At 39.4% G+C, this 218,508-nt stretch overlaps 11 protein-coding genes across 21 annotated transcripts in view; 9 read left to right on the top strand and 2 right to left on the bottom strand.

The window, feature by feature from the left end:
- The first annotated feature begins 18,011 nt into the window (after positions 1-18,011).
- On the top strand, positions 18,012-19,601 carry c11h11orf96 (chromosome 11 C11orf96 homolog). Its single transcript, XM_042496543.1, has one exon. The coding sequence runs from the start codon at positions 18,391-18,393 to the stop codon at positions 18,769-18,771; it is 381 nt and encodes a 126-aa protein (XP_042352477.1). The 5' UTR covers positions 18,012-18,390; the 3' UTR covers positions 18,772-19,601.
- An 8,347-nt stretch (positions 19,602-27,948) lies between these two features.
- Positions 27,949-42,547, top strand: ticrr (TopBP1-interacting, checkpoint, and replication regulator). Its single transcript, XM_042496858.1, has 21 exons — positions 27,949-28,623; positions 29,474-29,711; positions 30,078-30,310; positions 31,142-31,376; positions 31,602-31,728; positions 31,908-32,032; positions 32,271-32,474; positions 32,615-32,760; positions 33,096-33,196; positions 33,353-33,446; positions 33,644-33,726; positions 34,138-34,368; positions 34,549-34,636; positions 34,923-34,995; positions 35,481-35,612; positions 35,752-35,842; positions 35,983-36,041; positions 36,306-36,583; positions 37,658-39,836; positions 40,462-40,590; positions 41,080-42,547. The coding sequence occupies exons 1-21, from the start codon at positions 27,949-27,951 to the stop codon at positions 41,196-41,198; spliced, it is 5,640 nt and encodes a 1,879-aa protein (XP_042352792.1). The 3' UTR covers positions 41,199-42,547.
- A 3,613-nt stretch (positions 42,548-46,160) lies between these two features.
- Positions 46,161-65,260, top strand: ckmt1 (creatine kinase, mitochondrial 1). Its single transcript, XM_042496245.1, has 9 exons — positions 46,161-46,404; positions 51,440-51,638; positions 53,319-53,414; positions 53,518-53,739; positions 54,674-54,759; positions 59,286-59,409; positions 60,199-60,333; positions 61,280-61,405; positions 64,405-65,260. The coding sequence occupies exons 1-9, from the start codon at positions 46,259-46,261 to the stop codon at positions 64,516-64,518; spliced, it is 1,248 nt and encodes a 415-aa protein (XP_042352179.1). The 5' UTR covers positions 46,161-46,258; the 3' UTR covers positions 64,519-65,260.
- A 5,119-nt stretch (positions 65,261-70,379) lies between these two features.
- Positions 70,380-79,558, top strand: pdia3 (protein disulfide isomerase family A, member 3). Its single transcript, XM_042496246.1, has 13 exons — positions 70,380-70,676; positions 72,102-72,180; positions 72,296-72,413; positions 72,580-72,687; positions 72,791-72,920; positions 73,272-73,388; positions 74,934-75,059; positions 75,285-75,464; positions 75,865-75,973; positions 76,632-76,760; positions 77,483-77,562; positions 78,890-78,947; positions 79,034-79,558. Exons 1-13 carry the CDS (start codon positions 70,543-70,545, stop codon positions 79,157-79,159), a joined length of 1,494 nt encoding a protein of 497 aa, XP_042352180.1. The 5' UTR covers positions 70,380-70,542; the 3' UTR covers positions 79,160-79,558.
- A 1,829-nt stretch (positions 79,559-81,387) lies between these two features.
- isg20 (interferon stimulated exonuclease gene) lies at positions 81,388-86,521 on the top strand. The gene is made up of 4 exons (XM_042496353.1): positions 81,388-81,453; positions 82,575-83,241; positions 84,684-84,884; positions 86,104-86,521. The coding sequence occupies exons 2-4, from the start codon at positions 82,606-82,608 to the stop codon at positions 86,302-86,304; spliced, it is 1,038 nt and encodes a 345-aa protein (XP_042352287.1). The 5' UTR covers positions 81,388-81,453; positions 82,575-82,605; the 3' UTR covers positions 86,305-86,521.
- Positions 86,522-91,291: 4,770 nt separating this feature from the next.
- On the top strand, positions 91,292-99,365 carry rlbp1b (retinaldehyde binding protein 1b). Its single transcript, XM_042496354.1, has 8 exons — positions 91,292-91,968; positions 93,131-93,168; positions 95,304-95,432; positions 95,971-96,175; positions 96,339-96,517; positions 97,178-97,336; positions 97,629-97,739; positions 98,023-99,365. The coding sequence occupies exons 2-8, from the start codon at positions 93,157-93,159 to the stop codon at positions 98,149-98,151; spliced, it is 924 nt and encodes a 307-aa protein (XP_042352288.1). The 5' UTR covers positions 91,292-91,968; positions 93,131-93,156; the 3' UTR covers positions 98,152-99,365.
- A 1,938-nt stretch (positions 99,366-101,303) lies between these two features.
- Positions 101,304-113,527, bottom strand: LOC121950339 (monoacylglycerol lipase ABHD2-like). Of its 2 annotated transcripts, XM_042496298.1 has the most exons (11): positions 113,445-113,527; positions 112,975-113,046; positions 111,430-111,658; positions 110,597-110,772; positions 109,357-109,524; positions 108,931-109,114; positions 107,829-107,921; positions 107,327-107,428; positions 107,159-107,228; positions 106,686-106,770; positions 101,304-103,904 (listed from the first exon to the last, which is right to left on the bottom strand). In XM_042496298.1, exons 3-11 carry the CDS (start codon positions 111,639-111,641, stop codon positions 103,678-103,680), a joined length of 1,317 nt encoding a protein of 438 aa, XP_042352232.1. In that variant the 5' UTR covers positions 111,642-111,658; positions 112,975-113,046; positions 113,445-113,527; the 3' UTR covers positions 101,304-103,677. The 2 variants fall into 2 exon arrangements, with proteins under 2 accessions (XP_042352232.1, XP_042352233.1); XM_042496299.1 differs by lacking the exon at positions 112,975-113,046 and having other exon boundaries at positions 113,445-113,520.
- A 7,210-nt stretch (positions 113,528-120,737) lies between these two features.
- On the top strand, positions 120,738-152,213 carry mfge8b (milk fat globule EGF and factor V/VIII domain containing b). 4 transcript variants are annotated; one of them, XM_042495605.1, is made up of 11 exons: positions 120,738-120,912; positions 130,603-130,725; positions 131,040-131,171; positions 132,301-132,333; positions 140,687-140,800; positions 142,169-142,350; positions 142,694-142,849; positions 143,317-143,461; positions 145,410-145,594; positions 145,689-145,844; positions 148,585-152,213. In XM_042495605.1, the coding sequence occupies exons 1-11, from the start codon at positions 120,843-120,845 to the stop codon at positions 148,726-148,728; spliced, it is 1,440 nt and encodes a 479-aa protein (XP_042351539.1). In that variant the 5' UTR covers positions 120,738-120,842; the 3' UTR covers positions 148,729-152,213. The 4 variants fall into 4 exon arrangements, with proteins under 4 accessions (XP_042351539.1, XP_042351538.1, XP_042351541.1 ...); XM_042495604.1 differs by having other exon boundaries at positions 145,392-145,594; XM_042495607.1 differs by lacking the exon at positions 132,301-132,333.
- Positions 152,214-161,491: 9,278 nt separating this feature from the next.
- On the top strand, positions 161,492-165,602 carry hapln3 (hyaluronan and proteoglycan link protein 3). The gene is made up of 5 exons (XM_042496309.1): positions 161,492-161,530; positions 162,338-162,481; positions 163,715-164,113; positions 164,942-165,244; positions 165,325-165,602. Exons 2-5 carry the CDS (start codon positions 162,349-162,351, stop codon positions 165,600-165,602), a joined length of 1,113 nt encoding a protein of 370 aa, XP_042352243.1. The 5' UTR covers positions 161,492-161,530; positions 162,338-162,348.
- A 5,357-nt stretch (positions 165,603-170,959) lies between these two features.
- On the bottom strand, positions 170,960-192,018 carry acanb (aggrecan b). The gene is made up of 19 exons (XM_042496041.1): positions 191,942-192,018; positions 185,290-185,374; positions 183,546-183,929; positions 182,919-183,093; positions 181,726-181,853; positions 181,318-181,611; positions 180,970-181,170; positions 180,132-180,306; positions 179,903-180,030; positions 179,525-179,818; positions 178,667-178,777; positions 178,030-178,137; positions 176,801-177,895; positions 176,582-176,686; positions 176,280-176,438; positions 175,434-175,516; positions 175,208-175,352; positions 174,828-175,010; positions 170,960-173,434 (listed from the first exon to the last, which is right to left on the bottom strand). The coding sequence occupies exons 2-19, from the start codon at positions 185,366-185,368 to the stop codon at positions 173,343-173,345; spliced, it is 3,939 nt and encodes a 1,312-aa protein (XP_042351975.1). The 5' UTR covers positions 185,369-185,374; positions 191,942-192,018; the 3' UTR covers positions 170,960-173,342.
- Positions 192,019-206,633: 14,615 nt separating this feature from the next.
- The window catches only part of ppip5k1b (diphosphoinositol pentakisphosphate kinase 1b), a 57,953-nt gene continuing 46,078 nt past the window's right edge, over positions 206,634-218,508 (top strand). For 3 of the 7 annotated variants that reach the window (XM_042495541.1, XM_042495542.1, XM_042495540.1), the window contains exons 1-3: positions 206,637-206,806; positions 213,968-214,523; positions 216,142-216,337. In XM_042495541.1, coding sequence (XP_042351475.1) covers positions 214,353-214,523; positions 216,142-216,337 — 367 coding nt within the window. In that variant the 5' untranslated portion in view covers positions 206,637-206,806; positions 213,968-214,352. Of the gene's footprint in view, positions 206,807-213,967; positions 214,524-216,141; positions 216,338-218,508 lie in introns of all 7 variants that reach the window. The other 4 variants (XM_042495545.1, XM_042495544.1, XM_042495546.1 and 1 more) reach the window with 3 other exon arrangements.

The following is a 218,508-nucleotide window of genomic DNA, read 5'->3' as shown; positions in this document are numbered from 1 at the left end:
TTAAAAACTCCTAATTTTGATCTTCCCATTAATTAGAAACAAATGGGAACGGCTTTTTGATGTTTTGAATATGACTCCTGAGTTATATAAGTTCCATGCTGACTGAGTTCAAATGTGACGTTAGTGTAACAGACAGGATAACAAGAGCAACAACATTGGCCCTTTGGCAGATTACCAGAGCTACTTCTTTTGGAAAACCAACTTTGGGATCTATTCCAACATAAGGGGGGATACACACTACTTTATTATCCACATGATGGGATGCTGTTTATTTTGTTACGGTAAAGAGATACAAGAGGTGTTCTTGATTGCTGTGGTTCTAAAATAAATAATTACTTCTCTGAATTATCTTCTATTGTGTACTATGTTCCAAAAAAATAGTTCTCAAATAAAAATAACATGCCTTATTTAACACATACAATTGAATTTAAACACTTAGTTTTAATCAGCATTAAAATTTTATATGGGACAGGCAAGTTCAAACCACATACCACGTTGTGATAGGAAGCGTGTCATAAAAATATACTGCAGTCTGTGCACAATGTTTGCAAAATACAGGGAAGAGTGAAAGGAACTCTGAGACCTGAAAAGTTATGCAACCATTGTTGTAACTTTACCCAAAAGATAAGGCTGTTTTATGGAAAACAGTACTTGATCAGTTCATATTGTAGTTTTATTAAAATCATGTGCTACAGGGCAGTCAGGAGGCTCCTTCCAACACATTCACTTTAAATTGAAACAGTAAGGTTAAAGTGCTGAAACATACTTTTAAAATGCTCCCTAAAGCTAAGGGACACTGGAGAGTCAGTGATTTTGCAGCTTTCATATTAGACATTGTATTTGAGTTTTTGTTGATGTAAGATATTGAATAGTACAGTTTTAAAGATATTTGATTTAGAACAAACAGCACGGTACAATAAAAATGTGCTGAATCTGTGTGAGCCATTGAGGGACAAAGATGACAGCAAATATATCGTACTCATTTTTACCAACCTTATTTTACAAATGTGAAAGACCTGTAGTTCCTAGTTCGGCTATGATTATTCTAATTATGAATCTTAACATCTTCCAAAACAACATGTAATCAGTGAGCAGGTGCAAGATTTGGCACAAGGCATTTCCAAATACAAACACATTAGTCTTGATATCTTGAACAGGAGGGCACTGTCCCCAAAACTAAATTAAAATGTTCAGCTCAGACCTGTGTCGTGTACAGTGGTGCGACGTTGTCTTCTGGTACAACATGTCCCAATCTGTGCCTCTGGAGGCCCAGTATCAGGAAAGCCTGTAAATTCGGGGCACAGTATGGCACATTTCTCACCTGCACCGCACCAACAAAAGGCCGAGGACCTGTTACACAACCTGCTGCACTTTCTATGGGTCTTCATTAACTCTCACGCACACAACACACACACACACACACACACACACACACACACACACACACATAGAGAGGGTCCTTTCAAGGAGAAAGGGTGTCTGCTGCTGACCCTCTAACACAGTATGAGTCCCTGAAAACCATTCTTTGTACTCAAAAATACATCCTGCAAGCTACTATACTATTCTATGTGTTACTATACTATTCTATACTATGTGTTACCAAATCTGTTTGCTCAGTAATGACAAGATTACAGCTGGCATGTAAGACCGAAACACAGCAGACAAATGTAAGGCAAGAGTCAGATGGGGCAGCTGAAGAAGTTGTCATGGTTACTCTGAGTGCTGTACTGATGGAAAGGTACTTGGAAAATTAAGGCAGCAGTGAGTTTACACAGTCTTGTCAGTGTCGAGTGGTGTTTAGTTTGATAGGTACACCTCGGAGCAACTTACATAAAATCAATATAATCAAAATAAATATCCATCTTCCCTACCCAACACTCACTTCACATCCTTCATTCTGTCACTCTGCATTGCCTTTGCATCTGCTGTAGACAGGTGGACACTGAAGTCGCTGTCAGTGCTTTTCAATAATTGTAAAAACAAAAAAACAAACTTAGGGTCTTGCAAGACAATGTAGACATGACAATAAGAGTAAGCATGTAACTGTGGTTTTATTAAAACACCGCTGAGCTAGCTAATGTTACTGCTTAGCCAAGGAGGACACCATTAATGTTTACATCTCGTGCTGTCACAACCACGAGCCTCTCATCTATGGGTAGTTGCCTTATGGTTGTCTGTAGTTGTTCAGTAGAAAAAAAAATACTTTAAACTGCTCGCAATAAGGTCTGTAGATTATCTTGAGTAAGGGGGTCATGATTTCTGGAAAGAGACATTGCATTTTTTTTAATTTTATTTTATTTTATTTTGGCGCTTTACCATAAGCCAAAATCCATTCAGTTCCATTATATTGGAGAGAAGGCAGACATCTCTGCAGCCGAGATCTCCAACACTAAGCATCTCAAACCTTAACAATCTCATAAATAGCACTTCACCTTCAGTTAAGAGGAAAAATATGTGTTTTTGATGGCGTGAACTGTCCCTTTAAGTTTTATGAAGAATTACAGCTGCAGATAGCCATACTGCTAAACACTCACATAAATGAAGTCTTACTAAAATGTTCAAGAAAATAACTCCTGACAAATCAGGTCCAAGCTTCCATTTTAGTTTCATTTTAGCCATTTGAGACTCTAAAATTGCCTACTTCGATTTGTGGTATACTAATGAAACTGAAGTGTTTTGTAGGAAGTGATGCCTTTTTTTATCAGCAACAAACACTCACATAAATGAAGTCTTACTAAAATGTTCGAGAAAATAACTCCTGTAATGCATGTGGTCATTTTAATTCCCACTATATATTCAGAAATAGCCATTGTCTTCCTGTATCTGCAGCACTTTCCCACCTCTGTCTTGTCATTGCGGATGTTTTCCACTCTGCCTGGAAAGGAACTTGGCATGTGACATGATAGCTAACTAACAAGCTGCCCGGCATTCCTGTGTTAGCCACTGTTTGCTTGTTCCAAATCCCGACACCTGTTGTGCTGCGCGACTAACGTGGGCTTACGGGAGCTGTTTCAGAGCTGCGGTTGCTGCTAACTCCTTTTTAGCTCTCTCTGGAGCCACTGGAGCCACTGTAAGGATCACACCTGATTAGGCCTCAGTCCAGCGATGTTCCTGTCCATGCTGTTTATTGTGGCCACATGATCTCCAGCCACCAGCCTCTTAAGTCTCACATTAGAGGACAGGGAACTGTAAACTATAGGACCATGTTTGATTACAGAGCTTAAGATAAATTGCGTATTAATCCAGTGGGGAATATATAGTTATGTACATGAAGTATAGATGCAACACTATTACGTCATGTTCTTTTAAGTAACAGACTGACTTGTGTAATTAATCTTAGTTAAAGGTTGTGTATGTAACTTTTTTTGCTTGTGTTCATTGTTGTTTATTGGCAAAAGGTGAAAAGTTTGTAATGTAACTTAAAAATTGTGACTTTACGCCGACTTTCGGGAAAATCCAAAGGATGTGACGCTATGCACATTCCCAAGTGCCTTGCCTCTCTTCAGCTTCGTTACAGCGCTGAAAGTGTACAACAGTAGCAAACGTTGGGAACTGAAGTCCACTGACATCAACAAACTGCCGACACACACACCACAATACAGAGTCCACACAAACTGTGTTTCCATTACATGCATTTAGCAGCAGCAGCCTGACGGAGACAGACCTTCACTTATCTGAAGCAACTCAAAATCAGGTCCAAGCTTCCTTTTTAGTTTCATTTTAGCAGTGAAAAAAAAAGTTAGTTTGATTTGAGACTCTAAAATTGCCTACTTCGATTTGTGGTATACTGATGAAACTGAAGTGTTTTGTAGGATGTGATGCCTTTTTATCAGCAACACTGGTCGATTCACCACTTTGGTCCAGACTGAGATTTTTGAAGAAACATTAGTTGGAGGTTTCCAGAGGATGTATACTAATGACTTGATCCACTGAGTTTTCCTCCAGCACCACAATGAGTTCCAGATTTTATTTTCCTCACTGAAATGTCTTTGCAATTAAGGAATTTCCATTAAATTACTATAATATAATTACTTTGGAGATCCCCTATCATTTCCTATAGCAGCATCAACAGGTCAGAATCTTAATTTTTCCCAGTACTTTAGTTTGCTTTATTTTCAAATTCCTCAGCTTTTTTTGCAAATCAGCAAATGTTAACATGCCAAAGCACTAAATTAAGATTATTAACATGTTAAACATTAACCGCTAAAGTACGGTACACCCTCACTGAGAGTGTTGTTGCCGTTCGCCTCGCATTTGTCAGTCCACAGTTATCATTGATGTCCAAAGTGTAACCAGTTGTGCATTTTGATTTGTTGTCTGGGATGCCCGTATTGTGGCACGCTATCACACTGAGCTTGAAGCTTTTTTTCTTTCTTTGTTGTAGCCAGTCTCAGTATATAGAGATAACAAAATACTGCAGGGAAGAGCAGATTTGAGACCTCATTGTCACATTTAATGAATATGCTATGCTTTTTTACTTTTGTTAAAAGGATGGGTTATGCCACATATCACAGTTCGACAGTTGCATTTTTCCCCTGAAGTACATAGCTGTTCTGTGCGGGCCCGTCTTGACCATGCTGTCATGTTTGTATTCCAGGAAAGCTGCAGGTGTTTGAACAGTAATAAATTCTGGTCATGTAATGTCCTTCGTGGTGGGGCTGAGCCCTAAAGTTAAACACACTGTCAACAAGTTGAATGGCAGAGAGTCCTTTTAAAACAGCCCACGAGCTTCTGAGTATGCAGGCAGGATGTGAGCAGGTCAGAAACATCCCAGCTTTGGGGACTGTGTCACTATTGAGGCTTTTTGAAAAAACATAGCCTGACCTGCATCTTCCATGACGTGTAATGAATGAGTCAGTGCATTTACATAGACGTGAATAACCCGTTTATGATTGGGTTTTTTAGTAATTTATGTATTTGAGCATTTAAACAGCATATTCTGTTTATGAAAAACCTGAACATGCTAGCTCAATTAATCTGAGGTGTATACACAGAATGTGAACACCATATTCCGAAAAACAGGTTATTTATGTACATGTCACTGCAGTCAGTGAGATGTTTTGTGTCTGTATGTGCAAGGGCTGCGTGATATAGACTGAAAATTATATTGCGACATTTTTAGGCTGTATCTCAGTACACCATGTATATCTCGTTATTTTTTAATCTCCTCAAAAGCACTTCTTTAATGCTAGAACTAGGGGAAAAAATTGAACATTACTATTTATTTATTTATTTGTTTATTTTTACAGAAGTCTCTCTATGATGTTACAATATTGTAGGAGTGAAAAATTCCATTTTTGATCAATAATCATTAATAATGTAGATATAATGACTAAGTAGGTAAAGGCAAGTTTTAAAACAAGTAGAACTGTGATAAGTTGAGAAAAGTACTTCACTTAACTGTAACGCAGCCTTTAAAATCAGGACAAAAAGCACAATTTATTCCATATCACGATAAAACAATATTCAATATCTAAGACGATACAATACAATATCTTTGTGTGTGTGTGTGTGTGTGTGTGTGTGTGTGTGTGTGAGAGAGGCTGTGTGTTTGTGTGGCTGTGTGTGTGGCTGTGTGTAGCTGTGTGTGGCTGTGTCTGTGTGCGCGTGTTTGTTTAATATAGTCGTAAGAGCTGTCTGAAGTCATGCTGTGATTTGTTGGGAAGCTGCTCTGGGAACAAGTTGACCGATTCACTTCACCCTCCCAGCTCCATTTCCCTCCTCTCTCCTCCCCCTGGGCTTCATTCCTTAAGTTCACTCTTTTTTAATGTGCCCTCTGCCCCTCCTCCTCTTCCTCTCCTCCTCTCCCTCTCCTTCTCACCCTTCTCCACCCATTAGCCTCTTCATCGTCACCTCTCCATCCCTGTCGTCTTTCACCTTAGCTACTCTCTTTTATCCGGCTTGGTCAAGTTGTCTTGTCGGTCGGGTCATATTGCGGCTGCCTCTCTTTAGTCAACCCCTGATAGAGATCAATAGGTTTGTGTCTCTCTCCTGAAATGTATTAACTTGAGATCGGCTGCTGGATACATCACAGTCTTTCCCTGGTATTTACTTCCACCATTGTCATTTTTGGTCTTTTGTTCAAGTTTGAAGTAAACGTGTTTTATTGGATTGTCAAACAATCTAATATAAAACATCACAGCCTGTTTTGTACATTAGGTGTGCTTTTCTACATAACATTAAGTGCCCTATCTTACATCTGTCATTTTTATGGCCAGCATCCACATCATTTAAGTAACAAATTGCGCCGTGCGCCCATGGGCATGTAGGACTCCCCATTAAGGAAGATGCTGTGCACATTTCCACATGAGGAACAGCCTAACTTCATTGATTATTTCACAAGCTAAAAGTTCTGTTTCCTCTACTACTCTAACTACAGGTGTTAGTTTGCTGCTTAAATGTCCCACGATATTTGCTGCCAGCCCAGTTGCCACAAGAATATGCAAACCAAGAATATGTTACGTTACACATACTTACAAATATTTGTAAGGTGAAGTAATGTATAAACGTTGTCAGATGGAGGGGATGGTGGCTGGAGATATCTGCCAAGCTACAGACCAGTGTTCAGGACCAACAATAAAAAAACAGTTATGATTTAGCAAGTCATTTCTGCGTTCCCAGCAGCTCTTTAGGTTTTGTATCGATTCCGCTGTGCCCCCAAAACACAGTATTTTAAGTCAGAGCATGATCTTTTCCAAACCACAACCAAAGGTTTTTGTGCCTAAACCTCACCGCACATGGGTGGAATTTATCAGTCTTTTAAGGCAATGCACTTTTTGGATAAAAGCAGTAGCATTTTCATGTGCCAGTCTTTCATATTTTCTTTTGAATGCCTTACTCTAATGCTGGATTGAATGGAAAATATGACCTCAGCTGGTCTTCGTGTGTCTCTCCCACTGTTTTTTGATATCCGCCCCCCTGCCCTGTGAAAACAAGTCCTTCCGGTGTGATAGCAGCTGGTGCTGATCTCATGTTAATACACACATCATTAGAGGCATCTTGAGGACATGACAGCTGATTGTAGCGCATCGTCAGTGTGTTAACTCTTCGCAGACTGATTCAGGAGGAATGCATTTTATTTGTGCTATGATTGTAATATACAGGGAGAGTATTTCACTAGACAGTCCTGAAACCAGGAAGTCACAGCTGTGGTCCATTAACAGCAATTTTTTATTAACCAATCATTGGCCACAATTACAATGGAAATAAATCTGCCTTATGGAGACATTTAGACTTGTATTAGTATATTTAAGACGTTTCTTTTACAAACAGTTTAAGGAATCCGTCGTACTGACACAAGGACAGGAAATATTTGCCGTTTCCCACCTGTGAACAAGAGAAACTGTTTTTATGTGACTGCCTGGCAAAGACAGAGAGGCAGCTACCAGGAATCAAAGCCCTAGGCTTTGCGGTGGTTGATGGAAACTTCACTGCCCGTATGCCCTTGACAAAACTGCCTCTGACCTAAATTCAGGATTCAGGTCAGTCTAGACTGTAGTATCTTGTCTATCAATACATGTCTTGTGAAGAAGAAGTTGGATAGTGCAACCCCAAGTTCAAACAAGCTGCACTTCAAATCAATAATAATCAACACGCCATATTTAACAGAGACTTGATACATTGCCAATGTGGCAAAAGCTGCAGGGCTTCAGGTCTTGTGCATTTAGTAAATAAGATATCTGACACATCTTCCTTAAAAAGAATTACGAACAAAAAGTGACAGAATATTTTTAAATTTCTGCGACACTTAAACAGCATTTCTCTGTAGATGGATGTTTTTGTGCAGCGTAAACAGACACAGTGTTCCTGTATGGGAACCCTTCCCAGTGTCCAAGTCTTAGTCTATAAATAACCATGTTGTCCCTATGGTGTCTTACTGACTCAGTCTCCGGAGAGGGAGGGAAGGGGAACCACGCCAACCCCCAGAGGATGACGTGGCTATCGATTTACACCAACACTGCCTCTGTTGCCACCTTGTGTATTTTCAAATGATTTTAAAGCTACCTCTCTTTATAAAATAACACCAGCGAGCGTGAGTGAGTCATTATCATACTGACGACTGCACTGAACATAGCTGCATAAATGGAAACTATTGTTACAATAACTAATGCATTTAATGAAACGTGTGAATAATATATTTTTTAGCTGCATTAGTCACCCGCAGCACTATAGCCCACTCTGTCAGTCCACAAACATTCCCCATCCCTTTGGCAGTTTTTGTGCTAGGAGGCTGATATTTGGCAGGACATTCAAATGTTTGTGTTCATGGCCATTGGCAAAAAGATGAATGCATGGATACATGTGTGTGCTTGGGGCAAAGATTTATAATAATACCCAGATACCACATGCTAAGATGGCGCCTATTAATTCCAATGCAGTTGCACTCCTGGTGCATACGCCAAAGAAAGTTTCTACTTTCCAGCTTTACCTCTGTGGCCCACTGAATATGTGCAGTGGCGTTTCCCCTGCTTGGACCCGCCCCACGAGTTCTGTCTTGGCTCATAGACTTTACATTGTAATGACATCACAAATTATTAAATTGTTTTTCTTGGCTTGAGAAAAGTTTGACAACTATAAAACCTCCATGGATCAAAAATTCATAATAGAAAAAAAATGATAATGTTTGCAGTTTGAGGTATCCACAGTTTTACAGATTGCCCTTTAACAATGGTGGCCTATGGAGTAAATGCTTTTTGGACCACATAGGAATTTTTGTGCTGCATTGGGAAAAAAAAATGAAGATAGACTGAGCAGCTTTCCTGAAGCCTGTTGCAGCTATTGTGAATTTGCACTTGATTAATCAACAAGCTAATGCAAAACAAGCTAGCTGTTCGTAATTAGGCATTGACAGTTATCCCATTCTACTACCTTTGCTATAATGTTGCTTTGGTTAATGCCTGCTGGTGCCAAAATAATTAATTAAAATAAAATAAAGTGCACTTTAAGTAATTCCTCAAGGCAGTCTCACATACAAGAACATATCTGTCACACAGTAGTCATACACACTGATTAAATACAACCTGGTATTGGCTATTATAGTGTTACAGTTTTACGTGGTACAAAAACAAAGACATTAGATTCACCTTTGAATATACCTTGATGCAAAAACAATATTAACAGTAAATTGGTTTAAAAAGCATTCAGTTTAAACAGCATCTCTTTTCAACACTGTTCCCGCAGAAGAAATACTTATATATAATCATAAATATTTGAAACTTCATTGTCAGTGTGCAAAAAATTTCCTAAGTGCGCTCACTTGTAGTTGCTGAGGATGTAGAGAACACATACAGTACCTGAGCTGCTTTGTGTGACTTACCAACTTTTCTTCCCCTCCTCTCCACTGTCCCTTGACATTTGGGTTGCCATGGTAACAGGGGCGTCCCATTGCAGTAGGGAACAGGGTGATTTGCCAGTCCGGGAATGTAGCCTGTGGTGTGTACCTCACCTCCTGACCCGTGCTTCTGGATAATCTTTCTCTTTCTCTCTTTCTCTTTTCATTCTCTTTTTCCACACAAACACTGAGTGGAAGTAATTCTTTCGGACATTTAATGTCAATGTATATATACAGTTTTGTGATTTTGTTTTTTGTATGCAAACTTGCACAACACTGGTCTTGAGTGGTCTCATTTAGCTCAGGCTGCATATAGTAAATACTGTGCATTATTGGATGTTTAAACAGCTTGTAGAAAACACTAAGATTTGGCAGAAAATTCTTTCAGTATGTCCTTTTTTTAACATTTATGCTTCAGTTTTCAACAAAAAAGACAAAGAAAAACCAACAAACACACACAGATGTTTCCCTCCAAAATCCACCTGCACAAAAAGCACCCCAAAAACCTCCAGAAAAACATACAAAAGAAAAGAAATCATGTCACGACAAACTGTGTGTTTGCGCACAGTTTTTACTGTTTAGTGCTACTTATGCAGTGTTGTCCATTTTATTATGCATTTGTTTTTCAGATACTATCACAGATGCCTGATTAAGCTGCAATAATGAACACGCAGCGAGTCACAGTAATGCTCGCAATGTTCTTCAAGTTATGACAGTCACAATCTTTTCTATATTGAGACAATCTATATTGCCAAATCCTTATCATGGTGTGCATCTATAGCTGTGTGTCGTCTATGCCAATTACTGTCAGCCCATAAACTAATCCTTTACATTTAGCCATGTAACTCTACCTGCTACACACCAACTACATACAAACATACAATACACACTCACACTTACACACCACTGAAGTGGAACCCAGTGAAAGTCGAGCCCACTTGTTAATTACAATGACTCCACCTGATTCTTTTTCCAGCATATGCCCTTGTTTCATAACCAGGGCTGCAATATTTATATACATATTATGTCACTGATACTGGTTCATATTCCAGTTAAGATCTCATCAGGAATATACTGTTGCAAGAACCTTTAAAGGCCCTATACTGTAGGTGTATTCTTTAAACATCAGTATATTATATTGGATTTAATAATAACACCTTTGTATAACTTTTACATGCAAATAAGAAATGAATCTATTTTTCTAGCATATTTTGTGAGCGTCTTTTGAAGAACTCGCCTCAGTGACATAGTGGCATAGTTTTCATGGTTTAAATCAGGACATTTTTCATCACACTTCCCATTAGCTAAATTGAAGTTGTTTGGTTTGACAGATTGAACAGTTGGTTTATTAGAGCAGTGAGTGAGAATCATGCAGTAAATGTGAAGTAATAATAAAACAATATGCTTAGATGGTCTAAACACATGTGAATTCTCTGGGCGTTAATTAGTGCAGTATGCCACTTCTAAATTGAATGTAATAATTGTATTATTTGTAATTATAAAGCGGCAACTGACAAATGAAGCAACACTGAAATACCAAAAACTGCAATTCTTGAATGGCAACTTGTGACTGGCTCCAAAAGCCTTCTCCAGAGAAGGTCCATGTCTGGCACGGTTCAACATGTTAAAACTCACAGTGGAAACACAATTCAGCATGGCATGGTTTGACTTGGCATGGCCAAAAGGATCAATTGAAAAGGCCCATATGTTAAAATATCTAACTTCACAGCAGAAATAAAGCCTGGTACAAATAACAGTTTTGGTCTCTATAGCTAATTTTCCCATTCATGATTAACTCTACAGGGGATGTATTTTTAAATAACTAAGTTTTCAGTTCATGACAGTCGAAATAGTCTTGTTCAGCGTTTGATTGTACTAAAAGAGTAAAAGAAGGATTCAAATGTTCAGTTTTTCTGGCACATTTTGTTTAAATGGTTTTAAGGCCATTTTCAATAGCATGGACCCAACAGGTCTTCTGTAAATGATTTAACATTAAGGTTCCTTACATCTAAATATGATTACTTCTCATCTCTTTTGGCTCCAAAAATCCAAGCCAACAATGTTCAAAATGCCAAATTCAAGACTTCAAAACAGGAGTCAAAACAAATGATGAAGTCACGGTGCGTTATTTTTACAGTCTGTGGTTATTATATGAAATATTGCCTCGGTTAACAGTCAAATCCATATATAGTTTATGACAGTCTATTTCAAACCATCTTTAATAGGTGTGTGCGTGCGTGTGTGTGTGTGCATGCGTATGCATGCGTGCGTATGTTTAGGGCGGGACAACAGTAGTGTAGGTGATCAAGGACAGGATTGGAGGGGATTATTTCTCAGCTGCCTCTGCCCGTGCTCCCTGCTGGAAGTATTTTACTTGAAATGCCATCAGCTGTTGAATTCAGGATACAGGATGACATAGAGCAATACAGATAATGCTTATTAAATACTTATGTTCTATAGAAACAAAGAAACCATGATAAACTGAAGACGTGATCCCATTTGCACACATTAGTTGATTCTAAAGATTCTTTTAAACTTTCAACCAACCCTTACGCTCCCACTTCGCTTTTGTGCATAGAGAGGATGACATGTTGTGATCAACTCCGACTTTCAAAAGTGCAAAGTGCCAAAAATGTTATTTGAATTCAACATTTTACATTATAAACAAGCATGCCAGAACACTAGAATTTTATAGATTTTTACCTTTACATTTTGTTAGGCTCCTTTTGCTATTGATGACATTTCTGTCTCTGACTGCTATGGTAGTGTCTGTAAAGACTCTTTGACAGCAATGCAATGTACATCAGGATTTTCACCAGAATTTCCAAATTTTTCTAAAAAAAAAAAAAAAAGGACTCTAACAGAATCGTTTTTTAAATGTTTCTTAAATAATAGAAAATAATATAAATTATAAAATAAGAAATCAGAAAACATCTACACATAATTGCTTTAAAAACTGAACCGTATTCTAACATGGCCTGTGATATTTTTTTAGTTAATTTGTCCTTTTTCATCTCTTCATTTTAAATAAAGCTTTTAACAACATGATTACAGGATGAGTGCAGTGCAAATGTGTTTTTCTGGGCATTGTTTTTGCCAAACGATGTCCTTGTGTACTACACATGCAGCCTTGGCAGACTCTTTTTGGAAAACAAGGCATCCCCAAGGACACACACAGTTTCTGCTTGATAAGCTTCTCAGCAAGCAGCGTGTTGCAATACACGTACGCTAAATCAAACGGGTGATGTTATGAAATGAAAAAAATCTAGCATGGTTATACATGCATGTATGGACACACACATACACACACATATATGGTTAAACAGGAATCACAGATGTCATGTGATGTCACTTGACTAGCAGCTGCTGGCTCGATCGTGGGTGACCTTAGATCTACTCAAAATAGAGCAAGGAGGTATTCACAAGTTCACTTCCATGACTTACAGCCCTGCTGAGTGTGTGTGTGTGTGTGTGTGTGTGTGTGTGTGTGTGTGTGAGAGAGAGAGAGAGAGGTAACAGGATGACCTGGTCTCCGTCTCACCCTCCTGAGGTGTCATCTCAGGAATGCATGATGAAATGGGGGAGCCATTTTAGGCCATAACGTAATGCCTGAAACCTCCACAAACATGGCAAAGGAAAGCCCGTGAGGTCAACCCTTGAAATGCAAAAACGTTGTCACCTCGGTTCGATGGATCGTACCTTGCATGATGTCCATGCCACTGTTGGTAATACTACAAGTTAATATTAGTAACTGTGGATGACTCTTAGGGTTTACCCCCTGAGTTTCTGGTGTTTGTGTACATGTTGCCTTGCCCACTGTGACACTGACTGCGATTACAGATAATGATACAATTTGTGGGCGTGTGCCACTGACTTATCTATCACATTGCTTCCATGTATGAGCATTTGAGATTTTCATCCCCAAATCCCAACTACATATTTTGACTCTTACCTATAGTGCTGTTTATCAGTCTACATTGTTTTTGTGTGAGTTGCTGAATGTAGGAGATATTGGCTGTCTGCCTTCTCTCTGAAAATAGATTTGGAAGACTTAACAGCGATGTCTCTTTCCAGAAATCATGACCAAGTTATTCAAGATAATTCACAGACCTTGTTTTAAGCAGTTTCATGTAGGAACTATTTTCTTTCTGCCCAACTGCACTTGCTAACCGTATCACTGCGCAGAAGGAAGTGTGCATCTGCTGCTAGCTCACTGAGCACCACTGAGCTAGTAAACGTTACAGCTCAGCTGAGGAGGAAGTTGTTAATGTTTACATCTTGTACTGTCACAAGCACAAGCCTCGCGCCCATAATTAGACGCTCGCCTATCTTCAGCTTGGTAATGCGGTTGGTGGCTGTAGTTCAGTTGAAACAAAATAGTTCCTACAAGAAACTGCTCACAACAAGGTCTGGATTATCCCGAGTAACCAGGTGATGTTTTCTGGAAAGAGTCGTTGCTGTTGAGGTTTTTGTTGTGGCGCTTTGAGCAGCATGAATTTAGTGCCAAATGGTTTCATTATGTTGGAGAGAAGGCAGACATCTCTACAGCTGATATCGCCAACACTTTGCAACTCACACCAACACTATCTAGATCGATAAATAGCACTACAGGTAAGAGTAAACACTGTATTTTGATTTTGGGGTGAACTGTCCATTTAAGGTGTTATTATATTGTCCATTTCCTTCATTGAATTAATTTTCCGAGCTTAACTTCTGCTTTCAAGTGTCAGAGGCATATTTGCACTGCAAGTCTGTTTAAGGACATGACCGCTCTCTGTTATCAGTATTAACTTACAAACATGGAAATAAAGCAGTTGCAAAGTAACCATAAATTTTGACCATAAAAAGTCCAGTATGCACTTGTGGAGGCATGTTGATGGATATTGATATTGGTGAGACAATGACAGCCAATTTGACCAATAGATCCATAAGTCTTCAGCCTTATCAGACACTGAAAGGTTTATAATGGCATCAGACAGAACTCTACTACTCTGGGAAGTTCATTTATGCTTAAACAACTGACTTTCTCAAAGACCCTGTTTCTTACAACATCCTCAATTCATAACTTGGTGACAGTAGGTAGACATCGTAATATACGTAATATAAGACATAAACTAATATATCTTTGAATTCTGTTTCATTACTTGAAATAACAATATCTTCATGTTTGTTTTTTTTTTTTTTTTACCAGACTTGTTTGTGGAAGTGGTAAATGAACTGTCACACCCACACAGTGCGTCAACCCTTGATGTCGCACATGACATTATTACTGCATGTGACGGTGATAGGTGTGACCGGAGACAACCATCTCTTTTTGAGAAATTGCAGAGCAATTGAGCAGAAAACAAACTTAATAAAATACCACTTTATTGAGACGCTTGTCCCGTGTCTCGGTTACATGTTGGTAGGATGTATTTTCTTCAAGGTTTTGACCGAGCTCACATGCAGAAACAAGGGTTGTTTATTTTCATAGTAGCAGTGAAGATTTCTTTCTTGAGCGTTTAAAGTCACAAAGTCAGGATGTCATTTTGTATCAAAAATCAATTTAAGATGAGAGTGGGGAAAATGTGACCCCACACTGAATTATGTCCCTCTGATCAGAAAACCTGTGTGACACGTGAGTGGAGGTTAGTCAGCAGCAGCCAGTCAGTCTACACCAAACTCGACATGCCACTCTGATAAATTTAGACATTCTGATTACAGTGAAGATGATGTGACTTTTTGGATGATGATGGGACTGCTGATGAGTCTCTGGTGTCTCTGGTGCATCCTGTGTGACTGTCCACGACCTACTGTGTTAGTCTCATTGGGAACTTATTTGTTTATTCATTTATCTATTTATTTATTATTATTTTTTATATTATATAGTATTTTTATAGTATTTTTTAGTTACATTTTGTATTTGAGAGACAAACTTTAGCAAATACATACACCAAGTGTCCTGACTACAGTCTTTAAAATGTTGTCTTTAAATTAAATAATCTTAAATTCTTGAGTCACTTGTCCCGGTAAGCAATACTGATTGTAAACTCTCCCACAAAAGACAAAAGCCAGGTGTTTTGTCCAGTGGGAAAGGGGCTTAAGAAAGTGTGTGAGTGTGTGTTAACTTGTCAGTCAGACAGATGTCCAGTAGCGACTGAGAAGGCACTTTTTTGGCGCAGGTTTGCTGTTCTTCATGAAATTGTTTCTCTATTATATATGTATCACTAAAAGAATTTGAGATTTAACTATATTTTGGCCGAAATTAGATTGAGTGACATTTGACTGAAGTAATTAAGAGGCTATGATATGACATCAGTATGTCATTTTCAAACTTAATTGGGATGTCTTGACTACTATAAAAACAAATAGGCCAGAATGAAAATAATTCATCTCCTTTACAAACCCCAGCAGCTTTCAGTCGAATTGTACCTCTCCCTCCGTGGCATTACAAACTTGTCACTGATATTTTTTTCTTTTATTCATTAGGACTTAAGTGTGAGAAAACAACACAACCCAGCCCATCAAATAAGTGGAAGTAGACATAATTTATTCATAGACTTCATTTGGTACACTGAGACACTTCCACAGCATTATAGCCTCGTTAGTTTGTGGTTGTCTGTGAATGTGACGGATGCCAAATGTCTCATGGGAATGCCGACGAACACCATAAGTGATGACAGAATACTCTGAATGCTTTAGTTATGCTGGAGGAACATTATCCCCTTTTTATTTTTTTGATAAAGAAATTTCGATTTTCTCCTGTCTGACCCAGGAACCCGCAGTGCCAAAGGCTGATAGTGATAGTCTTTTTTTTTTTTTTTTTTTTAACAATTATTACACTAATTAAGTCTCAATAATTAATTGATGCTAAGCAAGAATGTCCTGCTTTTTGCCTGGACATTTGTTGCATGTTCTCTCTGGGTTTCCTCTGGGTGCTCCAGTTTCTTCCCACAGTCCAAATACACCCATTCCAGGTGTCTACATTTTATTGTACATCCATCTTACTGTACATACATAAGGTAAAGAATGAGGTGGTTGTACCAACACAGAGACTGTGAAAACCTCTTGACTTTGTTTATCTCTACTGCAGTCCTGTTTACATATATGTAATATGAACACTGTAAGCACAGCTGCCTGACGTGTTTCCATCCAGACACACATTAGCGTACCCTTTTAAACTACATTTCATTTGAGCAAACAGAATGTGCATCTTCTAATGCATATGAGAGAAAATTAAGCTATCTACGGTGGCTTGTTAGTAAGTCTTTCTAACTAGACAATAGTAACTTTGGCAAGTAACAGACTTATTTGATCCTCCTGACAAAAGAATTTGCTGGTGAACAACACAATCACAAAAAAGAAATGTTGGCATTGTACGTTTTTGCAAACAAAGGATACGCTACATTTGTACATTTTTTTTTGGTGGTCATAGGTCAAAGTTCAAGTTCACTGTGGCCTCGTCTGTCTCATTCTTTTGAACGCAATATCTCAAAAACACCTTGAGGGAATGTCCTCAAATTCAGCACAAATGTTCAAGTAGATGAACTAATTAGATCCTGGTGATCAAAGGTCAAGCTCACAGTGACCTTACATTTGTCCCATTATTGTGAAAGTGATATCTCAACAACACCTTGATGTAAACATTCACTTGGACTCAACGATGTGCTGATTGGGATTTGGTGTTCAAAGGTCAAGATCACTGTGACCTTGCATCCGTCTCATTTTCGGGAATGAATATCTGCAGATGACCTTGAGGGAGTTTCCTCAAATTTGACTCAAACTTCCTCTTGGACTCATGAATGAACTAAATGGAATCTGGTGGCCCAAGGTCATGGTCACAGTGAGCTCATACAACATGTTTTCGGCCATAACTCAAGAACCCTCAAGATGTGTGAAGCATTCATGTATTTACAGATATGGATGTCAACTCTAAGTGCAACAGGACTGGTGCACAGAGGCACACAACTGCGTGGCGGTATATCTAGTTACTTTTGAAGGCACTTTAATTGATATTGATTGATGTTATTTCATTTGGCTGGTTGTTTGTTTCTCACTCAGGCGCTCAAACTTCAGGGAAAACTGTTCCTATATATGTGCCAATGTATTAGTCGTAAAATAAAGAACATCTCCCAAAATAATGTTATTAATTACAAAAACACCACAACTCGCAGACACCAAAACTACCACAGAGTTGAATCAACACCTCTGTAACAGACTCAGCTTTACAAAGGTAGTTATTTCTTGTCGAGCTGTGTCCCACCCATGTCTGTCCCAAGGACTCTGTCCTGCATTTTGTGAATAGCATTTGAGTTTTTCAACCTTGAATTTGGTCCACTTTTCTCCCTGCTCTAATTCTGAATCCTGAATGTCTCACTCCATTTTACATCTCTATTTCTCCCTCAACTTTCTTTCTCTCCATCTGTCTCTAAATCTCTCTCACCCATATAAATTCGTCAAAGCCCTCTCAATCAAGCATACACACATATATTCTCTCCTCATGTGTTTATTTTGGTGGGGTGACTCTGACTGGCTGACTACTGTGAAGGCCGGAACCGTGACAGAGCGGGAAGGAGGGGAGAGGGAGGGACCTGGCAAACACGGGGAGCAGGGAGTGAGGGAGAGAGAGAGACACTGAGTGGGTAGTGAGATACTATAAAAGAGAGTGCCGGAGCTGTCGCTGGCATTAACCTCAGCAGACAGAGACTCACACACACAAAACGAGACCCAGACAGAGAGGAAAGGGAGAGCAGAGTTGAAACAGAAGCACTCACATCGAGGAGTGAAGGACAGAGGCTGACCAGAGCAGCTCAAGAGCAGTTATTCCTTTAAGACTGTTCATCGTCAGTGTGACTCAACTTGGAGATTTGAGGAGTGTTTGGCTTGACTTTGGACAAACTCTTGCTTTGCGGCTTCTGAGACAAAGACTTCTTCAAACCGGACAAAGCACCAGAGAGAGTAAGGAAAGGGAAGTTTGAGACGTGCACAGACAGTCAGCTGTCATCTTCCAGCTGTGCCCATACTTGGGGTTGCATTATATTTCAACTAATTCCGTACCAATTTGGGCCTCTGTTCTACTAATGGCTGCTGTGCGTCAGATGGTTATGGAGGCCTCTGGCTTCCACGTCCTGCCGGCCCACCTTATGGCCTCAGCCATGGAGGAGTTCCCCCAGCAGCTGCCTGTCCCCAAGTGCCCAGCAAGGGGCAAAAGCCGTTCCCGCCGCCCTCGTGAGGCTCGCTTCAAAACACAGCCCGTTACATTTGCTGAGATTGCAGAAGTAGAAGAGGAGGGGTCTTCACCACTTGAGGAGGAGAGGGCACGCCGTTCCTTCCTGCAGTCCCTGGAGAACCTGCGGCGGAGCACACAGACCCTCCACTGCCCACCGGCTGCCCACCACAGCTGCACCCCAACACCCACACAGGCCAGCCTGGACTCCAGTGACTCCGACTCCACTCAGTGAGGGGTGCTCTTCTCCTGGCACCCATGTTCCTTGCTTCGCCTTGACGCCGCTTTGAATGGAGGCCAACTGAACTGAACCAAACTGGCCTGTCTGCCAGCCTGCCTGTGTGTGTAAGCTGCTGCTGAAAGTCTGCATTTAATATATACTAACATATCAACATACAGTGTATAGCTCGAAGGTGCACATCCGTAAAGATCTTTACCAGTGCCACAAGCTGGTTATACTGCTGTATAGATATGATGAGTGTGAAAGTAGCAGATGACGCTGTGTTGAACACACCACTCTTCAGATGTATTCCTTTTCTACTGTAGATGTTTATGAGGAAAACTTGAATGATGTAAGTTGGTTGATATTTTTCCATTTTAAAGTTATATGGGTATTTTCGTTTCAATCCAGATTTTTCTACTTGACCAGTCATCATAGAAAGGACTGTTAAGTTAGTATTGTGACTTACCACACTGTAAATAATTTGACGTAGCAATGTGCGGAGCGTCAGCAGTGACTTGGCCGTCACTGAAGCAACAGAGTACCGTTGCAAAGCTTTGTCAGGAGTTCAGTCTCTTGTTTTCCAGCTTCACAGTGGATGAAATCTCTGCTCTTGCTTTGATTCCTGAGCAAAAGAAAATGCCTTTCTATATGTCTTTATTTATTCTCTTATTTTGTTCATAACCAAGTGGAGTTGTAGATGTGATATTTTATTGCTCTTTCTGACTTCTAAAGTCACCTTGACTTTCAAAGAAAATCATAACCTTTATACTTTATATTTGTTTTACTTTATACATATATGTTACAATGTTTGTTATATGTACTTTAATAAATATTTTCAAGTATTTTGAGTCATTTTCTGTTGCCATTTCTTTTCAAATTTCCTTTTGACATCAACTGAGCTGAAACTGTAATCCAACTTGATTTACACTCAGTCAAGTGAAACAAATAGAAACTAGTATAAGTTAACAGTAAGAGGACATGGAAAGGGCAATATGTCTCAGCATCAAAACAGTTTGAGAAAACAATACCGACCCTAAAATGTTGAGGAGATGGATGAAGAGGTAAAATCCCACCACAAAGTCTTATGACATAACAGAAAAAGGAGTCATGTAGCCTTTACTGCAGCGATACATTGATGTAGGCAGGTAGGCATTATGTTTTCAGGTTGCCTGTCTATCCGTCTGTCCATCCCACTCTCATGAACACACAACAAATTTGGCACAAACGTCCACTCGGACTCAACAATGTACCAGCTAGATTTTAGTAGTCAAGGGTCACTGTGACCTCGTCTGTCTCATTCTCATGAGCACAATATCTCAAGAATGCCTTGAGGGAGTTTCTTCAAATTTGGCACAAACGTCCACTTTGACTCAGCTAATCAGAATTTGGTAGATAAAGCTCAAGGTCACTGTGACCTTTTAGCCATGCCTCAAGAATGAATGCGCTAATTATGATCAAAATTTACACAAATGTCTAATAGGATGAAATGATGAAGTGATGACATTTTATATCCAAAAAGTCAAAGGTCAGATGCTCTGTGACATCATAATGTTCTGCAAAAACACTTTTCTGGCCATGACTCTACATCATAACATAACATTTGGAAAGATATTGAATTGGTGACACTTAGGTTGAGTCCCCACCTTGAAATGGTGCTTATTGTATATATCTTCTGTGCTGCTGGGGAGAAGATGTGTGTGAAGCATCCACATTTTCACAGATATGGATGTAAACTGTAAGTGCAACCTAATTGGTGCACAGAAGCATACAACTGTGAACCAACAATTCTAGTTCATTTTAATTGTATTTGTTTATATTGGCATTTTTGCGACATGCCTTTTGCAGTTGTTTGTTTTCTTGTTTTAACTTTACCTTAGTTTTTTGTCTCTCTTATGTTTGCTAGGACTGTTTGGCTTCCTGTTGCTATATAGAAAGAAGAACCTTATAAACTCTATTTTTAAGGTGTTATTTAAACAACGTTATCATTGTTGTTGTTATGTTTTAATCATTTTCTAATTTGTGGTAAAAGTAAATTCATTCACACTGGGATTCCCTTTGTGCTCTGAATGTAAAGGTTCCATTGTGCATTAAAAAAAACATCCAAATAGAGCTTGTTTTTAATAAAAAGTGCTAGGGAATGATTCCCCTAACCCACTCTACAAAGATATGGGCTAATTATGTATATATTAATTCTAATGTTTGTTTAGAAACTAGCCCCTGCCCTTCTGTCATTTTGCAAGAGTGACCCACAGCAGAGCATGTTGAGTGTCCCTGCTTTACTGGCTCTCCATCTCCAGTGTTATTGTTAAGATAAACTGACGTCTGACCCATATGTAAACATGCAATACTTGAGCTGTGTCCACTGCATGCTTGCTGGCCTGGTGACGCACTTTCAGTAATGTTAGGTTGTCATCAGTGAACTCAGCCACAACAACCACCAGCCTGCTGAGAGAAGTGCCCTCTGCAGCAATCACTCCTGTTGCTAATAACCCCACTCTCCTAATCCACTTGGTGACAAGAGAAACGTGATGAATGACTTCCATCCGAGTGCGAGTCAGCAGCTTGTTGCAGATGGAGACAATGCTGCATGGGCTTTAGTTGAGAACCTGCTTGGGTTGCATGTGGCTTGGCTAAAAATACACTCTGATTAAGTAAATCTACAAGATGAGGGAGACGTTCTCTCTGGACGTATGATGGCTTAAAGGTGGACAGTGATGCTTGTGCCATAAGGAGATGTAATGACAGAGAGACACGGACTGGAGATGATTGTTTTACTTAATGTCAAGAAATCCAAGGAGAAGACTAAAAGACCAACAATACATTAGTCCGTCACACTTTCCGACTTTCCGATCCTGTCTGTAGCACTAAGCCTAAACTTGTTGTTTTAAAAACATGACACAAATATTTAATGTTATCATTTTTACAGGTTAATTTACAGGTAATTTCTTAAAACAGCTGGGTACTGTTGATTTTAGCAAACATTAATCAAACAAGAGTAAATTGTGCATTTCACTGGGACTATTTTCAATCAGGCATTAATATACATTTGGTGTTGAGTACCCAGTGATTGCAGTGACAGAAACTGGATTCGGGCCAGTTTACCTTGGTATGATTCTGGGGCGTCATTCATCCCAAGATTCAGCCGAGTCGGGCAAGCCCTACTTATTTCCTCCGGCATGCCAAATTTGGGCGGTACTGGGTCAGGTCATTTTAGATAATGGCTCAGTGATAACAGTGTCACCAGCTGGAAATGGGCCAGTTTAGTTGACCTGATTTTGGGGTGTCATTCATCCCAAGTGTCAGCCAATTTGGGGAACTGGACACGGCTCGATTTTCGGGTTGATGCTGGGCCAGGTCGTTTTGGCTACCTGGGTATTATAGGCATATTTCTTTGGTTCAATTTACATGCAAAAAATAATGTTTTTTTTCTTCCCAGCTTTTTACACGGCTGATAGTAATAAATAAATGACAATAAATATTCCACTGATATTTCCAGGGCGACACAGTGGTGTAGTGGTTAGCGCTGTCGCCTCATGGCCACGGGGTTCTAGGTCCGAAACTGTGGTTAGGCCTTTAAAGTATAGGCAGTTATGGCTCATGAATGACTTAGTATTGGTGTTTACATGCAGCTGTGCATACTGCAATTAACATAAAGCGCCCCCACGATGAATCAAAATATAGAAAAACTGCAACAGCTGGAGCCACCTGTGCCACTGTGATTCTTTACATAAAAATAGGATTTTTTCAAAGTTTTCCACTGGTGGCTGACTTGTTCAACTGTGCACATACAGCCTCCTTCTTTCATCCCTTAAACAACCTTCTTGTATAAGTGGGAGATATTTGCGTCCATATCCAAAAACCTGTTGATATTCATGTCTTTCATAATATTTAAAAGCGGGGTGTTTCTCTTTCCAACCAGAAATGTGAGCGTTCCTTTTTGGACATGGATCTCTAACCCATCTTTTCACACTCCTGGCTTGCTTGTTTGTATATAACTGACAGAGCAGAGTGTAAACAGAAAGAGGCCGTGTGTCACAAATTGCGGTAAAAACCCCAATTCAGACGCATTTTGTGAATGCGCTCAGAAGAATGCTCCTAAAAGCTGAATAATATTGGCACATCCCACATGGAAAATGCTGCGTTTGGAGGCTTTATTTGGAATATCCAAACGGAATATGCTGTTTCCATTACCTGATTTATTTTGGTCTTTTGGTGGCCTTTCTCCCGCTGCCCAAATCGTCATGACAGCTGACCCTGCTGCTGCACCTGACATGAAACAAAGCACAACTGCCCCTCTATTAACTACAGCTAATTCCTGTCTCCTAACCAATAGGGAGAAAAGACAAAACCCAACTGGTAGCACATGAGAGGTCTCCATACATCTCTCCTCATCTCTCACACATTAGTCAGTGTTTATCTAGAGCTTGTAGAGCTGTCATACTTCATCACATCCACAGCAGAATTACTGCCTGTTTCTATGTGTGACAACACAACTCTGGAAGCATTTGCGTCACTGAAATTTCTGAATTTCCTCACTAAAGAGCGAGAGCGTTTCTAGAAAGAGAGAGATTTGTCATTGCGTTCTGGGGTGACAGATAGATCCAGTTTATTATGCCTCCATTTTCCGCCTACTTCCTCCAGCAACCTAGTTCTTATGTTGCAGAGGAGATTAAAGAGTGTGCAAAAGCATCACTATAATGAATCAAAAATGATTTTGTCCCCACCTAATCTTATGTATGAGGATATTGCCCTCCTTATTAGCTTCACACTCCGATTCTGACTGCATGACAGATGCTCAGTGTCCTAAAGCTTGAAATGCATGTTATAGAGACTGATTATAAGCCAATTTCTGAGTGAAGAGCATGACTAACTATACACTTCTCGACTTAAAAAAATAATACCTGGTGCCAGGACACGAATGGCTTTTTCACCTTTTTTTCTAAAATCCGAGTTTAAACACAAATTACACTGCACTTCATTAAAGGTTAAACCTTCACCCTTTGCAAGATCGAAGGTAGGGACTAGACCTGAGCCAAACCCTGAAAGCAATCAGTTACATCTTAAAATCAACAGTAGAGTAGTTCAAAGAGGGATCATGTGACCCTGTGATGTGCATGGTGTCTTTCTTAACAACCTGGCAGAAGACAGAATTGCCTAAAAGGGCAACCATCTGTTAAATAGAACCTGTAGCACATGGGACAATTTGTACAGACACCATGTTTGGCCAGCTAACAAAGCGACAAAACCTCAAAGCTTTAGTGCGACTGAGAGTACATGTGGGCTGAATATGTGTAATCTTGTTAAAGTGCCTTTTTTTTCCTTTATTGAAGGTGGGATGCCAAAATGTTTGAAAGGAAACATCACTGCTTTAAGTGCACTACTGTGATGACAGTGCGTTACTTGGAGTCTGACCAGACTGACAGTACGAGACAGAACAGACAGCAAACACACAAATGCACAGCCTCTTCCTGTTCGGGTTTCCTAACATTCTGATTCATCCAAGTCAAAGTGTAAACACATCTTCTTATCTTATTCTAGGGATCAACAGCTGTGAATTACACAATGAACTGTAGGAGGCACTCTGTGGTAGTCTACAAGAACTGACAAATATTTTATATTACATGCTAAAAGTAGCATGTACTTTTTAATGACATGATGTTGAATTGTTAAAATCAACCTAATTGCCTCAAAAATGTCGACATTGTGTGTGTCTGCAAATCACTGATCCATTACATTTGTTGCTCTACAGCAGATAACTGAAACTTAACTTTTCTTTACGTTTCAACAATCCTGTGGTTAACGTGTGGATAAAAAAACAACACTGGGGTACCGTGATTAGGAAAAGATGGATTATGTTCTGTCATAAAATTCATGGTTTTGGTGGCACAATCCTTGCTTGAAACACAGCCATGCCTCACTCAAAAAAACAGCCACCCTTTGTGCCAGTATCCCAGCAGGAAATGTAGCAATGTTGGTGTCAAATACAACCACCTTTCATGGCACTATCCTGGAGTAAATATATGTATATCATATATAATGTGACATTAGAAGCTTTGATATAATGCATATATTTATGATCTTTTCATTGTTCTTTGTTTTTTATGTCTTTGTAAAGCACATTGTACTTTTTTAAAGTGACTGTTATTTTATTTTTGTGGTAGTAATTACCACAGCTGTCTGTTAACTTTACCACCATCATTTTGTTTTATGTTTAGCTTTGTTTGATTTTTAAAACATTAAAGGGGTTCCAAAATATTCAGCAGGTCATTTTGGAGTTCACTGCATACCTCAATGGACACTAACCAGGCATTTGGTCATCATACATCCGCTGCTATAAATGTCAATAGATCCATCAAAATGCAATTAGGGCAAGTGTGCGGATGTGAGCTCTGAGACAGAAACAGTACAAACACACAATAGATCCGACAGGCTGCTCAGCATAATGTTCTGCAGGCTGTGGGTGGAATCACTGAGCAGATGCTCTCGGCTTGGCAGAAATGACTCGTGCTCCAAAGCAAATATGGTAGTGGACATTATTCATGCTGACCTGTATACAAGTGCACATCACGAGAATAGTCATGCCAAGATCTAAACGGAGTCTTCTTTAAGTCATCGCAGCGGGGCAGTCTTCAATCAGTGCCATATTGAAAAAGCTTTTCTGATCCTTCTGACCCTAAAAATAAATCTTTCGGTCCCTATGGACCAGCCTCCTGGTTTCTGTTTATATTACAGATAAGGCAAACTGGCTTGTTTTGGGGACATTTTCTCCTCGTTTTATGTGGCACACAGAGTGTTTTCCAAAATAATTAAATCTGATGCACTCAGTTAAGAATGATGAAAGAATTACATTGAACACAGAATAAAAAAAGACTAAAATATCATATAAAATCTAAAATAACGAGATCAGAGACAAAGTAGTCAGATGTTTCGACTAAACTCACAGAAACCAAGACTTGCAACTTCTCGCGAAACACTGTAAATACCTCTTGTGTGTGAACCCACAAAATGTCCACCAAACTTTTTTTTCCTACTCCCCTTGTTTTCATTTTAGTCCCCTGATAATATTTACTATAATCATCTCTTACTACAGTTTTGTTAAACATGAAGTTTTACCACTATAAAGATTATTCAGTATTGAGTGACCTGAAGGTAACAGTGGTAGGATTGCATGTACAAGTATTACACTTTTGCATGTGTGTGCATATTTATGCACACAATATTTGTGCATTTTATGTGTCTTGGCAGCAGCATTCTCCCAAAAGCATCCATGACCTACATCCTGGTCTCATGACTTAGGGGGTGTCTGGTGGGACACAAAAAGCCGTCTAGAACATTCAGCATGCTTCTTTCATCTCTCCCTATTTCAAAGCTTTTCTAAGCTCTTCATCTCCCCCTGGTGCTGTAGAAAATAGGTGATTACGGATGCAAAACAGAAGGTGACCCACATACCTCCTCTCCCAGTGTTCTATTTCCTTAAATCTTTCTTTTTCTGGTTTGCCCTCTAGCCCTGGGGAGTACAGGAGGAACATGCTACCCTTACACTGTCCACAGATAATCTGAAAAGCAGAGAAGCCGGGAACATACAGCTACTTAAAGATGATATTGCCTGTGTCAAGGATTTGCTCATTGCTGTTTTATTGTGCTTAATTATCCTGTATTTATTCTCAAAATATTGCACTGAATCTAATTTTTACTTGTGTTATCATTGAATTTGTATGACCAGCCACATACTGAGGACACCATGTGATTTTTTTCTGGTCTGCAGACCCACACAGAGCATCCTACTTTGCTTAAAACTTGAGGAAACATAGAAAAAACAGTGAGAAGACCCAGACTTCCAGATCAAAGCCAAACATTGCTCTGAATGAGAGTTTTTCCATTTTAGGCAGTGAGAGACAGAATTGTTGAGGATGCCAAGCTCTCATTCTCACTGCTTTACTTGGCACACCAGAGCAGGTGAATAGTCAACTGAGGACCAGTGTGATAAAAAACGCAACAACCAAAAAAAAAAAAAAAACACGCCGAGCCTGTTGCCCATTTTTTGTTTTGTCTCTTTTCTTTAAAAGAACACAGAGCAGACAGTTGAGACAAAATGGACATTGCACATTTATTGATATTTCATATTTTTTGCACTCTTTTCTACTTTGTACTGGAACTACTGCAAAACAGTTTCCATCAGTAGTCCAGTAAGTAAAAAACAAACAAAAAAGAACATTTTAAGGCTAAATGAGACGCTGGAGTGCCTATAAAGCATCTATAAAGAGTTTGTTAATAAAAAAGAAACAACAACAACAAACAAACAAAACAGCTCCAGAAAAGGTCCACACCAAGCCCCCTATGTCCTTAAACTCTAGAAACGCCCCTGTCACTTTGTATGTTTTTTCAGGTCATGTTATACCTGAGTAGCCAGATATGTCAGTTAGTTAAATATATAGAACTGTTAACTTTCAAAAAATAACAATATTATGTTTCATATACAAGTCGGGGAGAACCAGGCCTACTTATTTCTTTGATCCTGACGTTACCAAGTAGCTTTTAAAAGTTAAATGCGAGCAGTGATTCTTATTTCATGTTTCTTATAATAGAAGTCGGTTAAGTTTGATTGACAGTGCATTTGCCCAATGACAAGTTAACTTACGGCTCTTGACGAATCACCGCCCAGCTTGCGGAATATTTTGAACCAATTAGATTGTTGTTGTTACAGGATGTAACCAATCACGGCGAAGGGGTGGGCTCTCCTTCAAGGAGCGCGAACGGTTGAGGCTACGAGAAAATGGCGAACAGAGAAGAGTTTCGGTTGTGGAATAACATTATATGGAAACTTTAAGCTGTTTTGATACCTAAATGAGACCGTGTGTGTTTGATTGTTTTACCTTAGGTACCAAGTCGAACAACGGCGAGTGCTAAACCTATGTCACACCAGCCGAGGCTAATTTGTAATCAGGTTAACTTGAGTGACGCTAGCTATGATAGCTAGCTAGCAAGACAACTAACTGTTGGCTGGAAATACAAAGTGTCGCAGCTGTAAATGGCGTCCCTGTGCCCACCATGGATGCATTATAGGGAAGGTACCCACACACGGTGAGATAACACTGGACCTGAATACCTATGAGCGAGGCTTACCTGTTTTCATGGCTTATCGGTGAGTATAGGGCTGTTTAGCCACTCTGGCACAGTGCGTTTGACGTTATGGCTTTGCACAACTTGGTTTTTGTCATCGATGTGGATTATGAAGATCACTGTTCAGGAGATCAGCTGGATGTCAGAAATCATCTCGTAAAACGAGGAATATTATTAACCCTGCTGCATTTCGGCTACAAATATGGATTTGACAAAGTGCGTTGGGGTTATAAGTTCTTTCAGTCCAAGACTGGCCGCAATGCAAGTCTCCTATCAAGGGGGTCAGACTTCAAGGAGCTCCGCCACAAAACTTTTGATGACTTTGAAATAGAGTTTGAAGCCAAGTTTGATCTGAAGGATAAACCGTGCCCTTCTAAGCAGAAACAGCAACCCAATCAATCTGCCTTAGTTCAAAATGCACTCAAAGAAACCCTGCTGGACTTCCAGTGGGACAGACCAGACATCACCTCTCCCACCAAACTGTCCCTGAGGCCGCGGAAGTCGAGTCAACCTGGGAAGCCCAGTGTTTCTCATGAGGATGAGATTTCAAGCAACGGGAGGAACGTGGTGTTTATGGTCTCAGAGTGTCCACGGTCTAGGTTACAGCTTGTGGACTATCTGTCTTTGGGAGACAGTGACCTACCTACAGATGTGACGGAGCACATAATACCCAGGGCCCTTCATGACATGCTGGTTCAGAGACAGGTGGTGCTGCACTGGATTGACAGTAGATCACATGTTCAGGTGAGTACAGCACAGAGTAATCACTATTTGGAAATCTATTGATAAACAATCGAGTTATAAATCTTGCGTAACCCAATGATGATAGCATTTGAGAACAAAATAATCAGTATTGTGAGTATAATAGCAGATAAATGTCACTCACTCTTAAAGTAGCTGTCATAGAAGTTCATATAACTTTTCCACTTAATTGTAAAGCAGCTTTTAAGACCATAAATATTTTAGGCTAATGTGTCTATCACACTTTTCACCATTTCGAGATGAGTGGACAAACACCACAGATGTGTCTGTACAGGGCACATTCTGCTTTGGCCTTTTTGGTCGTTAGATATAAATTGATAATCTATGGGAGATTTTTGAAAGTTGGGTTGCGTTGTCTTCCATTGTCATCAAAACACCAAAATGAGGGAATCTCTTTTAGAAGAATAATGCCCCTCCCTACAGCAGAGGCATGAAGAATGTCAAAATGCATTTGTGCTTTTCTGATGGTAGGTGTTTGGCTGGCCAGCCAGTACACGCTTTAATGTGTTACTCACCTAAAACTTTGTTGTTTTTCTCATTTTTTCCCGAAAACCACTGTCACTAAGATCTAAAATGTGAGTTTACTTTTCATATTTCAGAAACAGTAAGCTCTTCAGCATCTTTTGGAATTAAACATTTGCAAACATTTTAAAATAAAGGCATTAAATCACACTAACCTCATGCTCTACACTGTTTAACTAGTCAGTGTGAAATCTAGAATGACTATACACATCCAGTCATTAGTTACAGATAACTACCTGCTAACGTGGCTGTTAAAACAAATTCCCGTTTCCACTGATGAAAGCAACTTTGATCTTATGTCTTCTTGCAGGTCATGAGGTGTGAGGATCACCTCAGCTTTGACAAGATGTCTGAGATCCTAGCTCATCTGGGTGGCAGAGTGATTCCTGTGGTTGCATTGTTGAACCTCTGCTCTGCTCAGAAGCCAGACTCAAGCTTCAAGGGAGAGACCTTCGCATTCAAGTCCAGCATCGCATACATGCTGTCATCTGAAAGGCTCCACCGCCTGGCTTTTCCCGTCATAGGCGGTGTTCTGCGATGGGAGCAAGGTTGGTGACCCGGAAATGAACTCTTATCATCCTCTGTTATGACTTAGACATTTCTGAAAAAGTGCAGGTGTAAAAACTGTTGGTGTGATCTATACAGATGCTCCATTAGCTTGAGACATTATAACTGTACTCCGCATTGTCTTGGAAATGCAGATGAAGAGAAAACTTTGTAATAATATCTTGACAAAAGAAACAAATCAACACCATGAAGACAACAAAATTTGAACATAAATCAGACACAACAGCAGAAATGAAATGACATGCATTAGTGCCAGGCAGGAGACGTAAAGCACATCAAACATGAGGAAAATGTTAAAAATGAACGGCCATTATTCACACGTGTTGTGTCATTCTTCACCCAATCAGGTGATGTGACACAGAGCTGTGGCGTCATGGTTGAACCAGTGTCTCGTGGTCAAAGGTCTCTCCCAGAGTCAGTTCAAGTGTGTCTGAAGGGAGTGCTGCAGAACTGGGATACCTCTTCACTGACGCAGACCTCCACAGAGTCATGGGTGCTACAGTGCTCCAGCAGCAGTGACCAGGGGGCGGCCGCCTTCCAGCATCTCCTAATGGAGCTGTCTGCTCATGCTCTGCACATGGTGAGACATCCAAAAACAACTGTGGTATTTTTCACAAGCTGCTGATGAGCTAATTGTGTTTCAGTTATACAGCACAGCTGACACCGCTAAGGGCTGCTGCCACAGCATACATATCTGCTCTGTAAATACAAAGTCCTTTGTTTTCCTTTGAGAGAAAAAAAGTCAGAAACCATTGGGGGAATTTATATTTTATATTCTTCTGGTGTGATGGCGCTCCCCAGTTTTGCATTCATTTAACAGAACAAGGGAATATTTGAGATGCGTTTCCATTTCCAGACTCTGTTTGTTTTGCTCTGCTACAATCAGGTTTGTTAAAGTTTTTTAGAAGTCATTATCAAAATATTAACCCAGTACATTGCAGATTTTCATGTCATTACCTCAGAGTCAAGAAGCAAAGTTGAGTGAAAGCGACATTGCAGAAAAGGCGCTGAGATACATTTCTAGTTGAATAATATCTCAATAGGAAGAACACAGCACGCTCTATGAAACATAGCAAATAGATAAGACAAATTGAGGGACACATGGCACATCAGAAAAGATTTGATTTAAACACGTTATCCCACAATAAGTCTTAATGAACAGATTTTTTTTAATATTTATAATTAATGGCATCAATTTAGTATCCAGTTACTAATTTTTTTTGAACGCCCTAACAGAGCATAGAGATCTGGGGTTGGGAGTGGATTGTGCACTATATAAGCATGCGAGTAGCTCAGTGGAATTAAGACATACAGCTGCATCATCATTGCTGAATGTCCTTCTTTTCTGTGTGCATTTACTGATTCACCTATCATTCACCCATCTTCCTCACTTTTTTGCTTGTTCTTCCAGCTCTCTGAGGTGAATGACAGCAGCTCAGTGTGCTCGGCTGTCCTCTCCCCCTTGTCACACACTACAGCTTTGCTCACCATCTTCCAGTCTGGCGTCACACAGCAGAACCAGTTCTTGACCACTGAAATCATTGCCCCCGCGACAGCAGAAACCTCAGCTGAACTGCCAGATGTTGTGAGCAGCGTCCTGGGAGTAGTGTATGACATAATGGAGGAGGATGGTGATAGTGTCGATGGTGAGGACAGAATAGTAGTACTCAGCTCAAAACAAAATGCCTGCTTTGCGTTTTGTTTTTTTCCACATCTTTATGTTCCTCGACTATGTGTATGCCTCAGTGAAACTGCAAATATTACCAACAGCAAAACTTTTAAATATATTAGATAGATTAGATAGATAGGTTTATTGTATTGCTAGTCCTTTATTGTTGATTTTTTTTATTATTCTTCACACCAACCAAAAGATCACCAGGTTCCTGAATGGGCTCAACAGGAAATCAGCCATTACCCCCTGACAACAGGCGTGTTGGAGAGTTGGTTCCCTCAATCAGATCAGTCAGGAGTTAGTTCCCATTTAATGGAGTCAATGAGGTAAGATTTATTTATTTTTTTATCTGATATGTATCTGATATCTGATATAGTGCTTAATAAGTAAGAATTATAAAATATTTAAACACAAAAATAGTCATAGGCAACCTAAAACAAACTCATTTTTGGCACAGAGTTCAGGTAACATGTAGTCCTGATGTTTCACTGGCTTTGTTGAACAGGTTGCTGCATGCAGTAGCAGAGCAGAGAGAAGAGGAGGAGTCTGTCCTACAGCAGGAGCTGCTCAGTGGTCTGGCTGAATTGTATCAAGCATCCCAGGGTGCAGAGGCCAAGAGGGGCAAGAAACGTGAGAAACCTCAGTTTTTAGCATATTCCAGGGTTTCTGTGAAGGTCATGACATTTTTAAAAAGTATGAAAGCATATTTAAGATATTGGCAATCACTAATTATCATTTTAAACACAAGTTTAAAATGTGAGAAAACTGAAGAAAATTGTTCATTATTAATTATTATCTTATTGAAATTTTGACCAGAGTGAAAGCAACACAAAAAAATCTCCCGTCATTTCCCGTCTTTGATCTACAGGTGGCGCCCAGCGCACGCCGGTGAAACAGAAGATGAAGACCATGAGCCGCTCCTTACAGATGCTGAATGTCGCGCGGCTGAATGTCAAAGCCCAAAAGAACCTGACAGAGACTGAGCAGCAGGGTGCTGACAGCAGGGGGACAGACAGACAGGGGAAGAGACGGTCAAGTGAAAGGAACAAATCTGGAGGAGGGAGCACCATCAGTGAGTGTCCCTGTTAAAACTTACAGCACTCCTGCTCAAATTATCACCGTGCTACAGCATTTAAGCAAACTTCCCAACACATCAAACTTTGCTTTTGATATAGTAACAAATCAAACAATGTATTTTCTCCCTTTGTCCAGGTTTCACAAGTGAGGCAGAGCTGCTGTCCCATCTGAAGTCAAGGTATGAGAGGACTTTGGAAGAGAGGGACTCACCCCTTCTCACTGGTGTCCAGCAGCTCCTGTTTGCTGTCAAGACCTTCCTCATGACAGAATCAGACCTTGAGGTAAGACATGTGGCAACTTTAAATGTACTGCAGGATTCTGACCTGACCCATTTTCATCATTACTGCAGACTGGTTATTATTTGTTAGTTGAATAGATAATTGTGCTGCACCATGTGGATAATCATTTTTATACAGGTACAAATTTGGTTAGTTTTTTAAATTTGGTAGATTGTTTTTTTTTTTATGTGCCTTCTGTAGGAAAAACATTAACAAGATGTTGATGTAAAGATGCTGAAACTTTTCTTATCGGGATAATGAAAGCATTCAGTGTAGTTTAAAGACAAATTAAACAGCAGGACTTTGATTGCTATGCATAACTAAAACTTTCTTTGCAGGCAAAGATCTCACTGTTTGTTCAGCAACACCTACTCAAGACCGGCAAATCAATCAGGCAGCTCTATAGCACAGCTGCTGATGCTGAGAGCAAAGTCAGAGAGTGAGTGCCTTCTACCTTTGTGTGTTACCTTGTTTTTCTAGTCAATAAAACATGCAAAACTCTGTCCACTGACCACTACTTTAACAAACGTGTGTGCCCGTCCTCCTTGATTATTTCTATTCTGAGGTCAGCCCTAACACAGGTTGTCTCCTCTAGGTGCGAGCTTCAGGTGTTATTGAGGCTGCAGTTGTGCAGGCTTTTCTCGGCGGAGCAGTCTGACTCACTGGATGTTGACCAGATGGCAGAGGAGGTGAGATGCTCACTACTGAGTCACTGCTGCAGTTGAATCTTGTCTGTTATGGGCCTATAGAGTATGTTGTCTAACATTGTCAGTCGTGAAATAAAAAATAAGTGCTTCTCTGTCAGTATTTGACTAGCCTGACTCACAAGGCACAACTGAGTAAACCTAAACCTATTAAATTCTCAATTCTTCTTTTTTTTTCTCAGGTGGCTGAAATGCTCCGAATAATCTCTCTAACAAAAGACCCAGTTTGCCTTGCAAGGTTCCTTGAAGATGAAGTCCTCCCAGGGTAAGTGTTAGAGCTGCAGGAATGCATATCTCCCAGATGAATAGGATGAATAATAAAAGCCTGGTAAGTTTCTTGCTAAAAATTGATAGGAAAGCATTTGAAAACAAAGTAAAATAACAGTAAAAAAACATATATGGAAGTAATATTAATTGAAGGTATTTGTAGGCGTTACCATATATTTAGGTACAAACTTTCATGCATTCTTTATTTTAATAACATACTTCTCCTTCTTAATTGCCATAAATCTTTAGTTTTTAAAAACAAAAGTGATGAAAAGTTTTAAGCTAAACACCAACTTAGTGCACAGCTTCAATATTAAATTATAATTGGAAACAGTAATTTTTTTAAAAAGCCAAGTATTTATCATCTATAGCTGTTGGTTTCTAATATAGTCTTTCTGTGTCATGGCAGGTTCCTGACCGCCATTCCTAGAGTGCTCGCAGATATCTACCACAGTCTGGGCACCCAGCTCCCTGAGGCTTTGGTGGCTGTTCTGCCTGCTGACTTCTTCAGCGACGAGTCAGTTGCCAAGGACAGCATTTCTCCTTCAGCCTCCTCCCCTCCCCTCTCCACACAGAGCCTGGTTTCAGATGGCAAAGATCGCCTGCAGGATCTGCGAAATCGCTCCGCTAGCAAGAGGAGGTGAGGGGAGGCAGTGTGTTAGCTGGACACTTGTGTGGTTACAGAAAATCAGGAAGGGGCGGGAATGAAAAAAAAATCTTGAATACAATTCTATAATTAAACCAAGACATATGTATAAATATATTATAAGTCTAGAATTTTAATTAATTTTTTTGTCTGTTTGTTTTTGTTTAATTTTAGGAGTGGGATGCTTACTCGTCATCGCAGTATGACTGAATCATCACAAAGTCTTCGCCAAATAGAGATCCCTAAAAAGACTACAAGAGCTGTAAGATGACAATGGATAATTAATCCCTGCTGAAACCGTTATCACATTATTAAATTAATTAGGATTATTATTTTTATAATTGTCAGGATTTAACCTTTATTTCAGTCATCAAAAGGAATATTAACTTGTAAATGTGTTATTCAGATTTCTCAAATGCTCACTGTGTTTTCCTGTATGAAGAGCCATCATCCAGATAAGAGACCTGAGATGACCTTTGTACATGCTTCATAGTTATTTAGGATGTCTGATCCAGATTATTTTACCTGCATTTTTGTGTTTTCACTAGTCAAAATCAAAGGTCTGTGTTGCTTTGGAGAAACCTGTTGCAGAACCACAACCCCAGAAACAAGAAACACAAGGTATTTTATGTTTTACATCCAAGTTTGTTATATCCAATCAGAGCCACTTGCCCACTCAACCCAAAATCCTATCCTTTTGAATATGAAACTGAAACTCTGAAGGTTTCGAATTGTGAACAGCTTGAATGAATTTGGTTCAAATGTTATGTTGTCATGTTAAACATCCTCTGAAAATGTAAACCACTTCCACAAAAAATCCACTCCTCTGCTGTCCATTAGTTTGTATGTCATCATGATTTGTAGTTGTGGCTAAAACAACCTGCAACCTCTGATGGACCTTAAAGAGGGCGAGGCACTGTAACTGACCGAGTTTAAGTTGAACTGAGTCTCTCTTTTTTCACAAAGAAGCAAGCTAGATACTTTTTACATCCTCTTTGCAAGCTGACGGGGAGATTATTTTATACCTTGGATTTTGGGAGCAGTATCGCCTTTGACCACAACGAGATGAGAGTCCTTAATTGAGACCATGTACTTATTGTCTACAGAGGTAACGAAGGTGAGAAGAAACCTGTTCAACCAGGAGGTTGTTTCCCCCTCAAAGAGAGCCAAGCTGCCAAGGAGCCAGTCTGTGTCCGCTGTGGAAGGATTGAAACGCAAGCGATCTCTTGACTCTGAAGGTAAACTGAATTGTTATTACAAATTAATTATAGGGAAAACTGTTGTTAAAGTTTAGTGTATTTTTTCACTGATAGTTTGTTCCACCACATTCATCTCAATTTTTAGCACTTAATCTCAAAGAAAATGTTTCCTTTTCAGAGAGGCACAAACTTCTAACAAAGAAAGTTTGTGAAACACCCCTCCACAAGCAAGTGTCCAGTCGCCTCTTATACCGGCAGAAAATGGGAAGGTACGTTTATTTATCAACAGTGCCATTTTTTGCAGCTCTTTAGTTATTACATATATTTTATGACACACAAATCATCTGCAGGTGCGAATTATTGTAAACTAAAAATGTTTACTTTTTTATTTTTGACTATTCTTCTCCAGGAGATCCGTCCCAACTGAGGAGTGCATCGTGGAAGAGTCACCAGTAAAACCTGCAGAAGGTATTTCACTGAGAACAAATTTTTGTTTTGCTTTTCAACTCAAAATATACCGACGTGAATTTAAGAATTATAGCTTTTACTTGTGTACAGCAATTGACTTAATTAACATTTCACCTAAAAGTCAAATATACTTACTGCTAAGTATTTTTGAATGCTTCTCAATCCTCCATGTGACACTGGTACATTGTGGAATTAATTTTAATTATGCTTTGTTTCCTTGAAACAGTATCCATAACTTCATCTTTTTCGCACTTGGATTTTCAGACCTCAGAAGAAGCCCAAGGATAAAGAAGTTTGCTCGAAGACACTCAAACGTCTTCTACTCAAGCTCTCAACCTCGCTCCCGCAACCTTGACAGAGCTCTCTCTGGATCCCAGCTTACTCTCAGCGATAGCAAAATCAGTGGGGTTAACGTAAAAACAGTTCGGTCTCCTATGCGTCTGCTTTTTGGGGCAGCTGATTCCCCCAGTCGTCCTTCCGAGCAGTCTTGTGCAACCAGGGCCACCAGGTCGCGTCTGTCTACAGATTCGAGTGTCTTTGAGGTAAGTTCTCTTTTGGATAATAGGGTTCACTAAAATGAATCATATACATTGGGAGCTGCACCACCTAAACACTTAAACTCACTGACAGAATCTTGATAAGATTGTAATAGTAGTGTGAAATAGTGCAAAAAACAAAAAATTAAAAAAAACGTTTTATTTTCACATCATAGTTTTTTTTGCATGTATCTTAAAAATATATTTTCATGTCAATGTTATATAACACAGCTTGTACAGCTTGTACAAGAAATATTTGAAAACATTGATTTTATACCGCATCTATGCAATTGCTCCTTCGTGTCTTCCTCATAAGCTAAATTATTACTTTACTGAGTCCAGTAAAAAATTACAGTGCCATGAAAAATTACAGTAAGTGTTTATAGTTCACATGAGAGAGTTCTAAATTTGTGTTAAGGTCACACTTGAGTCTGATTTCAAGTGCTTTTAATTGATATTTTTATAGTAACCATATCGAATAACAATGTGATGATGTGAAAGAGGTTCCTCATGATGACCTACAGAGAATTATCACCCAAAACTGCAGCTCCATTCAGCTTTACTGAGCTTTGTTGTGAGTTTTAGCTCATTTTTTAGCTTTCTGGCCCTCAAGTCCACAGTTTTGTTTGACTCTCACTGCCCTCACTGCGCAGTTTTTGGCAGCATTAGGCAGCTGTTTTCAGTGAAAGAGATCCACTGTACACTACTTGCTCAGCACCAATCGGCAGACTGATGCAGTTAGTGACCAGCTGGTGAACATAGTGCAGCGTTAAGCTGCTAAAGAAATAGATATTTACCTTGGGAGTTGGTACATAACAATAACAGAGCTAAAAGAGTGCCATTATTGAACTTGTGAACCTTACTAAGTGGCCAGAAACAATGCTGCAATTAAATGGGTATGTTGCTCTGTAACTATTTGATGTGTATAAATAAGCAGCTGTTTGCTAGCAAGTATAACTAGAACTACTTTAAGGTAAAGATAAGTAAATGTTGATTTCACAGCTTGTTTCTGCTGCCCACAAGTGGCTAAAAACATCACTTATTTCTGACTTTTTTGTTTGTGTTTGATTCTTGTTTCAGAGTCCAAATAAAACACCAACAAAGTCACCTGGCAAACGTGGGAGAGCCATGCATGGGATCTCAACACCCAGGACGCCCAAGACCCCTCGAACCCCCGGGTCCCCCAAAACACCACCTCCATCTAGGAAGCATGTTTTCTCTGCTGCAGAGAGCCCTGTAGCAGGCAGTTCTTGTGAGCTTGTTATGACTCTAAGAGGTAGTCCTTTCAGATCTCCATCCAGACAGACACTTGTGGTAGAGACACCTACGAAGGAAAGCCCTGTGAGGAGCCCGCTGAAGGGTATTCTTAGGACTCCAGTCAAGGCCTTGGCTGAATGCCAATCCTCTCCTGGATTACGTCTTCTCAATAGCCCAATCTCCAGGACTCCCAAGAAGAGCGTCACATGGTCTCCATCCCCTCGAAAATGTAGAGTGGCAGAGAGCAGCGTTACTTTCAAGGTGCCAGAGTCGCCTTGCACTGCAACCCGCAGTTCTCCAAGATTGATGAAAACACTCAACAAGTTCAGTAGCCCTGTCAAAAGCACAAACACTAGGAAAGATATTTTCAAGTCCCCAGAAAAGACTGCAAAAAGTGTATTTATAACAAAGGATAAAAATGAGAGGCCCTCTGAAAAACTCTCCATCATGGTGAAAACACCTGAAAAGGGTGAAACTGTTCCTCCTCCAGAATCCACGCCACCTCTAGACCACCACCTTTCACCTAAACCCAACACTAGGACACAGTCCAAGACCCCTAGTCCCACTCACATGATGATGACTCGCTCTGGACGAACTCCAGGCAAAAGTTCAAATGTTGCATCCCCATGTAAGCCAGCCTTTATACCAGTCAGAGGCACGAGTAATTCAGAAAATACTCCAATAAAGTCTCCAGCAAAGTCCCTGACAAGAAAGAGGTCTGGTCAAGATGCTGGATCCACCAGACATTACTTAAGATCCCAGTCTAGTAACAGTGTTCCTCCCAAACTGATCACAGATTCTGCTGAGAACTGTGACCTTGTGGAAAAGAACACGCAGTCAGATACAAAAGACGAGGTACAAGATGAACCTTCCCAAACGTCTGAAACTGACTCGAGTTCCCATTCAGACTCACAGCAGTTGAACTCTTCACATTTTGCATCCACAGACGATGATAGTATGGACATTGTAGATGCTGCAGTTGTAAAGACACAGTTTAGTGGACGCATCAAGATGAACATTAGTTTTTCACGGAGGCCTTCAAAATCCAGCGAAGACTTTGTGTCGAACACAGTCTGTCCTAAAACACGGGTGTCACCCCAAGGCACACCTTCCCGCAGCTATGGCTTCCGGCAGACCCCTGACCGCCAACAGAGAGAAGCTGCTGCTCGTTTGGGGTACGCAAATGAACCCCCTCGATTTTCAACCCCGAGAGGCCCAGCAAGACCTGGTCGACAAAAGAGCACGGGCACTCCGAACCCTCTCACTTACCAGGTGGAAATGGAAATGCAAACATCAGGACTTCCCAAGCTCAAAATCAAACGCACAGATTCCATGAATGCGGGCGATTTGGCCTCAGATGGAGGTCCTCGATCAGGAGCTCAGAGCCCTTTAGTTGGTGTGAAACCTTCTCAGCTGGAAAGCCCCTTGGCTTTGTTCTCAAAGCACAGAGATCCTGGATGTGTCTCGCCATCTATCTGCACTCACGTCACCCCCGCCAAGAGCACGCCTGGGAAAGGGGGAAGCGTCCAAACTTACATTTGTCAGTCTTACACACCTACACGCCATCCTGCAGGAACATTGTCTCCAGTGGCAACTACAGACATCGTTCCTCTGACTCCTTCACCTCAGAGTGTTGGGAAAGTGACCCCTGACAACCTCAACAGCTGGCCTCGTAGGAAGAGAGCTCAGATTGGAGTGGTCGGAGGCAAGGATCGTGGTCTAAAGGGGGAGCCTTTGCTGGTGGAGTTGCTGGAGGAGGCTGAGCTTGGAGTTAGTAGATTGCAGGACATTGAGGACACGGAGGAACCCTCAAACAGCAAAGCTGCAATATCAGCGCTGACTTCCAAACAGTCCCCCCCTGTTGGAGCAGATGCATCTCCTCTGTCTCCACTGGAGGACTTGTTCTGGATGGAGAAGCTAGGTCAGCAGGCTGACCGTGCTGATCCTCAGAGAGCTGAAGAAGACGTCATATGGGCCGCTGGAAATGGAGATGTCAAGTCAAGTGAGTAGTGGTTCACGCATTACAGCTTAGTGTTGTCAAAAATATTGATTTATTATTTGAAATATTCTGAATCGATACCTAACCATTTCAATACTCATTTTCTGCAGTATCGATACACTGTTACCAGCTGAACTTGCTTGCTCTCTCTTATTGTTGATGTTTACTACAGTCATTCTGCTGCTCTCTGCTTGTCATTGTCATGGTAACATATATCCATTAATAAAAATTTTAAATTGTATTCCCTCATTTTTCAGTGGCATAGAAAACTGATGCTGAATATCAATATTTTTCATTTTTTCAAATTCCAGAATCGTGACAACAGTAGGTCAGATGAGAAACCTTCATTGTGGACTTAAAATAGCTTTCTGACCAAATATTTTGTCTGCGATGATATGAGAGGAAAGCAAGAGAAAACAAGCTGTGACGAGCACATGTTCTGTAGTTTTGCCGAGTAAATGACTGAAATTAGATGTAGTGTCCTAAATGTCTTAAATAATTTAACTTTCAAATGGTCAAATATCAGATGCACTTATTACCATTTGAAAATGGATATGATGTTTTGGCTGTTGTTGATTGATTCCATGAAGTTATGATTTTATCATTGGTGTTTTCTACATTTTCACAGTAGCGACGCCGCCCAGCTCAAAGGTGAGGAAGCCGGTGACAGCAAGTGGGATTTTGGCCCTCACTCACTCTCCATTGTTGTTCAAGGGCAAAACAGGCTCTGCTAGTAAGAGAACACCAAATTTCAAAGGTAAGTTTTTTTTGTTGTTGTTGTTTGTCGTGTGTTTTCTCTTTTATCAGCGCTGCCTAGTTTGACATTTTGACCGCAGTTCATGAGCAGTGATTGACGTGATTGGCACCTGGAGACTCCTCTGCTCCGATTGGTCGTTTTTGTTTACACGGGAGAAGGCAATTAGAGGAACGACAAGGCAATGAATTAGATGGAAGCATATGTATTTTTTTGCAGATTATCTGTAAATTACTAACTACAGAAAATAACAGACAGATTAATTGCTAGTTGCAGCCCTTGTAACACACTGGTGTGAGGTGTGCCTTGTCATACTCTTGGTCATGTAGTGTATTTTCTGCTTATCAGGTGAGTTAGTACGTCAGCGCTCAAGTTTTTTCAGTGGCCTAAAATCTACGAATGAACAAAAATATGCATGATACATAAAATGAATTTGACTTTCTCCTTACTGTAAGTTCCAAACTAACAATCCTCATTTCCTTGACTTTGTAGATGAGGCTGCATCAGGGAGGAGGATAGAAGTCGATGGAGTGGACGTCTCTCCCTTCAGCCAGCCAATCAAACGCTCAAACACAGGCAGGACTTACAGTAGGAAGAGGCTGCTCCACTGATCCACAAAACTGGCAAGCAAAGCGAAAAGATTGTCCACTCTGTGTTGTACTTCGCCTTTCTCAGGCGTGTTTTGTCAGGAGGGCGTTTGATGGCAGATCTGAAAGATGTCTTTCAAGCACCACTTGAAAGGCTTCGCAGAACAACGAATGTCCCTTTGAGTTTCTTCCACCAACACTTTTGACCCTGACATTTATTGTTCTAACCAGTGGCTTTGATTTTAATTGCAACATTTTAAAGGGATATTTTAGATTTTTCAAGTGAGGTTGTATGAGGCACTTATCCATAGTCAGTGTATCATGTACAGTAGTTGGCATAAGTTTTAAGATGTACTGCCAAGTGTTGTACTGCTGTGGACAAGGGCAGCAAACAGAACATATTTTAGCTACCTAAAATATCTATATAAATATATATCAGTTGAAGTGTACACTATATTTAGAATATGTTTATCGTTGTACCTTGCTGTCAGACGGCCCTGTCTGACAGAGAGCTGAAGCCGTTAGATCCATCAGTGCTCTATTGACCTTCTTGAGCAAACTGCACTCCTTTGACAACAACAGTTATTTTACCTCACAAAACACAGGAGTTGCTGGTCTACCACTGCCCCATTTGCTTAGTTTTTTTATTTTATTGTACGACTTTGACTTTTAATTGGGTTAGTTTGTAATTCACCAAAATCACTAACCAATCAAGGAGCGGTATACAAGCAACTCCTGTGTTCTGTGAGGTCGAATTCCTGTTTCTGTTAAAGAAGTGTGGAGGCTTTGAAGAGAGCATAGATGGATGTAATTGTTCCCTGTCGGAAAGCACTGTCTGACAGCAAAGTAACGCGGTCAGAATCTTCTTCATGTAGCGTAAACTTCAACTGATAATGGGTTTTTTTTTTAGCAGCCAATATTTGCTGTTGCCCCTGTCCACAGCAATACATTGTTCAACTTCACTGTCGATGCTTCTCCACACTGGAAGTGTGCCACCTGACATCTACTGCTTGTAATACAGTGACTGTGGATGAGTACCTCATACAACCCCACTTCAAAAAACATCCAAGCTACGCCTGTAAGATTAAAGGGAGGTTCAACACTGAGTTGAAAAGCTATGCAGTTCTGCCAAGATGTTTAAAACTGTTCTATTAGTGATTTTATCTTTCACCATATACCATGTTTTCTGCATCGGTGTCTTTGAAGCTGAAACGCTCAAAAATTGTGTTTTTCAAAATTGTAGTAAGCAATATTACAATCAAGTTTAAACCTAAATTTGTTGATATAAATACTATTCATGTTTATTTATTAGTTTGTTTTTGTCATAAACTTGCTTTTAAGTCAAAGGGAAGGCCTAGTGAGTGATTCATATTGTAAATATATTATGTTGCCAAAGTTTTATGTAAATAAATATCACTTTTCTTAATTAAGTTATTAAAAATGTTTTTATTTAATTCTGTACTCTCCCTGCTTTGTCAGGATTCACTCTTGTTTTTGAACATTTGGCAAAGCAGGGAAAGACTAAAAAAAACGTTCAGTAACCTAAAACATTTCACTTTACTGTACGGACTTTCCTCTGTTTGAGTGCAACTTCCAACTCAATTTTATCAGCGACCAGCAAATAAAAGGAAACCTGATACTTTTGTCCTGCAGTCACCCACCTGTTCAAAGGTCAGTATAAAACTTTTCCTGTGCATTCAGTGGGAGGTGTTGCACATGGGAAATTACATTTTAGTAGCTGCTTATAACCCCCAAATGTAATTATCCTGATAATGATCTGATCTGAAATTGTATTTTGTTTCATCAGAATTGCTACCTGTTATCAGGGAAAATTCGTTAACTATCATATGTTATGTGTTTATTATTACTCACAAGATTAACTTGGCATCAAGCACCAGTGTGCTGATAAGGTGAGGTGACACACCCTTTAGGTATGCTGTGTTAGTATGCCAGTTCAGTTTGGCATTTACAATGCTATTTTACAATGCCACTGAAAACCATTCTACCCTGTGAACAACGCAGTTTTTTACATAAAATATAAGATATGTTGGTAAGAATAAAAATATAAAGTTAATCTTGACTGAATGCTATGAAGCTGCTTTAGTTTCATGGTCCTGATGTTGTGCATGCTGGCTCACTGTAGCTGTACTGGCTTACTCGAGAATACAACAGAGCCATTGTTGATGCTATTAGTAACACGTTTTATTTATATTATGACAAGTAATACAAATGTATACTAGAAAAAGTCCCGTTGAATCACATTGGGCAAATATTATTAACCCTTAAAAAATAAGGTGACGAGACATTTAGAAATGGAACTCAGTTAAATGCATGAAACAGTATTGATCGCACAAGTATTCACACTTCAGGTTAATGTCCTTTTGTCCAGCCTTAAGTCTCTTGCTCTGTAGCAGCATTGCAGATATGAAAACTAAATTTCCCCCTCTTACTGTTTGAGGTCTGTGATGTTGCAAGAGGGGTCATGAATGAACAGCAGCTTTGAAATCCTGCAACAAATGATGGATTGTACTTTGGTCTTTACTCTGACTTTACTTCTTTATAGCATTAATGCTGTACTGTACTTTAGTGTGCTTCCAGGAGCCTTTCAGGACCTTCTCCCACAGAATGAAGCTGCAGGCATCGGGGGCAGGCTTTTCTCACTTTCTTGCTTGGACACTTGAGGCAAAGTCATAGCGATTCCCATTTCTCTAATGTGAACCTTACTGTACTCTAGGGCTACAGCAATTAGTCAATGTATCAATTAGTTTTTTTATACAAAAAAACAAAGTATTTGCTGGGTTCATGCTTCTTAAATTTGAGAATTTGATGCTTTTTCTTTTGCTTCTTCTTTTCTTTGATAAAATGAATCAGCTCCTAGGTGTGTCTGTATTTAACAACTTGTCACACCCTGATTACACAAAGTCGAACTTCTTGTGAGTTATTTTGATACATTTCACATTATAGATGTAATTTGGCCAACACTAAAGTAGTAAGGGGGTAAATACTCGAGCTATCAGTATATGAGTTTTATATTTGTTCTTGAATAAATGTGTAGAAATGTGATTTCTTATTCATGTGTATTAATGTTAAAAAAAAATATCCTAGTTAGATCTGCTATGTGTCAATGTTGTAAAACAATAATGCAAGTCCAAGTGACATGAATTCTTTTATAGGCACTGTAAATTTACCACCACAGGTTTTTCCCAGTAACTCTGTAAGTACCTCTTCCCAATATCATGCATGCAGTTGAAGTTCAGCAGCGTATTGTAAACTAATTTGTCCTGCAGAAATGCAATGTGAACTTTGATCCGAGTACTGTATGCCCACTGTTTCCTCTTTAATCCACAGATTACTGAGTGATCCTCCATAAGGAGCTCAGGCCCCCAATATGAAACAGTATGGCCTCTGTCCGAGAACTACAGACTTAAGTGGATAGGTCTGTAACTGCACAGATCTTATTACTTCCTTTTGATGAAACAATTCAAATAACAAGCTGTTTTGACATAAATAAGCCACATAAAATCTTACCACATATCCCCATGCTGCTGGGAAGGTGCACATAGTTATGTACATGCATAAACAACATACACCAAATGTAATAGAAAAGTCTGGATAGATCCGATAGGCTCACAATTTAGAGGAGGTATTAGGTCTGTTATGACAAGCTTTAAGTTCAAGGTGTTGTCAGGTATTTTTCAGTTAGCCTATTGCTTTGGTAAAGCTTAATTACTCTTTTAATTATATTAAAAAAATATTGGATTATATAAGAACGATGTGAATTAGGACCAGATATTTTCTGGAAATATTGATATTGCTAATGCTAAAGGTTGCATGGAGGTCATAGCTACCTTTAGTGATATGCACTTGTATGATTGGATAATAAAGGCCTCCGTGCGTTTAATTTCCTCTTGAGTAAATTCAAATCAGGCGTGGTTGTAAGGAAGCTGCAGCAGTTTTTATGGTAGCCTAGGAATCACTGGACACACTGGGTTAACTTTGTGATAAGCTTTTATATAGAGAAAAAAACTCATTTATTCTTGTGAAAGAGAAAAGAATGACTGGCTGCATTGTGCGTTTTTGGGCTGTGGAGTAACCCACCGTGATGTAAAACCTCTCAGTGCTGCAGCCCTATTCACTCATGTCCTTCAGTATTCACACCACGCACCTCACCACCACTGTCAAGACTGCCAAAACAAGATGTGTCATTTCCTTTACCATGAAAATTTCACAATAAAGCCATCAGTGGTCATTTTTTTTCAGTGTGACTGATATAAGATGATTAACTTTAACTTTTAAGTTTTAGATAAGATTATATCCATATATGTGTGTGTGTGTGTGTGTGTGTGTGTGTGTGTGTGTGTGTATATAAGTTGGTTCACATTTGCAAGTTTGTCGTTTTAGTTTAGTTTTGAGCTTCATTTTGTCTATGGAACCGGATGAGCTGAATAGTAAAAACTCCAATAGTTAATGAATTCTTTAACTGAGTAATGTGTATTATATTTATATTTTGTAATCTACTGACGTTTTACCTGCTGCTGTTGATCTGCCTGTTGTTCCAGGTTTAGGACGTGGCTGTGTAATAGAGCCTGTCTGTAGACGATGCAGGTATGTTTAATAAGTATAATAATCCTTGTGTATACCAGATGAGCATGTTTGTACTTATTAGGATTAAAGGAAGTACTCCTCCTCCTGCAAATAAAGGCGCCCCCAAAAAAGGTTCCCATCTAATATGTAACTCAAATTTCTCATGGTTACCCACCCAAAAGAAATCAACATAAACTGAAGCCATTTCACTGGAAAGTACATCCCGTATGTCTTCATAGGTAGGCCAACAAAACAAAAAAATAGCCTAATTTTCCATTTTTTCCCCTGTTACATAGCATTAAAAAAATGCCTTGGTCTTTCACACTTTTATTTTGAAGCTGCAGGTACAGTTCCGGTCTCGTGCTGTGTTTCTCCGTCCGTCTTGACGTCGCTCTCATCAGAGGCTCCTCATCACTGACGCTCCCATCAACCTGCCCGTCTCCCTCCCTGTGACCGTGGAAAAGACCTGCTTTTAAACACCTCTACAGAAAAAAACAAAAATGGCAAGCAGCTTCTCAAGAATCTTATCTTCCAAACGGAAAATCGGGATCCTGTCGATGGTTGGGGGCTCCGTAACGGCTGGATTTCTGCTCCACCGGGAACATGTCAACGCGTCAGTGCCCGTCCGCAGGAGCTACCCCGCCAGGTGAAGTCACCCCTCATAAACACATTGTATGTCAGTATGGTCATTAATTGAGAAGTGCTGATACATTATGATTTAATGTAAATTAAGCCTAGGCTACGTTGTTTGCGCTTTTCAGTAATTTAATGAAAACAGGCGGGGTGTGAAACCGAAAGCAGGGATTTTAATCACGTATTATAAAGAAGTCAAATGTAGCAAAGTCTTTATGGGCCAGTGTGCATCATGTGACGCTGTAGTTGCACTTTCTGCCACTATGTAGATTTTGCTTCAGAGGGTGGCGCACTTCCTGGGGGATTGATTTTAATAGATAGGTGAAGTGATGAGTCCTAAAATGCGTAAGTCCTTGCTGAACAAAACATGTAACCCCAAATTTCCACCAGATTCGTGTGCGGTCCGGCTCCGCTCCGTCACGGCAGACGGAGCAAATAGATCACACTGTAGTCTGTGTTCATCTCCACTGATGCCGCTGCGTCTCAGCTCCGGCAGTCCGGAGGCTTGCGGATGAAAAAAGCTATTTTTGCCGGACGCCGGAGCACTCTGCATAAATTCAGCCGAATTTAACATAGAGCAGGTAGGAAATCGGACAGCGATGCAACATTAAAACACCCGGTTAATTCTCATAATAAAACACTCTGTGTTTATGTCTGATCGTATTTCACATAACGACATCAACAAAACGTCAAAATGAGCGGATCCAGGCCTGGAGTCAACAGGTCAGAGGTTTTCGGAGGTCATTACCGGTAACACGGGCGAAGAGAAGCTAATTATGGAGGTGGAAAACCACAAAATTATGTATGACACCAGACATCCTTTAATAAGCACAACCATATAATGGAAATGGTGAGGAGAAATTTATTGGGTGTGAATCGACATCACTATAATTAATCCACGGGGTGAATGGAGTTATTACTTTTTCTGAGTCTCATAAACTTGTGTTCGTCACAGAGCTTATTTTGGCGATAACCGAAAATCCCATTAAAAAAAACCCTTAAGTTTTTTGCGTAGGGAACCAGTGCGTTGCCTCCTTCCTGGTTGGCCTACAAAAATATGTCATTCCTTCGCCACTCTATTGCCAGCCAAATTAGCCACTCTAATACCCTAAATAACCTTGGCATTTAAACAAGTGCAACCTAATGTATGAATGTAAAACCACTCCTTGCTTTATACTGTCATAACATCCATTTACATAATAGGAATATTAATACTGGATGCCATACGAATCAAAGCAGTTAACAGTCGCTTTAAACGCACCATTTTGATACAACCTTATAGCTCTACAGCTCTTGTTTTGGCGTACACACACCTGCTCCTAAAATACAGACTTTATATGCTATGACATAGATGTTATCAGAAATAATTCTGGCTCATATTAGACAAATAAAAAACAGTTGGTTTGCCTCATAGGTTTTGCTATGTATAGGATGACATACTGATGAATGGGAACAGATAGTCTGGGGTGATGTGTACGTGTACAACTACATGCGGCAGTGTAAGGCAGTGCATAGGTGAAGATAGTTATCTGCTGCTCAGATAGATAAAACCCTGCCAGGTGTGTTGCATAATGATCACACACTGGTCACACCTAGAGAGCACATACAGTTCACCATCAGAGTCTTCACGCTAAAAGCAATCAAATACTCACCTGCTAAATGTTACTAATTATAAAGAGCTGTGGAAGAAGTACTCTGACTTTTTATTGGAGCAAAAGTAGCAAGTCCACTATGAAAAACAATTACAGTTGAAAGTATGGCATTCAAAATGTTACTTAAAGGTCCAGGTGTAAGTTTTAGTGGCATCAAGGGATGAGGATTGCAGATTGTAACTAGCTGAAATTTCTCCTGGTTAGATTTTCTTCTGTGTTCGTTGTTAAGGAGGTTTTCACTGAGAGCTGAATTATCTGCAGAGGTCTCTTCCTCTCCAAAACAGACAGACCAGGTCATTAAAACTGATAAAAATGCTGAATAAAGCAGTCTCATGTTAAAAAAAAAAAATGGTGTTTACAAAGCTGTCAGGCACATTGCAGATGGGCTGCTTGCCCAGCGCCTGCTATGTGTTCTCACCTTTTTTCACGGATAACATAAGAACCCAGTGTTCAGGAGGTTTTTACCAGAAGCCAAATTATCTGCAGAGATCTCTCCCTCTTTTAAACAAGTGCACCACGTAATTTAAACCGATAAAACACAACAAATAAAGCACTTTCCAGTTAAAAATAGGTATTTTTACAGTGCTCTTGTTGCAGAGGGGCTTCTTACCACGGTGTCCGTTCTGGGCCGCTGTAAAAACATGCTGGTGCAACGTGTCAAACTCTGTAGATGAGGACCCGTTCCCTGTGTAGATATAATTGGCTCATTCTGGAGTATCTAGAACAAGTGTTTGTATTTTAGGTCTCTATACACTTAAGAAAACATCCTCACTTTATTATACTCCAGTTTTGCCCATATGTCCCCCTAAATCCTACGCACAGTACCTTTGTCAAAAACTGTAAAGGCAGCATAAGCAATGCCATAAGTAAAGGTCATTAGATCTTAATTTAACACATTATTATTAGTGTTGGGAAGTAACTAGTTAGATGTAATTAATTAACCAAATAAATGTAAATGCAGCCAGTTACAGTTGCTGAGAAAAAATATGTACAGTAAGGAAATTACAGTTTAAAAATCAAAATGATTGTGATTACAAAAGTGGTTACATCTGACTATATTCTTTTTGGTGAAAAGTTTATATTTAGACTATATAACATTATTCTGTTGCTTTGCATCTTTTCACTGCAGGTATTAAGTATTTTCCGCAGCCCATTCCTGAACTTTATTGCTAAATTTAAAGCATTTGTTGCAAAACATGATCACAAAGAAATCAAATGTAATAAGTAACATTAATTTGATCAAGTACTTAAGATAGTTACATTACTTATTACACTATAATAGGTTAACTAGCAATCTGTTACCTGGTACATTTCAAAAGTAACCTTCCCAACACTGTATATATTATACTACATTATCACTGGAATTTTTTATTCTGGATTCATTACTGTCTAAGTGGCATTTAAATGATAAAAGATAATTTTAACAACTCTATACGTTGTTAGGTCGTTTTTGTCTATAACAATTTCTATTTTATATACTGATCACAAGTTTGATGTATAAAATGTTGATCTGAAAAGTAAAGTATAGCTGTCAAATGTCGTGGAGGGAAAAGTGGCCTACAGTGGTTCCCTCTGAAATGCAGTGGAGTAAAAGTGCAAAGTATTATGAAACTGATCAAGAAGCTGAAGTACTGCTTAGAGTTTGTACTTGATGAAATGCACCTAATTACCTTCCTTCACTGACTGTTAAGTTGTTGACATTTGTTTAAAGATTAGTCCTCTGGCACCAATGGTTTATTGGACACACTTCAATTGTATTTCAGTGGTGGGAGTAACCAAACTGCCTTTTATGGCTTCTTCTTATAAAGTCTTGATATAATTAACAGGCATAATGCTAATCATAATATGATGTCATACCCCACATCCTGCCAACCTGATACACCAAACTCCTAATCATCAAAACTAATGTAATGTCAAGGAAAAGATAAGGCTCACAAAAAAATGTAGACTTTATAGTTATGCTGGTGTATCAGAAATATGAAAAGTCAAACAATGATATAGAAGCACCAATATCAGATATGTTACAAGCCTATACAGCATTAGCCCATAGGGGAGGTTTATTTTTGATTTGTAACTGCAGCAGCATTGGTTAAAATAATCCTGTATCTGTAAACTCCATAGTTCCTGGGATATACTGTTGACTGCATTGCTCAGCATGGTACTTCAGCGGTATCCAGCAATAAATTCATCCTTCCTGTCTGATAAGCAGCAGACCCCCAAACAGGCAGCTTGTTGGCTTTGTTAAATCCTGCAATGAAAATAGACACTAAAGCGTATTGTACAATATGCAGATAATATTGATGCACATTCAGTGTGACTATACCTATCTGAATATAGACACATATTTTGTGTTTGCCACCACCTGTGTTTTCCTGGCTCTGAAAACGATGTAATGTGATTCCCCCGTGCCTTAGGAGTTGGGATGCTGACCATAGGCTGCAGCCTTTGTTGCCGCTCTCTCTCATTCCCTGTAATCCTTCAATTGGTGCTATATGATAAAAGCATCAAATGCCCTGAAAAAATATTTTTAAAAACAGAAAAGAAAACATCGTTATAACAGACAGCGTGTTAGCACTGATAATGATAGCCATCTTCTCAGCTCATTTTTGTGGAGGAAGTTTTGCGAAGTTTCACAGTAACTAAAATCTTTATTTATACCCATATTGTCATCAGTAGGGCTTTTTTTCAATATTATATCAACATCGTGATATGAGACTAGATTATTATAGAATCCATACTTACTCTGTACTGCCTCTGCAATTTTGTGTAATACCAAACCCAATTTCATTCCATCTTTGGCTTGAAGGAGGTATTTTGTTTGGATAAAGGCCAGTCTTTGACAGCATTTTTTTTCCGTTCTGGCTTGCCTCAAAGTCTAAATAGGATAATTAATTTAAAGATAGAGATGATTTAATGATTACTTTTTTTGTTAATTCAGCAGCTTTATTTTACATAGACAATATTTTTTTACCCATCAGCACTAAATTAATTGCACTTTTAGCATCTCGTGTGAATTGAAACACTATACAGTCACTGTTTTGCCTGTCAATCAGCCACGTTTCAGCCTTGAGCCATATGATTCTTTCGTCCCTAATGTTAATCATTTAGATTTGATTTTTTATTCACAGTGTCCCAGTGTGTCCTACACTATTGTCCTCATCTATAATTAGTTGGCATATTTTACAGCAGGGTGTCTGATAGCCATAAGGTCACAGGATTAAACCCAGTTACCTGTGTACGTGCCATTCGGAAGTGTCCTTGAGTGAGTCACTTACTCCGAGCCTGCTCCAAGGGCACAGCTCCATGGTTAAGCTGTGTCCACACTACTAAAAGGATTTTTTTTCTCTCTCAAAGATCAATGCAGCAATATATTATCATGAATTTATATTTGTGCAGTGCGGAGTACCCTGACCTGCGCAAACACAACAACTGCATGGCCAGCAACCTGACACCTGCCATCTATGCCAAACTGTGTGATAAGGCCACTCCCAACGGGTACACGCTGGACCAGGCCATCCAGACAGGTGTGGATAACCCTGGGCACCCCTTCATCAAGACTGTTGGCATGGTGGCAGGAGACGAGGAGTCATACGAGGTCAGATATTTTACTTTTCGAAACACACACATTCAAGTTCCTCACTGTTCACAAGAAGATCATATCTCGCTGTATGTGGTTTAAGAGTCATGGCAGTGACCACAGCCTCTTCAGGCCACCAGCTGAAGTTAACAGTAACAAGGACAACATAAATAAAGTCCAGTCTAGAGATAGTTACATTGCAAATAGAAGTACTGCAAAGTAATAGTGGTATTCACATTTCGGTACTAACTCAACCTCCCTTTACTGTCAAGCCAATTTCATCATCGGTGAAAACACTTGAATCATCAAAAACAATTGGGAAATTTGTCTTCTTACAATAAAAAAAATGCATCCACCCATCCTCCCTATCCTGTTTCAGAGGAAGGAGTATTACAGGACAGTAGAGGGAGAATTTTAGGTTAGGACACCTCTTTTGGGATGTCTGAGTGTCTATCTATAGTGAGGGTCTAACTATATCTCCATTTACTCTTGTACTTCCTTTAGAGGCCACAGAAATATTGAAGACTTCTTCCAGTAGTCTGCGTGTTTTCTTAATCTGATGTTAACTATGGATCACAAGCAGGGTTGGAAATGAACTTTTCTGTCTATCTGCCACAGTAGCTGTTCAATCCCAAAATCTAACAGCCAGTCAATAGATTATCATGGTTTTGTTGGCTTGTTGTAAGTGAACCAAATCCAGCAGCCACTTGCATATTTTACCAGCATTTGGCTTTTGGCTGCTTTTAATTTCCAGCCCTGATCACGAATCACCAATCAGTGGGAGTGTGTAGGGAGCAGGTGCAAGTCAAGTCTCGGTAAAATATGTGTTGCAAGTCAGAATTAACACTGAAAGACTTCTTTACAGTTTCCTCCCCTGGTGGTTGTGTTTTAGCTGATACGTCATTTTTGTAGTCTAGCGAATGTCATCATACAGTATCTCTAAAATGTAATGCAATGTGTGATTCGTCAGTACTCCCTGCTTTTTACATGCATGGGTGTTTTTTTGTTTTTGGTCATATGGGTGTGGTATTACTGGTGCTGGCAACCACAGAAGTGCAGGGAGTGATCAGTGTGTAGTAAGAGTTGTGATAGTGCAGCTTGGAAATGTACAGATTTATAACTGGACTTTATAGTAATACAGACCAGCCTCCAGACCACTCCATGCTATTGTCATCAAAGTCATTCAAGCAATGGTAATTTTAGGGAAATTTTTGATACACACGTCTCTTAAAGCTATAAACCATCAGAGACACATACTCTTTCCATGACATACATTAATGAGGTGAATCCAATTAAAAGTCCTCATCCATCGCTTAACTGTTCTTTACGATTATCAAGTCAACAAAATGTAGATTAACAGATTAACATATTTTTAAACTTTAGTATGCTGTATATGAGATATACCCTGTTTAAAAGCTATAATAAAGCATAAGATTAGGATGGAAAGGTGCATTGATAGCATTATACCAAAAAAAAAAAAGACCTCTGTAAAGCATCTTTGTCAAACTGAGATAGAAATCACTGTATTTTGAGGTAGTTTTTGATTGGCTAACAGTCTTGTGGTCCAGAAACAGCCTCTGACTTCATGGATGTGGACAATGTCAGATGTCTAATATTAAGTTTAGATTGCAGCGCACAAATTATTAATGCATAAAAACTTTTTTTTTTTTTAATTGTTAAAATTTTGGTCTTTTCCAGGTATTTGCAGACCTGCTGGACCCCATCATCAAAGAGAGGCACAACGGCTACGACCCCCGCACCATGAAGCACCCCACCGACCTCGATGCCAGTAAGGTAATAGTCTCACTGACAATGCAGGGCATCTTTTTTTCAGAGATCTCAAATCAGGATTTCAAAGATAAATGTAGAAATACTTCCCTGCCTGCTTTTGTTTCAGATCCAGTCTGGCAACTTTGATCCGCGTTACGTGCTGTCATCCAGAGTGAGAACAGGCCGCAGTATCAGAGGGCTGAGCCTGCCCCCCGCCTGCACCCGGGCAGAGCGTAGGGAGGTTGAGAGGGTGGTGGTGGATGCCCTCGCCGGCCTGAAGGACGACCTAGCCGGGAGGTACTACAGTCTTACCCACATGACAGATCAGGAGCAGCAACAGCTCATCGATGTGAGTGATGCAGCGACGCTGCTGTTTGCACATGAAGATTTTATACATTACTGAGGTACCACTTTCACTTGCAGTGCTAATGCAACAGTTTTGCAGAGAAATAGTTTGAGGAGGAAAAGAGGGGTGCAGTGGCATATAACAGTTGCAGAATTAATGTTTTTCAGCTAGAATAAAGGAAAGACAGGTAACACTTATGAAGGGGGTCACAAAATTCCTACTCAGTATGCAGTGTAAAAGAAAGACAAAAAACTGGCATATTGCTATGTTTGGTTATGTTCCAAACATGGGTATTTTACCTTGTGTGGCTGAGAGCTTGGTTTTTGTTTTTGTATAAACAGAATCTCATCACAGAAGCAGATTCCCTTAAAGTACAAGTTTAATCTCATTCAGAGCTAAAATTTTAGTAAAATATAAAATACCAGTTAACTATTTATTATTATTGCAAAACTGTCATATAAATTGCAATATCCATCTCACAATGAGTCTTTTTAATAGTGTAGCAGCATTGGTTATACACAATGTGTCAGCAGACCTGCTAGAACACTTTTGGATCTGAAAACACTCACAGCAACAACATGCAAAGTGCTTAGTGTGCTGATGTGATCACCAATGAGGTTCCTTATGTAGAAACATACTGTACTGCACTCATAGTAAGGTCATGGAGCATACTGTGGATGTGGAAATGCTACAGTTTCCAGAAGAAAAAAAAAACAAAAAACAAAATAAGGAGCAGACAATTCTATCACATGCAATCAAAATGGATGTGGGTTGAGCCTGCCATGGCATTTTTCCTGCCCACAATGAGAGAGATTAACCAGATTATTGAATTCTCAAGTCTCACACCCGCGTTTCTGTCTCACTATGGCAGTACTGTCCAAGCTGGCCACTGTTGGTACTTTGAGTATAAAATGTTTGTTCTCTGTATTTACAAAAGGACCACTTCCTGTTTGACAAGCCTGTGTCACCCCTCCTGACCTGTGCAGGCATGGCTCGTGACTGGCCCGATGCCCGTGGTATCTGGTAAGTGATTAAAGCTGATCATATAAACTTCTTTATTCAAGGAAAGACAGGTTTCTATTATTTGCATTATAATGCACTGGATTACCAGTAAACATAGTAGATTTTAGGCATACAACATTAAGTTATTTGTGACCTCTTTGTGATGGGTGATTTAGCCACTTTCAGAAATCTTTTTGAATTCTGTAACTTCAACAAATTAGTAGCTGCTATTGTTATGTTATTTACTTTTTTATATTATTGAAATAACTGAGGCTGTCTTGTTCACTGTATTTTAGAGATGGTGACTTTAAGTGTAAATAGATTTCCTGTGTCTTTTACTGGGTTGTTTATTAAATTGGGACCATCAGAGGAGAAGGAGATACAGCATGTGTGTCATTATATGAATAGTAAGATACACATTAAATCTCCCTTTAATGCTGCTGAGCAAGAGCATTAAGAAATTAAAAAAGTGGAGGTCCCAGGATTGACCCTTGTGGAACTACTCAAAAAGGTTTTGTTTCAACATATGTTAAATTTCAAAAGGAATTACAGGAACTCCTATCCTGTAAGTAAAAACAGGAGGAAACAGAACCCAACAGACCAACCAAATCTAGAAATCTCTGAATTACAAAATACAATTAAGAGGGAATGGGAAAAAGACCTAGGGTGAGAAATAGCAGAGGACATTTGGGACAAGGGCCTAAGATATGTGAATAGATGTTCCCAGAATTCTAGACACTGTTTGATCCAGTTTAAAACTTAACACAGATTACATTATTTACGGGTTAATACATAAATCTTCCAAGAAATGTCACCGATTTGTGAAAAATGTAACCAGGCAGATGCAGATTTACTGCATAGTTATGTACTATGCCCCAAGCTTGAGGAATTCTGGGCTGCAATTTTTTCATTTTATTCAGATGTTTTTAAGGTTAAAATAAGCCCAGATCCACTTTTAGTTATATGGGGTGCATCAGAAAACTGTAAAAATCTGCACAGCACCACCTCCATTTCTATGGCCTCCTTTGCGCCAAGAAACGAATTCTTTTGCTCTGGAAAAAGAAAGACGTACCAACTTTCAAAGCCTGGATAACAAAACTGACTGACACCCTCCACTTGGAAAGGATTCGATATACCCTCAATGACAGATCAGAAGAATTTGAAAGGATTTGGAATCATGTGATCTCATACATAGAAAGGACGGATGGTTCAGATGCACTGTCTGTACATAGCTTCTTTCAGACCTAAGAAGCACTACCCCGGGGTTGGGATCGGGGTTGATAGGGGGTTGGTGGCGGGTTTTTTGGGGGGTTTTCTATTGGATATCAAAATGAAGCCATATATCCTTTATATGGAATCATACATTAACACTGTAAGGTTGCTTCACAATAAAGATATTTGAAATCGAATTACAAAATACAAATGTTTTCGTGTTGTTTGTTTTTTTGTTAGTTTGTTCAGTAAAAGTGAGCGTGCTTATGAGAGGCAGGGAAATGACATGCCTCCTTAAAGAGTGACCATTTGGCTTAGAATGAGATATCAATAAATAAACTAGCAAGGAAAGAAATTCTAATTTCAGTGGGCTGCACAGAGCTGGTGGAAGACTCTATCTTCTGTATTATTTCATTTATTGGAGGAGAAATTACACAGTGAACTCTTACAGTGTATAGCAGTGCTTCGATCTGAATTTGAGGACAGACCTTTTAAAAAAGATGTAACATTATTGTAAACAGACTCACTGATTTCAGTTCTTTGTTGTTATTATAGTGTGTTTGATCAACTTGTGGGTTTGTTTTGCAATATTTATGTTCAGCCCTTCATCAGATTCTCTTTGGCATCCTTTTTCTATATCATTTCTCTAAGGTGCTGTTCATATAACTGTTACTGTATGTTTTGACAGGACATGGTCAGTAATGTGAGACGCGGGGTATTTGCTGCAATTCTTTAACAGTGGGTGACAGTGGTATAGTGGGTTAACAGTGAGTAGTGATAAGTTTTGGGGGATAATTCTGAGATTGGTTAGATCTTTTAGGATTTGTATGAACCTTTTCCTGCACTGCTGAAACCTGACAACAGAACAGTAAACATCCCTCTGTCCCAAATCAAGACAGTCTTTTGTTGAATTGTTTAGTTTTCATATTTAACTCGTCAGCAAATAAAATACTAAAAAAGGGGCTATTATCTCCAGTTTTACATGTGTTTTATGAACTTTCCGATTACTTTGTAGCTGGCACCAGTAATATCATTTCCCTGTTGCTGAGCTGTGGTGGTGGTGTATTAGCAATGCAGACAATGCTCCCTCAGCCCTGAGTTTTAGCTTGTACCCAGGAATAGCCAAATGCAGCGCGTCAGCCAGCCAAAATCAATCACCAGCCTCCCTCCTGTCTTCGTCTGCCAGCTGTATCAGCCTCTCCTCTCCTTAATAATTCACCTTCGCTTCATCCCTCTATCTTCTCCTCTGTCAGGTCCACAGGCAGCTTTCCTTTCCCTCTCTGGCTCATTCCCCGCCTCTCTCCTTTCATTTTTTAACCTCCCATATGTCATGTTCTGCTTAATCTCATTTATGCTTATCACCCCCTACCCTTCCATACTCATTTTTTTGTTTCACTCCTCCTTCGTGCTCTTTTTCCCTAGCTATTCAAGTATCCTGCACTTGTCTAATCCCTTCTCTCTCTTCATCTCCCCAACCTGCTGCCTCCGTAACATATCCATTACCTTATTAAATCTAACAATATTAAGGAGGTCAGTGTGGACAAAAAGTCTTTGTAAAGGCTGGCAGTGGCTATGTGCAGTTTAAAAAATGTCATGTGAAAAAAGTTTGACAGTTTGCTTTGAGACTGGTGGTAGGAGGGATCATTGCGTCATCAAGATCCAGTGGATACTGCCTCTGGGGAGCATGAATGTGCTCATTTTAATTTTCATTTTAATTATAATATGTGTAAGCCGAGATATTAGCCCAACTGTGGCACTTGAGGGAAAGTCAGAAGGTATCAAAATCTTAATAATTAATATACTGACATGAATATTTACAACAAAATTCACTACAATTTAGATGTTTGTTTTTGCAGTATCTTGTTTTTATCTTTATTGAAGTATATTTATGTTTACTTAGGTCTCTGCCCCTTAAAGGTATACTTTGCAGATTTTCAATCAGCTTTGTGTCAAAAAAGTAGTATTAAAAAGCATTTGTGTCCTTCTACTGCGGAGACGGCCTAGTTTTAAGTGAGGTCCCTCTTTATATCGGTTCAATATTACTTAAACTCTAATGGGACTTAGAATAAAGGTTATATGAGTTTTTTGTGTGGGTGACAAGAGAATTCCTGTTTTTTTTTCTTTTTTCAAGAACAAAGATATAGGGGGCATTATGACAGAAGGCCTACTACAGCACTTAATAAATTACAGATAATTTACCTTAATTATCAGAACAGACAGCAAAAATCTTGTAATGTAAGCGTTCTTTCTCAGTCTTAGTAGGAAAGTCAGTCTTTCCATGTCATGATTTTCTGTGATGATTTCAAGCCAGTTATCTACTGTAGGCGGGTCAGCTTGAAGCCAATTATAAGTGATTGCTTTTTTTGTGCTGCAGTTATGAAAATTTTCAATAGATATCGTTCATGTCATGTTATTCCTTCTGGCAGGTTGCCCAAGTAAAGTGTCAGACAAGTGAACTGCTTTACCTACTAAGGGCACAACATTAAACAGTCAGGGATTTTGTTTTAAAGATTTATACTCTGAAGACCATGAAAGTTTGTACCATTTAATCCAAAAATTACTGAAATTTTTCAATCTGAACACTCTTGTAGGACCAATTGATAGACAAATGAACACTGACACCAGCATCCATAGAGCCCCACTGCTAGTGTGGCCAAAGATAGGAGTGTCAATACAACGCTTTCTGCACACTTACACAAATATTGATTTGTTTAAAGTATTTTCAGAAATTAAACCATCAGAGAAAAGCCTTTCTTGTAAGCTTTTCTCTCTATAACTGACAAAGGGATCCTCATGAGTCGTGATGTTTCCATCCAACATATTTTAGTTTGAGCTGAGTTTTATCCGATGTCTTAAATCAGAAACCCAACGCCGTATGCGGACAGTGCAGCCTTGCAGACCAATCGGAGAAACACAACAGTCATTGACCTGTGGCAGCATTATCCTCAATGATCGATGGTTAATGGCCATCTCTCAGCTGACCAATATCGTAATGCTCTTTAAGTAGAGAAAACCCAACAACAATTTCTATTAATTAACTTATCCTCTACACTCTACAATTAGGCTTCCAAAAAATAATTAGACATACTGATTAAATCTAGGGAAAAAAAGGATTCAAATTTTAATTAATGTATTATCTGTGGATAAGAAAGGAATATCAGCTCCGTGTTTAAGTATACTAGTTACTGCATCAGAATAAATCACTCTCCCTGGGTGCTGCATCATCCCTCCACTCCTCAGTGATAGCTATGATGGTGCAAACGCAGAGGACAAATAACCCTAACCCCACGGGGATCAATACTGTATAACTCGATATAACTTTTCTCTGTGTGTAGGCACAACAATGAGAAGACATTCCTGATTTGGATCAATGAGGAGGATCACACCAGGGTCATCTCCATGGAGAAGGGAGGGAACATGAAGAGAGTCTTTGAGAGGTTCTGCAGAGGCCTCAAGGAGGTGAAGCTGCTGTTGTGTGGATTGTTTATGTATTGGATTGAGGAAGAGGATACTTAACGTTGAAAGATTTTTCACTCAGCACCATGTTTTCAGTGCATTGCAGGATCTCACATAAACAAGGACTACACCAAAATACCACCAACCAGTTTGATATGCACAGAAGCACATACACTTGTTTAGTTATTTTACAGCAGTGTGCTGTCAGTTGTGTATGATTTAACCAAGTAACTGGACCATAATGGGCCATTGTGTACTTGGGCACAGCATCTTGAAGTTAGCAGCTGGAACAGACCTTGTCATCAGATGGCTGTAGGGGTTCAAACAGCCAAAAGGGAGGCCACTATTATAGTGTAAAAGCATCTAGTGTATGCTTGCAAGAGCCAAAAAAAACCTGCTCAAACTAGTCTTTGCCTTGCCACAAAAATAAAGACTAAAGACCAAACATGGTAGTGCAAAAATAAATTATTTATCTAAGTGGTCCAAGTTCCCCATTAAAACAAGAGCAAAGGACAAGCAATGCAACATCTGGCACTGCACTGTTGGATGACTAAACACCTCAGCGCTACATTAGTGTCAGTTAAACTATGTACTAACGCTGTGCCAGTGTTTGTGTCAGTCCATTTCCACCAGAGTTCATTCAACAGCCCTAAAAGTCCACAGTTCTCCATTCTTTACTTGTTTGCTGTGTGTGAACACCATGTACACATTCATCAAACATACCAAAGGTCAGAGATAATATGAATGAAACACACACTCATTTTGTTGCAACTGATTCTCTCCCTGTCTAAGGTGGAGCATCTGATCCAGGAGAGAGGCTGGGAGTTTATGTGGAATGAGAGGCTTGGTTACGTCCTCACCTGCCCCTCTAACCTGGGCACAGGTCTCAGGGCTGGGGTACACGTCAAACTGCCCCTGCTGAGCAAGGTAAGACAATAATTGGAAAATATAGAAAATAATCTAATGCTCATAGTGCAGTAGATAACATACATACATTTGAATGTTATCAGCCCATTAAGTGGCTGTTACCAGTTGTTATAGGGAGCTTAGGTTAGTGGTAGTATGGACCACATCCCCATACAGACTTTGTATCTCTTTTTTACTGACCTTCTCCTTTACTCCCGTCAGAATAATTGTGCCCACACTAAGTCACTGCTTTATTTTAACTCAAATCATGATGTTTCACATTATTAACCATGTATTAGGATGTGTTAGATATGGACCTTTTGGCCTACTGGTAGTTATTATGATGGTAGTGATGACAACTGATACTGGAACATTTTATGGGCTGATAACAGTCAAAATAGGTGGTAGATAATGGGGGATCTTTTGTGTTATTGTATTTGTGTCACCCATTAAATAATAGAGCGTCTACATGGCCTTTAAAAAATAAAGTATTAAATTAGAAAAGTTTAAACCTTCAGAAAGCATAAAATGATCTCAATGTTTGCTCTTTAGTATTTTCTCCAGAAAAGATGAGAATGGGGGAAGCAGCAGAGTTAGTTCTGTTTTCTCTTGTTTTAAAATATGATTTGCTTATTTTGGACCCACATGCACGTCAGCTACAATTTTTCTACTGGGCACGGCTCTTATAAAATCCTAAATAGTTAGTTTTTCATTGTGTCTTTCATACTACTCTTAGAAAATGATACAATGCAACCGTTTATTCTGCCAAATAACATTTTTCAGAACTTTTACTGGTTATATTTACCTAGAAATACGATGTTTATAATATTCTTATTTATTAAATGTTTGTGGCTGTGAACTCAAAATGTCTGAATGAAAAAAAAGTAAATTAATATTGCATATTGATTAATATGGGGATTGAAGTGCTTTTAAACTGTGAAGAATAACTTCTGTACCCAACCCCAAGGATGCTCGCTTCAGTAAGATCCTGGACAACCTGCGTCTGCAGAAGCGAGGAACTGGCGGCGTGGACACGGCTGCTGTGGGCGGTGTGTTTGACATCTCCAACCTGGACCGCCTGGGACTGTCTGAGGTAGGGAAACCTTTGTAAAAAATGCAAGGATGGAACCTGAGTGAGGACAAAGGGTGTAAGTAATTCTCTGCCGTAAATCGACACTGCAAAGCATTCATCTGCTGCTTTTCTTTCCTGGAGCTGCTCTTTAACTGACAGTACATGCCTATGGTTGTCCCTTGGGCGTGAATGTGTGGAGACATATCAGTCATAATCAGGGCTTGGCAGGAACATTGCAAGCTTGCGCAGTAAATCCTCCTTATACAAACAAAGATTTAATATGAATATTTATTGCATGGTAGTGTTAGCAGTATATCACAGTGACACTTACAGCCAGATTTTGTCTGTTACATGGTGCCAAGCAGACCGAGAGAGGAGAGGAGAGGAGAGGAGAGGAGAGGAGAGGAGAGGAGAGGAGAGGAGAGTTCTTGTCCAGGCTGCACATGTAGTTTGTCTTTGTTATGTCCTTGTCTCATGCTGTCATGCCTGACAGAGTCATACAGTACAATAGAGCTGTTCTCTTTTGTTGCTGTGAGCGTTCTATTATACCTATTTTATTCTGATTACATGCAGAGTGGTGATAGCTCTCCTCACTGTGTCTAGATGGAGCACAGTGAACAAATTAGCGCTTAATTTGGTGCAGATAAAGAATCATTCATCTCATTTTATTACTCTTACGTAATGTGGAGATGTGGAGACAGTGGCTCTGTGCAAAAAATGTCCAGGATGTTGACATAAAGAGGTTGAAGGTTGGAGGGGAAGTGGAGCAGTGCAGCAGTATGACTCCAAATTTCACTTGTGTTTTTTTTTTTGTTGTTGTTGTTGTGTTTTTTGAGAGCGTGGGGTGCTCACTGCTGCCTGGTCCTCCATCATACTGACTGATGACCACTCAGGAGAGGAGCACTCTGAAGGTCTAGAGAGTCTAAGAGTCTACAAGTGAAGAGATGGAGGAATAGGCAGAGCAGGGACAGCTGGAGCAAAGTGCAGGAGGACAATAAATGAAAGGTTTCCAGTATCCTGGATGTGTAAAACAAAAATCTCGATTTCTGTTCAAACTTAGGGAAAGAACTCATCAGTCTTTTAAAATATCCTCATGATTAACTAAATATTTACCTTAAATTAAATGTTGCAGTATACATGCTCCTCAGAAGAAAAATCCCCTACAACTTATTTCAGGCCGTTTGTTTCTAAAATGTGGTATTGTTGTCCTTACACACATTAACATTGCGACTGCATCCTTGTTGCGTTATCTGAATAGTATCTAAATCTGGATGTGAAAAACATGCTAGTTGAAGACATGAGAAATAAAAAAATCCCAGTTGATGCTTTCTGTATCCCAAACTGTGCAACTACAGCTTATAAACTATCTTACAGATGTTGTTGTAGCTGAGAGCAGCAGTCTGTTTTGGAGGTGGGCTGTACTGCTCAAGATAGTTTGGATAAGGCATTCCTCCTCAGGTTATCGCCCTCGAATTGATAATGTCTCACAGTTTGGTGAAGGGTGCAGACTGCTTGTGTTAATGTAGTGGTTGTGATGAACATACAGTGTAAGTGAAGGGCTTGCAGATGTCAGGGCTACAGACTGCTCTGTGTCTGTTGTTACTGACGGTCACCATTTTTGAAGAGAGCTCTGCTACTTTTACTCTTAAAGAGATAGTGTGCATCATTTGAAGTGGGGTTCTATGAGGTACTTTTCCATAGTCGTTGTAGTACATTACGTCAGCAGTACAGTCAAGGAAGCTTGGGAATGCATTGCTGTGGATGGCAGCAGCAGCAAAACATATTTAAGCCATCTAAGTGTAGTCTGAATTCAGACTATTTTCATAGCGTTAGCTAGCCACCAGCGATTTCTGACAGGGACCTGAAGTCGTTATATTGATCTCTTCAGGCCAGACTGCATTGAGAAAACAGTAGTTTAACATCACTGAACACAGGAGATGCCTGCTTACCGCTGCCTCAATTAGTTTGTAAGTTACTGTGTGACCTTAATGTTTCAAAGGTAAGGCAAGTTTATTTCTAAAGCACATTTAAGTGACAAGGTGAATTCAAAGTGCTTTACATAAAAATCAAAAGCATTGCGACGAAGTGCAAAACATTATAAAAGGACATTTAAATGTAGTTATAGACTATAAGAGCTAGAGAATAGAAAACAAGCTGAAAATAATAAAGCCGGGTATCAAATACAAAAATAAAAATTACAGTGCAGTGTAAGAAATGAATAAATAATCGATTTAATAAAAAGCAGCGGTAAAGAAAAGCCTTCCGCCTTGATTCAAAAGAAGCGAGAGTTGCAGCTCACTGGAGTCTGTTCCAGGTATGTGGTGTCCTTGACTCTGGGGACACAAAGCAGACCTGTTCCAGCAGATCCGAGAGGTCTGGATGGTTCATAATGTAGCACTGTGTTAGTTTGGATTCGCTAAAGTCACAAAATAACCCAAACTAACTGATTGAGGCAGCGGTAGACCAGCAGCAGCTTTCACATTCAACTAAAATGACTGTTTTTCTCCGTAGAATTGGGTGACTTTGATAAGAGTATAGATGTGAACTGAAGCCATTAATGGCTTCTCTGTCAGAAAGGTCTGTCTGTGATAAGGTAAAGCAGCGACATATTCTCAGTGCAGCAAACACTTAAACTGATACTGATTTTTGTAGGGGGCTTTGTTTTTAGGTGCTAAAATCCATTTTGCTGTTGTCTTTGTCCACAGCAGTACATCGCTTAGCTATCGCATGATACTCCAGCCCGCTCCCGCAATCCAAGGCGTGCGAACAGACAACTAATGCAGCTAGTTCATTGACCTTAGTATCTCATACAACCCCACTTCAAAAGATCAAAACTATCCCTTTAACAAGGGCTAAAAAATGGTTTTGGGAACTAAAAATATAATAGATCCAGTCGTGTTTTGGGATACGTTAAATTTTCTTCTTTTTTTTTTTTCTTTTTTTTGTAAAAATTTGTGTCGGATCATTTTCTCATGCAGAAATGGATAAATTAACTAAAATGTCATGTGCCCTTCCCTCAGGTCCAGCTGGTGCAGACAGTGGTTGATGGCGTCAACTACCTAATCGAGTGTGAGAAGAGACTGGAAAGAGGTCAGGACATCAAGGTGCCCCCACCTGTCAAGTATTTTAAGTAGACACAGATCCCTGACCCTACCCCACAAACCTTTGGGCACACACACATGCACAAACCCACCCACCCCCCCCCCCCATTCGCCCCATGCCCATAGATATTATAGTATAATCTACTGTATATATATTATACGCGGCTATCTGACTAAACCAAACCAGAGTCCCACAATACTGCAATGGGCTTTACTGTGATTCGGATGATTTTCAAGGGTTTTATATCAAACTCAAATTCTAACCTTGCTCTAAAATGGCAGCAAACATTAATGAAGGATGCACAAACTGTTGTAACGGAGTAAAGATGGCTGCCAGTATGCCCGTCTGCATGTCCAAACAGTATCTATGGCTCTGCTCCCAAAACCCTCCTCAGCCCACCAAACCTGGCTTTACCTCACCTCATCCCCCTCCTGCCGCACGTCCTATACTCAGCCTGTCTTTTCCTGTCATTCCTGTGTGTTGGCTGCTCATCCTTAATATCTGGTGCTTTTATAGCCCATCCATTTGTGCTTTACTTTCCATCGTGGATCGTGTGTACACAGTTTATTTTCACCATTTTGAGTGGATTTGAATGTAGATTAACAGGGTTGAAGATTTGTATGTCTGATGACACACGGGTGTCAAAATGTAATGTTATAACACACTGGCCGGGCTGGGTTCTGTACTGTAAGCTACTGAAGCAATATCATTCCAGCTCTTCATGAATGTCACAGTGTCATTTCTTTTAATAAAGACATCATCTATTTAACAGTAGCTTCTCTGCCTGCCTCTCATTTGTTGACAGAGCGTTGCATTTTTTTAGTTTCCACATGAACCAGGCGTCACTCTTTGATATCCAAGACGATTTTGCTGCAGCCCGAAGTCCAAGCTTTAGGTAACTATGGTGACCGAGCTTGAGGAGCGTGATTATGATCACCGTGGTTGAAGAGTGTCATGTTGCAATGTTCAGTCAGAGAGATAACAAAACTGTGTTATGCTTGGAAGGCTTGTGTTCTGGGTTTTGTTTTCACACAGATCAAAGAACCTTAAATCTGGGAGATGTCACATTTTCTTGACTTAATTAAAAGTTTCAGGACCCTCATTTATACTGCAAAGACAGACCTCTTGTCAACAAGTCCCATAAAAAGACCAAAACCTACAATGATTTTGAGAGAGAGAGGAGACTGGAGCGCTGCTGGTGTCCCTCAAACCACCGGTGCTCATGGAAAGGAAAAATGTCCAAAATAAGAGGAAAACTTTTGGCCAAAAAAAAGAGAAAATGGCACAAAAAAATCCAAGTCCAGGCACTCAAGTAGGTTTGAAAAATGTAAAAGGCCTTTAATTTAATGGGCTAAATTCATTAAAATTACACCAACGCGTATCGGCTTGCGCCTTCTTCAGGGTGCACCCTTTCAAACCTACTTGAGTGCCTGGACTTGGATTTTTTTGTGCCATTTTCTCTTTTTTTTTGGCCAAAAGTTTTCCTCTTATTCCTACAATGATTTTATCCTGGATCACCAAAGCCTAATATATATCTTATTCTGGTTATAGCTTCTGATATGTGACAGTGTGCTGCTTTTCTTTTTTTAAAAAAAAAAAAATATGTCAGTATATTGACTAGATTAAGGTTTTAGACTGCCATTCTGAAAAAACAAGCAAATTACCAACATAATCATGGCCAGAGAGAAATTGTGGATGCCATTTTTTCACTATAGTTTAGCATTTTATAGACCAAATAATTAATGAAACGCACAAATCAATAATGAAAACAGTTGTTAGCTTTAGCCTATGTAATTATTTCGCCTTTAATGAAAATTTAAGTTTATATTTGTGACCCATTTTTGAAAAGATTTATGTGTTATGTAAGAACCAGTGTTCTTGGGCTGAATGTCCCAAGCTGAATTGTACAGAAATGGAAGATCTGACAACAAAATTATAGAGTATCAATAGACTAATCACTTTAGCTCCATGATGAATTACTAAAAAATCTAAATTTAAATGCGTAGTATGGTGCAAACTATTGTTAAATGATATGCATTTATATAACAGTTTTACTCATTTTACCGTTTTACTTATTTTTACCTATTATTGGTACTCAGCTGCACTTTCTAGCTCTCTCTTCTTGCTAATGTTTGCTACAGTCATTCTGCTCTTCTCTCCTACTACCTAAGACAAGAAGAGTCATTGTTGTCATGTTATAGCCTTGTTAGGTTTGACTTTTGATACAAATGTGTAATTGTAGGCCCTCAATGACAGTTTTCTCTGTGCTATTGAAAATGGTAATTAATATCAATATTTTTTAACGTATTGTTTTAAAGTTGGAAAATCCAGAATTGTGACACCACCCATGCAAACACCCAGTATGCAACCACAGCAGGAAATATGCTCAATAAATTGTGTCTCATCTGCAGTCAAGCATGAATATGAACCTCAGTATGTCACTGTCTTGTTGTTTAAAAGCGAGTCCAAAGCCGTCAGTGTTTTCTCTGCAGAGCAGGGAGTATGTAACAACTGCTTTGTACCATTGTGGATGAATAGATTTTTATTGTCTCCACTGATGAAATAGGCAACAGTTTTTTCCAGTGTTTTGGTCCGGACGCTGACATGAACAAGGCGTTCAGTGTTCTGAGGAGACACAGCTGAGACGTCAAGTGTTGGCTGTTGTGAGGAATCTGTTTCTCTCTCTTCACGGATTTGGAGGAAGGTTCTGATGTCCTGAATACATCCTCCTCCTCCTCCCTCCCTCCTTATGTATCTCAGTACACAGTACTCGGAGCATGTCACCAGCATAATGCTGCAGACCTCTTCTCTCCTCCTACTTGTTCCAGATATGGCTGAGGAGCAAGCAGGTTGCCGTGGCAACCACTTCGCAGAGGCAATGGGGGCTCCGATTTGTGAGTGAAGGGGCTTTGTGAGGAAAACGGAAAACAAATCTCTACAGTGTAGATGAGCACTGCAGAGAGCACAGCCACAAAAAAACAGATTCTACGGATAAAATGTTGGTAGCATCATGATGACGATACTGGGGGAGAAAGTGATTAAATGTTGATAAAATGCTTTTACAGTATTTCGTGCAGTGTGTAATAAGATGCCAGTGGATGACCAATCAGTGCCCTTGAAACAGCACTGATGTTTCACAAAATGCTGTTTAGTGCAACACTGTTCGCAGCTCCACTAGCATTAACAGTCAGCCCCCTCCCCCAAAAAAGAAAAAACTCAAGCAGATCCTCTCACCTCATTTGGTCCCTAAATTATCTAATTCTGCCATTCCCATCACAGCTGTGAGTTTACAGTAAACGGTGGCTGGTCTGGAAGAAAGACAGCTCTGCTTTGAAAGGATTAGCACGGCTCACCAGTCGACACAGAGATGAGGAGACTTTCTGAGGTGTCTCTGAAAGAAACGGGTCTTTTTAGGAAGCAAGGTTTAGAATAATGGAAAGCAGAATACTTTACCCTCTTACACATGTTTTTTTAAATGTATAAGCTTTATTTAAGTTGAGAGTAAATCAGTGCATAGATGATCATTTAAACTTGGACTTAACACAGGGCCTGCAGGATGTGTTTTTCTGGCAAAAGTGTCATATACAAATAATACATACTGAATGCAAAATTATACATAATAATTAAATTAAATTTATTTTAAAGACTTCACATTGCTATCGTCAAATATGATATTACTGTACTTTTGATGTGCACCATTTTTTGAGCGAGAAGTTCTGATCTGTCTCTCTTCCTCTCATCTGCATAAGTGAAAAGCAGCGTTTATGACTGACATCTTATTCATTATGTTCTAGATACCTAAAATAAGATCATACAGCTCTTTGAACATCGGCAGATGTTCTGTGCTTTTAAAAAAATGTGGCAGAACAGAAACATTTTGAGTTTGTGAGTGAATCTTAAAGATCTCCGGATATTATCCCTCCTAATTTTGTGACTTTATGTCTCTTTGATTTTCAAGATCTTACTAGTTTGTAACTGTCTTTTTCAAACATGACCAAGAAATTTGAAGTTACGTTGGTACATGAACATTTGAATTGCTTTAAAATTCACACTTTCATTGGAGGAATATGAATCTAGTGAAAAGGTCATGAAGGCCTAAGCTCGAAAGGACATATTGCTGACAGATGACAGACAACAGAAAGCAGGTAACAGAAAGGGATGTATTGAATTTTGCAGCATCAGGCTTGTTCCTCCTGCTTTTGAACACCTAATTGGGCATCAGAATAGCATGTTAATCTACAGGTTGTGATAGTAATTGTTTTAATTGTATAATATATCTGGAGTACAACACTTGGGGGAAAAAATATAGAACTACAAATTATTCAAAAGTCTATAAGGGAAACCATTAAAGTACAACTTCATTGGCATTTACACTGTCTCAGGTGTTGTATGACTCTTAATATAACAGTGATGGACTTTAATGTTTTAAAAATAACTAATCTATCTGGAAGTTATTTAAATCATGTGCCTCAGTCTGTATACCAGTGATAAAGGAACACACTGTGCTGTCAGAGATCTCCCTCTAGTGTAGAAATAATATAACTGCATAACTTCATCAAGAAGGAAAATTGTTTGGCATATTCTGAATGTGGTTGTGTTACGAAGCCTGTTATTGGCTTTATGTCTTCAATATTAAGAAATAAGAATGCAATATGCAGGAGGGCCTTTGGGATTAAGTCAGACAAGCGATTTTAGCCATTGAACCACATATTGTTTAGGAGAGTCAGAGATTTCCAAGCAGACATTAAAGTATGTTTGCTGACACCTGTTGATGCATCACTGTACTGATGTTTGCACATTTTGCCCTCCAGAATATCTGAAATTAGTTGCATCCACACAGGCAATGCAGCCTACATTAGTTTTACATTAGGGCCAATTTATTTTGACTGCACATAGATGCCAGATGCTTGATCATGCTAAAATGGAAATCTCATGCATTGGATTGCTCATGTTGCCATCCACATAAAACTTGAGAAGATCAGACATATGGTCATAGGGTCAACAAATACATTCAATAAGATGTGGGCCCCATCAAGACTTGTTGAATATTGTTATATGTATAACAGTATGTATGATGTAAAAGATAACAAGAAACCCTAAATATTCAATTCAACTTTTCACAGGCTTAACCTCTTTTCTCTGGGTGGGATGTGGTGTCATGGAATATTTCATACATACAACTTTAAATGGCTGCATTGGCGTGTTTTCTTTTAAAAAATGTCAAAATTACATCATTTATCATAGCCAGAAAGTGTCAAATAAAAAAATATTGTTGGATTTTCAAATTTTCTACAGCCCTTGAACATATTAGGCATATGTGAGAAGAATGCATCTGTCAGAAGAAAAAAATCTGAGTTTTAATGAGAGATATTTCATCAAAATCCCTTTATTCTGCATGTCCCATTTAGTGTTTTGCCAAAAATAAACTGCTAGCACTAACTAACCTGTATGCAGGACAAGAGTAAAACATAGTTTTGTTTTGATTTTCAATTCCAGGATTTCTTGAAAGTTAAATTCTTCAACATTTAACTTTAAAAAAAAAACGATGGTAAAGTGCGGGTCGGGCAGATAGCCCCAAGTTACTCACATAGGCTCAAGGGAAAACATTTGCAGTTTAGGGGAAGAGTAAAAATAAAAACAAAAGTCACACGCCAGCCACCCCCCTCCTCTTATAAATAAAGAACAGTCCCTAATTTAGGTAACATGGATATTGAATGCGATAGAGGAGTTTTGATTTTGTCGTGTTGTGATTGGTTTAGAGATGATTGTATCTTGTTTGGCCGCATCTGATTGGCTGAAGGAGGCAGAGTGACACGTTGGATGGACCAATAGGAGGCTGCCACACTGTGGTTAGCAGAGGTCCGGCTGTCTGCGTGAACATCCTCACCGCCTCTCCGTCTCTCCCTTTCTCTTTCTCTATCGACTAGACTGCATTTGGCCCTGTCTGAGCAGTTTGCAGCCTTGGCTCTCACGTCGCCGAAGAGCTGAAGAAGGGGCAACTTTTTTTCTAGGTTAAACACAAAGTGAAATAGACTTTTAAGCTAGTGCGGTGTGCGATGTTGAGGGTAATCTTTTTGGCCGCTCTCACCGGCTTTACCTGGGCCAGTGATGTGCTTGACTACACGGACGATGATTTCGAAAGCAAGATTGGAGATCATGGACTCGCTCTTGTGGAATTTTTTGCCCCTTGGTGAGTCTTTTTTTAGACGTTTTAAAGAGTATTAGGGCAATCAAACTGCCTCTAAACGGGAAATACGCTATTCAACGCTAGCTTACATGCTTCGTGGATAACAGTTTAGCTAACGTTAACTGACGTTCACTTGCAGAACTCGCAACACTGTGAACACGTCTCGAGTGAACCTATTTAATTATTTATATTAGTTGCACATACATATGTTCGCCTCTAATATTAGCAGTGATGTCAAATTGTCTTCGGTTTATTGGCTAGTGACCAAACGTTAGCATGTTAGCTAAAAACGGAAGGCGTACGCCAACTGGCTGGATTCATAGTTTTTGTTTAAGTGAACCAGTGATTCAAAGAATGCCACAGATTGACAATACATTAAACAATAAACTGCCAAAATTAGAGACAATTAGTATTGACAGGTATTCATAAGTGGTTTGGTTCATTATCAATGGAAACTGCGTGCTAATGAGGCTATGAGGAAGTTAGAGGTGTGTCCCTTCACCGTTGTAACGCTCTGATTGGCCAGAGAAGTTTTGGTGTCCACGTCTGATTGGTTCAGAGAAACTGTGACGTGGTCCACTGTGCCAAACTTGAACCAAATAGAAGTTAATCATTATAGTGTTTGTTGAAATGTTTAAACATTTCGCATATATAAACAGGTTCATCTGATCAAATGTGAATATCTGCTGCTTTTCCCAGGTGCCTGTGATAACAAACCAAAAGTCGTTTGATTTTCCACAATTACACAGACGAAATATGCCAAGGGAGGCTTTTGAAAATTGTGATGGCAACTTTGTAAGTCAAGTCATTTTTATTTGTCAGGCACATTTAAAAACATCAGGAGTTGAGCCAAAAAGCGTTCTGGTCAAGGCAGGTAGGTTAGGATCTGCCTCAGCACAAGTTTACGTGATTAAAAAGTAGTAGATTCATAAAAGGCAATATTATATATAAACATGTAATACAATAAAAGATAGAAGGCAGGACTAAAACTAAGAAGCTTTAACAAAAAAAGGGGGGGAAATTAAGTCATAGAAGTAAAAGCAAGTGAAAAAGGTCCATCTTTAATATTGGTTTAAAATTGTCTATGCTGAAACAGCTATATTTAGGGACTGTTCATTACTCATCAGGGGAGGGGGTCGTATTTTAAGGACTAAACAAATTAGCATATGTTCAACACAGTCAGTGAAAGTAAATGTTAGTTGCACCCTTTATATTGTTTACTAACTCATTAAATATAAATGATTTTAAATCTTGTGATTCGCATTTTTCTTCCACACTAAACAAACTGGTTGTCTTTTGCAATTCCTATTGAATTACGCAGAAGTGTCAAATTCCACACTGAAATCATTCCCCTCAGGATCTTTGCCACGCTGAAACTTGAATACAGCTTTTCTGCAACTTCTTCTCCTGTTTGACTCTGTCCGTTAGGTGCGGCCATTGTAAACGGCTAGCACCTGAGTACGAGAAAGCTGCCACTCAACTGAAAGGCATCGTCCCTCTGGCCAAGGTATTACATAATGCAGTTCACTTAACTTTGTCCACTTCAGCATGACTTTCTGCACTCTGTACTCTCATACTCCCTGTGTCTCTCCAGAGGGTGAATGATTTTCTCTTCCTTTTAGGTTGACTGCACAGCCAACAGCAACACATGCAGCAAATATGGTGTCAATGGCTACCCAACCCTAAAGATCTTCAGGGATGGAGAGGAAAGTGGTCCCTATGATGGACCCAGAACTGCAGGTATTTGCCTCTGATGTCATTTATTTATGCATTTAAAATGCCTCACACTAGTCAAAATATTCAGTTTATCGGCTTGTTCCTGCCACCTCATGGTCATTTTTATCTTTCCTTCCTCTCTCCGTCTTCTCTCTGTGTTGTTTGTCTGCTTGCGTCTTGCCCTCTGTAGATGGGATCGTCAGTTTCCTGAAGAAGCAGGCTGGACCAGCTTCAGTGGAGCTCAAGGATGAAGCAGCTTTGGAGAAGTTCATTTCAGACCAAGACGCAAGTGTTGTTGGTGAGTTCCTGTTTAAATTTCAGTTGCTATTGGTGACATTTGGAAGCAGTGGGATTGTGGCGATCGCATCCTGATCCGAACACCATTCACCTTTCCTTCCCAGGGTTCTTTGCTGATGATAAGAGCACAGCACAGGCAGAGTTCCTGAAGGCAGCCAGCGCCTTGAGGGACAACTACCGCTTTGCCCACACCAACTCTGAGGCTCTCCTCCAGAGCCACGGAGTCGATGGAGAGTAAGCAGCTCTTTTTGCCTTTGGCCCAGTCATCGTTCCTGCTTTGTGTCCTTGGGAGCAGACATTTCCAAAAAAAAGTCCAATAACTTGCATCCATACACATTTTTTAAACCTTTATTTAAACAGGGAAGGCCATTGGGAGCAAGCTGTCTTTCAAAAGGACGCCCTGATTACATTTCAAAATAAAACAACAAAAGCACACGGCAATATACTTAGACAAAACATGAGAAGTGTGACCGATAAACACATAATTGGCACTGCATACATACATTTTATATCACCAGTGTAGCTGCTCTTAGTGCTGCATTCACTCAAGTGACATTTCCTGGTTTTTTTTTTGTCTTTGTACAGGGGAGTCATCCTGTTCCGCCCACCGAGACTCAACAACAAGTTCGAAGACAACACCGTTAAATACAGTGAGGACAAATACAGCAGCGCCAAAATCAAGAGGTTCATCCAGGACAACATGTGAGTGTCGATTCTCGAGTGGAGACAGTTATCTCTGTCCATCTCCTAATACTTCCTGTGAAACACACACAGTAACCTTGCATAGTAACAGCACATATTTACATTCATGGCCAAGGGCCAACAGGACCTTGTGTGGCAGGTGAGGTGTCCACTCTGCAAACACAGTCAGTGCTCGTGCAGCTCTGAGCAATGTGTACATTTAGGCTGCAACGAACGGTGTTCAGTTATTGTCATGACCAATAATAATAATCTGGTGTCATGACATCAGAGGTTTCATAAAGGTAATTGATTGGCTCTTACAGAAAAGGAAAATGAAAAGCCCGTGTTGTTTGTAGGCTTTGACAGTGCTCATGATCATCATCCAAGGAGCAGACTGAAACTACTCAGATAAGACTGTAGAGCATTAGAGTGACGCCTCTTTTCAGTTGTTGTGTCCTCGTGTATCAGCGTCTGTCCTCTCTTTAACTTTGAGAGGTTTTTTGGGTCTGTGAACACAGCGTAGGTGTTTGTGGAGTTTTGAGTAGCAGGGTGGACAATTTGTAAGTCGATGCAATCTGAGCTGTTCTGATCAGCTCGATGGGTGAGAGGAGCGGCTGCTGGCGAGATGATTAAGCACTAGTGCAATGAAAAGTTTCACTTTCACTGTGCCTGGGTCTCTGCTGCCCACAGTACATTCACACTCAGAGTTCAGTGCAATGAACAACCGAATGACATATATATGTGTGTGTGTGTGTGTGTGTGTCAGCAGCTCTCTTATGAATGCTCCAACTGTAAAATTAGATAATTAAAATGTGGCTGCTTTTATTGTGCCAGGCTGCCACAAATAAATTAATGTGTGGGAAACCTTGCATATAAGTTTCTGTTTGTTTTGTTTGTTTTTCAGGGACCATGTATTTAAAAAAAATAGATTTCACACAAGGAGTAGCGATGTGTTGTGGCAGATTTAGCTGCTATCCAATTTCTGTCTCCAGGCCTGCAGACACAGCCCCGTATAGAACTAATGCATTCAATACACAGACACATATTTGTGCATTTTATGTGTTATTGTGTTTTTAGTCGATGGCATAAAATGAATCTACTTTGCAGTGCTTTTTAAAATGTTTCTGCTGTCACATTTAAATATCACATGTATTTAGCTTTTCATTTGGAATTTCAAGCACAGGTAGTTGCATGCATGTGTCAGTTACATGTGGTTACCACTGACAGTCATGTGACAAAGCTTGTAGAGGAATCTCACCGTAACTTTTTTTTTCCACTTGATGCACGATATCTGGACTGACTGTACTTTTACTTTCACTTTGCTCTAGCCTCGGTTTTTGTGTAAACACTGCGACGCAGGTGTCTGCAGAACAGAATTATGCCGGTCTGGAGGGTGTGTTCAGATCTGAACCTTTTAAACAAACGAAATGATTCCACTCTTGTTTGCTGTAAATCATGGGTGGCACTCACTGTGTGTTTTTAACATGACCAGCTAATGGAGTACAGCTTGTCGGTTTAAATGCTCGTCTAAATAAATTCATTTGTACTTTCTCTTTTTCATCTCAGCTTTGGAATCTGCCCCCACATGACACAAGACAACAGAGACCAAATGAGGGGGAAGGACCTGCTCGTGGCTTATTATGATGTCGATTATCACAGAAACCCCAAGGGCTCCAACTACTGGAGGAACAGGTACGTGTCTCTGAACGCACCCCAGTGTTGTTCTTCAGATCACTGTACAGTGGCTGGAGACTGCGTGTTGTTTTCCCCTCACCTTTCACAAATTCTGTCCCCCTCAGAGCTGGATTTAGCTAAACGCTTCACCCCCTAAATAAAGCCTTTGATATGAGATGCCACTTCAATCTTCAATGTCAAAAGCATGACCTTTAAAATGAACCAAACTTCAACATCTCACAGAGTGATGAAGGTGGCCAAGAGTTTCCTGGATCAGGGCAAGAAGCTGAACTTTGCGGTGGCTAACAAGGGTGCGTTCAGGGACGATCTGTCAGAGTTCGGCTTGGACGAAGGCTCAGACGTGCCTCTGGTGGCCATCCGCACCAGCAAGGGAGACAAATACGTCATGACCGAGGAGTTCTCGTAAGTCAAGTGGAATTCTACTTTTCTCGTTTGCGTTTAATTAAATGATCATGTAATTATACACACGCACCCTCCCTTTGGATAGAAGTTTGAGCTAAAAATGTTTCTCTGTAAGCTGTCACTGTCTAACTACAAGTAAATGCAGATTAAACACAGTGCGGAGGTGCATGTCCAGAGTATTAAACCACGAACAGATGAGCAGAAATACAATACAAGTCACTCATTTTCATTTGCCTGTGGGAGCTGAAAAACGAGGACTTTCACATTAAAGTCTGATAAATGGCTTCTAATCCAAGTGAAAACTTAAAAAAATGTATTGATTTAGTGTTTTCTTTTCCCCCCAAACATTCAGTTTCCCTGCTTTTTACTTAAATAACTTCTGTTTTTGTCATCCTAACAGTACGGATGGAAAAGCTCTGCAGCGCTTCCTGGAGGATTACTTTGACGGCAAGTTGAAGCGTTACCTCAAATCAGAGCCCATCCCAGAGAATAATGACGGACCCGTCAAGGTGAGCTGAAACATTGAGAACACTTCCTAATTTCCTTTTAATATGTGCCGTGTTGTTTTGTATTTTTATTTATTCCAGATGTGACCTCTTGATTTTCCAGGGAAAAGTTTTCAAGTGTTGCACCTGCATTTTCATACCTTATGTGTAATAGGTACACTCCTGCTGTGTAAAACTAATGACATTTAATAATTGTAATGGCTATGAGAATATACACAAAGGTCCTTAGTCCTTCAACCCCACACCTCTGTGGGTGTTAGTCTGTCTCACGTTTTGTGTTGCCTGGCTACAAAAATGTATATTTGAATGATTTAGAGCTTCCACCAAGATCTTATATTTTGTTTTCACAGTAAAGTATGAAAAACGTTACTAAACGTGATATGTAGCTAAAACTTTGTAGAATTAAAATACCGTAGAAAATACAGATTTTTTTTTATCTATCTGTCTATCAAAATGTAACATTTTAAGAGTATTGCTGCCTTCACGGATTTGTACAGTTTTGATTATTGACAAGCATCGGATGCTGCTAACAAAGTATAAAAGTAAAGTTAAAGCAGTCACGACTTCAAAAACTATCTTAAAGAGGCACTCAAAGTTAAGATAAAGCTACTCTTCAAACCATAATGTGGAAATGCGTGACGTCTGTCTTTTGTTTTTTCAGGTCGTCGTGGCTGAGAACTTCGACTCCATAGTCAACGACGACAGCAAAGATGTCCTGATAGAGTTCTACGCTCCATGGTGCGGACACTGCAAGAACCTGGAGCCCAAATTCAACGAGCTGGGAGAGAAGGTGAGCCAACGGAGACAACACTCTGAATGAAAGCAGCATTTTAGTGACCTTAACCAACAAATGGCTTGAAGCAAACTGTTAAAGGGGTCGACAAATAATTTAATCTGCTTAATTAAAAAGTGCAAAGAAAATGTCCGATTGGGATGAGCTTTTACTTTGTTAAACCTCAGGGAGCTATTTTTATTTATTCATTTTCATTCAAAGCTTCATTTGACTTGCCGGGAAATTGCTGTATGTGATGTTGAAAGTTTCAGTTTTTCTTAAACATTTGCCAAAGGCATTTAAACAAGGTCAGTGTTGGAGTTAAATATTGACAGAAAGATTTTCATTTTTAATGTGAATGCATATCGATTCCAAATATCAGTTATTGGTCACATAAACTACTGATAATCGGTATCGGTCGACCCTTAAAGTGTTTACGTCAACTTACCATAAGAGAGCAGATTAAACAGCATCAAACTCTTGGCATAAAGAAACAGTTAAATGATTTGTTATTCATTAGTTTTAGCTCCGTACTTTTATATTTTTTAAATCATTTCTATAACCCATTAAAAAAAAAAAAAACATTTTATGCCAGTGCTGTTTTACAAGCCTTGAGATAAACGTTGGTTTGGCTGTTGTCGGGATTGCTTTGTCCAGCAGAAAACTGACAGACTGTCTAGAAGTAGATTTTGCCAACAAGCTTTCAAACAGTTAACAGTTTGTCTCCTCTGCCCTTGAAGCTTGCCGGTGATCCCAACGTCGTCATTGCCAAGATGGACGCCACAGCTAACGATGTGCCATCTCCATATGAAGTCAGCGGGTGAGTCGCCATAATTTCAGCGTAATATGCAAGTTTCCCCTTAAACCAAACAAAAGAACATAACATTTTCAAATTCTAACACCCGGACTTATTAATGTCGCTCGCCACGTCCCTTCGAAATTGAGTGATGGAGCGACACTCCTGAAAATGCGTCTCTGATATGAAAGTTCTTTGAGGTTTAAACATCCAGGCGGATATATCAGGGTGTTGCAGATATATCGCTTTGTATGTCGGCCAATAAATACCAAGGAATTTAAGCACAGCAATGTCAAATTAGGTTTGAAGAAATTTGAAAAAAACAGGGACGCTGTCACTCTGATGATGTTCCTCCATCAGAGCGTGGTGACAAGCACAGTTTTCGCCTTTAAAGTGTGCGGCTCAGTACGATTCTTTAACAGGTAACTGGGCATAATTTACATTGTTTGTTGTTTTTGCCGCTGACAGACTCAGATATTTTACCGTGGGAAAACATTATGGAAAGGAGCCCTACAGAGATGGACTCTTTCTGTTGAAGAGCAAAATCCTTAAACCAGAAACAGCCCTGATATTGGCCTACCACGGCAAAACAAACTAAATTCAAAGTCCACTGAAATAAAGTACAACTTAGACAAAGCGCCTTGGTTCGTCTCTCTGTTATTCCAACAATCACCAACTCTGGTTTGGTTGGAAAAAAAACCTTAATTCGCCCAGTTAGATGTGAAAATATGCTGGCTCCATACATGCTAAAATGACTGTTTATTTAAATGGAGACTGGCGGGTTTAGTGAAGGTAATTTTGGGGCTGATTCTGGTTACACAAAAGGTCAAAACAAAGTCAGTGGCAAAAAAATGCTCTTTTAGTTGTCATAAGTTGATGGTGAACACATGCCCAGAGGGATTACAGAGCAGCGCTCTTGCTCAGTACTGGACCAGATTCAAAAATGTTTGTTCCCATTAGTCACTTAGACCATAAAATGTGGGAAAATAGGGTCCAGGTTGAAAAATACCTAATTACCATCAGGTACGTGTATCACGATTTTTTGCTTATGTGTTAATTTTTTTTTAGTTTTAGTTTTTTTAGTTAGTTTATAATAATAGTTTTTATTACTATTGGCCAAGGTATTGTTTTTGGATTTTTTTTTAAACTCCCAAATATTGATGCCTGTCTCGCTCAAAGTAAACTTTTGTTCATGGGCGTAGGAACTCCAGATAAGGAGTCATTTTTGGCCTCTTGCTCACTGTGATTGCAGATTTCGAATAAAAGGGAACAACACTGCCTGATGGTTAAGTACGACATGTTAATGCCACAAATTCTTACCGATCTCTTATCGAAACTTTTGCTTTTCCAGTTTCCCCACACTTTACTTCGCCCCAGCCGGACGCAAGATGAGCCCAAAGAAATACGAGGTGAGAATCGATTTGAAATGATCATTGAAACAGTTCATTTTTGTATCCGCTCTGCTAACGCTCCCGTCTCTCCACTCGTGTTGAAGGGAGGTCGCGAGGTGAGCGACTTCATCTCCTACCTGAAGAGGGAGGCCTCAAACCCCTTGGTGGTGGAGGAAGAGACCAAGAAGAAGAAGAAGAAGAAGGACGACGACGACAAGATAGAGCTATAAAAGCTCCAAACAGGAACTCAACGCCCCCGCCACAACAGGAGGAGGAAGATTGGGGAAATCCATGCAAAGAAAGAACTAAATTATATTCCACTCTCTTAGTGAACTACCGAATGCTCTGAGGCCAAGTCGAAAAAGACACGGCCCTCCCTTTAGGTCCTCCGCTGCTCTGGGAAAACTGTGGAAGGTGGAGAGGTGGTGGCCAGGGCCTGCCCAATGTTTAAAAACAAAAACAAATTTTTAGGGAAGAGGGGACGGCTTTTGAAAATTGAGATTTTTATTTCCCCTGGTCTGTCTACTACACCTCAGGCTGATGCACTTTGGTTTGACACCAGTCTCCCGTCATCTGTCGCTTTGGTTTTTGTTGTTGTCGTCGTCACAGGGGATAATGGTAATGGTGACTTCCTTTTTTTTTTTTTTTTTCTGTTTGTTTTTGTAACACGTCTTTGTTTTTGTACATTTGGAAGGATTGTGAAATAAAAAGGCCCACAAAACCAAATCCAGCTGTGTGATCTTCATTCATGAACAGAAATGGCAACTTTTCCTGTAATTCCTAATACTGCATCAAGACATTACTGATTACAGACATACAGGGCTGTAACTACTGATTAATCTGTCAGAAGTTTTATTAATTTAACAGATTATTGGTTATTGATTACTGGTCTATATAATGACAGAATGGCAAAAAAAAAAGTCCAAAAGTTTCCAGTTTCTAAGGTCTACAAATATCTTGTTATTTTCAAAAGACAGTCTGAAACTTAAAGGTGATTAATTTATAATGATATGAAACAAAGAAAAGTGAAAAAAATCTTTAAACTTTAGAATCTTAGGTTTAGTTTTTTTCCCCCTTAATAAATCTCAAAACTGAGGGGGCTTCCCTCAGCCTTGTGTTTACGCAAAAGATGTGTATCACTATAAACATACATTTTTTAACATTTTAATCTTAATTGTAACATTTTGTTTTACAAACAAAACTTTCCACCCTAAGATATGCAATTTATGATATATAACAGAGAAAAGTGGAAAATATTTTTTAAGCTTGCCATGTTTAGAGAAGTTTAGAGAAGAACAATTATTAAGTTATTCAAAATTGGTGCAGAGCTGATATCGGCTCCAGATCACTATGACCCTGAATAACAGCAATGTTTATTTTGTCAATCGACTAATCATTTTTATTTTTTAGCATTTGTTATAAATTTTGTGGATGTGAGAAAAAAATGCACCTAACTGAAGGGATAAAGAAAAGAATAGTACAAAGCAATGTGTAATAGAGTTCATCCAGTTTTTAATATTTTGTCATTTAGGTGCTTTAAGACCTTCTCCATAATGTAATAAGTTTCACATTAATTAGACCAACTATGCTCAACTTATATGTCTGAATTTTTGGGCCTTATATAAAACTGTCAGTACATTTAAATCAAACATGTCTTTTTAAAGAATCATGTTTAACCCTGTGAAATCTGGACTGACATCAGTGTTCTTTCACAAGTGTTAAAACCTTCGAACCCAGAGCAATTAGTTGATTTCTTTACAAAAATATGGGGGGAATAAGATAATAAGCAACTTGTCTGAAAAATGCAAGATATTTGTACTTTTAGAAAACTACTTTTAATGTCCAGGAAACAGTGGTAACAATTATCATAATTATATATGATAATTAATAATTATGCTACAGAATAATTATGGTAATTTAAGAGCTTTTTCCAGGTCATTGTCTTGCTTTTTTGTTATTATATTTTCCTTTCCTTCGTTTCTTTTTCAGTTTTTATTTATTTATTTATTTTTACAAATTTCTTGCAAATTTCTTGGTTATTTCTTCTTAAGTTGCTCATTGTCTTCTTCCTTGTTTTTTTTCTACGAAATTCAGCAAATTCACTTGGGTTTTAAGGGATAAATTCAGAAAGAGGCTTTTCTTCTTTTTATTGTTGCTGTTTTTTTTTTTGGTCCATCAGGTCAGGTGCAGTTCCGTTTTTTGTGAATGGAACTTGGCTGCACACTATAGTTGAAAAAATCTTAAATGTCTTATTAGTTAATTTGGGAAAAATCTGATTTCAAATGGTTATGATTACTGTTGTTCTCGTGTTTAAATTTTAAATTATGTTACGTCTGTGGAACATTATTTTGGGCAACAGCGCATCTGACCAATAGGCGGCGACTCTGTAGATATTTGGGAGTTGAAAGCTTCCTGTAATAACAGTAAGCGAAGAAGAGAAAGAGCCAATCAGACGGCGAGCAGAGCAGCCTTGTCCAGGCACGTTCTGACTGTACACGTGCTACCCTGAGTACTACCAGAGAAGGTAATGTCGCAAATATTAACTCACATCTTTTTGACAGTCGAATATTGTTTTTTATTGTCATGGTGTCTTTCGTCGCCGTAGTCTTACATAACGTTTTTCCTCGAGCATTGACGTTTAGTGTCTTATTTGACGTAGCTCTCTTTAGCTAGCCAAATGTCAGTCGGTTCCTCACAACTGACCACCAAACTCCGTTGAAATATCTGCCAATTATAGATGGTGTTAGTTCTCGACAAACTTAATCACTCCATAAAACATGAGTCCGAGCTTTTCCTTTAATCTTTAGGGTTAATGTTTGATTCGGCTTAATCGCAACTCACCAAGCACGTCTTAATAGATAACTGTAAGCAATAGTTGGGCCTCGTTGTTCGCTCACGTTACCTCCCATCACAGCCTGCACGAGAAGGCAGACATCCTTGTTTGCTGTAAACGTGGATTGTAAATTAAGCTATAGTAAGTTTGCAAGTATACTAAATGCACCACTGAAGTCTAGCGATGGTTAAATACATTTTAGGCTAGATTAAGTACAAAATATTGGCCGATAAGGAATCTAACATTAAACCGAGAGAATTTTGAATGGAGTTTGGTGGCATTGTTTGTTAATAGGATCATATGACTGTTAAATTCACAGATCAAACACGATAGTCCCACAGGTTGTTGCTACAGAATTGGCGTGTTGTAAGTTGTTGCTGTCAGTCACCGGCTGTCTCTTAAAATCACTGATGTGATCACTGCCATGTGACCTGTTAACATATAAAGATTTATAAAAACATCTGTTAACATTGTATCTATTGTCAATGTCCTTCACCTTTATTGTCTAAGAATGGTCTCATTAGCAGTGCACTTTATGTATGTTACCCTTTGCATGTGCACACTCACTGAGATAAGAGCTAAGGTTATACAACAACCCCAGTGACAATAAGAAATGTCATTCTGCACAGTGTATAGCAGTGATCACCCACTGATTTGTTGTCTGATTTTCTTTGTTTTTTTCCACTTGTGTTGGTACTCTTTTTTTTCTTTCTTTTCTGTAATTATAATATAGTGAAACAAGACATTGAATTTCTTTCCTAATAATAATAAAAATAATAAGGGTGTTGATGTTTGTTTGTTTTTTCCCTCAGAAAATGACAGCAGGACCGGTTTCATTTGTTGATGCTGGCAGAGATGTCAAAAATGAATAGTGCGGCCTCGTGGGGGCTTTTCAGCAACTATCGGTATCTGTGTAAGAAGTCCATGATGCTTCACGCCATGGAGAGCGCCAGAGTCAGGAAGAAATGCCAGCAGAAGGTCATTATTGCCAATGTGAAGAGGAAAACAATAGATAACCACAATGAACCACTGGATACAGATAAACTGGTGAAAAAAACAAAATCGAGCCACGCAAACACTCTGAACCCTGAAAACAAAAGCACTAACGTGTCTAAACCTGGACTCTCTGAGCTGAAAGCCTCTGAGCGACACAGTTTGCTTGCGGCTCTCAGAGACAGCTGGGAGGTGGACAGTGGTTTCTCCTCTGAGACAAGTCCCCCGGCCAGCGGTCGGAGCTCACCGTGTCTCAGCTCGTGCCCGACCACGGTGGTGGCGTTGGACTGTGAGATGGTTGGGACGGGGCCTGGCGGGTGCCGCAGCGAGCTGGCCCGCTGCAGCATCCTGGACTATCATGGCAACGTATTGTATGATAAATATGTGCAACCGTGTCAGCCCGTCACAGACTACAGGACTCGCTGGAGCGGCATCAGGAGGCATCACCTGGACAACGCCGTCCCCTTTGCTCAGGCCAGGGAGGAGGTGAGGCCCACTCCACTTATGATTCTAAGATCTCATTGATTTTCTGATTATCTCCTCCCCCAAAATCTTCATTAAAGTCACTGTAGGAAGTGAGTGTACAAAAAGTGTTGGTAAATGCAGAGTTGTTTAGTTTGAGTTAAATAAACTTTTTTTTCAGTCATCCATATACAATACAGTTATTTCCCAACATGCTCCTCTGTTTTGAACAAGAATGCAAGATAACTCACTGTTGTCAGGCCTTATTTAAGTTATCTTCCTGCCAAACGGTCAGCATATTCAAACAGATAGTTATGCATTTGTTCATACATGGGGAGGTAGACACATACGTGCATCTTCAGTTGAAATGCTTCAAAAGTGAAGGCTTTAAATGAGCATGCATTCATAATTTTCTCTGCTGTGTCAGTCCAAAGTGAACACAGATGAGCACCGAAGAGCTTATTCAGCACACCTCTGTTGTGCCGTGTTAAAGTGCTGCCAGTAAATCAAATGAAATGAAAATGGTTTCAGTAGATCTGCAGTGACGACCGCCGAGCAAATTCATTGATCATAATAAGCTGCTTTTGAATCCCTTTTCATTATGCTGAGATGGAATTTAACAGTTGGTAACCAGAATATTTAGGTATTTAGGTAGAATATTTCAGATATCAATTATTTCATGATTTGTTGCCCATTATGTTAATTTTGCAATAAAATGTATGAAAATTGTGAAATAGGCCTTGTGGAGCCAAAGATGTATTTTATCCAACCAAAAGTCCAAAAATCAAAACCTTTTCAGTTTATTACCACGTATGACAAAGAAAAGCATCACATTCTCACATTTAAGGATCATGACATCATTAAATATTTCATTTTTGCTTAAAAAAAATCCCAAAGATTTAATGATTGAAATAGCTGACAGGTACTTTTGTTGATCAACTAACTGATAATCGACTAATTGTTGCAGCAGCAGTTTTATTCTTCACAAAGGTAGTTGGCTATTTTTATCTTTTTGTTTATGCAAAAAGCATATGTGTCAAAAGGTCATTTTCACCCATGTTATTAAATATATCATTTTATTGGAACATTTAGCACTGTTTGTATGAAAGGTCTACGGCATGTTACTTTAAAGTTTGGAGCTAACTAAGTAATGAAACGGTATGAATTTATCTGGCCGAAATCACCTGAGGGGAAGTAACAGTGAAAAATGTGAAGCTGTAGAGCAGCTTTAAAGAGTCGCTCTGAATGTAGAAATCCTGCTCTGCCTGAGGACGGGTCTGGGAATTATTTAAGATGCCTTCTGCGCTGTCTCTTCATTTAAATTATTCATAAAGCTCCAGTATATTAAAATCTGGTTTGAATTGCCAGGTTTGAACGCAGCTGACATTTCAAATCATTCATGGTTATCAATGTCGGGTAAATTAATATTTGTCCTCCTCTGCGCTTGCGTGGCTTCTCTCCCGTAGATCCTCAGTATACTTGAGGGCAAAGTGGTTGTCGGTCACTCCGTCTACAACGACTTTGAAGTGTTGGACATGCTCCATCCGGGTCACATGGTCAGGGACACATGCACAACGCGCCACCTCAGCCGGTTGGCCGGTTTCCCCCGTGAACGCTGCCTCTCCCTTAAAATTTTGGCCAGTAAGCTGCTGAACAGAAGGATACAGGTGAGACTTTTCACACTTGATGCACTGTTATTATGTGATTCTTGTTTATAAATTCTTATTTCTACTTTAAAATGACAAAGTCACAGGTTTTTGTTTCCGTAGACTGATAAATAAGGCTTTCATTTAAATGACTTAAAGTTTGTTTTTTTTTTTAAATGTGCATTAACATTTCTTTTCGTGCAAACTTGAACTTCTCAAGGTTAAGACCCAACTTATGAAGAAAAAGTCTTGCAGAGATGTGGATTCCCACATACTCTAAAGTTAGTTTATCTCATCTGTTTTAGCAGTAATGGACCAAACGGGCTATTTGCAGTGTGTCGAGGAGCTCTGTATGAGAACTCTTACAGAGAGACCTGCAGCACAAACGTGTGTAAGGACGTTGTGTCCCTCAGAATCAAACACATCGTGGCCAGAGAAATCTTAAGTGAAAAGTCATAAACTTGTTAAAAAGCTCTTGAACCAGTTGCCTCATCAGCTGAAACAAAGTCTGTCTGCTTTTGTTCAAAGCAGAAAGTGTACGTCAAAGAACAGCATTAAAACATTTAATTTGAAATTTAAAATGAGGGTAAATTGGGTACCAAAACCCAATTGATACATGGCCAGAATCACTGACTTATATTATCCAGTTACAGATATATATTTGTATCACGTATAAGCACTGATTAGTAACTGCAGTACAGTGAAACAAAAGACATCTGGGATGTAGTTTAAAGTGTAATTATGATGTTTGTCCACCAGAGAGCACTGACAGGTTTATTTCTCTGCTCTGAAATCTGCTGCTTAATACTCAATTTATCTTGGTCAGACAGACAGACAGTTATCAAATAACCAAATTTGAAGTGCCTATCATAAATCTCCTGATGTGTTGTTGTTACCGTGGACGAGCAGTCCTGCTCGTGATTTTTGCTTTTGGTGACTCTGTACCCTTTTACACATATCTAGTTTACTGTGTTGATTTTATTTGAAGCTTGCTAGAGTTTGGCAATATAGCCAAGATAATCGATTACTGTATATAAAGTTTCATATCGCAATACAGTAATTGTTCTGTAAATTAAGTTAAAAAATTGTTTAAAAAAAAAAGACATTTTTCTGTTTATTTTTGTTTTTATTTGGATCTTCCATACAAACAAAACAAGTCAAATGAGACACTTTTTTGAAGTCTGATTGCAGTTTGGAGTGTTTTTAACCACACTGATGGCGTCTGTGTCTACCTGCACAGGTGGGGAGGAGGGGTCACTGTTCCGTCGAGGACGCTCTGGCCGCCCTCGATCTGTACAAGCTGGTGGAGGGCGAGTGGGAGCAGGAGCTGCAGAACAAGCTGAGGGCCGACGACGCTCCGCGTGAGCCGAGCTTCGCCTCCTCAAACCACTACATGCACGACGAGTACTGGCCGGATGATGTCACAGCTGACAGCCAATGAGAGGAAAGTATTTATGACCTAAGTAAAATACCTCAGAAGATTACATTACATGGTGATTCAGAGTCATCAGAGCAGATTCAGATAAAAAAAAAAATGTGAAAAAAGCAACCAGAGAGTGAATTAAGTCTGAATGAAAAGTAATGCAAGTAAAAGAAAATGGGTCATTTTTGGAGAAAACTATTTTTTTTTCCGAAATGAAAACGTTAACTTATTACTTATTAACATGTTAAACATGTTTGGAGTTCTTAACAGCATTTTTTTTTGTTGTTTCTGCTGTGATACCAGATATTTTCCTGCAGAGTTGTTGGTTTTGACAGATTGGATGATGTTTTATAGGGTGATAAATGTCAGTGCTCTTAATGTTTGGGGTTATGAACTCACGAAGTGAGTTTAGAGCTCAATCAGTATTTGCTCTTATTTGAAAGTTTCTTAAAACTGTTAAAAAATATGACAGAAGAGTGACCCTAAGGCTACAGATGGAGCTATTTTGGAAAACACTGCTGTATTTTTTCAGTTGTTTTAAAATTGTCTCTGACACGAGACGACTGAAATGTGGCTGCTATGAGAAAGTTACAGTTTTAAAATATTTTTCACCGTGCACCGGGCAAAAGGGAAACAACTTTAAAACTAGCTAAAACTGCTGCAGTTACTCTTAAAATGTCCTAATAAAATGGCATCCTGTTCAAATGAAAAACTATCACTTTGTTTGCCCTCATGAGTGAATGTGACGTATGAACAGTTTAAGTTGGCGGTTAAATGAATGAATGAATGAATAATGAATAAATATCTTAATTGTCCTTGTACATGTACACCGAAATTGGATGCAGTCCTGCAAAGTGCAAAGCACATTCAATAAATAAATTAAAAAAAAAAAATATATATATATATATATAAAATATATATATATATATATATATATATATACACACACACACAAAAAAAACGACAGATTTAAAAGATCTAGAAAAAAACACCCTCAAACCATTCATACCGTATCACGTTCTGCAGGTAAACATTGCACGATTCATCTTCATGACATTGCATAGATTATTTCAAAATTTTGGCAGTGTTAAGTGCAGTTATTGCTGTTGGGTAAAAACTGTTCTCGAGTCTATTTGTTCTTGTTCTTGCGGACCTGAAACGTCAGCCTGAAGGCAGCAGTTTGAACAGGAAATGTCCCGGTGTGATGGGTGCGGACATAATGTAGCTCTGATATCACGTTAGAGCAGCATGTTATATCGTTTTAGCATCAACACTGTGATGCACAATGAGGCCGCGCAATGTCAAATTATTTGCCGATTGATACAAATGGAAAACTTTCCCAGTTTTCATGTGCTATGAATAATCCCGTAGAGTGGCAGTGTTTGTGGTGTTTCCTGCAGTCCTTGAGTCCTTGAAAACTAAGGGAAAAAAATGAAATGTGTGGGAACCCTGGATATGTGAAATTACGTCACTGCTGTGTTGCGCGTTATTGAAATGTTACAAATTGATGAACTACATTTGTGTTAAAATGATGAAAAGTTTTAGTTACAGGAAGTACAAACCGTATTCTGATGTGTCCTTAAAGCTGGGCAGCTACTTATCCATACAGCCGCGTTATTTTACGACGTATCATTTGTATTCATATACATCTACGGCTTGATTCATTGCATTAAGGGCCACTCTAATTGCAAAGAAAAATCTGCACAACCGTGGCGTCACAGTCGTCCCACTTGTTCCAGTGCCAGATCAGCATTAACGGCAGGATTGTTAGCAGCATATTAAGAAACCACGGCTCTGTTAGTGTTGGGAAAGAGTCCGGCACAAACACTGGATCAGGATCTGAAATCGTCTAATGGCACCACGTCCAATTAGGTTACAAAATCCACTGCAGTGAAGGTGGGCTGACATCACTAAATATCGTCAAACAAAAGCACCATGTTCATTTTTATTTATGGTGGTTCATTCTTTTCTCCCAGCATTTCCAGTTAAAGCCCAGTAGCTAAAATACATGCATAGAGCTGTGCAGCATTTCATCACATGGATGTACGTTTGTAAATGTCTAAATATGTGAGCGTGACACTAGATTATGATATATCGTAGTGTAGAATTTCACTGCACAGCGAGCTGCAGGTGGAGCTGCACATTTGTTTCACCCCGCAACTCTCGACCCCGGCTTTGTCTTTGTCGCTCAGTGAACACACGCTCTAAAGCCTGAACTTGGCCCCCTTAGCTTAGGCTAAAGGGAGCAAACAGAGAGCAGCATTGTTTTGCCCAATCCATCTAATTTTGTTCCCCAAATCGCTTTATTGAACAAGATCAGGCCTGATTTAGCAGATTAGCAGTCGGCTGCCTGTTTTTTCATTTTTGCATCAGGAGGAAAACGTGTGTTAGTGACGGCAGCGCTGCCAGGGAGGATGGACGAAAATAGACAACTTCCAAATATTAACCACGCAAAAAAATAACTGTCTAGGTCTGTGTGTCTGTGAACTGTTGAATGTAGAGAAAGAGAGGACTCACATTCAGGGAAGAAATGAGATCTTTAAATAAAAATCAATCAGAAACGTCCTGGTGGCCTTGATGTTGAGATCAGGGATCGACAACTTTATTAAAATAGATGTTTTTAGCCAAAAAAAAGAAGCTGACTGGGGCTGCAAAATATGTTTAAGCCTCGTAATAAAAAGACATGAACTTTTTGGGATTTTGAATCAATAGCTAGTCAAATTTAGATGAACAGGCACCAGGCTGTAGATGTGTAACGGGAGTTTTAGTAGACAAAACATCAAAACTTATTTGTTGTGTAGCTATAAATTTTTTACAGCTGGAGAATGTAAGAATTACTCAACAACAATATAACAATGAGGAATGAAAACAGAAATTTAAAAAAATATCCACCTAACATTTCGGGCCCCTGGGTCTGTGCCTGCTTGGCCCGCTCTTTGTTGTATACTGCTGGGTAAAATAGTAGTCTAATAGTGCATCATATATAAGCGTATCACATGTTTTTATTCAAAAATTAACTTGTGACTAAAGCTGTCGAATAAATACAGTAAGTAAAAAGTACATTGTTTACCTCTGAAGTGTTGTATAGTAGAAGTATAAAGTGGCAGAAAATGGGAATACTCAAGTAAAGTACACATATGTCAACATTGTACTCAAGTATAGTACCTGAGTAAATTTACATTACAAAAATGTGTGAAAGTTTTTCTTTTTCCAGCTTTGCCGAATTTTCGCCATGATTGCAACTCGGATATGTTTGAGGATGATGAGTAAATTAATGCTCTCGGGTGTTTTTGAACAGTTAAAGTCGATTTCCGGTAAAACGACGACAACAAAAATAGTTGACTTAACGTTGAATGTTGATTTTAAGCCAGCGATTAATGTTTCCACAGTTAATGAAAACGTTTCAAAACACCAAATGTGTTCTCAGCCCAGTGAGGGACAGGTAGCATTTCAGTTGTTGATGGGGCAGAAACATAGTAATTTCATGTCAAAGGCTATGATTCCAGTATCGTAGCGTATTTACTGTCTTTATGAATGTGTTTTCATGCACCCCTCGCTGTTGTTTAATTATTTGAGATTAATCTGGAGATTTTTTTTTTTTATTTTTTAGATGATTAGATGAAGTGCTCACAGTCTGATTACATTATATAAAGCTTTATATCGCTCTCAGCTCCTAATGCTGATATAATGTGTGCATGTGTGAGAACTAATCTGATCAACGGGGAATTGCGGATAGTTTAGGGTCCGTGTTTATTGATATGAATGCACCTAAGTCTAAATCCAAATCCTTGCTGCTTGAATGTGTGAACGTGCATGTTGTAGGTTTTCCTGGTCTACAATACAAAAGAGAGAAGTACATTTTGAAGCTTTTCTCCTCAGATGCATTTCTAGTTTAGAATTAATGAAACCTTTTATAACCTTTTTGACTCATAGGTTATTTTTGGTGAACTGTCAAAAGCGTCCTTTTCTCCCTTGTCGTGCTTGCTTTCCCTTCTGTTTTGCTTAATTATTTTTCCCTTGTGGATTGCACTTATTGATTATTTTCATCATCACGTGAACTAATAATTAGTATTTTTGATTAATCTGTAATAAAATTGTTAAATTTGTTGTTTTTTAAAGTAGAGGAAAAAATTACCATCACAGTTTTTCTAATTTGATGTCTTCAAATTGTCTTTTTGACCCGCAGTACATAACCCAGAGATATTCAATTAACAATGACATAAAAAGGAAACAGTTGCTCTTGTGTATGACCACAGACTGGTGACGGCTGCGGACAGAAGCATCGTGTTTGTTGGCACATACGTCTCACTCTCTCAAATGCATTATTTTAATGCCCTGCAGGAATTTCTTCAAATTTGGCACAGGTGTTCCCCTGGACTTAACTATGAACTGAATAGATTTTGGTGGTCAAAGGTCAAGGTCACTGTGACCTCAGAAAACATAACAGAATCTACTTGTTAATTATGACAAAACTTAACACAAATGTCCTCAATGATGAAGTGATGACATTTTATATCCAGAAAGTCAAAGGTTGAAGGAACAGAACAGGAACATTTGTTTCAATACTGAATTGATGACACTAATCTTGTGTGAAACTGTTGATTGTATAAATCTGTGCTGCCTGTTTGAAGATTTGTGGGAAGCAAACCTCACTGTGAGATGCCGACAAATCCTTCAAACGGCTCCATTAAAAGACTGAAATAAGTCATTCATTCTCAAATAGTTGCTGATTCGTTTTCTGCCCATCGAATAATCAAATAATCGATAAACTGAGCGGTCCCTGAATGAATTTAAGCTCGATCATGTTGCAGAACTGAGAGCATGTTTACAGAATATGATCAGCTGCGTCACTCCAAAATATGCACACCTTCACAAAACCTCTCGCTCTGACTTAAACGGCCTCTCTAAACAATGTTAGCCACCATCAGCTGATTAAGTTCATGCATGTTGTTACATGTTTGTAAGTTATGTGTTATGTTATTCTATCAGCACAGTGTCTCAAAAACTAGGATAGATTTTGTCTGATTTCCATAAAAATTTGATTGACTAGATTTACTTACTAGACTTTAGCTGCTGATCAGGGTGGGAAGAATATTTATTTTAGTCAGAGAGACTGAGACTGTCTTCTAAATCTCAGTGCCTTGTTTGCAGAGTACAAATTAATTAAAGACTAATTAAAGAAAGTCATTCCTATTGTTGCTGGTCCCATTTAAATGTCACAACATTAAAACTACACTGAACTCTCATCGTCTAAACATGTGAATCAAACCCTCTGAATACAGGCCTCCTCTCACCCGAGTGCGATCACGTTGCACTAATCGAACTGGGACTCAGCGGTCACAATGGTCACTTTTCACTCAAGTCTCCTTGGAATGCAATAAAATCCCTCCAACCCCCCCTTAAAAACACTCTTACCTAAAGCATGCACTCAAAATTACATCATCCAAAATGTGCATTGGCCCTGCCTTTCATCAAAGGAGCACCTCCACCATTGGCCAAACACCCTCACCATCACTTCCTCCCTCCCTCTGCCACTTTCATACTGATTGAAAAGGTGAAAAAAAGTCAGATGTAATCTGGTGTGACGCCATTAATCCCAACAGTACAAATCACAGCTCCCGTCCACTTCGCTCCACACAGACTCCCTGCGACTCCCCGCCAGCAACTTCACATCTGCCTCAGGTAAGACTCCTCTACTGATGTGGCTCCTCACTTCTCTTCTTTTCCTCAGATGTTGTTCGTATTTTAAACTCACGCAGATCTTTTGGGTTCCTTAGTTGGTACTGGAAGAGAGATTTTAACCAAATCAAAAGAATGTGTTTTTCTGGTATTTTGAGGGATTCGAATACTATATCTCAATGAGTGAAGACTACTGTTGGCTGAGTATGTGCATCATGGGACTAACTCTAGCAAGAGTTCAGGACTGCATTCTTACTGTGACCAACAATCCCAAATATGCAAGTGCTCGTGGTTTTGCAGTTTTAAATGTCGATTGAGCGGGACATTATTATGTTATAATATAAAGACATCTGCAGTCTTTAGAAATATGCTATAAAGTCATACTACAGCAAGTGGAAGGTTTTAGTCTCTCCAAACCTACTTGCAAAATTGCAGTGTGTGGAAATGTAATTTATACTCAGTATAAAGTAATGGAGTAGTTATTTTAGATAGTCATAAATGTCTGCACATCAAACCCATCAAAAAATTGATGGGAAATGTGTCTAAAATGATCCAAAAGATATTTCTACTTTAAAAAAATGTTGCAGCTACATCAATATGTAGTTTTTACACTCAATTACGGGATATATTTTACGTTACGTTAGGGCTGCAACTATAACTGTTATTTTTATTATTGATTTATATGCTGGATATTAGTTTTGGTCTTTAAAATGCAAATTTAGTGAGGTGAACTTTACTTGAGAAATTAGAATTCTATTAGTATTTTATATTTGTATTAGATAAAAAGATACAACAGATGCTACAACCGTACTTTGAGGAAAACATGTTCAATCCATTTTAAATCTACTTTTTCAGTAGATTTAAGGGAAACTAAGAGCTCAACTTGTTGAATACATAATATACAAAGTGATTTTTTAAAGTGATTTTGGCAATGATACTTGGGGGTTTAAACTTTGACAAAAAAAACTAAACAGTAAGCCTGTCGATTATGAAACTAAAAGACTGTCAATATTAAATCTCCTGATAAATCACCCAGGAATGGCTGCAGTGCTAAATATAGCTGAATCAAGGTACCCTGTGATGGCAGAGCGGGTGGGATGAAGGGGGATTAAAGTGGAGTACAATGTGTCAATTTGTGTTTTACCTCCCTTTATTTTTCCTTCAGATAAGCTGATATAAAAAGCAGAAGAAATGGCTGTGGTTGTAAGTATCTGCTCTTCAAACTGTGTAAAACTGTTGATTTTTCTCAAAGACATTTGATCAATTCTGATATTTTACATGGATTTTTGAAGTGTTGGCAGAGGAAAAACTTTTTTTTTGCCAACACAAATACCTATTCATCCTCCCTTACATGGACTCAGCTGCAGCTCAACATTTCACAAGACCAAAAGCAGTTGTTATGAATGCCGTCAATGGCTACAGTGCCCTTAGCTGCTAATCTCCACTACAAGTCCTGGCTGTGTATTTACAGGCTTTACTGGACTCATGTGAGGGAGATTAATCAAACACTGAGGCCTATTGATTATTGCTCCTGCAACACTTCAAGGATATTTGTCTCACGTGGATACATCTTAAACTTCACGCGGCACAACAGTCTTCTTAAAAAAAATGACATTAACACATTTATTTTACCTAAAGCAACATGCACGTGCACAAAGATTTAGTAGCAGTCAGCAGAGAGGAGTACAGGGGTTCTGCAGAAACAATAAATGCACAAAGCTGTTGCCAGTGAGAGAGCATTCATGTGACCAGGCCCTCAAACTGGCACAGCTAGAATTCATCCATTATTTATGTTATTAATAACACCTGTGCTTTTCCTGCTATTATAAACTGCCTACTGTCGAAACGATCCATTCAGGTGAAGCCAATAATGTAACAGCCTGCTGAGCAGAGACAATTGTTATTATTATAGACAATAATGGGATTCCAGGGCTCGACAGTAATGGTTGCCATTAGCAACTATTTTGACAATTTGGCAACCAATTCTTGGCCACTTTTTGACACAGAAAAAAAAGGGCCAGCAAAACAAAATACATTTTTAATATATGTTTCATTGGTCATTGTTACAGTCAGAACAGCAACCAGACAATGCTGCATGTCTGTTGGTGCGTTTACTCCTATAAGTTCTCATCCCAAGTCCTCACATGTTGCTGCTTTGCAGTGGACTTCTGCATCCACATATTAGATTTTAGGGAGCTGGCATCTGCTCTTTACATTTCGGGATGCTGCTACCGCGATGTCCACACAAGCACATGGTGGGATTACACAGCATGTGATTGTGTTTAGGCAGCAACATCACATGACAACCAACACAGTAACATCAACAAAAGCACATGCTGGCACGGATGGTTAGGATTAGGCAAAGGAGGCACATGGAAAGGTGTAGAAAAAAACCTCACATTCAGAAGGGAAATGAACGCCGGACTCTTGCATGAAAATCTGGGGCTTGTTTGACCCATCCACCTCCTCTCCTACCTGCCCTATAGGCGCCCTTGTGCTCCTTTCATTACATCATTACTGGCAGCGTTTCCAACTAACGCCGTGTGCTCTCAAGTAACGCTGACCATCGGCATATTGGACTGACGCAACATGTGCTGTCCAGCTGTCTGCCGGTGTATAATAACAACAAAACCAGTTCTGTCCGGCTGCGTTGTAAACTGAAGACGTCCAGGGGCGTATCACGCAAATGCGAAAGGTGTCTTTTGACATCGGGATTGTACACTAAGGCATTATCAAAGCGGCAGTAATTGATGAGTTCGGAATGAGTACGGGCTGTTTACTCGCATGCACAAATGTGTTTTAGAGACAACAACGAAACAAAGTACGTTTTGTAGCTTGTAGGGCTTGGTTTCAAACCACCGTATTTTAACTGGTATTGAATTATGTTTGAATAAAAAGGTCTGTTCAAATTTAAGTCGATTTTATTTGTTCGTCAGGTGACAGAATGTTTGACTCCATACAATTTCTGAATTACATATTCGCCTAACATGACTGCACATTGTAGAGCCATAATGAAATCCTACAATGGACGGAAAATGTAAACAAGATAGCAAGCTGCCTTTTGCTTAAATGCTTTGCTTTGGTCCTAGATATTGCATCTGTTAAACTCCTGATAGACACAAGTGAAGGGTGTAACATTCATTAACTGTGGCAGTTGAGCAGCCCCAGTTTCAGTGTGTGTGGTGCTGGGACACACAACAGAGCCATCATTAGGTTCAAAATGGCTGCTGTGAAAAAGTATTACAACTGCAGCAACACTCACGACTTTAAGTGCACAACCCACTTCTATTGCTGATCATGGCCAGTTGTCTGTTTTTACACGAATACTCTCTTTTCAGAGTGGAACTTACCGTATGGTGTCGGAGGAGGAGCAGGCTCTCAGGGCCAAGTTGGAACGTCTCACCGTCAAAGACCACGGGCCGGTTTTTGGACCCTGTGCAAGCCTGCCGGACCACACCAAGCAGAAGGTAACCAGACCTGTTATCAGTCAGAAATTTCAGGAGACAAAAAGTTACATTCAAGAGATCACTATACTACAGTGTATCACAGATCATAATGTGTATATGAGATAAATAAAGAAATGAAGCTAGGAGAGAGTTGAGGTTATAATGCAATATTAGCAGACACAGGAAACTGAAGCTTAGCTATGCTGACATGTGCATTTGCAGGCTTTGTCTTTTGCACCTGCAGCTCTTTTACTCATTTCTTTGAAAGAATGTACAAAAAACTCTAGAAAAACAGGCTAGCTGGTTAGCATTACATGCATCGTTTCACCTGTTTAGGAAACCTAGGATAACGGGTTTATCAAACAGAGAATGGCTAATTGGCAACATTGCACTGAATATCAGCGTAACTAGGGAGTCAGATTAAACCTAATTGATTAGATAGCATTGTCACACTGTGCTCCTCTCATTAACAAATATAACGTTTCATTTGGGTTTGGACAGTTATGTCACTAAGCTGTATAAAAGTTTCCAAACTGTCTGGTCCTGCTCCCCCCCTCAGGCCAAGGACGAGTTGAACGAGACAGATGAGAAGCGGGTGTCGGCAGTGAAAGAGCTGCGAGGAATGATAAAGGAGAAGGCAGATGCAGGTGACGACCTGGCTAAGGGTGTGCAGGACACGTTTGGGGAAAAACCAGACAGTTTGCTGGTCCGCTTCATCCGCGCCAGGAAGTACGACGTGCCCAGAGCCTTCGACCTGATGAAGGGTATGTTTGAAAGCAGACATGAATATACTGACAGCATTTTTATGAATGAATCTTCCATAGTGTTATTGAACACCAAATATAAAACCCAGTTAATAGCTGATAACAAAAAGAAATGGCATATTTACAGCCTGGTGTGACAGTATTGTCCTGTGTTTCCACCCAGGCTACGTGCGCTTCAGGAAGGAATACCCCGAGCTGTTTGAGAATCTGACCCCAGAGGCCGTACGCAGCACCATCGAGGCGGGCTACCCTGGTATCCTGCCAAGCAGAGACAAATACGGTCGCGTGGTTCTGCTCTTCAACATTGAGAACTGGGACTACGAGGAGATCACTTTTGATGAGGTAACTGGACGGTTTCTGTGTGACCTCATGTCCCACAATGCACCTGGAAAAAATAATTCCAAACTCACTTTTATTTAACCTTTTGAAATCTAGGCACATTTGCTTTTTTTTTCTCAGAAGCATGGGAGGCAATGAGCAGTTTAGGAAGAAATTAGTAAAAAATACAAGAAAATTACTCAAAAATTAGCAAAAACAAAAAAAAAATGCTGAAAAAACTGCTAAAAAAATTACAATTCTGTAAAATGATTTGAAATATATATTTATGCTAATTTTGAATAATGTTTAATGGAATTTTTTCCTTAGATTAAAAGATAAATATATAAATCTCCAAAACAATTTTGTCAAATTGCACGTTGTCTTCTTTTCCACCATGTTTTTGAAATAAATCAAACCAGTTTGTTCAGGGGTCAAAGGTTTAAATACTTGTGTCTGAATGCAGCATAAGAAAAGTGATGTATAGTGATGTAAGTGATGAATACTATACTCGAGTAAATGTACTTAGTTACATTCCACCATTGGATCTCTTAATATTTGTTCTTCATCTCACTCCATTTTACTCAAACATAAACAGAAGACATAAAATGTGATTACTAGTATCAATAAAGAGCTAATAAATGTGTGTGTGTTTGTGTGTGTGTGTGTGTGTGTGTGTGTGTACAGATCCTGCGTGCCTACTGTGTGATCCTGGAGAAGCTGCTGGAGAACGAGGAGACTCAGATCAACGGGTTCTGCATCATTGAGAACTTTAAGGGCTTCACCATGCAGCAGGCGTCAGGAATCAAACCCACCGAGCTGAAGAAGATGGTGGACATGTTGCAGGTGGGAAAATCTAAACTCATGTCCTGAACTGGTCTGTGTGACCACAGGCGGAATGACAGCTGGGAGACATACTGTAGAAAACCAACTTTGCATTTGAGTTTCAGATGCATGTCTGTATGCAGTTTGAAGGTTAGAGAATCAGATGTGTTTAGATTAAGGAAAGAGCTCTTCTCTGTCGTAATGTTCTGCTGCTCACTGATCAACCGGTACTCTCTGCAGGAATCATCCTCAGGGAAGTATTTATTAAGAATTCTATCACTAAAAGCATCTTACTGTTTCTTTTGTTCACCAGGATTCCTTCCCTGCCCGTTTCAAAGCTGTGCACTTCATCCACCAGCCCTGGTACTTCACCACCACCTACAACGTGGTCAAACCACTCATGAAGAGCAAGCTGCTAGAGAGAGTGAGTCAGACTGAGATGATTCAATAATAATGACAGACTGCAGCAATGCTGCGCCATCCTTCAGTTTATAAGATACAAACATGGCAGAGGACACAGTCAAACTAGTTTAAGTGCAGGGCTTTCATGTAAGATCACACTGATTTCATGTTATATGACGATAAATGAAGCTCCAAAGCATTTTGAGAAGTTTCTTTCAGACCAGGTTGAGAAATAAAAACGCACCTGCTGTCAAAGTACACAATGGTTGTGTAAATGCCTTTAACAGCCCCTGTCTCTGCTTTAGGTGTTCGTCCATGGAGATGAGCTGGAAAACTACTACAAAGAGTTTGACGCTGACATCCTCCCTTCTGAGTTTGATGGAAAAGGTTCCAAGTATGATGGCAAGGGCACAGCAGCCAAGCTGTTCGACTAAAGCCTCCTTCCTCCCTCCACGCCAACCAGGCAAAGAGCCTTTATGTGTAACAAATCCCCCACAGGCTGTGGAGACTCAAAGCCCAAATCTAGCTGTGTGGTTGTAGAGGAAAAAAAAAAGAAGTAATGAAAGAAAAGTATGCGAGAAGTTCAAATGAGGGCCTGACAAAGCACAGTCCAACAGGAAACCAGTCACCCTCTATAAACCATTTGGTTGACACTCAAACACTTTACAGTTCCTCAGTTTTTAGCACCAAAGCCAGATCTCCACCTTTCATGGGCCTGGAGGCACTGTCTGATTTACACCATTAACTACAGACTGCATATACTTAACTTACAGATTTTTTTTCCCAAAGCATTGGTATGACAATGTCAGATTTTATACCCTCCAGACAACCATAGGCTTCACTTCGCACCAGTACGGTGTTAAATTAACCTTCGAGACTGGCTTGAAGTAGACAAATCATCATGATGAACATGTAGAGGCCTTAATTTTTTGCCTCATTAGGTGTTTTTGCACAGTAAAGCAGTTTTGAGTAGGAGCTGTTGAGGTGTTCAAAGAAACTCTCTAAAGACAAAATTTGCAAACTTATCACCTGCGTCCATCGTTTTACCGACTCGCAAACACAAGATCTTAGATCTCACTTACAGTCACCAACATAGAGAAGTTTTCCTGCTCTGAGCTGTGACTGATCAAAAAGTAACACAGACCACATGTCCTTGATGGTGGATTACACATTTTAAGCAGATTTCAAGGCTTTGCAGGTTGATTTTCATACCAAACTCAAACGAATGGAAGTCAGCGACTGTCTCGGAGGCAGTACAGAATCTAAAGTGGCATGCTTTGGGAAAAAGTCAGCGTTACTGTTAAGTATACATAACTTGTTGTTCATGTGTTAAATTTTCATAAGCACCAGCTTGATTTTTCAACCATTCAGATACACAAAAGTCTTTTAATGCCCTTTAATGAATGAGAAATTGATCAGATATTCAGTCTAAGCACTCTAGCTGACCCACGTTAAGCCAAATGAGAGCACTTACCTTGAGATTCTCTGTCTCTTACCTTTAAATTGTGCTTAGTTTTGATCTTCACCCGCACAGCTTGATTGAACACTGGCAGGCTCCAGCTTTCTGAGTTTCCACCCTCTGGCCCTCCGTCGGCTCTCCTTGAAGTACAAGGCTGATATTCCAACAAGTGCCTGTCTGTCGTGTTTTTTAGATTGTTCTTCAATAATATAAATTTTATGAAGTTTACCCATTGTGCTACCTGGTGCACCAATAAGAATGTCAATAAATGTACAATAAACTGTATATAAATATAAGCTGTAGTCTTTGCGTCAATTTGAAAATCTAAACAGGAGAAAGCGTCAATAATGCTGGAGGCTCTGTGAGACTGTGCTTGGGCATGGTGGTGCTTTGAGCTGAATGCATCAACATGCTTACATGCTCACAAGCATCACTTTTACCAAGAGTGTTTCCCCCCGTTTTGCTCTACTGTGCTGTCATTCTTTGTATACTTGCTTCTTTGCCTGAAACCTCTCTCCTCGATGCATCAGCGTGACAAGTATGAGCCAATCACAACACAGTAGGGTGGAATTAGGTAAAACACATTGTCATCACAAAAGAGTATCTGAGAAAATACTCCTAAAACCTAGAAATGAGTGACCATTTGCAACACTTTCTCATCCCAAGTCTTGCTGGATTGTGCCCAAGCTGTAGGAAAACAAGCGCACCCACTTTTTTGGGGAGAAAAATAATGCTGCTCACAATGACAGTGCTAACATGCTGGTGTAATTTTTACCACGCCTATGATTTTAGCGAAGCATATTGACATGATAACATTTAGCTTAGGCTGATGGCTGTAGTTTTACAGGTCCTTGATCAAAAAGAATGTAATTTTTGACCTGATGGTGGTGCTAGAAAAAAAGTCCGGGGAACTCCAAACCCATGAGTATTCATCCTCTGTGCACGATGAATGTCTGTACAAAATTTCCCAGCAACCCTTTCAGTAGTTGTTGAGATATTTCAGTCCAGACTAAAGTGGTGGACTGAGGACGGCTTGAAGAAGAAAACGTAGAATAGGACACAATAATCAGATAATTAAAAAAATACTGTAAAAATATTTATTAATGGTTGAGTTTAAATAATCAGTCATGACTGTGCACCATATCGGAAAAACATTAAGATTAGACTCTAAATGTTACACCCACTATAGTGCCACACAGAACATTAAGACAGTAAAGTGCAAGCAAAGCAGTCCATTTATCAAACAACTGGGACATATTGCACATACAGACACAGAAGTGATACTGTTGCAGGTGAAATTAAGCTTTTAAAGGAGTTAAAACTGTAATAAGTCTGATGTTTGCATGTTGATTATTAAGATGTGCATGAGCTCGGGTGCAGTCCTCTGCATTTATTTACAGTGTCTGACAGGATGTTACCCACAGGAAACTGTGACTCATGTCAAACATGCAGACTACAGCAACAGAGAAATTCTTATTTTGTCATTGTTTGAGATATTTGTAAGAACATTTCTTATTGAAATATACTGTATCATAAGACATAACAGAGGTAAGTTGTGTGTGATAGTTTTCATGTATTCTGTGTTTTAAAGGGACACTTCTTCCCAAATCAAAAAAACATCTTTTTGCCTTACCTATATTGCTATTTATCAATCTAGATTTTTTTTTTAATGTGAGCTGTCAGGTGTTGGAGATATCGGCCATAGAGATGTTTGTCTTCTCTCCAACATAATGGAAGTAGATGGCACTCGGCTTGTGATGCTCGAAACAAGTACATTTGAACTCAACATTAATGACTGTTTCCAGAAATCATGACCAGTTAGTCAAAATAACCCAAAGACCTTGTTGTGGGCTGTTTCATGTAGGAACTAATTTCTTTCTACAGAACTACACTCACCAACTGGATAACCGCGCACAAGGAAGCGTGCATCTACACATGGACATGAGTCTTGTGCTCATGACAACTCAAGATTTAAACATTAATGACGTCCTCCTCGGCTAAGCTGTAACGTTAGTAGATACACCCTCTGTGCAATGATACTGTTGTCGGATGTAATTTGGCAGAAAGAAAATAGTTCCTACATGAAACTACTTACAACAAGGTCTGTGGATTATCTTGAGTAGCTGGATCATGATTTCTGGAAAAAGACAATGCTGTTGATTTTTTCAAATGATTTCTATTGGCACTTTGAGCACCACAAACAGAGTGCCATCCAGTTCCATTACATTACAGAGGAGGCAGACATCTCTACACCTGATATCTCCAACACTCAGCAACTCACACTCAAACAATATCGACTGCTAAACAGCACTACAGGTAAAAGGAAAAATATGTATGTTTGATTTGGGGGTGAACTGTTTATTGTTACAAAGATTTCAGTCTGTTCTCTTCTCTTCACTGCATTTACTTGTTTGTTTTTCCTGACAAACCACCCTGCTGGTATGGAGCAATAATAAGCAGCTTAAAGCCAACCCCCCCCCCCCCTTAAAAAATGGGGTCACTTATGAAACGTATCAATTAGCCCTTGTTCAAAGTTATGTCTGATATGAGACCTCCATTGTATTAAAGCCAAGGCCATGTACCTATTTTAGGGACTCAAATGGTGCCAAAATGCCCCAGAATCACTAAAAAACACAGTTGAGCTACTTTTTATTGAAAAGTGAAGAGTGCTTTGGTCCATTGGTTTGGTAAGCGGTGTAGATAGACTGAGAATCCACAATTGGATTAGCTATTACACACACTCACTGTTCCACATGCATTCTCTTCTCTCTTCCCTGTTCAAAGTTTCTGTTAACACAGTTTGACCCGGCTGTGTCCTCAACAGTCATGTCAATTTTTTCAATATTTGTGTCCTAAATTCTAAAAGGACCTTTTCTGATGGTAATAATCGAAGTTGACAGCAGCATTTAGTAAAACTGTATCGTCTGACTCCCATCCTCATGCTACTGCAGCAGTTCATGGAATGGGACAAGCTGACCTGACGCAGTACAATGTTAACACTAGTTTGCATGAAGAGACCTTATTTCCATTCAACAACACAGAAAGGACTGTAAGAAAAAAAATCGGTCCGTGTTTTTATAGCTCTCTACAACCTCTTTATAATCTCTTTAAAACCTGACACCCTGATTCTTTTATTGAATGTCAGCAGCAACAATGCATGCTGATGGTCCACTGCACACAATAGAAATATAAAATAAAAAAAACTTCAAATCAAATTCATTTAAAGTCAAATTGAGCAAAATTATGCCTCAGTATTTACATAAATAAACCAAACTGGCTGTTATTAAGACGTTGCGTTTTTCCTGCAATAAAACTGCAAACTTCTTTTAATGGAAACAAACAAGATGATGTTACTGCTGTATATCAACATTAAGGAAAGTAAATGTACAGTTTAAACACAGTAGACGTGTTTGTTAAGCAACAGCTGTAGATCACCACTGTAAACCATAAATCACGTCATACTGCCGCTTCAAGAGGTAGCTCAATGATTCATGAGAAGCCAGAAACCAAAACTGCTGCAGAACTACATTCATATTAAGGCATTAAATCTAATAACAAACTTAACAAATTAAAATCTTAATGGCTTTTTTTAAATATAAAATAAAATGTCTCAAAATATAACTGTATAACTGATGTGGGTCTTCAGGCATTTATCAAAGTTTTTCTGGTTAAGGGTTAGGGCTAGGCTGTACATCGATATTTTGTCAATATTGTGATATTGTGGTGAGACCTAAAATCATCTTAAAGTTTGGATATCATAATATTCTGTGTTGTCTAGTGTGTTGTCTTTTTCCGGTTTTTAAGTGCTACATTACAGTAAAGTGATGTAATTTTATGAATTTACTAGACTTAATGCTAGAAAACCAATAAATCCTGCAATATCGAGGTATTTGGTAAAAAACAAAAATGTGATATTTGATTTTCACCATATTGCCCAGCCCTAGTTAAGGGTTTAGGCTTTAGACTGTGTCCTTCACAATAACATACATTTCTAGTCTAATCTAATCTAATCTAGCTGCCTCATAAGCCTGTGCACTCACTTATGAATATTTGAGCATATTCAAAAGTTGTCAACTGTAATTCATGTAGAAAAATACATCTTGTTCTTCTTTCTAAATGCAAGTCAAAGGTCACAAATTTATTCTCAGACAGCAGTATGTTCCCCCACTAATTATATCACTGTGCTTTCCAGACTCAAGAAGCACCAGCTGCCAAAAACCAGCAGAGGGTGAACTCATGTTACACTGGAGGTTAACTGGGAACAAGAGGAAGGACCAGTTCACCATGGGCTCATATTACATTTTCAGGTATCTTCTGCGAGTTTCAGTTTACAACTTGGTGTACCTACTTCCACTCAACTTTTTCTAACCCATTTAGTGATTTCCTACATTCCCCCAAAATCATTTATATACTGCAAGGCCATTAGCAGAGCAAAGGCAGAAGAGTGTGTTTGTTTTTGTATTTTTGGTAATTTTGTCACCAGACTACCATGTACAGTATGTTACCCACTGAGTGTCCCCTCTGTGCTCTGCAGGCAGGAGTTCATGTCCTGCTGGCTGCTCCTCTGGCAGGCTGGCCGGTTCTTCTCCCAGTGGCAGATGGCGTCGGTATACTCGACTATGACCTTGTCCATCCAGGTGAGGGGCTGAGGGAACAGTACGGCTCCCTCAAAGAAGCCCAGGTGGCCTCCATGTTGGGTCAGGGCAAAAATCAAATTGGGCATCTTTTCTACAAACAGAAGGAGAGGATTGATGATTGTCTTTTTTACTCAACAGTATTAATTATTATAGCATGGCTAACACCTTATTTGCTCCCACTATTTATCTAAACAACTGTTGAAATGTAGTGTAAACATCTGTAACAGGATAAAAACTTGGGGCTTGTTGTCAGCAAGATTCCCTTTTTTTTAACTTGTGTGTGTACCTTTTTTATTATTCAATGTCCCGTTTCTAAATTTGGATATTTTTGCGGGTCTGTGAACACAGTTCAGGCGGAGCTCGTTATGAATTCTTTGTTCCTTACCATCATTTTGAGGAGGTTGAGTAGCAGGGTGGATAATTGATCTATCTCTAATAATTGATCATATAAATGAATAAGAGGAGCAGCTGCTGCAGAGGAAGTGAAAGCAAACTTTTAGACCTAACCCGATTAAGTTTCATTGTCACTGCCTCTGGCGTTTTGCTGCTCTGTCTGAGTACGCTCTGCACTCCTTAAGTGTGATGCCATGAGTAACAAAACGCTCCATTTAAACGATCTAGCTCCAAAAATATAAAATCGATAGGTGGCGGCAGATGTTTTCATCATGGCAGGCAAGCACAAAGAAATTAATAAGTAGGAAACCCTGATATTACTTTCACCCTGTCTTTCACAAGTATTTAAACCTTTGAACCCTGAGCAAATTTGTGCAGTTTCTTTCAAAAACATGGAGGAAAAGGCAATGAGCATCTTAGCAAGAAATATTCTACTAACTGTAAAAAAATAAGTAGATACTATATAATTATCATAATTACATATTTAAAATGATGTGACAAAATTATTATAAATTTTAAGCACTTTCTCTGGGTAATTTCCTTGTTTATTTTTATTTTTTCTCTTTCTTTTTATTCATTCTTTATCCCTAATTTGCAGGTAATTTTATTTTACTTTCTTTTTTTTAAAGTAATTTCTTACTACTTTTTGGGTCATTTCTTCTTTCATTGCTCATTGCCTTCTTCACATTTTTGAAAGAAACCAAGCCAAATTGCGCAGATTTCAGAGGGTTAATAACTGCTGTAGTAATCATTACCTCTTACCTTTATGTTTTGGTTAAAAAGATGATGTTTTTGTTCATTTTTATTTTTTCATTAGTTTGCACTGGCCTACACACTTTGATTTATTAACCAGGCACTTTACTTTACAAACTTTACTTAAGTAGGTTTCTCAAATGGTAGTTTTCACTTTACTCATGTTCTATGGAAGTAGTTGTACTTTTACTTTTACTTTATTCTCAGTGCTCTACCCACCACTGCATTAACATTGACAGGGAAGTTAAAGGACATTTTGGGATTTATTTGGCACAATCACAGATACAGATTCGGATAGAGCTGGTAAAGACTGCACAGCAGAAATATTTTTGCTGTATTATTTGAGAGGTTGTTATTTTTCTGCACTTCATTGTGTAACTTTTTTCCCCCCGTCAAGCATCCCCATTTCTTTGGTAATTAAAGGCCTCATGATGTTGTCAGTGTGAAGGTAAATAATTAAGCTCTGCTGCTTTGCGGAGGTGACTGACTGTGAGGCCACTGGCCAAGACGCTCGGTTTCCACAAAGAAACACGCCGTCCTCCTTTCCCTTTCTGTTACTCTACACCTACAAACTCTCTCCTACTGTAACACTTTTGCAGATGCAAACACAAACACATTAACACGCTGAAATTTAACTAGATATTGGGGGTTGCTCTATTAGGCACTAAAGTGTCTCTAACTCTTATCTTAAATGTTTTGCAGAATATAATCACCAAATCCCAAAATGTTTCAAGAATTGTCAAGATCTAAGAAAACCTGTAGCATTATGTGGCATATTTGTACTTAAGTACAGTACTTGAGTAAATTTACTTAGTTACATTGCACCAGTGAGGACAGGTTTAGAATTTCACTTGTCAAGCTTTGAGTCATTACTCACACTGATTTACACACATAAGGGCCCGTGCATGTGACCCACTGAGGCAAGACAAGGCACACACACACACGGGCACACACACACGCACGCACGCACGCACGCACGCACGCACGCACGCACGCACGCACGCACGCACACACACACACACACACACACACTGCTCTATATATATAATCCAGCAGCCCAGTCGTATCACATGGCCCTGAAAAATTCAACAAGACCGTCTGGGTTGGGCGGCATTGAGCAGATAGCTGCGACAAGACTTTATCAACACTTAAGACTCCGACTCCAGTGTCCAGCTCCAGAGCAGAGGAAGGACAACGGGTTCATTTTGCTCTACACTGGTCTGAATCTGTGTCACTGTGAGGACAATGTGTCACTGTTGTAGTCATTCAATCTCTAGGAAACACACAAAACATTTACAACAAAATATGAGTTGTCATAGCAGCAGTTTCGTTAACTCCTCCACATGTTGCTGCATAACTGAAAGTCTATGAGGAGATCATACTTGCATACCTTCATGTGGCTGTTTTTAAAGGGTGTGAACATTATTATTTTATTATCATATATTGCTTTAAAGTGTGATCTATTATCTGATTGGTTCACTAAGGCAGGTTTGAAAGTTATTTAACAGCCTTTTTTTTATGTGTCAGTGAAGATCACTTAACCATAATGATTAGACAAACCTTTTTTTAATACTTTATGTCAAACTGTGTCAGGGTTACTTTTAAAATCCATTTGGATAAAACACATGAAATATCTGATACTGCTGTAAATGAAATACTTCACATCACAGCCAAATACTCCTAATTATCCACCATTAATGAATGAATCTTGTCTATTAACACAAACCTGCGAGCGTGCGTGGAATATCCAGTAGTGACTGATGAACGAGTGGGTCATCTAAGGAGTTAACCAGGAGGAGAGGCACAGTGACCTGGAGATAAAACAGCAGTTTGTTTGTGAATGCCTTTGTACGGAGCAGCAGTCGAAGTAGTGTTAGTAGGAGATGTAGTGGTGGATTTGTCAGTGTAGTACTGCTGTAGAAGCAATACTCCTATATAGATAAGGTTCCAATGAAAATTACTTAAGCAAACCTTTTTTAATACTTGTCAAACTGTGTCAGGGTTACTTTAAATCTGTTTGAATAAAACACTCTAAGATGGTCTTAAAGTAGAAAAATGGTAGAAGGGTGCTACTAGTGAAATTTGGAGTACTTTAGTGGTATCAACAGCAGTAAAAGTAGCAGAGGTAAAAGTAGAATTAGTAGTATTTATATTAGCACTACATTATCAAGCTTTCTGTCCAAACTTGTACACACTTACGTTCTTGATGTAGTGCACACAGCTCTCCTTCTCGTAGTACTCTTTTAACGAGCTGTGGCCGTGAAATTTCCTGCAGAACAAATTGTGTGATAACATCAGTGACAAGCTGCAGAGTTTGTGGCAGCCATTAGAATCAAAATCAAAATATAAAATTCACCCAAACCTCACCTCATGATGCTGTCGTCGATCTGCATCAGAGATGTGGCTGCATACAGTCTGCCCAGGTCTGCGTCACCAATGTTAGTGGAGTTCAAGTTGAGCAAAGTGCTCCTGAGGAACAATGCAATAAAGGTATTTAGATAAATCATGGCAAGAAGGTAAAACTTCTTTCCTAGACACCTAAATGCCACACATTTTTTAATGCAGCAACTCCAAATCATTCACAATATTAACCAAATTTTTCAGCATCTGCTTGATGTCTAGGAATGATTTCTTGTCTGTACTTGACTGATAGACAGTCAAGGAAGTATTGGATGTTTATCTTGGTGTGGTGCTGTAGAAATCCACGGCAACAACTAAATGTGAAATGTGAAAGCAAGGAGAATTCAAGCTTCATCAAGTTGCTTTCTGAAATACACAAAAGAATAATACAATGCTGCAGTTATGCTATCATAGACTTGCAGGGATTATCACATCACTAACAACAGAAACTCTTGTTGTGTTTCTTCACCTGTGTGACAGGATGAGCTTCTTCATATTGTACGCCAACGCAAAGTTGTAGAGCCTCCGGCACTGATCCCACTGGAGGAATGTTTCATGGGCCCTTCACAAACATACAGACACATAAATGTATGTACACACAAAGGTAGGACAACCACTTTGACCACTTCTAAGATACTATAGCTTAATTTCTGATGAGAACATACAATATAATGCATACTGGGGCTGAAATTAAAGGTCAAATGTGTGGGATTTAGGGGAATATATTGGCAGAAATAAAATATAATATAATAAATATGTTTTCTATAGTGTATAATCACCTGAAAATTAAAATCATTGGGGTTTTTTGTTACCTTTGAATAAGTCCTTTATATCTACTTAGGGAGTGGGTCCTCGTTTATGGAAAATGCCATGTTCACAACCATGTTTCTACAGTAAGCTAAAAGGAACAAACCAAACACTGGCTCTAGAAAGGACTGTTTGCCTTTTTGCATTTTCGCATTTCAGCGTTGGCCACTGTTGTTAGAAGCCCATGTGCAACGAGCAGCGTTGGAGAAACACTAATCTGTAATGCGAAATTGCTTTGTTCAGTGTTTTTACCAGTTTAAATCGCTGGGTCTGTTTGTTTTTGGGGAGGAGGAGACCTCTGCGGCTACTTCAACTCCCACAAAAAACCTCCTGAGTGAGTGGATCAGAATAAATGTGAGCACAGATAAAGAAAAAGGGTAACCACACAATAGCATATGGCAGACAAGCTGCCTTTCTCCAACATACCAAACAGCATTGGAAAAACACAGATTTGTAACATTAAATGCTTTATTTACTGTTTTTACTAGTTTAAATCAAAGGGTTTGTTTGTTTTGGAGAGGAGGAGACCTCTGCTGATAATTCGGCTACCGGTAACACCACCTGAACAACCAAAACTGAATAAGTTCTAGCCAGGAGAAGTTTCAGCTGGTTGCATTCTGCAGTCTTCACCGCTAAACAACACCAAATTCCCCTAAATCTCACACACTTAACCTTTAAAGCTGCACATCAGCATATTAAGCTATGCATTTTTAGTCATACCAGGTCCTGGTTACATACATTTGTTTGTCCTTCATTCTACCAACCTGAGGGCGCTGTAACCCTGACAGACGGTGACACAGCAGAGCACTCGTTCCTGATTGGAACGGCTCTCACCCAGGAACTTACAAACGATGTTCCCCCCAAGACTGAAGCCGATAACCACCAGCAGAGTCTGAGGAAAAGTTTGTTTGATGGAGCCCACCATGGCTGCATACTCCCAGGTACAACCTGTATGAAAGAGAGACACTTTAAAAACTGTGTATTAGTGATTAATATTTAAGTATGACACTAGATAAAAAAGATTTTCGAAATTCTGTTTTTCTGATTTCTCAGTGTGTTTCTGTGTTTTGACCGCATTCTCTGTTGTATTTCATTTTGGTTTGCTTCCCCTCATTTTAAAAGTGAACTAGTAGTGAACTTTCCCACTTTGGTTTGGGCTGTAGTCTCCCCTGTGATGTTTCCCTCATTACCGTAGGTGAACATGCGTGGCGAGGTGAGCTCCATGTTGGGCAGGGCTCCCAGGTGGTTGAGGACGGCGCAGCGGTAACCCTGCCGCTGGGAGTGATCCACAAAGGTCCGAATGTAGTTCTTCTCGCTATGGTTACCGATCCCAGGGCAGATTACCATGGTAATGTCATCTGACATACACACACAGACAAACAAGAGGGAACACATACAAAGTGGAGTCATGTGTGAGTGTAAAATTGAATGTTGTGTGATGTGTGTGTGTGTGTGTGTGTGTGTGTGTGTGTTTGTTTGCGTTTGTGTGTTGATTTAATTGGCTGCTGAAATGCATGGCATCCTCGCTCTATAGGGATTTCATTAGTGGTCTTACTGCTCGTACAGTGTACTCACGATCCAAACAAGCACATAAAACTCAGGAGGAAAGACGGGAAAATCAAAAACAAAACAAATAACAAATAATAAGTTATGTCTTCATAGAAAAATAATCTTCTAAGTATGACAAAGGATCAGTAGTGTTGGGGAAGAAGTGGAGCTGTTTCGGGTAGTCAGTGTATTGCATATAGTTAGATGTCTGTTGGCAGAAGCAGGCTGGAGTCTGAAAGTAATTAGCGGCTTCAGTTCCCCATCTATGCTCTCATCAAGGCCACCAGACTTTACTGACAAAAACAGCAATTTGAAAACAGGAGCTGCTGGTCTACCGCTAATTTAATCAGTAAATAAGTGTTATTGTGTGACTTTGGTGAATCCGAAATAACCCTTTAAATGCCAAAGTCACACAGTAACACAAACAAAATTACTGTATGAGGCAGCAGCAGACCAGCAGCTCCTGTGTTCAGCGATGTTAAATCACTGTTTTTCTCAATGGAGTTTGGCATGAAAGAAAGCGATATACCGGCTTCATTTTCCCATTGGAAACCATTGTGTACCATAAAGGTAAAAAAATACTCTCAACAGAGTGCTGTTAAATAGACATTGATATTTTTGGTTGGGACTGTTTTTTGGTGGCTAAAATGCATTTTGTTGCTGACTCCATCCACAGCTGTACATTGCTTAGCTTCCATGTCAGACTCCTGTCTGCTTCTCCAAACTGAAGGCATGCCAACTGACACCTACTGTGTGTCATATACTGTCTATGGATAAGTATAACCCCACTTAAAAAAAAACTGAACTATCCCTTTAATATACAGTAAATCCAAAGCCAACTGCTTTGGTGCCTTAACAGACAGAATAGCATTTGTCACTGACCTCCTGTGCTGTGTTCTCCACGAGCTTCAAAGAGGTCAAAGCTTGCTGTGGCCCCATCCTGCATGGTGAGGAACTTGCGGACCCCGCAGGGTGATGGAGTGTTGACACGTCCCATCTTGCCATACAGGGCCGTCTGGAGATGTCCACTCTTGCCCCACAACAAGGGAGGAATGTATCTAAAGAAAAGTTTCATATTACATATCACGGCTGTAACCTCTACCCTGACGATGTTTCAGCTGAGTCTTAGTAAAGTTTTTCTCACTACAGATGGGCCCACATACCACTCCAGCTAGAGGAGGTGGCAGACAAATCAGCCCAGCCAGATGAGTTGGATTTGAGCTGGAGAAAATTACTCATTTGTGGTTGACATTTTCATACCACCAAATAATGTAACTAGACACCTTACTCCCATGTTCTTGTCAGTGTGTTAGAAATAAGTGGGTCTCCAGCCAACAAGATTTAGCATAACTTCAAAATGATATACTTGTCTTAAGTGATCAAGTCTCAAGATCAAGATGTACTGTATGAGCAACTCAACATAAGACTCATCCATGTGCAAGCAGCAATGGTTTGTTTGGCATAAAGAGGACAACATTAATGTTATTTCACACATTGCTATGTAGATAAACAAAAGGCCACTCTCTTTGGGGGCATTAGTGGCTATTGTGAAAAAAAGACAAAAAAAGAGAAGAGGAAAAATGTCCAAAAGAATCCTAGAGTTATGATTCTCTTAATTATATATTTAAAATTATATTACTGAAGTAATTCAATGATCCAGTTCAAGGTGCATCACAAGTTTGTAAAACTGGGATTGTATAATAATAACGACTCACTCTTTGGTCAGCAGCGGGCAGGATTTGAGCAGGAACCGGCTGAGTGGTGTATCTTGGTAGATGATCTCTGGCGGGGATGTGGTACTCTTCAGGTTCAGATAGCGGACGATAATATAGAGGACAGTTGCCACAGCTGCCAACTTCACGCCATCAAACATGGCCGGCAGCTCCGGGCCAAAGGTGCTCATGTCACCGTCCTCGAGGGTAGCCATTGTGAACAGGACAGGACCTAAAAGCATTTAACTTTCATGACTCATTATGAGCTCAGAGGAGGTGGAGTGTTGTTTATACAATAATGTGGCGCTGGATTATCTAACTTATCGAGTAAGAAAAATTCCTTATAATTAAAAAAAAAATAGAATTAGACCAATATATGCAGTACGTCAGTTTGCCCATGATGGTTTTGGGGTCTGCCTTCCTCAGGATGTGTGCTGTTTTGACTCTCTTTAGCGAGCTGCAAGCCCTGAAAAAAATATCTGTGGTCTGGTGTCAACGGAAAGTTTTACTTTCTCTTGTTACTCTGAAGTCTGTTTGAAGAGTTTACCCAAAGCAAACCTAGAATACGTGGCACAAAATTTATAAAAACTGTCTGTAGGCTCAAAATATCAGGTCCAGGAAGAAGTGGAAAAACTACTATGACACTTTACTTAAGTAAAAGTAGCTATACCACCATGTTGAAATGTGCCTTTATATGTATAAGTCATGCATTCAAATGTTTCCTTAAGTACAAAAGTGCTGGCATCAGAATACTAAATAGAATGGCCCACATTGGCATAATGTATATCATGTGATTGGATTATAATTAGTAATGCATTCAAGTGTGCATTTAGGAAAGGGGAAAAAATGATACAGCATAATATTGTGTTACTTTGTGTGCCAATATTGTATTGATTCTCGAACAAGAAGTATTCTTTTTTGTTTTATAAATTTAATTTAATATCTAAAATATACATTAACTTTTGGTAGCTACTTGAATAATAAAATCAATTGCTTGTTCTGTCTACTAAATATATTTTGTTGATAAAAAAAATATTAAAGTGAGAAATCTTTGAAATGCTATGTTGACAAATTTTTCCATAACAGACATATTTTTTTTAAAAAAAGGTCATAAATTGCAATATATGTTATAGCAACACTCAAGTTCATATTCGCAATAATATTTTATTGTCACTATTGTAGTATTGTAGCATTGTGAGAATATTGGAGTCTGGTGATTTACTACATTTCTATCTTAATATACGTATAGTCTTATATTACATTATAATTTGTTCACTGATCACATTTTTGTTTTATTAATCTGAATCTACAGATTGACTAAACAAGTACAATATTTCCCCTGAAGTGTGGTGAAGCAGAAAAAACGGAAATACTTGTGTAAAGTACAAGTACCTACTTGATCACTTCCCTTTACTTTGTATTGAATGTTTCGATTCACACTAAGTGTGAATCGAAACATTCATTACAACTACTATAAATAACTACTATAATTATAGTATTAACCTGCAGAAATACCCTCTATTGACTTAAAAAAAAGTTTTTAACCACCTTGTTATCTGACTTTGAAGAAAGTACAGTGGTAGTGGTCCCTCCTTCTTGTCGGATGATGCTTACTCAGCGCTGGAAAACAAACAATTCATCCCATTTGTAAAAACTAACTGGTTTCGTTGCCTCAGGAAAAAAAAAAACATAAGCAAACACCAAATACATACGAAACCACCATGTTATATGGTGTAATATAACCTATAAAAGTATTGTTAATGCATGAACGACAAACGATAAAAAAGTAGAACAGAATAGAACAGAATAGAATAGACAGCTGGGCTGCGGTTAAGTGTGCAGCAAGTGTCCTTGGTTGAAGTTCCTCACACTCTTTCGTTAAGTCACTCAGGTAAAACTGTTCCTGAAGAAAGTCGAGGTGAAGCTGAGGGCTTCAACAAACGCAGACACAACATAGACTTTACATTAAGTACTTGAAATTGTGCTAAAAAGTACACAAAGTACACAAAGGACATTACCATGGCGATTTTTGGCAGCCTGTCCGGGTTCTGGTCGGATCCACCCCGAGCTGAGCTCAGTCTGTGAACACCGTCTGTTTACAGCAGAGCAGTGACTAACCAGCGGGGAACTCAGGGGGCGTTCAATTACACCCATAAAGCTCCGATTTTTGAAAATGCAAGTCGAAAACAAGTTAGAAATAGCCTAACGCATTTAAGCTTATTCTTTACGTGACTTGAGCTGTTTAAATTCTGTAACCTACATGTTATAACAGTTATCGTTGCTCATCTATTATGAAATCTCCGTTTTCTGAGTCATATCCGAGGCTATTTGAGCTTCCTTATTCGTCGAGCGTACTCCTGAAATCCGACAGTACTTGAAGGCAGCATGACAAACAGCGGTGTAGCTTACTTCCTACTTTGTGTTACTGTAAATTAACAGTTTCTCTAGTGTGCTGTGGTTTCGTTGTTCAGAGCCGTCTGTTGTAGAGCATTGTTTGCTTACCTTTGACAAAAACAGGCAGATGTCAAACAATGTCATGATGATAAAAAATATTGACATAACTTCCCACTGTGTTAGGAACCTTTCAAAGGTAGAAGGTAGACTTATTGGTCATTTTTTAAACCAATTTTCTTTTTTTGTCCTTGATCCTGCTACATCTTTGGAGTAGGATGAGTTGATTAAAACCAGCAGCTACTTTGAATAATCCACCCAGTTCCTTGGGCATGTTGCTACTGGTGGCATCATTTGATTCCTGCAGTGCATTTTTTTGAGTCTTGTGTCCAAATGGCTTCAGCAATGTCATTTGGGTATTATAAACTGATTTAGTTTGCATAATCTTACAGGCAGTGCTTACACAAATAGGAGTGTTTGTGATACCACAAGAGATTAAAAATAGGTTATAGGTAGGGTGACTTTTTTATGGGAAGTGACGACAAAACAGTAAGATCAATAGATTCCTTTTTGGTTATTATATGTTTAGAAGGGAAATTGTTGAAATTAGAGCAGTAATTGGTGTCACCTCAGCTTTCAGTGATCAGTCCGACTCTCTTTCATTGAGTATTTAACCACTGGAGGGCGCCATCCACTAATAGTATATACTACAGTACAGTGTGAGGTGTGGTATAGTGTTGGAAAAGAGTGTAAAATAACAGTATTTCTCTGCAAACCCCTGACAATGTATTTAAATTTATTTATATCTTTGAATTATGATATTTTACTTTGATTTTATGTTTTTTGTCTGACAGCCGCTGCTGCCACACAGTTGACAATTTTCCATTTTCCATTTTAAGATGTTATTGTTTTAATTCAGGAAAAATTTGTAGAACATTGTTTTTCTGTTTATCTTTTAATGCCATCACTTTATTGAAAGTGTTTGATTGTAATACTTTGGGGGGAGGGGGGTCAAATGACTGTTTCTTTGCAAAACCATCAATGAACGTTTCTGTTAATTTCTCGTCTTTGCACTTTTCTTTTTTTGAATAAGGATATTTCACTTAAATTTTGGGGGTTTTGCTTGACAGCTGCTGCTGCCAGTCATATGACAATTTTTTAGAATTATTATTATTATTATTATTATTATTATTATTATTATTATTATTATTTCCAGTGCAGGTTAGGGGTGCACAATATTGGATTTTTTTTGCTGATATCCGATATGCTGATTGAAAAACAACTAATTTGGCCGATTACGATACCATTATCCATATACCCATTTTATTTTAGTAATCGATTGACCAATTGATTGACCGACCCATCGACCAATTAATGATGTTTAAAAAATTTTGACTTTAGTCTAAAGTCATCGAATTTGTGACTCGAGTCCAAGACATGCAACATGAGTCCACACCTACTTTATTTTTGCATCCAATCAGTCCAGTACAAACATACACTGCAGTCTACATCATAGGTTAGGCATGTCCAGAGTCTGGCCTGGGGGCCAACTGTGGCCTGCGGACAGATTTTAAACGGATGAGGACTTGTCTTTTGAGATATATGTGGCCCATTCCAAATTATTGGTTAATCAAGCAAGATCACTTTGCACTTTTTGTGTTCACCTCATGATGGCAGCACTATGATACAGTTTACCAAAAAGAATATGCATGTAAAAGTTATGTGTTTTCATAGACTGATACAAGCAAACAAACAAAGAGAGAAGCGTAAAGTCGACAGTGAGGGGGTGGCGTAAAGTTGAATGCTTTTTCAATGGAAGATAATACAGTTGCATGTGTATCATTTGTATGGGATAATTTTTTTAACCCTTTTAAACCTGGAGTGACATCACTTTCCTTGTGCTAAATTCAGATGCCTTCAAAAGTATTTAAACCTTTGGACCCTGAGCAAACTGGTGCAGATGGGAATAAAGGCCATGAGCAACTTGGTAAGAAATGTTCCACAAACTACAAGAGATGAGTAGATTAAAAAAATTATATGGAAAAAGCAAAGGAAAAATGTCTAGAAAAAAACAGGGTAAACTATGTTTACAGCTAATTCTCATAAATACGTATTTAATTATTTAAGTTACATTACAGAATTATATTTTTAAGCACTTTTTCCCAGTAATTTCCTTTTTATTATTATTATTATTGTTATTTTAAAATTGTTTTTAATCCTTTTTCTTCTTTTCATTCTTATTTTGTTGCTACCTTCCTCTCATGTTTTTGAAAGAAATCAAGTCAATTTGCTCAGGTTACATTGGGTTAAATAAACCATATGATGGGAGAAGCTGCTGCCCCCCAGGCATTCTCACATTTTCTCATCAGGCCCCCATTCATAAAAGTTTGGACACTCCTGTCTTTAGTTATAAACTAGAGACGCTACACGACAGTTTGTGTTGTTGCACCCATTTGGTTTGGCTCTGTACTGATTTGAGTAAAAACAGCTGTTTGAACTATTGATGTCAAATGAGGTTTCCGTTGAACTGTAACTGTTCCTCTTCCAAAGAAATATCACCACAGGAATGTTCCCTCCCCTTCTTGATTATTGTCACGTCTTTATCTGTGATGTTGTTTCGAAGTCGTCACTCATGTTTCCAGATGGAGGACAGAAGTGAAAAAGAGCTTGGCCTCATTTTGATGTGGGAGACAGAAGTGAAATTTCACAGACACACCAGCTATAGATTTATGAAATATATGGCACATATCTTGAGTCCCCTATAGGTAAACCACATTTTCACAAGGTTTGAGTGTGCAGGATTATTCTGCGCTCCACATTGAGGATTAGCATCAAACAGGCTTCTGTCACACTGAGGCTCCATCTAACCGTCATAAACCTCATCCTGTGGCTCAGAATCAGTGCAGGGTGGTCATGAGAATAAGCTTTGTCTGATAGAAAGGGAACATCAGAGGATGCTGCCATTGTGGAGTCTCACCACATTTGATGGCTGCTTCTCGTCACCCAGCCCACAGTGCATGTGACTGTTCTTATGGTTTCATGACTGTACAGATAAAGTCTTCTTCTGCTTGTGGAGTTTCACAGTTTATGGGATTTTGCTGACACTCTTTTTCTGAGGCAAAAATAAAGAATCCAAGAGGGGGTTTGAACAATTCTGCTGAAGCACACGTCAACATGATGGAAGCATTTGCATTTTAGGGAAAGGAAACTGTGACCCTGTCACTACAGGATGGGAAAATCTCCTCTATCCCTGCAATTTTGCTGTCCACATCAACTTTTCACATTTTATAAAGTATTATCAGACATTTTAGGGGCTTGTGGTGGTTGTTACCTGCTGGTCATGTTAAATGTCTTCAGGACAGGATGAGTGTCTGTCTGGGATGCTGGGAGGTGTATGAGTTCAGCAATACTTTTATTGAATTCCAGGGGAAATTGTGCTTAGTGCAGTCGCTTTGACTCCAAGCATAAAGAGTGATATAAGTAGAAATAAGAGGTATTAAGTAAAAATATAAATTGAAACAAAGATATATAATATATATATATATATATTTTATATATATATATATGTAATATATATATATATATGAAAAAAGAATATTAATTAATTAATTAATTAAATAAGAATATGCATTAGTTAAAAAACAGAATAACATTTATGTGCATTATGCTTCAAATTCACACCAGTATGTAAAGATTTTGATGTAAAATATGTATATTATGCTGAGTGAATAAAATGTGTAAAGTATATAATTACATAACAAATATGTGCAAAGAAATTCCAGAAAATTATATTTATTTTTAATTCTTATAATTTTATTTAAAATCATTTTAAAATAATTTCTAAAAATATTCTCTTAATGTATTTCTGTTTTTCTTTTTTTTTTTTTTTTTTTTTACTTTTAATTTTCTTGTAATTTATTTATTTTACTAATTTCCTGCTCATTTTTGTGCAGGTCTCTTGTCAGGTTGCTCTTTTATATTTTTGAAAGAAATCATGCCAAATTGCTGAGGTTTCAAATGGTTAATAAGCGAGTTAATTCCTTTTAACCAGCCCTTAATTACTCATTTCCATAACATGCAGTATGTGCATAAACAAAATAAGCATGTGATACTGCTGCTTTAAGATTACATAGCTATCCTTGGTTTGCCTTCATACCTCAAATAACATCTGAATTGATTTTTTTTGTTTTTTTATATAGGTTTTATTGTTTTCAATACGTTAAATACATAATAAACATAGATATTGTCAGAGAGATGGAAAAAACATTGATACAGTTAGGATGTCCATCTTCACTCTGGAGCACTAATGTTGTCCCTGTGAAGGGTCTTATGGGCAGACCATTTAAAAAAACATATTTTCAAATTCTAATTGTTGTATTTGAATTGAATATAAAGGATATAAATAACAACATTGTATGAGATATATTTGACTTCCTAAAGCAAAATATGCACTTTAATTTCTTTTGCATGTTCCTCATTTCATGAAGTCCTTCAGTTCCCATTGTACAGTATATTCACCCTCTGTCTGACCTACTGCTCATCAAACTAATGAGAAGGAATGTAAGAGGAGATTTATTGCTCCGTATAGCAAAGATTTAGCTTTAAAGGAGAAAGGTCATCTGGCTGAATAATTCTCTTGTTCTTGTGGTCCAGCACGTGAGAGGAGGAGCTATAGATTTCACGCAGCATATGTCCAAGTTCAAATCATCATTTTCAACTGTGTTTGACCCAAACGTGCATGAGATCAGAGAGACGACTGATAAAAAAACAGACCATAGAGGCACAGGAGTATTTGTGATCTGTATATGTGAGTGAGTCACCTAGTTTGACACCGCTTTAAGCTGCATTTAAATCACTTTGGCTTGTTACTAGGCTACAGAAGGGTAAATTTTACCCTGCCAATCAAACTGTGTAGAGTTCATTTGAGAACGTTGTTGCTGCTACTGTAAATGCCACATTTTAAACCACAGAGTAAGAAGTGTAATGATTATAGGCAGAGAGATACTTCCAAGCAGGTGCCATATCCTCTGAAGTTGACAACCACGTGACAGTAGTTATGTTTAGTCTGCTTTTGTCTTCTAAATTTGGAGCAGGGTGAAATATTACAACTAAATCATATTCATCCACAGAAGAGGAATGATGTGAAGACTGAAAGGGTCTGACAGTGCTGGACATCCCTCTCAAGCTCACACCCATTAAAAACAATTTCTCGCCTCACGCCCACTCCCTCCGAGAGCACAGAAATCAACTCTGACCCACTGCTGGATCTCGGTTCGAGAAACGCCCACAGATGAACCTTTTGGCTTTTACACAATAAAACACTGGCCCTAATCTACATTTCAGAGGAGGATTTCATGCATGGCACCATCATGGGAATTTTCCCAGAACTATAGAAATAGGCCAACAACACAAGTCCATCTATATATATATATATATATATATATATATATATATATATATATATATATATATATATATATATATATATATATATATATATATATATATATATATATATATAGAGAGAGATAGAGAGAGAGAGAGAGAGAGAGAGAGAGAGAGAGATGCTGTATGAATTTAGGGTTGTAGCCCCAGGACAGTGGCCCCCTTGTGTAATCCCGCCATGTGTAAATGTGAAATACAAATTACTCAAGTAAATATTTTACAGGTTAAAAAACTAACATAATTCAAAAGTAGTTTTCAGAGAATTTATGTAAAGTGTAAAACATCACATTTAAAAATATAAAATGAATATGTTCTCTCTATAAGGGACATATAATTTTGAAATGATATACATTTAAAAATGTTAATATTTGAGCTTGTGTGTTTTGTAGGCTGAGTAAAATCTTTCTAACTATGGTTATCCAATAAGCGTGGAGAAATAAAATTTTAAATATATTTTCCTCTACACTACAGTGAAGTACAAGTACAAGGCAGTGGTACTTTGGGGTGCTTTACTTTCCATTTCTGGCTTTAAATGTCTACTCCACTTCACTTCAAATATTGCTCTTCTTAATTCAGTACATTTAGGTTATTTGATGGTATTACTTACTAGTTTGCAGATTCTGATTAATAATGGGCTACAAAACATGATCAACACATTATGATGATGTTACAAATAATTGACCCCCTGTGGGAAATTCACTAGCTATGCAGCAGGCAATGTATATGAAATAGTTTAAAACAAAGTAGTTCAATATCAAAGTGATGACCACATTAATTCATAAATACGATTTATGCCTATAGGGCCTAATACAATCATACAAAATACAATCATACTGCTACTTAACTAGGCTATTTTGATGCCAATGATTTTGTACTTTTATTAATAAAGTAAAACACTGAATGCATGACTTTTACCATGTCGTAGGATATAATATTTGACAGCTGTATTGCTATTTAAGTAGAAATCATGAGTTAGCTACTTCTTTCACCTCTGGAATAAAGAGGCATTAAATAGAAATAGCCTACTTATGGACATATTGTAGCCTACCTCATATTTGTGCAGCACAGTACTTGTGTGCCTATGTGTGCCTTTAGCACATTAAGTGTTAAATTTTTACCACAGGTGTCTTTCACAAAAACAAGTATGCATTAATTAGCCCCATGGAAACACAAAATTAGGTCAAAGGTTTTTGCCAAAACTGGGGAGCAATTATTTTCCTCTCAGTGGTTTGATATCAAAGATCTTAATCAAGACATTTAATTAAATGCAGCACATTAGCCATAAACGCCTCTTTTGTTTCCAGGGTGATTACTGCCCTCAGTAGTGCGTGTGCTTTTTTTGGTCACCGACAGCGGGAAGGAGGGGGCGGGGTTACAATTACAATGCCAGGCTGCGATTGGCTGAGAGCCGAGGCGCACGTGCTCCTGCTCTACGCCTGCTGCCTGGGAATTTTAGAGCCGCACAACGAGCTCGAGCCACAGAAGCACCAACGTCCGGGAGCACCGCTGTCCTCCTGCCGTCCCTTTCAGTAACTAACTAACTGACTGTAGCTCAACAGCGCCTGAGAAAAACAGCAGCCATGAAGCAGCAGAGAAGTTTTTTCCTTTGGCTGCAACTTTTCACAGCGTGTCTGGTGTTTGGGGTGAACGGTAAGTTGCCTCTTTTGTTTGTTTACAGTTCAAAGCGCCGCCGCACACGTCCGTTGGTGTTGAGGGGGTTTTGTTTCAGTTGTACGTTAAAGTTGCCCTCTTTTCGGCTCTTTTTCACTCTCGTTTTACAATTACTGAGTGGAAATGCAGTGGTTGAATTGCTGTTTTTCTTATTCGCCAAGTGTGTGTTTGGTACGCGGTCATTTAAATGTCAGCCTGGCACAAGTGACACCGTCAATTCATCACCAAAGTAACCGAGCAGTGGGTATTTGTAGCTTGGTGCTCAAGCGATCCTTGTTTTGAATGAGTGGACAGGACGTGTGGGAATGTGACAAGTGAGACAGTGTTTGGCTCTGAAACTGTAAAATTAGTCACTCAGATGTTCAGAGATATTTTATAATTCAAGAAAATAAGAAAATAATCATTCGTATTGGTTTTTTTGTAGGCCAGATACTCTTAGTTCTGTATGCATGTTTGCAGAAATTGAACCTTAGGGCATTTTTTGTGCAGAGTGCCCCTTTTAAGGAGCACAACATAGGCTGGCTATTATACTTGTCCAGTGTTAACCCAGTGCCATTGGCAGTTGGCTTTGTTTGCATTTCTATGCATCAAACATATTTAGGCCGATGGACAAAGGGTAAAAACGTCGCGATTCTCCTACCTTCATTTTCTGCGCAGGGAGAAGGCATCACATGTCACACATTAGTGTTTTTCTTGGTGTGATGATGTATTTTCCAAATGTAGGAAAGTTTCTTTTCCATTTAGAGCTTTTTTTTTGCACATTAACAAAGAGAAGAATTCATGGCTTGGTTTGGTGCGAAGTGTGAAAGACATTGTGTATTTTTTGTATGGTTGACTTTGGGCTCATGACAGTTAATGCCTTACGGAGCAATGCTAACCTTTTCAGTCTTTCATAGATGCATTGGAAATCTGCAGGGTAGTGCATACAATAGTTCACTAAGGCACAAATCATATTTTACTAAATATGTGTTCTAATAAGGACATTTTGCTAGGGTTCAAAATCAGTGAATCTGACGTCAGCATTATATCTGCTTATGAAATCCTATTTTACATAATTCATTGTATTCTTTATTTGGATCCCCATTAACTCTCATAAAGTGGTCACTAGTCTTACTGGGGTTCACTCAGGATCACACAAGAAATAACAGCAACGTTTAAATTACACAGTATCAATAAAGCAGGAAATGACGAATAAAAAGATCAGAAAACAGTGAATTGACTCCACATGAAAATATAAACAGTAGAATTGAAAACAACAGCCTCAACAGGACAATAAATAGAGCTTTTCATCACAGTGTGCACATGTTTAAAGCTTTTGCTGTTGACAAACTCACTGCAGGCTGCAGATGTGGGCATGTGACTTCATCACGGGTTTAGGATGATTAGAGGATTTGTTCAATTTGGAGATTAACACAGGTACCTAACTTACAACCAGGTTACTGAATCAAATATTTTCATAGGTATCCAAAACTGTTCTGCTCAACTAAAAGTTTGACTTTATTTCCATTCCTTATCCTGTAGCATCCTTACTTGTGTGACAGAGAGGCTGCCAAATCTTCCCCAGTGCATCACTTACATAAATGTTTAATATACTTTTTGTTTACCTTTTTTTTTTTTGAATTGACATTGAAACAGCATGCAGCCTGAAGCGAAGCACACGCCCCAGCATGTTTGTTCCTAGAGGCTCATGGACAGGACGGCCGTAGAGAATAGGTGTGGTTGCACTGACCACAACATTGAGTCACTTTTCCGGATGCAGACGCCAACACAGGCATGCCAGTGAACTTGCACCCACAACACTCGCTGAGACCTTTCCACACTGTCAGGGAGCTGGGGGGGGGGACAGGACTTGTTGCTGCTGTGTCATGCAAAATGTTTACAGAGCAGGGTAAGAGCTGAGGGAAGGGTTTTTCCCTCCTGTGTTTTACCTGATTACGCTAATTTCAGTGGGTTATAGCTTACTTGCCCTGTGTGCTTGCTGCTGAGGGGGAGAGAAGTGGAAAATGGTGTTCTGTATCAGGGCTGAGGCAGACTTTTCTCACAACAAGACCACTTAGGGCAACTGAGTGAACCAGAGCTAAATATAGCCAGACGCTGGACCAATGGCGTACCATGAATGTGTGTATGTGTAATTTGTGGATGTAGGCAGGTGCATATGAAAACTTTTCAGTTGAAACTGATACAAATTTACTTGTGGGTGTTAGACAAGGTTTAATGTTCAGTATGTCAGGCAGTTGTTTGACTTAATTAACAAGGAATTGAATTTCCTGCAATTGTGATGGATGTTCCTCCTCCACAGTAACACTACAACAGTCAATACATAAAGAAACTTTTAATGTGAGAGAGAAACTATACTTTTTATCAACTCCTCTTGCCCCTTTCTTCTGTTTACAGTATTTCGTTTGACTAATCAGGTTCCCTTAATTACTGAACCTGTGTTGTGGCACATTCTGCCTTAAAATATTCATTTTTTTTGTTTTAAATGTAATTTTAGAGGACTTTCTACCATAAAATCAGACCAAAGAGTACATTAAAGCTGAATAATTAGTTCATTAATCAGTTGACAGAATAATCAACAATTCTAAAAATCAACAAATAGTTCCACTCATTTCTCAAGCAAACAAGGTCAAGTTTACTCCAGGTTCTTCAATGTGAAGATTTATTGCTTGTATTTGTCACGTATGATAATAAATTGAACATCTTTGAGTTTTGGACTGTTGGTTGAATATGGCAAGCAAGTTTCCCCACGCATTCATTTAATTGTGGTGGCCCACCACAATTAAAACACCTGCTGCCACAAAGTGATTTTATATTTTTGGAGTTGGACGGTTCATTAGAAGTGCTATTGGAATACAAATAACAATATTGCATTGGAGTGTAAAGCGCACTCAGGGCACAGACGGAGCTGTAGAGTGAAACGTAATAGTTCGTTGTGCTGGGTCTAAAAGTTTGCTTTCACCTGCTGCAGCAGCTCCTCCTCTCATTCATCAATCTGATCAGCTCTTACAGCATCGATGAATAAATTATTCAACAAGACACTCAAACTCTTCAAACTGATACTGAGGGAAGAAAGAACTTAAGATGAGTTAATTTACAGAACTGCAAAAATGTCTGATTTTAGAGAGGGGACACACAAGAGTGAAATAAAACAGGAAGTTTGCAGCGGTTTGGGGTTCAGTAGCTTGCCCAGTGACACTTCAGCATGCGCACCGCAGGAGCTGGGAATCTAATCCTCTGATTAGTGGATGACCTTCCTCACTCCCTGAGCCACAGCCGCACAGATAAATCAGTTAATCAAGAAAATAACTAGCAGACTAATGGAATGAAAACATTGCTAGAGGCAGCTCTGATCCAGTGTTCTTCTGTCAGTAACTTTGTAAATGTGTGAATGAAATATGAGTGTTTGTGTTGCTCTTACCATCTGCCTATATTTGGTCTTCCTTTCAGGCTGCTGTCCTCTTCCAATCTGATGACTTTATCACTACTTTTCCCACTGAATCCCCAAGGACCTTTTCTTCCATTTGAATTTTGAATAGCTTCCTTAATCAATGTTTCATTGCAATATGGAGTGTCTTCTAATTTAGGCTGCTTTATTAGTGTCTGTCGCCCCACTTTCCAATCTGCCATGTTGAATATTTTACACGCTGTCATGTGAACTTAAATACTGAGGCAAGGACAAAAGTGGAGGTAGTCAAATCCAAGAGCAAGAAATATTTATGCAGTATTTTTATATTCATATGATCAGTGCAGAGACAGTGTTGTTATGTACAATAGGTACAACTCCATTCAGTTAGTTGTTGCGACACCACTCCAGGCTCTATTTCAGTTACAGTACTTAGGAGAAAAGCTTGTTGTTTGGTTGATGGTGTGTGACGCCTGTGTGTATTTTTAGTGGCAGGCCCTTTTTTATATGTTTTTGGAGCAGTAGCAGATGGCTGTGTTGCTTTGGAGTAGAACTCGGAGATTACAGAAAGCTCACCTGCAGCTGGAGTCCTGCTGATCCCAACATTGAAAATACTCAGGTTATTTAAGGACTCACTCGGGAGGGCCTGGCCTTGATAAATCCACTTCCTGTTACACTTGTCCAGGTTCCCCTCTCCCAGTGTCTCCAGCACTCAGTAGTGGCAAGTCTTTAAACTAGATGAGCTCTCTACAGGTCCTGAGCCTTTTTATTATGCTCCAGCACATCCATAACAGTTTTAACAAGGGCCGGACAAGTGTGTGTGTGTGTGTGTGTCTGACGTCGGCCTCTCTCCTTTTCTTTTTGGAACACTGAGTTCCCACACTTGCCTGCCAGCCTATATGCTCCAGCGTGCCAGTGTGTGCGTGACAAAGCAGAGGGCAGAGCGTTTACTGTTTTCAGGCCTTAGGACACATCAGATATGAGCTCTGACATAACCACACACACCCCAACACACATATGCACATGTTCATTCACATGTATGCATCCATCAGCCTTAGCAGAGCTACCAGTTATGGGGCAGACATTGTATTTTTGACGTTAAATCCTCTAAAGCAGCAACTGTCTCATTGTCTTTTTTTTTTTTTTCAAATACAGCAGACTCATCCCATGTCATCTTTGATAACTCAAATTAATTCAGATGAAAGAGATGTCAGCCCATGGCGGCTCACTGTGTGTATTTTCCTAACATAGCAAATAGCGTGAACCCTCTCTCTAACACTGCAGCCCCCAGAAATCATTTTGTTTTTCGCATGAACTGCTTATTTCTCAAGGCGATTTTTAGGGCTATTTTATGTCCGTAGTCACAGTTTCTCTAATACCGGCTGCAGTAACTTCCCTCATTAGTTCTGCCCCCACCCTTACGTCCTGAAATGGCTCCCTCGTCTTCATCCTCAGTCATGGCGCAGAGTCCTTAAGTGACTTCCTAGCGATGGTTTTATCACACAGTCCGGAGGTGTTTTACCCTCTTGTTGTGATGTCTGCCTAGCCTTGGAGGTTTTGTTGCATTTTTTCTATTCACCTAGCCTCTAATATGGTCAGAGGGCAAATGTGTTGTTGACTCAGACTGCTGGTTGATCCTCTCAGTAGCAGCCGATTAACTCCTCTGTTAGGCTTACACAGGAAACATGTGCACCATGTCTTTTTGCTTCACTTCATTTGTTTCAGAGAACTAAACACAAGACTTGTCATGGTCATTGATGCCAGACCCAGCTCCCTGAAGCAAACAACAGATGCTGTGATATGTGGCTGGTTTTCTGCGAGATTTTTAGCCAAATTGCATATGTTAAAACCTACATACAGAGGCAAAAAATGTTCAACATTTAGGCCTATTGAATCTTGTTTTATTGGCTGTATGCACATTAAGTAGCTGCTGTGATCAGACCATAATAACAAATTATAACAAGATACTAAAAAAAAATTCAGTTTAATAATTAACTTTCTTTTGGGATATTTGCTACCTTTTGATGTGTGTGCAATAAAAGAAATATTCCTACATGCACTGAAGTAAAGTCAAACCTCAGCTGTGTCCTTATATATATGAGGCTGTTGCAGAATCATATACAGCTTCTTATTTTTTTGTGATTGTTGTTGGGCACTAGATCATTATATGAATCCAGCTCTAACGGCTCTGTTATTTTTTTTGCCTGGTATTTGAACCTCATTCTTGGACTGAGGCATCATGAGAAAGGCACAGACCATGACTCATAAGGAGTGAGAAACAGCACAATACCCTTTGGAAATTGTTTGTCCTGCCAAACATAACTCCACATACCTTTCTAATCTGTCACTGTAGTGAGGGCAAAGTGGGGCACCCTGTTGGGTCAGCACTGCAGTAACAATTTCACAAATGTATTACATTTTTTTAAAGTATTATTGCAAAATAGATGTGTTTGTGGCTTTACTCTCAGATGACTCATAGCTATCACAATACCATAGAGAGTTTATCAGAGTGTTTATGTAAAAACACGTTCTGTATTGTTTTTGGAATTCAGCCTGAGTTTACAGGTTACAGGTCCACACCAACAGTAGTTAGTACAATATCAAAACAACGTAACATGTTAAGGCTTGTTTTCATCTGGGTTCTTGTAATAAAGGATTCACAACTTTAACAGTGTCTCACATCAGGCACATGCAGCTGAAAGAGAGTTAATACAGGGGCCAGTGAGACCTCTTGGGAAAAAAAGTAGTTCAGATGTTGTGCCCACGTTTGATGTATTTTCCTTATATAGAAGCTGCAGCAACTCAAAGTGACACTTTGCTTATTTTCAACCAGCTTTGTATCATAACAATATAGGGACTCTGTATGAATTAACTTTAGTAGACTTTCCTCTGTTTTGCCAGTGCCCCCATCTCCATGCTCCTCTCCTCTTTCCTTTATAGATGTTTGTGTCTTGTTATTTGTGTATTATCCATTGAATGGTGTGCATTGTTTTGCCTTGAAAAATCAAAATTAATAAGCATATTGTTTAAAAAAACAGTCTAGATAGTGCTAATTAAGTATGAAACATGATTCTGCATTACCTATTTCTTCTTCCAGTGGGGGCATTTTATTGGTCCAATGCAGCGCAGTGCATTCTGGGAGATGTAGGTTTTCTACCTCTTCAGCAAAAGCAAATGCCACAGCCCTTTCTCTCTATTTTCTATGGTCATGTAACGCACATTTTTTCTGCTCACAGCATTTTAAAGTGGCATTTGAAAAATTCAACAGCAACATTTCTGTTTCTGTCAACAACAGTTTTAATGGAAACACCTGGAGTAGAGTAGTTGCAGGGAACACTGAGTAACAAAGACCGGATAAATAATTTCTCAGTGCAGTTAGCACATCACACAAAATTAAATTCATCTGCATTGTGTTATGGTGGAGGCAGAAATGTCATGGAGGAACATCTCATAAAACGTGCATGTAAAGCAAAACTGCCGGCACATCTGCTCCCACAAATGGGCTTTTCTGTCTGTTCATAGAGAGTAACTAAAGGAGCAGGAGTTATGTCATGCTGAAACAGGCCCCTAAGCTAGATATCACTGTTGAGGTTAGTTTTTAATTGTTTTTAAGTGTTACATGAGCAAATCTACCATTTTGAACTGTGGTGTGTCTGGCATGTCTTTTTAAGTAGATTAAATCAAAACCTAGCCTTTTATTTCTGCTGTGATTTCTCAATAAACTTAACTGAAACTATGGCCACAGATTTCCTTTGTAATATAAACTCCTGCTTATCTGAAACTGTATTGGTATTTAAGCTGAAGATAATGGGGAAGAACAAATCTCTGATTCCCTTTGAAACAGCAGCAGAGTTTACAGTTGCTGTGGGGTTGAAACCACTTTCTTTTTTTTAAATTGGTTGAGTTCAGAGTTGTTTCTCGTTTTGAGTCTGTCTCATGACCCTTGTGCAAAGCAATACCTGTTCAAATCCCACTGTATTTCAAATATACTGTGAATAGGGACAATAAGGCAAAAAAGCACCCTTTTCTTCATTTCCATGTAATGTCATAGACATGGTTTTTAGAGATAGTGGCATCACTTAGGGGATTTTCAAAGAGGCTCTTGTGGTTCGCCCACTGCCTGTTGGCTGACCACCTTGACTAATACATCGCTAAATTTTATTTCCTCATAAACCCAGGCAGGCTCCCAACTGAATTACCCTTAAAACCACAGGCATTGATTAAAGAGACAGTTCATGTTTTATTTTATTTCAAGCTCATTAGTTAGATTGTTCCATTAAAATATTTTTGGACAGTCATGTATTGAGAATTGTTATTTCTCAGTTTTAAGAGCGTTTCCTGAGAGGAGCTGTCTGCCAGTGTAGGAAGGGAGGCCGTGTTCCTTCCCAAAGATAAACACGCAGCAACGTCTGGATAAGAATGTGTTGGCAGTGCCAGCAGAGCCTGTTGCCTAACCGTCCCATAATATGTGAAAGCATTTGAAGGCCATGACACTGGATACAGCACTGATAACACTGGACATCCATGGGAAGTGCAGATCAGTGGATAAACAGCCAAACAGGATGTTGGCAAAGGAGATCTCTTTCATTTTGCATTCTTGCTTTTCTTTCAGCTAACATGACACTAATCTGCTCTTCATCTCCTCCATAGCTAATTGATAATAATAATCCAGAGTTTGTTGTAACAAAACTGCTAAGTGCAACCCACAAACTACATTTGAAGTATTATTTATTATTTAATCCTTTGTCTTTGAAGACCAGCTAGTGAGTTTTTCCAGAAAGCTTCACTGTGCTACACAGAGTGCTCCCATGCTTGAGTATTTTGAAGATCAGGAAAAGATGTGTGTGTTATGTGTGTGTGCGTGCGTGCGTGCGTGCGTGCGTGCGTGCGTGCGTGCGTGTGTGTGTGTATTATTTCGGGTTAGAAAAATGGAGAGGACTTACACATGTACAGGAAGTTAGCAGTCTCGTTAAAATGCCACTTTGGCCTTTTGGCCTCTGTGAATTATACCCTCAGCAGGACTAAAAATGCCTGTAGAAGTCTAAAAAAATATTGATCTGCTCCCATGAGTCTACTAAGTTTGAGGAGGGAATAGGTACCGTGCTTGAACACTTTAAAAAATGGGTCTGAGCTCCTTTTAGCCTCTATGGCAGACACTGTGGTACTTAAACCTCCAATTTCACACTTGGGGTCTAGCCTCAATTTCCTTAACAATTATCCAAATGATACGTGTTGACATGGAAAAGCCTTGCCTTTGCGGGTGTTAAAATGCTCCCAATTATTCACTTCCTCCATATTCAAAGTGTGAGACAGGCTATAATTGTAACTTTCAACCCCAAAATGCTTTGCACTGTATCTGTATTTAAAAATGTAATTACTGGTTAATTGTTGACTATGTTCTGTTTAAACTAGATGCTAAAATTCTGTCATTTTATCAGGAGCAAGGCTACCTCACTGATGTGTTGTACTTCATTTCCAGTTTTCCAGTTCTTTACTTTGTAAGCAATGTCGTCAGAGTTTCCAAAGGGCAGAAATGTCCTTTTGGAATCAAACTCTTTGACTGTAAATCATAGCTCGTTTGGTCTGTATGCTTTTGAAAACCACAACACGCCTCCCGATTCCTCTTTTTCTCCCCACCCACTGACATGATTTCCCTCGTGCCCAGAGAGCTGCCAGATTGTCTGATTCAGGCCAGGCAGCAGGGATGCTGGTGGAAGCATCCAGTGTTTGTGTTGTGTTTACAGTGTAGTGATGGCTTACTCAGCTGTTCAGACCATCACATCCAACCTGCAGCAGGCTGTTTACTCTTTATTCAGCAGCATGACATGAGTGGAAAATGTAATAATTGAAGAAAATACGACTTTAGCTGATATCCTGTCAGAACTTGGTTTACCTGTTTCTTATTGAAAATTGGTATACAAACTGGTTTTAATGTAATAGATTGCAAGTCACTACTGTAATGGTATCTGATCATCTTCTTTCTGTCCTGAAATATGGGCCTGCATTTCCTTTTTTTTTCTTATGTTCAGTTTTTAATTATAGGAAGCAATAATCATGACTTATCCAACAAACATCTTATCAGTCATGAGTCTTTAAGCCAAACTCAAACACCCAAAATCTGTCTTTGATTGTGGTAGGGACAAAATGAAAATGGGCAGGGACACACAATAATTCCTATGAGTTTCTTTCTGTGTTTGTGAGTTTCATGACATTCTGTGAATTGATCAGTTTTTTTTATAACTTGACATAATGCTGTCTCTCTTTAGGTGATTACTGTGAGGTGAATGTATGCAGTAATGGTGGAACCTGCGTGACTGGGGCAGGAGCTCCTTTCATCTGTATCTGCCCTGATGGCTTCTCTGGAGAAACCTGCAATGAGACTGAGACTGGTAAGACAATCCATCTCTGAGGTCAGATTTGAGTTTTTCCCCCCAGTTTGCTTGTCGGACAATGACAATATAGAAAAATAAATCACTTATTGGTACTCAATGTGGTGTGCTTAGAAAATGCCTGACTTGTTGCAACTCTAAAGCAAAATAGCCTGTAAATTTAAATGAGAACAAACAGAATTTAATCTAATTTAGATTTTACACAGAACAACCTTGACCTTCATCCTAACCCAGTTAGCACCACATGGTACTGCTTTACCACTGCTAAACTTGTTTTACTCTTCTCCTTCCTCTTCTGTGACTTTCCCCAAAAGGGCCCTGCAACCCCAACCCATGCAAGAATGACGGCATATGCGAGGTGACGGGCCACTCCCGTCGAGGTGACGTCTTCAGCGAGTATGTCTGCAAGTGCCAGCCAGGTTTTGACGGAGTCCACTGCCAAAACAGTAAGTCTGTTCTTCCTTCTCAGTAGTTTTATCAGAATTACATCAATGGAGATCAGTTGGTGTTTTTTCTTTTTTGACCAAACTGTTCTGGGAATTCTCTGAGAGGAACTGCCCACTGTTGAGCTGTCCTAGAAACTACATACCTTCAGGGGCTTTAAAAATTTTAATTCATTTTTTTATTAAGAACTCTGAAATGACATACTGTAACATGGCTGGCGGTTGGCAAAGCTACGTCACTTTTGCTGTGATAGTCAAATTGGCGCTTCATTTCCATTGTCATATACAGTATATGCTCAGGTAAAGCATGGATGTCACTGTCAGTCCACTTGTCCATGTTTTCTTACATTTTTTCATTACCAGCTGCTGTTTGTGTCATCTGTTGCTTACACAGCTAAAATGTTTTTTAAATGCCAGTTGCTTGTGCTGCATTGGCTCATATGTTTCACCAATCACCATCCAAAAAAGAAGTTAACAAATGCCCTCAAAACAGTATATTAAAAACCACCATGGTTCCTAGTTCTTGCAGTGCTAGAATTGGTCAATTGGTCCGAAAACACCTATTCTTTAAAATGATACATTTTATTTTTGTAACAATTATTAATCATAATCATTATTCTTGATCATTCTAATCTCTGTAGAACATCTTCACTACTTTCACACACAGTGTCACGCCAAACTAAAAGTCTCAGTACTGCTTATATGCCAGTATCCCTCTTTTACAGAGTGCAGATCTAAAGTACATTCCTATATAATTAGTTGACGCGTGTAATGAGGTCCCCGTTAATCTGTCTAACCTGACACACTTACATGGAGACAGCTGCTGTCAGTGATGGCCACCAGACAGACAGCTGTCGTCCTTATGGGAGCTCCATTCACGCGTCACTCAGACCAGGGAGGTTCAATCAGGGTCAGCCCAAGAGAGGGAAGCAACGGTGGGAACATGTGCTGCGCTCCTCCAACTGCCCGCAGCCCTGCACACAGAGACAGATGGCTACTGTTTGCGCGAGAAGGCGGCAGAATAACAGTGGCCAAGTGTGCACAAAGAAGTAATTTAGCAGGAATCAAGTGGGACTTTTAGGAACAGCCTAATTGCTTTTTTTGTTTGATCATGTATGCCTTTTTATCCTAGGTGTCCAAGGGGCAGATTTAAGTTCGAGAAAAGGTAACAGTGGGAGTGGGACTTGAGGACAGAATGGTTTGTGTATGTTTGCGCTGTGGTCTGTTTTCCCTCTTGGATCCAGGTGCACTCTGCTCTCTTGGCTGCATGCGGAGGCACACACGCAACATGCACATGTACACACACTCAGGGACAGAGAAACTGCTGAGTTCAGCACTATCTCTCCTTGTTTATGAGTCAAGGCTATCAGCACAACCGGCAGCGAGATCATGTCAGTGTTAGATACACCACCTTTTTATCGGCTCGCCCACTGAGACAGGAAGACGTCCTTTCACACGGAAAGATGTCATCCAACTCCCTCATGCCTTACTGAAAGTATAGACATGCCATTTGAGCAAGGTAAAATTGTTTCCAACCATCTATTTTTATTTAGAATTTAACTACCTCGTATAAACCTTCCAAACATAACCATTTGACTTTAAAAACAGTTTTTGAGTTTTCTTTTACCCCCTAGCACCAAAAATCACACCTCATCAAAATCCATACATTCACAAGTTCCCTTGGCAAGTCCTGTTAGCTTGCTGCCAGAAAATGAGGCCTCTGCAGAGCAGGCATTTACACTAATTAGATAATGCCTCAAGGATAATGATGAGGGGAATTTATTTGACCGTGTTGGTTTATGAGAGCCCCCCCTGAGGACTACTGGGTCAGGGAGGTACCCCTCCATTCACAGCTACTGATGACTGTGTTGTGACAGTTTAAGTGCTCTCTAATTTGTGTGTTGGTGTGTGTGGGCAACGAGTGAGGCTCATGGCAGCCAGTTCCTATGGTTTGTGTGAAACAGAGAAGGAGACAAGCTGTAGAAAACCAGTGACTGTGGTGAATCTGGGGAGGCGTAGTGTCATGAAACATTTAACTAGCATCCTTGCGCTCACTTCACACATGAAAACGCATACTAAAGCAGGCATTTGAGGACAGAACTTGAGTAAAAAGTTCATAAATGTAACTGCAATCTTCCACTGATAAACTGTGAAGACTGTAGCCCTCCAGTTTGTGATTTTAAACAGCACGCCTGCATCTCGGAGGCAGAAGTGGAATGATAGGTGTAATGTTTACACAAAAGCATCGGCCTCAAGTGTGACATATAACATACACTTCGGTAGTAAACTTTAAACAATAAGAACGGCATAAAGGAGAGACAATTCTGTCCCCCCACTCCAGCATGGTACACTTTATACAGAGTGGTGAGGCAGCATAACGGCACGATATTCCCGTCTTTTGTAAAGAAGGCTTGTGATTGGAGAATGAACTGTTTTTTTTTTTTTTTTTGTAAATTAGAAAATTGCCAAACACAGAGTCGGACAAGGAGGTGTAAAACTTGAGTCAGATGTAGGAGGATATGTTGTTCTCGCACAAACCACTGCATCTACAAAACTATAAATAGAAAACACAACAGTAAGTGGAGGATGGACTATTTGAGAACAGAGTAAGGGTAGAAATAGTACCATCCTCTCCTTTGAGGCCTGCTGTCAGTTATGGGAAAGAAGTTTTTAAAAACAACTAATTCATTTTTAATCAATATGTATCAAAAGCTAATTTTAATACATGTATTGTTTTTTTGCTGAATATATTTCTCCTTAAAGGACTTAGAATTCCTCTGAGAAATGGATTAAGGGAGCAAGAAAATTTCTACTGGAAAAGATTAATCACATGTACGCTGCACATCCCACACTAACAACCACACATAGCTCATGATCTCATATACAGACTGTTTAGCATACACATACACACATGGTTCTTCCCTCGTGCCAGTCTAGCCAACAGAAAGTAGCAGTCCACGCTGAGCGCTCGCAACGTCAGCGCTGCTACTGTTGCCGGGCGGAAAAGTGAAGGCGGAGGCGGAACGGTGAATTAAGTCTGCCCTCCTGACAATGTCACACTCACTACTCAGGTCTGACTGCAGCACTTCTGACTGTCCTTTCAAATTGCCCTAAAAGCCTTTATGGGTTGCAGAGAAGAAGTGTGTGTTTGTGTGCTTGTGTATGGGGGGCTCAAGTACGGAGAGAGAGAGAATTGTCAATAGCTGTTCACTTCACTTTGGGCCAAAGCAGATGGATGGAAACAGAGAGGGAAGGAGTCTTTTCCAGTTACGGTCTAAATCCCAGATTTTCATACAGATTAAGGCAGTTATTTGCTTCTTGAAAGTCAGCAAAGGGGGTGTGTATGTATGTGCTGCTCTTTCACTTGTTTTGGGAGAGTTTTCAGTTCCTCCCAGGATGTGGTTATGTGGGCAGACTGGGCTCCATGCCCCCTATGGAGTACAGGGTGTGTGTGTATGTAATATATATGTGTGTTTTCGTCTGTGTTTGTGTTGTCTGGTATGCATTTTCTGGTTTACTACAAGAAGGTTAAAAAGAGGAGAAGTCATGGAATCAGATTGTGTAGTATGATTAGTATGATCTGCAAAAAAAAAAAAAAAAAAGCCTGCAGTCAGCCTCTGGTCAGAATAACTATGAAAAAAATGGATTTGGGTGAGAATTACAATTTTGCAATTATTGAGAAGTTCCTCAAAAAACCTCAAATGCTTTCCCTATAAAACTGTGTATATATTGTGTATCGTCCACCATCCATTCCAGAGTATCCAAAAACTTGTGCCATGCCAAGCACATCCAAGGAGACTAAAAAGAGCGTGCCCAAAGAGCACCCGAGCAGACACCATGCCTTTATTTCTCGTACTGTCTGCTGTAACCCTCAAACATCGAAGCTTCAGTTACATTGCACGTGTCGTACCTCAAAGCTCCCAAGGCCCTGTCCCAACCTTTATTTAATAGCCCTGGTTTACTATTTTCCACAATAAACTAAATTAGATTGTCCAATCAGACTCCCAAAGCTGCTTACCTGGAATCACAACATGATCTTAAATAACAGAGGCAGCTGTTGGTTGTTGATACTGAACCTTCACTGGTAAACATCAACATGAAAACAACAACACACTTACAGAGGCTGAGAAAACAGTTACCCACACAGTTTGCTTTTGTAGATATAAAATCAGTACAGCTGATATAACAGGTTCTAACCATGAAAACTGAAATTATGTGTTGTAAAAGAAATTATTAATTAAGCTCTGCCATCAAGTTGGTTTCAATAAGCAAAGACACTATAGAAAACAAAAATCTAGACTAGCTCAAGAGTAGATTCTGAATATTCAGGTCTGCAAAACTAATGATTTGTGAAAATAAATCTTTATTTCTAAAATCTCCTTTCTTCCTAAAAGATTAGAAATTGGTTTGCTGATCAACTCAACTCAACTTTATTTATATATAACCTTTTATACAAACATGCTGCTCGAAGTGCCTCACATAGCAAAACTGAATCAAAAGACAGAAAATAAAGAATAACATAAACAATTATAAGTCACATTTTGCAGGGCATCCAGTAGCTCACCTGGTAGAATGGGCACCCCATTTATAAGGGCTATGTCCTTGCTGCAGCGTCCAAAGGTTTGATTCCACCTCGACCCTTTGCTGCCTGTCATCCCCTCTCTCTTCCCCTTTCATGCTTAATTCTGTCCTCTCAAATAAAGGCAAAAGACAAAAAAAATCTTAAAAAATAATTAATCAAGATTTGTAAGACTAGAAAATTACAATTAACAATTAAAAATCAATAAATAGTCTAAAAGTCTACATAATAAAATAAAGTGAACACCAGGGATGAAATGAATTAAAAACCAAGATATTAAAGCTCAAAATAAAGGTTGTAATATTACTCAAAATTAAAAGTCAGATTAAAAAGATAGGTCTATAATTCCCTTTTAAAAGTACTGAGAGAGCTCGTTATTCTAATATTCAGAGGTAGTGATCTCCACAGTTTAGGGGCAAAAAAACAGAAGTTGTAAACAGGATGTAAAAGGAATATTTACAGGTAAAGCGGGGGAGGACCTTAGTGATCTGGCAGGAACATTACAAGTATGCTCTTTTTCATCAGCATTGTATTATTCACTCATAGAGTTGCGTGCTGCACATTCACATCTGTAACTCCAATTCTGTTGGCCATGAGTTGTTGGGGGTTGAGCGCCTTGCTTGAGATTCTTCCAAAAACAATAACAACCACATTTGTGTAAGTATGTGACCATAATGTGGTGTTGAATAACTAGACGTTCAGCAGGGGGAAATCCAGCACCCTCTTTTATTTGAACCACAAGGACATAAGAGTCATGACTTTGTCAGTTTGATGGCACTTTATTTCTATGACTAAGATGTTTTTGAGGTTCTGTCTGTACATTTGTCAAAAAGAAAGAGAGGGCAAATAAAAATACAACCTAGGAGTCTTTACTTACTGTCGCAAATATAATTTCTGAGTTAAGTTGAGCTGATCTTACAGTAATACGAAATACAGTTCAAACTGCAGAAATTCAATAGTATAGATTAAAATGCTTCAGATGTTGCAGTGCAGAGTACCACAACTATCATTTACCAGTGCACAGGATCTGATGTCACCATGCTGTGATCTGTTCAGAGTGAGTGCTTAGAAACACAGCTTTAAATAATATGCTCTGTAAATAAACTTTATGACATCAGAAGTTTCATCTCGGAGCCCTGCATCCCTCCAGCAGAGCGGCACTGTGGCAGGGATACGGTTCAGAGTTATTTCGGGTTGCTGCTAGAGCTCTCTGGTGTACTGCAGCCAGTCCACACAGTGCACGGCAAATTACACATCTGGAAAGCGTTGGGCCTTTTTTTTTACTTTAATAATGTTTTATCTTGTAGCCAGTATGCCTTTAGAGCTCCCCCTTGCTGTACCGTGGCAACGGTGAGAGCTGTGATTAAAAACCTGTAATTTCCTGATATCATGTAATCATTGGTTGCAATAGAATACTTTTATTCTCTGTAAGAGCCATACTAAAAAACTTTTCTGAGTTTGACTCATACACAGTTACTGCTCTTTGGCTTTAGGCATTGTTGTCAAATCGTAAACTTTGCACATTGTGTAGTTTGAGTACCTTGTGGGCTGAGGCCTTTTTTTGAGGCCCAAATCCTGCTGGCTACAGCACAGATCCTGACGTAGATAGCTTTGCTGATCACCACATGCACTAGCAGCTGACCTTGGCTTTGCATTGATCAGAGTCAGGTTTCAAACAAGCCACATGAGATTTGTATTGGTTTTTGCTTCATGCTGAGACAGATATTGACGCTCTGAATATTGTGGTAGTGTGCTGTTTCCTTTATAAGCTGTAGGGTTTTGTGCATACAGGCCATGAAGTGGTGATCTGTCTGCCATGTGCTCTGCTCTCCAAAATCTATATGCAAACAGTGTACTGATAGCGGATACTGCTTAATATGCAACAGCTGAATAGATGTCAGTATTGTAGCTGTTTAGATGTGTTGTTATTTGAGAGTAACAAGGTTTTCTTTCTGAAACATCTCTATAAGGTATTTCATTGTTGCAGTAAATTAGAATACCACAAGTGTATACATTTCAGGTAGGGCTGTGAGCAGAAATTTGCAATATTCATAACATTGTAGAACATTGTGATATTATTACTTGCGGTGTATAAACAGATATTAAAGTGTTCTCAGTTCTACTTTTCTGTAGCTTTTAGCATAGAAAAAAATAAAGAAATATTTCCAACTTTACTGAGCATTGAACTGAACACAAAAGGCGCCTATAAAAAAGGATAGTTGCAAATTTCAAATGCTTCTAATATGTTCTTTCAACCTAACTGCAGTATGCAATATTGCAATCACTCATGATGTGTTGTGTTTGTTGCATAAGTTGTCATCGCATTGATAAAAAACAAAACAAAAGAATCCCAATATACTGTGTTGCCCTAATTCATGCATGCGTTGCCCCTGAAAAAAAACAGCCCTACAATCCTTTGCAGTCATAGGGCATCTACCCGTTCCTCTACCTGTCTTAAGACTCCTCCTTCAGCTGACACCCCCTCTCTGGTTCAGATAAATGGATTAGAACCTGGAGCTGACGGGACGGTAAGGTCCTCCCAGTGCCCAATCCTCTTACTGGAGGAGTCACCAGCTGACGCATGTCAGGAGTTTCCTTCCATCAGTCTGTCATAAATTACTGATATAGGTCTCTGGGTTGCATTTTCTGACATGGAAAAGAGGTCTTGGTCTGTATGCCACGAAGTGACGACATAATGGAGCATGTCAACATTTTGTCCAGTCGACCTCTTTTAGTCTGAAGTTAGCTTTAGAAATCTACTCAAATAGTACACGTACGAGCTCTTTGGGGCCTGTGCAGCAAATGAGTATTGAATATTTTCAACCATCAAAATGAAAAAACTGTTTGATTTTGATTAAACTCAAACAAATCTTGAATACAAGAGGAACCTTTAACGTTTTAGATTTTTTTTTTCATCATGTTAACTGATTTGGTTATTAAATACAACTGACCTAAATAAGTATTTGCTACAGTCTGCCTTTGTCAGTTTATAATATCGTTACTTTACTCCCTGTTACTCTGAAGCCCTATTAGCACAGGATTATCAAGGAAAAATTCCATCCCAAATTACCTTCCATATTTTGCCAAACACCGAGGCCATGTGATAATATTAGTCCCATGCAAATATGCATCTTAGTTATTTGGGTTTATATTTCGGTTTTCTGTTTTCTCCATGCCTCATTTCAGTTTCTTTCCCGGTCGAGAGTTATGGAGGCTGCGTCATAAATAACGTTTTGACAGTAGCAGCTCATCTCACTACACAGCATGGAGACCTGTTTGAAGAAAAAGTAAGATAATATAAATCAAAAGAGTGAAATCTCAAAGGATGATGAAATGGATGACGCGATGTGACAATGTGGCAAAATCCATTTTGTTTTTTTAACCCACACAAAAGGTTACAACAACAACAGATATGGTGCGATAGTGTTTCTGTGTTGTGTAGATTGCAGTTAGAAATGACTGTGAGCATCATATCTGGTGGATAATCTCAATGAATCAACTTTAATTTCATTTCTTCTTAATTCATGTTTAAGAAAATGGCAAATAAATCTACTTTTACCTTGTACATTGTAAAAGGAAGACTTTGCTTAAACCCGTGCGAATGCGCTACATGAAACACAGATTTTGGGGTATAAATTCTAAATCAAATGAGGTCCCCAGGTAATACTACTCCCATGTGTAAGGGCTTTAATCAGTATTCTTTTTCAGAATACTTCAAACTTAGATTACATTTCCTATAGCCTTAAAAAAAAGCATTTTACAATTTCTTAAAACCCCATGATACCTTGATATGATGAATATATTGGCAGATATACAGACGGAAGTGTCTTGAGTTCTTCCAAGACAGTAAATCAATTAAAAAGCTTATTTGCAAAGTATAGAAAGCTTGAAGTTTAAAATATCCAGCCACTGCTGCTATAAATAGTATGTTTTATGTGATTTTAGTATGAGCTCCCAGAGCCACAGATGTCATGACTGTGGACCTCGTTATCCTGACTTGGATGCACATTTCAAAATGACTGCATTCCTCCTGTGACAGTGTGAAAATAAATGCTTGGACACGGAGCTATTTATGGAGAGAGCATGTGGGTAGGGAGATGCTGCCATGTGTGTGTTTGTTGGATAGAAACATAACATGTTAGTGTGCCTGGGTTGTTTGCGTGCGTTTCCCTCCATAATAACAGCCACTGAGGATTAAAGCTTCAACTGACTGAAATCCCTCTTTTTTTGGTGTGCAGTCATCTATAAAAGCAGCTAAATTTGTGCCTTGTTCGTTGTGTATGCGGTCAATATAGAGCACGTTGAAAGCTGGTTTAGTCACACTGACAGCTCTTGTGAGGGTGAGATGAAAGGGAGTTTGAGTTTATTCCCGTTTCATTCTGCTGATTCGTTTTCCTCATCTCTGACTCATCTGATACAGACTTTGAGCTGGACACAGTGTTGGTGTTGGTCAATACAATCAATACAAGAGGGAATACAAAGAGCTACATGCTGCACTAACATGACCCGAAGTGATGCTCAACTCTTCTGTGAAATTAGCATGTATAATGAAATTTCTTATATATTTTTTTCTTTCTGGTAAATACATTTACTCCTACAATCTTTTTAATTTAATACTCCACATCCGGACCGCATGATCTCCTGGTGCAGTTGGCTCTTCCCGATATTTTGATCAAGGCTGCTGTCCAACATCAAGAAAAAAGCTCCTCTCTTAGCCTCCTCTCTACTACAGCTCCAGTCTTGTTGGCATGGCTTCAACTAACATCAGTGTGAGGCAGAAGAAGAAATATCCAACCCCGTCTCCTAAGCATGACATCTGATCTTCACTCATATTTCTAAATATCTGTGATCTGCTCTCAGACTGGCTGATAACAGTTGACCAATGAGCTGTTTTTGTTGATGCCTACAGTATGTGACGCTGTGCTTTATCTCTCTCCAGATGTGAATGACTGTGCCGGCCAGCCATGCAAGAATGGCGGCACCTGCAGGGACTTGGAGGGAGATTTCAAATGCAACTGCCCATCCCCTTATGTGGGCAAACATTGCCACCTGCGTAAGTGTTACAAGAGTCAACATTACTGGACAGATTGATGAATAAATCATGAACAATTACTGCCATATTACCCACTGTCATATAAGATAAGTTAATTTTGCTACACATAAGTTGTTGTTTTTTTAAAAATTATTTTACATTTTTTCAAGTAAGCAAAAATACACATACAAGCACATTCGATCCGAATGTCATGATGTTAGGGATGTTGGCAATTAATGAACTAGTTGATAAAATGTTGGCCTGCCCACAGAAATGGCTGAATCCCTAGAAAGGTCCAGGGATTTAAAAATATTTTTAGCAAAGGCTTTATACCAAACAAATGTTTCATCATGAAACTAGCAACATTTTACTAAAGCAAGGATTAACACAATGTTTATTTTTGTACTCTTAATATTTAATGGTGAATATCATTTAAGATGGACTTGATTATTGCAGCCCCCCTCCTTCCCCAGCAGCTGGGCCCCAGAAAGCTTTACACCCTGTTATGGGCACCTCTGGCCCTTGCTAGTGAGCACCGCAGATACTAGTCAGTTAAACTTTTATTTAAATGATTATTATTTTATGTGAGTGTGTTCACCCAGTGAAAATGCTGTAATTATCAGGCATGTTTTATAAGAATAATGTTTTCAGTAAATGTTATTTGTTAACTTTTATTTAGTGACTTGTTTTCATGTTTTGTAGGATAATGTGCAATGTACATAATGCACGGTGCAAAGTACCACACATTTCACCAGCATTTAAAATATGATTTCGTTATTGGAAAATGTGATAAGCGATTTCTAATACGTCATAATGACTCTTGGACAATGTTTAAACTTGTAAATTGGATGGTGCTCAACTTTGTCTGTTTTCTGAGTGTTTTCTTACTTTTAGACTAGTCGACTAGTCTACGTTTAAAACTTCCGATTAAACTTTAAAATTTCCGATTAAACTTCAGGGATATTAGTAGTTAGGAACATCTGAAATGATGTACTATTGCCAGTGCTATAAAAATTATTTCAATTAAAGAAGTAGAACTTAAGGAAGACATTGAAGATGATGGGAGTGGGAAGGCAGCCAAACTGCTCCATTTTAGGATGATATGGAAAGCCTGCCAAATGAGGAATCGATACTTTCAATTCAATTAAACTGATTCAAGGCTCTGCATCACTTAATGCTTTACGCAGCCGAGTGACGTTAAAGCACACAGAAGTAGTGGTTAAATGTGTATCAGACTTTGCTATGACTATGTCACCATAAAAAATTCAAGTTGTAGTGAAAAAGTGCAGGTAAAAAAAGCAATTTTTTGTTACTGTATTACATATTTATCAATAAGATCCACAGTGGGGAATCTCACACTGACGTCAGAATACGCCCCCCCATCCACAGGCTGTATTTCTCTGCTCGGCATGGAGGGAGGGGGCATCGCTGAGTCCCAGATCTCAGCCTCATCAGTCCGTTACAGCCTGCTGGGCCTGCAGCGCTGGGGACCTGAGCTCGCCCGCCTCAATAACAAGGGACTGGTTAATGCCTGGAGCGCCGCTGCACATGACAGGAACCCATGGATAGAGGTGAAACCAGAAACACATACACATGGATATTGTGCGAAGATGAGACTGTTAGGATGGTGTTCTAAATCCAGACATATTACATTGTTTTTTGCAAAATTACCAGGCTAGAAATACTTTTCCCACCATTAAATAATTTTAACTCATAAAGTATGAAAAAATTTAATTTATTTATTGATAAATTTAAGTAATATGAAGAGGCTTTTGCTCAGAACTTGTATGTTTTTGTCATTTTGAAAACTATTGGCTGTCCCCACACTGCCCACCTTTACTTTTTATCACTTTATGTTGTAGTTGAACTTTTGGAAACTTTATTTGCTAATGTTGTCTCTTTCCTCAATTTCAGATTAACATGCAAAGAAAGATGCGCTTCACAGGTATCGTGACGCAGGGTGCCAGTCGCATCGGAACGGCCGAGTTCATCAAGGCCTTCAAGGTGGCCTCCAGCCTGGATGGCAGGACATACACCATGTACAGAACAGACGGGCAGAGGAAGGACAATGTGAGGAGATGAAACATAACACAGTAAAAAACAGTGCACTACATCTGTTTTAACTGATTAATTGACCCCTCAGCGACAGTGATCCCCTAACCCTAACCCTAACCCAACCAAGATATGTTGATCTTCAATGCACACAACTTCCCACTGTTTCTAAAAAATAAGAAATGAACCACTAGAGGGAGCAGTGACACATTTTACTGTATCCTCACTGTGACCAAAACACCAGCTGTGAAACAGAGAGAGAAGTCATGCTTGTGTGTGTTATACAAACACAGTTTAAGTTTCCTTAAAAACAGATGCAGCAAAGATGGATTCTGTCGGGAGGGCTTTGCAACATGTTTTAGTTTCATTGCTTTTTTTTTCAGAATACATACATCTAATTAAAAATTGTCTCTAAATATTAAGTAAAGAAATAACAAATCAATTTTGCACTTGACACAGTTTGCTAACCCCTAGTTTTTTTGTAGGTGTTTGTTGGAAACGTGGACAATGACGGCACCAAGACCAACCTGTTTGACCCTCCAATCATTGCCCAGTACATCCGCATCATCCCTGTGGTGTGTCGCAAGGCGTGCACCATGCGCATGGAGCTGGTCGGCTGTGAGCTCAACGGTAAACTGACACTGAAAACACACAACATAGACACACTGTGTACACAGTACACACATTTGATGTTTGGTATACAGATGTTTGAAAGTGACTCAAACTTTTTTTTTCACATCACTCAAACTCCAGCTGGGAAAACTTGTCATCCAACAGTTAAACCATCATTTAACCCTTATTATGTCTCCTCCCTAATTATTTTCAGCCCTACGCACTGTGATTGATCATATTTCAGGATATTACTCAGAGCACTGCACTACTTAGTAACTTTGAACACAGATGCACACTTATCAAAACCATATGATCATAATCTACTGTAGCGATACTGTCAGGCTTAATGCACATTTGATGCTAAAATGATTCAGAGAATTTTATATTGCAGAGAGTGTTTCGGTCATCTTTATCATCCAATAATTGTCACTCCCTAGGGCAAATGTATTTCTCATTTAAATCTTCTGTGGTGCAACAATTGTCTCTTCATCTTTCAGCTCTTTTTATGTAAAGCCAGTGTGGTTCTTTAGAACTCACCAGTCGCATTACACTGCTGAATATTCATCTCTTTTGATGGTTGTCTCATTTATCAGATCAGTGTCTCTTCTTCGTCTGTCAGTCATGCTTCTTGATCTGTGCATGATTCCCAACTTGCTGTTTTTGGGGCTTTTTTTTTGTTTTGGGTAAGTCCGGCTCATTGAATTTAGAATTTGGATATGAGCCTGTCATTGGCTGCCCACTGTCAGAAGGGGACAACTATTTTGAAAACAGTAACACACAGGAAGCATGTTAAGAGTTTTCAGAATCCCTGTCGCTGTGTGAAACTAGTCTCACATAGCCAGACTTATCTCCACACTTTGTTTTAGTGTTGAGAATGAAACAAACTCAGAGCTAGCAACCTACACGCTAAAATACCTTTCAATGTTTTATGTGGTGTTTTCTTTTGCAGTGATTTAGCCTTTAAATGCCAGGGCTTGCTTCACACATGCAAATGTCTCACAAATTTTCAGCCATCACTAAATTTCAAGGGCACTGTAGCCTGGGCATAGCATCACCCAAAACAATTGTGATTGGTTTAAATTATTACAAACAACCGAGAGTTGTTTTAGCGTGGAATTATGAAGGGTTCATCCAGACCTTTCTCCAGTGCTGTCACATTGTGGGGTAGCTCCAGCAATGTTGCACTAAATTTGGGATCACCTGTCTGTCTGGCATGAGATCACAGTCAGCATGTATAAGTTTTGGCCCTTCTTGAAACACATTTTCACTGCACTTGCTTTAATGTAAAATACCCATTATGAGATGTTAATATGACAGTTTGTTCTCTGAAGGTCATAGTTCTGCACTTCAAACGCAGTTTATTACACTTCACTGAGTGAATCAACTGAAGTGCAATATATTTTATGAAAAGGAGAGGATGTTACATAAGGACTTGCATGCCATAACAGTACAGCTGAAAATATTTCATGCATGTTTGACCCTCTGTTCATCCAACCTTCATGCGCAGCTGCTTCACTAACCAACACTCATTACAAAGTCTGTTGCCTTTATAAATTGTATAATGAGCTCCACAAGTTTGTTTCTACTTTAGGTTTGGCCATCTACTCACACTGAATCTATGAAATGATACAGAAAGTATGATAATGCTGCAAACCTGTGGAGGATCACTGTATAATTTAATAATGTGGGTGTGAGCAACTTGAACCACAGATGGCGGTTTATGGATGTGAGCTCATCTAATCCTAAAACTGCACATTCACGGCTTCACGTTCACGTCTCTGTCCACTGCATCTGCATCATCATCTCGGGCTGTTTGTTTGCTGCTTCACTGGCTGGCCTGGGCCGCTTCCTGTCCGTCCCCTGTCTATCATACATTCTTTCTCTCTCTTTCCATTCCTCTTCTTTTCTTTCTCTTCCTCTGTCTCTCTGCCTTGTCTCACCTCCACAGTATATTCAAACACTTCAGGTTGTTCAGAGCCGATGGGCATGAAGTCCCGGTTGGTGTCCGACCAGCAGATCACATCCTCCAGCACCTTCCGCACCTGGGGCATCGAGGCCTTCACCTGGCACCCTCACTACGCCCGGCTGGACAAGCAGGGCAAGACCAACGCCTGGACCGCCGCTACCAACAACCAGTCTGAGTGGCTGCAGGTAGGAGAGGAGGAACGGACAGAGCTGCATATTGTTGGTTTTTTAGTTTTCCTATTGCTTTGTTTTTAAAGTGAAGTTGTTTCTGTGTCCTCAGGTGGACCTGGGGTCTACCAAGAAGATCACAGGAGTCATCACACAGGGCGCCAAAGACTTTGGCTCCGTCCAATTTGTCACAGCCTTCAAAGTGGCTCACAGTGATGACGGACAGTTCTGGACCATCGTGAAGGACGAGAACACAAAGATGGATAAGGTCAGTACCGCTACGGCTCAGTCAAAAACATACCTAATGAAGTGACGCATGTGGAAATTACAAAACAAAACAAAACACAAACTTAAGAATAAGGGGAAAAAGGAATGTAAATTTAAAAAAGAAAAAAATCATTTCATTGAAGAGCATTGTTGCAGTGCATGCAAAAACATAAATCTGATGGAGCTGTACTCAACTCAGAATTAAGTTAGTTGAATTTGATTGTACTTTTCAATTCAAATATTCAAGTGTTTTTCACGTTTTTCTGTGAAAAGTTTGAACAAGGTTTGGTTGGAAGTTCAGGGTGACAGTGATGTTCATATAATTTTGTAAACAAGCTTTAAGTTGAACCTCTAAGCAGAAGGCGGCAGAAAAGTTTATCTCGCAGTCTGAGCAGGCAAAGCCTCTCCTCCTCCATCTGCCCTCCATCTCACTCTCACTCAGACTTAGACAGCCCTAAAAACATAAGCACTTAATCAAAATAATAATAACAATCATTGACAGAACACATAAAGGTTTCGGCGAGGGCTTTGCATGTGTGTGGTCTTAATGGAAACTATTAAAAAAAATTAGTAAGAGTTTAGCTTGTATCTGACTCACTCATCTACACACCTGGAACCAATAATGTCGACACCGGGTTAATTTTCTGTATGCATTGAAACATAATATATTCAAAAATCCTTTTACCTGCCAGATGTGCCCTAAAGAACAGCCAAATGAAGTCACTGAATTACGGATGTGAAGCATTGACAGTTTCTTCTGACTTAATCGATGAAACATTTGTAATTGAGGTTTAGTTTATGGTTTTACTCTTTTATGGGATTATGTTTGAGTTTGTTTATGAGGTTGTACTAATTATCAAGGTTTATTTGTCATGATTTCTTTTGGTTCATTTTAGTTGGGGATTTTCTGCTTTTGCTCTGCCAGCTTGAGGCATTTACTGTATTTTATTTCCATTTCATCGTCCCAGAATGTCAAACTGCCAGAGCGTCTTTTCACATTCATTCAGTCATCTGACATCCACAGGAAATAATTCCTAAATATATTATGATTTAAACATTTTATTGATGTGCGTTTTTGTCTGTGTTTAGCTGGGAAAGCTGTGTTGTTTTAAAATGTGCTTAAATCTTGATCAGTCATGTTTTGTTTTTGTTTGTTGTTTTCTTCTTTGTTTTGTTTTGTTTCTTTATTTCTTTCTTTAACGTCAAATACAATGCGATACGTTTCGATACGATATACTTTATTGTCCATATAGGGAAATTTGTCTTGGGCTCAGATGCTGTGCCCATAAATGCCTTTAAAGTCACAATAAAACAAAACACATATGAATAAAACAGCATAGCTGTACCAAATCACACCAATAAATTGCACATAGTCCAAGTTGCACATATAAAATACTGCACATACGCTGTTAAAAACATCAAGGATCTATTCCACATCCCTGCAGACTTTTAAAAGTTTGATGGAGGTAGGAATGATTGAGTTTTTAAAATTGTTGATTTTACAGTGGGGAACTCTGTATCGTCTGCCAGAGGGCCAGAGCCCATATTCTGCGTGGATATGTAATTGGTTGGTCATTGTCTTCTGAGCTTGCTGAAGAACAGACAGCTGATACGTTGACTGGAGGGGCTGGTATTTACTCCTCATTATCACTGTCATGGCGGTGTGTACTAGACAAGCGAGCTTAGTTTTTTGATGTACAGTGAGGTTGCCATACCATGCTGACATACCACATCATACTAAGCTCTCAGGTTCTGCCTGATAAAATAAAAACATAATCCTCTGGTCCAAACACTCTGAGTCTGCAAGTACAGCCTCTGCTGTAAGCGAGAACACAAACCTTTAACATGGACCGTCCAGCTGAACTCGTCCTTCAAATGGACACTGAGGTACTTGTACAAGCAAGTGATCGATGTGTACGTTTTACATGACCACAGGACCAGAACCATCTCCTTTGTTTTGTCAACATTTAAAATGAGATGGCTGACGTCACACCACTGCACAAAATGTTTTTGTATCTCAGAGAAATAGGCTGATGGGCATGTGTCTGTGTGCAGAAGGCCGAGGATAGAGGTATCCTCAGAAAATGTTACAAAGTTCCCTGGGTCACTGTTTGTACGTTCATTTGTGTGTAGTGTAAAAAGAACTGGGGAGCTGACACAGCCCTGTTGTGGTGAATAATCTGGATTCTGAAAGGGTGTTGTTGACTCTGATATGCTGACTTCAGTTGGTTAAAAAGGAAAAATACCACTTGAAAAGAGCATAAACATGCTCATCTGCTTCAGTTTTAAATTGAGCAGATGAGGGACATGATAAAAAATAATTGGGTTAAATAAACAAGTGATCCATTGTCTCTAACTCCAAAAGACACCAGTATCCTCCATTTGTATTTAGTCGGTAAAAGTAAAGTTTTATATAGCACATTTTAGCAACAAGGCAATTCAAAGGGCTCTACACAAAACATTCAAAACATTGAGGTAAAGTACAAAAGAAGTAGTGTAAAAGGACATTTAAATAGAATTGAAAACAATAAATAGAGTCAAGAGGAATATAAACACAAGCTAAAATAGATGAGATAGGTATGACATACAAGAAGTAAAGTCACAGTGTAGTGTAAGAACATAGTTATTTCATTGTTGAAGGACAAGAGAAGCATATATTATTGTTTTTTTTTACCTGGATCATTGAGGCCAACAGCAGCTGCAATCTGAGTCGTTTTGATTGGCTGTTATTCTCAATGCAGATCTTCCCGGGGAACAGCGACAACAACGTTCACAAAAAGAACATCTTTGAGCCTCCATTCTACAGCCGGTATGTCCGCATCCTGCCGTGGGAGTGGCACGAGCGCATCACCTTGAGAATGGAGCTTCTTGGCTGTGATGAGTAGCGGCTCTCTGGTTCAGCCACCCTCACCCTCCTCCTCCTCCTCCTCCTCTTCTCTCTACCTCCTTCTCCCTTTCCCTCCCTTCTCCCTCCTGAGCCACACCTGCACTGCCTTGCTCTCAGCTCTAGGGGGCAGCAAACACCAGAGTAGCACACCACTGACCCTGGCTGGTTGGAGGTGGGAGATGTTACCCTTAACCACTGTTACCAGGGCTCTGACTGAGTTTAGCTCACAGCATCCTCTCTTTGTTCGTTTCCTGAATAGATCACTCTTCTTTTCCACCTCAACCAAATCTGTGATCATTTCTAGAAACGATCGTATTATCTTCTTTGTCACTGAGCAGAGCTGGAGTCAGATTTTTTTTTATCTCACCTATTTGCTAAATAAAAGGTAATGACTCCTTCTTCCCTGTGTCTGAGGTCAGGGGTAACAGGACTGCTGCTGTATCAGTTGGTGCTGCCTAGACTCTGATCCTAGATCAGTTCTACCTGGAACATTTGAACCTCCAAGACCCATGGCTGGTGATGTACATAAGCCTCACTTAACAGCTTGCACACATCCTGTAACCAAACACTTCACTTCATGACACACAGAATATAAGTTATCTGCAGAGGATACATTGGTTACTTTTCTTTACCAAAAAAGTGAAATCTAGTAAAATAAAAACATTCTTGTTGTTCTTTAGTGGGAAAAATAGCAAGTAATACTGAATAGTTGAGCAAATATAAGAGACTCAAAATCTGAAGGTGTCCTGCTGTGTATATTTCAGTGTTCCTAAAATTTCTCTGCAGTGGTTTGGGCAGTAAAATCCTCAGTCCATGTTTCCAACAGTGCATTTGTTTTAACTGCTTTAGTGGGTTAACATCCAAGATGTAAACATAGTATTCACTCTGCAGCCAACAAGAAAGGAGTGAACATGCCACTATTTACACAAATTCTCATTTTCACTGATCATTTGCACGAAAGCAAACTTTTATCAGGCTTGTTCTATTTCTGTTTGAGACTTCAGGCCAAATCAGAGTAAGTCATCTACTCCTCTTGGGCCGGTGCACTCTTTTTTCTTTGGGTTTATTTAGAAAAATGCAGTATGTAGTGAACTGGCATAGATGCACACAAAGAATGACATATTATATATTTAATATCATGTCATTGTGAAGTAGAATTGGTCAGTGAACCATTACAGTCAGTCAGTCAGTTTAGCAGCCAAACATATGTGATCTCAAAGCTGGAGGAGGCGCCCTCATTGAAGACAGGAATATAAACAAAAGGCTAAAAGAGTTTTAGGTCATTGTTGACCAAAAGAGAAAAGACTCTTCATTGTTCTTGAGGAAATGAATAATAGCTGTTGACTGAGAATAATGTCACGAGCTGGTAAAATTCAGTCAGAAAAAGAGAAATTAGTTATTGCAGTATTAACATGTTATTGTCTGCTGCAGCATTATACAATTTTATATAATAAAAAAGAGGGGTTTATGATCAGTCTGTTGTTATTTTTGCTTTAATAAGCTATGGGATGATTATAGAACTAAGCATGTGTTGAGATTTTGCTGACCAGAACCACTTCAGATCTGGACTTCAGTTTTTTGTTGTTTTTTTTAATTGATGACAGATTCTCAGAATAACTTGAATGACAGTATTCAATATCCAAGATAATTTAGGAATTTTGTTTATTATTAAATGGTTGATAGGGCTGGGTATCAGTACCATTACCTTAAAGATGTCAACCAAAATAACCCAGTACCAAATGGTGTTAAATCATTTCCAGTCAAATGATACCAGCATTTAACCCTTTTTTATCAACGGGGCTCTGATCCGGGACTGTCCCAACTCCCTGCTGGATGAACAAAGTTTCTGTTACTGCTGTCTGTGGAGCTGCTCTTCCAGCAAAAACATTCAGTTCAACATCAGCCTGATAACCACGATCTAACACAGCGGCTAACATCCAACACCGAGCTGCCAAATGGTGCCCACAAATTCTCAGTGAAACGGCTCATTGCTGTTGTTAAGCAGTTGATAACTGTTTGGTAGTGTTAGCTGTGGTGCTAAAAGTTAGCCCTGTCACTGTGTGTGGATGGGCAGACTCTCACAGATGTTTGTTTGAAGGAGTTGGCGGTGGAACGGGCTTCAATGTGCCGAGATGCCACCAAAACGTTCAAAATTATGGCTATACTACACGCCACTCCAGTCACATTACTTTAGGGAACTGGTTTTGGTACTGGTATTGTCATTTTGGAAACGATGGCCAGCCCTGTTGGGTAGCATTGCTAACATAGAGACTGACAATAGTGTAGAAACAGCAAGTTTAAAATTTATGATTGATGTTATCTTCTCAGGTCAAAGCAGATCTGCTCCCAATGTACAGTTAATGCTACTGAAACGTTACTAATTCTCACACACACACACACACACACACACACACACACACACACACACACACACACACACACACACGTGCGCGCGCTCAGCTGTGTTTCAAGTTGTGTTCACACAGTTTTTTTTATGGCACTTTGATGTTTGTGTTTTGACATTTGAAATATTCAAAAACCAAAAAGGAAAAAAAAACAGTATTGTTGAAGCGTTGAAGAACAAATAAACAAGTAAACATGTTCATTATTAAATGTAGAAGTAAAAAAGAAAGAAAAGAAAATATAGTTTCTTTGTTAGGTTAAACTGAAAGTCTAGGGTATTCCCTTGCTTTGTTTAGTGTTAATATGTGAGATGCATATATACAGTACGTTTGTACTGCGAACCGTCAGTATTGGTAGATATAAATGTTTGCTGCAGACCATCTATTTAGGGTCCAACATTAAGCCTCCGGTTGAAAGCTGAGGCCCCGCTGATAAGACTGTAAGAGAGAAACCAAATAAAAATTGATTTTTACGGTTCCAACGGACAAGTGACACGACCCGCCATATCATCCGCTTCTGCCGCCCCCATCACAGTATTCTAAACCTTTCTACCCCATGAATTATGAATAATGGGCTCGTGCAATATTATACTGAGTTAGTTTTGATAACAATGAATATTAAATCAAGATCCTTAAAAAATGCATGAGGGGATAGCGGTGCCACTGAGAGGTCGAGGAGGGATGTTGGTGTCAAACACTGTACAATATTTATTATTGTTGCAGACGATTCCATGAGCAGTCGCCTTTGTTATCCACGTCTGCATGCATTTTATCGACTAGTACTTTAAAGTTGAACAGATTTTTGGATTTATTGGTGACATAGCTTCTTTTTTTCTCTGTGTTCATCCACATTCAAAGTATTGTAGATATCTTGTTTCCCAGCGGTTTTCTAAGATTGATTCAAAAATTGATGTGTTTTTATGGTATTATATGATTTCTTGCTATACTGACCGTTGACCTCATAGAAGTTTTACTGGATTTGAAGCTTTTTTTTATTCCAGTATTGTGTTTCTAAGAGGATTCCTTTATGTTTGGCCTTTGTATCTTAAAATGAAGAAGAAATAAAGAATTTAAAACACAATATTTTAAATCGACTCTTTATATAGCAGTAGCCTGTACTTCTATGTATATCACAGGATGGAATATTTAGATAATATTATTAGTCGTGTTGCTGAATTAATTGGAGCTGTTTTCCATTTAAAAAGGTGGAGGATCAAAAGACGAAGAGCACTGAGGGTCGTTTTGCCTGTTTAGCATTTAAACACCCCCAGGGGCCTAATCTCTCTTTATACCACCATACGATCTTCCAAAGGTATCTTCACCCGAGGAGGGCACGTCCCCTTCTCAGCCTCATTACAGTCTATGAAGGTCACACTAAAGTGGTGAAATCCCTCTGTAAGCGTTGAATCATGAGAAAATGGATTCATACTGTGACACTGTGAAGGTTAAATGATGGAGGGACCTCAGTGTGGATTAATGTTTCTGTAGGTTTTCAGCACAACAGTTGTGGAAAAAATCCCTTGTACCTCTAGTTTGTGCTCAATTAGTGAATACCAGCTAATTATCATGTAGACAACAGTTGTCTTAAATGATGATCTCATCTACCAGACCTCCCCAGTAGAACAGCTGTTTTCCCTTTTGGAGTTGCTGTTTTTTTTAAAGTGTTGAAGGCCTAATGACAGCTCTCTCCTCTGTGTCCTCTTTGTTCTTTAATAAAACTCTCTAACTTGTCTTCCCTCTATTGTCCTTTTCTCTGCACAGCTTGAGGAGAGAGATTCTTACCGCTCTAGTTCTCAGAAAAATGATTGCTCTATTTCTTTGTACTGCTACTTTACATTGCAATTCTTAAAGTTTGATTCCCCATTGCCTGTCAACTGTACTTAACCCTTTAAAACCTGAGCACATTGGCTTGATTTCTCTCACAAACATGAAAAGAAGATGAAGGATACTAAAAGAAGAAATGACCCAAATATTAGCAAGAAATTCTCAGAAACAAATCTGAGGAACAAATAAAAAATAAATACATATATATATAAATAATAATAATAATAACAAATTAACTTAACCTAGAAAAGGTTTGAACATTAAAACACTTACTTTCCTGCATTCTGGTGAACTTTTATTTACCAGTTTTTGCCTTTTCTGCATCACTCACTACATTTATGTGCACAGTTAAGTCAAGCTACGGTATAGCTAGATAAGGCCATTTTAGGATTAATGTCTTTGTCCCAAGCACCAGGGGAGAATCGATTTATTTACTTAAGTATATTCAATCGGTAGGTGGTGATATGCCCCCTTTCAGCTAGTTGCTATTGGACCCATTACTTCACATACCAAACAAGATAGCAAGCGTCAAACAGGTTGAATAACGAACGGCAAAAATATTAATAACCTTTCGGCGCTATACATTTCATTTGTACGCTTCACCCCTTACTTTTTACCTTAGTCTTGTTTTCTTACCATCTTCTTCTTTTGTCTTTTGTGAATTTATGCTGTTTGACTTCTGGGTTAAAACCTTGTGCAGGGACTATGGAGCATGCGCAGATCGGCTTGGTCAGTTCAGGTCCAGTTGAGGTGTTTACACGAAAGAGTTCATCAAACCCAAACTGCATTATCTAGGTGTGCTAGTCCTACTTCAAGAAATTTGACTTCAGTCAGACTAACATGTTTACATGTATTTTTAAAATCCAGTTTTAGTCACACTAACACAATAATTTGACTTTTTCTAATAACATGTAAATGTACTGAGTTTATGGTGTAAATGTATTCAATTTTGTCAAAATAAAGTCCTCTGCTCCTTTCATGTTTTTGTTGGTAGGGGAACAAATGCATTTGTTCAAAATATTTATGGGGGATTTGTGTCCTGTGGCAACCCCTGAGATTTAAAGCTATGTTTGTGGACAATAAAGATTTTTATCACTATCAGTGCACAAAAACTAGATCTTTAAATTCAGTCTGTAAGGAAAAGGAAATGACACCCCGTGAAAATGCGGAAATGCCCATAATGTTCTGATTGTCTCTACAGCGTATAGCAACACTTGCTCTTCTGGTTCTCTCATAAAGCATTTCCAAAAGTGTCTTTACTGCCCACATTTGCCATGTTATTAAATGTTATCCAAACCAAGCCATTACCAGGGTCATTTAACACAAAGCTGCTGGTTTTTATTTATGTAAACCGCATAAATCTCTCAGTTGTCTTTGAAAGTATGAGGCATTTAATCTGTCTCACTGCATCTCCTTTAGCTCTGTGCAGAGCTTGTCTGTTTGGTTTCCTGGTATTGACAGCTGGCCAGGGACGGACCGGTGTCGAGCCAAAGGAGGCAGGAAACCGGAGGCTCTGCAGCGGGTTCAGAAAGGAAGGATCCACTCCTGGAAAACAACTACTATTTTAGATCAGGTACGTGCCAACACAGACACCATCTCAAGGGACATCATCTAAAAGAGGGGAAATCCTATGTTATTTCTGCTCAAATAAATGCTGGAACTGTTGATTTGCAGCTGATGAGCAGTTCTTATCATAACTGCACCCCTCATTTGGCGTTTTGTATGTTTAGTTGGTGCTAAATTTACATCAGTGAGTAAGAAAAAGATGCTAAATTGTAGTGTTTATTTGGTATTATAGCTCATTCTGACGTCTATCTTTTAATCAGTCTGGAAACTGTCACCCTTTGCCCAGCGTTTCACTCTCCTGTTGGTCTTTTATTGAAGTCTTCCTCTCTAATCACACTGAAACCACACTCTCTCTCTCTCACACACACAAACACACACCTTTTGCGACTATCTGCTAATGACAGCGTGTGACTGCACACCCTGACACGATCACCTGCTCGGCTCTTCAGTCAAACTTCACAAACATAAACACACACAGTCATCTCTTCCTCTTTCATGTGGTCTCTCTGGGCTCCAGGTCCAAGCTCTGCTGGCCTCTCTGGGCCTGAATTTGGCTGCCTTACAGAAATTACACCCCTTCCAACACCGCAGTCAACCCTGCAGTTCAGAGGGGCTGCTGGTATTTGGGGCCCCAGGCCAAAACCTTTCATCTGGGGCTTTGGGAAGAGCACCAGTCTGGTCTCTTCAAACACATCGGGAGATAATGGCTTAGAGACACACAGAGAAGGGAAACGGCTGTCACACCGATGAGAGTGGGGGCTGCAGCCGTTAACAGACACTGAGGGGAGGTTTCAAGGGTTAAGGAGCTGTTAATGACTTATCTGGCTGCCTCTTAAAATTTAATGATGTTTAATTTTAAGTGGGGAAAAAGAAATTGAAATCTATTTATTGAAATCACAATACTCAAGATTTATCTGCTTGTCGTCTGCATGGTTGCATTTTGTCTTATGAGCCATTTTTGGATATTTTCAAAAAAATCCTTCAGGACATTATTATTAAAAGATATTAAAACTTTGGATTTAACTTTAAACTAGATGCTAATGCCATCATGCTAACATGTTCATGTGTTTTGTATGCACTGAAATAAACAGTGCACGTGTGCTAACCAACCGACAACCTTCGAGACTGAAAAATGAAGCCTATTGAGAAGAGTCAGAAAGTGAAATTCACTGAGTGGCCTCTTGAAGCTGGCTCCAAAACAGAGTAAATCCCCATAGACCCCTATTTTGAATGCCCAACTTTACAGCAGAAATAAACATGTTTACAGCCGGATGCAAAAAACATTTTTGTTCTCTAGCTAATTTCAACATTCATGACAAATGCAGGGACGCTGGAGTCACAAGCTGTCTGCCAATGGTGTCCTCTGCTTCTAAGTCCACTCCACTCCTCACGTCTCCACAGCTCCATCTCCTCATCCAAATATGGTCACTTCTGGCTCCAGTAAAACAACATGGCAAGGGCCATAATGCAAATCCCAAGGCTTCAAAATGGCAGTCCACAAAGCAGTTCATGACGTTACGGTAGCTAGATCTATTATTTATACTGTCTATAGAGTATCCCAGTCCTAAAACCCGGAAATCAGCTAGCATTTCAGCACCTCCGGTTCCCTTGTCTCAAAGTCGGAAATAAAGTCTGTGATTAACACAAGCTAATGAGACATTAGTGTTTTGTTCTATGACATAAAATACGTCCGTAAATACCCAGCTGTGACCTCTGCAGCTTTTGTGTCTTAAAAAAGGCAGTTGATAACAAGTGCTAAATTAGACTACAGAATGTCATAACGCCCTACCGTGACAAATACGTCTTTACAGCCTTGTAGTGCTGGCAACGCAACCATGTTTATAGCCACTTTTTATTATGGATATCTATAAGGCATAAATGTAAACAGATGAAGTATATGAAAATGTACCCTCTGTGCAGTTGTCATAAATGGGAAAATTTAGCTTTAGATAACAAAACCGTTTGTTCTTACCAGACTGTAAACATTTTTATTTCTGCTGTAAAGTTGGGCATTTTAACACGGGGGTTTATGGGGATGTGCTCTGTTTCGGAGTCAGCCTCAAGTGGCCATTAGCGGAACTGCGTTTTTTGGCACTTCCAAATTGGCTTCATATTTCAGCCTCGGAGGTTGCCACTTGGTTCATTTTTCAGACTAAGTTGTGATTTTTTGGCCACAGGTTAAAAAGTCAGGGGATTACCAAAGTCGACAGGATAGGTTGGGTTGAGATATTTCACCAGATAAGTGAAATCTTTGACCTGCTGGTGTCGCTAAGAAGTCCTAGAATCACCAAAGCCACAAGGTTACACCTTTTCTGCTCCATGAATATTTCTTATCAAATTTCATGGCAATCCATTCAACAGTTGGTAAGACATTTCACCCAAAACACAAATGTTAACCTTGTGTGTTTAAGAGAAACGTCATGAGATTATTAAGGTCAGTTCCTCTTGGAACCATAAATTATGGTAGTCTTGGCAATCCATATTTGCTGAAATATTTCAGTCTGGGCTAAAGTGGTGGGCTGACTGACCAACACTGCTGTCCCTAGAGAGATGCTAGTGTTGTGGCTAAAAAGGAAATCCCAGGCAAGGAAGTGATTTTTCTTTCAAAGCACATATTTTAGATGGTAATGAAGACAGTGTAAGGAGATGGAAAGAGAAGTGAGCGTGAGGAATTTACTCAAACAAAGCTGTAATTCAGGGAATTCTGTGTCAGCGATGATAAGTGAAATACAAATATTTAAAACCTTTACCAAAAACTCAACCGATAGTGTTTTAATTTAGAACATTTAACCTCTTTTTGTGATGAATGTGAAAATAATGTTTTTATTTTGTGACTCTGTCTGATAATGTGATTGTAACACGAATCATTGAGTCATCGTCTGAATTTCCACACTTTGTAGGTTTGTTGGGAAGAGCACAATAAAACTGTTTGTAGTCGAAGGAGCAGTTGCAGACAGACAGTAGTTGTGGGTTCGCGGATATAAAGACTAAAAGTAAGAATGAAGGGAGGAGCAGCACAACAGGATGGATACTGAAGGTTAACTGGCACGAGGAGTTCATCTTAGGGCAAACCACAGCTAATGAGATGTTTGGTGGTGATCTGGATTCAGTATTGTTTTTAGCCGCTGACTGTAAATGTTACTACAGTATTTACAAACTGAAGTTCAAGAAAGTGTTCATCTTGAAATCAAAAATACACATTTTTCCTCTTACCTGTAGTATTTTCGGTGTAATAGTTTTGTTGTGAGTTGTCGAGTGTTGGAGATATCAGCTTTAGAGATGTTTATCTTCTCTTCAGTATAATGGAACTAGATGGCATTCAGCCTGTGGTGCTCAAAGCACCAAAAACAAAACACAAAAATTGCAACAGCATTGTCTCTTTCCAGAAATCATGATCCAGGCACTCAAGATAATCCACAGACTTTATTGTCATCAGTTTCATGTATTTTCCATCTAACAAACTACACCTACCAACTGTATCACTGCGCACGAGGAGGAATGCAGCTACTGCTAACTTACCCAGCACCACCAGTATTTTTACTCAAGTACTCTACTACTCTGCTCTACTCTACTCTACTCTACTCCGAGTACAATTTATAAGGTATTTGTAATTTACTAAAGTATCTCCATCTTCTGCTACTTTGTACTTCCACTCACTAGACTTTAGAGGCAACTATTTTACTTTGCGCTCCATTACATGTATTTGATAACTTCAGTTACTTTGCAAATACCAAACCAATCAAACCAATAATTAAAAAAAAAATGTTATTATAGATAAAGATAACAGCTCATTGATCCCTTGGTGGAATTCACAAGCTACTTAGCAGTATATATAATAATAAAAAAAAAAATTAAAACTCCATCTACGAGCTGCAGTATTATATACACAATGAATGTATAAATAATTTTAATCAATGTTTGTTAATGTACCTCTACCTTTTGTACTGTAAGTATATTTTGATGGTAATACTTTTGTACTTGACTTAGGTGAAATTTTGAATGCAGAGTTCTTGCTTGTAGTATTTCTGAGATATTGCCACTTTTTAAGTAAAAGATTTGAACATTACTTCATGACTGTGCTATTGTTAGCATGTAGCTCGATGCACTACTTTGCCGTTGTCCTCACAGCTGCTGTATTGTGACGCAGGAGTAGTTGCTCTAATGCAACTCTATGTTTGAATAAAAGGCGAAAGGCAGAAATATGTGAATGTGGTAAAGAAATAAATTGTATCCTTGATCAGAGACCACAGCAGTAATTTAAAGTGAAACCCTCAACATCCTGGTTGTCTTCCAGAAGGTTTAGGGCAGCTTTTTACTCAGTATCCAAAAATCACCCACCCCCCTCACCCCCCGCTGAAACGGTGGTGGTTTTGGGTTTTTGTTATGTCGGCTTGGTGTCAGTCAGTCACTAGAAAAACATGAGTGGCTGCAGAGGGAAAGCATTGCATGCAGGACAAAGAGAGGCTCAAGTCTTGGTTTGGGGGACTCTGAGCGTTGTGGCTTTTCTGGGGCTGGCGGACCATAATACCTCGTACAGTGCAAGGATTCACTGTGTGTTTGTGTCAGGAGGGCAGCCTCCATCTGCACTGTGATAACCAGCCTGTCACTCACATATTCAGGCAGCGCAGCAGTGGCACATTCTCTCGGGCCCCAGCGGAGAACTGGAATTGCTCTTGTTTTCCACCACTGCTGCTATTATTTCAACTAATGACTGAAATATGAGTTCATGTGGCAATATTTGCTGTGTTACTTGAGGCCATGGCAAAACAGAGGGCATGGAATACGCTCTGTCAGCTTCAACATACCAGAAATACAGAAGCTGGCCACCACTGACAGTGCTGTTGTTTAAAAGGACAACTTTTACTCTTAACTCTTGACTTAGTTCTACAAAAATAAAAAACAACAAAAAAAAACCCAACCTTGCCATTAATCTCAGTTATTTGTTGTAATAAATCAAATTTGCAGTGTATCTTGGTTTCTTAGTCACGTGCACGACATTTTAAGGGTTTGGATTAAGATTCCATCCAGAGTTTACAATGAATTTTACCAGTGGAAAAACACTTTATATCCCTCGTTTATATTTTAAAACTCCAGAGTCTGAGTTGGATCGTTCTGAGTAGCGTCATACAAACAAAAGGCAATAAAAATACACCTGCAATGTTAACTGTTAGTGAGGATTTTCCTCTGCTGTTAAAATAACCAGGAAACTAATGTTCACTTACACGAAGCTACATGTTTAAGCCTTATATTTGCACTTATAAACAAGATGTTGCAGTACGCGTCTCTTCATTGCACACCCAAAAATGGTTTAAAAAAAAGATTGAGAAAGAGGCCATCAGTTGGGTTTGACCACATTTTTGGTGGAATGAGAAGAGGTCAAGAGAGGGGTCAACTGATTGACCTGACCCCCATTCATTTTAAACAATGACGCTATTAGAATCCAGGTTACATCTGTGAGCAAGATGTGGCGATGTGGTTATAGCCTCTGCACAGGTGTTAGTCGGCTATTGCTGTTTTTGTTTTGTTTTTTTTTAAAACATAATTGTTAATAGAATTCAAGAAAAGTATTAAAAGTAAAAGTACTCAATGCAGAAAAATGCCCCTGTGACTTTTATTTTGATTTATATATTGTTAAGATAATTGCATGAATTTATGGAAAAGTGGGATTTTACTGTTGAAGCTGGTTGGTGTGGAGCTCATTTTTAGTTGTTTTGTCCAAAAAATGCAACTAATGATTGTTTTGTTGTATTATTTTTTTTTCTGCTATTTTCATGTTTTATTGGACGGGACAAATACGCATGTTGAAAAAGGGGGACGTGTCCCTTGCGTACCCCCTGACATCTACACCTTTGTTTACAATGCTTGTTTTGTCAAACCAGTAGTGCAAACCTTAACATTATTAAAGATACATTGAGATCATTACAAGAAAAATCGACAAATCTTCCAATTTCTGGTACTGGGATCGTGACATGTTTTTGCATAAAAAGTGACTTGATCAAAATACTTGCTAATTAATTTAAGTAATCATCCAGTAATTTCAATTTATACACTGTAAAATGTTTGACTACACATTTAGAATAAATTACTGGCTACTATTACTTTCACAGTAAGTCACTGTGTCACTTTGCAGTCATTTATTGTGAAATATTACAGTGCACATTGTTGCTATGATTATTTCCAGGATTTCACAGGATGTAACTGTAACATTTCACAATAAATTACTTTTAAAAATTTTACAGTGATATAGATATGAAGATGTGATTATTTCCAGGGTTTACAGGATGTAACATTTATTTTTATTGTAATATTGTGCAATAAATTACTGCATAATTATAGCGATATATACATATATGTATATGTATGTATGTGTGTGTGTGTGTATAGATATAGATATGTATATATATATGTGTGTTTGACTGTGCATTTACAGTAAATTGCTGGCTACTAGTTGCATTACTTTCACAGCAAGTTATGGTATCATTTTTACAATAATATATTGTGAAATATTAGTTATATCCTTTAAAACCCTGCAAATAATGAATAGTGTACAAGTTGCTGTTATTATTTTCCAGGCTTACACACAATGTGTATGTAATATTTCACAATAAATGACTGTTACAATGATACAGTAACTTACTGTGAAAAATAGCAATTTATTGCATATATACAGTCAAACATTTTACATTGTTGGGCAGTTTATTTTTTAACAAAGCATCAGAAAAGTGTGTTAAAGAAACAGACTCAAATAAAGCACACGTAGCTCAGATTTTATGCAGCGCTTGAGTAAAGTTCCCCCTCTGCCTATACTGCTAGTATTTCTGATGTTGTATTAAGTACTGATATAGTATCTGCTGTGTGTGATGAGGTCACTGTTCACTTCAAAGGGGATGCCTCGTCCCGTGACGTCAGGCGCGCGCTCCTCATGACTGTGGGTCCGGTGCGCAGAGAGGCAGCAGAGGATGAGGAGGAGGAGAGCTGAAGACACGCTGGGCGGACAACTGCTTATCTGTGAGTGACTTTTTACGTCTTCAGACTTTTTCTTTACCACAGACAGATGTCCACACTGCAGATCTAAAGCGGAGGTAGCTTGCTTGATCGATATTTGTTAGCTGGCTTTACAGTTTCAGAGCGATTGTGTTTTTACAACTATTAAAACGCGGCTCGTATACTTTATAAACCGCTTTAAAACATACATTTAGTAGAAATAAACAGCCATGATAAGAATCGTTTCACTGAAACATAAAAGGGTTGCATTTTTATATGGAGAAAGAACGGGAGGAGGAAAATGCAAAGAAAATTACTGAAGAAACGACAATAAACACACATGACAGACCATTGCCGGTACTGATTATGAAAAGTTTCTTCTGTTTCTACATGGTAGCCTACATCATCGATTTAATAAGTTGTCACAGTAAATTTAAACGGAAGTAATAGATTTTTGGCTCTGAAAAGACATTTTGTATTTAGCATGAAGGAATGTGTAGAACAACTGTGAACCCACTAAAAAACAAACATGCAAAAAAGAAACAACATCAAATGCTACAAAAGAAGACGCTCGAGGGTTTCCACCTCATTTTTGTGGCTAAAACAGGATGAACCCCCTTTAAAAAAAAAAATTGAAAAAAAATCTTCAGCTGGAGTATCATCAATGCAATTTCATTTCTGAGCAAAGGTTAATTTGATTTTTATTATGCTTTTTAATAAGTATGGCAAACAAAGTGTGTGATCTCACAGCGTCCTCCTCCTCCTGGTAGGCTTTATGTATGACAGCCGAACAGAATAAAGCAGTATTTATTTATTCTGATGGTTCAACAGAGGACAGCATCATGCTCGGTCTGCTGCGCCCCCTACTGGTCGTCTGCCTGTACCTGCTGCCGCCCGGCGGACAGGGCTGGATCCCTGGCTACAACAACGGCTTCTATTACCAGGACATCAGCAACGGAAACGGAAACGGAGAGAGTAAGTCTTCTTCACTACATTTATTTGACAACTTTAGCCATTAGTTACATTGCAAATCCAGGACATTTATACAAAATATAAAAATATAATAATCAAATTGGTAATGATGTAGAATTCAGGAGTACTTCACCCACAAAAAATGACCATTTGCAAATCCATTAGTCAATGATGCGTTACCTTCAAATTCTGGAGAAAACTTTGTTTTTGAAAAGACATAGCATATTGATATATGAATTGATTGGGAACATTAACAAAGTCTCAGGATGGATGCAGTATTATGTTAAGATACCCAACGGGATAGAAAGCAATCAAAATCAGCATCACCTACTAGCTGCAGTGAGTGATGTACTCTTTAATGCATCACTAATTGTAATCCAACAATGTTATATAATAGAAGCTATTACAACATAGATTTTTTTCTGAAATTGGCTGTTCTGCATAATTATCACTTTTTCTTTCCTTACTTTTAGTATATTTTCATGCAAATATTTCTTAACTTAACTTAAGATTTTCAATGCATGATTTTCACTTGTAACAGTATTTTCACACAGAAGTACGTATTTTCACTCAAGTAGAAAATTGAAGTACTTCTTCTACCAGTGTGAGACACAGATCAACTCGATGATTCATTTGGGTACATCACAAACTGTGGGAGAAGAAAAGTATTAGTCCCCTGTGTCCTTCTCAAAATTGATGCAAATAACATAAATAATGCAGTAAGTGTCACTGTGTTCACTTCAGGGTCCTGATATTGTGCATCCAGACTCATTGGCATGGTTTACTGCAACACATTAATGAATCAGAGCCATCATTACTTCTATTAGCTACAGCAATGCTTTCCCTGCTATTTCCCCTGCCAATTTATAGATACTTATAGATAAGATAAAATAAGAAGGAACCTCACTTATCCTGCAGGAAATTATTGTGCAGCAGTTGTGGTAGAAAGTAAAAAGAGCTCAAATACAGAGAATCAATAGAGGTGTAAGTATGAATATATCAACAGATATAGATACAGATATTAAAAATCCATAAAAGGTCCATTTTGGGATGGGCTAATCTCAAAGAATATAAAATAAAACAACCATGCAAATACTCCATTACTGACCAGTGCAGCACTACATTTCCACACAGCAGTGATTAAAGGCACAGACCAGAGAGATTCAGCTTTAAATGGAGAGAACAAAGTTACTGCTAAATACAATTTCTATTTTTGGTTTTTGTGTCTTGTTCTAGTCTACTTTAATGGGGTCCGTCTCCACGTGGAGTCCCCGCAGCTCTCAGTGTCAGCCACCAGAGGGAGCAGCGTCACCCTCCCCTGTCACTACCACTACGAGCCTGAGCTGACCACGCCGCGCAGGACCCGGGTCAAATGGTCCTGGCTGCCTGCCAACACCGTCAGTGCACCTGCTTCCCCCGAGGCCTTCGCCAGGGAAACTGAGGTGATGGTCGCCATGGGCAACCGTCATCGCAGCTATGGCAGCTTCCGAGGCCGCGTGCGCCTGCGACGCTCAGCGCCAGGGGACATGTCTCTCGTGATCAATGAGCTGCAGCTCAACGACACGGGCAGATACCGATGTGAGGTGATTGATGGGCTGGAGGACGAGAGTGTGACGGTGGACCTGGAGCTGCGGGGTGAGGAATGGATGTGTGTGTGTGTGTGTGTGTGTGTGTGTGTGTGTGTGTGTGTGTGTTAAGGGTGAAGCATATTGATGAGGGTGACATGAGGAATCTGGGACACTCAACTCATGAGTAAGTTTCTATGCAGTGAAATTTGAAATTTCTGTCATTTCAAATCCTTTTGAAGATGAGAGTGGGATGTCAACTATGCAGTTTTGTGATGGTGCTGCAACATATATATATATATTTTTTACCAGCATCTTTTACTTTAATTTTCACAAATAATGCAGCATGCTGGTTGAAGAGGGGACATGATGAAGCAGATCCCTCTTGAAGTATACATCTTAAAGTAGATGAACACATGGCTGGATTCATCCACGAAAAGGCCCAGGAGTGAAAATAATCTGGGGGCCCCGTGGCTTGATGGAAACTCTCAGGGTGTTTTGATACGCCGCTAGTTATTCACACGGCAGCTGTCATGGCTGTTTTTTTACACCCCTGGACAGCATACATGTCATAACAAATTCTCCAGGTGCATGTCTGTAAATGCAGAGTTGAGCGACACTTTTTTCTGTCAAAAATGCATAACTCTGTTGAGCAGCACTCATCTCATGTCGAGTGCCCTACCATAAATTTGTCTCAATCAGTTTACTTAAGAAAAAAGCCCTGGGGAATTGTTAAGAAATTACGGCCCGGTAGGTTCGTTCTGTCATAATTGGGCTCAGGCAGAGAATCAAAGCTCTAAATGCGATGGTCATTCAAAGCGCCAGGTCGCCTGCCTGTATACAATGCTCTGAATGATCATAAAAAACACACGGTCATAACACACTTCTCTCTTTACAGGTGTGGTGTTTCCCTACTACTCTAAGAAAGGACGCTACCATTTGAACTTCTTCGGGGCCCAACAAGCGTGCCAGGATCAGGACGCCACTCTGGCTACATTTGAGCAGCTCTTCACAGCGTGGGAGGAGGGGCTAGACTGGTGTAATGCTGGCTGGTTAGCTGATGGCACAGTGCAGTATCCAATCACAGCCCCGCGTGACGGCTGCGGCGGCTTGGACTTAGCTCCTGGTCTACGCAGCTATGGACAACGACATCGCTTCCTCAACCGCTATGATGCTTTCTGCTTCTCTGCCTCTGTCAAAGGTCAGTAAGAGTGTGTGTGAACTTTTTAAACCTAAATATACATGACGTTCTTTTTATTTAATTAAACTCTCCTGGGTTAGGCACCGTGTACTTCTTAAAGCACCAGAAGAAGCTCAACTTCACGGAAGCGGTCCAGGCCTGTGCCAGTGATGGAAGTCAAATTGCCAAAGTGGGACACATGTACGCCGCCTGGAGACTCATGGGATTGGACCGCTGTGACGCCGGCTGGTTGGCTGATGGGAGTGTCCGTTATCCTATCACGAAGGCCCGCGCTAACTGCGGACCACCAGAACCAGGGGTGCGTAGTTTTGGGTTCCCTCCTCTGTACCTGAAATTTGGCGTCTACTGTTATCGGTAGGTGCGTCGGCTCAACACAAGTCACAAACGAACCGTTCTAACAGCGCACTGGTCTAAAGCTCTGCTTAAGAGGTTAGCATCAGCTGTAGCCTGGAAGCACGTTAGCAGTTAGCCAGTTTGTTCATTTCTATGCTTTTTTGAAGACATTTGCTTTCCACCTCCATAAGACTGTAACTGATCAGTATTGAACTTTACTTCAAGTCATGTATATCCATCAGGTGATGCCGCTTTAACAAAATGTCTACACTTAATGGGCAGAAGTATGTGGACACACAAACATTAAACCCGTGGCTCATTTCAAAAATACAGGCATTCATCTGCCGCTACAACAGTCATCACTCTCCTGTGGAGGCTTGATACAATATTTTGGAGCCTGTCTGTCTTCATTAGGTCGGCCATAGATATTGGGTGATCAGGTCTGGCTCACTAATGGCATTACAGTTCATCCTAAAGGTGATGGATGGGATTGTGGTCAGGTGCAGGTCAGCCAGGTCCTTCCAGACCAAACTGTGAATGTGTGGGGCGTTTTCATGTTAAAACAGGACAAGGACAGTCCCATCCCTAAACTGTTGGAAGCACACCATTGTCTAAAATATACATCTTTTTCAGTAGCATAAAGGTTACCCTTTAAGGGTAACCTTAATGCTAATGGTTTTGTGTCTAACTGACTAGTAGAAACACCAATTTTTGAAATTGGTCCAGTACTGAGTGAGACTGCTGCATACAGCCACAGTGAAGCAGACTACAGTTATGCCCCATCAATTTACCACCACTAAAAGTGCTTGTTTTTGCCACTGACAGGCTCAGATTGTTGTAATAATGTTTGTTAAAGAGTAACTAAACCTCAAAACACTTTTTTTTCAGTAGAAAAGCAATGTATTTTGGTATTTAGTAGTGTTGTTGTTTGATTCAGGTCCCACTCTTGACATCTGAGTGCAAAGTATTACATTTCTACATATTGTGTGATAAATATGTGTAGTGACTGCCCTCTAAGGGTTGAAACTTGGCTTTTGCAATTGAGTTTTGCTATTGGCTGACCATGGTAGCAGAATGGCGTGATATTCCCGCCTTGAACAGGCAGTGTAAATGTGGCTATTGGAAATCAGGGTCCAGGTTGAATAAAAGTTACTCTTTAATTGGACCTTAGGGGCCAAACCCTTACCGTGAAACATAACTCCAGATCAAAACTACATAGACAGGGGTGTCCACATGTTATTGGCCATATAGTGTATAATGTCTCAACCACAACGTAATCCTGCAGAAAAAGACAACATCTTCCCACAGTTTGTTTGTAGATTTAATTATTTTTCCTCACAGATAATTTCAAACACAGAGAAGGTGTTCGGACTCAGAAAAATTTTCGTACATTAATCCTTCATCTCGCCTTTATTTATTCAACAAAACTCTTAACAGTGCCCTGGAGAACATGTTAACATTAAATCTTGATAGTTTCCATCTACAACCATAAACTTTTGGGTTAAGTGCCTTACTAAAGGGCACCTGTATCTTTGAGGGAATAAAGAGTGTTTTTCAACATTATCCTGTCAGATCTTACTAGTCAGTCCACAATTGCACACTCACTGTACATTACTTTCTCACTTTTTCTAACACTGTGAAATATGCCCTTTTTTGTCTCCTTAAATGTCTTTGTATCCTGTTATATGAAGTATAATGCATCTCTTTTTCATTTTTCTGGGTGATTAAGTGCTCTCTTATTGACAAAGCAGAAGAGTGAGTATCTGTGTGTTGTTGTAATATTTAACTGTTTACATCCATTGTGGAGGAAAAAAAGTGTTTCATTACATGTATCTTTTTTTCATGATATATGTCTACCCATTTGTACTATTTTCTATGAATAAATAAATTAAAAAACACTACTATAGAAACATTTTTTTTAATGTGAGGTACTTTTGTTTGAAATATGGATTTAAAAAAGAGATAAAAGTATGCAGGGGAACTAAACTTTATATAATTTTTTTTTTTTATCTAAATCCTGCACTTAGATAACCAACTGTATGACAAGCACAAACGTACAGTCTGAGGGTGAGAATGTCATAATTCTGTACAACCATTAGAAATTGTTACAGATAGTGTATTTGATTACAGGGGCTTTGTAATAGGGGGGATTGTTTACCCAGGGCCTCATTGGAAGGGGGGCCCTCAAAAAGCATGGAATCAAAATTTTGGTTTTATTTGCAATATTTCATTTTTAAGTAAGTGCCATAACCAATATAAAATTTGTGGAATAAATTGGTTTAAAGACTGAACTTTGTGTAACAAAATAGTTGGAGCTCTCTGAGGCCCCACTCACCCCTTAAAGATGTAAAAATATTTTAGTCCGCCCTTGCACTAGGATTCATCCTGAAATGTTGCTAATGCCAAGTGAGTGACTGCAAAACAAAACTGTGATCAGTGAGAAAGAGGCAGAAGGAATTGTAAACAAAACAACATACTGCCAAAAATTCAAAAGACCAAGAGTGAACATGGTTACACAAAAAAGTTTTGTTTTATTATTTTGGCACAAAATAAACACTGCAAAATTGGGATTCCAAAAAAAGAAAATAAAGCAAAGGGAAAGAAATAGAATTGACTAAAAAAAAAAAAAATCAAAAGGTGTGTGAGAAAGCCATGAATCAAGAGAGGAAGGGCAGGTGGCCCACAGGACAGCTGGTGCACGGTGCCCAGATTTTGGTTTTACACCCCTGCTAGATCAGAGCGCGTGTAGGACGTTAGCAGTGATGTCACAGAGGAGTCACCTGGAGAGGCCATGAGAGCTGGTGGAGATGTTCATTTTCGCCAATATTGCCATTTTTATCTTTTGCTGTTGTTTCGGACCGTGTAAAAAGTTGGAATATGAGAGGAGACTTCTTCCCAAATCTGGCCTACTAGCCGGACAGCTACTGTCACCACCAGCCCAGGGGACGGTGCTTTGCACGGGTGAAACCGAGTCCAGTTTTGCAGCCTCAGGTGAGCCAAACCCGACTTTCTTTAACTGAATGAAGTCAGCACTTACTTAAAGTCTAAAGACTGAAGATTAAAACTCTGCATTCATGCTTGTGCCCCTGTGAGGCTGCTAGCCTGCAACATAGCAGAAACATTAGCTTCGAAGTTTGGCATCATAGCATAACTTGAACAGTGGCTGTTTAAAACCAGTATTAGCTCAAGTTTCATTACTTTAATCATCTCTTGTTTATGCTAACATTGGCAAACATGTCAGCACAATATTTCAGATAATGAAATATGAACATTTAATCCAATATTTAATATGTTAGCATGCTAACATATTGGGATAATAGGTGTTAGCATTATCATTAAAGGGGGGCTATAATGCTAATTTTTAGGTTTATACTAGAACATGTCTACATGCTTTAATGATCAAAAAACAGTGTTTTCTCATATTTTCCTCTGTCCCAGATGCTCTGTTTTACCTCCTGTCGCTTTGAGCCCCCTTCTGAAAATTCCCAGACTGCTCTGATTGGTAATGTCAAGACTCTCCATGTCCCCCTTCAATATTTAGAGCATGTACATTTATCCCCCCAATAAAAACATGAAAACTGCAGAGAAATTTGACAAAGTTAAAGATATTTGTAATTGTAATTGATGCATTGCAGGAAATTGTCTAATGTCAGACTTGTCAACTTGTTACACTCTGTTTCCATCTATAGTCTGACATTGTGTCCACTTCAACCGATCTCCTGAGCAAATTAGCTTGACTTCTTTAAAAAAATTGGAAGTAGGCATCAAAAAGAACTTACCCAAAATTAGCAGAATTTAGAAAAAAGCACAAGAAAATCACCCAGAACTTAGCAAACAACCCCCTCCCCAAAAAAGAAGAAAATAAAAAAAGGAGGGAATTGCTAATGTTTTTGTAACACAATTTAAATATGTAATCATGATCAATATGTATGTATATATGTATTTTTTTCCCTTTTTGTTTGGCCCCTTGTTTTTTCCCTAGCTTTTTAAAAGATCATTTTCTTAAGCTACTAATTTTTGGCAGTTTGTGAAACATTTCATACCAAGTTTCTCAAAGGTTGAAATACTTCTAAAACGTGTCTGAAAGCAACACAAAAGAAGTGATGTCACTCCATGCTTCAAAGGGTTAACCAAATAACCGCTGTCTCATGTCAGGAGACCCCACCCCTCCGTGGGCTGAAATGAAACCTCCGCCCTTGATTAAAAGTGCCCGAATTATTATGAACAAATCAGAGATCTGTTTGTGGTGATTTGGAAGTCTGGAACCAGACCTGAAGTGTTGGTTGACATGTTGAGCTGTTGATGGCGCTACATGAAAAGTGTAGAATTTCTATAGATGTCTGTGCCAAATTTTGAGATATGTCTGCATGGAAATGTGTTGGACTGACTGAACGACCTACAGACATTCCTACAGGCAAGGCTAAAAATGTTCTTAAATGAATAATATGTCCAGAAATAGTTTTGGATGCCCTTTAATTGTTGGATTTCTACAGAGGAAACACTCAGATTTTTTCACTAACTTTCATAACCGACCACTAGTCGTGTTGCTCTCGAGGTCCGATGTAGTTTCACTGACAGTCCAAATAGGAATGCCAGGGCAGGGAGGTGAGATTGGTTACTAACCCACACAAAACAGCCACTGTATGTAAACAGCGTCACTCTGTCTGGCTGCATGATGCACTTTTAGATGAGTGGGGTTGAACACGTTGCTACGCCCTCCTGCATCCAGGTGTAAACAGAGGTCCCAGTGATTATACGGCCAGCAGGTTTTTATAAACGTCCTATTTACACCTGCTGGTCAAACATGAGTGAACTCACACTCACACACACACACACACACACACACACACACACACACACACACACAGGGTTTACATACTTACACACACATATCAGATTGATGTACACACATGTACAGTTTGACTGCACAAACACACAGTGTAGATTCATACACTTTCATACACACATGCAACCACACGGGTACTTATATCCATACATGGCTGCACACACAGAGCAGATCTGTTTGTAGTGATGAAGGTAGTTGCTGTAGAGGCCGATGAAGGGACTATTTACCGTGTGTTTTTTCACGGTTGGGTTCCACAGGAAGGTAAAAACAAACTAAATGCCAGGTTTGTTCCTCTGGCTCGTCGAGTTCACCTCAAATTTAACAGCTCTGGGGAAAGATGATGTTTCCAGAAAATCTCAGTGTGTGATTTATTCATAAGTCAGATAGTACAGTCCCTTAATTTAATATGTGAGTGACTCCTGGGTAGAAAGTGATTTTGCAAACTCAGTCAATAATATCACAGAGACGGATGATTCCAAGTTTTATTTGGTACAGCACAGTACAGCATACTGCATGTTCACATCAGGATTTTGGGATCTGACGTCACAACAGACGTTTCTGCGTGCAGCGTTCTTTTGTCAAAAGTTTGTTGAAGAATCAGAACAATGACGCACTGATTTTCTTCAACTGTCCAAATATTATTCACTCAAATGTTGGCTTGAAATTTGTGCAAATTCTGTCATGTAAAAGACTTCCAGCAGACACCAGTTACATCCAGATCAGCTTCGTTCATTTATTTACTTGTACAAAATGCACAAACTTTTAGCAGGCTAGGTGTTTCACTTGGTGGCGTCCTCACTCTTACTCCTCCACTTTCATATGCTGACTGTGTGTGTGTGTGTGTCCATGAGAGTACCGGTGTGACTGTGTGTATTTGCTGTTTCAGATTTTGTGATTTTTTTAAAGAGAAGGCAGACACATGTATCTGTACTCAGAGTTGAAAAGTAAATCTTGACCTTTTTAAAAGGTCATGGTCAACATCTTATCACTTTCACCTTCATCTTCGCTGTCATATTTTTTTTATACAAAATTTCCCTGCTTTCACAGCTTCTTTTCCCTAAAATTGTTTCATTTCTCAAGTTTTAAGAAGTACATTTCTGTTTAAAGACCCTGTCATACAAATCACAGCCAGAAACCTCTGCAAAAGATGAGGCTTTATGCTCAGCTGGCGCTCAAAATTTAAGTCATACCCACTTGTTAAGTAAATCATAACTGCAACTTACCATCTAATTAAACTATAAAGTAAATCAACAAACAGGTTGATGATGAATCAAACAAACAATTAAATTGTCTGCTCTGCGGTCGATATTGACAGATCCTGCTGCTCAGAGAATGTAGTGAGAATATTTACAGTGAGAAACTTCATTCAGCAAGCACTGAATCTCATAAAAGCATGATTCTCACATCAGATGGTGCCGACACAAGTCATCGATTGCTCTTGAGAAGTCACAAATATAAACCCCAAACCTCAAAACCGGGTGTGAATCGTTTTGCAACAGATGACCCAATGAGGTGGACTTTCTTCTCCTGGCAGAAAAGCCGGCCAATTCAGTGTCACACTGCAGATCTCACTCGTTATTCAGTATAGTTTCCTTAAAGTTTGTCTGCTACAGATGAAGGTTTTTTAAAGTTATGTTTAAGGTGCACTGGATTCAAATGATTAGCACAGAAGTGACAAAAGTGCATGAGTGCTGATTATTTCAACCCAGGTGTGTCGCAGTGACTTCAATCACGTCACAAACTTGGATTTCTATATTCATTGATTGGAACAGCACAATCATTTCAGTATATTTGACACGGTGGTGGTGTTGTTGCACAGTGGCTCTCAAACTTGAGGTTGTGGCAAAAGATGGCGATACATTTCACCAGTATATTGGCATGTCTTTGACCCTGCTTTTATCCCGATTTGGAATTTTATGCACTTCTGTAAGCGTCAAGGCCTCCCTCAGACCAAACTTCACCATTCTCCATATTGTGGGATGTGAAGGGTATCATGTGCTCATTGCTGTGTTGTAAAGGCCAGGTGTGTCAGATTTAGGGGGATTTATAGGCAGAAATGCATGTTTTTCTTTGTCATCTGTAACTAAGAATCCTGAGGTTAAGATCCTTTGTTAGAATGAGCAGTTTATATCTACAAATCAAGTGACCCAGAATGAACAAACCAAATACTGACTCTAGGGCCGTTTGTGTTTTGGTATTGACCACTGTAGCGCTCCTTTAAGTTTGGCACAAGAGAGAAGTTTCACTTAGTTGCAATCTGCAACCTCACCACCAGATGTCACTAAATCCCACACACTAGACCTTCAAGGGGTCACAACCAAAAGGTTTAAGAATCACTGTCTTCACCTTTAATGTAAGAAACAGTATTGTTTCACCAGTCTGAAGCTCACAATTGTAGTCCTTAGAGACCAAATAAAAGAAATTAAAAAACTACGACAACACAGAGATCTACAAAAATACCCTTAAAATATAGCAAAAGTCTATTTATCAATGTGTTTGACTTCAGAGAATCCAGCTGCAATCGAAAACACTTTTATTTTATTGGGCTGTTTTGGACTTTGCGTGTCACTCTAAAGCCTCGTACATCACTATTTGACCATTTTATCTACCTGACTTTGTGTGCAGTGCTGGCAAGCGATTGCAGAAAATGTCATCCACGTACATTGAGATAATGCTTCCAAATACTAGATCACAGCTATAAATTAGACAGTATAAATACATAGCAAAAACTGCCTTCAGAAGGTGCAGGGTGACACACAAAGATCCAAAACATCAGTCAATCTCTGTATAAATGTGCTTTAGTGAGTGTGTATATACATGATAGGGAATATTATCGTTTTGGTGGGGCATTTGCATTGGTGTCCATGCTTCTTTACAAGAGGGGGGTCCTTTGTGGCTCTCTGTCCTTTTCATTCCTGCTCAGAGCAGCTTCCTCTGTTCCTGTTGGCTGCTCACCGCTTTACTTCGTCTTTTAAGGGATCTTTTGTGTAGCCTGTTACTATTGGCGCCGGCTGGGGGAGAAAAAGTACACATACTGATGACATCATCTAAACATGAGTTGCCAATAGACTTGTAAACTACGTTGAAGTGAGTCTGTTTGCCCCGGGCTCTTTATCAGTGTAATGTCGAGATATAACCTCCGCAGGAGGCGTCGTGTATCATACTAGCTAGTCAGCAGGCAATGCTGGCACAATTTTTGTGGTTTCTAACACTCTGTAGTAGCTGTAACTGCTGTATGTAGTTACAGCTTTGAGGAGGCAAATGTCAGATACGGCATAACTGGCAGCTACATTGCTTCCGTTTTGTTATTAGTTTAGCTATGTTGACTACACCCTAGCTCTGAAGCTATGCTGCAACCCTTCAGTTATAGAACAGATATCCTGGATCCACTAGCTATAATATGTAGAAAAAGTCAGCATTTGTGTTTTGTAGACTGTACAGATAATGCTAGGGCTGGGTAAAAAAATTAATTCATCGGTGCATTGCAATATGTTTTTTTGCCAGTTCAATATTGATTCATAAAATCCTGAGATCGTTCATTTCCGTTTTAATGACGACCTGCTCCCGTGGCAAACAATGTCTGTTGTTTATTCATTAAAATGGCGACAGTGGCGCAAGGTAGCAGTGTGTTAAAATCAGCGCCGACAACATTAAAAGCTGTTTGGATGCACAAAGTCGATAGTAGTTACGTCGTGTGTGAGCCTTGTGAGTCAGTGTTAAAACACTACAACAATACGACGAACTTGCGTAACCATTTCAGCCGACACAGCGCAGATGTTTTGCAACCTGTTGCTACCGCTAAAGCTGTGGATCACACACAAATGCAGGTAGATACATCCTGCATAAATGTTTATCACTTTTGTTAAGTTCGGCTCAGGCAAAAATGTGCACTTTTCTGTACTTTAAATTTATTTTAGTTTCATTTTTTATTTAATAAAGAATAATGTAATGGTAAAATACGTTTTTTTTCAGTTTGTTCTCAATCAATACAGATAATGCATGCTTTATTGAACACATATCAGAAGGTATTCGAATGAATTATCTGGGTATTTCTGACATCAACACACATAACCAAATCAATATCGAAGCATCTGGATCAATATCAAATTGAACTGAAGTCGAATCATGACCCAAAGGGCCAAAATTTAATTGAATTGTGAGGTTCTTGACAATACTCAGCTAATACTCAGATAATGCCCCATATAGCACTATATTTGTTATATTTTTTATTTTTGTTTGTTTTTGGTTTTATGTTAATATTTTACATAACATCTGGTCTTACTTTGTTTTGATTGTTTTTTTCTAATGCTGCTAAATTCATCTGTTAAGTCTGCCACACTTGTATGTTGTTTTAAGACACACACTTTTTAACAGTATGGATGGTCGATCCACACTTCAGCTCACCTTCTGTACATTCCACTTGTGGCTCCTCCCACTGTCCATCTGGCAGGCAGCGTATGACAGGCAGGTGGCGCTGTGTGTAGCCTGAGTTACACTGATAGCGAACTATAGAGTTGACTGGGTAGCGCTCTCTGCCGCTGCCCATTGGTCTACCATGTTCCACCTGAGGGGGAGCTCCGCACATGACTGGAAAAGAAAAGACAACAGTTTATTGATAAATATACATTAAGTGAGAGTTGGTAGTTACAAACTTGTCTTCATTAAGGTTAGTGTTCCACTTTTTAGTAATCCAACTGTTCCACATCCCAAGCAATGTTTCCTACTAGAGCAAATTCTCAGAATCACTTCTCGGACAAACACATATTCAAACCCAGTAAGCCTACCAGGTCCAGTCTTGCAGGTGAAAGGAAGGTGGTAGTTGCAGGGCACGTCGTTCCACTGTCCGCCCTCGTGCCAGATCATCACCACACAATCTTCCTCAGAGTTGAAGTAGTTATCTGGCTGGTTGGGCCTCCAGTTCTCGAAGGTCTAAGGAAGTTACACATAGGATCAATGCAGACCTAAAAAATATAAATGATGGAGATACAGTTCTAAAGCAAGCAAACTCACCAGAGGACTACCATCTGTCCAGCGGAACTCATTCTGCACATCCTTGTCATTTAGTCCAATCCACTGGTAGTCCTGGCCATTGGCTGCATCGCAAAGAAAAGATATTTTAGCTTTGAAACGATATATACATGTCCTTCCTCACGGTATGCTTCCTTCTTTCCTTAGAATGGTCATAGTAGTAACATGATGCGTCATCCCTTTCTGAGGCAAAGCAGCTCAGTGCAGTAAGGTCCCAAATCTGAAACCAACCCAGGCAGCTCTTAGGTCGCACCCTGCCACTCACCCAACATATGGGGTGGGGATAAACAGGAAAAGTATTAGCATGCATAGGAAGAGATGGATGTATTGTTAAACTTTGACTTTCAACTAAATCTTACCCTTTTCATCTCCCTTTTAAAGTAATGTAAAGAGGCATTATCTCTTAAAAATCTGCTTTTTTTTGCATTTCTTTTACCCTTTTCGTCCCAAATTGGAAAGGCCAATTCTTCTTCGCTGCAGTCCTTGTTACATAGAGGTTAATACCTTCCCAGATTCCAGTCCACTGTGTGCATGCCCCCCAGGTCACCAGTGCAATGTCAGGGACTTGATCCCTAACTGGCTTCCCACCCATGAACACTGTCAGCTGTTAATTTCTAAAACCAGTGATGTAGCATAAAAACCTTCTAGCAGTGATGAATTCTCTCCTTTACTTATAACTATTACAAGCATATATTTTTAAATGTTCTCTAATGACTATTGCAATAGGTGCTAAAAAAAATCACACTTGCGTGTTTGTAAGTTTTCACACACTTAAATGCCCTTTACCTCCCCCTGACCAGGTACAGTCACAGACACAGAGCTACTCACAGTTGACAAATTGCTGCTCCTCTTGGGAGCCGATGCTGACCAGGTGGGCGTTGAGCTCCTGACAGCGCTGCTCAGCCTCAGCCCAGGTATCCCTCTCCGCAAAGTGGAGGTAACAGCTGCCCATGAACTCCAGCCAGCCCTCTGCACATCCCTGTACAGCTACACACACACACATCACACATCAACACATTTGGACTAAAGCATAACATATGTAAAAATGGAATTTCTATATTGGTATCTAACACAAGGCAAATGGCATTAAAAACAATAATGTGTTTTTTAATGGTAATTGGGTGACTTACGTGTTGAGCAGTCTTCACCAGTAAAACCACTAGGACACTGACACACAGCGAGCTCTCCCTGCACAGAGCAGGTTCCTGAACCGCAGGGGTTTGGATCACAGGGGTCTACAGAGGAGGGGGAGAATTTTAAAGATGCTTTGTTGGTCAATTAACTGTTAGGCCTGATAAAACCGTTTATAATCAACAAGATTACGGCAAAGAAGCACCTTAACCACATACCTTCCACTACGTCAGGCTGCTCCACGACAGCAGGGGTTGCTAAAGACATTGAAGGTGCTGTGGTTGGGCTGGTGTAGGCTGCATCTGGAGTGACTACATACACTGTAGGTCCCGCATGGCTTTCCTGACCCTCCTCCCCGTTTCCTGATTGGCCGAGACTGGCGATGTACTCAGAGTAATTCATTCCAGGTGGCAGGGCAGTAGAAAGCTTCTCAGTTTCTGGTTTTTCTTGAGGCATTCCACTTCCTGAAAGATGCCAGCTTTGGTCCAAAGTGCCACTGATTTCATGATGGGTCCCTGACCCGCTTCCTTCCCCGCTGACCTCCACCACCCCACGGCCCTGCTCAGGATGGCGCACCAGTGGCGGCACGGTCACCTCCATCATTTCGTTATCAGTTAGGTAGATTACATCACCACGATGTGAGATAAAGTCCCCAGATGCAGAGCTGCTACCTGAGACACCAGATGGAAAACCACTTGGAAAGCCGCTGTGGAACCCGGATTCAAAGGGGCGATAACCAGACACCTCCTGCTCACCGGATGGCTGGACTGTAAGGTCAACAGCACCATGGTCGACAAATGAGATGCCAGAAAATCCGGATCCTGACCCGGACATTCTTCCAGATCCGGATTCCAAGAAAGCCCCACTGGTATCAATCCCACCCTGGCCTAACTCCTGCTCAGAGGGTCTTTGGTGAGTTTGAGACACCTCCTCCATCTTCTCATCCACCATGATAATAGGGTCCCTGCCGCTGGCATCAATGTCCCCACTTCCACTGGTAAAACCTGATCCTGATACACCGAAACCACTGTGTTGTCTGTCCAAGCCCTCCCCAGATCCAGATGCACTACCCAGTTCTTCAGATGGGACAATGACAGTATCTCCCCCCTCTGCCTCCTGTGGGCCTCCAGAGGCAGACGTAAACCCAGAATAGACATCAGTGCGTCCGCTGAAGATGATGTCTTGTCCTGAAGCAGAGGCATCACCACTGGTACCGGAGGTGCTGGACTCCCCGGAGATCTCCCAGGTAGCTGAATGATCACCTGAACCAGAGCCGGACTCATCAACATGGACTGGAGGTAGAATGGGTCTCACTTTGGGAAATATGAAGAATCCAGAGTACATTAATTACACTGCTTTATCTGGTTTGCAAAGAGTAACATTGTGTTTAGCTGTACTGAAATGATAAAGCTGTGGCCATTTACAAAGTTATTTACAGTTGTCTTACCAGGAGGAGCAACTTCGTGAGTTGTAATGGTTGTCTTGTTGATGAACTCCTCCACTTCTGTAATATTCACCCTGGTTTCAGTTTCAGTGTAGTGTACAGTAGTTTGAACTAAAACAAACAAACAGAAGACCATAAAGCTAGATAAAGATATGATAATGATAAAATTAATTAACAAAATACTTGAATGAAACAATAAAAAGATCTACTTTGCAGGATTTAGTGGCATCGGTGCAGTTGCAGAACTAAAACTTCTTGTGGGTGCCAAGCATGTAGGAAAACTATGCTGGCTGATGCAAAAATGTGAATGGTCCTATCTAGAGCCAGTGTTTGATTTGTCCATTCCCGGGTACTGTAGAACAACATGGTGGACTGTGTGGAAAAGGAACTGCTAGGTATGTACGTATATATAAACGTCTGATTCTAAGGTAATGAAAACACAGTGAGTAATATTTTCACATGATTATACACCAAAGAATACATTATTGTGAATATTATACCATCTCTGCCAATAGATGCCCCTAGATCCTTTACACTTAACCTTTAGGATAATATTAAAGACCATGTATTTTGAGAAAAATTAACACTGCATGACCAAACCAGGGTTACAACTAAAACAAATGCCATGCCTCTGTCTCACCTGTAGGAGCAAAGTGATCAACTGTCACTGTTGTCCTGTTGATAACATCCTCCGTCACAACTGTTAGATCCACACTGGTTTCATTTTCAACGTGAACAACAGGAGTTTCAGCTGCAAAAGGACAAAAGTAAATGACAGATTAGTCAAGCCAGAATTAGTTTGATAAGGTATACTATGTCGAATTTATCTGGTAAAAAAAAAGGAAAAACAATCAAGTAATTTGTTTCAATAATCACTTTTGTGCCAATAGAAGTGTGTGAGAGTGTGAATGTATTTGCTGAGACTCTGCCCTATGCCTGTATTTTCTTATTTTCTTCTCACTTTGCTGTTTTAGCACATCTCTGTCTGTGTAGCCCCAGCTAATCATAGCATGCTAGTGAGTTTAAACTTTGGATAAAAAGATATGACCATGTAGTAACAGCACAAGGAAGAGGAAACTACAAAAATCATGTACACAGCGCAGAAAATACACAAATATAGCGAAGCAAAATGCCAAGTGGACAAAGCTTGTCCCAAAAAGAGAATTAATCTGTGTTTGGGTTTGGGTTTCACTTTTGCTGGTTAGCACTGAAGGAGAGGATGGGGTTAAAGAGCGACGCAGAGCTGGTCTCTTTTTTTTATGCTACGTTCTTTCAATAGAAGCTTGCACTGAGGTAGAAGCAGTGTAAGGGGGAGGACTGTTTACAAACAGTGTCCCGCAGTTCTTGCATAGTAGACTATACTTTTAAGAAATAGCAATAACATTTATTGTTAATAAATTTGGTTGGAATGAGTCATGTTTAGGAGACTTTGTTATTTTGATGAGTATATTTTTTTACCTCTAAAATCTAAATGTAACAACACCTAACCCTTTCCTACCTTTAAAGCAATAGGCGTCGTAGCGCGAGTGCTCATCAGGAAATCCGGTCTGGTTGGGATAGGCATAGATGATGTGGACCCCAACCTGGCCGCCTCCACAGTGGGACCTGGGTGTTGTGATAGGGTAGCGGACGCTGCGGTCCATCAACCAGCCTGGGCGGCACTTGTCAAGCCCTTGGTTCCAGGCAGCAAATAGCTGTCCCGTGGTGGCTAAGGTGGTGTTGAGTTTCTGACAGTGCTGCACGGCCTCCTCGTAGGAGAAGCTATCATAGTCACTGGTGAAGAAGACCTCCCCTGGGAGAAGCATTCACAAACATTCAGAAGAGTTCAGATATGTCAGATTCAGTAGAAAGATAACAAAGTGAGTGGGCTGCTCACCTTGCAGACGTTCCACATAACAAAATACATCGTAACGTTCGTTAGCAGGTCGCAGGCCGTAGGATCTGACTCCTGGAAGGTGTGGCAGATTACCAGCACAGTTATCTCTGGGTGACACGATGGGATACCTGAGCATTGAAGAGAAGGGTGGTACAGTATATTAAGGCTTTGCTTTGCCACAATATCCCCAAGGAATCTTGATATTGGTGTACACATGCCTCCAGCTCACCTGACAGTCTGGTCGCGGAGCCAGCCAGCGTCACATTGGTGCAGGCCTTTCTCGAAGGCTGCCTGCAGCTGCTGGGGGCTGGCAATTACTGCCCCAATGTTTTTGCAGACCTGCTGAGCCTCCACAAATGTCAGAGTGTACCGGCCGGTGATGGGTCGATAGTGGAAAACCACACCTGGGAAATGCAAGGGACAGGAAAAAGTCTAATTCTATATTTGTCTTCAAGCTTGATTTGTTTCATCATCTTTATTTCATGCATTTTTTTTCCAGATGCAGATTGTGGTCTTTACTCATAGTTTGAGTCATTTATTGGCCCTGTGGTTCTGTAATGTCAAGTCAACTAATGACAGCATTGAGGCAGTGGGACTACTGGCTAATAAACAAGCCACAAGCATGCATGAGAGGATTTTGTGGAAGTGGCACGTTAAGCAGTTTCTAAGTAAAATTGTATGTTAGGAAAGTACTGAACATAACAAGGTGGACTTGGATTCTGCTGTGTGAATACTCAATGTGTTTGTGTTTGGTTAGGATACAACCAGCTGTTGCAACCTAAATTGGAAACATAAATATAATTGTTGAGTTAGGCATTTTTAAACAGATCATTGGAATGGTTCTGCAAAGCTGTCCCACTCCAGAGACTCTTAAGATGTGTTCAAATGTGCAGCTAACTTTTATCTAAATATTCTCCAAAAGCAAGAGCTTGCACACATGCCAAGGGGGATACTCTGACTTGGATTCCAGTCCTCAGAAGGCTACACTTTTTGTAGAAATGTGCTTTCATAGTTTAAAAAAATATTCCAAAGGGTTTTGTTTTTGATCAAGAACATAACCAACCTACCTGTGGGACCCATGGCAGCATATATGTCTGTCATACTGGGTGGGATGGGAAGTGGGGAGAGGGTGTCAACTTCTCCACGTTTGATCTCCTCTCCCCCAGGTGCGGGGGTGAGGCTTGGGTACATCCCAGGGGCAGGTGTTATGCGTATGATGTCTGGGAAAGGGGTTGTCCTCACTGGCACAGCACCGTCATCCTCACCAGCTGAGAAGACAAGGTTGAATATTTCCCTGATAAAATTGACGGACTTACAGTCTTAAGGATCACAGAAATTCTAGAAATCACTCCTGAAGTATCATTATTGCTCTGAGCATGTTATCAAGTATCTTCAAGTCTCCATGAAAGATTTACCTTGGAAGCAGACAGCATCATAGCGAGAGTCTGGGTAGGGGTATCCTGTTTGGTTAGGGAACAGGTAGACGGTCCTCACTCCCAGGAGCCCCCCTCCACACTGAGGCCTGGCAATGTTGATGGGGTAGCGTACACTCCTATCTGCCAGCCAGCCAGCGTTACACACATCCATGCCAGCCTTCCAGGCCAGATAAAGCTCTCCAGTAGTGGCAAGCCTGGCGCCGAGTTTGGCACACTGATCTCCTGCTTCATAGAAGGTAAACTTCTCAACAGACATGGAGTAGAAGACCCTGCCTGGGAGAAGAGAGGGGAGATGAAGCACACACACTGACATGACAGTCCTGTCCATAGTATAAAGGTTTCATGTGGGCTTGGCAGCTTGTTGCTACCCTTGTCAGATAAGTGTACCTGACAGCTTCTCAGCAAAACAGTACACGTCGTAGGTCTCGTTGACGTCTCTCACACCATAGGTTCTCACGCCAGGGAAGTCCTCCTTGTCTCCAAAGCAACGCTCCCGTGGCTCATGGATGGGGTACCTTGAGAGGTCAAGAGAGATGTCAGTCAGCAGATAGAATTAAGGTCAGTTTTTTTTTTACTGTGTTATTATTTTAAGTCTTTTTAAAGATTATTTGGCCAACTGAGCTACTGAGCACCCTTTCAAGTCTTTTTAAAGGCATTCACTTGTTTTATATTGTCTCTTTCAAAGTTGGAAAAAACACCAAGGACCAAAGCATCATTTTGGTTGGACTGTATGAACATCCTCGGGATTCCCTTGATGGATCTGGACAAAGAAGGGGCACCCTTCCTTACCTTGCTTACTCTGCTGCCACACTACAACAAGGCCTTTGGTACGCAGAAAACCACATTAAGACTTGACTTCTTTGTGTTAGTTAATAAGGCTGTCAAGTTTTATGAAGCATTTGATGACTTGTGTGGAATTTGTAAAAGCAGGAAGGTTTTGCATTTTATTCTCAAGCTCTTTTGTCATACTGACATCACTTTTCATACTGTGTGAGAGGCAGAGGTCGTAGAGCGGGTTGTCCACTTATTGGAAGATCAGCAGTTCGATTGAAAGCTGCTCCAGTTCGATTGAATGCTCCTCCATGTCAAAGTATTGTTGGGAAAATTACTCGACCCCAAATTACTTTTGATATATGAGTGTGTATTAGGTGTCACAAGGTGTGAATAGGGGTCACAAGGTGACACCTTGTAAGGTGACTTTGGCCGTCAGTGTATTGGAATGGGTGAATATGGCAAATACTATGAAAGTGCTTAGAGTGGGAAATTGGCTCGAAAAGTGCAAATCCATTTACTAAGTCCATTTACAATGAAGTGCCTACAATGAATGGCACCATGAATACCTCAGAGGAGAGACTGTCCTAAAGTGTGCACCATAATCCATATTTGTAGATTAATCACATCTTATTCTTCTCTATGACAGTACACTTTTTAATTTTGGCCATTTCTTCCCACAGTCCAAAGACCTGCTGGTTTGGTGAATTAGTAATTTTTAATTGCATGGAGATGGGACTGTAAATGTATTACATAGCTTCTAAATAAGCAGTTTAGACATTAAGAAAGGCTGGATGGGTGGACACTACCTGACAGTCTGATCAGAGAGCCATCCAGCATCACACTGGTGGTATCCGTCATCATAAGCAGCCTGAAGCTGGGCTGGAGTGGCGATGGTGGCGCTGTTCTGGATACAAGCGGCCTTTGCCTTTTCAAATGTCAGTGTGTAGCGGGTGGAGATGGCTCGGTAATGGAACACAATACCTGTGAGATACAGAAAGTGAGCAGAGGACAGAAGAACTGTGATGAGATATGAATTTATTACACCGATTTCAATGATGTCTCGTCTAACAACATTTGTGCTTGAATTCTGCGAGATGAGACAGTGGGCTCGATAATCATAATTGAATCACTGAATTATTGTTTCAGAATTTCAAAAGATGTTTATGTACTTACTTTTGGACCAGGGTTTTCTCCTAGTGTACATGTTTAACACTTTGATTTTGCTGCAATATATTTTTTAATAGAATATTGCACTTAATGGAGGTTTAAAATGATCCTGACATTCTTAAGGTTAAAAAGAACCTTTGAGATAGAAATGCTGGGGCTGAGTTGTTCTATGCACTGATAGAAATTTGACTTGGATGTGGTGAATTGAAAATACCTTTAGTTGCATAGTGAACGAACTTAAACAAAACTGTGTTTCTGTGGCGTACCCTGAACCTGGATGTCCACAGAGTCATAGTTGTCCTCAATGCCGTGCATCACCTCGCAGCGGTAGGTGCCAGAATCTTTTGACCTCAGCTCTGTTATTTCTATGGTGGCATCGGTGGGCACCAGTGGGTAGTTGATCATTGTCACCCTGTCCAAATACTCCGTCTCCACGTGAACTTTCCCCTCTGTCGCCACCAGGATTGTAGTGACTTTCTCCTTGGTGACGTAGGTCCATTTAATGCGGTGGGAAAGCGGGGCAACGGTCGGGGCTCCGGGGTCGTCAACTGTGTTGTCCTGGAAGTAACAGGGTACCACAACCTTGCTACCCAGCAGAGGACGGAGAGGCATCTCCATGGGGATGCTCACACGCAATGTACCATCCAGATCTGGGGTAAAGATAGGTCAAGGTTAAATTAAAGGTTAATTAAGTCTCTTTATTTTTAATGAGGATACAACAGATGCACACATTTTCACTCATCAGTGGTGGCAAAACTCTCATTCAAGACAACAGCAAATAATGGAGAGCCAGGTATTGCTCCACGAATCCTACGTCTAACTATTGAACAATTTACTCCACCAGTGTGAACAGCAGTTGATCCAAGTAACACATTTAAAACTGTTCTCATCCCAACCGGTCAAATACCACTGCTTTGTCTATGGTCCTACACATCAAAATATGATGTGCTAGCCCCAGCAGCAGTTTTGCTGGCAGGGGGGGTACCCGTCCAAGATGGCATGTATGGCAGGTCCAGTGTTTTTTTACAATTACATCATTACAGTGTTAATTTACAATTTTTACATGCATCTTTTCAAATTACAGTTCATTTTCACAGGAAATGTATAGTCTCTGGTGATTTCATGCATACAGTCTTTTTCAAAACCAACTTACAACATATTTAAACACTTCCTTTTTAAGTTTCCTTCCTCATGTTTAGGCAACAAACATTTGTGATCAGATTTAGAAAAAAAAACCTTATGGTTTGCCTTAAAATAAGTGTGATCGTTATCAACATCATGTCATTGTCATGTGACATACATCAGTACATTGGATGCTGCACATAGTAGTGCACTGTCACTCTTATTCAAAGGTTAGTTGACTTTTGGTTTCACATAAGAAGTGAAAAGTGGGCTTTGGCTGTCAATACAGAGTTCGTTTGACCCCTCTGCCACCCCCACTTCCTTCCTATGCAGAGGCTCTCGCTCTTGATACTGTGGTTGTTGTTGGCAGCATCACAAACTGCCATGCTTTGCTTGTGTGATGCCAATGTCCACTGACAGAGCAGCAGCATGTGGTGAGTTGTTGCCTGTTACGTTGGTGTCTGATGCAGAGATCACTGAAAAAATTGTGGTATTTGATGAGTTTGGAGTAAGAGAAGGCTGGTACTACTTCTTTGTTATACTGCTTGTCGTGTTTTGGGAGAGTTCTGCAACTCAAAATTATTTGTAAAAAAAGGTTAAAGAGAGAAACTCTGAAGGTGGGATAAAAAAACAAGCAAAAATTATTTTAAAAAATCTGACTTGGCCAAGATCTCACTGTCTACAACAATGTCTTTGCAGCATATTTTATTAAGTTCTAATCAGATAGATTACACAAAAGATAATGACAGAACTGATGAATAGCTTTTGCTTAACATGAATTTCTCATTATCTTCAAATGGTCAGGTTCCCAAAGGGTCTGGAGATGGATTTTTAATTTTGACACAGTGACGATGAAGACAAGAATCCATCTAATAAAACAACACTCACCGTCTTGGCTCTCATGTTCAAACAATACTGTTGCTGAGATGAAGGGCAAGGACACGCACAGCAGAAGCAGGGGGCTCATGGTTACCTAAAAAACAGACAAATTAACAACAGTGTGATCAAATTTGTGTGGACGAGATAATTATTGAGAGAAAGGACAGATATTTAGCCTTTTCGAGTCAAGATATTGGCTAAAATTAGCTTGACCAGAAGATGAACAGTATATAGAGGGGATTAACTTCACTGAATGAACAGTGAAGTAAGTGTTAGAGTGAATAAGTGGGTTTATTGTAATTTCCTCTGCCCCTGAATGCCACTGTGTTTTTTCCTAACTTCTGTGCGCTTACAGTCATATTCCAAGATATCCTGGATACTCAGTGCATTTGGTTATTACGTCAGCCTGACTGGCTAAAATGGAAAGCGGACGTCAAGAGTCACTAGTATCATTTGGAAATACCATACATGTTCACTGAGGAATGAAAGCCCCTCTGTCTCCAGGCACAGGAAATGTCTTTAGTACTAAAATTAAGCTCAGGCTGAGAGGGAGAGGTATGATTCATTCATCGCAAATGCTTTTCCGTTTGTTTAAACTTAATAAAGAAATGACTGTTTAAATGAGGGGTTTTTTTCCACCCTAAAATTGTTCTTTCTTTGTCTCTTTGTTTGCCTGTGCACAGTGTACTCACAGTGTCAGTGCATGTATGAAAGTACAATCAGCTGCTGTCAAATTGTTTTCAGTATCAGTATAGTCATATCTAGAACCAATGTATGTGCGTGGTGTGTTTGTTTTTGACATGCTGTAGCCCATAATTCTCACTTAAAAACTGTTGAGTTTAAATCTGTTTGTACTTTTATTTAATTGAGTTCTTAATTTGCAACTTTGGTCCAGATTGTGTTCAGATGTGTTCAAAACTGCGTCAATTGCCATTTGGTGCAGTGACTAAAACATTTTTTTTCATACCAGGCTGTAAACGTGTTTATTTTTGTGGTAAAGTTAGGCATTACAACATAGAAGTATATGGGGATTGACTTGTCTCTGAGTCAGCCTCGAGTGGCCATTAAAAGAATTGCAGCTTATGGCACTTTGTGTTGGTGTTGCCCTGGAGGTTGCCGCTTGAGCAAAATATACTTACAAGAAAAATGCAAAAGGTCCTCTCCAGAGCAAGTGTTTGGTTTGTCTGGCTACCGTTCAAATATAGAGGACTTCAAGGATGAGGATCTGCTCCCTGTGTAGATATAAAGGGACTCATTCTAAGCTACCAAAAACACAATTCTTAGTTTCAGGTACTTTTACACTAATAAAATTATAATTATAAATATACATAATATCTGCCAATAAATCCCCATAAAACCTACACACTGGACCTGTAAACATTATACCTGCCAAATATCAGCATGTTAGCGTTGTCATTGTGAGCATTTTAGCATGCTGACATTGGCATTTGGCTCAAAGCACCAGTGGCAGCATAGAAATAGATTCTTAGTCCACCTTTTTTTTTTTTTTTTTTACACACACTAGAAGTAATTATATAGCTCTTATGTGTTCCAAACTCTGTTTTTTTTATCAGCCCTTTTTTGGTCAAAAAAGTCAAATTTCACCTCAAATATTAGCCATTGGCAGGTTTCCAAAAACATCAGCTCCACTATCACAAACCCACATCTGTCAGACCTTGATGACCACTTTGCTTATTTTTTTCTCAGCGTTCCACTGCTGTGACGTGCCGCACAGTCCAAATGTAGGAAACCGTTGAGAGTCCCAACTGAAACCTCATTGTGCTGCGTTCACAAGCCCCAGGACAGGCTGCAGAATGCACTCAGTTCAATCCAAACAGCCACACAGAGACATTTACAGCCAATAAACCTGGAGCTCACAGCCACAAGGCGTTTGCAGGCGCTGACCTGAGGTTGGCAGTGAAGTGAAAAGCAAAAGAGAAACGCAGTGACCTTTTAAGTTCAAGGTTCATGTTGTCAGATATGTTTGTTTTTTTTAAGATTATTTTTTGGGGCATTTTTGCCTTTTATTGATAGGACAGTTGTTAAGCGTGAAAAGGGGAGATAGAGAGAGAGGGGGGGGACATGCAGCAAAGGCTAGAATCGAACCCGCGGCTGCTGCAGTGAGGACACAGCCTCTGTACATGGGGCGTCCGCTCTATCCATGGAGCCACCAGGCACCCCATGTTGTCAGATATGTTTGTAGTATGTTCAGTAATGTGTTGTGTATGAACTGATGTTTCTACACAAATGGAGTTCCTAACAGTTCTGATTTTGAAGCGACTCCGCAAAAAAAAAAAAAATCCCACTATCATATACAGTACATTTACTGGAACACACTGGTAGACTGTAGATATGTCTGTGTGTGTAACTGCATGACTGTGTGTGTGTGTGTGTGTGTGTGTGTGTGTGTGTGGGCGCTGCTAGCATTCTCGGAGTTCCACAGATCATCGCATACAGTACAGTAGGACTAATATTTGCCTTGCTGTCTCAGATCTGTCTGAGAGTGAATGTTTGCTTAGTTTGGGAGGAAACACAGAATACCACACAGCATATGAAGACAGATGGACAATCCACGCTGGAATAATCACACACTGTTGCACTGTTGGTCTGTGATGTGCAGTCCAGCCCCAGAAACCTCTTTGTGATGATGTATTGTGACTCATTTACATTTTATGGTGTTATGGAGTTTCTGGGGTGATTCTTGGCTTCTGATTTTTTTGCTTTTTTTTTTTTTTTTTTAGACTTTTTGACTTCTTTGCATTTTTTATTATATTATTTAGTTTCAGGTTATATTTTCTGGAATATACCACATTTCAAACTCCTGTGAACTCAATGTTCGAGTTGTCTCCTTTAAGACATTGCTTACTGTATGCATGTGCATCAAGAGTAAAGTGAGTTCAAGTTTATTGTCGTGTAAAACATTACAATGAAGTGCTTGTGCTCAGCGGCATATTCCCAGACAACGACGACAAGTGAGAAATAATACAACACGCCTTAAATAGTCTTTTGTGAGTAAAGAAATGAGTATTTTTCAGAATGTTGAAATCCTGCTTGTCATTGCCTTTTTGAATTGATATTTCCCAAAAAAATGTTATTCTATGTCTTTTTAAAAGTTCTCACTGTCTACAAAAATGTATTAAACGATCAATATGGACACCATACAAAAGCAATACTTATGTGGATTTTCAGATTCGGTACAACTGACTTGTATTAAACCTGAGGATGCTGAGCATTTATGTTGTCACTACGGTGTAGAAATAAGCGCCAATCGCACAGCCCAGTCGCTAGAGGAAGTTTCTGTAAACCATGGATACGCTACTGAGGTAGAATATGAGCTGATTTTGTCATTGGTAGGTCGGGGGGGTGGTGGATGGCGTGACACCGAGGCAAGATGCCTGCCATTGTTAAAGACCACAAACAACAAAACCAGTTGGTTTTTTTTGTGACTTTTTGCAGCATTTCCATCAGTGTTTGCGACACTGAATTGTAATATTTTTAGCTACACATTGCAGCTTTTCCCAGGGCTTTTTTCCATCCAAACATGAGCGTTTTAAGCCACAACATTATCTTTTACTAACCATAACCAAATGGTTTTTATGTATTAAATGAACCACACCTTCACCACAGCGCTGTTGAGAAATGTTAAGTTTTACTTTATCAAATAGAAAATAATGTACAAAAGTAAAATATCCATGGTTTGCAAAAGTGTACAATGTGAACATTTTTTTTCCGACGATTGAGTTGAATCGCGAGATCATAGGCCCAATGCAGTCAACCTTTACATTATTCCTATTTTTTTTATTGTTGGAGACAATGTCAAGAACGACCTTCCTGACCCCTGTCCATCTTTATCACCAAAGGCTGTGCAGTCACGAGGATTAGATCGGCAGTAATCTCTCTGTGCCGCCAGTCTTTGAATATTGGCTTTGCAGATCTTGTGTGCTTCCATGTTTTGGTACACTTGGTTTTCACACCTGATGTGAACCATACCAGGTTAGACATGAACCGTACTTAAGAACACTTTTCACAGACTGAACTATGCTCAGGTACAGTAAAGGGTTCACACCAATCCAATGAACTGGACTCTAGTTTCAAGTGTACGTGGGTCCCTGATTTAAAAACCTTAGACTTCTATCTCAAATTAAGAGCAACTTAACAGCTGCTTTTGCAGACACCCAGTGCCTTAACGTCTCCTCTCGCTGCAGTGATGCTGAAGTGTGGGGTGTTAGCACAGTGTGATTTCATTGTAGGGTGTGGTTATAAGTACAATAGATCACACCTCTGGCTGCACCTAATCACACCAATTAGTGATGGTGAAACTCAACCAGAGAGGGCTGTGAAAATGTCAAAATCTTATTATGTTTTTTTTTTTTTTTCAAGAGAGATCATATTTTGAGTAGATATAAAGGGTCTCTTCATGACAAGGTCATTTATATTTTTTGATGATGATGAGCTTCCCTAAGAATGAATAAAGATGGCAATGACGAGTTTGCAATAAACAGTGCTCTCACAATGTATGTACACAGAGAACGCCGGCAAAACTCTCCCCAATTCTGCAAGCAAGCCAACCAAAACCTCGACTCCTTATTGCTTACAGCCAATCATTGAGCATACCTTCGGCTCTCTTTAAATGCATCATTTAAACTGTGGCCACTTCATAACGTGCACCAGCATTCATGAGCAAGCCACACCGGGCCAGGTCAAGCCAATCAGCCCTCTCTCCACACTGTGCCCATTCAGTCTGTGGGGTGGCTGCTCACTCCCCTGTTCGGCCGCTGTGGTATGTTCCGCTCCTAGCTGAGGTAGAGGGCAATAAGGCCTTGGTCTGTTCCAGCAACGTACAGGGGCAGGGTCTTGGGGGTTGCGACCCTGCCAAGGTAAACAAAGGCGGCCATCCAGGGGAGGCTCACCACCTCCCACTCTTCTCCAACCCTCCAGAGTCCCTCCGCACAAGAACAGAGTTGACATTGATACGCATACACACACAGAAACACAGACCAACACTCATAGATTACCATGGGGATGTGAGGGAGCGCACGTCCTATGCTTCTGGTAAAGAAAACGCACGGGAGTGTGTGTGCATATGTCGCCATTGACACATACTGTAAGACCTGTGTTTGAGAACACACACAGACTCTTGTACAGTTAAGTGGGTGGAGGGGAAAATTCATATTTGCAGGTGCTTTTAGGTGCATTAGTACATGCCTACAAACAAAGACATGCTTGAGCAGCATTAGTTAAATGTGTCAGACATTTTCACAGGTAGACACACATCATCTAAATCTCATGTCTCAAATGTTCGTTTAGTAACTTCATGGTTTACCTAAAAATGAATGAAGTTCGTTTTTGTATTTTCCGACATCCCAAAATTACAATTCACAACGTGTACTCCAACAGCCTCATGTTACCATAGTAACAGGGTGTCACTCTTGACAGTAGTTTCCTATGTTGCAAGAAGTTATATGTTTTTCCCAATATTTAAACACTGTTTTCTGCTGCCCAGATGCTTGAGTTTGAATTCTAAAAGAAATTAATGTTTTTCCCCTCTTTCAATTTAAGACTTAAGGTCTGGCACTAGTTTGGAAACTGCTGATATGAGAGTGTGACAGTACTTTAAAATATTTTCGTTCTCACCAGTCAGCACGGAGACTGCTATATCTGATATATAATTAAAGATTTGTACGCTTTGCACATTCTGTATTTTAGTCTACATAATCCCATCAGTACCTCCTTAGATATCGGACCTCCAGTTGTGGGTGTGGAATATATCTGAGGGATCGCAAAGATGATTGAAAAATAGGAAAAGCAAAAAACCTATTTCTGTTACACAAAATACTTAATTTTTTCAGACTTTCCTTTAAGTTTTGCTTTATTTCATGTAAATTGTTATCTAGTCTTAACTTTTTGGCACTCTAAAAACTATACAAGTAATAAAAAAGAACAAATTCAAATTGCTCTGTGATTGAAGTACACAAAATTGGTAAACATATGCAACGAGTGATGACAAGCAGATATTGCCTCATTTTAAGGAGTCCCAAGTCCGAAAGGTTTAGACCACAAATCATTGAGTAAATTTGATCATTCAGTAATGACATGCAATTTCATACATGCCAGTCTCCATCCATCCATTCATCCATCCAGGGAAGCCATCAAGAATGCAAACTCATTAATACATATGATTAATATCTATATTCTACATAGAATTTACACACATTTCTGCTTTTAAAATTCTTATTTTAGCAACATTATACATCTGAAATCACACACAGAACAAAGTTGTGCAGAATGTGCAGTAAGATTAAACCAACAAATCAAACAAAAAAGAAGCTGACTCCACTAACACCTCACTAAAGTCAACTCAGCAAAACTCAGAAACCATCTCAGACTTCCAGCAAATAAATCACAACTCCCACGAGCACAAAAACTGACCTAAAGTGATCTGTTTTGTCAAATATAACTTGCATCAGTTATAATTTAACTTCCCAGAGATCAGAAATGCTTAATATCAAAAAAGAAACTTCAGATGCCTTTGCTTTGCCATTTCAGTACAATACACCAATACCTTTGCCCCCAGTCAGAGGATGAAGAAGTGTCAGATTATCCCCTAAACCCCTTCACAATATTCCTTGTTAGAGACTCCGGTTGTGAGTCGGAAACGTACCGTTGATGCTGCAAAGCTCCCAGTGCCAGCGACTCCAGGGGCCTCTCACTCCTGCCTGAGTAGGAGAGCAGAAAGAAGCTTTATTCAAACTCCACCACAGATTTAGATGTTGGAAAGAGAGAGGGAGGGAGAAGAGAGAGAGGGAGAGGGAGAGAGAGAGAGAGATGTGATTCTCTCCTGCCAGTTGGTGAGGTCATACAACAGCCTTAAATATCAAAGCTGAGGCTCAGAATCAGATGTCAAAGCAAAATAAAGGTTTCTTGTTGCTCCTGGCCAATGTCAAAGTTTATATCAGTCTTTCTGCAGTTGCTCGTCAAATCAGTTTGAATGGCGATAGATGTTGTTATACCCCCACAAAATGCCGTAAAACTATAAAGGCACTAGACAAGTAGTTCAAAAACTTTCATTGGTTAATATGCATGTTGACAAATTTTATTTATGATCAGTAAAACCATCAGTTAAATTATCAAATTCAGTGGGACATTCCTCCTAAACAAGTATCCATGTATACGGTGTGGGGTTGGTCTTTCCTCTAACCTGTCGCAATTATAGGACATGAGGAATCTAAACGAGTACACCATAACTTGCTATCATTTCATGTTAAGCAGAAGTGAATTTGCAGAGTGACTTTCAGTTTTAGTTATCACAGACAGAAAGTCAGATGCATCTTGCAGTATCCATCCATCCATCTATCCATCCAGGTATTTGTGGCATGCCTGTTGCTACAGTAGAACTTACAGCTTGGGGCAATGGTTGTAGTTTTTCACATCCTGATAGAGTCTTATGCTTTTTATTGATTGCAAAAAGTGTATCAATTACTGTATATCAACTTGTGAGTCCAAGATTTTCCTTGTGCTGAATTAAGGTCCAAGGTACAAAGTACAGGGTAGATTAATTTAAACATAGTTTAAAAAGTGAAATTGAAATCTGTCCTTGATCCTGCTACATCTTCTGGAGTTGAAGAAGTGGTTGATGAGTCTCAGAGTCGGAGAAAAGAAGCTGCTCTGTAGTCTGGTGGTACGTAGTGGATACTTCTGTATCTTTTTCCAGATGGCAGCAGGGTGAGCAGACTTTAGCTGGGTGGGGTGCTGTCTTTCAGTATCCTTTGGGCTCTGTGCAGGCACCTCACTTCACAGATGTCACTGATGCTCTCAAGATGGGTACCAGTGATGTAGAGACTTCCTGACCTGGGCCGTGCACCAACCATGCCAGTTCACGATGTTTCCAGTCAGTATGCTTTCTTCTGCTCCTCTGTAGAAGTTAACCAGGATTTCACATTTTTCCTTACCTTATACTGTAGTTCATGCTGCCTGAAAACAAAAGAGTAAATGAAATAGATCATTATCTGCAGGATATTTGCAGTCAACTGTCATTGGTATTGAGTAAAGGTGTCTTTTTACTGTGTAAACCTGGTCATCAAAATACACAGCCTGGGCAGTGCCCCTGGTGACACTTCAGACTTAATGATGCTCTGGGCTTTCCACCAACTCCAAAGTAATACCATCTGCATCATTATCAGATGCTCAGTGCAACGGCAGTAGTTTAAAGAGTATGAAAGTCAAACATTTGACCTTGACCCAGGAGACCAACAAAAACCAACACTGATAGCAGCATTTGTGCTACTCAAAGCTGGGTGTTTTTTTTAGTGACATATACTGTCTTTCCAGACACATTTGTGCCACATAAAGCCAGGTGTTTTCTTTCAGTAACCATCTTTTAGCCATCTTTTACTAACTATAACCAAGTAGTTTTGTTGCCTTAACCTGACTGCCAACCCCTCTTGCTGCCGACTCCTTCTACATTAAGATACAATGCAAAAGACTACCATGAGCATCATTTTAGTAATGCCTCAGAAGTGAAATATTTAAACTGTTTGTGCTAAAAAGTTGCAAGGTCTACATTTTTTTTGATGCCATTTACTCGAGATCATGGGTTAATTATTTCACCATCCCTTGATAACAAAGCTTGGTTTTTTTGTGATAACAGAAAGAAAACAAAAGGCTGATATCTTAAGATTACAAGATTATCAATCACAGAAAATGACCTTTGTTTTCTTGAGATCAGGATAATTATGAAGAACTCAAGAAATGAGTGTCTGGTTTATTTGATCATCTCTGATTTCAGCCTTTGAGATCAGTCAAGACTGATCTGAAAGTTATCTCTAACAGAAAGACACATTGCAATTTCTGCCTTTGTTAGACCTTAATTGAAGTACAGTCTAAGTCTTAACAGTAATGGTTACTCCTTGATCTGATATTTTCTGCTCAAATCTGTTGCTACAGCTGCCAAGATGCCATCCATGTGTGCTGGTATCGCCCTTTCCGGCTTCCGTACTTGTGTGTTTACCAAGTAGCTGATTAAAGAGGCAAAAATCATGAGGTATGTTTGTGTGAGTGCTTGAGTGAGCACGTGCTTGAGTACATGTGCATGCCCATTTCAGCACACATATACTGTATACTGCCACATGTGTCTGCCGCTGGTTTCTGTGTGCATTCAGTTTAAAGTTAAACATGCTAATGTTGGCCTGAGGTTGAGGAAAGGTGTGTCTCACGGTCGTCTCCCACCAAACTCTATTCAGAGGTGTAAATACTGGCTGTGTGCTGCCTGCACTCACTGACGCACACTTACCGTCTGCATCTTCAAAGGGGAAAGTATTAGCACCCGATTTGCTCTAATTTTGTGCTTATTTGCAGACTCGATGTTTATTCGGCAGCTGCACACAGATGAAATAGAAACATCAGATTTACTCACCATCATTCATGTCAATCAGCTGTTGCATGGTAATATTTCAAGAGCAGCACAGGAAGTTAAGCACCAGATCATTTTTAGACCATGCCAACTCCAAATATCTATGTTATAGCTTTTTTTTTTAATATATATGCTTTATTATTATCCACATTTTCTTTAAGATAAATTCATAGTTATTTTGCCTGTACAACTAGAAACTTGTAATGTTGGCAAACTTCAACAGGAGTTGCTGAAGAGGGAGAGGTGTTTCCCACTGTCAAAGCCAGCAGGTCTGGGGTTTCCAACTGGCACTCTTTAAGTCACAAGAATGCATCCATAATCTTAGGGCCAAAAGACCTGAAAATTTGTCATACATTTATTTATAGGAGGATATAAAGGAGTGCAAGCAGTTAGTGTTAAAACTCCAAGTACCAAAGAGTGAACCACTCATTGGCAGTTAAGTCACATGGAAAATCTCTCTAATAACCACAAAGTAACTCACTCCTGCTGCTGCTGTGATCTCAGACAGTCTTGATCTCTGAGTGTGTCTCTCTCAAGTTAAAGACAGCCAAGACTGTTGGTGAGTCAAACCCTACAGTTGCTCCCATGAAAGAAAAATTAAATGTCAGACAAAAGAACAGTATATAGGTCGAGTCTATGAGGCTGTAGCCATTTTTTCCACTGCACACACTGTTGAAGAACCACTGCGTCATATTTCTCTGAAAAAAAAGGGGTTATTTATTTTCACACATACTGAGTCATCTGTTAAGATAACAGAAATAAGATTATGACTCAGACTTTGACTCAGTTTGTAAAAGGTATGCTGTAAATGCCAGCAATGATAACTCTCACAAATCTAAACTACCAGTTAGTTCAATTGCTTTTACCTTTTAGTTGGACTGGTTTAGGTAATTTCTTCTACAGCTCTGCTCATCTATTCATAATGTTAAAGCATAAATATTTCTGTCTTAGAGCAGCACTGCCATTATCAGCCAAATCACAAAGTGTCTCTGCAGCCCTTACCTCAGTGAACACTATAAATATAAATTTCTGTTGTCAGGTTAAGTCTCCAGTGGGACATTATAAACGTGGACGTGGAAAACAAAAAAAAAAACAACAAAACATGTCACTGTATGTGCTCACTCTAAGTGAATTTGTGACTCTGGCAGTGGTCCAACTTGCTGTCAAATCACACTTTCACAAACCTGCTAGCGGCTTCAAAGATGTACACCTACGGCGTTGACAGTTTAAGACACATTAAATGAGCTGCAGCCCACTGAAATTTAAAACCTAAAAGTTGTTATTTGTCATTGTCACTGGGGTCCATTTGTGGTGAGGCCTATCTGCGGATGGCATTGTAGGTCTGTTTGCCCATATGTAGGTCTTTCTACTTTTCCATCTGTGGATATTATAGACAATTAAACTAAGATCACACTACACAACTTTCAAAGTCGTCAGATGGCTGTACTGTTCACATTACACAACTTGCATTTGTCATCATGCACAAGTCATTGTGCATTTTATACTACACAACTGACCAGCAACCAGGTGTTACACACTTCAGGATCTTTTACCAGAAGGAATCCCCAATGAGCATGTCATGTGCCACAACATGCAGGTCTAGAAAATATCATTTAGGTTTGGCAGGCTGGTCAAAAGTGACACAGCAGCATTCTGAGAAATTATCAATAACTTACAGAAACATTGCATGCAACAGTACATTCATGGCATTAGTCCACCTTCTCTTCCTCTGTCTCCCTCTCAAACACACACACACACACACACACACACACACACACACACACACACACACACACCTTATGAGCTGCAGAGCTCCATCCTTGTCTATGTCTTCATCCCACGTCTTGCTCTCTCATTTGCTGTAGCTCCCCAACAAATCAAGATATTTTGCATGCTGGATATCTGTGGAAGGTCTTTTGGGGCTTTTGTCAGGGAGCTCCAAAAACTATTTGCGAGCAAAAAAATCAGAGCTAAGTCATTTAGTGTAAAGTAGGCATAAATTCTTCAAGGCAATCTGACCTTTTATTGCCTTGACCAAGACTTTAACTGTGCTTACATATGATTTGTTGTGGATATTCCCAATTGGCAGAGAATCAACCCCTTGTTCATCTTCTGTGCTTCATCTTTCCTCAAGGGCACAAGAAACATCAAAAACTAATTGCAATGTACATGCAAAACACATTGCTATGAAACTCATAAAACAAATTCATACTCCTCAGAGGATGAGCCCTTTGGGTGTAATGATGCCAGTTACTTATCTACCCACATCCTCGGTTAAAATTTAACATCTGTAACCTCAAATTTAACCGCAGCACTTTTGTATTGTAGGTTGAAAGCAACAATACAAGCGCTGGAGATTGCTTTTGACTGTTGGTCTTGTTAGTTAAAATCTTGCTGAAGTTTCCATGTTGACATGGTAATGGCTTTAAACTTCTTTGCTACATTGTGATCAAATGAAAAACATATAATATATTAAAAGTAAATTCTGGTTTTAAGTGGATACTGAACTGCCAAGTTATTTAGAGACACATTATTAATAGCAACAAGTTTTCCTCCAGTTTGGCACTTAACACTACTGTCAGTCAAAGTCAGAACAAGAGACTATCAGTAATTTTGTCCTGTGGAGCTCGAAAAACTGAACTTCTTTGTCTGTAGCGGCAGGTAAACACCCTCCAGTATGTTATAGTGTCATTGGCCTTAAATTGCACAGAGGTTGTTAAAAGTGTTGAATGTATAAGCTTTATGTGTTGGGCAAACTATATATTAAGGCACACAATGAGTCTCTAGAAACAGACGTGTAATCTGTTTTCACAGTCTGGGTCGTAAAGAAATCGGGTATAGGGACACGGTGTTGAGCTGACTCACAAAATCAATAATAATAATAATAGTTAAATGACTGTGAAAACCTCTTGCGCACTGATTTCTACAACATAGCATGCTGACTCCAGCATGAATGACCCTTTTGTTCTCATGAAAATTAAGAATTTTAGTTAGTTTTATGAGTTAACTAGAGTTTACTTAAGACTCACGTTCACTCAAAGTTGTTCCTCCTGTATTTAAATGTGTGTGTTTCTCTGCGCACCTTTATCGACACACCCAAACTATGTCTTGTAATGACTGATTTCAGCTCATTTACAGTCTCTGTGAGTGCAGACTTGACTTACAAGAGAGCAGAGTCCACCTGAAAGACCTCTCAGAGTAGAGGTCAACACAGAGACGCTTGTCTTTCCTCTCTTCTCTGCCTCAAATGATCCAAATATGGGCAGCCAGCCGCATGCTGGAAACAAGCTGGAATATAGCTGACACATGTAGTTTGGATTGGATCAACCAGACTGGGGCTTTTTCTTGAGGGTGACAAATTTCAAGCACAGAGAAAGTGCTGAGGTGTCTGTTTCGGTTGATGGGTTGAAGCACTTTCTGTTCACAAAAGCAAACACACCCACCTACTGTATGAACACACTCACGCGGACACAAAGACATCACACACACCTGCATGGACAGTATGCATAGAAAACATATGATGACAAATTCAGTGTTGTGGATTCTGGCTTCTTTCTCACAGCTGGTCACATTATTCAAACCACAGCACAAAAGTATAGCATATTTGATATTTTAGCCACACAGGCATCAGTCGGTGCGTCAGTCCTTTGGTCCATACTGAGATATCTAAATAATAATTGGATTGATTAAGATGGAGGTTTGTATGGACTTTCCAGAGGATTCCCAGACGATGGTGATCCCCTGACTTCCCTTTTGCCAACAAGTTCTCATCCTAAGTTGACACATATCATCACTTTGTGAGTGGACTTTTGCATCTACATAGTATGGTCTAGATATCCTTCTTCATCTGCTGTTGACCTTCCGTGAAAGCACAACCAATACTGCAACATAAATCACATGGTTAGGTTTAGGGGGAAAAAAAACATAGTTTTCCAGGTAAATCCAGGGTTCGTTGGATCCATTCACCCCCCTCCCGTCCCGCCTGCCCTATAGGGAACTCTCTGCTCTGTATGTTATGTTATTACTGGCGGTGTTTCAACCTGATGCCGTCCAGTGGCATATGATACTGCTGTTACATGTGCCATCCAGCCACATTATCAACTGATGCTGCCCTTCCACGTATCACACTGCTGCGACAGGTGCTGTCCAACCGTCCACTGGTGTGTCCTAACACTGGGAAAGGTTCCATTCGGCTGTGTTACGAACTGACGCTGCCCCGCAGTGTATTATACCAAAGAGAATGGTGGCTTTTGGTATTGATATTTTATGTCAAAATCACCGACAAAGCAGCAATATTTGATGACTGCAATGAGAATGTGCTGCTCTAGCGCCACCAGAACCTGACCTGACATTTTTATCTTTTTTTTGACATGTCTTGACAGCTACTACTACAGATTATATGCCATGACATTTTGTTCTAATGTTCATGGTCCCCAGCGATGAATCCTAACGGCTCAGATTCCTCCGACATTTCCCCCTTGAGGTTCACATTTGAGATTTTGGGTGAAAACAGCTACAAACTCAACAGCTATTGGATGAATTGCCATCACATTAAGTACAGACATTTATGTCCCGCTAAAAGACAATAACTTTAATGATCCCTGGACGTTTCCTTGCAAAACTCATACTTTGCATCATCCTCGGGCAGTTTATTTTCAGTGCTAATTATTCGCAAATGTCGACAGGCTGACACGCTAAACTGAAATGTGTTTGCATTTAGCTAACGGCACCAATGTGTGTATTATCTTCGCCTCCCTAAGCCTGGCAGGGATCATGGTTTTGGTCGTGTGTGTGTGTAGGTGTGTATCTGCCTGTCTGCAAGTTTTATGAACTGTACTATACCATCATTCACTGTTGAATCCTCACTGCTCTTTTCCCTTTCCATTTTTGTTGTTTATTTCCTACTTAGAAAAAATAAAAAGGCCGGCATTTCTTTAGCTCCTGGGAGCATCTGAAATGCCTCTACTTGAATTAAAAGAATTATGTAGAGTTGCTGCAATCAGCCTGGGTGGCCACTTTGCGACCCAGTTGAGATATGCACTCTCATGAGTGCACTTTTGTAGATTAAAATAGAATCTCTTATATGATTTGCAAATAATTTCCCAAAGCCAACCTGATAGCTCCCCAAAAATATAGAAGTCAGGGAATAAAAAGACATAGCTGTACTTAAATAAACAGATTTACACGTACGGATTTAGAATCTAGGGGTATGAATATACAGCCAGCACCCGGGTGAGTACAAATACACATAAACATACACGTACACACACACACACACACACACACACACACATGTTACACATGACCACCTAATTTGCAACTGCAAATATGCCATATCAGAATATATAACCATATAAATGTCAGTGGTCTGTACATCAGAAAAAACTTGTTTTAGATGATTTTGTACGCTCTGCTGACTGTAAATAAGAACATACAGAGAGAAAGACAGGCTGTTAGAAACAGGCAGACAAGTTAGTCGATAAATATGAAAAATACCAGACAAGAAGGGAGGCAGGCAGACAGGTCTGACAATAAGTCCGGCAGAAACACACAGACTTTTTCTGTCTATTCAGTCTAATGGACAGTTTATATCATTAACCGGTCGTGTCTCGGCAACATCCTTAAGGTCCAGTTGGAGAAACATCAACATCCTATAGATGCGAGAAAATTCTTTCCTGTGTTTTAAACCTGAAATAGACACTCTCAGTCAAGCAGTTCAGTTTGTGGCTGCTTGTATACAGTTATTGTTAGTTTTATTTAATGTTAAACGTAACGTACTGTCCTGACACTGTTTCTGGCTAGAATACATTCATGTTCATATTTACTTTTCTCTAAAAGTACACAGAGAATGAAGCTGCTCATTCAGGACACGGGGATCAGTTCACCTCTGTTGCTAAATATATAATAGTGGGCACAAACCTGAAAACAATTCTCCAACTTGATGTTGCACTTAGAACCTCATTGTCACTCAGGTCCAAAATAAGGAGGATTATTTGGGCAAGTATTTTAAAAACCCTCTGAAATAAATCTAGTGACTATAACAATTTTCTCTAAATCTGTTAAACCTACACATGATTTAGAAATTAAAGTAAAACAATCATAAAGTGTTATGTAAGGTTTTGTCAGAACAGCTTGAGTTGGCCTTAATTATAGAGTATCTTTAACTTTACTGGAGAGATGAAAAAAAAATAAAGATATCCAGCCATTGCACCTGGATGATGACATAATGGCTATCTTACACATGGCTTCAAAATCTCACACTCACTTCGGTGTAGATCTGATCAGTTTTAAGGTCATAACATGTAATTTGTGGTTTTCTCACCGATGTATTCCAGTTTTTAATTTAAATGTATACTATGCAGAATTGTTCGTACTGTTTGTTAACTCACCTGCAGCAAAAGTAAAAGTATGCAACGAACCCCAGTGTCACTCTTGTTTGGCATTTTGTCTCACTATTTTTTTTGCATTTTTTCGGCACTGTGTCTCTTGGATGGGTGCTGCTTTAGGTCTGGTGCTGTGTCACTACCTTTTTTGTAAGTCTCAACCTCCTCAGAGTGCTGTCGGGGTATACGCCCAGAAATGTCCAGAACAAAGAAAATAGGAAGAAAATAAAGAAGATACAGGCAGAGGGGACAGTCTCTGCAGATAAGTACTCTGCCACACACTGAAAACCTAATCTTGGACTGATCAGATCATTTCGACCAAAAATAAGTTAGCTCAGTACCTCGACAAACTACAGGGTTTTTTTGACCTAAGTAGAGTGGAAAGAGGGGAAGTCACAGGTGCAAATGGCGTCACACAATTGGGGTACAGCACACGCACAGTGAAAGCAGGTCTGCAGTTGCCGGGCCTTACTGGCTGATTGCCCGGGAACTGCAGACCAGATTTCACTGTGCATGGGCTGTACCCCAATTGTGTGACATCATTTGCGCCCATGACTTCCCCTCTTCCACCCTCATTGAATGCAAATGGTGGCAACACCAGTGGGCATAAGCAAAGTGAAAGGCGCACGCACCCAAAAAACTTTTCAGGTGATGGATCAAAAATAAATAAATGACGGCAAGAATCAAACAGAAGATCTGCACACTGTATTAAAAGCTCTAGGTAAATCTGAATTGTGCAATGTTTGAATCTAACATAGATCTTCATTGAGCATTTTCAAATTCTTTTTTGAAAAGTTTAAAAATACTTGATGAAGCTCTCTATTGGATAGAGTCGTTGCACAATTAAAATTTAATTGAAACTGATGGAAATGCAGGCTGGTTCACTAGATAACTGCAAGGTTCCCCGAGTCCTGAACGGAACCAGAGTAAGACCTAGAGCTAATTTGGTGGAAAATGGGTATCAAAGTGAGTCATACATGATGATTGAGAGAGGGATTACTTTAACTTGAGTATTTTTATAGTATGTTACCAAGCGCAGAATACAGAGTTACATTACAATGATGGTGTATGCATTTGTAAGACTAAAGTGTGAACATTTGTTGTAGTGAGACCTGCAGCATCTTTCCTTGACCAAAAGAGGGCACCGACTCTTTCAAGCAAGAACGTATTCTGTATATGCATTAATCTGTTAAAAGTTAAAAAGAGATCATGCAATATTATATTAAATTGCAGGTACTAAATGCACAAGTAAAATCACTTTCTGATGTCAAGTTTCTCCCTTATTTTGTGCAGGATGGTTGGTACAGAACACTAATATGAAGGCTGCTTGTCGTACTGTGTGTGTGTGTGTGTGTGTGTGTGTGTGTGTGTGTGTGTTCGTTCCTGTCTTAGGGCCTGTGTGCGTCTGTGTCTGTGTGTGTGTGTGTGTGTGTGTGTTGACACAGTCTCTGGCAGTTTATCAAATTAGAGGGCTACACATTTTTTTCTTTACAGCCTCTCCATAGAGGTGAATAGTCGCTTTATGGCTGTCAGGACTCGCTCACTATATATAAATGTGTATATGTGTGGATGTATGAGTGATGTATGAGAGGATGCAGTGATAGCTCTGGAGAGCGGATCTGGACTAAACGGATGAGTATCATCATTGTTTGATTATCTTTAAGAGACTATTGAAGTTTTGCAGGGTTGTAGGAAATTATTCAAGTGGCCTCTGGGGGCATTGGGAAGCTGTAATCTTACTCTGAACTTCCAAGTGTGCAGGAATTCCTCTCAGTGACATTGATGCAAAGACATATGTACACACTAATGACAGTTGCAGAGGAATCTAGTCAAGTTACATTTACATTTCAGCCTGAAGGCACAAAAAAAGGATTTGACTACCAGCAATTGAGACTCATTAAAACTGTCAGTTATATTTTGCAGAATAGGAAATAGAAACCTAAACCCTTTGAAATTAGACTGACATCACTTTTCTTGTGCTGCATTCAGACGCCTTTCACAAGTATTTAAAACCTTTGAACCATGAAGAGACAGAGAACCCAAGGAGTGATGTGTTTTTTTTATAAGCCAACCCAGAAGCTAACATCACTCTGGTTCCCTCGTCAAAAAGCCTATGGGATTTTTCCACTGGATTTTGGATCATTGCAGAAAATAAGCTCTGTGGTAAACAAACATTTATGATACTTACATGTTTTGTTCAGCAAGATAATCTTCACAAATGAACACCACTTTTAGGATTTTTGAAGCCTAAATGTCGTTGCCAGAAGTAGAAAGCTATTTCTAGGCTATAAAGTAACTACACTACGGTTGTGAGTGGGGTATTTGCTGATGCATTGGCCTTGGTTAACAAAGAAACCAAAAATGGAAAAAAATAAGTCGTTAATGAATTGAGGTCATAGGAATCTGTGTTTAACAACAGCAAAACTACATCAAAACATCCATTAACAAACTCCCACACAACTCCTGCAGTATAATTCAAGTCCCATTTAATAAATCATATGCTCTGTGCTTCCCAAACACATATATTTTCACTAAAACATCAAAACTACACAGAAAGTGAAACTTATCTATGCTTTCTTTAAAGCCAGACCCCTTTTACAAAAACAGTCATTTTACCTCACTGAACACGGGAGCTGCTGGTCCAGCAGCTTTGTCTTGTTGTGTGACTTGTAAATCCAAACTAACATTTAAAATTACAATGTCACACAGTTACACAAACAAACTAACCGATCGAGGCAACAGTGGTCAAGCAGCTCCCTTGTTTGTAAAGGTAAACTTATTACTTTTGTCGGAGGAGTCTGGCTTTAAAGAGAGCATAGATAAATATGTTCAATTTTAAACAGTAAGGTTTTAGTGAAAATACTTGTGTTTAGGAAGTTCTGAGCATACAATTATGTAGTTGAGACTTGGATTATACTGCACCAGTTGTGTGAGACTTTGTAAATGGATGTTTCGATATACTGCAGTTCTCCTTTTGTGAAACGTGGTTCCCAATTACTTCAATTCCCCAAGAATCTTCTCAATTTTTGGATTCTTTGTTCATCGTAGAGGCAAGCATGAAAAATAAATTAAATATAAGTGTGTGTAAATGACATACAAATTGTCATTTTGGGTGTTGAATTAGTTCTTTAATGAAACGTTGTCCGCACCGTGAGAAATGTAGGTGCAGTTTTGTATAAAGCACCATCAGTGTCAGTAAACTTTGCAGAGTTTATGAGTCATAAAAACAGTAAATAGTTCCTTGTTTTTCAGGAAATCTGTTGGAGAAAGTGAGCAAGAGGGGTTGAGGAAGAAGGAAAGAAAGCAGAGAAAGTAACACAGAGAGACATTTACTGAACCCGTTCACCTTATTATCCATCATCAGACTGAAGAGTAAGACCACTTTCTCACTCTCTTGCTCACTCTTCATCCTTGGAAACTTCGTGAAGGAAGATTTCCTGTATTTTTATCCATTTATTTGGGCACGGAGCTAACTTTGGCCATAGTGCACACATTTTAACTAGCTCTCATAGGTGCATATATATTATTTGATTGCAGGCAGTGTTATAAGTTAAATGTTACAGCACTACATACTTTAAAAAGACCTTTTCACCTCTGTTTCCTCTCTGTTTCTGTCTCCTTGTAAGCTGACTGTGACTTGAAGTGGACAAGGACTTGTTTGTCAAAATCTAAGATGGCCATCAATGATAGTGTGCCCATTGAATCAGTGAAGACAGGGCGCTTCACAGAGCATACCAATTTTTTTTAGAAACGCATTACATAATTTCAAGTGTTCAAAAAAATAGATTTTTGGATGCTGGTGAGAGGTGGTGAGAGAGAGGAGATGAGGAGAAGGGGGAGAGGTGGTTACTGGTTTTTCAGTGAACACTACCTCCTTATCCCCGCAGCACAGACTGACTTCTCATGTGCTGCTGCATGATGGGATAGAGAGCCGCTCCGCATTTTCTTGACAGGTTGCCAGACTCACATCAGCCACACCGGGCAGTCTGGCAACGAGCAGCGGCGCTCTGATGCTGGGAATGGCTCCATGGGAAGCAAAGGGAACTGTGGGATTATGGAAATCTATGTGAGGCTTGTTTCATACCTCAGCTGTCTGTGTGGTTCCTGTGTGAGACAGCAGGGTGTGATAAATAACTTTGCCTAATGAAATAAATAGTCTGTGTGTGTTTCATGCCTTAATGACAAAAATATGATCCTCATTTAATGATATATGTGCATTTGCATGTTTCCGTAGACCAGGTATATAGCAGACACTTGTGTGTAGACTGTTTAGGCTTACAATAAGTAAGGTAGGTACAGTTTGGAAGTATTTTGCTTGAGAATTTCTGTTTTCTGCTAAAGTACATAATACTTCTACTCCAGTACATTTCAGAAGTTAATAAAGTACTTTTCAATTTTTTAAAATTAATTTTAAATACACAAAAAATAAGCAAGAAAAATAAACTAAAAGAAAAGTAAACAAACAAATAAACAAAAAACATGGAAATTACTTCAAGAAAGTGCTGAAGAACAATAGATTTTTATTGTTGTCATTTTTTCTGTAATGTAATTTAAAATATATAATCAAGAGGATAATAAATATAGTTTCATTGATATTTTTCCCCATTTTTGATAATATTTAATAATCTCCCAATGCTAATTTTCAAATAACTTTTTTTTATTATTTTTTTGTGGTTTGCAGGACATCTTTTGCCAGGCTGCTTATTATGTTTTTTTCCATGTTTTTGAAAAAAATCAAACCAATTTCCTCAGGTTTCAGAGGTTTAAATGCTAATAAAAGGCATCTGAAAACTATGTTGATCCAAGTGTTCAGGGATTAACTGTGTAGATATTTTCTGTGTTGGCTGTCACAGCAGTCAAAAAGTCTTCAATGCACAGCAGGAGGATTTTTTGACTGGTTACTTGGTTGACGCAGCAGAATTGTTTTTTGGACTCACTCCATGTGAGGTACTAAGCATCTGACAGGTTTGGGTTTGCAAGTTAGACCTTTGTAGGAATAAGTTACAGTGTATGTATTAGCTTTTTTTAATGTTTTTTTGTGTTATGTAATTTTTAATGCTTCACTTTTGTCACAACTAACCCCAAGTGGTGCTACAGCTTTCCCCAGTAGTGGGGCAAGTTGTAACAATACACCTCATTGCATTTGACATCACATAATGACCACTGTGATACAGTAGGAGAAGTTGAAAAACAAACGGTTATTTGTATTTGAGAAATAAGGGTACCTTGTGCCAATATTTGAGAGCTCTAACACAAAAATACAGCAAGTTCTAGGTGCTGATACCAAGTGTTAATATCATCTCATGTTTCCCCTATTGGTGACCTACAAAGCCTCCTTTGATGTTAATAATTTTATCCTGCCATTCACTTGTAATAGAGTATTTCTACGCTGTTGTATAACTACTTTTACTGAAGTAAAGGACCTGAATACTTTCAGCACAGATCTAGTATCTGTGCGTGCAGTTCACCACTGTGGCCGGTGGATGGCAGTGATGACGCGGCTTTAAAAAAATACACTGGATGTAAAAAAAACAAAAAGGTGAAGAAAAAGGAGGAAGCTAGCAGTAGCAGCTAAACACTGGCGGTGACCGGACATGAACTTTAGCATGTAGTTAGCCAACTTTACTGGGAGTAAAAACAGGAAAACCCAGGCGGCAGCAGCGTCCCTCCAGTCCGGTTCAGTCAGAGGAAATGAGGAAGTGAACAGCTGACTACTTCCAGTTGTTTTCCGCCGGTAAGTCCCGTTGTTTTTTTAAAACACGATGTGCGGTGTCCTCTCGGCGTGTCTTTGAGTCCGGTGATAGCGGAAAGTTGGATTCTTGCTGCAGTTGTCGGTGGAAAAGGACAAAAGCAGGCAAGATTTTAAACATTGTGTACCTCAGCTGTAGGTAACCGGAGTGCTGTGTAGTGAAGAGGCCGACGCTTTGATTTATTTATGTGTGTTTTGTGCGGTTTGTTTCTCCACGGGAGCCGCGTTTCACTACTAAACCGCCAGCTGGCTCATTCATTGTGTTTACTTGTGATTTGAGACGCAGGTTTGGGCTCCAAAACAGGTTGCTGGACACCAGCAATGTGTGCTGCTCTTACAGTTTATTAACCTCCATGAGAGAGCAGGGGACCTACCAACTCAAAGCTATTTATGCTTACTTTGCCGCTTTCTGGATTGACATGGCTAGGGTTGTGTTTGTGTAGCTGCTGACTGTTGGATTATGTGTGTCTGTAAACTGCCATGGGTACTAAATATTGACAGTGTAGTCTCAGCACCTGGAACCAACATCAGTAGTTTGGACACAAAAACTAGTAAATAAACACAAAAATCAGCGCAATGCCCCAAGTCTCAAAGTGACATTTTAAAAGTGATTGTTTAGTCCAACCAAAAGTTCAAAATCTCCCAAATGTTAACTTTATGTTTAACAATCAAAAGTGAGAAATCCTCCCAACTGAGAAAACTGAACAGTGAAATCTACATTTTGCCTATAAAAATGGCTTCAACAATCAGCTTTAAACGAAATTGCTGATTATTTTTTTGTGTATCGACTGATTTTTTTCATTTCATTTAAGTAGAGATGATCTAAAAAAAGGCACAGTGCTTGTGGATGGTATTAAGAGAAAACAGAGAATATAGAATATAGAATAATGAAACTTACTTTGCAAAATAAAACCAAGACATACTTAAAACAATAAAACTGTTTAAGAGGGATTATGTTATAAAAGAGAAACAGTTATACGGTATCAACAAGAACATCATTAAACATGGCAGAAAAAAAATATCACAAAGTGGTAGAACAGTTCCTACAATCATATAGCTGAGAAACTTTTTCATGTGAGTCATGCTGACGAGGATTAAATAAAGAATACCTGTTATTAAATGGTATTATCACTGTGGCTTTTAGTATTCACTCAAACAACAAACAAACAACAACAAAAACAGTGCAGACTAAATAACGCTAAATAGAAGAAACCATTAAAAAGTAGTCACTGGTTAAAATAAATTGTTTAAATTTTAAGCCACATGTGCTGTGGCTTACTTTTGTCTGATTTCCTAAACCCAACAAGCAAACGAAACTAGAAGAAAGTATTGATTTTCCTGATGTTTAAGTGGAAATTCAAACTTAGACTAGGTATATAGTCTTAATGTAGGAAAACAGTCAAAATTGAGCCTATTTAAATCTATAAAGTCAAAATTGTCCAAAAAAATTTGCATTTTTATAATAGTAATTTGAAATCGCTAGATAATTTTCAACAACTAAATATTTAAATGCCACTGAAATATATGGCACTTTGTACTATGCATTACAAACATTACATAACCCTGCAATACATAACAACAGCTCACTAAATACAAGTTAAAAATATTTGTTTAAAACAATATTCTTTAGGAAAGTAAATCTTGAGGAAATGAGCCTTATCATTACAACAGCAATTTTAACTGGTTGAACACAATCGCATAAAATGATGATTTTAATATTAAGTTTTACTGACTAGTATTTCTGTTGACGACAAGCCAAGGGAGCAACTTTTAAAGGAATGCTTCGCCCTTAAATTAACCATTTGCTTATCAATTAGTCCTGCTGTGCTACCTTGTGTTTGTAAAGAAAACTTTGTTCTCACACGCCCCCTCTGTAAACAGCAAACAAATGTATTTATAAGATGATTCTGGGCCATGTTTAACAACAGCAAACTTTATTAAAACACCACAAACTATCCAGTTGTATACTGTATCCAAACACATGCATTTTAGCTAAAACTGCACTATTTTAAAACTGAAAGTGAAACTTATCTATACTCTTCAAAGCCAGACTCCAGTACTCATGCTAATGTTTCTAATTATAGTTTGCCTCTGTTGAGTGAGGTCCCCAATCAATCACTAAATCATTATGTTTGCCCATTTCCGTGGAGGTGTGGGTGATAGTTTTCTTCATGAATTTTAAGTAACACAGCGTGACAAATAGATTTACCAATGTTAATTTTGTGGTTCAGGTGTTCCTGTGATGTAATGTAATGTGATCAGTGCATTCAAACCCTTACAGTAGGTACTGCTGGTAATTTTGTGAATAATATATTTTAACCAATTTGATTTCTACTTTTCCTCTTACTTCTCATTCGCAACTTGTACATATCATGTTATGATATTAGAACTTGTCACCTTTGCACTATTTTTTAATAGCATAAAGCCCATCTCCTTTATATGTGTGTTTATGTTCCAGTCTATCCTGTTTATCATCTGTTTTGTTGCTGCTGCATCTTCGTACTATCTGCTGCTGCAGCAGCCCATATTCTCCTGAGGGACCCATTATAGTTTAATTTTATTGTTACCCTGAAAGCTGTGTACCTTGCACAAGTTATTAATCAGTAGCTTAGAAGCGAGAGAATAAAGTCATGTATCTTTCCAAATTCTATAAATCATCTTGTAAACCCAGCAGAGGTCTTATCTCTTATAGTAAGAATTGTTTGCGTTGATGAGTTAGAAATAATGGGTCTATTTTGCAGGGCCTGGGGTACACAGGCGAGCTTATTATGGCCTCTGTTTTCAGTAACAACGGCAGTTTGTATTTGCAAACAAAGCTAATTTCTCGAGTACCCAGTGCAAAATGAATTTACAAGCTTGTAGGTGCTTCTTTAACTGTCGTTCCTCTGGTAGTTGTGTCCTGATAACATCATCACTATGTTATCTGTCCCTCGGGGGTGATACTGTTTCAGGGCTGATGTTGGTCTCCAACCCTGATAACTTTCTGAGTAGTACGTTTTTTATTGAATTTAAAAATTAACAGTTTTGTTAATGATTTAGTCTTGAACTCTGATAACAAGCCGCTCCCTTGTTCAGCATACTTGTAACCGTGTTAGAAAAGTAGTGATACCGGGTTACACGCAATGCTTGACCTTTCACAGTAAAGGTCCCAATCTCAAACATGCCATAATGCCATTTCACTTTTCTAGAAATAACTCAATTATTAGGTCAACGGACAAATTATGAGTCCCTAACCGACAGTCAAACTGTTGCAATTGTTGCACAGTATGTTGTCATAAATCTCATTTGGCATCTTATCAGGGAAATATGTTAATTGGAGTTAATGACTCTCTCCTCCCTCACCGATCAAAAATGCGACACAGCCTTCCTGCGGCAGACTGTCTCAAAGGTTAACAGCCTGTTATTATTGCCGTTTTGTTGATCTCCGACCTCTGAGATGACGTAGGTGTCTCATCCATGGCTGAGGGCCTGCAGGTGACAGCTGGGGATGTTTTTAATCAACCTCCTGATTTATTCATGAGTGATAAAGGGTTTTATTTTTTTGAGGGAAAAATTTAACTGGCCGAGGAGACAGTCTCACATGATGATTTTGTCTAGTTCCTTTCCTTTTTGCCTTCCTTCTCTGTTTTGTCGTCAGTGAAAGTGAAAAGGCATTCGGTCATTTATGACTAACTGACCTTTAGAAAGAAATTACGTCTCCACCGAGACTCAGGCGCAGCTTGTTGCCCTATGATGACAGAAATATGAAAGTCACAAAACACACTGTGAGTTGAGCATTTTCAATAAAATTGTAAGAAATTGTGCAGCCCTAGTCGCCATAAAACTCCTGATGCTGCTAATAACAAAGCAATAGTTTTCAAGTTCCTAGGTTTGAGGATTACCAGCATGATTTTATACTATCTATTTAATTCCTCACATTTACAGATTTTCTTTAATGTTCAGCATTTTTCAGCTAACTCAAAAAACCCACAAAGAAATACAAACAAGTTCAGTGGTTTCTTTTTGTCCGAGATTTTTGATCTGTGCAACAGTGTCGAGCAGTCGCACGGCTTGTGTACCCGCCATGGATACTTCCAAAATGCAAAAATGAGTAATTGATGTTTTTTGGGGTTTTTGCTGCAGAGCACAATGTACCTGGAGTAAAATTATAATCACATGCAAAGTCGAATTCTCAGTGGTAGTAAATCATGTGCGAATGTGTTTTTTTTTTTTTTGTTACCCCTCTACCAGCTGAGCTTACTGCTGAAAGTTATTTTAATCAGAGAAGTTACTTAATTAAATCCCTGTCTGGAATTAAGTTTCGGGTGATTTGACACAGTGCTTTGCATGCATGTGTTTCTAACCTTCATGCAGAATGTTTCTGATAGTGTGCAGTGTCGGCTTATCCGTCCAGTAGAATAAGGGTCATGTCCTTGGCCGAGTAAAGGCAGAATAAACTAAGGCTCAGTGGTGCCTACTCACAGCAGTAAAAGATATTTATCTACGAGTTTATCTCTGTTAGTGCTCTTCGACCCCAGCCTAGCAAGAAGGACTTCCACTTTGTTTAGTGTGGCCTGTCATCGCCTCAGAGGCTAGTAACGATGAGTTATCTCTGGGAAGCATAGCTGGCCCATGGCACCCAACACCCGTGCCTTTGCTTTAGCCTTCAGTTCCTGTTTCGCCCCCCTGCAGAAGAGGACACTGTTATTTCTGGGTACCAAGGTTAGGCTGGGTCAGATGTGAGATTTAGTTATATGAGGGTATGTCCTGGCAGATAAACTAGGACACAGGAAGACCGCGTTTTCTCTTGAGCAGCCAGATCAGCTCAACAGCGCCAGTGAAAGAATGTGCTCTGAAATAAGTTCTTGCAGTTATTCAGAGATTGTATGGAGCGCGCAGTCGGCTCGTAGGCCGTCACTGTAAGGCGATATGATCCACCTATCTGCCTCTTGAGGCTTTTCCCCTCTAGTCAGCTGTTTGTTGTGTGTGGTGGACCGCGCTGGTGGTGGTGGTGGTGTTGGAAGGGGGTGTTGGATTATACACAGAAGAGACATATGAACTGGCTTTGGCTGCATCTACTGTTTGTGGACATACTACACTAGTTTCTTCTTCTGGCTTGGCTACATGTCACACCTCCCTCTTGGGATTTGGCTCAGTTTCGAGGGAATGACATAACAGCTTTGTTTCTTTATTTTGTGGTATCAGATCAGATAACGGAAAAGTGGTGACCGTGCACACACCCATCATACTGAAGCACGAGAGCTGCACAGGTCTGGAGAAATTTTGGATTGGATTTTTAGTTGGATTTTTGCCCCAAAAAAAGATCAGAAAAGTCCATCGATACTCTTTTGTTTTGGCGTGTTTCGATTTTGCAGATGAGTATTCTCGGTCATGTCATCTTTTCTCTTTAACTTAAAACTGTGAGCACATAGCAACAAGTTTTCCAGAGATTTGTTTATTTTTGCATCTGTCCTGTCTGAACGTATTGACTTAGCCTTCAAAGACCGTCCTGATCACAGGAGCTCAACATTCTGTTAAAGCTCCTCAAAATTGGTAAAGCTACAGTTACTGCACAGGAGACTTTTAGTGAAAACTGGGCTTTAGCACCTCCACATGAAAATGATGTTTCTGCACTTTCTCTGCACCAGTTCTTTATTTTTGATTGAGCCATTATGCCATTCTAAACTTTTATTTATTTCTCCAAATTTCTTTTTTTTTTAACCCTAACTATCAAACATGGTTAGGGTTAAAAGAAAGAAAAGGAAAAAATAGAAAATTTTAAATAAAATTTGGATATTTGATCACCAGGTCACCACTGACAACCTGAATCTGAAAATGTGCACTTAATAGTGTTGAATTATATTATATCATATGGTTACAGCATGGGCTTTGTGACAATAAGGCCACTGGGGTAAATCCACTATCTGGGAAAAACTTTGAAGGGAAAAGTTAATGGGTGAATGAGCAGCTCTTGATGTGATTTAATATATTTTAATTTTGACAACTGCAGACACAAGTGTAAAAAATCTCACTCTCATTTGAGTTCTCATTTAATAGTTAGAATAAAAATGACATCCGGACAGGATCCTTTGAGGATATGTCATAATTGGCTTCTTATGAAAAGTGAAACGCAAACCCAGAGTAATGTGATCTACCTTGATGTACATAAAGGACACAATAGAGAGACAGTCTGGCTCCTCTTAAGGCCCCATTGTCATCACAGCAACAGACAACAGCAGGCCTACATGAAGCAGACGACGCTGTCGTTCATAATAAAAGTGAGCGATGGGCTCGGCCGTCTGCCGGTGATGAGTGATGTTCAGCTGAAAGTAAAGTGTGGATCATCTCATCAACGACGAGTTGTGACCCAGACTAAAAGAACTGAATCAAAACCTTGGCACTGTGCTTATTTACTCAGCTAGATGTGACACACCCTGACATACGTTAAGAAGTAATCATGCAGTCAACAATACAATAATTATTATACATATAACTGAAGCAGTATATATATTTGTGTATATACTATAAAGATATGATAGATTAATGAAGTCACGCTCCCTCTGTCCCTCGTCAGCTCAGCCCTCTCCATGTTGACAGTTGTGTCGTCCAGTCTACTCATACACTCTTAATTTTGCATAGAGCCCATTTGAATGCTCTCAGTTTTACATGTTAATTGCTACTGGAGATAGTAAGATATTCAACTTTTTTGAAAAATTAAAAGTTCATGTGTTTTTGCAGATTAAAATGTATAACAGAGTGAAATTTAAGGATGAACAATATGGCATATGTACAGTAAATCCTTGTCTTGGATTGGCTACTCCTGCTCTGAACATACTTGTGATCAATCGTGAGAGTCGCTTTTAAAGGTTCCTCTTGCATTTCACTGTAAATTGGAGTAAGCTGCACGATAAACGGCTTATTGCTCACTCTCAACTCCTCTCCTAACTCCTCTATTGTGCGGTTGATGTTACAGCCCTGACGTTTATTTCACAAAAGGTGAATGTAGCAACACTTGCAACAACCATTCCTGTGGTTATTCAGTTGCAGTATGTTTATTGACGTTAACTTGCTTAACTTGTCAACTTGACTCTTTTGTGTCAACAGTTTTCACCTGAATATCGTTTGACCTAGTTGCTTAACCAGTTTCACTTTTCTTTTAATTCCTAGAGAAAGAAAAATGGTGCACAGATGTTGACTGAGGAGCGTCTCTGCACTGGGTCATGTTATCTGTCGGAGCCAGACCTCCTCTGTCCTGACACAGGGAGTTTTACAGCCAGGATCTAGACTTTCTACCTCGACACACGTGGAGTCCACACCTTCTGTTCTACCTCTTAGGACATCAACTGCTCTTGTTTCTACCTCAACACATAACTGTACGCACACAGCTGCATGTAGCTGTCATCAGCCAGCTCATGAACACCAACACACTCTTCACTTTATCAGCAAGTTCTCAGGTGTCAGTCAGTGTAGCACAGTTTCTTCCTGCTTTGCTGCCATAATCACTAGCTGGGGAGGAGCCACCCAAAGCAGCCATGTTTCATAGGGGTTTGTGATGTCCTGCGACGGACCAGGACCAGGGGACGGACAGGGGCGGGCTGACGGAGACGTTCCTCGGTTCGTTGTTGGCTGTGGGGATGACGAGCATGACATGGGCCAAATGGAGGCAGGCATGAAAAATGAGATGTACAGAGAAGAAGAAATGGAGGACGATGAAGATGAGTCGGTAAGTGACTAATTGTTTATTCAGGTGTAAAATTCAGGTAAAAACAGCTGGTGTACAAGGTGTGCCTTGCAAAGAAAATACATCAAAACTAGAAAATTAGACTCTATATGGATAGTACTAATAATGACTTAATAATGTAACTGTGATTTTACAGTGAACAAAGAGGATTCAGTTTTGAAGTGTTTGTCAATTTTGGGCAGTAGGAAATCAACAGGCCTTGAAGTTTTAAAGAGTTTTATTTGGAGTGGAAAAACAAATGGAGACAGAAATATACAAAGGCTGGCATGAGAACAAGCAGTAGATAAACAGCTTTAAGGCATCTGCTCTGTTACGTCCTGCAGCTATAAAAGGACTTTATGGTAGTGCTGTGTCAGCTGCTCGCTTAGCCTACGTGCTATGGTTTCCTCTCTTTGTCTCAGTGTTTTGCCAGCTAATGGTTTTATCTAAAGAGTAATTTGCATGGAGTGAACAGGTAGCTGCTGAGTTCATTCTTTAGGTGTCACCTCAACCATTGCAGTACAGCAGCAAAGACTTTCTTATTAATATAACACACACAAAACAGTTTTGTGTCATTCTGTCATGACATCTGAACCGTCTTTGTAAGTATTAACATTTTCGTAGCGTAGCTAAAAATTGGACTGAAAAAGGGCTCGTTGTCAGTGAAATCAAGAGTTTTTCCACACTCTCAATCTCAATCTCAGCTCGTCAGGCTCAGCTCTGCATTGTTTGACACAACCTTATCAGTCTAAACTGTACTTTGTGACTGACTTTATTATTAAGCTCAGCACATCCTGTCAGGCTGTCGGCATAATAATGTAGTTATATAGCACCTTAAAGAAATAATTCATCCACAAAGTAATCATTTTGATATCAGTGACCCCATGTCACAAAAAAACTGTGAACAAAGAAACCAAAAACGAGAAAAATGTTTGATGAATTGATGTCATGGGGGGCACTTTTAACAACAGCAAAACTAGACTAAATAGCATCTTAGATTTTGGATATTATATTGTCATCCATAAGTGTTGATTTTAAAGGTTGCATTACTGTAAAGTGATAGAATTTTTTTTAACTTAATTTCCAAACACATGCATTTTCACTCAAATCTTACTATTGAAAACACTTCAGCATAAACAGTGTCATGCATGGCCTGAGCATGTGCGTTAGTTTGAACTCTGCCCAATGGAAAGCACGAGCAAAGTTCAAACGCACACACTTACCCAGGTCAGCTACTTGCATGTGGAAGTGTTTTCAAATATTATGGATTTAGTGAAAATGCAAATGCAAAACAATGTGTTTAGTCAGCACTGAGGGTTCGGATAAATTTGGATTGATAAATGAAACCTGGGTTAAACTGCACAAGTTGTGTGAGAGTTTGTCAGTGGATGTTTTTATATAGCGTTGCTGTTGTTTAACATGGTCTCCCTTTACTTAAATTCATCAATTCTCCATGTGGGGGTTTTGTGTTTACTGTAGGCATGCAAATCAACCAGTGCGTCCAATACATTTTTAAAGGCCACCAAGAGTCACATTAGGATATCTGTGCTGTACTACAATCTTTACATTCCAGTGCTGTTGCACACACCCATTTTTGTGTCTTCCCTGTCCTCTTCATCAGCCACCAGAGCGACAGATTGTGGTTGGCATATGTGCCATGATGAAGAAGTCCAAATCCAAGCCCATGACTCAGATCCTGGAGCGACTTTGTAGGTTTGACTACATCAACGTGGTCATCTTTCCTGAGGAAGTGATCCTGGAGGAACCTGTAGAAAAATGGCCTCTCTGCGACTGCCTCATCTCCTTCCACTCCAAAGGTAAAAATTTTTAAACAAGTTAAAAATAGTTTGTTACATGAAGGGGGACAGTGGGAGGATGGTGGAGGGGGAGTGCTCTAGAGAGGTGTGAGAGTTTTTGTAGCTTCACTGGCTACACCAGCAGTAACTGGTAGGACTATTTGTTGTAACATGTATTGAGTCAACCATGTTTTGCTTAATCTCTTATTGCTTTCAGCTGTTCACATGTGCCTTTGGTGTTTGCATTTGCATCGTGTTTTGCCATAAATAACAAAATAACTTTATGTTTTTGGACCACATTGGAAAACAGCTCGGATAAAGTTTGAGAAAGTCCTCCTGAACCTATCTGAGGTGTTGTAAATTAGCTTTCAAACCTGGGAAAGTGAAAGAAGTGAAGTAACAGTGCAGCAGTGGTACATAAAAAATGATCACTGCTTTTTTTGACATAAGTCTTGTTTGTGCTGGCAGTCAGGAAAAACGGGAAATGAACGTTTCCCTGTTGCAGTGACGGGATTTGTGTTCTCTTGAGAAATATCTGCACCTAAAAAGCTGTACCATAATTCAACGGATTTGCCAGGTTTGTGTCAAGCTGTCTGAAAGCAACCAGCACCAGTTTATGGGAAAGAGAACTGTGGGATTGGAAATGTCTATTCAAGGCTTGTAATTAATTTTATGACCATGTGTGGTTTACAGAGGCAGAGCATGATAAACAATATCAATACACCTCACCATCTGTGTGTCCTTCATCTTAAGTGATACACTTGAGCATGTGATGCTGCACACTCATTTACATTAAGAGCTCAAAAATAGGGATCAGTTTGTTCAACATTATATTCATGCATTAAAGCAGCCAAATATAAATGGTATTTTAGATTATTTTAAACAAAATGTAAGTATATTTTTCCCTCTGACACTGATCTGTTTCTCTGTATGTATTTGAGTCAGAGTTGGTCTCATAGGACTGTTTTTCCAGTCTATTTTTAAAAGAATGAGGGTTTGTTTCTCAGACCATGGGAACAAAGTATGAGTCCTGTGTTGTTGTTATTATTGGAACATAGAAAGACTAATGTTTCCCGAAAATATTTCCTGCTGACATTGGCCAATGACATGACATGACAATTATCCAAAGCCCTTTATTAAGTAAAAAAAGATAAGGAAATGGTTTATAAAAAAACACACATTTATTGAATCTATCAATTTCTGGTTATCAAATGATATAAAATGTATTAAGTGTAAGTAAAATGTAGTAAAATGGCATGTCAAGTATTGCTCAAAAAAGTTTCAGTATGAAAATATATATGACAATATTTTGATAATTCATTAACTTAATCTCTTTTGTCCTCTTATGATTCTCTTTTTAAAAACTTAAAATCCGTTGTTTGAAAATAATATTTCAATAAGTAAGTTACATTGTCACAAAAGGCCAAAAAACCTACTGCTATGTGAAGTTTTTTAGCCTGTTTTATTTTCTGCTCAACTTGAAAACCCCTGGGCACTGAGTATTGAGAACAATGGCCTTGAAAACGTGTGATAGCCACTTATGACTTGATATGTGTCAAATCCTCCACTAGTAATTAATTATCTGTATTCAAGTAATTTTAAGTAACCTAACCTGATTTTTTGTTCAGGTTTCTTTAATAAAAATGAGAAAACTTCCTCATGTTGTATTTTCCAGCAGTAACTGTGAAAGATCTTTGTCATTTTAATTCAGATTGTGCTTTTCCCCAACATACCTGTAACATATTCAGGTGTGATTTCATTTTAGACTTTTTCAATCTTTTTGTGTGTTCTGTTGACATTTTCTTTCCCCACAATTTCAGAGGCATCACTGTGACAGTTGCTGCTCATAACTACCCAGTTCCTCCTTATAATGTTTCAGACAAACATCATTTACTGAGGCCAAAGGTGAAATGCAAGAGTTGTGTTTTTAAATATAGATCTTCACTAAAATCTGATCAAAATCTTAATTGATCTATTAAAATGAGTAAACTGCCAACAGTTTAAAGATGCTACACAGTTTAAAATCTATCGTCTGGGTGGATTAATACATTTGCAACAACCACACCAAGGGTTGATTAAATGTCATCACACAGCAGAAAGGAAAACAACTTGTATGAAAATCATTATGACTTCAGTTGTTTGTAAAAACTGGGTGAGCTTCGATTATTGAAGATGCTGTTTGAGCTGATGCA

This window comes from Plectropomus leopardus, chromosome 11, assembly GCF_008729295.1.
Source record: "Plectropomus leopardus isolate mb chromosome 11, YSFRI_Pleo_2.0, whole genome shotgun sequence".
Lineage (NCBI taxonomy): Eukaryota > Metazoa > Chordata > Actinopteri > Perciformes > Serranidae > Plectropomus > Plectropomus leopardus.
Note: the sequence above shows the minus strand (reverse complement) of the source record. Positions and strands in the feature narration are given on the sequence as shown.

What these genes read in the sequence shown, in the direction of transcription:
- mfge8b (XM_042495604.1), top strand. Translation starts at nt 120,843, where the DNA reads ATGAAGCAGCAGAGAAGTTTTTTCCTTTGGCTGCAACTTTTCACAGCG. An exon ending in ACAGGAACCCATGGATAGAG is followed by an intron (nt 142,351 to 142,693) that starts GTGAAACCAGAA and finishes CCTCAATTTCAG; the next exon opens with ATTAACATGCAAAGAAAGAT. An exon ending in AGAACACAAAGATGGATAAG is followed by an intron (nt 145,845 to 148,584) that starts GTCAGTACCGCT and finishes TTCTCAATGCAG; the next exon opens with ATCTTCCCGGGGAACAGCGA.
- pdia3 (XM_042496246.1), top strand. Translation starts at nt 70,543, where the DNA reads ATGTTGAGGGTAATCTTTTTGGCCGCTCTCACCGGCTTTACCTGGGCC. An exon ending in TGATGGACCCAGAACTGCAG is followed by an intron (nt 72,414 to 72,579) that starts GTATTTGCCTCT and finishes TGCCCTCTGTAG; the next exon opens with ATGGGATCGTCAGTTTCCTG. An exon ending in TCCAACTACTGGAGGAACAG is followed by an intron (nt 75,060 to 75,284) that starts GTACGTGTCTCT and finishes AACATCTCACAG; the next exon opens with AGTGATGAAGGTGGCCAAGA.
- LOC121950339 (XM_042496298.1), bottom strand. Translation starts at nt 111,641, where the DNA reads ATGGCTACCCTCGAGGACGGTGACATGAGCACCTTTGGCCCGGAGCTG. An exon ending in GTGTGCACTACATCAAGAAC is followed by an intron (nt 106,771 to 107,158) that starts GTAAGTGTGTAC and finishes TTTTATCTCCAG; the next exon opens with GTCACTGTGCCTCTCCTCCT. An exon ending in TATTCCACGCACGCTCGCAG is followed by an intron (nt 103,905 to 106,685) that starts GTTTGTGTTAAT and finishes TTCTGTTTGTAG; the next exon opens with AAAAGATGCCCAATTTGATT.
- ticrr (XM_042496858.1), top strand. Translation starts at nt 27,949, where the DNA reads ATGGCTTTGCACAACTTGGTTTTTGTCATCGATGTGGATTATGAAGAT. An exon ending in GGATGGTGATAGTGTCGATG is followed by an intron (nt 31,377 to 31,601) that starts GTGAGGACAGAA and finishes ACCAACCAAAAG; the next exon opens with ATCACCAGGTTCCTGAATGG. An exon ending in CATTTAATGGAGTCAATGAG is followed by an intron (nt 31,729 to 31,907) that starts GTAAGATTTATT and finishes TTTGTTGAACAG; the next exon opens with GTTGCTGCATGCAGTAGCAG.
- acanb (XM_042496041.1), bottom strand. Translation starts at nt 185,368, where the DNA reads ATGAGCCCCCTGCTTCTGCTGTGCGTGTCCTTGCCCTTCATCTCAGCA. An exon ending in CGACGCCTATTGCTTTAAAG is followed by an intron (nt 178,778 to 179,524) that starts GTAGGAAAGGGT and finishes GTCCTTTTGCAG; the next exon opens with CTGAAACTCCTGTTGTTCAC. An exon ending in GGAGCAGCAATTTGTCAACT is followed by an intron (nt 175,517 to 176,279) that starts GTGAGTAGCTCT and finishes TTTGCGATGCAG; the next exon opens with CCAATGGCCAGGACTACCAG.
- hapln3 (XM_042496309.1), top strand. Translation starts at nt 162,349, where the DNA reads ATGCTCGGTCTGCTGCGCCCCCTACTGGTCGTCTGCCTGTACCTGCTG. An exon ending in CGGAAACGGAAACGGAGAGA is followed by an intron (nt 162,482 to 163,714) that starts GTAAGTCTTCTT and finishes GTCTTGTTCTAG; the next exon opens with TCTACTTTAATGGGGTCCGT. An exon ending in GGTGGACCTGGAGCTGCGGG is followed by an intron (nt 164,114 to 164,941) that starts GTGAGGAATGGA and finishes CTCTCTTTACAG; the next exon opens with GTGTGGTGTTTCCCTACTAC.
- rlbp1b (XM_042496354.1), top strand. An exon ending in AGCCTTCGACCTGATGAAGG is followed by an intron (nt 96,176 to 96,338) that starts GTATGTTTGAAA and finishes GTTTCCACCCAG; the next exon opens with GCTACGTGCGCTTCAGGAAG. An exon ending in AGATGGTGGACATGTTGCAG is followed by an intron (nt 97,337 to 97,628) that starts GTGGGAAAATCT and finishes TTTGTTCACCAG; the next exon opens with GATTCCTTCCCTGCCCGTTT.
- ckmt1 (XM_042496245.1), top strand. Translation starts at nt 46,259, where the DNA reads ATGGCAAGCAGCTTCTCAAGAATCTTATCTTCCAAACGGAAAATCGGG. An exon ending in CGCAGGAGCTACCCCGCCAG is followed by an intron (nt 46,405 to 51,439) that starts GTGAAGTCACCC and finishes ATATTTGTGCAG; the next exon opens with TGCGGAGTACCCTGACCTGC. An exon ending in AACTGCCCCTGCTGAGCAAG is followed by an intron (nt 60,334 to 61,279) that starts GTAAGACAATAA and finishes CCCAACCCCAAG; the next exon opens with GATGCTCGCTTCAGTAAGAT.
- c11h11orf96 (XM_042496543.1), top strand. Translation starts at nt 18,391, where the DNA reads ATGGCTGCTGTGCGTCAGATGGTTATGGAGGCCTCTGGCTTCCACGTC.
- isg20 (XM_042496353.1), top strand. Translation starts at nt 82,606, where the DNA reads ATGCTGGCAGAGATGTCAAAAATGAATAGTGCGGCCTCGTGGGGGCTT. An exon ending in TTGCTCAGGCCAGGGAGGAG is followed by an intron (nt 83,242 to 84,683) that starts GTGAGGCCCACT and finishes TCTCTCCCGTAG; the next exon opens with ATCCTCAGTATACTTGAGGG. An exon ending in TGCTGAACAGAAGGATACAG is followed by an intron (nt 84,885 to 86,103) that starts GTGAGACTTTTC and finishes CTACCTGCACAG; the next exon opens with GTGGGGAGGAGGGGTCACTG.